The sequence below is a fragment of the Oncorhynchus kisutch genome, linkage group LG16 (genome assembly GCF_002021735.2).
Source record: "Oncorhynchus kisutch isolate 150728-3 linkage group LG16, Okis_V2, whole genome shotgun sequence".
Taxonomy (NCBI): Eukaryota; Metazoa; Chordata; class Actinopteri; order Salmoniformes; family Salmonidae; genus Oncorhynchus; species Oncorhynchus kisutch.
In genome coordinates, this window is record NC_034189.2 from 9,438,139 (window position 1) to 9,726,496 (window position 288,358).

General features: G+C 43.0%; 16 protein-coding genes and 2 long non-coding RNA genes across 28 annotated transcripts in view; 14 read left to right on the plus strand and 4 right to left on the minus strand.

The window, feature by feature from the left end:
* Positions 1 to 1,818, minus strand: part of cct7 (chaperonin containing TCP1, subunit 7 (eta)) — an 11,860-nt gene extending 10,042 nt beyond the window's left edge. For both annotated transcript variants that reach the window (XR_002253482.2, XM_020471330.2), the window contains exons 1-2: positions 1,692 to 1,818; positions 1 to 69 (exon numbers count right to left, since the gene is read on the minus strand). The exon at positions 1 to 69 is cut by the window's left edge and continues 85 nt beyond it. Coding sequence is in view for 1 of the 2 variants with exons in the window: in XM_020471330.2 (XP_020326919.1) it covers positions 1 to 69; positions 1,692 to 1,697 (75 nt within the window). In the remaining variant the exon portion in view is untranslated. The remainder of the gene's footprint in view (positions 70 to 1,691) is intronic.
* Positions 1,819 to 7,497: 5,679 nt separating this feature from the next.
* LOC109879129 (zinc finger protein 135-like) lies at positions 7,498 to 10,272 on the minus strand. The gene is made up of 3 exons (XM_020471326.2): positions 10,159 to 10,272; positions 9,166 to 9,504; positions 7,498 to 8,725 (listed from the first exon to the last, which is right to left on the minus strand). Exons 2-3 carry the CDS (start codon positions 9,329 to 9,331, stop codon positions 7,560 to 7,562), a joined length of 1,332 nt encoding a protein of 443 aa, XP_020326915.1. The 5' UTR covers positions 9,332 to 9,504; positions 10,159 to 10,272; the 3' UTR covers positions 7,498 to 7,559.
* Positions 10,273 to 33,864: 23,592 nt separating this feature from the next.
* Positions 33,865 to 39,859, plus strand: LOC109879131 (zinc finger protein 69-like). The gene is made up of 2 exons (XM_031791737.1): positions 33,865 to 34,147; positions 38,052 to 39,859. Exons 1-2 carry the CDS (start codon positions 33,985 to 33,987, stop codon positions 38,879 to 38,881), a joined length of 993 nt encoding a protein of 330 aa, XP_031647597.1. The 5' UTR covers positions 33,865 to 33,984; the 3' UTR covers positions 38,882 to 39,859.
* A 3,167-nt stretch (positions 39,860 to 43,026) lies between these two features.
* Positions 43,027 to 72,122, plus strand: LOC109879141 (zinc finger protein 79-like). Of its 3 annotated transcripts, none has more exons than XM_031791730.1 (2): positions 43,027 to 43,345; positions 49,466 to 52,510. In XM_031791730.1, the coding sequence occupies exons 1-2, from the start codon at positions 43,180 to 43,182 to the stop codon at positions 51,145 to 51,147; spliced, it is 1,848 nt and encodes a 615-aa protein (XP_031647590.1). In that variant the 5' UTR covers positions 43,027 to 43,179; the 3' UTR covers positions 51,148 to 52,510. The 3 variants fall into 3 exon arrangements, 2 of the variants coding, with proteins under 2 accessions (XP_031647590.1, XP_031647591.1); XM_031791731.1 differs by lacking the exon at positions 49,466 to 52,510 and adding an exon at positions 69,986 to 72,122 and having other exon boundaries at positions 43,031 to 43,345; XR_004203335.1 differs by lacking the exons at positions 43,027 to 43,345; positions 49,466 to 52,510 and adding exons at positions 67,095 to 68,073; positions 69,986 to 72,122.
* A 384-nt stretch (positions 72,123 to 72,506) lies between these two features.
* Positions 72,507 to 75,764, plus strand: LOC109879130 (zinc finger and SCAN domain-containing protein 22-like). The gene is made up of 2 exons (XM_020471327.2): positions 72,507 to 72,779; positions 74,557 to 75,764. The coding sequence occupies exons 1-2, from the start codon at positions 72,614 to 72,616 to the stop codon at positions 75,492 to 75,494; spliced, it is 1,104 nt and encodes a 367-aa protein (XP_020326916.1). The 5' UTR covers positions 72,507 to 72,613; the 3' UTR covers positions 75,495 to 75,764.
* An 8,644-nt stretch (positions 75,765 to 84,408) lies between these two features.
* LOC116353940 (uncharacterized) lies at positions 84,409 to 87,031 on the plus strand. The gene is made up of 3 exons (XR_004203337.1): positions 84,409 to 84,667; positions 85,509 to 85,630; positions 85,799 to 87,031. It is a non-coding gene; the product is annotated as an uncharacterized LOC116353940 (long non-coding RNA).
* Positions 87,032 to 94,718: 7,687 nt separating this feature from the next.
* On the plus strand, positions 94,719 to 97,960 carry LOC109879133 (uncharacterized). Its single transcript, XM_020471329.2, has 3 exons — positions 94,719 to 95,688; positions 96,285 to 96,604; positions 96,755 to 97,960. Exons 2-3 carry the CDS (start codon positions 96,391 to 96,393, stop codon positions 97,318 to 97,320), a joined length of 780 nt encoding a protein of 259 aa, XP_020326918.1. The 5' UTR covers positions 94,719 to 95,688; positions 96,285 to 96,390; the 3' UTR covers positions 97,321 to 97,960.
* Positions 97,961 to 108,365: 10,405 nt separating this feature from the next.
* Positions 108,366 to 117,969, plus strand: LOC109879132 (zinc finger protein 287-like). The gene is made up of 2 exons (XM_020471328.2): positions 108,366 to 108,657; positions 117,071 to 117,969. The coding sequence occupies exons 1-2, from the start codon at positions 108,486 to 108,488 to the stop codon at positions 117,883 to 117,885; spliced, it is 987 nt and encodes a 328-aa protein (XP_020326917.1). The 5' UTR covers positions 108,366 to 108,485; the 3' UTR covers positions 117,886 to 117,969.
* A 10,351-nt stretch (positions 117,970 to 128,320) lies between these two features.
* LOC109879140 (zinc finger protein 79-like) lies at positions 128,321 to 135,712 on the minus strand. Its single transcript, XM_031791747.1, has 2 exons — positions 135,421 to 135,712; positions 128,321 to 130,738 (listed from the first exon to the last, which is right to left on the minus strand). The coding sequence occupies exons 1-2, from the start codon at positions 135,584 to 135,586 to the stop codon at positions 129,171 to 129,173; spliced, it is 1,734 nt and encodes a 577-aa protein (XP_031647607.1). The 5' UTR covers positions 135,587 to 135,712; the 3' UTR covers positions 128,321 to 129,170.
* Positions 135,713 to 147,768: 12,056 nt separating this feature from the next.
* Positions 147,769 to 149,098, plus strand: LOC109879139 (oocyte zinc finger protein XlCOF15-like). Its single transcript, XM_020471334.2, has one exon. The coding sequence runs from the start codon at positions 147,944 to 147,946 to the stop codon at positions 148,709 to 148,711; it is 768 nt and encodes a 255-aa protein (XP_020326923.1). The 5' UTR covers positions 147,769 to 147,943; the 3' UTR covers positions 148,712 to 149,098.
* Positions 149,099 to 157,066: 7,968 nt separating this feature from the next.
* On the plus strand, positions 157,067 to 194,384 carry LOC109879138 (zinc finger protein 184-like). 3 transcript variants are annotated; one of them, XM_020471339.2, is made up of 3 exons: positions 157,081 to 157,352; positions 187,749 to 188,198; positions 188,751 to 190,398. In XM_020471339.2, exons 1-3 carry the CDS (start codon positions 157,181 to 157,183, stop codon positions 189,899 to 189,901), a joined length of 1,773 nt encoding a protein of 590 aa, XP_020326928.2. In that variant the 5' UTR covers positions 157,081 to 157,180; the 3' UTR covers positions 189,902 to 190,398. The 3 variants fall into 3 exon arrangements, with proteins under 3 accessions (XP_031647609.1, XP_020326928.2, XP_031647608.1); XM_031791748.1 differs by lacking the exon at positions 157,081 to 157,352 and adding an exon at positions 182,992 to 183,300 and having other exon boundaries at positions 188,751 to 194,384; XM_031791749.1 differs by lacking the exons at positions 187,749 to 188,198; positions 188,751 to 190,398 and adding an exon at positions 157,683 to 159,316 and having other exon boundaries at positions 157,067 to 157,352.
* LOC109879137 (zinc finger protein 287-like) lies at positions 167,898 to 175,439 on the plus strand. The gene is made up of 2 exons (XM_031791750.1): positions 167,898 to 168,183; positions 174,125 to 175,439. The coding sequence occupies exons 1-2, from the start codon at positions 168,018 to 168,020 to the stop codon at positions 175,036 to 175,038; spliced, it is 1,080 nt and encodes a 359-aa protein (XP_031647610.1). The 5' UTR covers positions 167,898 to 168,017; the 3' UTR covers positions 175,039 to 175,439.
* On the minus strand, positions 179,052 to 181,436 carry LOC109879146 (uncharacterized). Its single transcript, XR_002253486.2, has 3 exons — positions 180,443 to 181,436; positions 179,902 to 180,348; positions 179,052 to 179,560 (listed from the first exon to the last, which is right to left on the minus strand). It is a non-coding gene; the product is annotated as an uncharacterized LOC109879146 (long non-coding RNA).
* A 5,189-nt stretch (positions 194,385 to 199,573) lies between the features above and the next one.
* LOC109879144 (zinc finger protein 724-like) lies at positions 199,574 to 203,662 on the plus strand. The gene is made up of 2 exons (XM_020471338.2): positions 199,574 to 199,891; positions 201,367 to 203,662. The coding sequence occupies exons 1-2, from the start codon at positions 199,726 to 199,728 to the stop codon at positions 202,590 to 202,592; spliced, it is 1,392 nt and encodes a 463-aa protein (XP_020326927.1). The 5' UTR covers positions 199,574 to 199,725; the 3' UTR covers positions 202,593 to 203,662.
* A 3,992-nt stretch (positions 203,663 to 207,654) lies between these two features.
* LOC109879148 (zinc finger protein 329-like) lies at positions 207,655 to 212,781 on the plus strand. Its single transcript, XM_020471340.2, has 2 exons — positions 207,655 to 207,941; positions 211,573 to 212,781. The coding sequence occupies exons 1-2, from the start codon at positions 207,761 to 207,763 to the stop codon at positions 212,709 to 212,711; spliced, it is 1,320 nt and encodes a 439-aa protein (XP_020326929.1). The 5' UTR covers positions 207,655 to 207,760; the 3' UTR covers positions 212,712 to 212,781.
* Positions 212,782 to 213,954: 1,173 nt separating this feature from the next.
* On the plus strand, positions 213,955 to 219,328 carry LOC109879149 (chorion transcription factor Cf2-like). Of its 2 annotated transcripts, none has more exons than XM_020471341.2 (2): positions 213,955 to 214,204; positions 218,016 to 219,328. In XM_020471341.2, the coding sequence occupies exons 1-2, from the start codon at positions 214,039 to 214,041 to the stop codon at positions 218,861 to 218,863; spliced, it is 1,014 nt and encodes a 337-aa protein (XP_020326930.1). In that variant the 5' UTR covers positions 213,955 to 214,038; the 3' UTR covers positions 218,864 to 219,328. The 2 variants fall into 2 exon arrangements, 1 of the variants encoding a protein (XP_020326930.1); XR_002253487.2 differs by lacking the exon at positions 213,955 to 214,204 and adding an exon at positions 214,211 to 215,753.
* A 14,901-nt stretch (positions 219,329 to 234,229) lies between these two features.
* On the plus strand, positions 234,230 to 248,081 carry krcp (kelch repeat-containing protein). Of its 5 annotated transcripts, XM_031791751.1 has the most exons (13): positions 234,756 to 234,895; positions 235,050 to 235,102; positions 236,507 to 236,668; positions 237,117 to 237,198; positions 238,942 to 239,001; positions 240,299 to 240,587; positions 240,724 to 240,855; positions 244,250 to 244,437; positions 244,574 to 244,770; positions 245,295 to 245,386; positions 245,685 to 245,739; positions 246,084 to 246,181; positions 246,267 to 248,081. In XM_031791751.1, the coding sequence occupies exons 1-13, from the start codon at positions 234,875 to 234,877 to the stop codon at positions 246,500 to 246,502; spliced, it is 1,665 nt and encodes a 554-aa protein (XP_031647611.1). In that variant the 5' UTR covers positions 234,756 to 234,874; the 3' UTR covers positions 246,503 to 248,081. The 5 variants fall into 5 exon arrangements, 4 of the variants coding, with proteins under 4 accessions (XP_031647613.1, XP_031647611.1, XP_020326926.2 ...); XM_031791753.1 differs by lacking the exons at positions 234,756 to 234,895; positions 235,050 to 235,102 and adding an exon at positions 234,230 to 234,442; XR_004203338.1 differs by lacking the exons at positions 234,756 to 234,895; positions 235,050 to 235,102 and adding an exon at positions 234,286 to 234,442 and having other exon boundaries at positions 246,062 to 246,181.
* Positions 248,082 to 249,181: 1,100 nt separating this feature from the next.
* mark2b (MAP/microtubule affinity-regulating kinase 2b) overlaps positions 249,182 to 288,358 on the plus strand; it is a 111,276-nt gene continuing 72,099 nt past the window's right edge. The window contains exons 1-7 of the mRNA XM_031793070.1: positions 249,182 to 250,347; positions 276,552 to 276,716; positions 277,723 to 277,776; positions 282,402 to 282,450; positions 282,662 to 282,727; positions 283,328 to 283,398; positions 283,512 to 283,568. Of these exons, the coding sequence (XP_031648930.1) occupies positions 250,294 to 250,347; positions 276,552 to 276,716; positions 277,723 to 277,776; positions 282,402 to 282,450; positions 282,662 to 282,727; positions 283,328 to 283,398; positions 283,512 to 283,568 (516 nt within the window). The 5' untranslated portion in view covers positions 249,182 to 250,293. The remainder of the gene's footprint in view (positions 250,348 to 276,551; positions 276,717 to 277,722; positions 277,777 to 282,401; positions 282,451 to 282,661; positions 282,728 to 283,327; positions 283,399 to 283,511; positions 283,569 to 288,358) is intronic.

Below are 288,358 nucleotides of genomic sequence, written 5' to 3' on the forward strand. Positions count from 1 at the left end.
GTTGCTGATCAGCTGAGGGACGCCCTGAGACGTATCTGTCCCCTCCTTAAGCAGGATAACCGGTGTGGGCTACAGGGAAGAGGAGGGAAGGATAGAATTGAGAGATGAGCAAGACATCCTTCAGCAAGATGTTGGCTGAGACATGACGGTCACTATGCAGACAAGTTGGGCCCTGGCTAAGAGTGGGAAGGAAAACACGGACGGAATCGCAGAATTTGGTAATAAAAAATGGAATCAACTGTAAACGAATTTTCTATATTTTGGCTGAAATTTATTTTTTTAAATGGAGGGGGGGGAAAAAATGGGAAAAGCCAGACTCTTACGTCATCTCACAACTTGGCTGTTACTTTGAGAAACAGGTCGAAGAGGTCGTCAAGAGGGCCAAGTCCTCAAAAACCAAAACATTCGACACTAACCCCTAAATTCAGAGCAGAGCAATACCCAAAGAACTGAGTCAGGCGACAAGCTGTTTTGCACATTCTGTCAACATGCTACTGATTGGACCCGGAGTCTTGAGGCTCCATGTCAAGTAATTTTTATTTTCTATCAAGTAGAGGCTCAAGTCATCAAAATTCATGACTCAACCCCCGTGTTCTGCACCGGCTCAAAGTTAATTACATTCAATTTGGAACCGGGCTGCCTTGCCCACAAAAGTGCCGTAATTAAGCATGTGTAGTAATGAGTAGGATTGATTTGAACGCTTTAGCCATCTGCCTCCCCAATGAACTTGTTATACATTCTAATATGTATTATTTAAAAGACCAGTTTCTGGACGATGAAGCATGCTGCCTTGTCAAAATGACCGAGCCGCGCAGATTGTTTCATTTAATTAAGGCCAAGCAAGGGCGCTCCCTTCTCCCCACTTTTGCTCGATAACGTGACGGGCTTTACATCGGTTCAACGTAAAATAACGTATTCAGTGTCTAAGGGGCTAGCCTTCGTATATTTGTCAATAACAGACCATCAAAACATGCTTAAATGGGCCCACGTGGGAAATATAACCCGCTAACTAGCTTAGCATAGCAGGAAAGTTCTCGACTGTTCTGACCATCTGATGCGCCACAACGCCGTCAAGACCGACAGCCACTCCTCACTAGCTACTACTGTGTTTAGTGAGGTTATTTCTTTTGCATTTTAACTAACCCGTTTATCCTAACCCGCTGCATAAATTCTACCCTATTATGAGAATTCAAACCTGGCGTTAAATTTGACACAAAAAAAACAGGATCCTTCAAACCGTGACGGATAACCACACCTAGCCAGCTAGCAACTTAGCACAAGTTGACAAAGCCCGTGCGTAGCTATTTTATCTAACAAACCAGACGCGATGACTACTACTAAAAAATATACATGGTTTTACACTTATCTATAAACCCCTATGTCAGTATATTACTAATGTGCATAGCTAACCCTCAACCCAAAAATTGTATGACCTAACCGTACAGGACCGTCACTAGCTAAGGAGCTAACTGGTAACCGGGTATGCCCATTTGATGCGAGGTGACGCTACTTGTTAGCATCGTGATAACGGTGGACTTTATAACGTATTTTATTTGAAAGATAATGCGTCAATCTGGATAGAAAGAGCATACACTTTACAATACATGCAATTTGGTAACACATATACAGGGATAATTTGACGGATGCAGGTGGATTTTATCTGAATGAGCGAAGCATGAACGGCTACTCACCATCATCTTTACAATTCTTTAGAGAGAAACGGCACCGGTGTTCTATCCCACAATGCAGTTCGACTATGAGCTTCTCTTCCTGTTTAAGATTTGTCTATTTTTAGCAGGGGTAACTTTGTACTTGTCACGCTTCAGAATTGGAACACGATTCAATTTATCTTATTTTGACGTTGACGAATTGTATATTTCCAGTCCCAATTCAATAACATTCTTTGCAATTTCTCTTGATATCGGCATTATCTTGTTGAGTACACGCTGTCACATCAGTCCCAAGCCGTTGCAGGTAGTTCGTGATTCGACTGTTAAAAATGTAATGTCTTTCAATGCAGTTCATACAAGAAATTATAATCCTAGAACATCATATACAAAATAATTATACTTTTCCCCTTTCAACTGTGCTATTACTAATTGTAGTTATTACATGCAGTTTCAGCACATCTGTTTCCATTATCTCTACTCTGTACCTAATAGAATTTGGGGCAGCAGTGGAGAGGTTCCTCGATGTCCACATTACTGAGGACTTAACGTGGACCTCTCACACCAGCACAGTCGTGAAGAAGGCACGGCATTGCCTCTTCTCCCTCAGAAGGCTGAAACTATTTGGGATGGCCACTCGGATCCTTAGGAACTTCTACAGCTGCACCATCAAGAGCATCCTGACTGGTTGTGTCACTATATGGTAAGGCAACTGCACCGCCCTCTACCGGAAGAGCCTACATCGGGTGGTGCGGACGGCCCAGCACATCACTGGGGATGAGCTCCCAGCCATACAGGACGTACATGCCAGGCGGTGTCTGAGAAAAGCCTGAAAAACTCCAGCCACCTGAGACATGGACTGTTCTCCATGCTACCGTCCGGCAGACCGTACCAGTGCATCAATGCTCAGACCAACAGACTCCTAAACAGCTTCTATCCCCTGGCCATAATACTGTTAAATTGCTGACAACTACTGCTCCACCTCACACCTACACTGCTGCTAAAATTAGTATTGATTACACTGTCGTTCATTGATTATTGCCTTTACCATCCGTATCTATTTATCCTGCCTCTATTCACTGTTAGTCCTGTTTACATGTACATCTATCTATAGTGCCTTCAGAATGTTGTTTTACAGCCTGAATTTTAAATATATTAAAATTCAGGCCTACACACATTAACCCATAATGTCAAAGTGGAACTAGGTTTGTCGAAATGTTCAACTCCGTTGTTATGGCAAGCCTAAATAAGTTCAGGAGTAAACATTTGCTTAACATGGAACCCAAACCGGCCGCGCGCCATCATGCATAAATTAATTTTGTCCCCCCACACCAAACGCGATCACCACACACAGGTTAAAATATCACAACAAATTCTGAACCAATTACATCAATTTTTGGGACAGGTCGAAAAGCATTAAAAATGTATGGCAATTTAGCTAGCTAGCTTGCACCTGCTAGCTAATTTGTACTATTTAGCTAGCTTGCTGTTGCTAGCTAATTTGTCCTGCGATATAAACATTGAGTTGTTATTTTACCTGAAATGCACAAGGTCCTCTACTCCACCAATTAATCCACACATAAAATGGTCAACCGAATCGTTTCTAGTCATCTCTCCTCCTTCCAGGCTTTTTCTTCTATGAACTTATATGGCGATTGGCATCTATACTTTCATAGTATTACCACGACGACCGACAGCTCAGTTTGTCTTTCAATCACCCACGTGGGTATAACCAATGAGATGTCACGTGGGTATCTACTTCTATAAGCCAATGAGGGTATGGGAGAGGCAGGACTTGCAGCGCGATCTGCGTCACAAATAGAACTGACTTCTATTTTATCCGTTGGCAACGCAGACGCTCGCTGACAACACGATGGTGGTAGGCCTGATCACCGACAACGATGAGACGTCAGTGACCTGGCAGTGTGGTGCCAGGACAAAAACCTCTCCCTCAACGTCACCAAGTTAAAAGAGCTGATCATGGACTACAGGAAATGGAGGGTCAAGCACACCCCCATCCACCTTGACGGGGCTGTAGTGAAGCGGGTCGAGAGCTTCATGTTCAGCTGCACCATTGAGAGCATCTTGACTGGCTGAATCACCGCTTGGTATGGCAACTGATTTGCATCCGACCGCAAGGCGCTACAGAGGGTAGTGCGTACGGCCCAGTACATCACTGGGGCTGAGGTCACTGACGTCCAGGACCTCTATACCAGGCGGTGTCAGACCCCAGCCACCCAAGTCATAGACTGTTCTCTCTGCTACCGCACGGCAAGCGGTACCGATACACCAAGTCTGGAACCAGCAGGACCCTGAACAGCTTCTACCTCCAAGCCATAAGACTGCTAAATAGTCTTGTGGCTTGGGGGTACTCGGACTAACTGCATTCAGAATAAATTAATATACACAATATGTAAAAACCAGCTCCTCCCTTATCAGAGATGGACTATTTGTTGCTTTCCCACCACCTAAGATTCCCTAAAAACAGCCACTAAAGGTCCTGTCAACTGACTGATATTATATCATAGGACAAAATGTATAAGATATCTTAAGCATGTGTTGACTTCAGACCTTATTTTCAGCGTTTATCCCAAAACCCTATTCTTTCCTCATTCATTTTTCCAACAGGGATGGCTGAACGAACCAGAGGTAACTAATTTCCGGGTTTTAGGACTACAAACTCTCGAGCTCTATTGCGTAAACCGATCCATTCTCACAGGAAAAAAAAACTGCCGCTCCAAATTCGCTTCATTCATTAAAATCACAATTTAACCAACACCCATCTATTTTTGTGACTACCTGGACCTACCAATTAGTTTTTAAGTATTGACACCAAACCATCTGGATTTGAATGAGAAGTATTTATTTGAATAAATATGAAAAGGTGAATGTAAGAAGTGAACATAATTTCAAATAGGCTACATGTCGTATTAAACAGCATAGAAACACTGTAAATAGGTCAGGAGCCAGACAGGAAGCCTAAAAGGAACAAACATGAATTATTTAGGCTATATTATTTCAAAGCTATAGTCTACAAAGAAATACACTGTGAAACGAATGCGACACAGCATTTAAACAACATTCTGTTGTATTAAATCATTATAGTTTACAAATTGCGCATATAGGCTGTGACTTGCTTAGAATTAAATAACAATGGTACGAAAACTGCCTAATGTACTTTTTCCCTGACACCCACGCGTACTAGTTACATTTCGAATGCTTAGCAGGACAGAAATGGTGCAATTCACACACTTATCAGGAGAACATCCCTGGTCATCCCTACTGTCTCTGATCTGGAGGACTCACTAAACAGAGAACATCCCTGGTCATCCCTACTGCCTCTGATCTGGAGGACTCACTAAACAGAGAACATCCCTGGTCATCCCTACTGTCTCTGATCTGGCGGACTCACTAAACAGAGAACATCCCTGGTCATCCCTACTGTCTCTGATCTGGCGGACTCACTAAACAGAGAACATCCCTGGTCATCCCTACTGTCTCTGATCTGGCGGACTCACTAAACAGAGAACATCCCTGGTCATCCCTACTGTCTCTGATCTGGCGGACTCACTAAACAGAGAACATCCCTGGTCATCCCTACTGTCTCTGATCTGGCGGACTCACTAAACAGAGAACATCCCTGGTCATCCCTACTGTCTCTGATCTGGCGGACTCACTAAACAGAGAACATCCCTGGTCATCCCTACTGTCTCTGATCTGGCGGACTCACTAAACAGAGAACATCCCTGGTCATCCCTACTGTCTCTGATCTGGCGGACTCACTAAACACAAATGCTTCCTTTGTAAATTATGTCAGCCCAACCTCACATTCAATTCGTGCATATATGTACAACATATATTTCAGCAGATTTCGTGCATATTTTTTACACCCTAATTCATGAGTTAATGCTTGGAGTCTTCACAGATCGTATGACATAAAACACAACCTTTCTTTCTTTACATGAATTACATTTATGACAGTGTTATGTGTCATTATTAAGAATGTACGAATTTAATTAGAGCATTGAAGTTAAACCCTGTACAAACTATGGATCTTGGAGTTCTCAGGAAAATGCACTGTAAGTGACGTCACTTGCTCTGAGACCTTGACGTTTTGTGGAGCGATGGGTAAACGATGCTTCGTGCGTGACTGTTGTTGATGTGTGCAGAGGGTCCCTGGTTCGCGCCCGGGTATGGGCGAGGGGACGGTCTAAAGTTATACTGTTACACCTACTGTCATTAGAGTATAGTCTACTTGTTGGATGAATTAAATGCGCACTGGTGTCTAGCTGTAGGCTAGTTGTCTAGTGATATTGTCCACCATCATCAGCCGATTCAGGAAAGAAACAGAAAAGAATAAAGATAAACTAACCGTCTACTACTTCCGGCTACGGATGACACGGAGAACACCAGTGCGCGCACGCAATGAGCGCTCTAAACAGCTGACTGACAAACGATGATGAATCAACTGATAAATCTAATGCGTTGGCTATCAAGGACAAAGACGCATGGAAAACAAATGGCAAAAATTAATAAGTACACCAGAAAATCTATGCTTAAACATATTTACCACTATTTTAAACTTGAAACATATAGAATGCAATGCTTAAATTAGAATTAGAGACCCCCCCCCCCCCCCAGTTAGTTTTTTTGTTGCATTTAGGAGCTCTCCCGTAATTCACAAGGCCTTGTCTGCGTTAGTATTCGACCCAACACACAACTTTCGACATGGGAAACTGAATGCAGCATCTGCAGTAACTTTCTTCTTATGAACCAGTTGCTATTTAATGAAAGTTGTTGTACAGAAAACCTGTGGCTACGGTAGGATTCTAGGCTACTCTGGTCTGGCTCCTATCTTCCAATATCATCAGGAACAGTCGGAGTTGGAGGCGGCTGGGGAGCCATTATCCTGGCGGTGCTTTTGGAAGGGTGGGTAGACTGCACACCGAGCAAGCTGGAGCTCGTCATCGCTGTTGGGCCTGTTGGCGGTCTGTGGTTTGATGCTGCTGCTCATCGCTCTCCTAATCGTCATGGTGAAACCCCATTTCTGATATCCACGGCGGCAGGTTAACTGGTTTGAGCCAGCTAAATAAGCTAAGGCTAATAACACAAACACATTTTACAGCTAGCTAGCTAAGAGTGAAGCAGCTTCAACGGTATACCTAATACATCGAAATTAAATATTACAGGCGTAGGAGTATCATGTTATTCACTTAGTCTACCACAGAGATGAGAAGTGTTTTCTCCCCAAAGGAAAATACCTAACCACCTAGTGGCTTTCCATAGCCCCCCCTACACACACCGCAGCGCGCCCCGTTGTGTTGAAACAGTGCAGCGAATAAATATTTTTTTGTATGTGCCAACATGTCACTCAATCATTAAAACTTTGTTGCTATTTTTATATAGGGACATAAAACTACAACTGAGGGAGCTACTACGTTTGAACTGAGGCGGCTAAGCCCCCTCATCCAGCCAGGCTCGCCCCAGGACCCTTGTCTGCAGTGTGAGAGGCCTGACAAGGAGGAGGTCATAGATGTTTTCGTCTCCCGCGTCATTCTTGGGAGTGTCTGCAGCCAAGTGGGTGACTGAAGTCTGCTTGATTGAAGCGGGCCTGAGAGACATTCCAAATCAAAACGAGCAGATATTACTGTTTCTATTTAAGGTCAAATTTCAACAGACCTGTGAATTTCCTGCAATACCAAGTGGGTGACTGAAGTCTGCTTGATTGAAGCGGGCCTGAGAGACATTCCAAATCAAAACGAGCAGATATTACTGTTTCTATTTAAGGTCAAATTTCAACAGACCTGTGAATTTCCTGCAATACGCATCATTCAAATCCAAATCAAACTTTATTTACATATAATGTTTTATGACAATCTATTATACATTTATTCATCTGAGAGACACAGTATGAATGGTCTGGAGTTGCTCTCCTTTCGTAAGAGTGTTGTCCACATCCTGTCTTTTTATTCCCATCTTCTGACTGAAGATTTTATTTCTTCTGTCTGTTTTTCCCTCTTTATGGATATTGTCCATATGCTTCAGCAGATGAGTCTTCTGAGTGAATCTTTTACCACAGACTGAGCAGCCATGTTGTTTTTCTCCTGTGTGAGTCAGTATGTGCAAATTCAGGTTTCCCTTCCGATTGAACATTTTTCCACAGTCTCTACAGCTAAATGGTTTCTCTCCTCTATGAATGCGTCTATGTTTAGTTAGGTGCTCCTTGCGATTAAAGCTTTTCCCACAGTCACCACAGCTAAAGGGTTTCTCTCCTGTGTGAGTCTGTCTATGTTTAGTTAGGTGCTCCTTGCGATTGAAGCTTTTCCCACAGTCACCACAGGTAAATGGTTTCTCTCCTGTGTGAATATTCATGTGCCTGGATAGATGTCCTTTTTGTTTGAAGGTCTTGCCACAAAAGGGGCAGGTGCAGGGTTTACCATCGTGACAGAGTCGGACATGGGCCTTCAGTTTACAGGTGGAGTTGTAGCATTCACTTAGGCTCTTCTTGGCGAGAGTCACATGCCTCTGCAGGTCAGCTTCCAGAGCTTTTCTGGACATGATGCTGGGCTTGGAACAGTGTTTCTCCATTGGTCGATTGAGATCCAAAGGTGGGCTGGGATCCAATAGTGGACTGTTGTAAAGTCTTACTGGGTCAATGCTTACAGCTGAGCTGTGGCTTGATGCATTGTTTTGATAATCTGGAGGGTCACAGTGAATGTTGAGACCCTTTAGGTGGGTCACAGTGCCAAAAGATGTGAGATGCATTGGTTTAAGTTCACTCTCTCTGTTCTCCACAGTCTGGGTTTGGGGAAGAGTCAAGAACCAAAGATGGTCCTCCTGATCACATTCACTTTTCACAGAAGTTGAAGAGAATATGGAGTCTTTGGTATGAATGAGCCCTTGAAGCTGCTCTTCCTCCTGACTGGTCCTGAGTTCCTCCTGTTCCTCTTTAATCTGTGTGGGCTCTGGGTCCTCCTGCTCCAGACTGGGGCTCCATTCCTGCTCACAGTGCTGCTGCTCAGGGGGAATCTCTTCAGAGACAGAGAGCTGCAGGGAGTCTGGAGGGAAGGAGCAGAGGTTACCTATACAGCCTTTAGACAAGTAAGCATTTAACTGTTAGTCTACACCTGTTGTTTACTAAGCATGTGGTATAACATCTGATTTGATGGTTGGGGTCCATTTGAATTTAAGCTTGTAAATTCAATATAAATGTAAACTCAAATTCCAATCCAATAACAAAAATGTATATTTTAAATGAGCTCTTAATACATTAAAAAGCTATTTATTTCTAAAGTTTGTCAATTCATTAATTATACATTCAAATAACTTCCTGGTTTGTGACAAAGACTGTTTTTACCCATATATGGTAAACGTATATATATATATATATTTTTTTAAAGTACAATTGTTGAAATGGTAATCACTGTTAGCCTAAACAGTGTGGAGTGTATTAATAGAGTAGAACTATAGCTAGCTATCAGTATCGCTACATACGAACCTATTTTACATAGTGGTAGCTCCGGTGTGATCCACAGCATTCTCCGTAGCCGATCATTCTCCTCCTGGTACTCCACTACCGTTTTCTCAACTGCCCCGAAAATCTCCACAGCAGCCGCCGTTAAACGCTCATTTAAAAACAAACGTAACAACTGTAGTTTAGACATTTTCAGTCGACTGAGAGTTGGGTATTCAGCTACTATGGCTTCGTCAACGAAGGAAGAATGGCTGTCACAAACAAACCATACCCGCTGACAATGTCTTGTGCTGCGTTCATAACCTTCTTCTTTGCTGATGTTTATTGGCGGACTACACTCATAAAGTGTATTGCCGCCACCTACTGTACGGGAAATTAAAAAAATACCACAAAAACAAAAAATGTTGTGGATGAACAAATCATACTAAATTACCAACAATAAATACATTAACACGGACCAAATTCACGCCACTACCCTGAATGTCAAACAAAAAAGGTACTATTCAGATCCCTACACCTGGGAGGGAGGAACTTCTTAATTCAGTACGCCCTGTAATATTTTAGCTGTAAAGTCCTGGAGATCCAGAAATATATTTGCCACTTCACAATGATGTCTAGCTTCTTTGATTTATTTTATTAGTTTGACTCGTGCAATTTATCACTTTCGTTATGAACGCAACAAAGTCCACTTTCTTCACTATTAGTATGTCGTGATCCTTCTCCTGCATGGCATTCACTGCAGACTGTGGGCCATCCACAACCAGAACCAACTGTACTCACTCCTTCAGATATTTTCACTGCCTCCACATAGGAGACCTGCTGGATAGCCCTGATCCTTGCCACTGCGACCTCCCTCATCCATACATGGCACTCCGGGAACTCGGGAACGTGATTCCCATCACAACAACATGCTTCATCTGACTCAACTACTACACATTTATTCCTTCAAAAACACTTGCCACGTGTCCTAACTTTTTACAATTGTAACACTTCTGTCTCACCGCATATCTCACATACCCAAGTTTTACATAAATTGGGAGAACCGCTTCAGCAAACAACAGTAAAACCGACAGGTTTTGCTCCTTCCTTCAGTCTATCATTCGATTCAATCGACGTGCGTCTCCCACTCCTGTGCCCTCATTTATCAATGTTGCGTACTGTTCGTAAACCATGCATGGGATCATTTCTAATCAAAGTGTGGGATTTATCAATTTGTACTTATACTTGACAATGTGCGTAAATTTAAGCACACGCGTATTTAAGCACAATGCGTGCGCACAGCACTTTGTGGGTGAAAAGTCAAACTGCTAATAAAATACCCTCCTTGAAATGGAGAGAGGATTGACATACTGGACCATATCATAAACTATTGTTAAGGCTGTGTAAGGCAGGCGAAGTCAGGTGCAGGAGAGCAGAGTAGAGTAAACAGGCAGCACTTTTATTCCGGTCCAAAAATAGGCACAACATGACATCTAAGTGCCCAAAAATCACGGAACATGAATACAAAAAGTATAGCGCGTGAACACACACCATTAACAATAAACAATTACACACAAAGACATGGAGGGGAACAGAGGACTAAATACACATAGTGTGATTATAGAATGAAAACCAGGTGTGTATGAAACAAGACAAAATAAATGGATATATGAGAAATGTCTGTCTACAAACAGGCTCTCAAAGTGGTTGATAGGAAGCCCAATAGCCATCATCACTGTTACATCCTCAGAAAGCATGAGCTCCTGACGCATGTCTTGTATTCAAGATCCTAAATGGCCTGGCTCCCCCTCCACTCAGTATTTTTGTTAAACAGAAAACCCAAACATATGGCAGCAGATCCACAAGGTCTACCATGAGAGGTGACTGTATAGTTCCCCTAAGGAAAAGCACCTTTAGTAAATCCGCTTTCTCTGTGAGAGCTTCCCATGTCTGGAGTACACCGCCATCAGACACACATAACTGCACCACATATCACACTTTCACAAAATGTATGAAGACATGGCTAAAGGTCAGTCAGATTTGTGATCATAATCCCTAGCTGTGTAATGCCGCTTTCCATGTTGTCTGTAGCTTGTGAGGTGTGGAAACACTTTGTTGCTTTTATGAATTTTGTCTTGCTGCTTTTTGTTCTATGTTGCTACGTCTTGTTTGTCCTATGTTGCTCTGCGTGTGCTCACTGCTCAATGATTGTCTATATTGTAATTGTTTTTAATAACCTGCCCAGGGACTGCGGTTGAAAATTAACCGGCTGGCTAAAACTAGCACTTTTACTGAAACGTTGATTAATGTGCACTGTCCCTGTAAAAATTAAAAATAAACTCAAACATTTACACCAGAATTTATTGTCTCACATGTTTGACACAATCATCAAGTTCTTCCAATGATTGATTTATTTCTCTGTCCGTTGCGTCCAGCTGCTGTTTGAGTCCAAGAATGGATGTGTTGATCTGTTGTTGTTTCGGGACTGACTGCGTCATTCAAAACATGCGGCGCAGCTGAAACGCTCGACCAAAGAGGGCACCCTTCTGGTAGGCCTGGGAATGAGGGGTCAGAGAACACCCTTCTGGTAGGCCTGGGAATGAGGGGTCAGAGGGCACCCTTCTGGTAGGCCTGGGAATGAGGGGTCAGAGAACACCCTTCTGGTAGGCCTGGGAATGAGGGGTCAGAGGGCACCCTTCTGGTAGGCCTGGGAATGAGGGGTCAGAGGGCACCCTTCTGGTAGGCCTGGGAATGAGGGGTCAGAGGACACCCTTCTGGTAGGCCTGGGAATGAGGGGTCAGAGGACACCCTTCTGGTAGGCCTGGGAATGAGGGGTCAGAGGGCACCCTTCTGGTTGTCCTGGGAATGAGGTGTTAGGCAAATCACCCACATCTGTGAAGATTTCATGTTCTTTTTTTAAAATACATTTTGTTACATTTATTTTGTCATATATTATATTTATTGTCAAGAAAAAAATGTTTAGATGTGGTCCATGTCTGAATATGGTTGCAAAAATAAAGCTCGACTTACCATCAGTTGGTGTGTCTGGTATTCCTTCAGGGTCTGGGAGAGGTTCTTCAGTATCACCAGAGACTGAGGTCTCTCCAAGTATGCTGCCATAGCAGACAGTGTGCTGGTCCATAGCAGACAGTGTGCTGGTCCATAGCAGACAGTATGCTGGTCCATAGCAGACAGTGTGCTGGTCCATAGCAGACAGTGTGCTGGTCCATAGCAGACAGTGTGCTGGTCCATAGCAGACAGTGTGCTGGTCCATAGCAGACAGTGTGCTGGTCCATAGCAGACAGTGTGCTGGTCCATAGCAGACAGTATGCTGGTCCATAGCAGACAGTGAGCTGGTCCATAGCAGACAGTATGCTGGTCCATAGCAGACAGTGTGCTGGTCCATAGCAGGCAGTGTGCTGGTCCATAGCAGACAGTGTGCTGGTCCATAGCAGACAGTGTGCTGGTCCATAGCAGACAGTGTGCTGGTCCATAGCAGACAGTGTGCTGGTCCATAGCAGACAGTATGCTGGTCCATAGCAGACAGTGTGCTGGTCCATAGCAGACAGTATGCTGGTCCATAGCAGACAGTGTGCTGGTCCATAGCAGACAGTGTGCTGGTCCATAGCAGACAGTGTGCTGGTCCATAGCAGACAGTGTGCTGGTCCATAGCAGACAGTATGCTGGTCCATAGCAGACAGTGTGCTGGTCCATAGCAGACAGTGTGCTGGTCCATAGCAGACAGTGTGCTGGTCCATAGCAGACAGTATGCTGGTCCATAGCAGACCGTGTGCTGGTCCATAGCAGACAGTGTGCTGGTCCATAGCAGACAGTGTGCTGGTCCATAGCAGACAGTGTGCTGGTCCATAGCAGACAGTGTGCTGGTCCATAGCAGACAGTATGCTGGTCCATAGCAGACAGTGTGCTGGTCCATAGCAGACAGTGTGCTGGTCCATAGCAGACAGTGTGCTGGTCCATAGCAGACAGTGTGCTGGTCCATAGCAGACAGTATGCTGGTCCATAGCAGACAGTGTGCTGGTCCATAGCAGACAGTGTGCTGGTCCATAGCAGACAGTATGCTGGTCCATAGCAGACAGTGTGCTGGTCCATAGCAGACAGTGTGCTGGTCCATAGCAGACAGTGCGCTGGTCCATAGCAGACAGTATGCTGGTCCATAGCAGACAGTGCGCTGGTCCATAGCAGACAGTGCGCTGGTCCATAGCAGACAGTGCGCTGGTCCATAGCAGACAGTATGCTGGTCCATAGCAGACAGTATGCTGGTCCATAGCAGACAGTGTGCTGGTCCATAGCAGACAGTGTGCTGGTCCATAGCAGACAGTGTGCTGGTCCATAGCAGACAGTGTGCTGGTCATAGCAGACAGTGGTGCTGGTCCATAGCAGACAGTATGCTGGTCCATAGCAGACAGTGTGCTGGTCCATAGCAGACAGTGTGCTGGTCCATAGCAGACAGTGTGCTGGTCCATAGCAGACAGTGTGCTGGTCCATAGCAGACAGTGTGCTGGTCCATAGCAGACAGTGTGCTGGTCCATAGCAGACAGTGTGCTGGTCCATAGCAGACAGTGTGCTGGTCCATAGCAGACAGTGTGCTGGTCCATAGCAGACAGTGTGCTGGTCCATAGCAGACAGTGTGCTGGTCCATAGCAGACAGTGTGCTGGTCCATAGCAGACAGTATGCTGGTCCATAGCAGACAGTGTGCTGGTCCATAGCAGACAGTGTGCTGGTCCATAGCAGACAGTATGCTGGTCCATAGCAGACAGTGTGCTGGTCCATAGCAGACAGTGTGCTGGTCCATAGCAGACAGTGTGCTGGTCCATAGCAGACAGTGTGCTGGTCCATAGCAGACAGTGTGCTGGTCCATAGCAGACAGTATGCTGGTCCATAGCAGACAGTGTGCTGGTCCATAGCAGACAGTGTGCTGGTCCATAGCAGACAGTGTGCTGGTCCATAGCAGACAGTGTGCTGGTCCATAGCAGACAGTATGCTGGTCCATAGCAGACAGTGTGCTGGTCCATAGCAGACAGTGTGCTGGTCCATAGCAGACAGTATGCTGGTCCATAGCAGACAGTGTGCTGGTCCATAGCAGACAGTGTGCTGGTCCATAGCAGACAGTGCGCTGGTCCATAGCAGACAGTATGCTGGTCCATAGCAGACAGTGCGCTGGTCCATAGCAGACAGTGCGCTGGTCCATAGCAGACAGTGCGCTGGTCCATAGCAGACAGTATGCTGGTCCATAGCAGACAGTATGCTGGTCCATAGCAGACAGTGTGCTGGTCCATAGCAGACAGTGTGCTGGTCCATAGCAGACAGTGTGCTGGTCCATAGCAGACAGTGTGCTGGTCCATAGCAGACAGTGGTGCTGGTCCATAGCAGACAGTATGCTGGTCCATAGCAGACAGTGTGCTGGTCCATAGCAGACAGTGTGCTGGTCCATAGCAACAGTGTGCTGGTCCATAGCAGACAGTGTGCTGGTCCATAGCAGACAGTGTGCTGGTCCATAGCAGACAGTGTGCTGGTCCAGTAGCAGACAGTGTGCTGGTCCATAGCAGACAGTGTGCTGGTCCATAGCAGACAGTATGCTGGTCCATAAGCAGACAGTGTGCTGGTCATAGCAGACAGTGTGCGGGTCCATAGCAGACAGTGTGCTGGTCCATAGCAGACAGTGTGCTGGTCCATAGCAGACAGTGTGCTGGTCCATAGCAGACAGTGTCGGGTCCATAGCAGACAGTGTGCTGGTCCATAGCAGACAGTGTGCTGGTCCATAGCAGACAGTGTGCTGGTCCATAGCAGACAGTGTGCTGGTCCATAGCAGACAGTATGCTGGTCCATAGCAGACAGTGTGCTGGTCCATAGCAGACAGTGTGCTGGTCCATAGCAGACAGTGTGCTGGTCCATAGCAGACAGTGTGCTGGTCCATAGCAGACAGTGTGCTGGTCCATAGCCGTCCATAGCAGACAGTGTGCTGGTCCATAGCAGACGTGTGCTGGTCCATAGCAGACAGTGTGCTGGTCCATAGCAGACAGTTGCTGGTCCATAGCAGACAGTGTGCTGGTCCATAGCAGACAGTGTGCTGGTCCATAGCAGACAGTGTGCTGGTCCATAGCAGACAGTGTGCTGGTCCATAGCAGACAGTGTGCTGGTCCATAGCAGACAGTGTGCTGGTCCATAGCAGACAGTGTGCTGGTCATAGCAGACAGTGTGCTGGTCCATAGCAGACAGTGTGCTGGTCCATAGCAGACAGTGTGCTGGTCCATAGCAGACAGTGTGCCTGGTCCATAGCAGACAGTGTGCTGGTCCATAGCACAGTATGCTGCCAGGACAGTGTGCTGGTCCATAGCAGACAGTGTGCTGGTCCATAGCAGACAGTGTGCTGGTCCATAGCAGACAGTGCGCTGGTCCATAGCAGACAGTGCGCTGGTCCATAGCAGACAGTGCGCTGGTCCATAGCAGACAGTATGCTGGTCCATAGCAGACAGTATGCTGGTCCATAGCAGACAGTGTGCTGGTCCATAGCAGACAGTGTGCTGGTCCATAGCAGACAGTGTGCTGGTCCATAGCAGACAGTGTGCTGGTCCATAGCAGACAGTGTGCTGGTCCATAGCAGACAGTATGCTGGTCCATAGCAGACAGTGTGCTGGTCCATAGCAGACAGTGTGCTGGTCCATAGCAGACAGTGTGCTGGTCCATAGCAGACAGTGTGCTGGTCCATAGCAGACAGTGTGCTGGTCCATAGCAGACAGTGTGCTGGTCCATAGCAGACAGTATGCTGGTCCATAGCAGACAGTGTGCTGGTCCATAGCAGACAGTGTGCTGGTCCATAGCAGACAGTATGCTGGTCCATAGCAGACAGTGTGCTGGTCCATAGCAGACAGTGTGCTGGTCCATAGCAGACAGTGTGCTGGTCCATAGCAGACAGTGTGCTGGTCCATAGCAGACAGTGTGCTGGTCCATAGCAGACAGTGTGCTGGTCCATAGCAGACAGTGTGCTGGTCCATAGCAGACAGTGTGCTGGTCCATAGCAGACAGTGTGCTGGTCCATAGCAGACAGTGTGCTGGTCCATAGCAGACAGTGTGCTGGTCCATAGCAGACAGTAGTGCTGGTCCATAGCAGACAGTGTGCTGGTCCATAGCAGACAGTGTGCTGGTCCATAGCAGACAGTGTGCTGGTCCATAGCAGACAGTGCGCTGGTCCATAGCAGACAGTATGCTGGTCCATAGCAGACAGTTGCGCTGGTCCATAGCAGACAGTAGCGCTGGTCCATAGCAGACAGTGCGCTGGTCCATAGCAGACAGTGTGCTGGTCCATAGCAGACAGTATGCTGGTCCATAGCAGACAGTGTGCTGGTCCATAGCAGACAGTGTGCTGGTCATAGCAGACAGTGTGCTGGTCCATAGCAGACAGTGTGGCTGGTCCATAGCAGACAGTGTGCTGGTCCATAGCAGACAGTATGCCTGCGTCCCATAGCAGACAGTGTGCTGGTCCATAGCAGACAGTGTGCTGGTCCATAGCAGACAGTGTGCTGGTCCATAGCAGACAGTGTGCTGGTCCATAGCAGACAGTGTGCTGGTCCATAGCAGACAGTATGCTGGTCCATAGCAGACAGTGTGCTGGTCCATAGCAGACAGTGTGCTGGTCCATAGCAGACAGTGTGCTGGTCCATAGCAGACAGTATGCTGGTCCATAGCAGACAGTGTGCTGGTCCATAGCAGACAGTGTGCTGGTCCATAGCAGACAGTGTGCTGGTCCATAGCAGACAGTGTGCTGGTCCATAGCAGACAGTATGCTGGTCCATAGCAGACAGTATGCTGGTCCATAGCAGACAGTATGCTGGTCCATAGCAGACAGTGTGCTGGTCCATAGCAGACAGTGTGCTGGTCCATAACAGGGCCCAGAGGACAGTGTGCTGGTCCATAGCAGACAGTGTGCTGGTCCATAGCAGACAGTGTGCTGGTCCATAGCAGACAGTGTGCTGGTCCATAGCAGACAGTGTGCTGGTCCATAGCAGACAGTATGCTGGTCCATAGCAGACAGTGTGCTGGTCCATAGCAGACAGTGTGCTGGTCCATAGCAGACAGTGTGCTGGTCCATAGCAGACAGTGTGCTGGTCCATAGCAGACAGTGTGCTGGTCCATAGCAGACAGTGTGCTGGTCCATAGCAGACAGTGTGCTGGTCCATAGCAGACAGTGTGCTGGTCCATAGCAGACAGTGTGCTGGTCCATAGCAGACAGTGTGCTGGTCCATAGCAGACAGTGTGCTGGTCATAGCAGACAGTGTGCTGGTCCATAGCAGACAGTATGCTGGTCCATAGCAGACAGTGTGCTGGTCCATAGCAGACAGTGTGCTGGTCCATAGCAGACAGTGTGCTGGTCCATAGCAGACAGTATGCTGGTCCATAGCAGACAGTGTGCTGGTCCATAGCAGACAGTATGCTGGTCCATAGCAGACAGTGTGCTGGTCCATAGCAGACAGTGTGCTGGTCCATAGCAGACAGTATGCTGGTCCATAGCAGACAGTGCGCTGGTCCATAGCAGACAGTGCGCTGGTCCATAGCAGACAGTGCGCTGGTCCATAGCAGACAGTATGCTGGTCCATAGCAGACAGTATGCTGGTCCATAGCAGACAGTGTGCTGGTCCATAGCAGACAGTGTGCTGGTCCATAGCAGACAGTGTGCTGGTCCATAGCAGACAGTGTGCTGGTCCATAGCAGACAGTGTGCTGGTCCATAGCAGACAGTATGCTGGTCCATAGCAGACAGTGTGCTGGTCCATAGCAGACAGTGTGCTGGTCCATAGCAGACAGTGTGCTGGTCCATAGCAGACAGTGTGCTGGTCCATAGCAGACAGTGTGCTGGTCCATAGCAGACAGTGTGCTGGTCCATAGCAGACAGTATGCTGGTCCATAGCAGACAGTGTGCTGGTCCATAGAGACAGTGTGCTGGTCCATAGCAGACAGTGTGCTGGTCCATAGCAGACAGTGTGCTGGTCCATAGCAGACAGTATGCTGGTCCATAGCAGACAGTGTGCTGGTCCATAGCAGACAGTGTGCTGGTCCATAGCAGACAGTATGCTGTGGTCCATAGAAGACCGTGTGCTGGTCCATAGCAGAAGTGTGCTGCGTCCATAGCAGACAGTGCTGCTGGTCCATCGCAGACAGTTCGCTGGTCCATAGCAGACAGATGTGCTGGGTCCCATAGCAGACAGTAGTGCTGGTCCATAGGCAGACAGTGTGCTGGTCCATAGCCAGGACAGTGTTGGCTGCGGTCCATCGCAGAACAGTGTGCTGGTCCATAGCAGACAGTGTGCTGCGTCCATAGCAGACACGTATGCTGGTCCATAGCAGACAGTATGCTGGTGGTCCATAGCAGACAGTGTGATAGGTCCATAGCAGACAGTGATGCTGGTCTCATAGCAGACGTAGTGTGGTCCATAGCAGACAGTGTGCTGGTTCCATAGCAGACAGTTATGCTGGTCCATAGCAGACAGCTGATTGCTGGTCCATAGCAAGACAGTGTGCTGGGTCCATTAAGCAGGACCAGAGTGGCAATAGGGGCTGTTTCCATAGCAGGACAGTGCTGCTGGTCCATAGCAGACAGTGCTGCTGGTTCATAGCAGACAGGTAGTGGTCCATAGCAGACCCAGTATGCTTGGGTCCATAGCCAGACAGTTTGCTGGTCCATAGCAGACAGTCCATAGCAGACAGTGTGCTGGTCCATAGCAGACAGTGTGCTGGTCCATAGCAGACAGTATGCTGGTCCATAGCAGACAGTGTGCTGGTCCATAGCAGACAGGTGCTGGTCCATAGCAGACAGTGTGCTGGTCCATAGCAGACAGTGTGCTGGTCCATAGCAGACAGTGTGCTGGTCCATAGCAGACAGTGTGCTGGTCCATAGCAGACAGTATGCTGGTCCATAGCAGACAGTGTGCTGGTCCATAGCAGACAGTGTGCTGGTCCATAGCAGACAGTGTGCTGGTCCATAGCAGACAGTGTGCTGGTCCATAGCAGACAGTGGCTGGTCCATAGCAGACAGTGTGCTGGTCCATAGCAGACAGTGTGCTGGTCCATAGCAGACAGTGTGCTGGTCCATAGCAGACAGTGTGCTGGTCCATAGCAGACAGTGTGCTGGTCCATAGCAGACAGTGTGCTGGTCCATAGCAGACAGTGTGCTGGTCCATAGCAGACAGTATGCTGGTCCATAGCAGACAGGGTGCTGGTCCATAGCAGACAGTGTGCTGGTCCATAGCAGACAGTGTGCTGGTCCATAGCAGACAGTGTGCTGGTCCATAGCAGACAGTCTGCTGGTCCATAGCAGACAGTATGCTGGTCCATAGCAGACAGTGTGCTGGTCCATAGCAGACAGTGTGCTGGTCCATAGCAGACAGTGTGCTGGTCCATAGCAGACAGTGTGCTGGTCCATAGCAGACAGTGTGCTGGTCCATAGCAGACAGTGTGCTGGTCCATAGCAGACAGTGTGCTGGTCCATAGCAGACAGTTGCTGGTTCCATAGCAGACAGTGGCTGGTCCATAGCAGACAGTGTGCTGGTCCATAGCAGACAGGTGTGCTGGTCCCATAGCAGACAGTGTGCTGGTCCATAGCAGACAGTGTGCTGGTCCATACAGACAGTGTGCTGGTTCCATAGCGAGCGGTGTGCTGGGTCCATAGCAGACAGTGATGCTGGTCCATAGCAGACAGTAGTGCTGGTCCATAGCAGACAGTGTGCTGGTCCATAGCAGACAGTGTGCTGGTCCATAGCAGACAGTGTGCTAGGTCCATAGCAGACAGTGTGCTGGTCCATAGCAGACAGTGTGCTGGTCCATAGCAGACAGTGTGCTGGTCCAGAGCAGACAGTGTGCTGGTCCATAGCAAGACAGTGTGGCTGGTCCCATAGCAGACAGTGTGCTGGTCCATAGCAGACACGTGTGCTGGTCCATAGCAGACAGTGTGGTGGTCCATAGCAGACAGTGTGCTGGTCCATAGCAGACAGTGTGCTGGTCCATAGCAGACAGTGTGCTGGTCCATAGCAGACAGTGTGCTGGTCCATAGCAGACAGTGTGCTGGTCCATAGCAGACAGTGTGCTGGTCCATAGCAGACAGTGTGCTGGTCCATAGCAGACAGTGTGCTGGTCCATAGCAGACAGTGTGCTGGTCCATAGCAGACAGTGGTGCTGGTCCATAGCAGACAGTGTGCTGGTCCATAGCAGACAGTGTGCTGGTCCATAGCAGACAGTGTCTGGTCCAATAGCAGACAGTGGTGCTGTCCATAGCAGACAGTGTGCTGGTCCATAGCAGACAGTGTGCTGGTCCATAGCAGACAGTGATGCTGGTCCAATCAGACATTGTGCTGTCCATAGCAGACAGTGTGCTGGTCCATAGCAGACAGTGTGCTGGTCCATAGCAGACAGTGTGCTGGTCCATAGCAGACAGTGTGCTGGTCCATAGCAGACAGTGTGCTGGTCCATAGCAGACAGTGTGCTGGTCCATAGCAGGCAGTGTGCTGGTCCATAGCAGACAGTGTGCTGGTCCATAGCAGACAGTGTGCTGGTCCATAGCAGACAGTGTGCTGGTCCATAGCAGACAGTGTGCTGGTCCATAGCAGACAGTGTGCTGGTCCATAGCAGACAGTAAAGAGTCACTCTGCCTTAATCCTGTTGCATTTATAATGCTTTTGTGGATAAAAAATATATTTTCAAATCAAACCATTATTTTTCATTTCATTAACTGTTCTACACTCAGATGAGGCAGAATTTACCACAGCTCTAACCTGCTCCCAAGTGACATTTCTGGCAGCTTCAAAGGGAAGGTATGTGACCATAAATGGTCATTTAGGGCAGTTCTTTATGTAAATGAGACTTCACTTGCACTAGCACAGTGTTTAAGAAAGTGTCTGATTTATCAAGGCAAAATATTTACAGGTGTGAGTAAATCAACATTCTCCATTTTCTTCGTCCAAGTTCATTTAGAAGCTTTTCTACGTCACATTGATAAACGAGGGCCCTGGAATGTTATCCCTAAACCGCACAGCCTCTATGTCCAACAAAACACCAGAGATGCCCGTCTCTGTGAAAGATGCAAGTGTTTGTGTTCTCGAAGTAGCACCCACAGTGTACGCGTTCCTTCTTCTTTTCTTCTTTGAGGTTTTACGGCAGTTGGCATCCAATATGTTGCATTACCACAACGTACTAGAACTCTGTTATACTTTGCTTTAAAAAAATGAATATACAAAATATACAAATACCCTACCATCTAACACAGGGGTGAGCAATTACACTACACTCACCCCAAAAAATCTAAAAATGTATTAAATTTAAAAAAAACACCAACCTACTCTACTATTTAAATATATTTAGTCTTCCCTCAGGCCAACAACCTGAAAGAATGGGACAACACCACTTAACACACCCTGTAACTCTTGATGTCAAATCTCGCACACCCAAATACCTCTCTGCGACTTCTGTTCCATCCCTGCCGTACAGTTGATAACCATTGCTATAAATGATAAAAATGCAATCTTACTGAAGCATATCACTTGTTGGGTTATTCCTAAAAAAAACAATGTGTTTTTTTAACACTATAAGTTGTTAATGAGCATGATGGCTGTACGTTTAGTTTATGGTTGATGCAGCTTGTTGACCATTAGCCAATCTGTGTTTCTCAATGGAGTTCAAAGACCGTGAATGTATCCAACTGATATCTAACACTGCACAACAGGTAATTACCACCTTCCAACTTGGTTATGAACGCAGCCTTTGTTGACACTATCAGAGCTATAAAAATATATATATATTCTTTTTTTTAGCACAGACAAAGATGGTGGATAAATGAAGATGGTTTACTCGGGCGGTTTACCATTGAAAAAAAAAAAAAAGGTCAGTTCCGGTCAATAGCAGCTTGGTCTGGTCTACTTATACTGAACAAAAATGTTTGTTTACTGAGTAACAGTTCATATAAGGAAATCAGTCAATTGAAATAAATTCAATTGGGGCCCTAATCTATGGATTTCACATGACTGGGCAGGGGCGTAGCTATGGGTGGACCTGGAGGGCATGGGCCCACCCACTGATGACGACCAGCCAATTTGTTTTTCCCCCACAAAAGGGCTTTGTTACAGGCCGAAATATCCTGTATCCGTTTACACCCAGTGGCCTGTCCACACATTAGAGAGTACCAGACTCCGTTTTATGGTTCTTCAAACCGGGATGATGGACATCAAGACTGAGGACAACCAGATCTCCCAAGGAGATGACCGTCCACGATGGCAGATTGTTACGCACGCCTCTATGAAGAGGGAACGCAACACCCTGCTACAACTAAACTCTCCGTGAAGCGAAAAAGGTATGGACTGTAGGTGCGAGTAAGGATGACAACAGGCAGAATGTGGTACCGTTTACAAGGACTTTATTCCTTATAATATGGGAAAAAGGGGCTGGACGGAACCAAAGCAAAGAAAGTAAATCTCAAAGCCCCCCCCCCCCCCTCTCCTATCTTACCTGCCTACCCACTACTTACCTAATTTAGCACCACCTGGTGCCCTAACCAAAATACAAGGGGTGGTCCGCCCAGGTCTTACCTAGTGTGCCTAGACAGCGAATACGCTACGGGTATATGTATGCCCGCGGGCCTCTTGCCTAAACACTCCCAAGGTGCCTTCCCCTTCCCCCCTGGGAACAAATGAAACAGAATATAAAACAATTTCACAAACAAACTAAGAAACAAAGGACGTCAAATAAGCTCTATCTGAGCAACAAACTCACAGAACATACCACTTTCCAGCAATGTACTCCCAGCAAAATCAATCTCAGCCAAATCTCTGACAAATCTCTGACAAATCTCTGACAAATCTCTGACAAATCTCTGACAAATCTCTGACAAATCTCTGACAAATCTCTGACAAATCTCTAGACAAATCTCTAGACAAATCTCTAGACAAATCTCTAGACAAATCTCTAGACAAATCTCTAGACAAATCTCTAGACAAATCTCTAGACAAATCTCTAGACAAATCTCTAGACAAATCTCTAGCAAAATCTCTCTAGCAAAATCTCTCTCCAAAAAGCTCTCCCTCCTGAACAGAACACTGGCTTTTATATAGCTTCAGAAGGAATGGTAATTGTAGACAGCTGCGTCTTGACGAGGGGGCGGGGTCAGCTCTCCAATTAGCCCTGGAGTCGACCAATCAGCTGCTTGAGGCTTTTCAGGAAGCCATTTCCTAAAATAAACACATGTAAATACACAAACTACAACACATAATCTGGGGAACGTAACACGCCCACCACAAAAATTGCAAACCTAGTTTTGCAATAACAAATGCCAACGTATCCCCAGTTAGTAAACCCGTGATAGAGCGTCAGCAACCACATTCGCCGAGCCCTTCACATAAGCTATCTGTACATTATATCTTTGCACAATCAGAGCCCACCGCATACGGCGGCGGTTCTGGTTGTACATTTGTTTCAAGAACACCAACGGATTATGGTCAGTGAAGACCATAACAGGCAAGGCACTGGAGCCCACATATACCTCAAAGAACTGTAAGGCAAGCAATAAAGCCAGCGTCTCTTGTTCAATTGTAGAGTATCTTGACTGACACGAGTTGAACTTACGGGAGAAGAAACTGACGGGCCGATCCACTCCGTCTTCATCTTCCTGTAAGAGAACCGCACCAACCCCCACTATACTTGCATCTACCTCCAACTTAAAAGGTTTGTCAAAGTTGGGGGCGGCAAGCACTGGGGCACTACAAAGTAATGCTTTAGCGGACTCAAAAGCGTAGTTACAGTCCTTGGACCACTTGAATGGTACCTTGGGACTAAGCAGAGATGAAAGGGGAGCTACTACCGTCGAGAAATTCTTACAGAATGTACGATAGTACCCTACCATCCCTAGGAATCTGCGCAACTGGCGGCGAGTAGTGGGAGCAGGAAAGGCAACAATTGCTTCCACTTTGCCAGTTACTGGGCGCACTTGACCTCGTCCCACTTGTTTCCCTAAGTAAGTCACTGTAGCCTTCCCAAACTCACACTTGGCCAAATTGAGGGTTAAAGAAGCATTCTCCAACCGCTGAAACACACTTTTCAAAGTGGAGATATGATCAGACCAAGTAGACGAATGAATCACCACATCATCAAGGTAAGCAGTACAATTTGGCACATCTGCAAACACAATGTTAACTAGCCGCTGAAAAGTAGCAGGTGCATTACACATGCCAAAGGGCATCACAGTGTATTGTACAAAGTTATCTGGCGTAACAAAAGCCGATATGTCAGAAGCTCGAGAGGTCAGAGGCACCTGCCAATAACCTTTTAGCAAATCTAACTTACTAACGTAAGCAGCAGAGCCTATTCTATCAATACAGTCATCTATGCGAGGTAGAGGAAAAGAATCAGACTTTGTAACTGCATTTACGCGACGATAGTCCGTACATAAGCGGGACGTACCGTCAGGCTTAGGAACAAGAATACATGGGGAACTCCAGGAGCTGTTACTGGGTTTTGCCATGTCATTCTGTAATAAATAAGCTACCTCACTTTTCATTACCTCCCTTTTCTTAGCATTAACCCGGTACAGATGCTGACGTATAGGAACAGCGTTCCCCACATCCACGTCATGTTCCAAAATGGATGTGCGACTTGGAGTGTCCTGAAACACACTGAGAAAACGGTTTATCAATAGGATAAGATCCTTAGTTTGATCATTATCCAAATGTTCCATTTGAGAGGGTAACTTCTTCAGCATCTCTGAATTACATAGGCGTTCACCTTGCTGTAACGTATGGCGTAACTCCAACCCGTCCTCCTTATCCTCATCTAGGTCCCAGCCAGGCTTCAGCACCACCGCAGCCACACTGGAGACGGCGGGCTGGACCGGCTTACCTGAGGAACTGTTGGGAGAATCACGCACATAATATGTTTTCAGCATGTTAACATGACACACACGGGAAGAACGCCTTCGATCTGGTGTCTTTATCACATAATTGGTGTCATTGAGTTTCTTTTCCACCAGATATGGTCCAGAAAAATGTGCTGACAGAGATGAGCCAGGGATTGGCAACAAAACTAAAACTTGATCCCCTGGTGCAAATGAACGGCCAACAGCCTTTTTGTCATAATGCAACTTCATGCGTTTTTGAGACGAGGAGAGAGACTTTTGGGCTAACGCACATGCGGCGTGCAGTCTCTCCTGCATCTTACTGACATATTCCAACACATTTTTAGGGGCGCTACTGGGTGTAGGAGATAAGATATGCTCCTTCAAAACTTTAAGCGGACCCCGTGGGGTGTGTCCAAACACAAGGTCAGCAGGGCTGAACCCTAAGGACTCTTGTATCGTTTCCCTTATAGCAAATAGGACAAAGGGCACCCCCTCATCCCAATCAGTACTGGTATCCATACAATACTTGCGTAGCATTGCCTTCAGCGTCTGATGCCAGCGTTCTAGAGCCCCTTGACTCTCTGGATGATACGGACTGGAGACCTGATGGGAAATACACAATGTCTTTAACACATTTGAAAACAGTTTAGACATGAAGTTGGATCCCTGATCAGTTTGGATTACTTTAGGGAGTCCAAACGTAGAGAAAAACTTCACTAGTGCCTTCACCACAGTCTTAGCCGTTATAGTACGGAGAGGAATAGCCTCTGGGTATCGAGTAGCACTGCACATTATTGTTAGTAGGAACTGGTTACCTGACCTGGTTTTCGGCAATGGACCTACACAATCAATTATCACTCTTTCAAACGGTTCCCCCACCACAGGAATCGGGCAGAGCGGCGCTCGAGGAACTGTTTGATTCACTTTCCCAGTGAGTTGACATATGTGACATGTTTTACAAAATTGGACCACGTCAGACTTCAAACCTGGCCAGAAGAAATGACGAAGGACCCAGTTATAAGTCTTTGTGATCCCCAAGTGTCCAGACCACGCCTGGTCATGGGCGAGTGACAGCACCTGCTGTCGGAATGGTGTAGGAACAACCACCTGACACACTTCACTCCAGTCATTAATGGTGTCATGAGATGCCCATTTACGCATCAAAACTCCTGCTTCCATAAAGTAGGCGGTCTCTCTAGTTTTAGCTTCCTCAATGGAAATTACCGAAGCAAAACACTTGCGAAGACTGGTGTCTTCTTTTTGACATTCAATCACCTTCTCTGGGGTGACAGACAAAAGAATGTCATGTAATTGGGGCGCAATTTCGTTTTCCCCTGCCTTAGTTTTTACGGGGGTAAAAACTGTTGGCATAGCAGAAGGCATACTCGGTGCATTGTCTTCTACCTCAACATTCTCAAAAATGGAACTAGCCAAATCCACCACATCTCCTAGCTTACGAGATTGTGCCCTCGTTAACACACAAGCAGGAAAAACATGTGGAAATGCTTGAACCAATTTCTCATCTGTAGTTCTGATTTCTGGGTTGTCTACTACCTCTAACACAGGAGTGACATTACCACCAGCAATATCATTCCCTAGTAGCAATTTTACTCCTGATACTGGCAGTGTAGACACTACACCAACACGGAAACGTCCTGATACCAAGTCTGACACTAAGTGGACCCAGTGTAATGGTACAGGTACGGTTTTTGTCTCTATCCCCTGTAATATGACATGCGAGCCACAATACGTTTCAGGAGACCAGGGTAAAGCATCAGTAATAATTACTGACTGCGCCGCCCCGGTGTCACGTAGGATTTGGATAGGCTTTTGATCAGTTGGTTCTCCTGTTAAGGAAACATAACCGGCAGAGATAAACGGAGCATAGACAGGATCCGGTTTCTCAAATGCTGAGTCAATATCTCGATCCAATGGACGATCCAAAGACTTGACTAAACCCAAACTTTTCATTTTTGGGGACGGTGACTGGGACTGTTGCAGTTTATTTTTCAAAACTGGGCAGTCCGCAATCACGTGACCCTTTTGGTGACAGTAAAAACATTCACGGACTTCATGAAAAGGCTTAGGGTTGTCAGAGGAAAAGCGACCTGAACGAGGAACTGATGACGTAATCGTCCGGCCTTCAAAACGTGGTGCACCAAAGACAGTCTTGTGTGTCAAAGCGTACTCATCTGCCAACACTGCTGCTTGGGCCAACGTCACCACTTTCTGTTCATTTAAATGAACTACAATTCTATCTGGGAGGTTGCTTTTAAAGTCCTCCAACAGCATCAACTCCCGAATATCAGCAAAGGTTTTAGCTTTGATGGCTGAACACCAGCGACTAAACAGAGACTCTTTGTCCCTAGCAAATTCAACAAATGTACGGTGAGATGTTTTTTTGTGGTTCCTGAAGCGCTGCCTATAAGCTTCAGGCACCAACTCATAAGCCCGCAACACGGTAGTTTTAACTGTATTGTAATGTAAACTGTCTTCCAGGGAGAGAGCAGCTACTACTTCCTGGGCTTTCCCAGACAATTTACATTGTAACAGAAGCGGCCAAACCTCGAGTGGCCAATGCAGCGCAGTGGCCACACGCTCAAACGCAGAGAAATAAGAATCAACTTCCGACTCTCGGAATGGAGGGACTAAAGCTATGTTTTTACTCACATCGAAGTGGGTTTGATGATGAGCAGCTTGTGTATCTGTAACACAGATACAGCATCCTAAATGAATGGAGGACTACATAGTCAACCACCCCACACACTCTAATAAACGCTCCAAGTGGGCATGTCCACCGAGGTGAGGGTATTCAAACTGGTGAGCCCTCCCCCCACCCTTCAGGCAAGCCAAGCCCCCGGAAAAAGAAGACCTTGAGAAGGATTCTGATGAAGAGGATCATCCACAACCTCAACAAAGCGAACTGTTGAGCCCAGGCCAGCCACAATAAAAGGTCGTTAAAAGAACCTCCAGCCCACAGTCAACAAAGCAGTAATGGCAACAACAGAGATGACTCATATATATTCAAGTTCATCTTAAGAAGATAGAACTGGAACACCAGTTAGCTGGAGAGAGAGAGAGAGAGAGGCAGCACGGTTCAATTCCAAAAGTAGAGATGGAGAGACACCAACTCACCACGGAGTGAAGATACCAGGAGATGCAGCTGGAGAGTAGAGCAAGACAATGGAGAGAGCAGCAACGCCTTCACCAGGCCCAGAACGAACTGAAGAAGGCAGAGCGGCGCCACTCCCTCTTAGAAAAGGGTTATGGTTACTCTACCCTTCTATGAGCATGCCAGCACCACACCCGCTCTTATCCTATAAAGGTCATGGGGCGGTGCCACCACAAAGGCCCAATCCACGCTAGCAGCCTACACCTGGGGTGCCTCTAGCACCTGTGACTCCAGGCCCAAAAAACCTATTGCCTTACCAAAGGCATTCTACAAACAGGGCTCGACAGAACCTACACCCTACTTGACTGCATGGTTACAAGTCAAGTCTGAGGCCGAGCGGATTCCCAGTCGGGCCCGTCGAGTTGGACCAGAAAGAGGAAAAGGGAGCTAAAGAACAGCGTCCGTCTTACCACAACAAGAACAAGTCTGCCACAGTCCTCTACAACACAGACCAGACTACTGAGCATTCAGAGTCTTCCCCAAAGTCCAAGAAGAAGTCCTCAGCTCCACAGGAAAGGAAGGTATCCAAGGGACAAAGAGAAGCCTAAACCATAACGCCCTTTATGCAAGAATCAAGAACACTACCTCAGTTATTGTGAGAAGTTTTAAGAAGCTCTCCAAAGACCAAATAGCTCAGTGGGGTCAAGGATAAAGACAAGTACTGGCGGTGTGGTCAAGGATAAAGACAAGTACTGGCGGTGTGGTCAAGTATAAAGACAAGTACTGGCGGTGTGGTCAAGGATAAAGACAAGTACTGGCGGTGTGGTCAAGAACACCAGCGAGATTCCTGCACTCTTAAAAAAAAAAGCCGTGCAACGTCTGCAAAGAGCAACACTTGACTGTCCTTCATGACCTCGTTGAAGAAAAGGATAAGTGTCCCGATGGTCAGCTCACCGCCAACTACAGTCTACCTGGACCTATCAAATCACTCTGGCCGTGTGTTGCTAAAGGTGGTGAAAGTCTGGCTCCACAAGGATAACAGATCGCTCAAAACCTATGCAGTCCTAGTAAACTCACACGTGCTAAATCAAGGTGACTTACAAAGTGTGGTGATGTCGTGTCCACATCTAAATAATCATTGTGGAATCTGAAAAGACAGGCTTTTTAAAGGCTGATCATGACTCACATTAACACCATCATCCCAAACACCCTTGAACCACTCCAATTCACATATTGCCCAAACAGATTCACAGATGATGCAATCTGTATTGCACTTCACAGTGCCCTTTCCTGCCTGGACAAAAGGAACACCTAAGTGAGAATGCTGTACATAGACTACAGCTCAGCGTTCAACACCATAGTTCCCTTCAAGCTCATCACTAAACTAAGGAACCTTGGACTGAACACCTCCCTCTGTAACTGGATCTTGACATCCTGACAGGCCGCCCCCAGGAGGTGAGGGTAGGCAATAACAAATCCTCCACGCTGACCCTCAACATGGGGCGCCCTCAGGGGTGCGTGCTTAGTCCCCTCCTGTACTCCCGGTTCACCCATGACTGCATAGCCGCTCATGACTCCAACACCATCATCAAGTCTGCCGATGACACGACGGTGATGGCCCTGATCACCAACGATGATGAGACAGCTTACAGGGAGGTCAGAAACCTGGCAGTGTGGTACCAGGACAACAATCTTTCCCTCAACGTGATGAAGACAAAGGAGATGATCGTGGACTACAGGCAAGGAGGGCCGAACAGGTCCCCATTCTCATAGACGGGTCGAGAGTTTCAAGTTCCTCTGTGTCAACACCTATCATGGTCCAAACACAAGAAGAGGGCATGACAACGCCTATATCCCCCTCGGGAGGCTGAAAAGATTTGGCATGTGTCCTCAGATCCTCAAAGTTCTACAGCTGCACCATTGAGAGCATCTTGACTAGCTGCATCACCACTTTAATGGCAACTGCTTGGCATACGAAGGCGCAAGGCAGATGGTAAGACATACGGCCCAGTGCATCACTGGGGAAGAACTCTCTGCCATCCAGGACCTCTATATCAGGGGGTGTCAGAGTAAGGCCCTATAAATTGTCAAAGAATCCAGCCACCCAAATGAAAAACAGATATATAATTTACATAAGTATTCACACCCCTGGGTCAATTCATGTTAGAATCACCCTTGGCAGCGATTACAGTTATGAGGCTTGGTAAGTCTCAGAACTTTGCACACAATATTTGCATATTATAATTTTTTATTCTTTAAGCTCTGTCAAGTTGGTTGTTCATCATTGCGAGACAGCCATTTAAGTCTTGCCATAGATTTTCAAGCCGATATAAGTCAAAAATGTAACTAGACCACTCAGGAAAATTCAATGTTGTCTGGTGAGCAACTCTAGTGTATATTTGGCCTTGTGTTTTAGGTTATTGTCCTGCTGAAAGGTGAATTTGTCTACCAGTGTCTGTTGGAAAGCAGGCTGAAACAGGTTTTCCTCTAGAACTTTCCCTGTGCATAGCTCTAAACATATAGTTTTGTATTCAGGACATGTTTAGCAATTTTTTACTTTAGTGAGTTTTTGCAAACAGGATGCATGATTTGGAATATTTTTATTCTGTACAGGCTGACTTCTTTTCAACTATGTCAAATAGGTTACTATTGTGGATTAACTACAATGTTGTTGATCCATCCTCAGTTTTTTCCTTTTTCCTAACACAGCCATTAAACTCTGTAGCGGTTTTAAAGTCACCATTGGCCTAATGGTGAAATCCCTGAGTGGTTTCCTTCCTCTCCGGCAACTGAGTTAGGAAGGACGCCTGTATCTTTGTAGTGACTGGGTGTATTGATACACCATCCAAATTGTAATTAATAACTGCACCATGCTCAAAGGGATATTCAATGTTGACTTTTTTTTCTCATTTTTACCCATCTACCAATAGGTGCCCTTCTTTGCAAGGCATTGGGAAAACCTCCCTGGTCTTTGTGGTTGAATCAGTGTTTGAAATTCACTGCTCGACTGAGGGACCTTACAGATAATTGTATGCGTGGGGTACAGAGATGAGGAAGTCAACACCGATATTGCACACAGTCCAGTCCATGCAACTTATTATGTGACTTGTTAAGCACATTGTTACTCCTGAACTTATTTAGGTATTTCCATAACAAAGGGGTTGAATACGTATTGATTGACTCAAGACATTTCAGCTTTTAATTTCTCCTTAATTAGTAAAAATGTCTAAAAACAATTCCACGTTTGACATTATGGGGTATTGTGTGTAGGCCAGTGACACAAGATCTCAGTTGAATCCATTTTAAATTCAGGAAGTAACAACAAAATGTGGAAAAAGTAAAGTAGTTTGAATACTTTCTGAAGGCACTATAGCTACCCACACTATCTGCATTAACTCTTTTTGAGTATGCACACACACACTGGACTCTACTCACACATACTCACACACACACACACAGCCAATGTTCCCTCTAAACATCCTCCGGGACTGCCACGTAGAACAAATGCCAAACCGATTAGAGACGCAAGAGATTGAACTTCACAGAGTTCGCCCCATTAGTTTGCACGATATAGATCAACGTTTTTTTTTCCGTGATCGAAGCAACATTATTATAATCCCCTCTGAATCAGAGAGGTGCTGGGGGCTGCCATAATCGACATCCACGTCTTCGGCCCCCGGGGAACAGTGTGTCCCATCTTTGATTTAAGCTGGGACACAAGGCTGGTAGCCTAGTGGTTAGAGCGTTGGACTAGTAACCGAAAGGTTGCAAAATCGAATCCCTGAGCTGATAAGGTACAAAGCTGTCGTTCTGCCCCTGAACAAGGCAGTTAACCCACTGTTTCTTGGTCATCATTGAAAAAAAGAATTTGTTCTTAACTGACTTGCCTGGTTAAATAATAAAAACGATGTTTAAGGGTATATACCCACAAGGGACTATGTTTAGCCACTGATTGGTTGGTAGTTGGTACTTCAGAAATTGTCTGCAGTCTTACATTACATTCAATTTATCTGGGGTAATGACATGGGGTGTTTACTGGCTCTTTAGTTTATACTGAGCACATGTGGTCTTAGTGAAATGTACAAGAAGCCTTGCTTCCCTTCTGAAACCTAATGAATTACATGCCTAGATTATTTTTGGTCATCAGAGTGTGTTTTATATGTCCCTCCCTTAGTTTATAATGTAGAACAGTTTGTGGTCTCCATTTTTCTTTTTTTAACTAGGCAGGTCAGTTAAGAACAAATTCCTATTTTCAATGACGACCTTGTTCAGGGGCAGAACAACAGATTTTTTACCTTGTCAGCTCGGGGATTTGATCTTGCAACCTTTCAGCTACTAATCCAACACTCTAACCACTAGGCAGGTAGATCGGACACTACTAAAGGCTATGAGCTTTTTTGGTATTTTCTCAACTGTACTGGTTTACATTTAATATGTCTCAAAGTCAGGTTTGATTTGACCGTTTGATTGACTGAACACAAAGGTGTTGTACCCTGAAAACTTGAGCTGCAGCATGCCCTCCGCCTAAGGGTCCTAGATGGACCTTCATTAGGCTTTAAACCCACTGTTAAGCGTTGCCTGGCTACCCATCCACTTGGCTCTGGCCAACACATTCTGATTGGTCATAGAAACCGAAGGGTTGGGCTAGAGCAGGACTACGTGATGACATCATTAACTTTGGTAACTCTGATTGGTTAGACTTGTTAGAGAAGATCCAATCGCTGATTAATTTGTTTTGTACAACGCCCCTCATTTTAAAGTCACACAAATGACAGTTTCAGACTGAATGTATGTAGCGATTGACAGAGCAGAGGAATTCAATTCAAGGTGAGTCGTTAGGCAAGCCTAACATGTCTCTTTATATCACACCAGGGTCTACTAACTCACAACGAGATCTACTTTTTTTCACCACGATAAACCGTTTCAATCTGTCTCTGACAGCATCAACCTCACTGACTTATTAAAGACAGAATCCACATTAGGCGAAACAGTGCCACTGTTCACCTCAGCGCCATTGTTATAGCGTTTTTGTTTTGTTGACTAAATGTAAATGAGCAGCGTGGTAAAAACAAATTGCAGTACATCAGTGGATGGCTCATAATAAATAGCTGGAACTGATTCCGCTCCAGCCATTACGAGTCCGTCCTCCCCAATTAAGGTGCCACCAACCTCCTGTGCAGGACATATTCTTCTGTTCTATCGAAGCGTGCAGTGATGTCGGAGGGAGAGAAAAAACTGTGTTCGTTGTTTGCTGTAAACTTCTTTGTTGGTATAATATCTCAAACAAAAGTGGCAGTTTTACCATTAAGGATTCCAACTTTAAAGAATATAATTTATTCACTATGTGCCACAGAAACGGCTTTTACTGTGAAGTAAGCAGTAGGAGCAGTGATTCAATAAGTTGTGTCCACTTAAGGACACTTAAAGACTTAAGGGTCAATTCAAGTCCCCCCCCCCCCCCCCCCCCCCCCAATTCAAGTTCTGCAATGTTGACAATACAGTAATGTGTGGAGACCAACGTACTTTTTTCAATTTCAATTTATTTGAGAATTAGGTAATTATTTAAGAACAGTGCAAAGTTGCCAATATATTTGGCCGCACCTGTATGATAACCACTGTTTGTCTAAGCGTGGTTATTGTTTCCCTTTCCTACGGGTCTGTAGGCTGCCTTACACAGCAGTAAACTCCCATCCAGCTGGCGGCGCCTGTTGTGCATTTCTAAGCCAACCATCCACTAGAATAAAATGCATTTTCTAAAATTCCTTGACTACAGCACGGAAGTAGGATTTTCAACGTTCTCTGTGTGTAGTAAAGAAAGACCAACTGACAATACTAAATAGGCTACCCAACTCTCATTCGACTGACAATGACTAAACTACAGTTGTTGAGTGTGTTTCTAAATGAGCGCTTAACGGCGGCTGTTGTGGAGATTGTCGGGGCAGTTGAGAAAACGGTAGTGGAGTACCAGGAGGAGAATGATCGGCTACGGAGACTGCTGCGGATCACACCACTAACGTTATCGAGAATAGGTACGTAGTTATGAACATAGAAATAAAAATGAATAGAACGGGCTTGTAACTGATGCGGCTCATGCAATGGGGATGCAGTAGTTGTATTGTCATTAGAGTTGATTCAACAAATTACAGCACAGATTGCTGGATATTCTTCCTGCTGTACTCCTACGTGTACACTCGTAATGGCCGCCATCCAAACATAGCATAATTGACTTGAATAGTGACACCCGTTCTAATCATTCTTATATCTGTGGCTATGTAGCCTTTGATCGTGACTCTCAGTAAGGGGAGTTCAGGAACATTAACACGCATCACTTGCGGTACGACAAAAACAACACAGAGTTACACATGGGATAAACAAATGTACAGTCAATAACACAAAATATAAAAATCTATATACAGTGTGTGCAAACGTAGTAAAATTAGGGATGTGAGGCAATAAATAGGCCATAGTTGCGAAATAATTACAATTTAGCATTAACACTGGAGTGATCGATGTGCAAGTAGAGATACTGGGGTGCAAAAATAAATAACAATATGGGGATGAGGTAGATGGGTGTGCTATTTACAGATGGGCTGTGTACAGGTGCAATGATCGGTAAGCTGCTCTGACAGCTGATGCTTAAAGTTAGTGAGGGAGATATGAGTCTCCAGCTTCAGTGATTTCTTTTTTTTTCTTCTTTTTTTTCTTCTATTTGTTCCAGTCATTGACATGGGTGCACCTCAGCCACGCTCAAGGTCCTAAACGATATCATAACTGCCAATGAAAAGAGACATTACTGTGCAGCCGTATTCATCGACCTGGCTAAGGCTTTCGACTCTGTCAATCACCACATTCTTATCGGCAGACTCAACAGCCTTGGTTTCTCAAATGACTGCCTCGCCTGGTTCACCAACTACTTCTCTGATAGAGTTCAGTGTGTCAAATCGGAGGGCCTGTTGTCCAGACCTCTGGCAGTCTCTATGGGTGTGCCACAGGGTTCAATTCTCGGGCCAACTCTATTTTCTGTATACATCAATGATGTCGCTCTTGCTGCTGGTGTATTCTACAAATACCCAGGTGGCTGGTTAGACTGTAAACTCTCCTTCCAGACTCACATTAAACATCTCCAATCCAAATTAAATCTAGAATCGGCTTCCTATTTCCCAACAAAGCCTCCTTCACTCATGCTGCCAAACATACCCTCGTAAAACGGACCATCCTACCGATCCTCGACTTCGGCGATGTCATCTATAAAATAGCCTCCAACACTCTACTGAACCAATTGGATGCAGTCTATCACAGTGCCATCCGTTTTGTCACAAAAGCCCCATACACTATCCACCACTGCGACCTGTATGCTCTCATTGGCTGGCCCTCGCTTCATACTCGTCGCCAAACCCACTGGCTCCAGGTAATCTACAAGTCTCTGCTAGGTAAAGCCCCGCCTTATCTCAGCTCACTGGTCACCATAGCAGCACCCACCCGTAGCACATGCTCCAGCAGGTATATCTCACTGGTAACCCCCAAAGCCAATTCTTCCTTTGGCCGCCTCTCCTTCCAGTTCTCTGCTGCCAATGACTGGAAAGAACTGCAACAATCTCTGAAGCTGGAGACTCATATCTCCCTCACTAGCTTTAAGCACCAGCTGTCAGAGCAGCTCACAGATCACTGCACCTGTACATAGCTCATCTGTAAATAGCCCATCCAATCTACCTCATCCCCCATACTATATTTATCTTGTTCCTTTGCACCCCAGTATCTCAACTTGCACATTCATCCTCTGCACATCCTACCATCCCAGTGTTTAATTGCTATATTGTAATTACTTTGCCACTATGGCCTATTTATAGCCTTACCTCTCTTATCTGACCTCATTTGTACATGCTGTATATAGATTTCTCTACTGTATTATTGATTGTATGTTTGTTTATTCCATGTGTAACTCTGTGTTGTTGTATGTGTCAAACTGCTTTGCTTTATCTTGGCCAGGTCGCAGTTGCCAATGAGAACTTGTTCTCAACTGGCCTACCTGGTTAAATAAATAAATAAAAATATGTAAAGGGATGAATGAGAATATGTACATATAAATATATGGATGAGCGACGGCCATGCGACATAGGCAAGATCAAATCAAATTTATTTATATAGCCCTTCGTACATCAGCTGATATCTGAAAGTGCTGTACAGAAACCCAGCCTAAAACTCCAAACAGCAAGCAATGCAGGTGTAGAAGCACGGTGGCTAGGAAAAACTCCCTAGAAAGGCCAAAACCTAGGAAGAAACCTAGAGAGGAACCAGGCTATGTGGGGTGGCCAGTCCTCTTCTGGCTGTGCCGGGTGGAGATTATAACAGAACATGGCCAAGATGTTCAAATGTTCATAAATGACCAGCATGGTCGAATAATAATAAGGCAGAACAGTTGAAACTGGAGCAGCAGCACAGTCAGGTGGACTGGGGACAGCAAGGAGTCATCATGTCAGGTAGTCCTGGGGCATGGTCCTAGGGCTCAGGTCAGTTGAAACTGGAACAGCAGCATGGCCAGGTGGACTGGGGACAGCAAGGAGTCATCATGTCAGGTAGTCCTGGGGCATGGTCCTAGGGCTCAGGTCCTCCGAGAGAGAGAAAGAAAGAGCGAATTAGAGAGAGCATACTTAAATTCACACAGGACACCGAATAGGACAGGAGAAGTACTCCAGATATAACAAACTGACCCTAGCCCCCCGACACATAAACTACTGCAGCATAAATATTGGAGGCTGAGACAGGAGGGGTCAGGAGACACTGTGGCCCCATCCGAGGATACCCCCGGACAGGGCCAAACAGGAAGGATATAACCCCACCCAAAGCACAGCCCCCACACCACTAGAGGGATATCTTCAACCACCAACTTACCATCCTGAGACAAGGCTGAGTATAGCCCACAAAGATCTCCGCCAAGGCACAACCCAAGGGGGGGCGCCAACCCAGACAGGATGACCACATCAGTGAATCAACCCACTCAGGTGACGCACCCCTTCCAGGGACGGCATGAGAGAGCCCCAGTAAGCCAGTGACTCAGCCCCTGTAATAGGGTTAGAGGCAGAGAATCCCAGTGGAAAGAGGGAAACCGGCCAGGCAGAGACAGCAAGGGCGGTTCGTTGCTCCAGAGCCTTTCCGTTCACCTTCCTACTCCTGGGCCAGACTACACTCAATCATATGACCCACTGAAGAGATGAGTCTTCAGTAAAGACTTAAAGGTTGAGACCGAGTTTGCGTCTCTGACATGGGTAGGCAGACCGTTTAAAAAAAAATAGAGCTCTATAGGAGAAAGCCCTGCCTCCAGCTGTTTGCTTAGAAATTCTAGGGACAATTAGGATCTGAAGATGCAGTAGATGGTATAGAATACAGTATATACATATGAGATGAGTAATTAAAGTGGTGTTAATAAAATGTATCACTAGTCACTTTAAATATGTCCATTTATTAAATTGGCCAGAGGTTTGAGTCTGTATGTTGGCAGCAGCCTCTCTGTTAGTGATGGCTGTTTAACAGTCTTGAGATAGAAGGCTGTTTTTCAGTCTCTCTGTCCCTGCTTTGATGCACCTGTACTGACCTCGCCTTCTGGATGGTAGCGGGTTGAACAGGCAGTGGCTCGGGTGGTTGTTGTCCTTGATGATCTTTATGTATTTTGAGGCTTAAAATCAAAGCTAAGATGTTTTGTGATTGAATTTGCAGTATGTATTTAGTTTGAGATGTAAGCTAGCAACTTTAAGACTGTTTCGTTTGGATGAACAAAACAGTTGCTTAGCAACCAGATACTGGCATGTTCTCTGGAGAGAAAAAAAATAAGTGAGTTCCAATATTTGCATAATCGTTGTGATTGGAGGATAGCTGTGAGGGTTGCTGAATCAGGATTAAATACTCTGTTTGATTCAAATTTCTGCTCCTTCCCTCCAGACTCCCTGCAGATCTCTCTCGCTGACTCTGAAGAGGAGGTTCCCCCTGAGCAGCAGCACTGTGAGCAGGAGTGGAGCCCCAGTCGGGGGCAAGAGGACCCAGAGACCACACAGATTAAAGAGAAACAGGAGGAACTCAGGACCAGTCAGGAGGAAGAGCAGCTTCAAGGTCTAGAGCCTGATATCATAGAGTTCGATTTCACTCCTTCAGGTGTGAAAAGTGAATGTGATCAGGAGGACCCACTTTGGTCCTTGACTCTTCCCCAAACCCAGACTGTGAAGGGCAGAGAGAGAGGCTCTAAACCAGTGGATCTCAAACCTTTTGTCACTGTGAACCACCTAAAGGGTCTTTACATTCCCTGTGACCCTCCAGATAATCAGAACAATGCCTCCAGCCACAGTTCAGCTGTAAGCAGAAACCCAGTAGGACTTGACAGCAGCCCACCATTGGATCTGAACACAATAATGGGGGAAACCTGCACATGGCCCTTTTGTGGCAAGACCTTCAAACAAAAAGGACATCTGTCCAGGCACATGAGGGTTCACACAGGAGAGAAACCGTTTAGTTGTGGTGACTGTGGGAAAAGCTTCAGTCAGAAGGGGACCCTAACCATGCATAAACTGACTCACACAGGAGAGAAACCTTTTAGATGTTTTTTTTGCTGTAAAAGCTTCAGCCAGAAAGGGGACCTAATGAGACACATCCTGACTCACACAGGAGAGAAACCATTTAGCTGTGGTGACTGCGGTAAAGGCTTCATTCGCAAGGAGCACCTAACTGCACATTTACAGACTCACACAGGAGAAGTGTCGGTCTCAAGCAGAACCTAACCATGCAGAAACTGTCTAAACCGTTTAGCTGTGTTGACTGTGGGGAAAAGCTTCGGTGTCAAGGGGAACCTAACTGTTGACATACAGACACAGGATGATACACTGTTATTTGTGGTGACTGGGAAAAGCTTCGGTGTCAAGGGGAACCTAACTGTTGGCATACAGACACAGGATGATACACTGTTATTTGTGGTGACTGTGGGAAAGGCTTCGGTGTCAAGGGGAACCTAACTGTTGACATACAGACACAGGATGATACACTGTTATTTGTGGTGACTGGGAAAAGCTTCGGTGTCAAGGGGAACCTAACTGTTGACATACAGACACAGGATGATACACTGTTATTTGTGGTGACTGTGGGAAAGGCTTCAATCATAAGATGGACCTAAGGAGGCATAAACTGACTTTCAGTGCATTTGGAAAGTATTCAGACCCCTTGACTTTTTCAACATTTTCTTACATTACAGCCTTATTCTACATTTGATTAAATAAAAAAATGGCCTCATCAATCTACACACAATACCCCATATTGACAGCGAAAACAGTTTTTTATCATTTTTTTCACATTTTTTGTATATTTTTAAATAACTTATTTACATAAGTATTCAGACCCTTTGCTATATGATTCTAAAATTGAGTTTGGGTGCATCCTTTTTCCAATGATCATCCTTGATGTTTCTGCAACTTGATTGGAGTCCACCTTTTGGAAAATTCAGTTGACAAGACATGTTCTGTCAGCTGATGAGGAATATGCAAGGATGCGGACAACTCGTAGGAAAGGAGGATCATTCACACTGAGGGTTTCAGATAAAGGTATATAAAAGCAAGTTGTGTGTGTCAACATTTTATGTGAATAAAGTTTGATTTGATTCAATTGATGATGTAATGATTAAACAGTGAATGGTAGGAATGTAGGAAGCTCACAGGTCTGCTGTTCTGTCTGATGTTTTCACGTTATTAAAAACAGGAATTCCTGGGCCTTTTGATTTCGAATGTCTCCCAGCTGATGAGAGAGTGGTTATTATTGATACATGGAAAAAATATTTACTTTCCAGAATATATCTTCCTTCCCATCGGTCCAAAAGTATTTCTCATCCATTTTGACCTAATGCTGCTTATTCATGATATTGTTTTGAATCCATTGGGAAGTAATGATTTACAATCGACCCCTCGTAAGTACACTTTGTAGAAGTGCAAACTCTGTTTTAAGTATACTACAGTGTTTTTCAGTCCCAACTCAATAAAAATGATTTGTAAAATCTCCTTATAACTGCATTCTTTAGTTTAGTGCATGCTGTCACATCAATCCCTAACCGTTGCCGTTATCAGGAGTCACCTGTGTTACAATTTCTTATTTTGAAATATATTTTATATTAATTTATTTTATAGTTCAATACAACACAAAAACACAGTGGAATATTGCTGAAGACATACAGCTACAATAGGACAACAATATGATAGTGACGACAACAGGACAGTCAGGTAAGCATTCACAATCCGGTCTTTATCCAGAAGATCCAGAAATATGGACCCAGAATCTGTTGCGTCATCAGGAGGGATCAGCCAATCGTGAAGAAGAAAATGTACTACTTTAAAATGGATACTGATAACAAGTTCAAACAGGTGCCATTAATACAGGTAACGAGTGGAGGACAGAGGAGCCTCTTAAAGAAGTTACAGGTCTGTGAGAGCCAGAAATCTTGCTTGTTTGTAGGTGACCAAATACTTATTTTCCACCATAATTTGCAAATAAATTCATTACAAATCCTACAATGTGATTTACTGAATTTTTTCCCCTCATTTTGTCTGTCATAGTTGAAGTGTACCTATGGTGAAAATTACAGGCCTCTCTCATCTTTTTAAGTGGGAGAACTTGCACAATTGGTGGCTGACTAAATACTTTTTGCCCCACTGTATATATATACATATATTGCGCTTGTCTTTTTCTAGTAGCACTGACTTTGCTGATAACTTCTGTCTTGAGGAAATAACACTCAAACATGCATGAGAGCACCAGCTGTTCTGGAAAACTGTGTGATCACACTCTCCGCAGCCGATGTCAGCAAGACCTTTAAACAGGTCAACATTCACAAGGCTGCTGGGCCAGACAGATTACCAGGACGTGTACTCAGAGCATGTGCGGACCAACTGGCAAGTGTCTTCACTGACATTTTCAACCTCTCCCTGACCGAGTCTGTAATAACTACATGTTTCAAGCAGACCAGCATAGTCCCTGTGCCCAAGAATGCAAATGTAACTTGACTAAATGACTACCACACCGTAGCACTCACGTCGGTAGCCATGACAGTGCTTTGAGAGGCTGGTCATGGCTCACATCAAAACCATCATCGTGGAAACCCTTGACCCACTCCATTTCACATACTGCCCCAACAGATCCACAGATGATGCAATCTCAATCGCACTCCACACTGCCCTTTCCCACCTGGACAAAAGGAACACCTATGAGAGAATGCTGTTCATTGATTACAGCTCAGCGTTCAACACCATAGTGCCCACGAAGCTCATCACTAAGCTAAGGACCTTGGGACTAAACACCTACCTCTGCAACTTTCAAGTTCCTTGGTGTCCAAGTCACCAACAAACTATCATGGTCTAAACACACCAAGACAGTTGTGAAGAGGGCACAAGAACACCTTTTCCCCCTCAGGAGACTGAAAAGATTCCCAGATCCTTACTTTTTATTTTTTACTTTAGTTTAGTTTATTTAGTAAATATTTTCGTAACTCTATTTCTTCAACTGCATTGTTGGTTAAGGGCTTGTAAGTCAGAATTTCACTGTAAGGTCTACTACACCTGTTGTATTCAGCATTTCACTGTAAGGTCTACTACACCTGTTGTATTCAGCATTTCACTGTAAGGTCTACTACACCTGTTGTATTCAGCATTTCACTGTAAGGATTACTACACCTGTTGTATTCAGCATTTCACTGTAAGGTCTACTACACCTGTTGTATTCAGCATTTCACTGTAAGGTCTACTACACCTGTTGTATTCATCATTTCACTGTAATGTCTACTACACCTGTTGTATTCATCATTTCACTGTAAGGTCTACTACACCTGTTGTATTCATCATTTCACTGTAAGGTCTACTACACCTGTTGTATTCAGCATTTCACTGTGAGGTCTACTACACCTGTTGTATTCAGTGCATGTGAGAAATACATGAATGAACTTACTGTAAGTCGCTTTGGATAAAACTGTCTGCCAAATGACTAAAAGGTCAATGTAAATAAATAAAGATTTTTTAAATATTTTTGATTTTATTTCACCTTTATTTAACCAGGTAGGCCAGTTGAGAACAAGTTCTCATTTACAACTGCAACCTGGCTAAGATAAAGCAACGCAGTTCGACACATACAAAAACACAGAGTTACACATGGAATAAACAAACATACAGACAATAATACAGTAGAAAAATATATATACAGTGTGTGCAGATGAGGTAAGATTAAGGGAGGTAAGGCAATAAATAGGCCATAGTGGCGAAGTAATTACAATATAGCAATTAAAACACTGGAGTGATAGATGTTCAAAAGATGAATGTGCAAGTTGAGATACTGGGGTGCAAAGGAGCAAGATAAATAAATAAATACAGTATGGGGATGAGGTAGTTAGATGGGCTCTTTACAGATGGGCTATGTACAGGTGCAGTGATCTGTGAGCTGCTCTGACAGTTGGTGCTTAAAGCTAGTGAGGGAGATATGAGTCTCCAGCTTCAGTGATTTTTGCAGTTTGTTTCAGTCATTGGCAGCAGAGAACTGGAAGGAAAGGCTGATGTAATGATTAAACAGTACAGAGTATTGGAGGAAACTCACTGGTCTGCTGTTCAAAGTCCGTTGATGTTCTCACATCATTAGAAAATAAATTACTTTGTTTTGTCATTTCTGTCATGCTGATGAGAAAATGTTTGGACTGATGTGATTGATACATCAAATACAATTTCAGAAAAGGTCTCCTTGCTCTTGTCCTAATGCTGCTCATTCATGATATTTATTTAATATTGTATAACGTTATAAAATCGACTCCTGATGATCCTAAACCAGTTTCTACTGGTTTGTAGGCTGCCCCAATCCAGCTGGCGGCGCTATTGTTCTTTTCCGTGTTCGCTACCCGCTACAATCAAGGAGCACATTTTTTTAATTATTATTTGACTAGAACACGGAAATAGGATTGGAGAATACTTTGTTTTGATTTTGCATTCCTTGTGTGAAGTAAAGAAAGACATACTGACTGAACTAAGTTGGGTAACGTTACCCAACTCCAATTTGACTGAAAATGTCTAAACTACAGTTGTTTCGTGTGTTTTTAAATGAGCGTTTAATGGCGGCTGCTGTGGAGATTTTCGGGGCAGTTGAGAAAACGGTAGTGGAGTACCAGGAGGAGAATGATCGGCTACGGAGACTGCTGGGGATCACACCGGAGATGCAACTATGTAAAATAGGTTCGTATGTAGATACTGATAGCTAGTTATAGTTCTACTTTATTTATAAACTGTTTGGCTAAAGTGAGTCACTGTGAATCAATTTGAAAGAACAGTTAGCTAAGCTATTTAATGTAAGATCCACACGTGCATCATTTAAAAGTTGTGTGTCACGAAAACCGTATTGAAATAGAACAACCGGCTGGCTTTGCCATTCTGACGCCGATGCAATTTCATTGGAGATATTACATCTTTCTTTTGATCAGCTGAGGGTTAATGGTCAAAGGCCATTTCCAAGTTAAAGGACCCATGAGCACCAACATGTGAAATTCATAGAAGCATGTCAAATGTATATATTAATAAAGGCATAGATGCATGTTAAACATTTTTTTTTAGGAATAAGCAAAGGCTTTGATTTCTGGTTAAAAAATAAATAAATGGAAAAGGGGTCTTAAACATCTACCAGGCAAATATATAAGAAATACATCAAAACACAATAATACTGAAGTTAAGACCACTAAGGAAGGCCAACTCATTTCAACTAATTTTAACTATGTTTCATTTTGCAGAATTGATTTGCCTAATGTGAGTTTTTAAGACCATTACCCAGTGTCTTGTTATTGTTACAAAACCCCCACATACAGTGAGCTCCAATAGTATTGGGACAGTAACACATTTTCGTTGTTGTTTTTGCTCAGTTTTGACCACATGTAAGTGAATTTGATTAATACACATCCAAGTGAATTTGTCCCAAATCCCCTAAAATGTGGGGATTTTGTACAAAACGTGTTGTAATTTCTAAACGGTTCACCCGATATAAATTCAAGTTGACAGTCTGCACTTTAACCTCATGGTATCATTTCAAGTGCTGGAGTACAGAGCCAAAACAAACAAAAAAACACTGTCATTGTCCCAATACTTTTGGAGCTCATTGGATCTTTAAGATCGTTTTCTAATTTCTCTCCCTCATGAGCAAGGATAATGAAAGTTTACAGAAGTAAGAACTATATTTGGACCTACCAATTCATTATTGTGTTTGTTTATGATTTATGAAGTGCTTAAAAGTGTCATTCTGTTACGGAATCCATAACATTTCCATGCATTTCTGTGTAGTACAAGATCAGGGACCCATGATGTCATTCAGTTACTGTCATTCTGTTATCAGGTGTTAATCCACTTCAGGGTCAACTTAAATATACACTGAACAAAAATATAAATGCGCAAACTGCAACAATTTCAAAGATTTTACGAAGTAACAATTCATATAAGCAAGTCAGTCAACTGAAATAAACTCATTAGACCCTAATCTATGGATTTTCAGAGATATGCAGCGCGACACATCTACTTTGTATAGCGTTAATCAGGCTGTTGATTGTGGCCTGTGGAATGTTGTCCCATTCCTCTTCAATGGCTGTGCGGAGTTGCTGGGTATTGGTGGGAACTGGAACACGCTGTCTTACACGTCAGCCCAGTGCATCCCAAACATGCTCGAACATCCCAAACATGGGCGACATGTCTGGTGAGTATGCAGGCCATGGAAGAACTGGGACAATTTCAGCTTCAAGGAATTGTGTACAGATCCTTGCAACATGGGGCTCTGCATTATCATGCTGAAACATGAGGTGATGGCCGTGGATGAATGTCACGACAATGGGCCTCAGGATCTCGTCACAGTATCTCTGTGCATTCAAATTGCCATCAATAAAATGCTATTGTTATGCCTGCCCATTCCATAACCCCACCGCCACCATTGGGTACTCGGTTCACAACGTTGACATCAGCAAACCGCTCACCCACACTACGCCATACACGCTGTCTGCCATCAGCCCGGTACAGTTGAAACCAAGATTCATCCGTGAAGAGCACACTTCTCCAGCGTGCCAGTGGCCATCGAAGGTGAGCATTTGCCCACTGAAGTTGTTTACGATACCGAACTGCAGTCAGATCACGACCCTGGTGAGGACGACGAGCAAATGAGCTTTCCTAAGATGGTTTCTGACAGTTTGTGCAGTAACTCTTCAGTTGTACAAACCCACAGTTTCATCAGCTGTCTGGGTGGCTGGTCTCAGACGATCCTGCTGGTGAAACAGCCAGATGTGGAGGTCCTAGGCTGGCGTTGTTTACACGTGGTCTGCGGTTGTGAGGCCGGTTGGATGTAATGCCAAATTCTCTAAAATGACGTTGGAGGTGGATTATGGTAGAGAAATGAACATTCAATTCTCTGCAACAGCTCTGTTGGACATTCCTGCAGTCAGCATGCCAATTGCACGCTCCCCCAAAGGTTGAGACATTTTTGGCATTCTAGTTGTGTGACAAAACTGCACATTTTAGAGTGGCCTTTTATTATCCCAGCAGAAGGTACACCTGTGTAATGATCATTCCTTTTAATCAGCTTCTTGATATGCCACACCTTTTTTGCCACACCTTGATATGCCACGATTTTCCTGTCTTTGGTGTGTATGTGTGTGCGTAGTTTAGGATGATATAAGAAGGAATGGATTTGTGAAAACTTTGGAGCTCTCGCAAATAAATTGGAACCTGATCAATTGTGAGCTGGGAATTCTGTCTGTTTTTATTTAAGACCAGAACTTTACAAACTCTGGGTATCAGACAGATGAAGATCATTGGAATTTATGAACACGGATTAAATAATTACTTGACAGTTTGGTATACATTTTAAAAAGAAAACTCTGCGTCTCAGCTCTATCTAAAGAAAACTCTGCGTCTCAGCTCTATCTAAACTCTGCGTCTCAGCTCTATCTAAACTCTGCGTCTCAGCTCTATCTAAACTCTGCGTCTCAGCTCTATCTAAACTCTGCGTCTCAGCTCTATCTAAACACTGCGTCTCAGCTCTATCTAAACTCTGCGTCTCAGCTCTATCTAAAGAAAACTCTGCGTCTCAGCTCTATCTAAACACTGCGTCTCAGCTCTATCTAAACTCTGCGTCTCAGCTCTATCTAAACACTGCGTCTCAGCTCTATCTAAACACTGCGTCTCAGCTCTATCTAAACTCTGCGTCTCAGCTCTATCTAAAGAAAACTCTGCGTCTCAGCTCTATCTAAACTCTGCGTCTCAGCTCTATCTAAACTCTGCGTCTCAGCTCTATCTAAACTCTGCGTCTCAGCTCTATCTAAACTCTGCGTCTCAGCTCTATCTAAACACTGCGTCTCAGCTCTATCTAAACTCTGCGTCTCAGCTCTATCTAAACACTGCGTCTCAGCTCTATCTAAAGAAAACTCTGCGTCTCAGCTCTATCTAAACTCTGCGTCTCAGCTCTATCTAAACTCTGCGTCTCAGCTCTATCTAAACTCTGCGTCTCAGCTCTATCTAAAGAAAACTCTGCGTCTCAGCTCTATCTAAACTCTGCGTCTCAGCTCTATCTAAACTCTGCGTCTCAGCTCTATCTAAACACTGCGTCTCAGCTCTATCTAAACTCTGCGTCTCAGCTCTATCTAAACTCTGCGTCTCAGCTCTATCTAAACACTGCGTCTCAGCTCTATCTAAACACTGCGTCTCAGCTCTATCTAAACTCTGCGTCTCAGCTCTATCTAAACTCTGCGTCTCAGCTCTATCTAAACTCTGCGTCTCAGCTCTATCTAAACTCTGCGTCTCAGCTCTATCTAAACTCTGCGTCTCAGCTCTATCTAAACTCTGCGTCTCAGCTCTATCTAAACACTGCGTCTCAGCTCTATCTAAACACTGCGTCTCAGCTCTATCTAAACTCTGCGTCTCAGCTCTATCTAAAGAAAACTCTGCGTCTCAGCTCTATCTAAACACTGCGTCTCAGCTCTATCTAAACACTGCGTCTCAGCTCTATCTAAACTCTGCGTCTCAGCTCTATCTAAAGAAAACTCTGCGTCTCAGCTCTATCTAAACTCTGCGTCTCAGCTCTATCTAAACTCTGCGTCTCAGCTCTATCTAAACTCTGCGTCTCAGCTCTATCTAAACTCTGCGTCTCAGCTCTATCTAAACTCTGCGTCTCAGCTCTATCTAAACACTGCGTCTCAGCTCTATCTAAACTCTGCGTCTCAGCTCTATCTAAACACTGCGTCTCAGCTCTATCTAAACACTGCGTCTCAGCTCTATCTAAACACTGCGTCTCAGCTCTATCTAAACACTGCGTCTCAGCTCTATCTAAACACTGCGTCTCAGCTCTATCTAAACACTGCGTCTCAGCTCTATCTAAACACTGCGTCTCAGCTCTATCTAAACTCTGCGTCTCAGCTCTATCTAAACTCTGCGTCTCAGCTCTATCTAAACTCTGCGTCTCAGCTCTATCTAAACTCTGCATCTCAGCTCTATCTAAACACTGCGTCTCAGCTCTATCTAAACACTGCGTCTCAGCTCTATCTAAACTCTGCGTCTCAGCTCTATCTAAACTCTGCGTCTCAGCTCTATCTAAACTCTGCGTCTCAGCTCTATCTAAACACTGCGTCTCAGCTCTATCTAAACACTGCGTCTCAGCTCTATCTAAACTCTGCGTCTCAGCTCTATCTAAACTCTGCGTCTCAGCTCTATCTAAACTCTGCGTCTCAGCTCTATCTAAACTCTGCGTCTCAGCTCTATCTAAACTCTGCGTCTCAGCTCTATCTAAACACTGCGTCTCAGCTCTATCTAAACACTGCGTCTCAGCTCTATCTAAAGTAAACTCTGCGTCTCAGCTCTATCTAAAGTAAACTCTGCGTCTCAGCTCTATCTAAACTCTGCGTCTCAGCTCTATCTAAACTCTGCGTCTCAGCTCTATCTAAACTCTGCGTCTCAGCTCTATCTAAACACTGCGTCTCAGCTCTATCTAAACACTGCGTCTCAGCTCTATCTAAACACTGCGTCTCAGCTCTATCTAAACACTGCGTCTCAGCTCTATCTAAACACTGCGTCTCAGCTCTATCTAAACACTGCGTCTCAGCTCTATCTAAACACTGCGTCTCAGCTCTATCTAAACACTGCGTCTCAGCTCTATCTAAAGAAAACACTGCGTCTCAGCTCTATCTAAACACTGCGTCTCAGCTCTATCTAAACTCTGCGTCTCAGCTCTATCTAAACTCTGCGTCTCAGCTCTATCTAAACACTGCGTCTCAGCTCTATCTAAACTCTGCGTCTCAGCTCTATCTAAACTCTGCGTCTCAGCTCTATCTAAACACTGCGTCTCAGCTCTATCTAAAGAAAACACTGCGTCTCAGCTCTATCTAAACTCTGCGTCTCAGCTCTATCTAAACTCTGCGTCTCAGCTCTATCTAAACTCTGCGTCTCAGCTCTATCTAAACTCTGCGTCTCAGCTCTATCTAAACTCTGCGTCTCAGCTCTATCTAAAGTAAACTCTGCGTCTCAGCTCTATCTAAACTCTGCGTCTCAGCTCTATCTAAACTCTGCGTCTCAGCTCTATCTAAACTCTGCGTCTCAGCTCTATCTAAACTCTGCGTCTCAGCTCTATCTAAACTCTGCGTCTCAGCTCTATCTAAACACTGCGTCTCAGCTCTATCTAAACACTGCGTCTCAGCTCTATCTAAACACTGCGTCTCAGCTCTATCTAAACTCTGCGTCTCAGCTCTATCTAAACTCTGCGTCTCAGCTCTATCTAAAGAAAACAATTGATTCTTGATTGTGATACGTTTTTTGGAAACCTAAAAACTGAACTTCATAATCGTCCAAAAATAACTAAACAAATGATTTGAGCCAATGCTTGTTTTTAATCCCACTCTTTGTTTCCATTCGCTCAGGGAGTGTTATAGTTCAGGTCAATGTGCAACACTTAACACCTCTGTGGGAATCTGTGGTAAAACAGCATCGGTGTATATTATTTTAGGTTGATATAAAAGTTGAGTTTCTAAGGTTTCCAAAACCGTATTGAACACAACGGTTATTAAGGGTTAGACAGAGTGTCAGGACTTTTGTACACATTAGCCACAGTGAGTTCCATAGTAGGAATGAGAACCCAAGTCTTATATGGGTTGTGTTAAGAAGAGCATATACCTAGCTGGACTCAGGCAGGTCTACAGGCTGTGTAGATCATAGACATCAATGCCAATAAAGCCATTTGCTATTTAAAAACATAGAGATCTAAAATTCACCTGTATGATTAAAGTGTTATATTTAATTACGTGGTACATAAATAATGTCTGCTCCTCCTCTTATTCCCTCCAGACTCCCTGCAGCTCTCTGTCTCTGAAGAGGAGGTTCCCCCTGAGCAGCAGCACTGTGAGCAGGAGTGGAGCCCCAGTCTGGGGCAGGAGGACCCAGAGACCAAACAGATTAAAGAGGAACAGGAGGAAGTCAGGACCAGTCAGGAGGAAGAGCAGCTTCAAGGGGTGGAGCCTGATATCATAGAGTTCCAATTTACTCCTTCCTGTGTGAAAAGTGAATGTGATCAGGAGGACCCACTTTGGTCCTTGACTCTTCCCCAAACCCAGACTGTGGAGAACAGAGAGAGAGACTCTAAACCAGTGGATCTCAAACCTTTTGGCACTGTGACCCACCTGAAGGGTTTCGACATTCCCTGTGACCCTCCAGATAGTCAAAACAATGCCTCCAGCCGCAGCTCAGCCATAAGCAGCGACACAGTAGGACTTGACTGTAGTCCACCATTGGATCCCAGTCCACCATTAGATCCCAGCCCATCATTGGATCCCAGCCCACCATTACATCCCAGTCCACCATTGGATCCCAGTCCACCATTGGATCCCAGCCCACCATTAGATCCCAGCCCATCATTGGATCCCAGCCCACCATTGGATCCCAGCCCACCATTGGATCCCAGTCCACCATTGGATCCCAGTCCACCATTGGATCCCAGTCCACCATTGGATCCCAGCCCACCATTGGATCCCAGCCCACCATTGGATCCCAGCCCACCATTGGATCCCAGCCCACCATTGGATCCCAGCCCACCATTGGATCCCAGCCCACCATTGGATCCCAGCCCATTATTGGAGAAACACTGTTCCAAACCCAGCACCACGTCTAGAAAAACTCACCACTGTCGTGACTGTGCTGCAACGTTTCCTCTGAAAGCTGACCTGCAGAGACATGTGACTCTCACCAGGAAGAGATTCAGTGAATGCTGCTTCTGCCAAAAACGCTACAACTCCACCTGTAAACTGAAGGCCCATGTCCGACTCTGCCACGTAGAGAAACTCTGCACCTGTTCCATTTGTAGCAAATTCTTTAAACTCAAAAAAGATCTTTCCAGGCACATGAGGACTCACGCAGGAGAGAAATGTTTTAGCTGTGGTGATTGTGGGAAAGGCTTCAGTCTCAAGAAGACCCTAACCAGACATAAACTGATTCACACAGGAGAGAAACCATTTAGCTGTGGTGACTGTGGGAAAAGCTTCAGTCGGAAGGGGAACCTAATTGAACATATACGGACTCACACAGGAGAGAAACCTTTTAGCTGTGGTGACTGTGGGAAAAGCTTCAGTCGCAAGCACACTCTAACCGAACATATACGGACTCACACAGGAGAGAAACCATTTAGTTGTGGAGACTGTGGGAAAAGATTCAAACACAAGAAGACCCTAAATAATCATATACTGACTCACACAGGAGAGAAACCATTTAGCTGTGGCGACTGTGGGAAAAGCTTCAGTCAGAAGGGGGTCCTAGGGAGACACATACGGACTCACACAGGAGAGAAACTATTTAGTTGTGGCGACTGTGGGAAAAGTTTCAGTGTGAAGAGCAATCTGTTTATGCATGTTAAAAACATCCACAAAGCAAGAAAACTATTGGGGCATTCACGTGCCGAAGTCGAAAAGGAAGTTGCAATTCAAATGCATTATTATCTAAATGTTGACGGTGGGGAGAAACAAAATGGTGCAGTTTGAGGCCATGTGACGGAGAGTGATGCGGGCCCTGGAGATGGGAGTGTGCGCAGGTGGGTCTGGGCAGGGGTGATGTTGTGGATGTCTGTGCGATGTTGTCGTTTGAATGTTTTGTGCGTGTGTAAGAAAAAAAAACAAGGAAGGAAGGAAGTCGCAAGTGTGACATGATTGTGTTCGAGTGCTTTTTGAAGTCGGAATAATTCTTCGACCATTAAGATTTGAGCAAGTTAGATAAGCTAGCCAATGTTGCTAACAATACATTTAGCTAGCTTGCTTGAAGGTGCAGTCTGGGATCTTAAAGGGATACTTCGGGATTTAGGCTTTTATGATTTAGGCCTTTTAGGGTTTTATTTTACAAATTGTATGTCTCTGCATCCAGTATGAAGGAAGTTTGAGGTAGTTTTGCGAGCCAATGCTAAATAGTGTTAGCACAATAACTGGAAGTCTATAGTATCTACTAGCATGCTAGCAGTTGCCATAAACTGCCAGTCATTGCGGTAACACTAGTTAGCAACTTCCTTTAAACTGCATGTCTAGACATAAAAAATCATATTGTACAAATTCTTTGTAACATCCTAGACATGGCAAACAATTTGTTTCATATCAAACGAAATGGATGACGTAGTACACAATTGTGCACACTTTTCGGGGGGCCCCTTTTTGGTTCATGAACACTACTTTTAAAACGACTTTCTGAAAAAATACAAAAGCTCTGGAGCATCACTTTAACATTGCGAATATGGTCAAGTTAGCTACATTATCCACCTTGACAAGGGTTAAGACATTAGAGATTCTGCATCACAGAGGAACAGTTACCAAAGGCTAGGAAGTGGAATGGACAAAAGAACAGCACCACGAGGATCTAAAGATAACCAAGGTGTTAAGAAACCGATTTGGCGTCATCTTTTGATTGAAAAGTTGAGTAGTCAGTGCGAAGCGTCACAAACTCGGCAACCGGTAACAGTTTCCCCACGTGTAATTACGGAGGGAGGGTCGTTCAAGTGAATCTTCACAGTCCGAACTCCCAACTCCAATAAAGCCAACAGCACATGAAGGCCCAATTTTGTTCTCGGAATGGATAAGAATTGGGCTGCCCATGTCAATAAACACTGCCAAAGTCTGTTGGTGTGTTCAGGTTATTATATGTAACTCAGTTGGTAGAGCATGGTGCTTGCAACGCCAGGGTTGTGGGTTCGAAACCGACGGGGGACCAGAAGGAGACATTCTGCATAAGAGCATCTGCTAAATGCCTCAAATGTAAACAGGACTTCCTGGTTGTTTGTTTTGTAAAGTCTCTCAGGTGATGAGGATGGTAAAGATTGGTGTTATTGATACATTAAAACATGTTTATACTTTTAACAGAAAATGTCTCCTTCAATTTGTCCAAGAGTATTTATCAACCATTTTTACCTAATGCTGCTTATTAACCTCTATGGGATCGGTGTCCAGCAAATGATCCATCATTTATGACATTCCTGGGAGTGTTTAAACTTACATATTTTATTACCATATCATTTTTGTATGTTATGTACATGAAAATGTATCAATTGACCAATCCGGCACATTGTGGTGAGACTTTTGAACAGTAATGCAATGGTTCATTGAATCAGTTAAACGTTGCACATACACTGCTGCCATCTAGTGGGCAAAATCTAAATTGCGCCTAGACTCCTTTTACATTTCAAAGATGGAGAATTTTTTTTAATAGAAAACGCATGTTTTTTTCTTTGTCTTATCTTTTAACAGATCTAATGTTATATTCTCCTACATTCATTTCACATTTTCTCAAACTTAAAAGTGTTTCCTTTCAAACGGTATCAAGAATCAGCATATCCTTTCTTCAGGTCCTGTGCTACAGGCAGTTTTTTTTCTCTTCATTTTAGGCGAAAATGGGGAAAGAAAGTGTCCGATCCTTGATGTTTAAACTTCAATAGAGTAATGATATTCACTGAGTATACAAAACATTAAGAACACCTGCTCTGTCCATGACACCTTTTTATTGCCTTTATTTTACTAGGCAAGTCAGTTAAGAACAAAATCTTATTTTCAATGACGGCCTAGGAACAGTGGGTTTACTACAACAAAGTACTGAGTAAAGCGTCTGAATACTTATGTAAATTTGTTATTTCCACTTTTTAAATTTGTATAAATTAGCAAACATTTCTAAACTTGTTTTTGATTTGTCATTATGGGGTATTGTGTGTAGATTGATGAGGGGGGGGGGGGGGACAATTTAATACATTTTAGAATATGGCTGAAATGTAATTTTTGGGGGGAAAAAGTCAAGTGGTCTGAATACTTTCCGAATGCACTGTATATATGTTATCATTGGATATTACCGCTCCAGAGGACAGACAGGAACATGGTGTGGTATTAGCACCCCCTGTGGTTCTCTATGATATTACAGCTCAAACCAGGACACTGTTCACCAGCTGGACACTGTTCACCAGCTGGACACTGTTCACCAGCTGGACACTGTTCACCAGCTGGACACTGTTCACCAGCTGGACACTGTTCACCAGCTGGACACTGTTCACCAGCTGGACACTCGGACACTGTTCACCAGCTGGACACTCTGACATTAGTGTTATTATTCATTAGTATACTGAACAAAAATACAAACATAACATAAAAAGTGAGACGCCCCTCCCCAGGGCATCTCAGGAGCCTAACAATCTGAATATGTTGTTTTGGAGTGCAATGTTCGACTCCGTGTGCAAAAACTGGGTCTCTGTTGAAGGTTGCGGGCGGCTGCTGTGGAGATTTTCGGGGCAGTTGAGAAAACGGTAGTGGAGTACCAGGAGGAGAATGATCGGGCTACGGAGACTGCTGAGGATCACACCGGAGATACCGCTATGTAGAATAGGTTCGTATGTAGATACTGATAGCTAGCTATAGTTGTACACAATTAATACACTCAACACTGTTTAGGCTAACAGTGACTCTCCGAGGGTGTCGTAGGGGGTTACTGGGTCTGAAAAGTATTACGTAAATATATACTGTATACACTACCGTTCAGAAGTTTGGGGTCACTTAGAAGTTTCCTTGTTTTTGAAAGAAAAACACTTAAAGAAAAAGAAACAGAAATACAGTGTAGACAGTGTTAATGTTGTAAATTACTATTATAGCTGGAAACAGCAGATTTCTTATGGAATATCTACATAGGTGTACAGAGGCCCATTATCAGCAACCATCACTCCTGTGTTCCAATGGCACGTTGTGTCAGCTAATCCAAGTTTATCATTTTAAAAGGCTAATTGATCATTAGACAACCATTTTGCAATTATGTTAGCACAGCTGAAAACTCTTGTGCTATTTAAATAAAGAAGCAATACAACTGGCCTTCTTTAGACGAGTTGAGTATCTGGAGCATCGGCATTTGTGGGTTCGATTACAGGCTCAAAATGGCCAAAAACAAATAACTTTCTTCTGAAACCCATCAGTCTATTTTTGTTCTGAGAAATTAAGGCTTTTCCATGCGAGAAATTGTTAAGGAACTGAAGATCTCGTACAACGCTGTGTACTACTCCCTTCACAGAACAGCACAGGCTGGCTCTAACCAGAATAGAAAGAGGAGTGGGAGGCCCCGGTCCACAACTGAGCAAGAGGACAAGTACATTAGAGTGTCTAGTTTGAGAAACAGACACCTCACAAGTCCTCAACTGGCAGCTTCATTAAATAGTACCCTCAAAACACCAGTCTCAACGTCAACAGTGAAGAGGCGAGTCCGGGATGCTGGCCTTATAGTCAGAGTTCCTCTGTCCAGTGTCTGTGTTCTTTTGCCCATCTTAATCTTTTATTTTTATTGTCCAGTCTGAGATATGGCTTTTTCTTTGCAACTCTGCCTAGGTCAGCATCCTGGAGTCGCCTCTTCACTGTTGACGTTGAGACGGGTGTTTTGAGGGTACTATTTAATGAAGCTGCCAGTTGAGGACTTGTAATTGTAATTGTAGACATGCTAAATCGGTGGAAAAAGCACCCAATTATACTTGAATAAATGTAAAGATACCTTAATAAAAAAGGATTAATGTAGAAGTGAAAGTCACCCAGTAAAAGTCTATAAGTATTTGGTTTTAAATATACTTAAGAATCGAAGGTAAGTGTAATGGCTAAAATATACTTTTGCTAAAATTTCACCTTCTTTATACTAAGCAAACCAGACGGCCCCCATTGTCTTATTTGGATTTATTTACGGCTAGACAGGAGAACACACCAACACTGACACGTGTGTTTAGTGAGTCCGCCAGATCAGAGGCAGTAGGGATGACCAGGGATGTTCTCTGTTTAGTGAGTCTGCCAGATCAGAGACAGTAGGGATGACCAGAATTGTTCTCTGTTTAGTGAGTCCTCCAGATCAGAGACAGTCGGGATGACCAGGGATGTTCTCTGTTTAGTGAGTCCTCCAGATCAGAGACAGTCGGGATGACCAGGGTTGTTCTCTGTTTAGTGACTCCTCCAGATCAGAGACAGTCGGGATGACCAGGGATGTTCTCTGTTTAGTGAGTCCTCCAGATCAGAGACAGTAGGGATGACCAGGGATGTTCTCTGTTTAGTGAGTCTGCCAGATCAGAGACAGTAGGGATGACCAGGGATGTTCTCTGTTTAGTGAGTCTGCCAGATCAGAGACAGTCGGGATGACCAGGGATGTTCTCTGTTTAGTGAGTCTGCCAGATCAGAGACAGTCGGGATGACCAGGGATGTTCTCTGTTTAGTGAGTCCTCCAGATCAGAGACAGTCGGGATGACCAGGGATGTTCTCTGTTTAGTGAGTCCTCCAGATCAGAGACAGTCGGGATGACCAGGGATGTTCTCTGTTTAGTGAGTCCTCCAGATCAGAGACAGTTGGGATGACCAGGGATGTTCTCTGTTTAGTGAGTCCTCCAGATCAGAGACAGTCGGGATGACCAGGGATGTTCTCTGTTTAGTGAGTCCTCCAGATCAGAGACAGTCGGGATGACCAGGGATGTTCTCTGTTTAGTGAGTCCTCCAGATCAGAGACAGTCGGGGTGACCAGGGATGTTCTCTGTTTAGTGAGTCTGCCAGATCAGAGACAGTAGGGACGACCAGGGATGTTCTCTGTTTAGTGAGTCCTCCAGATCAGAGACAGTCGGGATGTCCAGGGATGTTCTCTGTTTAGTGAGTCCTCCAGATCAGAGACAGTCGGGATGACCAGGGATGTTCTCTGTTTAGTGAGTCCTCCAGATCAGAGACAGTAGGGACGACCAGGGATGTTCTCTGTTTAGTGAGTCCTCCAGATCAGAGACAGTCGGGATGTCCAGGGATGTTCTCTGTTTAGTGAGTCCTCCAGATCAGAGACAGTCGGGATGACCAGGGATGTTCTCTGTTTAGTGAGTCCTCCAGATCAGAGACAGTAGGGATGACCAGGGATGTTCTCTTGAAGTGCGTGAATTTCCCTGTCCTGCTAAGTATTCAAAATGTAACGAATACCTTTTTGGTGTCAGTGAAAATGTTTGGAGTAAAAAGGACGTTGTCATAAATATAAATAGTAAAGTACAAAGTATTTTGGGGGGGGGGGGGGGGGGGGGGGGGTAAATACAGACAAATATGTTGATAAAAGTACCTTGTCCTGGAGAGATTTGCACAGTTATCAAAACATCATGCCAGGGTAAGCCGACACAAAACATCATGCCAGGGTAAGCCGACACAAAACATCATGCCAGGGTAAGCCTACACAAAACATCATGCAAGGGTAAGCCTACACAAAACATCATGCAAGGGTAAGCCGACACAAAACATCATGCCAGGGTAAGCCTACATAAAACATCATGCCAGGGTAAGCCGACACAAAACATCATGCAAGGGTAAGCCTACACAAAACATCATGCCAGGGTGAGCCTACACAAAACATCATGCCAGGGTAAGCCTACACAAAACATCATGCCAGGGTGAGCCTACACAAAACATCATGCAAGGGTAAGCCTACACAAAACATCATGCAAGGGTAAGCCGACACAAAACATCATGCCAGGGTAAGCCTACATAAAACATCATGCCAGGGTAAGCCGACACAAAACATCATGCAAGGGTAAGCCTACACAAAACATCATGCCAGGGTGAGCCTACACAAAACATCATGCCAGGGTAAGCCTACACAAAACATCATGCCAGGGTAAGCCGACACAAAACATCATGCCAGGGTAAGCCGACACAAAACATCATGCAAGGGTAAGCCTACACAAAACATCATGCCAGGGTGAGCCTACACAAAACATCATGCCAGGGTAAGCCTACACAAAACATCATGCCAGGGTAAGCCGACACAAAACATCATGCCAGGGTAAGCCGACACAAAACATCATGCAAGGGTAAGCCTACACAAAACATCATGCCAGGGTGAGCCTACACAAAACATCATGCCAGGGTAAGCCGACACCCTATGGGGAAAATGAATGGTGGTAAAACGGTTGGAACCATTTCCTTGTTTGAACGCTAGATTTGATGGGTTTTATGACTCATACTGTGGTTCTCTGGGTGTAGACAGGCTGCTGCTGTGCTCTGCTCATCACCAGATGGGGGAGGAGAGGAGGTAGGTGGCCCACGTGGGTAACTGATTAATACAAAATGACAATACAAAAACTGTGTATTAAATACATGTGACTGGTCATTTGTTTGAGTCAGAGGCCCAAGATGCAAAAAATGCATACAGGTATACGTACCAGTCAAAAGCTTGGACATTCCAGGGTTTTTCTTTATTTTTTACTATTTTCTACATTGTAGAATAATAGTGAAGACGTCAAAACTAGGAAATAACACATATGGAATCAAATGGTGGTCACACCAGGTATTGAATGGTTTTCTGATCCACGCCCCTACCCTTTGGGCCTCCTGAGTGACACGGTGGTGTAAGGCACTGCATCTCAGTGCAAGTACCTGGTTCAAATCCAGGCTGCAACCCATAGGGTGGTCGCACAATTGGCCCAGCGTCATCCGGGTTTGGTTGGGGTAGGCCGTCATTGTAAATAAGAATTTGTTCTTAACTGACTTGCCTAGTTAAATAAAGGTTACATTTTATATATTTTGTTTTCTTTTTAAGATAGCTGTGATCAACAGATGCATATCTGTATTCCCAGTCGTGTGAAATCCATAGATTAGGACCTAATTAATTATTTCAATTGACTGATTTCTTCACATGAACTGTATTTTAGTATAATCTTAGAAATTGTTGCATGTTGCGTTTTATATTTTTGTTCCGTGTAGTGCTAATGACAGCCTGCAGTACCCCGGTTGGCCTTCAACTGGAGTTACTCAATGAAAGGGGGCAGCATAGAGCTAGTCTGCGACGTCATTTCCTGGAGTAGTTCAAACTGCACATGTCGTGTTTGTCTGTATAGCAGAGTGGCGCAGCGGAAGCGTGCTGGGCCCATAACCCAGAGGTCGATGGATCGAAACCATCCTCTGCTAATTATTTTTCTTTAGAACAGCTTTACACAGACCTGGCAGAGGGTGCCTTTGTCAGATCAAGAGCAAAATGGATTGAAGAGGGGGAAGGAAGCACTAGTTAGATTTTTTGCAATTGAAAAGAGAAACTACAAAATAAAATCTAAATCAAATCTATTATGCAAAGATACCATTACAATATCAACATTTGTCAATTCCTTTTATGAATACCTTTACAACTCACAATTTCAGGAAGATGAATGCCACATTCAGAATTATGTCCCTGTAATTGAGGATGATTTCCACTCAGTTTACGATTCACCTCTGTCAATTGAAGAAATTAGAGAGGCTCTGAATTCAATGAAGAATGGGAAATCTCCTGGAACTGATGGCCTGTCAGTTGAATTCTATAGACAGTTTTGGAAGTTACTAGAACACACTATTTTTAATGTTTCAAGATTGCATTGAAAAAGGTGAAATGGTCTCCACTATGAAACAGGGCCTTATTTCATTGATTCAAATCAAATCAAATTTATTTGTCACATACACATGGTTAGCAGATGTTAATGCGAGTGTAGCGAAATGCTTGTGCTTCTAGTTCCGACAATGCAGTAATAACGAACAAGTAATCTAACTAACAATTCCCCAAAAAACTACTGTCTTATACACAATGTAAGGGGATAAAGAATATGTACATAAGGATATATGAATGAGTGATGGTACAGAGCAGCATAGGCAAGATACAGTAGATGATATCGAGTACAGTATATACATATGAGATGAGTATGTAAACCAAGTGGCATAGTTAAAGTGGCTAGTGATACATGTATTACATAAGGATGCAGTCGATGATATAGAGTACAGTATCTACGTATGCATATGAGATGAATAATGTAGGGTAAGTAACATTATATAAGGTAGCATTGTTTAAAGTGGCTAGTGATATATTTACATCATTTCCCATCAATTCCCATGATTAAAGTGGCTGGAAAAGAGTCAGTGGCATTGACAGTGTGTTGGCAGTAGCCACTCAATGTTAGTGGTGGCTGTTTAACAGTCTGATGGCCTTGAGATAGAAGCTGTTTTTCAGTCTCTCGGTCCCAGCTTTGATGCACCTGTACTGACCTCGCCTTCTGGATGACAGCGGGGTGAACAGGCAGTGGCTCGGGTGGTTGATGTCCTTGATGATCTTTATGTCCTTCCTGTAGCATCGGGTGGTGTAGGTGTCCTGGAGGGCAGGTAGTTTGCCCCCGGTGATGCGTTGTGCAGACCTCACTACCCTCTGGAGAGCCTTACGGTTGAGGGCGGTGCAGTTGCCATACCAGGCGGTGATACAGCCCGCCAGGATGCTCTCGATTGTGCATCTGTAGAAGTTTGTGAGTGCTTTTGGTGACAAGCCGAATTTCTTCAGCCTCCTGAGGTTGAAGAGGCGCTGCTGCGCCTTCCTCACGATGCTGTCTGTGTGAGTGGACCAATTCAGTTGTCTGTGATGTGTATGCCGAGGAACTTAAAACTTGCTACCCTCTCCACTACTGTTCCATCGATGTGGATGGGGGGGTGTTCCCTCTGCTGTTTCCTGAAGTCCACAATCATCTCCTTAGTTTTGTTGACGTTGAGTGTGAGGTTATTTTCCTGACACCACACTCCGAGGGCCCTCACCTCCTCCCTGTAGGCCGTCTCGTCGTTGTTGGTAATCAAGCCTACCACTGTTGTGTCGTCCGCAAACTTGATGATTGAGTTGGAGGCGTGCGTGGCCACGCAGTCGTGGGTGAACAGGGAGTACAGGAGAGGGCTCAGAACGCACCCTTGTGGGGCCCCAGTGTTGAGGATCAGCGGGGAGGAGATGTTGTTGCCTACCCTCACCACCTGGGGGCGGCCCGTCAGGAAGTCCAGTACCCAGTTGCACAGGGCGGGGTCGAGACCCAGGGTCTCGAGCTTGATGACGAGCTTGGAGGGTACTATGGTGTTGAATGCCGAGCTGTAGTCGATGAACAGCATTCTCACATAGGTATTCCTCTTGTCCAGATGGGTTAGGGCAGTGTGCAGTGTGGTTGAGATTGCATCGTCTGTGGACCTATTTGGGCGGTAAGCAAATTGGAGTGGGTCAAGGGTGTCAGGTAGGGTGGAGGTGATATGGTCCTTGACTAGTCTCTCAAAGCACTTCATGATGACGGATGTGAGTGCTACGGGGCGGTAGTCGTTTAGCTCAGTTACCTTAGCTTTCTTGGGAACAGGAACAATGGTGGCCCTCTTGAAGCATGTGGGAACAGCAGACTGGTATAGGGATTGGTTGAATATGTCCGTAAACACACCGGCCAGCTGGTCTGCGCATGCTCTGAGGGCGCGGCTGGGGATGCCGTCTGGGCCTGCAGCCTTGCGAGGGTTAACACGTTTAAATGTCTTACTCACTTCGGCTGCAGTGAAGGAGAGTTGCAGGCCGTGTCAGTGGCACTGTATTGTCCTCAAAGCGGGCAAAAAAGTTGTTTAGTCTGCCTGGGAGCAAGACATCCTGGTCCGTGACTGGGCTGGGTTTCTTCCTGTAGTCCGTGATTGACTGTAGACCCTGCCACATGCCTCTTGTGTCTGAGCCGTTGAATTGAGATTCTACTTTGTCTCTGTACTGGCGCTTAGCTTGTTTGATAGCCTTGCGGAGGGAATAGCTGCACTGTTTGTATTCAGTCATGTTACCAGACACCTTGCCCTGATTAAAAGCAGTGGTTCGCGCCTTCAGTTCCACACGAATGCTGCCATCAATCCACGGTTTCTGGTTGGGGAATGTTTTAATCGTTGCTATGGGAACGACATCTTCAACGCACGTTCTAATGAACTCGCACACCGAATCAGCGTATTCGTCAATGTTGTTGGCTGACGCAATACGAAACATCTCCCAGTCCACGTGATGGAAGCAGTCTTGGAGTGTGGAGTCAGCTTGGTCGGACCAGCGTTGGACAGACCTCAGCGTGGGAGCTTCTTGTTTTAGTTTCTGTCTGTAGGCAGGGATCAACAAAATGGAGTCGTGGTCAGCTTTTCCGAAAGGGGGGCGGGGCAGGGCCTTATATGCGTCGCGGAAGTTAGAGTAACAATGATCCAGGGTCTTTCCACCCCTGGTTGCGCAATCGATATGCTGATAAAATTTAGGGAGTCTTGTTTTCAGATTAGCCTTGTTAAAATCCCCAGCTACAATGAATGCAGCCTCCGGATAAATCGTTTCCAGTTTGCAGAGAGTTAAATAAAGTTCGTTCAGAGCCATCGATGTGTCTGCTTGGGGGGGGATATATACGGCTGTGATTATAATCGAAGAGAATTCTCTTGGTAGATAATGCGGTCTACATTTGATTGTGAGGAATTCTAAATCAGGTGAACAGAAGGATTTGAGTTCCTGTATGTTTCTTTCATCACACCATGTCACGTTGGCCATAAGGCAACGTTCCGAAGCCCGATAAAGACCTTTCTCTCATTGACAATTGGAGACCAATTACTTTATTAAATGTTGATTACAAATTGATTGCTCTGGTTTAATGCCAAAAGATTAAAGAAAGGAATAGATACCATTATAAATGAGACTCAAACAGGATTTATGAAGAGCCGTCACATAAACTCTAACATTCGTTTAGTGATATCTGCGTTTTCTGTGAAAAAGAAGTTGAACCTCTTGGGATTCACCAGGACCAAGTTTGGGAAACTCTGGTATAGCCCATGAGACGCCATCTTAACCGGCTTCAATGAATGCACTATTGAGTTTTTACATAGGAATGAATGGTGTCACGTGATCAATGGCTTTGTCCATTCATAAGAAGTTACACATGCAGTATAGAGCATTGGAGGGCATTATAGCAATTATAGTATTTACATTAAAAAAATGTTTTTTATAATAATAACTATTTTTCTGAGAATGCACACCAATACAGCATTATGGGTAAATTCAGAGGGTAGCTGATTTCTGGATTACAGTTCTACCAAGTATTCATACCGCTGACACACATTCATGAGCTGTCTTGAATACAGCATCACATATATAGAAGTAATTTTGTACACGGTCATACCTAGTTATAACCATAGGTGAATACATAAGCTCCTGATAAGACAGGTGATCTGTTTTATCAGGTCAAGATCACTGATCCTCTCCCACCCTCTGATTAATTTTTAAATATATTTTTTAGGCAAGTCAGTTAAAAACAAATTCTTATTTACAATGACGGCCTAGGAACAGTGGGTTAACTGCCTTGTTCAGGGGCGGAACAACAGATGTTTACCTTGTCAGCTCGGGGATTTGAACTTGCAACCTTTTGGTTACAAACCCAACACTCTAAACACTAGCCTACCCTGCCGCCCATTGTCTGACGACAAGCATTTAACATCTGCTAAACGTGTACATATGTGACCAATAAAATGTGATTTAATTTCTTCATATTATTTCTTCATATTATGTTTCCGGGAAAAACCTGGATTCAAATATACATTTGCACACCTGTCTGTGTTTCACACCTGTTACACCTAGCTCATCAGCCTCGCAATACGGGAACCATGCTGCTTCAGACAGGAAGTAGAACGAAGAGAGTGAATTGGGTGTAAAATCTAATAATTTTATAAAAAAAAAAAAAGATTATCCCCCACCTGGCGAATAAAACTACGCATTCCTTATCAGAACCCTCCACCGTCCACGGATATACCCTCCACCGTCCACGGATATACCCTCCACCATCCACGGATATACCCTCCACCCACGGATATACCCTCCACCCACGGATATACCCTCCACCCACGGATATACCCTCCACCGTCCACGGATATACCCTCCACCGTCCACGGATATACCCTCCACCCACGGATATACCCTCCACCGTCCACGGATATACCCTCCACCCACGGATATACCCTCCACCGTCCACGGATATACCCTCCACCCACGGATATACCCTCCACCCACGGATATACCCTCCACCCACGGATATACCCTCCACCGTCCACGGATATACCCTCCACCCACGGATATACCCTCCACCCACGGATATACCCTCCACCCACGGATATACCCTCCACGGATATACCCTCCACCGTCCACGGATATACCCTCCACCCACGGATATACCCTCCACGGATATACCCTCCACCGTCCACGGATATACCCTCCACCCACGGATATACCCTCCACGGATATACCCTCCACCCACGGATATACCCTTCACCCTCCATGGATATACCCTCCACCCACGGATATACCCTCCACGGATATACCCTCCACCCACGGATATACCCTCCACCCTCCATGTATATACCCTCCACCCAAGGATATACCCTCCACGGATATACCCTCCACCCACGGATATACCCTCCACCCACGGATATACCCTCCACCCTCCATGGATATACCCTCCGACGTGGGAATATCTTACCCACAGCTGGGTAAATAAGTCACAACGTGGACTAGTGTTATACTGGTAAAGTGAAATACAATCGAGGTCTGGAACCTGGCCCTGACTGAACCTGGCCCTGACTGAACCTGGCCCTGACTGAACCTGGCCCTGACTGAACCTGGCTGTTTGAACTCAGTCAAGTCTAAAGGCTGAAATGTAGATCATAGAAATCTGTAAGTCACCTGTAATTCCCTCCAGACTGTATTAAGACGTGGCATACTAAGTTTATCTTTTGTGTTCATGAAATGATTTCTGGGTGATATGAAAGTAAGAGTTTCTAAGGTTGCCGAAACCGTATTGCACGGGAGGATTATTGACGGTTAGACAGTGTCTGCTAGCTATCTGCAGTCAGGCATGTCTAAAGGCTGTGTAGATCATAGACATCCATGTCAATAAAGTAATTTAAAATGAGTTTTACTCATGGAGTTTTATAGTTCACATGTATGATTCAAGTGTTCTATTTAATTATGTGATATATTGATAACCTCATCCCCTCTCCTTCCCTCCAGACTCCCTGCAGCTCTCTGTCTCTGAAGAGGAGGTTCCCCCTGAGCAGCAGCACTGTGAACAGGAGTGGAGCCCCAGAAGGACCCAGAGACCAAACAGGGGGCAGAAGGACCCAGAGACCAAACAGATTAAAGAGGAACAGGAGGACCCAGGACCCCCACAGATTATAGAGGACGAAGAGGCACTCAGGACCAATCAGGAGAAAGGGCAGGTTCAAGGTCTGGAGCCTGACATCATCAATTTCACTCCTTCCTGTGTGAAAAGTGAATGTGATCAGGACCCACTTTGGTCCTTGACTCTTCCCCAAACCCAGACAGTGTATCACAGAGAGAGTGACTCTAAACCAGTGGATCCTGAACCTTTCGGCACTGTGACCCACCTAAAGGGTCTTGACATTCCCTGTGACCCTCCAGATAATCAGAACATTGCCTGCAGCCGCAGCTCAGCTGTAAGCAGAAACCCAGTTGGACCTGACAGCAGCCCACCATTGGATCTGAACCCACCAATGGGGGAGCCCTACCCCTTTTGTGGCAAAACATTCAAACAAAAAGGACTATTTAGCTGTGGTGACTGTGGGAAGAGCTTTATTCAGAAGGGGGACCTAAGAAGGCATATCCTGACTCACACAGGAGAGAAACCATTTAGCTGTGGTGACTGCGGTAAATGCTTCGTTCGCAAGGAGCACTTAACTGCACATATACGGACTCACACAAGAGAAGTGTCAGTCTCAAGCAGAACCTAACCATGCAGAAACTCACATGGGAGAAATAATTTAGTTGTTGTGACTGTGGGAAAGGTTTCAATCGCAAGGAGCACCTAACTAAACAGATTTACACTGGAGAGAAATAACATGCCTGCTCAGTCTGGTAAAAGATCCACTCGGAAGACTCATCTGTTGAAGCATATGGATAATATCCACAAAGAGAGAAAAGTACTACAATAAAATAACAATAACGAGGTGATATACAGAGGGTACTGACTCAATGTGCGGGGGTACAGGTTAGTTGAGGTCATTTGTACATGTAGGTAATAGTCCGGGTGGCAATTTGATTAATTGTTCAGCAGTCTTATGACTTGGGGGTAGAAGCTGTTAAAGGAGCCATTTGGACCTAGACTTGGCGCTCCGGTACTGCTTGCTGTGTGGTAGCAGAGAGAACAGTGTATGACTTGGGGGACAATATTTTGGGGCCTTCCTCTGACACCGCCTAGTATATAGGTCCTGGATGGCAGGAAGCTTGGCCTCAGTGATGTACTGGGCCGTACGCACTTCCCTCTGTAGTGCCTTTTGGTCAGATGCCAAGCAGTTGCCATACCAGGAGGTGAAGCAACTGGTCGGGATGCTCTCGATGGTGCAGCTGTATAAATACACATTTCCCCCATACATTGAGGAGTGTCACGACTTCCGCCGAAGTTGGCTCTCCTGCCTGTTCAGGCGGTGCTCGGCGGTCGTCGTCACCGTCCTACTAGCCACTACCGATCCCTTTTTCGTTTGTCTGTTGGTTTTGTCTTATTAGTTTCACCTGTGTGTATTTTAGTTTAATTAACGTCCTTATATGTAGTAGGTTGTCCCGCCCTTGTTTTGTGCGGGATTGTTTTTTGTATTCATGTCATTTGGTGTAGTACTTGTGTTTTATTCTCCGGTCTATTTTGATCCTGTGTTGGATTATTCACCCTGTGTGTTGGGTTGACTGTGTTTTTTGTGCGCCGGAGAATAAACTGTCGAATCACTGAAACCTGCTCTCTGCGCCTGATTCCACCCACCTTGATAAAACGTGACAAGGAGACTCTCTCCATGCAGACACTGTTATTTTTGGATGTGGCATTTTGTGGCTTGTTTGTTTTGGCACCTCTCAACACCCCTCATTATCACCATCTATGCACACAACCACTCACTTACACTACTAATTACTGACTACAGACACCGTTGTTAATTGTCTATAGTTTACTTTAGTTAATAAATATATTTTTGCTATTTGTTATCTCCACGTTGTCTCCCTCTTTGTTACGGGCTACGAGCCGGTTCGTGACAAAAGGTCTTGCTCACATCGGCTACGGAGAGCGTGATCACACAGCTGTCCGGAACAGCTAGTGCTCTCAGCATGCATCAGTCTTGCTTGCCTCGAAGCGAGCATAAAAGGCATTTAGCCCATCTGGTAGGCTCGCGTCACTGGGCAGCACGCGGCTGGGTTTCCCCTTGTAGTCTGTAATATTTTGCCAGCCCTGTCACATCTGATGAGCGTCAGAGCCAATGTAGTAGGATTCAATCTTAGTCCTGTATTGACACTTTGCCTGTTTGATGGTTTGTCTGAGGGCATATTGGGATTTCTTCTAAGTGTCCTGATTAGTGTCCCACTCCTTGAAAGAGGCAGCTCTAGCCTTTAGCTCGGTGCGGATGTTGCCTGTAATCTATGGTTTCTGGTTGGGATATGTACATACAGTCACTGTGGGGACGACGTGGTCGATGTACTTATTGATGAAGCAGGTGACTGAGGTGCTATACTTCTCAATGCCATTAGATGAATCCCAGAATATATTCCAGGCTGTGCTAGCAAAACAGTCCTGTAGGGTAGCATCGCGTCATCTGACCACTTCCGTATTGAGTGATTCACTGGTACTTCCTGCTTTAGTTTTTGCTTGTAGGCAGGAATCAGGAGGATAGAATTATGGTCAGATTTGCCAAAAGGAGGGTGAGTGAGAGCTTGTGAGTTAATGTTGTAAAACATTGTATGTAAATAAAGTTTAGTTTGAATGATGAGGTAATGATCAAGCAGTATAGATTATTGTAGGACATTCACAGCTCTGCTATACAAAGTCTGTTTAATTTTCCCTTCATTAGAAACAGGAATATCTGGTTGTTTGATTTGGAATGTCTCCAAGGTGATGACAATGGTTGGGCTGATGTAATTGATCCATGAAAATAAATAACATTCCAGAAAAGGTCTCCTTACTATTGTCCAAGAGTATTTCTCATAAATTCTGACTTAATGCTGCTCATTCATGATATTTATTTAATATTGTATAAAGTAATGATATACTGTCGACTCCTGAGGAGGAAGAGATTATCACAGATCATCCTATACTTATGATAAGGTCCATGCAATTCTGGATCCTTGGGAGGGCCCTACCCCATTGAAGTTGACATCTAAAATGGTTAGGTTTATGGTTGTGGTTAAGGTTAGATTTAGGGTTTTGATTAGGGACAGGCCAAGGATCCCGGATAGCATATGATAACCATGGTTTTTATTAATCGTTTCCCTTACCTACTGGCCTGTAGGCTGCCTTGCGCAGTACTAAACTCCCATCCAGCAGGCATATGTCATATGTTTCTGGGTTCGTCACCCACAAGAACAAAATATTTCCTACGTTTGCTTAACTGTATACGGAAGTAGGATTAGAAACTAGTTTGTTTTGATTTTGGATTTGGCAAATCTCATTCGACTGAAAATGTCTAAACTACAGTTGTTACGTTTGTTTTTAAATGAGCGTTTAACGGCGGCTGCTGTGGAGATTTTTCGGGGCAGTTGAGAAAACGATAGTGGAGTACCAGGAGGAGAATGATCGGCTACGGAGACTGCTGGGGAGGACACCAAAGATACAACTATGTAAAATAGGTTTGTATGTAGATCTACTGATAGCTAGCTATAGTTCTACTTAATTGATTGTTAAAATGTATCAAATGGTTATCAGTTAAGTTGTTTTTCAACGTAGCGTGAATGGATAAAAAAAAAAAAAAAACAGGAAGTGATTTGAAATTATAATTTAAAATTGACGACGTTGAAAAGTAATTGAAAATATTCTTCTTTGCAATTGTTGAATTGGAATTATAGTTTACCTAGCCTTGAATTTATACGGGCTTAAAAATGTACTCTAACCCCGAGGTCTAAAGTCTGTATAGCAGAGGAGGCTGGTGGGAATAACTATAGGAAGATATAGGAAGACATTTTTCATTACTGGGCAGGGGCACTTGGGAACCAGGCTGACCCACTTGCAAATAAATTCATTACAAATCCTACAATGTGATTTTCTGGATTTTTTCCCCTAATTTTGTCTGTCATGGTTGAAGTGTACCTATGATGAAAATTACAGGCCTCTCTCATCTTTTTAAGTGGGAGAACTTGCACAATTGGTGGCTGACTAAATACTTTTTTGCCCCACTGTAAGTATTCACACCCCTGAGGGAATACATGTTAGAACCACCGTTGGAGGCGATTACAGCTGTGAATTTTTCAGAGTAAGTCTCTAAGAGCTTTGCACACCTAGATTGTACAATATTTGCACTTTTTTTTTTATTCTTCAGGCTCTGTCAAGTTGGTTGTTGATCATTGCTAGACAGCCATTTTTGAGTCTCTCCATAAAGTTTAATGCCAATCTAAGTAAAAAAAAAACAGTAACTAGGCCACAGAAACATTCAATGCAGTCTTGGTAAGCAACTTCAGTGTATATTTGGCCTTGTGTTTTAGGTTATTGCCCTTATGAAAGGTTCATTTGTCTCCCATTGTCTGTTAGAAAGCTGACAGAAACAGTTTTTCAGTCTGTGCTTAGCTCTATTCCATTTATTTGTATTTAAAATCTCCCTTGCCAATGGCAATCATACCCATAACATGATGCAGCCACAAACATGCTTATTAAGACTGGTACTCAGTGATGTGTTGTGTTGGATTTGCCCCAAACACTTTGAATTCAGGACATAAAGTTAATTTCTTTGCCACATTTTTTGCAGTAATACTTTAGTGCTTTATTGTAAACAGGATTATATTATAATATTTTTTGTAACATTTTTATTCTCTACAGGCTTAGTTTTGTGAGTAACTACCATTTTGTTGGTCCATCCTCAGTTTTCTTCTATCATAGCCAGTAAACCATTGTAGCTATTTTACCATTGGCCTCATGGTGAAATCCCTGAGTGGTTTCCTTCCTCTCCGGCAACTGAGTTAGGAAGGACGCCTGTATCTTTGTAGTAACTGGGTGTATTGATACACCATCCAAAGTCTAATTAAGTACTTCACCATGCTCAAAGGGATATTAAATGTCTGCTTTTTGAATTTTTACCCATCTACCAACAGGTGACCTTTTTGTAAGGCATTGACAAACCTACGTCTGTGTGGTTATATCTGTGCTTGAAATTCAGTGCTCGACTGCGGGACCTTACAAATAATTGTATGTGTGGGGTACAGAGATTATGTAGTCATTAAAAATATATATGTTAAACACTATTACTGCACAGTCCAATCCATGCAACTTATTGTGTGACTTTTTAAGCACATTGTTACTCCTGAACTTATAAAGGCTTGCCATAACAAAAGGTTTGAGTATTTATCAACTCAAGACATTTCATCTTTTAATTTGGATTAATTTGTAAACATTTCTAAAAACATAATTCCACTTTGACATTATGGGGTGTTTTGTGTGACACAGGACTGAGTTTGGGAAAAACTGGGTTAATAAACGTTTTTTTTTTTTACTGAACTAAAATCAACCCCAACCCTGAAAAATAACCTCTGCTCCTCCTCTCCTTCCCTCCAGACTCCCTGCAGCTCTCTGTCTCTGAAGAGGAGGTTCCCCCTGAGCAGCAGCACCGTGAGCAGGTGTGGAGCCCCAATCTGGGGAAGGAGGACCCAGAGCCCAAACAGATTAAAGAGGAACAGGAGGAAGTCAGGACCAGTCAGGAGGAAGAGCAGCTTCAAGGGCTGGAGGCTGATATCATAGAGTTCATATTCACTCCTTCCTGTGTGAAAGGTGAATGTGATCAGGAGGACCCACTTCAGTCCTTGACTCTTCCCCAAACCCAGACTGTGGAGAACAGAGAGAGTGACTCTAAACCAGTGGATCTCAAACCTTTTATCACTGTGACCCACCTAAAGGGTCTTTACATTCCCTGTGAGCCTCCATATAATTCATACAGCCACAGCTCAGCCGTAAGCAGCAACCCAGTTGGACTTGACAGCAGACCACCACCAGATCCCAACCCCACATCAGATCCCAACCCATCAATGGGGGAACACGGTTCCCGAATCCAATAGCGCCCGAGACAGCGTTTTCCACCACCATCAATAAAACACAAAATAATGGAATAATTATTTAATATATAACTGGGCAAGTCAGTTAAGAACAAATTCTTATTTACACTTACGGCCTACCGGCACAGGGGCAGAAGGACAGGTTTTTACCTTGTCAGCTTGGGGATTTGATCCACCAACCTTTCAGTTACTGGCCTAACGCTCTAACGCTCTAACCTCTAGGCTACTTGATGCCCCACAATCCTGCCAAGAGGATTCCAAACACTTGTAGAATCTCTGCCAAGAGGGTTCCAAACACTTGTAGAATCTCTGCCAAGAGGGTTCCAAACACTTGTAGAATCTCTGCCAAGAGGGTTCCAAACACTTGTAGAATCTCTGCCAAGAGGGTTCCAAACACTTGTAGAATCTCTGCCAAGAGGGTTCCAAACACTTGTAGAATCTCTGCCAAGGCGCATTGAAGCTGTTCTTGCTCAACGCCCTATTGAGACATGTTATGTTGGTGTTTCCTTTATTTTAGCAGTTACCTGTAATTTCTATAACGAAAAAGAAGAAGAATCTTTGTGTTCTTAGATCGTAATTATAGTTGATATGGTGCTCTTCCATGTCCAAGGTTTGTGGCATTGATGAATAAATAATATAATTTTTACTTTAAGTCAGATGTTTATATGTTATGTATAACCTCGTCCCCAGCCTTGAATTGCTGGCGTATAGAGCCTTGTGACACTGTGGGACAGTTTGGAATTTAGGGGGTGTGGATCTACTGAGTGACATGCTAATCAATTCCAATTCTGAGCGAATCACACGACTATGAGGTGCGGCTCTAAATCGAGGCGGTAGAGGGACGGAGCCTGCGACAGTTGCATTAAAATGGGACTTTATATGTGAAAACTATTTCTAAGATGCGCACTTCTGGATTTTCCGAACTCACTTCATGTTTAAATCACTTGAAACTCCCCAATGGGAATAAATGAATGGTGAACAAACGATTGGAACCATTTCTGTGTTTGACCACTTTCAATCAATAGAATAAAATAAGATGAGTAAAAAAAAAAAGAGATGGGTATCGGAATACAAATGTCAATAACGTCAACAACATTCAACAATAACAACAAGTTAATTTTGAGTATGAGTATGATTTGACCGCTTATGACAACATCACTGTGGCACAATATTGTAGGAAGCTCACAGGTCTGTTGTTCAAAGTCTGCGGATGTTTTCACGTCATTAGGAGCAGGAATTTGTTGTTTGTTTTTTAAGTCTCTCAGGGTGATGACAGAATGTTCTGACTGATGTTACATGCATTTAAAGAAATCTTTCTTTCCACCCGTTTTCTCATTCATTTCCACCTAATGCTGCTCGTTCATAGTATTGTTTGAATATTTGGGGAAATAACGATATACATTTGAATCTCGATGAGTGCATTAAAAAAATATATATAAATGCAAACTCTGTTTTAAGTGAACCACAGTGTTTTTCCAGTCCCAATTCAATATCATTCTTCCTAATATCCTCTTGATAACTGCATTCTCTGGTTTTGTGCACGCTGTCACATCAGTCTCAAGCAAGTGCTGTTGTCAGGAGTGTTACAATGTGTTGTCTTTCCATTCAGTTCATACAATAAATTAACATCTTAGATCACCCTATTACGTCTTCTAAATACCCCCCCCCCTTGTCTGTACCTCGAGGTAAAACATAAATAATATTGATACATTTCAAATATACTTTAAAGAAAACATCTCCTTGCATTTCTGTCCAAGATTATTTATCATAAATTCTGACCTATAATGCTGCTCATTCATGATTATTCATGTAATGCTGTATAGAGTAATGATATACAGACGACTCCTCATGATGAATTGAGATAACCCTATACTTATGAACACCACTGTCTGTCAACATGTAGTTATCGTTTCTCTTTACCACTAGTCTGTAGGCTGTTTTGCAGTATTAAACTCCCATCCAGCTGGCGGCGCTGTTGTGCGTTCCCAAGTTTGCCACCCACTAGAGCGAAGGAGTTAAAAAAAATTCCTTGACTTAAACACGGAAGTAGGATTGGAAACGAGTTTACATTTTCTAGTATAGAAACACATACTGACTGAACTGAATTGGCTACACAAAACTCATTTGTCTGAAAATGTCTGAACTACAATTGTTGCGTGTGTTTTTAAATGACCGTTTAACGGCGGCTGCTGTGGAGATTTTCGGGGCAGTTGAGAAAACGGTGGTGGAGTACCAGGAGGAGAATAATCGGCTACGGAGACTGCTGCGGATCACACCGGAGATACAACTATGTAAAATAGGTAAGACTCAGTGGCTGTCGGTGCCATTTAATATGAGGGAGGACTATTATTGGGATTTATGCGCATTGGCTTATTTCTGTTACAGCATATTGGATGACTCATTCATATTCCATTCACCCAGCTCAATGTAACATCGATATGTTTAAGCTACTACATAATACTCAAATGTCACCTATACCCATCATGAGGTTGCTACAACCTAGCCTATGAATGAATGTAGACAAAATAGGTGCACACAGATCAAAAAATTGAGGCGACACATGGACAGACAGTGACACATAAAATACCACCTTGCCTGCATTTACCTTATCTAGGGCGTAATCATTAGTCCAACAGTTGAAAACGAGAGTTTCTATTGGACAAATTTAAGTTTATCCTTGTTCCGTTTGTTTCCATTTAAGAAACGTTTTTCAACGGAGTCGGCGGAATGAATACACTTTTGATCACACACATACACTTTACTTTCATAACAGCCACATACAAACAGCTCGTGGTAATTCCTTCTCGCAACTATGAGCTCTCCTCCTCTCACCTTTTCCCTTCGCTTGTGGACTTCAATGCACAACACCAGGTGAAAAAACCTTTCCAAGCCAAACCATCATATCATAGCCTCTACACACAGCCTTCGTCGTTGTCACCTTATTATAACGTCATTGTCAACATTACCAATAGAACTAACACGTTGGTAAACCTGCTACCATCATGCTATACAGTGTACAGTCATTAAGCATTTTTAGCAGTTACTCCGGCGGGCCCAGGTGGCAGTACATTCGTAAAACCAAAAGCTTACCTTGACTTGGAAGAGTTCCAGTGTTGGATAGCCAGCTAGCTAACATAGCATCCCTCTGTTTGAGCCACGTGTTGGAGTAGGCTAAACTAGCTGGTTCGATTCTAGGCTGTATCCCAACCCGGCCGTAATTGGGAATCACATAGGGCGGCGCACAATTGGCCAAGCATTGTCCGGGTTTGGCCGGGGTATGCAGTCCTTGTAAAATAAGAATTTGTTCTTAACTGACTTGCCTAGTTAAATAAAGGTTAAATACAATAAAGTATGTACATCTACTGGTAGGTATATAATTCTGCTCAATTAGTAAACTGGTTAGGGAAATAGAGATCACCATTTAACAAAAAAATGTAAGACATCGTTTTTTAATGTTTCTAACGTTCATTTATCTACCTAGCTAGCTAAACAACTAATTGCTCTCTCCATTTATTTATCTTTATAAATAATATATACGGCAATTCGGCTTTAAGCTGTGTAGCCTTTAAGATAAAATGAACCAATAAACAATTCATATGTATGATTAAATTGTGGTCTGTGTCATGCAATTTGAAATGGCTAGCTGAGAGAACTCAACTCCACCATATATACATCAGTTGTGTTGAGTGCCGGCGAAGTCTACCTCCGATTACGTCGTCACTTACTGTATCAGTCCAAACTGTAAAAAATGGCCATTCTTTAATGCCTACCTCGTACCTGTGTGACTGTGATTTTTCTTTGTGTGCTTTAATCCGTAGTTCAAACGTTAATAAATGTATACTAAATATAGTTAAGACCACCATTATGTGGTTTAAAAATCTTGGAATGTATCATTTCAAAGAGGAAGCATTTTTATATTTGACATTCAATTAAATGCATGAAGTCCCACCAAAATGTCTGGATTCCATGGATTTTCTTATTATACAATTGTTTACGTGTAATTTTTGACCTTTTATCAATTTTAACTACCATTGCTACTGTATAGATGACCTCTGCTCCTCCTCTCCTTCCCTCCAGACTCACTGCAGCCCTCTGTCTCTGTGTCTGAAGAGGACGTTCCCCCTGAGCAGCAGCACTGTGAGCAGGAGTGGAGCCCCAGTCTGGGGCAGAAGGACCCAGAGACCACACAGATTAAAGAAGAACAGGAGGAACTCAGGACCAGTGAGGAGGAAGAGCAGCTTCAAGGGCTCTTTGATACGAATTACTCCATATTCACTACTTCCTGTTTGAAAAATGAATGTGATCAGGAGGACCCACTTCAGTCCTTGACTCTTCCCCAAACCAAGACTGTGGATAACAGAGAGCGTGAATCTGAACCAGTGGATCCTAAACCTTTTGGCACTGTGACCCACCTAAGGGGTCTGGACATTCCCTGTTACCCTCCATATACTCAGAACAATGCCTCCAGCCACAGTTCAGCCATAAGCAGTGACCCAGTAGGACTTGACAGCAGTCTACCATTTGATCTCAACCCACCATTTGATCTCAACCCACCATTCGGGGAAAACTCTTCCAAACTCAGCACCACATCTAGAATAACTCACCACTGCCGTGACTGTGGTGAAATGTTTGCTCTGAAAGCTGACCTGCATAGGCATGTGACTCTCCCCAAGAAGAGACCCTGCGAATGCAGCTTCTGCAAAAAACGCTACAACTCCACCTGTAAACTGAAGGCCCATGTCCGACTCTGTCATGGTGGGAAACACTGCACATGCCCCTTTTGTGGCAAGACCTTCAAACAAAAAGGACATCTGTCCACTCACATGAGAATCCACACAGGAGAGAAACCATTTACCTGTGGTTACTGTGGGAAGAGCTTTATTCAGAAGGGGGACCTAAGGAGACATATCCTGACTCACACAGGAAAGAAACCATTTAGCTGTGGTTACTGTGGTAAAGGCTTCATTCGCAAAGAGCACCTAACTGCGCATATACGGACTCACACTGGAGAGTAATCACATGCTACTTACATGGTCTGTGGTAAAAAATATTAATTCAGGAGGTAAACCTGCTGACGCATATGAAAACGCAAAGGAGAAAGAAAATTAGGACAAAGATCTCCTATCAGAAGATGGGGATTAAAAGGCAGGATGTGAACAACACTCTTAGGACAGCAAAGCTACTCTGGATCATTCCTGCTGTGGGTTTCAGATAAATAGATACATGATGGATTTACTTTAGTAAAATGTTTGATTTGAATTAAAACATTTGATAATGAACAAACAGTAGTGCCTGTATTATGGGAATCTCACAGATCTGCTGTTCAAAGTCTTGCTGTTTTCACATCATTTAGAAACAGGAATATCTGGTTATGTGTAGTAGGGTTGTTATGGTGACCAAATTACCGCCACACCCGCAGTCAAATTCCACCTGACCGCTTAGTCACGGTAATTAGGCTTCTCCAAGCTCTGATGCTGCTGATAGTTATTAGTAGCCTACCAAACTTGCTAACTGCCAGGTACTCAAAGCCCTCTATTGTCCCTCTAATCACCATGACATCAATGCAAATGTTTTCGAAAATCGAATCAAACACTTCATGAGAGCCCATGTTGCGCAATATGTCAATAAGCTAAGCAATTGCGGGAGAAAACGGAGTGATTGCCTCTACTAAAAAGAGGAGGATCCCATCAGCTTTCCATAGGCTAGGCCTACTATATTTATTTTGAAACATTCCTAATATTAACCACATTGCTTATATTTATAACAGGAGTATGCCATGAAAATAGACCCCTCGCTATTTAAGGGCATAGATGACATGTCATTTTTCCATCTGCCCCTGTTTCGATACAGGTGCATGTTAATGGTCCATTCTAAATCAAAACAAATGTCACACATATTATTTAGTATCAAAGACAAGATCAAATCAAGAATAGTCTGATGGGTGACAAAATTAGCCTATCACTTGTGAATTATATATCACTTGTGAATGATGCCCAGCATAAGAAACAATGCCTTTCTTTTGCGACTTGTTCAATCATAGTCACACAACCTCATGTAGCCTAGCCCATAGGCCTATATGTTTTAATAAGGTTTGTATCACAACTAAAGTGGCCAAATAACTAATTAAAATTAAGCACAATCTACTTTCCAAGGGGTGTAAAGCCTAACTGGCATACAGTAAGCAGCGCGTGAGTTTCAAGTTTGGGGAAGATCATTTTCACCATTAAAAATGCACCTTTATAATAAAAGCATTACATACTTAATAGCATTTGCGATCACTTTTGATAATGGTGTTTTCCACTAATGTAACATTATAGCCTACTACCATGTGCGCATTGCAGCACTTATAATGTGAAGAAATATCCTAATAGTTTATTAAACAGTTTAAGCTAAACGTTCTGACGTTCTGTTGTGTCAGCCACATTGCATTAAAAAAATGATTTTTGATACTAGTCATTGTATTAATTTGGGATCTATCATCCCACAACTGTCCCAGACTATGTTTGGAATATTTATGTCTCGCACAGAATGGAATAGGTCGACTTTGGTACTATGGGGGATAATAGATTGACATAGATTAGTGGTTTTGCTGTTTGTTAGGTCTACTCATCTTGTTGGCTGACTTAAAGTAAATGTGGACAGTTCTTCCAATATCTTCAATATGCACCTCGGGAATTGGAAAAGGACTCGCGCAGTTGCGTCCCCGATGTGTCTGTCTTCACTTGTAGCCTGTGAGAAAGACCCGATCACGTGATGGAGAGCCATGTGAGCTGTGATTCAGAGCGAGTAGCACTCAGGGAGAAGGGCACAACGGCCACTAATCACAAAAGGCATGGATTTTTTAGGGTGCGTTACGGCCACACAAAGGGGATGCCGCTATGGAATTCGAGGCATTATCAAACGCTTGTTCAATTGTGAATGAGAGACTGATGTAGTGTTTGCAGTCTGCGCAAAAAAAAACAAAGCAGAGCTCATGCCTTTTCAAGCATCTTTTTTCAAATCATCATTAGTCGCATCATGTAGCCTTAAAATGCATTAAACATATAGCCCAATGTTTGTAGAACAACTAAAGTTACATAAATAACTCAAGTAAGCATATACAGTGGAAGTCGGAAGTTTACATACACTTAGGTTGGAGTCATTAAAACTAGTTTACATACACTTAGGTTGGAGTCATTAAAACTAGTTTACATACACTTAGGTTGGAGTCATTAAAACTAGTTTACATACACTTAGGTTGGAGTCATTAAAACTAGTTTACATACACTTAGGTTGGAGCCATTAAAACTAGTTTACATACACTTAGGTTGGAGTCATTAAAACTAGTTTACATACACTTAGGTTGGAGCCATTAAAACTAGTTTACATACACTTAGGTTGGAGCCATTAAAACTAGTTTACATACACTTAGGTTGGAGCCATTAAAACTAGTTTACATACACTTAGGTTGGAGTCATTAAAACTAGTTTACATACACTTAGGTTGGAGTCATTAAAACTAGTTTACATACACTTAGGTTGGAGTCATTAAAACTAGTTTACATACACTTAGGTTGGAGTCATTAAAACTAGTTTACATACACTTAGGTTGGAGTCATTAAAACTAGTTTACATACACTTAGGTTGGAGTCATTAAAACTAGTTTACATACACTTAGGTTGGAGTCATTAAAACTAGTTTACATACACTTAGGTTGGAGTCATTAAAACTAGTTTACATACACTTAGGTTGGAGTCATTAAAACTAGTTTACATACACTTAGGTTGGAGTCATTAAAACTAGTTTACATACACTTAGGTTGGAATCATTAAAACTAGTTTACATACACTTAGGTTGGAGTCATTAAAACTAGTTTACATACACTTAGGTTGGAGTCATTAAAACTAGTTTACATACACTTAGGTTGGAGTCATTAAAACTAGTTTACATACACTTAGGTTGGAGTCATTAAAACTAGTTTACATACACTTAGGTTGGAGTCATTAAAACTAGTTTACATACACTTAGGTTGGAGTCATTAAAACTAGTTTACATACACTTAGGTTGGAGTCATTAAAACTAGTTTACATACACTTAGGTTGGAGTCATTAAAACTAGTTTACATACACTTAGGTTGGAGTCATTAAAACTAGTTTTTCAACCACTCCACAAATTTCTTGTTAACAAACTACAGTTTTGGCAAGTCGGTTAGGACATCTACTTTGTGCATGACACAAGTATTTTTTTGCCAACAATTGTTTGCAGACAGATTATTTCACTTATTATTCGCTGTATCACAATTCCAGTGGGTCAGAAGTTTACATACACTAAGTTGACTGCCTTTAAACAGCTTGGAAAATTTCAGAAAATTATGTCATGGCTTTAGCAGCTTCTGATAGGCTAATTGACATAATTTCAGTCAATTGGAGGTGTACCTATGGATATATTTCAAGGCCTACCTTCAAAGTCAGTGCCTCTTTGGTTGACATCATGGGAAAATCAAAAGAAATCAGCAAAGACCTCAGAAAATAATTGTAGACCTCCACAAGTCTGGTTCATCCTTGGGAGCAATTTCCAAATGCCTGAAAGTACCACGTTCATCTGTACAAACAATAGTATGCAAGTATAAACACCATGGGACCATGTAGCTGTCATACCACTCAGGAAGGAGGCGCGTTCTGTCTCCTATAGTTGAACGTACTTTGGTGCGAAAAGTGTATATCAATCCCAGAACAACAGCAAAGGACCTTGTGAAGATGCTGGAGTAAAAAGGTACAAAAGTATCTATGTCCACATTAAAACGAGTCCTATATCGACATAACCTGAAAGGCCGCTCAGCAGGGAAGAAGCCACTGCTCCAAAACCGCCATTAAAAAAGCCAGACTACGGTTTGCAACTGCACATGGGGACAAAGATCGTACTTTTGGAGAAATGTCCTCTGGTCTGATGAAACGAAAATAGAACTGTTTGGCCATAATGACTATTGTTATGTTTGGAGGAAAAAGGGGGAGGCTTGCAAGCCGAAGAACACCATCCCAACCGTGAAGCACAGGGGTGGCAGCATCTTGTTGTGCTTTGGGGTGCTTTGCTGCAGGAGGGACTGGTGCACTTCACAAAATAGATGGCATCATGAGGTAGGAAAATTATGTGGATATATTGAAGCATCATCTCAAGATATCTGGAAGTTAAAGCTTGGTTGCAAATGGGTCTTCCAAATTGACAATGTATTTATTTAACTAGGCAAGTCAGTTAAGAACAAATTCTTATTTTCAATGGCAGCCTAGGAACAGTGGGTTAACTGCCTTGTTCATGGGCAGAACGACAGATTTGTACCTTGTCAGTTCAGGGATTTGATCTTGCAACCTTTCAGTTACTAGTCCAACACGCTAACCACTAACCACTATATAGAGGCAACATCATTGGGTATATAGAGGCAACGTCATTGGCTATAATGAGGCAGCATCATTGGGTATATAAAGGCAACATCATTGGGTATAATGAGGCAACATCATTGGGTATAATGAGGCAGCATCATTGGGTATAATGAGGCAGCATCATTGGGTATATAGAGGCAACATCATTGGGTATAATGAGGCAGCATCATTGGGTATATAGAGGCAACATCATTGGGTATAATGAGGCAGCATCATTGGGTATAATGAAGCAACATCATTGGGTATAATGAGGCAGCATCATTGGGTATAATGAGGCAACATCATTGGGTATATAGAGGCAACATCATTGGGTATAATGAGGCAGCATCATTGGGTATAATGAAGCAACATCATTGGGTATAATGAGGCAGCATCATTGGGTATAATGAGGCAGCATCATTGGGTATATAGAGGCAACCTCATTGGGTATATAGAGGCAACATCATTGGGTATAATGAGGCAACATCATTGGGTATAATGAGGCAGCATCATTGGGTATAATGAGGCAGCATCATTGGGTATAATGAGGCAGCATCATTGGGTATAATGAGGCAGCATCATTGGGTATAATGAGGCAGCATCATTGGGTATAATGAGGCAGCATCATTGGGTATATAGAGGCAACGTCATTGGGTATATAGAGGCAACGTCATTGGGTATAATGAGGCAACATCATTGGGTATAATGAGGCAGCATCATTGGGTATAATGAGGCAGCATCATTGGGTATATAGAGGCAGCATCATTGGGTATAATGAGGCAACATCATTGGGTATATAGAGGCAACCTCATTGGGTAGTATGCTGCAAAGTTTTTAAAGACATTACATTTACTGTTAGATTAATTCATTACACTGCTAACTAGCAGTACAAAGCAATCTGGCTCATGGGTTTTGAGTTTCCACTTGGTGATTAGCCTCAAGTGGTTGAGCCTGTGTAATATGTGTACACAAAAATATGTAAGCAAATTCATTCTATTGAACTAAATAAATATGCAATTCTGGAGCCCTATTTTGACAATAGCCTAATTGCACCCAACATTAATTCCTAACACTGGTTTATGTGACACATCAAAATATCATTACCTTCCGTTCCTGTTTGGACATGTTAAATGAAACAACATATTTCTTGAATCCTACCGTCTCAATAACTGTTTATAATTGTTTTCTTCTATTGCCTACCATTCTACGACAGCTGGCTCGGAACTGCTGTTAGTGGATGTTAAAGAACTGATTCTAGCTCTGAAAGATTCCAAAAAGAGGCCAATTATTTTAGGTCCAGAACCATCGCTCTGAAATATTCTGCAGGCTACTGGCATTACGCACCTGGCTAGAAGACTACCGTAGCTCTGTTGGCATAACGTTTATAGACAATTCTGATACCTTTTGGAAACCGAAGATGCTCTACGGGAATGATCCAAACCTTGGCTCCTGGACTCTGTACGTGCATTTCAAGGCTGCGTCGAGACAATGACTTATCAGTGACCCAAGTCCTGCTCAGATAATCCCTACCATTGTGTTGCTGAGCTGTCGTAGTGCTGCTGCAAATCTACATTGTCCCAGGGGCATTGGCAGTCGTAATGTAAGAAACCTAATTTATGTCCCTCCATCTCCATCTCCCCTAAATGCCTCTGCCAATCCTATAGCTATTGTATGCAGTAATCATGAACCTGAGTTAATACTGTTAGAACTGATGTGGTTTGCCCTAATAGGAAGTCCACTGTGTGCAGCTCACCTGCACTATCAGCTCAAACATAAATAACATAGTCATGTCTACCTCTGATAAGCCTCCCAGTAGAGCAATAAAAACTATCAAGCATCCCAGAAAAGTGCTAAACATAGTCTACATATGTTAATGTGGGCTAAGAAACAAGGGTCATGAAATTGATAACTTGCTAGTAACAGATAACAGTTATGTACTGACTATCTCTGAAACTCACTTAGATAATTAATACCTTTGATGATACAGTGGTAGCAATACATGGTTTCAACATCTTCAGAATTGACAGGAATGCCAATTGTGAAGGTGTTGCTGTTTATGTTCAGTCATATTCCTGTAAAGCTTAGCTGTTGAAGTAATATGGCTACAGGTTCATCTGCTCCACCTAAAGCCCATTTTTGTGGGAAGCTGCTATAGACCACCAAGTGCTAACAGTCAGTATATGGATAATATGTGTGACATGCTTGATAATGTATGTGATATCAACAGAGAGGTATATTTTCTGGGTGACCTAATTATGGACTGGCTGTCATCAAGCTGCCCACTCAAGACAACGCTTCAAACTGTAACCAGTGCCTGCAACCTGATTCAGGTTATCAGTCATCCTACCAGTGTAGTTACAAACAGCACAGGAATGAAATCATCCACATGTATTGATCACATCTTTACTAATGCTGCAGAAATCTGCTCTAAAGCAGCATCCACATCCATAGGATGTAGTGATCACAATATATAGTTGCCATATCTAGGAAAACCACAGTTCAAAAGGCTGGGCCTAATGTAGTGTATAAGAGGTCATACAATACGTTTTGTCGGGATTCCTATGTAGGAAATGTAAAGAATATTTGCTGGTCTGTGGTGTGTAATGAGGAGCAACCTGCACTTGACACATTTATTACATGTTTTATTCCAGTTACTAATAAGCTGTTAGAAAATTAAGAAAATGACTGTTAAAACTATGAAATCCCTGTGTTTTCGATGATGAATTGAACATTTTTATGGTTGAGAGGAATGAGGTAAAAGAATTGGCAAATAAGTCTGGCTTCACAGCCGGTTGGCAAACATACTGTAAAATTGAGAAATCATGTGACTAAACTGAACAAAAAGAAGAAGAAACTGTACTATGAAACAAAGATAAATGAGGTAAAGAATGAGAGTAAAAAGCTTTGGGGTAATCTTCAATTACATTTTGGGCAAAATGGCAAACTCGGTGCCATCCTTCATTGAATCAGATGGCTCATTCATCCCAAAACCCACTGATATTGCCAATTACTTTAATGTTTTCATTGGCAAGATTAGCAAATGTAGGCATGACATGCCAACAACAAATTCTGAACCTATACATCCATGCATAACTGATTAAATTATGAAAGACAAGCATTGCAATTTAGAATTTTGTAAAGTGAGTGTGGAACAGGTGGGAAAAAAAGATTGTTGTCTATCAACAATGACAAACCACCTGGATTTGACAACTTAGATGGATGATAGTGAACTATATTGCCACTCCTATTGGCCATCTCTTCTATCTAAGCCTACAGGAAAGTGTGTTCCCTCAGGCCTGGAGGGAAGAAAACGTTATTCCGCTACCCAAGAATAGCACGTACCCTTTACTGGCTCAAACAGCCAACCAATCAGCCAATCAGCTTGTTACCAACATTTAGTAAACTGTTGGGGAAAGTTTGACCAGATACAATGCTATTTCACAGTAAACAAATTATCAACAGATTCTCAGCAGGCTCATAAGGAAGGGCATTCAACATGTACAGTGCCTTTGGAAATTATTCAGACCCCTTGACTTTTTCCACATTTTGTTACGTTACAGCCTTATTCTAAAATGGATTAAATTGTTTGTTTTTTTCCCCCATCATCAATCTACACACAATACCCCATAATGACAAGATTGTTCGATCAGGTTCAAGTCTGGGCTCTGGATGGCCACTCAAGGACATTGAGTCTTGTCCTGAAGCCAGTCCTGCGTTGTCTTGGCTGTGTGCTTAGGGTTGTTGTCCTGTTGGTAGGTGAACCTTCGCCCCAGTCTGAGGTCCTCAGCGCTCTGGAGCAGGATCTCTCTGTACTTTGCTCTGTTAATTTTACATGCCTTATTAAAACATATTGGTCTAGGCTAAATGAGGTGTGCGACGATGATTGAACAAGTCGCATAAAAAAAGTAATTGTTTCTTATGTTGGGCATCATTCACAAGTGATAATATATAATTATATGCGGATTTGAGGGTTTAAGTGAGACTGCTCATAACAGCGCCACCTATAGGCCAATTGCTGGCATTATTTTTGACCAAGTTACTCATGGCCGATATTTTCCATGTGCCAAATTAGAAAAAGGTTAACAATCTGAGCTTGAGTTAATTGATGTCAAGAAAAACCATATCTAAAGAATACCAATAGATTCGCTGTGAACCCATCATTTAAAAAGGGAAAGGGGATACCTGAATGCAATTCAACTGAAATGTGTCTTCTGCATTTAACCCAACCCCTCTGAATCAGGGAGGTGTGGGGGGCTTCCTTAATCGACATCCACGTCAAAGACATCTTCTGACAGCAGATGGGAGGGGGGCAGGATTTGGACAATACTCGTAGGAAAGCAAAGCCACTTTGGATAATTAATGTTCTGGATTTCAGATAAATAGATGTGTGATTCATTTTTTTCTCCCCCTTTTCCGTCACAAAGTATAATGGATTTATACTATATTCCAATTGGGGGCGGTATTTCAACATATTCGATGCCAAACGCATTTAAAACCCACCGAAGAAGAAGAATAATGCTTCAGTGAAACTGCTTGCGGGTTGCTTTTGTTTGTGACCGGCATTCTGTCTTCGGGGACGAAGGCAGTGCTAAAAGAATATACAACGCTCATTCGACTGAAACATGTCTAAACTACAGTCATTGTGTGATATTTTAAATTATCACTTAAAGGTGGCTGCTGTGGAGAATTTAGGAGCAGTTGAGAAAAAGGTAGCTGAGTAACTTACAAGGTCGGAGATGAATGGTCGGCTACTGAAACAGCTCCGGGTTAGACTGGAGGTAAAACTATGCGGAATAGGTTCGTATGTAGCTAGATATATCTAATAATATCTAGCGATTAGCTACATACAGTTCTAACCAAATCATAAACTCTTTAGGCAAATAGGGATCATATAATCAACTATTTATCCCCAAAAAATCCCGTCTTGCAGGCCTATTCATGGGTGCACCCCCTTCACTCGGTCGCGCCGTTGCCATAGTTATCGACTTTCTACAGCTGCCGCAGCATATTGTCTGACTATGGTTAAAGTCGAACTGACAGCGTTTTAAGTACTTTGCAGATATGAAACAGACAATCATATCAGTCCATATCAAATTCCCAGTTTATGCTCTAAAACGAACTTCATAGAAGGTTTTAAAAATAGGTTATATTTGACTCAACATTCCATGATGTAGATTGGATGATGAATGTTAAAGATGCAATATTTAGAAATCAGAGGAGAAAAAATTGCAGTTTAAACTGTATTTTTTAAAATGTATTTGTCACATTCCTGGTCTGAACCTCTTGACTAGGTCGTTAGGTTACGGTCACTACATTACCCCCTTCCATCTATAACACGCCCCTCTTGTGTACATGCGTCTCTGATGGCCTCACGGGCACCATCACACTTCTGAGGCAATGTGGTGAATTCAGAGCATAGCCCCAGCCTGGTCTTGAACCAAGGTCCAGCGACTGTCAAGCTAATGCCTTAACCCTTAGACCAAGAGGTCCAAACCTCTTGACAAGGTCGCTAGATATTGGGTTAAGGTCGCTACTATATAATTAAATGGTTGTCTGTGTTACAAAAAAAATTGAAATGGGATTGTGCACTCCGGCATGTCTAAAGGCTGTATAGATAACCTCCTCTCCTTCCCTCCAGACTCCCTGCAGCTCTCTGTCTCTGAAGAGGAGGTTCCCCCTGAGCAGCAGGACTGTGAGCAGGAGTGGAGCCCCAGTCTGGGGCAGGATAAACTCTTGTGGCAGATGCTTGTAACATAAATGGTAGTAGCATCTATTGACTGACTGGGATGTGACGATTATTGTTCTGCTATGCAGATTTTTCGTCGCTGATCAGGATTTGACTGAGAATTTCTGTTTATAAGGTTGGAGACGTCTCCCCAGAACATAATCAAGCAATCTGACGGTATATTTTATTTCTGTGTGTCTGAGATTAAGGACAGGAGGACAAACATGGAGCAGCCACTGTCTCCTGGGGGAAAACACGGATTTGCCAACAACCCCGGTATCCAAAGGGCTGGAAGAAGAATGGTGTCGAATGTGTTGATGTGTTGAGTACATTTGATGCAATAACGAAGAAGAATGGTGTCGAATGTGTTGATGTACATTTGATGCAATAACGAAGAAGAATGATTTTCTTTTAGGGAAAGATTATTCAATAAAAACTGACTACACCTCTGCCTTGGAGGAGCTGATTGGTCCCGTAACCGTTGTCGATAACCTGACATCTGTCTGTAGTAACTGCAAAGGTCTGCTCTCCCAGTATCACAGCTGTAACGCAGATGCTCAGAGAATCACTCGTCTGGTGAAAAACATGACAAGGGAGCTTACAGTCGGATTTAAAAGGTGCACCACGTCTACTGAGAAATCGACGGAGAGGAAAAAGGCCACACTCTGTCACTTCTGTCCGCTGCAAGACAGATTGGCTCTGCATGAAGAAATCTGATTCATTCTGCATCCGTCCCATCATCAACATCATCAACCACTGTGACTGCACCGACCACACCAACTCCTGCAATGTGGTCTCCAGAAACCATAAAGGTTAGTATCAATGTTCTATCTGTCAATAAAATGTATTGTGCAGCGTAGAGCCCTTCTCCAAAGAACTAACCAGAGCCTGTATCCACAAAGCCTGTCAGTAAGAGTGCTGATCTAGGAATAGTTTCTTTTTAGCTCATAATGAATTAGATTATATGGACAGGTTAGGACCTGATCCTAGATCAGCATTCTAACTCCGAGGATCTTTGTGGATATGGGTCCAGCTGACAGTTGTGCTGTAGTTAAATGTTGGTGTTTGTGTAATTATCTAGCTTGTTATTGTCTTCAACGGTACTGTGTATATGTACAGCAGCGTTGGGTTCGATTCCATTTCAAATCAAACCAAATTCCGACTCAAAATGTTCTTTGTTGAAGAGCATTTTAATTCCTGTGTACTTCCTGAATTGACTGGCGTTGAAATGGGATTGATCCCAACCCTGCTGTAGCTATGTGCCTCTATTTCCTTGACTGTGTCCATTTCATAATACTGTCTGTATAACCTGTAGTACAGGGGTGTCAAACTCATTCCATGGAGGGCCGAGTGTCGGTTTTTCCTTTTTATGAACCTCTGCGGGATCGGTGTCCCTATACCGGGACAGTTGAGCTAACATGCGCTAATGTGATTAGCATGACGTTGTAAGTAACAGCAAACTTTCCAGGACATAGACATGTCTTATATGGGCTGAACATTTAAATTCTTGTTAAAATAACATGCTATTGTTTGAGGAGAGTGCACAACGACAGAGAACTTATCACGGCAACTGGTTTGATACATTCACCTCTGAAGATAAATAATGTACTTATATTCAGTAATCTTGCTCTGATTTGCCATTCTGAAGGACCCAGAGATAAAATGTAGCATAGTTTTGTTTGATAAAATAAATTTTATATTCAAATGTAGGTACTGGGATCTGAAGTTTGAGCCTCTGCTGTGTTTCCTATCAAGTGGTATCAAGAATCAGCATTTCAAGTGGTATCAAGAATCAGCATTTCAAGTGGTATCAAGAATCAGCATATCAAGTGGTATCAAGAATCAGCATATCAAGTGGTATCAAGAATCAGCATTTCAAGTGGTATCAAGAATCAGCATATCAAGTGGTATCAAGAATCAGCATATCAAGTGGTATCAAGAATCAGCATATCAAGTGGTATCAAGAATCAGCATATCAAGTGGTATCAAGAATCAGCATATCAAGTGGTATCAAGAATCAGCATATCAAGTGGTATCAAGAATCAGCATATCAAGTGGTATCAAGAATCAGCATGTCCTTTCTTCAGGTCCTGAGCTACAGGCAGTTAGATTTGGGTATGTCATTTTTTTGGCCGAAAATAGAAAACACGGGTCAGATCCTTAGCCATAAAACACCAGGTGAGGGGAGTTCCTTACCGATTTAGTGACCTTTAATTCATCAATCGAGTACAAGGGAGGAGTGAAAACCCGCAGACCCTCGGCCATCCGTGGAACGAATTTGGCTGTAGTGTATGTATTTCCAATCATGCACCAAATAGTTAATTTGTACCAAATTATGTTGTCTGAGGTCATAGCTATGACATTGAGATTACATATCCTTATCCCCACCCATCTCCCAATCTCAATTTGTCCAATAGGACACCAGATAATCTGTGTGTATGCATTGATATGTAGGCTATGTGTGCCTTTAATTATTTGTATTTTTTTTAATGTCTGTCCTTGAGCTGTTCTTGTCTATTAATGGTTCTGTATTATGTCATTCTGTATTATGTTTAATGTTTTTTGTGAATCCCAGGAAGAGTCGCTGCTGCTTTTGCAACAGCTAATAGGGATCCTAATAAAATACCAAATCCAAAACTGTGTCCCAAATGGCTGTGTCCCATAGTGTCCTTTGGGCAGTTGTCAAAATTAAAAGGACTATGTTATAAATAGGATGCCATTTGGGACATTACCCATGTTGAGAACCCACTTTGGTCCTTGCCTCTTCCCCAAACCAAGGTGGCATAGCAGTTCAGACGTCTTTTGTCCTCGTCTTGTCGTGTCCTGTATATATATATATTTACAACTTTTTCACATACATTTTATTTTTATTTTCCATCAACTCATCTTCAAAACACTCTCCTGCAACCCGCCTCACCAATGTATATTTATAAAAAAGTATTATTTATAAATTATTTATAAATCCTCCAAGAAGCTAGCCAGAAACTCCAAGAAGCTAGCCTGAAACTAGCCAGAAGCTAATCCAGAAGCTAGTTCAGAAGCTAGTTAGCTCCTTTACTGGCAAATCGTTAGTATTCAGCTAACCACGGTTTGTGGTCATCAGCTATCCTTTAGCTCGAAAATCTATCGCCAGTTCTGTACGGCGCAGCGCGGCTCGGAGCGGAGCATACCGGACCAATTTTTCTCTCCATGTCCCTGGATTTCGACTGCTCTCTGGACATTCATACCCGGATCTCACAGCTAGCTAGCTGCTATCCGTGTGACTATCGGCCTTCGTCGATTCCGGAGCAAACATCAATTATTCCGGAGCTAGCAAGCTCCGTCAATCACTCCTGAGTTCCATCAATCACACCTGGGCTGCAGTCACCTATCCGGACCCGTTTTACTGCCTTCGCGGAGCCCCACCGGGCCTTCACAACTGGACTGCCGACGTTATCTACCCGAAGGAGTTATTCGGCTGGGTACTCCGTCGCGACGTTACCTGAACGCCCATCTGCGGCCTGCTAACCGTTAGCTGTCTTACCGGCTGCTATCTGAATAGACAATCGGCCATTTATTTTTATTTTTTATTTTTAATTTTTTTAAATTATTATTATTATGTTTTCTTCTTGGGCCTCTATAACTATATCTATTGTTTTTATTTTTGTTGTTGTTGTGTGATTTGGATGAATCCCCTCTACCACACGGAACCCCACTAATCTACTGACGGAACGCAAGAGGTGGCTAACAACAGACCTCCATCCTATGCAAGCTTGCTACCGATGCCCTGGCTAGCTGTCTAAATCACCAACCAACCTCTCCACTCACCGGACCCTTTTGATCACTCGACTAAGCATGCCTCTCCTTAATGTCAATATGTCTTGTCCATTGCTGTTCTGGTTAGTGTTTATTGGCTTATTTCACTGTAGAGCCTCTAGTCCTGCTCACTATACCTTATCCAACCTATTAGTTCCACCACCCACACATGCAATGACATCTCCTGGTTTCAACGATGTTTCTAGAGACAATATCTCTCTCTTCATCACTCAATACCTAGGTTTACCTCCACTGTATTCACATCCTACCATACATTTGTCTGTACATTATACCTTGATGCTATTTTATCGCCCCCAGAAACCTCCTTTTACTCTATGTTCCAGACGTTCTAGACGACCAATTCTCATAGCTTTTAGCCGTACCCTTATTCTACTCCTCCTATGTTCCTCTGGCGATGTAGAGGTGAATCCAGGCCCTGCAGTGCCTAGCTCCACTCCTATTCCCCAGGCACTCTCTTTTGACGACTTCTGTAACCGTAATAGCCTTGGTTTCATGCATGTTAACATTAGAAGCCTCCTTCCTAAGTTTGTTCTATTCACTGCTTTAGCACACTCTGCCAACCCGGATGTTCTAGCTGTGTCTGAATCCTGGCTTAGGAAGACCACCAAAAATTCAGACATTTTAATTCCAAACTACAACATTTTCAGACAAGATAGAACTGCCAAAGGGGGCGGTGTTGCAATCTACTGCAAAGATAGCCTGCAGAGTTCTGTCCTACTATCCAGGTCTGTACCCAAACAATTTGAACTTCTACTTTTAAAAATCCACCTCTCTAAAAACAAGTCTCTCACCGTTGCCGCCTGCTATAGACCACCCTCTGCCCCCAGCTGTGCTCTGGACACCATATGTGAACTGATTGCCCCCCATCTATCTTCAGAGTTCGTGCTGCTAGGCGACCTAAACTGGAACATGCTTAACACCCCAGCCATCCTACAATCTAAACTTGATGCCCTCAATCTCACACAAATTATCAATGAACCTACCAGGTACCTCCCCAAAACCTTAAACACGGGCACCCTCATAGATATCATCCTATCCAACTTCCCCTCTAAATACACCTCTGCTGTCTTCAACCAAGATCTCAGCGATCACTGCCTCATTGCCTGCATCCGTAATGGGTCAGCGGTCAAACGACCTCCACTCATCACTGTAAAACGCTCCCTGAAACACTTCTGCGAGCAGGCCTTTCTAATCGACCTGGCCGGGGTATCCTGGAAGGATATTGATCTCATCCCGTCAGTAGAGGATGCCTGGATATTTTTTTAATATGCCTTCCTAACCATCTTAAATAAACATGCCCCATTCAAGAAATTTAGAACCAGGAACAGATATAGCCCTTGGTTCTCCCCAGACCTGACTGCCCTTAACCAACACAAAAACATCCTATGGCGTTCTGCATTAGCATCGAACAGCCCCCGTGATATGCAGCTGTTCAGGGAAGCTAGAAACCATTATACACAGGCAGTTAGAAAAGCCAAGGCTAGCTTTTTCAAGCAGAAATTTGCTTCCTGCAACACTAACTCAAAAAAGTTCTGGGACACTGTAAAGTCCATGGAGAATAAGAACACCTCCTCCCAGCTGCCCACTGCACTGAAGATAGGAAACACTGTCACCACTGATAAATCCACCATAATTGAGAATTTCAATAAGCATTTTTCTACGGCTGGCCATGCTTTCCACCTGGCTACTCCTACCCCGGACAACAGCACTGCACCCCCAACAGCAACTCGCCCAAGCCTTCCCCATTTCTCCTTCTCCCAAATCCATTCAGCTGATGTTCTGAAAGAGCTGCAAAATCTGGACCCCTACAAATCAGCCGGGCTAGACAATCTGGACCCTTTCTTTCTAAAATTATCTGCCGAAATTGTTGCCACCCCTATTACTAGCCTGTTCAACCTCTCTTTCGTGTCGTCTGAGATTCCCAAAGATTGGAAAGCAGCTGCGGTCATCCCCCTCTTCAAAGGGGGGGACACTCTTGACCCAAACTGCTACAGACCTATATCTATCCTACCGTGCCTTTCTAAGGTCTTCGAAAGCCAAGTCAACAAACAGATTACCGACCATTTCGAATCTCACCATACCTTCTCTGCTATGCAATCTGGTTTCAGAGCTGGTCATGGGTGCACCTCAGCCACGCTCAAGGTCCTAAACGATATCTTAACCGCCATCGATAAGAAACATTACTGTGCAGCCGTATTCATTGATCTGGCCAAGGCTTTCGACTCTGTCAATCACCATATCCTCATCGGCAGACTCGACAGCCTTGGTTTCTCAAATGATTGCCTCGCCTGGTTCACCAACTACTTCTCTGATAGAGTTCAGTGTGTCAAATCGGAGGGTCTGCTGTCCGGACCTCTGGCAGTCTCTATGGGGGTGCCACAGGGTTCAATTCTTGGACCGACTCTCTTCTCTGTATACATCAATGAGGTCGCTCTTGCTGCTGGTGAGTCCCTGATCCACCTCTACGCAGACGACACCATTCTGTATACTTCCGGCCCTTCTTTGGACAGTGCGTTAACAACCCTCCAGGCAAGCTTCAATGCCATACAACTCTCCTTCCGTGGCCTCCAATTGCTCTTAAATACAAGTAAAACTAAATGCATGCTCTTCAACCGATCGCTACCTGCACCTACCCGCCTGTCCAACATCACTACTCTGGACGGCTCTGACTTAGAATACGTGGACAACTACAAATACTTAGGTGTCTGGTTAGACTGTAAACTCTCCTTCCAGACCCATATCAAACATCTCCAATCCAAAGTTAAATCTAGAATTGGCTTCCTATTTCGCAACAAAGCATCCTTCACTCATGCTGCCAAACATACCCTTGTAAAACTGACCATCCTACCAATCCTCGACTTTGGCGATGTCATTTACAAAATAGCCTCCAATACCCTACTCAACAAATTGGATGCAGTCTATCACAGTGCAATCCGTTTTATCACCAAAGCCCCATATACTACCCACCATTGCGACCTGTACGCTCTCGTTGGCTGGCCCTCGCTTCATACTCGTCGCCAAACCCACTGGCTCCATGTCATCTACAAGACCCTGCTAGGTAAAGTCCCCCCTTATCTCAGCTCGCTGGTCACCATAGCATCTCCCACCTGTAGCACACGCTCCAGCAGGTATATCTCTCTAGTCACCCCCAAAACCAATTCTTTCTTTGGCCGCCTCTCCTTCCAGTTCTCTGCTGCCAATGACTGGAACGAACTACAAAAATCTCTGAAACTGGAAACACTTATCTCCCTCACTAGCTTTAAGCACCAACTGTCAGAGCAGCTCACAGATTACTGCACCTGTACATAGCCCACCTATAATTTAGCCCAAACAACTACCTCTTTCCCAACTGTATTTAATTTTCATTTATTTATTTATTTTGCTCCTTTGCACCCCATTATTTTTATTTCTACTTTGCACATTCTTCCATTGCAAAACTACCATTCCAGTGTTTTACTTGCTATATTGTATTTACTTTGCCATCATGGCCTTTTTTGCCTTTACCTCCCTTCTCACCTCATTTGCTCACATTGTATATAGACTTGTTTATACTGCATTATTGACTGTATGTTTGTTTTTACTCCATGTGTAACTCTGTGTCGTTTTATCTGTCGAACTGCTTTGCTTTATCTTGGCCAGGTCGCAATTATAAATGAGAACTTGTTCTCAACTTGCCTACCTGGTTAAATAAAGGTAAAATAAAAAAAAATAAAAAAAACCCAGACTGTGGAGAACAGAGAGAGTGACTCTAACCCAGTGGATCTCAAACCTTTTGGCACTCTGACCTTAACCAAGAAGAGACCCAGAACCAGTTGGTTCTGCAATAAACTCTACAAATACAAAGGAGTTCTGCCCAATCACATGAGGATTCACACAGGAAAGAAATCATTCAGCTGTGGTGACTGTGAGAAATGTTTTAGTCAGAAGGGAGTCCTAGAGAAGCATATACTGACTCACACAGGAGAGAAATCATTTAGCTGTGGTGACTGAAGAAAAAGATTCAATCGCAAGGAGCACCTAACCAGGCATATATTGACTCACACAGGAGAGAAACCTTTTAGCTGTGGTGACTGCGGGAAAGGCTTCAATCTCAAGAACAACCTAACCAATCATATACGTACTCACACAGGAGAGAAACCATTTAGCTGTGGTGAATGTGGGAAGAGCTTCACTCAGAAGACTAATCTGCTGACACATGTAAAAAAATAAAAAACATCCACAAAGGAAGAAAACTGAAATAAAATTAGAACTAAGATGTTCTGTCAACAGATGGTAATTAAAAGGCAGGATGTGGACATCACTCTTAGGAAACCAAAGCAACTCGATAATTTATGCTATTTGTTTCAGAGAATTGGATGTGAGATAAACATAACTTTATGTAAATATTTTGATGTAAATAGTATTATAGGAATCAGAGGTCTGCTGTTCAGTCTGTTGATATTTTAATGTCAATAAACAGGAATTCCTGATTGTTTGTTTTGGAATGTTTCTCAAGGTGATACAGATCTTATTGATAAGTTAAAATATTTTCCAGAAAATATAACATTCCATTTGTCCAAGAGTATGTCTCATCCATGTTGACCTAATGCTGCTCAGTCATAATATTGATTCAATCTTTTGAATCAATATTAAGGTTAGCTGATACACAGGCCACTCCTGATAAGTGCACTTCTGTAAGTACAGACTATGTTTTACGTGCACTACAGTGTTTCCTAATTCAATAGCATTCTTTGTAACTGCATTCTCTAGTTTACTGCACACTGTCACTTGAGTCCCAAGCTGTTGCAGTTGTCAGTAGTCGCCTGTGTGAATGTGTGTTTAACTGACCTGCCTGATAATATATAAAATATGTCTTTCAATTCAGTTCACGCAAGAAATTATCATCCTAGATCAATATTACTTTTTGTAAATGTTTTCCAACATGATTTAATTTGTTTCCGTTACCACTGGTCTGTAGCGTCTAGGAGAACTCATCCACTAGGGGGCACTGCGTTGGGTTTATGCGAATAACCCTCGCTAATACAGACGAAGAAGAAGTGTGGAAGTTAAACTTTTTTATTTAACCAGGTAGGCCAGTTGAGAACAAGTTCTCATTTACAACTGAGACCTGGCCAAGATAAAGCAAAGCAGTGCGACAAAAAGTACACAGAGTTACACATAAACAAACGTACAGTCAATAACACAATGTAAAAATATATGTACAGTGTGTGCAAATGTAAAAGAGTAGGGAGGTAAGGCCATAGAGGCGAAATAATTGCAATATAACATTAACACTGGAGTGATAGACGTGCAGATGGGGGTGTGATCCTCACTACACGCAAATACGAGCGTTTCTGCATATCACATGCAGGAACGGGATCGCTACATTTCCTGGTTGTAAGCAAACTGCAATATCCTGAATTCATAGCGATTTCAGGACGTGGAGGACCGCCTAATGGGAGGTGTATCCAATTGATGTGAGAAATATCAAAATGTCTGTGTTTGTAGCCAGCGCTTTCAGCCAGAGGATTTCGAAACGGAACTGAAGTCACAACTGATGGGGTTGTTTTTCCATCGATTTTCCCCTTCCAATAAGAAAGCATCCGGTCAGCGCACGTTACCCAACTAACTACATTTGTTTATCTAAACCAAAAGCTATCTAACTTTCATAATACGCTGGCTAAACCCTAAAAAACAATGCAATTAGCTCCTGGTATCTGCTATCTTTTCATATATATGCTGGATCGAGGCATCAACATGGTCTGTCTTTTATCGTTGGTGTGTTTACAAGTAGGCTACAACTTATATTGTAGTTTTTTTCCTGTATTATGGGGGATTAGTTGATTGTTAAGGCAAGCCTTTAATTATTTCTTTATTTTTAACTAGGTAAGTCAGTTAAGAACAAATTATTATGTACAATGACGGTCTAGGAGCAGTGGGTTTAACTGCCTTGTTCAGGGGCAGAAGGACAGATGTTTACCTTGTCAGATCGGGGATTCGATCCAGCAACCTTCCGGTTACTGGCGTCCCCCTGACAACGGTGAGTCGAGGAAATGTCAGGTTTTGACAACTAATCATATCGCCGTCTGCTACCACGAAGTAACCAAGAATTTGACCAATGAGGATAGAGCTATGGCGGGACCTTTAAATTCTCGTCAAGTGGATCATGGAAAAATGTATTTCATTTTAGGTCATGTTGTTCCCGAGTTTTCTTTCCTTTCTGAACTAACGTTAGCTATGACCTGTGGCGGGACCTTTAAACGCTAGAAGAGGACCATGGACAAATATATTTCCTCAGGTAATTTTGTTCTCGAATTATCTTTATTTTCTGAAGTAACGTTAGCTACAATTTTTGTGTTGTCTGCCGTTTTCATGGATCGTCATCATCATCATCATCGATCTGAATATCTAGCAAGTAAGATCTGTGTATTAGGCTACAGTAATATGTTAGCACGGTTCGGTTAACAATATTTACAGTGTAGCTACAGTAACGCTATCTAACATGTTAGTGAATGGTGTTTTGACACAGGTTTATTGAAGTTAGCTAGTTTAACGTCAGATGACTGTCCATCAAAATAGTCTGTTAACCCCACGATTTTCATACTAATCTGGAGTTATTATTTTCAATAATTATGATGTTTAGTTTATGGAGATAATAAGTAAAACAAAATATTGTCTTATAGGAACATATGGTTCCTTTAATCTATTGATCTAATTAAATTAATTGTTCTACTTTTCAGCCCTTCCAGCCTGTATTTATAGTGATGACTTGCATTTTAAATGCTGTACTAGGCCTACACAGTATGTCTCATGTGATATGACGACCTGTCCTTTGGGGAATTTATCATCAGTACATTATTTCTCGTGTGGGATGTTGTTGTCTTTTGATTTCAGTGAGATTACATATTCCTTCCCAAAGGGATAGCAATGTATTTTGCCTGATGTGGATCATAAGGTGTCCAAGGCATTGTTCAGGTGTCCGGGGAATGAGATTCCAGAGATGGACATTGCCAGGGTTGACAAAATGTGGTGTGACCGACCCTCCACCACCATCTGCAGCTCAGTAGAGATGGAGAGGGACTTTGCCTGTCCTCTGCTGCTCTGGATGCCCAGGAAGCTCTGGCAGGTTCAGCTGCATTGCCCACATTCTGTACAGTGGGAAGGTCATCAGTTGGAACGTATGGTTCCTTACACTGTTCCACGCAAATACACTGGTAAAGGCAATATAATTTCATTTATAAACTAATGCAGCATTTATATTTAATACAAACAGCAACATGTTTCTGGGTGAAATGTTATTATAGAATGATTCTGTTCTCAGTCCTGCGTATTCTCATATATTTATGTAGTTTTTTTCCCTTTAGGGGAGCTGATAGGTTTGGAGTACCTCTTCGGTCAGACTGGTTTGGTGCTGCAGGATTATAAAGCTGCCATTGAGGAACTGGAGACGGGTGATCCTGATGTCCAAGAGGAGGATGATGAGGGCTTTGTCGAGCTTGTGGAATTTCAGGACCTGACGGTCCCGGTGGTGGAGACAGCCCTGCCTCTTGTTGGCACCTTTTTCGTTCTACTCTCACCCCCTCTACCAGCATCCAGTCCACAGCTGCATCAGTCAGTCCCATGTCCTCCACTCCTGTACGGGCTACTCCTCCACTCCTGTACGGGCTACTCCTCCACTCCTGTACGGGCTACTCCTCCACTCCTGTACGGGCTACTCCTCCACACCTGTACGGGCTACTCCTCCATACCTGTACGGGCTACTCCTCCACACCTGTACGGGCTACTCCTCCACACCTGTACGGGCTACTCCTCCACACCTGTACGGGCTACTCCTCCACACCTGTGCTCGTCAGTCCCTTGTCCTACGTTCCTGTTCGGGGTAACGTTACTCCTTAGTCCATGGACCATAAATGTTCTTTTTAAAGTGTGAATTGGCTCTGGCAGTCAGAACAGCCAAATACTCCATCAACAGTATTGAGATAGTGAAATGTTTTGTTGTTTCGGCTCTGTACTGCAGCACCTTGGATTTGCAATGGTACAGATGTCAGGTTTAACGTGAGGGAATTTTCATCCATATTACAGCACTTTTTATTACAGCATTTTTTTCTACATATTCCCCCCATTTAAGAGGAACCAAAAGTATGGGGATAAATTCACTTATGTGTTTTAAAGTAGTCAAAGGTTTAGTATTTGGTTGCATATTCCTAGCATGCAATGATTACATCAAGCTTGTGGCTACAAACATTTGCTCTTTGTTTTGGTTGCGTTTCAGATTATTTTATGCCCAATAGAAATAACTGATAAATAATGTATTTTGTCATTTTGGAGTCACTTATTTTAAATAAGAATAGAATATGTTTCTAAACACTTCTACATTCATGTGGATGCTACCAGGATTACGGATAGTCCTGATGAATTGTGAATAATGATGAGTGAGAAAGTTACAGATGCACAAATATCCCCATGACAAGGGCTATGTTGAGAGGTGGCTTGAAAGTAAGCATTTCATTGCATTGTTTACACCCTGCTGTATTCTGTATATGATCATTAAAATTTGATTTGATTTGACAGTAAGGAGGCTTGCCATTTAAGGAGACTGTTCTAAAAGAGAGTACACCAGGGCTATATCTCTGGATACGTTTCACCAGGAGCGCTGTACGGCCCCGAGTTGGTAACCCAGCAACAAGGCAGTTCAGTCTTTAGAGGAAGCAGACCTTCATGTAGGTTGTTGAAAATGCTCTGTGGTATGCTGGGTATTTGGTGGCATTGATGAAGAGTGATGCAAAAAAAACATGCTCCCAATCAGGCATCCAGTCCACACCTCTAACCGCATCAGTCCTCTACTCCTGTACGGACTACTCCACCACCAGCTGGTTCTCTGTCCATGGCCTTGACACCTGTGCCTGGCTGGGCCTCTGTTCATGATCTCCACACCCGTGCCTGGCTGGGCCTCTGTTCATGATCTCCACACCCGTGCCTGGCTGGGCCTCTGTTCATGATCTCCACACCTGTGCCCGGCTGGGCCTCTTCATGATCTCCACACCTGTGCCCGGATGGGCCTCTGTTCATGATCTCCACACCCGTTGCCGACTGGGCCTCTGTTCATGACCTCCACACCTGTGGTCGGCTGGGCCTCTGTTCATGACCTCCACACCTGTGGTCGGCTGGGCCTCTGTTCATGACCTCCACACCTGTGGTCGGCTGGGCCTCTGTTCATGACCTCCACACCTGTGGTCGGCTGGGCCTGTGTTCATGACCTCCACACCTGTAGTCGGCTGGGCCTCTGTTCATGACCTCCACACCTGTGGTCGGCTGGGCCTCTGTTCATGACCTCCACACCTGTGGTCGGCTGGGCCTCTGTTCATGACCTCCACACCTGTGGTTGGCTGGGCCTCTGTTCATGATCTCCACACCTGTGGTTGGCTGGGCCTCTGTTCATGATCTCCACACCTGTGGTTGGCTGGGCCTCGATTCATGATCTCCACACCCGTTGCCGGCTGGGCCTCTGTCCGTGCCCGACACCTATGCTTTCTGACACTCAGTCAGCCCCGTCCTCTGCTCCTTACGGGCTGGGCATTCTGATGGAGCCAGCGATCAGTTGCTCTCCATTTTCAGTTAGGTATATATAATTGTAATTATTTGTGTTGCAATTGTTTGTCCCTCCTTGGTGTCAAAAGCATCCTCCCCTTAATTCACTCGTGAGCACAAAAGCCCTTAGCTGAATTCTCTCATTACATTTTGATCAATCATTAATGTCAGTCTTTGAATGCTCCATTGTATAAAATATGTAATGTTCCTGCTTGTATGCCTTGTGCACTGATTTAAAACAATTAGAGTAAATTTGTCATTCTCACGTCTTTCTCCAGTGGATTTTTGGTGGTCAAGATATGTTTGGTATCTGTACTGATGGATGTGTTTGGTATCTGTACTGATGGATGTGTTTGGTATCTGTACTGATGGATGTGTTTGGTATCTGTACTGATGGATGTGTTTGGTATCTGTACTGATGGATGTGTTTGGTATCTGTACTGATGGATGTGTTTGGTATCTGTACTGATGGATGTGTTTGGTATCTGTACTGATGGTGCAAAAGCCATGGCAGGGAGACATAGTGGAGTGATAACGTGAGTGCAAGCAGTTGCTCCTGACCCCACTTGGGTCCACTGCAGCATCCACCAAGAGGCTCTTGGGTACACTGCAGCATCCACCGAGAGGCTCTTGGGTACACTGCAGCATCCACCAAGAGGCTCTTGGGTACACTGCAGCATCCACCGAGAGGCTCTTGCTGCCAAAAGAATGCCTGACAGCATGAAAGACTTTTTGGACACTACAGTGAAAATGGTTAACTTTGTTAAAGTAAGGTCCCTGAACTCTCATGTATTTTCTGCACTATGTAATGATATGGACATGTAACGCTTTTACAACATATAGAGGTGTGCTGGTGTAACCGATGTGAAATGGCTAGCTAATTAGCGGTGGTGCGCGCTAATAGCGTTTCAATCGGTGACGTCACTCGCTTTGAGACCTTGAAGTAGTAGTTCCCCTTGCTCTGCAAGGGCCGCGGCTTTTGTGGAGAGATGGGTAACGATGCTTCGTGGGTGACTGTTGTTGATGTGTGCAGAGGGTCCCTGGTTCGAGCCCGGGTATGGGTGAGGGGACGGACTAAAGTTATACTGTTACACTGGTTATTAAGGGGCAAAGTATTGGCATGGCACGTTTTTTTGAATTGAGAGACGAGCTTCAAGTTTTCTTTACTGACCATAATTTTCATTTGTCTGACCGCTTGCATGATGAGTTTCTCACACGACTGGCCTATCTGGGTGATGTTTTTTTCACCTGAATGATCTAAATCTAGGATTACAGGGACAAAATTGAGGCTATGATTAAGAAGTTGGAGCTCTTCTCTGTGCATTAACAAGGACAACACACAGGTCTTTCCATCATTGTATGATTTTTTGGTGTGCAAATGAACTCAAGCTTATGGACAATGTCAAATGTGATATAGCGAAGCACCCGAGTGAGTTGGGTGCGCAATTACGCAAGTACTTTCCCAAAATGGACGACACAAACAACTGGATTTGTTATCCCTTTCATGCCCTGCCTCCAGTCCACTTACCGATATCTGAACAAGAGAGCCTCATCAAAATTGCAACCAACGGTTCTGTGAAAATTGAATTAAATCAGAAACTCCTGCCAAATTTCTAGATTGGGCTGCGCTCAGAGTATCCTGCCTTGGCAAATCGCACTGCTAAGACACTGATGCCCTTTGCAACCATGTACTATGTGTGAGTGGATTCTCGGCCCTCACTAGCATGAAAACGAAATACAGACACAGACTGTGTGTGGGAAATGATTTAAGACTGAGACTCTCTCCAATACAACCCAACATTGCAGAGTTATGTGCATCCTTTCAAGCACACCCTTCTCATTAACCTGTGGTGAGTTATTCACACCTTTCTCATTAACCTGTGGTGAGTTATTCACACCCTTCTCATTAACCTGTGGTGAGTTATTCACACCCTTCTCATTAACCTGTGGTGAGTTATTCACACCCTTCTCATTAACCTGTGGTGAGTTATTCACACCCTTCTCATTAACCTGTGGTGAGTTATTCACACCCTTCTCATTAACCTGTGGTGAGTTATTCACACCCTTCTCATTAACCTGTGGTGAGTTATTCACACCCTTCTCATTAACCTGTGGTGAGTTATTCACACCCTTCTCATTAACCTGTGGTGAGTTATTCACCATTTTTGATGAACAAATAAGGTTTTATATGTACGATGGCTAAATAAAGAGCAAAATGATTGATTATTATTATTTGTGCCCTGGTCCTATAAGAGCGCTTTGCCACTTCCCAAGAGCCAGGTTGTGACAGAAACACACTCATTCTTATGTTTAATAAATTGTATCGTATAGTGTGTGTGTGGCAGGCTTACAAAGGTGGCACAAAAAACACATTTGGAGTGCGCTGACCCTGGTGCTAGAGGGGGTACAGCTGGAGGTTGAACGTTTGAAGGGGTACGGGACTATAAAAAGTTTGGGAACCACTGAGTTAGACTGATGTTGTGGTATAATATAGATTGCCTAGGATACTCACAACTGCATTGTGGTCTAAATATTTCTAGCTTTTTGACAAACTCGGCAAAAAAAGGAAACGTCCTCTCACTGTCAACTGTGTTTATTTTCAGCAAACTTTAACGTGTGTAAATATTTGTATGAACATAACAATTTTGAATATAACAAGATTCAACAACTGAGACATAAACTGAAGATGTTCCACAGACATGTGACTAACAGAAATTGAATAATGTGTCCCTGAACAAAGGGGGGTCAAAATCAAAAGTAACAGTCAGTATCTGGTGTGGCCACGTACCGCAGTGCATCTCCTCCTCATGGACTGCACCAGATTTGCCAGTTCTTGCTGTGAGATGTTACACCACTCTAACACCAAGGCACCGGCAAGTTCCCGGACATTTCTAAGGGGAATGGCCCTAGCCCTCACCCTCCGATCCAACAGGTCCCAGACGTGCTCAATGGGATTGAGATCCGGGCTCTTCGCTGGCCATGTCAGAACACTGACATTCCTGTCTTGCAGGAAATCATGCACAGAACGAGCAGTATGGCTGGTGGCATTGTCATGCTGGAGGGTCATGTCAGGATGAGCCTGCAGGAAGGGTACCACATGAGGGAGGAGGATGTCTTCCCTGTAACGCACAGCGTTGAGATTGCCTGCAATGACAACAAGCTCAGTCCGATGATGCTGTGACACACCGCCCCAGACCATGATGGACCCTCCACCTCCAAATCGATCCCGCTCCAGAGTACAGGCCTCGGTGTAACGCTCATTCCTTTGACGATAAACGTGAATCCGATCATCACCCCTAGTGAGACAAAACCGTGACTCGTCAGTGAAGAGGACATTTTGCCAGTCCTGTCTGGTCGACGGTGGATTTGTGCCCATAGGCGACATTGTTGCCGGTGATGTCTGGTGAGGACCTGCCTTACAACAGGCCTACAAGCCCTCAGTCCAGCCTCTGTTCGCAATAGGCTGAGAGTCTGAGCACTGATGGAGGGATTCCTGGTGTAACTCGGGCAGTTGTTGTTGCCATCCTGTACATGTCCTGCAGGTGTGATGTTCGGATGTACCGATCCTGTGCAGGTGTTGTTACACGTGGTCTGCCACTGCGAGGACGATCAGCTGTCCATCCTGTCTCCCTGTAGCGCTGTCTTAGGCGTCTCACAGTACGGACATCGCAATTTATTGCCCTGGCTACATCTGCAGTCCTCATGCCTCCTTGCAGCATGCCTAAGGCACGTTCACGCAGATGAGCAGGGACCCTGGGCATCTTTCTTTTGGTGTTTTTCAGAGTCAGTAGAAAGGCCTCTTTAGTATCCTAAGATTTCATAACTGTGACCTTAATTGCCTAGCGTCTGTAAGCTGTTAAGACACTAACAACCGTTCCACAGACGCATGTTCATTAATTGTTTATGGTTCATTGAACAAGCCTGGGAAACAGTGTTTAAACCCTTTATCATGAAGATCTGTGAAGTTATTTGGATTTTTACGAATTATCTTTGAAAGACAGGGCCCTTTCTGAGTTTAGGTATATAATGGTGTCTTATGTCATATTTTTTACAAGTGTTCTGACAAGTGATTAAATGATTCCAGCTGCATCAGACACCAACAGTGTTGACTTAAACTCCTTGATAAATTCATTGTGATATTCATGAAATGTTTGGATTAGCTAGCTTCAGTGTTACTGCTAAAACAAATGATGCATGGAGTTGGTTTATCGTATCAACTTTAATATGTTGGCAAGTAAACGTCTTTTAATAAAACAGTAGATTAGTCTGTCAAAATAGCAAATAAGTAGACATGACTTGTATTCAAGACAGTTTATTTGTTTTGGAGATCAAGCCTAATTTACAACAGCAATATGCAGGCACAGTTATGGCAATGTATGGACATATACTGAACAAAAATATGAACGCAACAATGGAAGCGTTGGTCCCATGTTTCATGAGCTGAAATAAAAGATCCCAAAATGTTTCCATACGCACAAAAAGCTTATTTCTCAAATGTTCTGCACAAATTGTATTTGTTTCCAACCCTGTTAGTGAGCATTTCTACTTTGCCAAGATAATCCATCCCTATGACAGATATGGCATATCAAGAAGCTGATTTAATTAAACAGTATGACCATTACACCTTATGCTGGGGACAATAAAAAGACACTCTAAAATGTGTAGTTTTGTCACACAACACAATGCCACAGATGTCTCAAGTTTTGAGGGAGTGTGCAATTGGCATGCTGACTGCAAGATTGTCCACCAGAGCTGTTGCCAGATAATTTAATGTTAATTTCTCTACCACAAACTGCCTTTTTAGTTTTAGAGAATTTGGCAGTACGTCCAACCGGCCTCACAACCGCAGACCACCTGTATGGCGTCGTGTGGGAGAGTGGTTTGCTGATGTCAATGTTGTGAACAGAGTGCCCCATGGTGGCAGTGGGTTTATGGTATGGGCAGGCATAAGCTACGGACAACGAACATAATTGCATTTTATCGATGGCAATTTGAATGCACAGATATACATACTGTGATGAGATCCTTAGAGCCATTACCATTCACCCCCCCACCATCACCTCATGTTTCAGCATGATAATTCACGGTCCCATGTCGCAATGATCTGTACACAGTTCCTGGAAGCTGAAAATGTCCCAGTTCTTCCATGGCCTGCATACTCACCAGACATGTCTCCCATTGAGCATGTTTGGGATGCTCTGGGTTGACGTGTAGAACAGAATGTTCCAGTTCCCGACAATCATCAGCCTGATTAACTCTATGCGAAAGAGACCATGTGCATGTGACATTAAAACTTGAAACTACAGAAGCCTATAGCTTGGCTGTCCAAATTTCATTCACGCAAATTGAGGGCACACAATTTCAATTCTGAATAATGGCACAGACGTATCTGCGCAACGTAGGGGTGCTGAGGGTGCTTAAAAAATATATATACATAAAAAATACATCACAATTATATTACTCCTGTGTGAACTAGGGCTTTATTACTTGTGTATGAGAGGACAAAAATAGTCCTGTGTCCTCGGAATTGGGGCCTTTAATAAGGGAGCTCCTCCCTCACAGCTTTTGCCCATTCACATCACGGGCCCCGGTCTATGGCTTAATGGTGACTGCATATACAGACTCACACAGGAGAGACAACATGGCTGCTCAGTCTGTGGTAAAAGATTCACTCTGGAGACACATCTGTTGAAGCATACGGATAATATCCACAAAGAGAGGGAAAAACAGAAAGAGGAACAGAAGGCGGGGTGTGGACAACACTCGTATGAAAGGAAAAACACTCTGGATCATTCATTTTTTAAATGTTGTTGTTTAACTTTAACTGACTTGCCTAGTTAATAAAGAACAAATTCTTATTTTGCAATGACAGCCTACCCCAGCCAAACCTTCCCTTAACCAATTGTACGCCGCCCCATGGGTCTCCCGATCATGGCCAGTTGTGATACAGCCCAGGATCGAACCAGGGTCTGTAGTGACACCTCATAATATATTATGGATTTAATTTTTAGAATGTTTTACATAAATAAATAAAGTTTGATTTGAATTAGGTTCTGATCAAACAGTACAGAATATTTTAGGAAGCTCACATTTCTGCTGTAAAGAATGTCATTAGAAACAGAAATATCTAGTGGTTTGATTCAGAATGTCTCTCAGGGCGATGAGAGAATTGTCGGACTGATGTTATTGATACATTAAAAAAAAATCCAAACCAATGTTACAAATTCTAACAGTGGTGAGTGGAGGAGTCAATCGCAGAGAGCAACCGCTCAGCCCAACTCCAAGCTCTTCTCTGTCCTGGCACCCCAATAGTGGAACCAGCTTCCCCCTGGCCTGAAGCTAGGACAGCAGAGTCCCTGCCCATCTTCCGAAAACGTCTGAAATCTCTTCAAAGAGTATCTTTAAATTGTCCCACAGCACCTCGCCCCCCCTAAAATGTGTTTAACTTTTGTTGAACTAACATTCGCACTTCAAAATGTACTATGACAGATATGTGGTTGACCCACCTAGCTATCTTAAGATGAATGCACTAATTGTAAGTCGCTCTGGATATGAGTGTCTGCCAAATTGTTAAAATGTCAAATGTAATTTTGAGAAAAGGTCTCCTTGCATTTTTTTTTTTATTGATTTTTATTTGACCTTTATTTTAACCAGGTAGGTCAGTAGAAAACAAGTTCTCATTTACAACTGCGACCTGGCAGAGATAAAGCAAAGCAGTGTGACAAAAACAACAACACAGAGTTACACATGGAATAAACAAACATACAGGCAATAACACAACAAGCATTTGTCCAAGAGTGTTTGCCATCAATTCTGACCTAATTCTGCTCATTCATGACATCTTACCTTGGATCTTGTATAGAGTAATGCTGTACAGTTGACCCCCGATGAAGAATTGATTATCTCAGATCATTCTATGCTTATGATAACCACTGTGTGTGTACATGTAGTTACAGTGATGTGTATTCGTGGATGCCAAGGGTAGCCAGGCTGCCCCCAAAAAATTGACCAAGAGAAAAATACATAAAAAATATTGTTTTATTTCGTCTCTCTGTGTTTAATAATTTTTTAGAATTTTTATAATTTGGCAGACACTCATATCCAGAGCGACTTACAATTAGTGCATTCATCTTAAGATAGCTAGGTGGGTCAACCACATATCTGTGTATCATATATCCAGAGCGACATACAATTAGTGCATTCATCTTAAGATAGCTAGGTGGGTCAACCACATATCTGTGTATCATATATCCAGAGCGACATACAATTAGTGCATTCATCTTAAGATAGCTAGGTGGGTCAACCACATATCTGTGTATCATATATCCAGAGCGACATACAATTAGTGCATTCATCTTACAAATTTGAATGAATTGCAAAAATCTCTGAAGCTGGAGACTCACATCTCCCTCACTAGCTTTAAGCACCAGCTGTCAGAGCAGCTTACAGATCACTACACCTGTACATAGCCCATCTGTAAACAGCCCATCTATCTACCTACCTTATCCCTATACTGGTATTTATTTATTTATTTTGCTCCTTTGCATCACAGTATCTCTACCTGCACATTCATCTTCTGCCAATCTACCATTCCAGTGTTTAATTGCTATATTTTAATTACTTCGCCACCATGGCCTATTTATTGCCTCAACTCCCTTATTTGACCTTATTTGCACTCACTGTATATAGACTTTTTGTTTTCTTTTGTTCTACTGTATTATTGACTGTATGTTTTGTTTATTCCATGTGTAACTCTGTGTTGTTGTATGTGTCGAATTGCTATGCTTTATCTTGGCCAGGTCGCAGTTGTAAATGAGAACTTGTTCTCAATTAGCCTACCTGGTTAAATAAAGGTGTTCTCAACCAGCCTACCTGGTTAAATAAAGGTGTTCTCAACTAGCCTACCTGGTTAAATAAAGGTGTTCTCAACCAGCCTACCTGGTTAAATAAAGGTGAAATAAAAATAATAATAATAATACATTTCCTTCGATTTGCAAGTGGCTTAATGTGTCTCACCGGAGAAAGCATCCGAGCGAACAAAACAGCGCCCCTCTGTCTCCGTATGTGAAGCGTATCTATCTGATGCTGTCTGGTCAGAAAGAGTATGACATTGTTGCCGCCCGTAGCAATGAATGCAAGGGAAGCCAGCAAGCATTTGACCTCCCTTCTTAAAAATAATAGCTGAGTGAGCTCAGCTCTGATTGGTCCTGGCGCACCAAAAAAAAGTGTAAAGGGAAGCCAGTTTGGATTTGGCTTCAGACCAATCACATCACAAGCCAAACATCATTATTGACAGAAAAAAAACTTGAATTGTTGCATCTCCTTGTGTTGTTGTCCTCTATTGGCTAGCTAAATTTGTCCCTTTCCTAAATTTGCCATTGATGGAGGTAGGGATTTGGACTTGTTGTTTAACTTTAATTATTTTGTTCTGGCCAATGATTATAACAGTGTTTCTGATCCAACCATACATTTATACATTGTGCCCTTGGGCAGAGAGGATGGAAGTTCAACATGTAGCTAGATGTAGTGTGCTAATGTTAACTAGCTGGCCTTGGTGCATTGTTGCCCATGAAAGGAAGTTAGACATTTTAGTAAGGTAGCCTAAGACAACAAAACCTGAAAGTGTGTACTGCATGACAGAGTGTTAGAGCATTTGGGCAACATGAAAGAGGAGGATGATATTGGCGTTTCTCTGCAAGTAGGGTGAGTCAACATGTTTTTTTTTCTACTTGCAAGCACTAGGCACACACACAGAAATCAATATCATAGACAGCCACATCATATTTAGCTTAGGTTGATTGGACTAAATCGTTTTTGTTTTCTTTTAGTTGTCACTGTATGTGTAGTTGAAACGGTGCTGGAATAGTGCAGGCAGCTCCTGTGTTCGTTGCAACTTGCAGTAATGCTGTGTAGTTCTAAATCAATAGTTGTTTAGTGGTCCGAAAATGTTGGAAACATTAACTTGCTTGACCATGCTGAAGGTCAGGTAACTGTTTATAACATTTAATATTCTTTGAGGACTTTACCAGACAGAGGTTGCGCTACATTTTTAATGAAACATAGGTGTGGTTGAATTTATTCTGCTACTGTATCTTCTTATTGTCTGGGCCTTTAGACCTATATATCACTGTCGCAAGGCATATGGAACTATACGGTTATAGAGCAAACAACTTAATTATCACCACACACCGGTTGTAATATGGCTTTTTTCCCCCTGGATTGGCTTCCCATGTGATTTTACCCACGCACCGATACTGTGTAGTTATCGTTTTCCTTTTCAACTGGTCCGTAAACTGCTTTGCACTGGATTCAACTCCCACCTAGCTGGCGGCGCTGTTGTGTTTTTCTGGGCTCGCCAGCCATTAGAACAAACGATTTTGTAAGATTCCTTGACTAGAACACGGAAGTAGGATTAGAAACGAGTTTGATTTGGCAATAATTTAGTGGAGTAAAAATAAGACATACTGACTGAACTAAATAGGCCACCCAACTCTCATTCGACTGAAAATGTCTAAACTACAATTGTTGCGTTTGTTTTTAAATGATCGTTTAACGGCGGCTGCTGTGGAGATTTTCGGTGCAGTTGAGAAAACGGTGGTGGAGTACCAGGAGGAGAATGATCGGCTACGGAGACTGCTGCGGAATCGAATCACACCAGAGATAAAACTATGTAGAATAGGTTAGTATGTAGATCTACTGATAGCTAGTTATAGTTGAAGGCCCGGTTTTGCAAAAGCGATGTAATTTAAGCTTACGAGTGTTTTTAAGATGCATCGTTCCAATAAGGTTTCTACTAGTTACCACAGCCACAAAGTAAAAATGGACTATATCGTAAAAATTCATGAAAACCAACATTTGATTTTTGGTCTTCATTTAAGGTTAGCACTGTGGTTAATGTTAGGTTTAAAATAACGTTTTTAAGAAGATACATTTAAGAAATGGGCGGGGTTTATGACTTTGTGGATGTGGTAACTTGTGACAACCTTCCTATAACAAACGTTTCCAAAAACACCAAGCAGAGAGAACATTCACTAGTGCGTCGTTGGAGTGGGTGTCGATAGGACTACATATAGGACCGAAAGAAAGTCAGCCCTGCTCTCAGATCGGCTTTCTCTATTCATATCTTACTTTAATATTACAATTGCTTCCCAATACGGACGACGGGTCAGCTTCTAGAGAGATATTACCACCTAGGGCAGAGTTGGGTAAATTGAGCCGCCCTTGTTTAGAGGTTTCATGAAGCTTGTCTCTAAACCGAAGTTGATAATTGGAAGATTGTATATTACATCGGCTGGGTTCTCTGAGTTTCAATATGAGGTCTTAAACCTGGCTTGAAAGTGGACCCATGTAGCTGTGTGGGCTAATATAGAGGGGGTTTGATTAATCTGGCCCGGGGTACACCGGGCTATGGCCTGTCGTCATCGTGCGAAAGCGGGGAGGGAAGAGTGACCTTAACTTCGAAACTTTAACTGGAAAGTTTCGAAGAGGAACATCGAAATTTACAGTTGATTTGTCAGAGGACAAACCATTCACAGAGACAAACTGATATCTTTCCGACAGATAAGATCTAAACCAGGCCAGAACTTATCCGTGTAGACCAATTTGGGTTTGAAATCTCTCCAAATGAATGTCCATACTGTCTCTACACACCACCATCTGCATACTGTATATAGTTACACTGAGTGTACAAAACATTAGGAACACCTTGCAATATTGAGTTGCCTTCAGAACAGCCTCAATTCGTCGGGACATGGGCTCTACAAAGTGTCTAAATTGTTCCACAGGGATGCTGGCCCATGTTGACTCCAATGCTTCCCACAGTTGTGTCAAACTGGCTGGATGTCCTTTGGATGGTGGACTATTCTTGATACACACGGGAAACTGTTGAGTGTGAAAAAAACAGCAGTATTGCAGTTCTTGACACACTCAAACCGGTGGTCTTGGCACCCTACTACCATACCCTGTTCAAAGGCACTTTAATATTTTGTCTTACCCATTCTCCCTCTGAATGGCACACACACACAATCCATGTCTCAATTGCCTCAAGGCTTAAAAATCCTTATTTAACCTGGCTCCTCTCCTCAATATTAGGAAGGTGTTCCTAATGTTTTGAATACTCTGTTTATTTATCTGCTGATGATTTGTCTATCTGGTTTTAAAAAATCACTAATACAGGTCCCATCCTCCCTCTGGTGGTATGGATAACCTTGTAATGATGTCTCCAGAGAAACCTGGAGTCAAATGAAGGTCCTAATTTATCAAATTACTATAGGCGGAATTAGATGTTTTGCCTGGGGTCAAAATGACCCCAACGGACCTTTTTTTACAAAGTCCATATTGATACAGAAACATTAAACAATGATTAAGATTCATTAAGTACAAGTTGATTGACAAAGTCATGAAACATTGGACGAATTGAATAAACTTTTGCACAATGATGATAAAAAATATTCCTCAAGGTTTAAAAAAGAAAATTGCCACTACTACCACTTTAACTGGGTATGATTAAATAGTTGTCTTTGTCACAAAAATCTGATTGAAATGGGATATAGGCAGGGGCATAACTTAGTCCAGCTTCTCGACAGACATTGTATTTGCTTCAGACAGGAAGTAGAACGAAGAGAGTGGGCGCAAACTAGGATTGCACATGTTGGGGAATATACAGGAAACTTTCCATGTGAATTAACGGGAATATATGGGAATTAACAGGAATATATGGGAATTAACAGGAATATATGAGAATTAACAGGAATATATGGGAATTAACAGGAATATATGGGAATTAACAGGAATATATATTAATTAACAGGAATATATGATAATTAACAGGAATATATGAGAATTAACAGGAATATATGAGAATTAACAGGAATATATGGGAATTAACAGGAATATATGAGAATTAACAGGAATATATGAGAATTAACAGGAATATATGAGAATTAACAGGAATATATGAGAATTAACAGGAATATATGAGAATTAACGGGAATATATGAGAATTAACGGGAATATATGGGAATTAATATTATTATTCTTTTTTTAAATTATTATATATATATATATTTTTACCTTTTATTTTACTAGGCAAGTCAGTTAAGAACAAATTCTTATTTTCAATGACGGCCTAAGAACAGTGGGTTAACTGCCTGTTCAGGGGCAGAACGCCAGATTTGTACCTTGTCAGCTCGGGGGTTTGAACTTGCAACCTTCCGGTTACTAGTCCAACGCTCTAACCACTAGATGGTTTTTGCATTCGATATATTTATCATGTCATATGGAGACAGAAAAATTAACATTTTATCTTGTCATAAATAGACATAATTACAAATTATTAAATCCTTCCAGTAGAAATTTAAAAAATACTATTTGAACTTCAATTAAATGAGTTGACTCTTCACATGGGACGATTTCACAGAACAACAAAAGAAAGGGAATATTGAATGATCCCCAATGATACATCACGTCTCCCAAAAACATTTTCAACACACATTTGTTGTAAAATGATAGTCTAGAAACTAAAGCTTTGGTTGTCTTCCTCTCAGGCTTCCATGTCTTCTCCCTGGACCTCCACAATGTCCACCTCTTGAACATCAGACCCTGAGGCCCCATCTTCACTGTCACTTTCCAATTTTGTTGAGGAAGGCTCGTTGTCAGGCTCGAAAAGCCTCAAATTTGCCTGAATGGCCACCAATTTCCACCCTTGTATTGGTCAGCCTGTTGCATGCTTTGGTGTGTGTGTGTGTGTGTGTCCCCACACAAGGACCAATTGCACTCTGATGTTGGTGTGATTTGGAGAATGATGTTGGCAACAGGGGAAAGAGCCTCATATCCACAAAGTCCCTTCCACCAGGTGGCTGATGAGATATGTTGGCACGACTGCCATATTGTATCTCCATTCCAAAGCCCTTGCTTGGAAGTGTACATCGCCAGACTGTCAAGAACCTTGCCCTCATCCAGGCCAAGGTGGCGAGACACAGTAGTGATGACACCATAGGCCTTGTTGATCTCTGCACCAGACAGGATGCTCTTGCCAGCATACTTGGGGTCCAACATGTACACTGCAGCGTGTGTGGGCTTCAGGCAGAAGTCTGGACACTTTTTGATGTATTTCAGAACTGCAGTTTCCTCTGCTTAGAGCAACAGTGCAGTGGGCAGGACAGTACGTATTTCTTCTCTTACATCTGCAAGCAGAGTCTGAACATCAGGCATTGTCTCCCTCAATCCATGCAATGGCTACTGCTATAGGTTTCAGGAGTTTCAGGCTGCTTACCACTCTCTCCCAAACTACATAATCCAGGAGGATCCTCTTGATGGGGCTGTCCATATCGACAGACTGTGATATGGCCATTTCTTGGAGAGTCTCCTTCCCCTCCAGGAGACTGTCAAACATGATGACAACACCATCCCAACGGGTGTTGCTGGGCAGCATCAATGTGGTGCTCTTATTCTTCTCACTTTGCTTGGTGAGGTAGATTGCTGCTATAAGCTCATGACCCGTCACATACCAAACCATTTCCTTGGCTCTCTTCAATGCTTGAGCAGCACAGCCAATGGGTGTGATGTGAGGGTGGGACTCCTTCACTTTAGACCAAGCATCATATTCGCAGCATTGTCTGTCACCAGTGCAAATACCTTCTGTGGTCCAAGGTCATTGATGACTGCCTCCCGTCTGGTGTGTCTGTTGTCCCTTGTGTCTGTGCTCTTGTAGAATACTGGTTGAGGGGTGGAGATGATGTAGTTAATTATTCCTTGCCCACGAACATTTGACCACCCATCAGAGATGATTGCAATACAGTCTGCTTTCTCTATGATTTGCTTGACCTTCACTTGAACTCTGAACTTTGCATCCAGCAAATGTGTAGATAAAACATGTCTGGTTGGAGGAGTGTATGCTGGGCGGAGAACATTCAGAAATCTCTTTCAATACACATTGCCTGTGAGCATCAGAGGTGAACCAGTTGCATACACAGCTTGAGCAAGACATTCATCAGCATTTCTCTGACTACGTTCCTCCATAGAGTCAAAAAACCTTCTGATTCCAGGAGGACCATGAGCTGTTGCTATCGATAAGGTGTCTGATTCATCATTTTCACCTCGAATAGAAGTATAGGGACTTTTGTCAGAGGTTGTTTGTTGTGAGCGCTGAGGGAACTTTATGCACTTGGCTAGATGATTCTGCATCTTTGTTGCATTCTTCACATATGATTTGGCACAGTATTTGCAATTATACACAGCGTTTCCTTCTACATTAGCTGCAGTGAAATGTCTCCACACATTAGATAGTGTCGGTGCCATTTTCCTGTAAAGATTAGGAAAAAAGGAGTATATTTTTTTCCATGTATAGATAAATACAGATAAATGTTTTAAAATGAAACATGTATGGAAACAGGTGAAATAACACTCCTCAGTTAGCAGGCTCAAGCAAGCTAAAACCCACATTGTTAACAAGTTAGAAATGACTTACACACACTTTGCTGTAGGCTACTATTTACTAGTTAACAAAAAATAATGTATGTCAAATAAAATATATTCACCCCACCCAGTATTGTAATCAATACTTACCAGAAAGCACGTGGTCCTTGGCTCAGACAGTGTAGCAGTGTGGGCTCAATAGCATCTCATTAGTGTGCAAGATCTTGAGTATCAGCTGTACATGTGATGGAAGAATGCAATGTGCATGTAGAGGGTTGCAATTCCATTGAATTGGGAATAGTTTAACCATATGCCACAAGACCTAGAATTGCCTTGTGTATTCCACACAAAAAAAGGTTCACTGTTATAAGCTAACTTTTTAAAATGAATTTAAGCAAAATTCCCAGAATTCCCAGGGCTTAACTCCCCATGGAAAATTTCCGGAAAGATTCCGACCCTTTGCAACCCTAGTGTAAACATTAACATCCATGTTTGGTTTTGGTTTGGAGGAGGGGGAGAGGGGTGTGTTAGCATCTAATAATTTATTATTTCCTGGGCACCACTCTGCAAATAAAACTACACTTTCCTTATCAGAAACGTCCATCAACCACAGATATACCCTCCGATGGGGGAAAAGGGTTGCCAAACAGATGGTAAATACGTCCCACAGTGGGCTAGTGTTATAGTGCTAGACCGAGATACAGTCTGTCTAGAATCTGGCCCTAGCTGTCTGCTAGGCTGTATAGAATACAGTCTGTCTAGAATCTGGCCCTAGCTATCTGCTAGACCGAGATACAGTCTGTCTAGAAGGTGGCCCTAGCTATCTGCTAGGCTGTATAGAATACAGTCTGTCTAGAATCTGGCCCTAGCTATCTGTTAGGCTGTATAGAATACAGTCTGTCTAGAATCTGGCCCTAGCTATTTGTTAGGCTGTATAGAATACAGTCTGTCTAGAAGGTGGTCCTAGCTATCTGCTAGACTGAGATACAGTCTGTCTAGAAGGTGGCCCTAGCTATCTGCACTCAGGCATTTCTCAAGAGATACAGTCTCAGTCTAGAAGGTGGCCCTAGCTATCTGCTAGGCTGTATAGAATACAGTCTGTCTAGAATGTGGCCCGAGCTAAATGCTAGGCTGTATAGAATACAGTCTGTCTAGAATGTGGCCCTAGCTAAATGCTAGGCTGTATAGAATACAGTCTGTCTAGAAGCTGGCCCTAGCTATCTGCTAGGCTGTATAGAATACAGTCTTTCTAGAAGGTGGCTCTAGCTAAACGCTAGGCTGTATAGAATACAGTCTGTCTAGAAGCTGGCCCTAGCTATCTGCTAGGCTGTATAGAATACAGTCTGTCTAGAAGGTGGCCCGAGCTATCTGCTAGGCTGTATAGAATACAGTCTGTCTAGGTGGCCCGAGCTATCTGTTAGGCTGTATAGAATACAGTCTGTCTAGAAGGTGGCCCGAGCTATCTGTTAGGCTGTATAGAATACAGTCTGTCTAGAAGGTGGCCCTAGCTACCTGCTAGGCTGTATAGAATACAGTCTGTCTAGAAGGTGGCCCGAGCTATCTGTTAGGCTGTATAGAATACAGTCTGTCTAGAAGGTGGCCCTAGCTACCTGCTAGGCTGTATAGAATACAGTCTGTCTAGAAGGTGGCCCGAGCTATCTGTTAGGCTGTATAGAATACAGTCTGTCTAGAAGGTGGCCCGAGCTATCTGTTAGGCTGTATAGAATACAGTCTGTCTAGAAGGTGGCCCGAGCTATCTGCTAGGCTGTATAGAATACAGTCTTTCTAGAAGGTGGCTCTAGCTAAATACTAGGCTGTATAGAATACAGTCTGTCTAGAAGGTGGCCCTAGCTACCTGCTAGGCTGTATAGAATACAGTCTGTCTAGAAGGTGGTCCTAGCTATCTGCTAGGCTGTATAGAATACAGTCTGTCTAGAAGCTGGCCCTAGCTATCTGCTAGGCTGTATAGAATACAGTCTTTCTAGAAGGTGGCTCTAGCTAAATGCTAGGCTGTATAGAATACAGTCTGTCTAGAAGCTGGCCCTAGCTATCTGCTAGGCTGTATAGAATACAGTCTGTCTAGAAGGTGGCCCTAGCTACCTGCTAGGCTGTATAGAATACAGTCTTTCTAGAAGGTGGCTCTAGCTAAATGCTAGGCTGTATAGAATACAGTCTGTCTAGAAGCTGGCCCGAGCTATCTGCTAGGCTGTATAGAATACAGTCTGTCTAGAAGCTGGCCCTAGCTATCTGCTAGGCTGTATAGCTCTTATAAATGTATAGTCCAAATGTATGATTCAAGTGTTCTATTTAATTATGTGGTATATACAGTGCCTTCACCCATCTACACACAATGAAAACATGTTATTTGAAATGTTTGTAATTTTTTTGAAAATGAAAACAGATCTCATTTACATAAGTATTCACACCCCTGAGTCAATACATGTTAGGACCACCTTTGGAGGCGATTACAGCTGAGAGGCTTTCTGGGTAAGTCTCTAAGAGATTTGCACACCTGGATTGTACAATATTTGCACATTATTATATATTTTTTAAGTATTCAAACTCTTGTCACAGATTTGCAAGTGTTTCAGGTTATTGTCCTGCTGAAAGGTGCATTCGTCTCCCAGTGTCTGGTGGAAAGCAGACTGAACCAGGTTTTCCACTAGGATTTTGCCCGTGCTTAACTCTATTCCGTTTATTTTTATCCTAAAAAACTCCCTAGTCCTTGCTGATGACAAGCATAACCATAACATGATGCACCACCGTGCTTGAAAATATGAAGTGTGATGTGTTGCGTTGGATTTGCTCCAAACATAACGCTTTGTGTTCAGGACATAAAGTTAATTTCTAGGGCTCATTTTTTGCAGTTTTACTCTAGTGCCTTATTGCAAACAGGATGCATGTTTCTGAACATTAGTATTCTGTCCGGGCATTCTTCTTTTCACTCTGTCAATTAGGTTAGTATTGTGGAGAAGCTACAGTGCTGTTGATCAATCCTCAGTTTTTTTTTTCTATCACAGCCATTAAAATCTGTAGCTGTTTTAAAGTCACCGTTGGCCTCATGGTTAAATCCCTAAGTGGTTTCCTTCCTCTCCGGCAACTGAGTTGGGAAGGACGCCTGTATCTTTGTAGTGACTGGGTGTATTGATAAATCATCCAAAGTGTAATTAATAACTTTAAATGTTTTACTCATCTACCAATAGGTGCCCTTCTTTGCTAAGCTTTGGAAAACCTCCCTGGTCTTTGTGGTTGAATCTGTGCTTTAAATTCACTGCTCGACTGAGGGACCTTACAGATAATTGTATGTGTGGGGTACAGAGATGAGGTAGTCATTAAAAATCATGTTAAACACTATTACTAATGCACAAAGGGAGTCCATGCAACTTATTATGTGACTTGTGAAGCACATCTTTACTCCTGAACCTATTTCGTTTTGCCATAACAAAGGGGTTGAATACTTATCGACTCAAGATATTTCAGCTTTTCAATTCTAATTAATTTGTTTAAAAACATCCACTTTGACATTATGGGGTATTGTGTGTAGGCCACACAAAATCTCAATTAAATCAATTTTAAATTCCGGCTGTAACACAACAACATTTTGGGGAAAAGAAGGGGTGTGAATACTTTCTGAAGCCACTTCAGATAACCTCTGCTCCTCCTCTCCTTCCCTCCAGACTCCCTGCAGTTCTCTGAAGAGGAGGTTCCCCCTGAGCAGCAGCACTGTGAGCAGGAGTGGAGCCCCAGCCTGGGGCAGGAGGACCCAGAGACCACACTGATTATAGACGAAGAGGAGGAAGTCAGGACCAGTCAGGAGGAAGAGCAGTTTCAAGGGCTGGAGCCTGATATAGAGTTCATATTCACTCCTTCCTGTGTGAAAAGTGAATGTGATCAGGAGGACCCACTTTGGTCCTTGACTCTTCCCCAAACCCAGACTGTGGAGAACAGAGAGAGTCACTCTAAACCAGTGGATCTCAAACCTTTTGGCACTGTGACCCACTTAAAGGGTCTCGACATTCCCTGTGACCTTCCATATAATCGTAACAATGCCTCCAGCCACAGCTCAGCCGTAAGCAGCGACCTAGTAGGGCTTGACATCAGACCACCATTTGATCCCAACGCACCAATGGGGGAACCCTGCATCTGCCCCTTTTGTGGCAAGACCTTCAAACAAAAAGGAAATCTGTCCATGCACATGAAGATTCACACAGGAGAGAAACCTTTCAACTGTGGTGACTGCGGGAAACGCTTCAATCGCAAGGAGCACTTAACCAGACATATACGCATTCACAGAGGAGAGAAACCATTCAGCTGTCATTTTTGCTGTAAAAGCTTCAATCAGAAAGGGGACCTAAGGAGACACATACTGACTCACACAGGGGAGAAACCATTTAGCTGTGGTGACTGTGGCAAAGGATTCATTCGCAAGGAGCATCTAATTGCACATGTACGGACTCACACAGGAGAAGTGTCGGTGTCAAGCAGAATCTAACCATGCAGAAACTGGTAAATAGATCTCTGATGGATTTACTGTCGTTAAAACATTGTATGTAAATAAAGTTTGATTTGATTTGAATGACGAGGTAATGATCAAACTAGGGGTGCACCGATATGACATTTTTTGGCCGATACCGATAACCAATATTACATTTTTTTTTTGCGGACTTTTAAGCATTCTAGTACAGTTAAAGAGTTAACACACACACACATGGACTCATTGTCTAAGGCACTGCATCTCCTACAGTCCCCGGTTTGAATCCAGGTTGTATCACATCCGGCCGTGATTGGGAGTCCCATAGAGTGGTGCACAGTTGGCCCAGCGTCGTCCGGGTTTGGCTGGGGTCGGGCCGTCATTGTGAATAACAATTTGTTCTTAACTGACTTGCCTAGTTAAATAAAGGTGACACTGACCAAAAAGTTATTTTGTTGGCATTTACGTATGTCCCCATTACCAGTAAAACATCATCAAAACCTATTTCTTTCACTTACTTGCTGTGCTAATTCGTTAATTTGTTCAGTAGTTTCATTCTCAACCAGAATTTCCTCATACATGTATTGTGTATTATCATGTTTATGACAATGAAACGACTGAAGTGTAGTTTCAAATATATATATATTTTTTACCTTTATTTTACCAGGTAGGCAAGTTGAGAACAAGTTCTCATTTACAATTGCGACCTGGCCAAGATAAAGCAAAGCAGTTCGACAGATACAACGACACAGAGTTACACATGGAGTAAAACAAACATACAGTCAATAATACAGTATAAACAAGTCTATATACAATGTGAACAAATGAGGTGAGAAGGGAGGTAAAGGCAAAAAAGGCCATGGTGGCAAAGTAAATACAATATAGCAAGTAAAACACTGGAATGGTAGTTTTGCAATGGAAGAATGTGCAAAGTAGAAATAAAAATAATGGGGTGCAAAGGAGCTTAATTAATTAATTAATTAAATACAGTTGGGAAAGAGGTAGTTGTTTGGGCTAAATGTCACTGTGTCTGTTTCCATCTTGTCCAGCTGTGTATGTTACATTTCACGTAAACCCTGTTTCTTGTCTGCACCGAGGTAGCGGTCCTTGTACCTACACATCCAGCATGGTGGCAACACAGTAAAGAGGCTCAGAGAGAATGCCACCGAATCCCTTGTCCACAGCCTCTAGTAGAGTACTTTTCCAAATTTTAACCCCACGGTCTGTGTTGGCAGTCTTGTTGAGCGGGCATTTCAATACCATAACAGAGGGTATCCCGTCTGCTGATGCAGTTGATGAGCTTATTTCTCCAGTCAGTTGTTTCGAATGAAGCTAGCTAGTGTGTTAATGTTTCAAACATGTTCTCAAATGCCATTGAAATGGCATTTGACAACCAGCACATTCTTTAAGCAATACGGCTTTCCTCAGTACGGAATCCTCATCGACTCACTGTGCTGTCAGACTCAGCATGCTCATGGGACTGAGATCGCTGGTCCAAATGTCAGTCGTGAAGCTAATAGCAGTGACGCCCATAGCAAGTAGCTCATAGATGTACGTTTCACAAAACTGTAACTTCGGTAGGGCAACATCTGAAAGATGGCGAATACCGGGGCTCAACCAGTCGATGAAAAGCCAACATCAACCACGACAGAGAACAGTTGATTGTCAAGGGCAATGAATGCCATTATCCTGGCGTTAACGGATTTCACCTTTTGAGTCGTCTCGCTGAAATGTTCTTACTCTTTCAAAGGACTGCTGGACTTGAACTTGTTTAGTTGTTGGAAGTGTGCGCTTAGTATTTTTCTGCGTTTGTTCTGTGTAGCGCTGTATTTTTTCGTGGTGTCATATCAGCTACCTATGTTATATTAGGTATTCACGTCAGCTTGGACATCGGTTTTACACATCGGCGATAAACTAGACATCGGGCCGATGTTGGCCTTTTTAGCTAATATTGGCTTGTGTGGTGTAAATAAAGACCCATTGACCAACTAGTAGGCAACCCAACTCTCATTCGACGAAAAATGGCTAAGCCTATTGTTGCGTGTGTCTATTAAATGAGCGTTTATCGGCGGCTGTTGTGGAGATTTTCGGTGCAGTTGAGAAAACGGTAGTGGAGTACCAGGAGGAGAATGATCGGCTACGGAGACTGCTGGGGATCACACCGGTGATACCTCTATGTAGAATAGGTTCGTATGTAGATACTGATAGCTAGCTTCAGTTCTACTCAATAAACTGTTTAGGCAAACAGTGATCACCATTTGTTAAAGAAGAGTAAATTCACCATACATGTTTAAAAAGTTGTCTGTCACAAAAACCTTTGCCTTTCTGACTTCAATACATTTCATTGGAGACATTGAATCTTGTTTTTGTTTAGTTGAGGAAATGTTGTCTAAGTATAAAACTTTCTATCTAAAAACAAATTATCCTTGATGGCTGTACGGTTTTGGAAACCTCAACACTCAACTTAATTATCATCCAAAATAACTTTATAAATACAAAAGATTCGAGCCAACGTTTTAATTCCCTCTCTTTTTTCCATTAGCTCAGAAAGTGACATAGTTCAGGACAGGGTTGCCAGGTCAAGTAAACATTTATAGGCCAATGACGACTAAAAACCTGCCCAAAAGGCCTGCAAACTAGCCTAATGTTTTTTCACATAACATTGTCGAGACAAATAAGAAGGAATATCTTAGTAAATGCAAAATTCGGTTTTCCTCAAAATAATTATTGGGAGCTATGTCATGACGTAATAAAGGAATTTGAATGTTGCAAGAGAAAGGATAAATCGCCCTTATTTAAACTCGTCAGATCATTTTCCATCAATGGCTGTCGACTTAACTTGTTCTGACTGTTCTGATGAAGCAATAAGGCCATAGGAGGTGTGGTATATGGTCAATATACCACGGCTAAGGGCTGTTCTTATGCTTGACGTGACACGGAGTGCCTGGATACACCACTTAGCCGTGGTATATTGTCCATATACCACAAACCCCAGGGGTGCCTTATTGCTATTATAAACTGGTTACCAACATAATTAGAACAGTAAAAAGTTTCTTTTTTTTGGTCAATTTATGGTCTAACATAAAACGGGTGGTTCGAGCCCTGAATGCTGATTGGCTGACAGCCTTGGTATATCAGACCATATACCATGGGTATATTGGACTCAACCCCAGTTCTCTGTGTTCAGTGACAGTGCCAATACATTTTGTTTTGTTTTCTGCTCATAACTCACTGTGGCCGTTAGAAGAGTGTGAAATTACAAGTTATTACATCTGATGGGTTCTGACTTCTAAACTTGAAAATATGAAATATCCTTATTCATGTTACATTCTGTCAGAATATGTTATTGTTAGACATCAGGGATCCTATGGGAAGGAGAAGGGCCACAGTCTGGTACAAGTCAACAGGAAAGCCGTGAGTTGGGAAGGGGTGAGGAATTTGGGGCCTGAGGTCAGGTCAGATGAAGTGAGGAAGAACAGATATCACTAAAGGTCCGTCTAGCGTCAGATGTGTAAGGAGGAGACTCAGCAGAGGAGAAAGGGTTAAATACCAGTGCTTGTGTGAATATGTCTTGGTCTTATGCAGCTGTGTGAGCCAGTGGGTGAATAAACTTGGTTTGAGTTTAAATAATCGTCCGTGAGTTTTTACTCTTTATTTACAACTGAACAGATCATTAGATTGATACACGTGAGTGCACACACACACACACACACACACACACACACACACACACACACACACACACACACACACACACACACACACACACACACACACACACACACACACACACACACACACACACACACACACACACACACACACACACACACACACACACACACACACACACACACACACACACATACACACACACACACACACACACACACACACACACACACATACACACACACACCTGCACGCATACAAACCCAAAGCGCCCGTCTCTACCTATCTATGTATGTAACCACGGTTCCTCCTCAAAATAATCTGTGGCACATTTTCCAGGTCCTAATACTTATAATATTATGGTCATTAGGTGCTAAAAGAGCAAGGATTTCCTTGTTACTAAAGCCAATTCTAAAGTATAGTTTCACCAAGTCATGTACTCAGGCATTTCAACGGTGGCATGCCCAGCAATAGGGAGCCAGGCAGACATGCATTTAACCAAATCCCTTCTTTAAATAGAACTGCAACTTTTCTCAAAATATTGGCCCTTTATTCTCGAAATATTGGCCCTTTATTCTCGAAATATTGCCCCTTTATTCTCGAAATATTGCCCCTTTATTCTCCAAATATTGCCCCTTTATTCTCCAAATATTGCCCCTTTATTCTCCAAATATTGCCCCTTTATTCTCCAAATATTGCCCCTTTATTCTTGAAATATTGCCACTTTTTTTAAAGTACTAGCATGCAAAAAATAATAATCAAAGTACCACCACCCCTTGCAGTTTTTTCTTTTTCTTCTTCACTTGGCCCTAAAACTCTTCTGTAAAAATCTATCAAAATCCTCTCCAATCCTACTTCCATGTTCTGGTCAAATCATTTTTCAAAACTGGTTCTAATGGGTGATGAACCTGGAAACGCACAACAGCGCCACCAGCTGGATGAGGGTTTCTATTGTAATAAGGCAGCCTTACAGACCAGTAGTAAAGGGAAATAATGACTGTAGAGAAAACAGTGACAGGGTTGAGCGGATTACTTTAACAATTGAATCTGTTGTTGATTACAGTTGTATGAAAAATAAAGTAATCAGTAACAATCCTTTGGCTTCCTCAAAATGAGTAACGCAATCCAATTGTTTTTGGTTCCTCAGAATGAGTAACGTAATCCAATTGCTTTTGGAATACTTTCACTTCTAACACCGAGGCATTAAAAGCCACTAATTATTTCATTTAGTAACATGACTATTTCCTATTTAGGGAGTAGCGTTAAAGCATACAGATCCTATAGTTTACATGTTCCATATTCTGCGTGTGATAGCATACACAGGCTACTTCCTAACGTTTTCAGTTGGTAGCACAAGCTTATGATTTGGTTGCACCCAAATGTTGTTGCGAGGTCAGGTTATATGATTTTTAAATTTTTTTTAATCTACAGTGCCTTCGGAAAGTATTCACACCCCTTGACTTAAAAAAAACAACCTTTAGTTATGTTAATAAGCACCACCGTGCTTCTACACCTGCATTGCTTGCTGTTAGGGGTTTTAGGCTGGGTTTCTGTACAGCACTTTGAGATATCAGCTGATGTATGAAGGGCTTGATAAATAAGTTTGATTTGATGTTACAGCCTGAATTGAAATGGGTTCAATGCTTTCCCTACACACACTACCCCATAATGTCAAAGTGGAATTATGTTTTTCAAAATGTTAAACTGAAATGTCTTTAGTCAATAAGTATTCAACATGTTTTTAATATGGCAACCTAAATACTGTAAGACCAGGAGTAAAAATGTGAGAAACAAGTTACATGATAAGTTGCATGGACTCACTCTGTGTGCAATAATAGTGTTTTGACATGATTTTTGAATGGCTACCTCATCTCTGTAGCCCACACATACACTTATCTATAACGTCCCTCAGTCAAGCAGTGAATTTCAAACACAAATTCGACCACAAAGACTAGGGAGGTTTTCCAATGCCTCGCAAAGAAGGGCATCTATTGGTAGATGGGTAAAAAACTAAACAAATAAAAAACAGACAATGAAAGTCCCTTTGAGCATGGTGAAAGGTATTAATTACACTTTGGATGGTGTATCAATACACCCAGTCACTACAAAGATACAGGTGTCTTTCCCAACTCAGTAGCCGGAGAGGAAGGAAACCGCTCAGGTATTTCACCATGAGGCCCACGGTGACTTTAAAACAGCTACAGAGTGTAATGGCTATAATAGGAGAAAACTGAGGATGGATCAACAACATTGTAGTTAATCCACAATACTTACACTAATTGACAGAGTGAAAAGAAGGACGCCTCTACAGAATCAAAATATTCCAGAACATGCATCCTGTTTGCAAAAAGGCACTAAACTAATACTGCACAAAAATGTGGCAAAGAAATTAACGTTATGTCCTGAATACAAAGTATTGTGTTTGGGGCAAATCCAACGAAATACATCTCAGAGTACCACCCTTCATATTTTCAAACATGTTTGTGGCTGCATCAGGTTATGGGTATGCTTGTCATCGGCAAGGACCAGGGAGTTTTTTTATGATAAAAAGAAACTGAATAGTGTTAAGCACAGGCAAAATCCTAGAGGACAACCTGGTTCAATCTGCTTTCCTACAGACACTGGGATACAAATTCACCTTTCAGCAGGACAATAACCTAATCACATGGCAAATATACACTGGAGTTGCTTACCAAGACAACATTAAATGTTCCGGAGTGGCCTAATTACAATTTGGACTTAAATTGTCTTGAAAATCTATGGTAAGACTTGAAAATGGCTGTCTAGCAATGAATAACAACCAATTTGACAGAACTTTAATCATTTTTAAGAGTAATGTGCAAATACTTTACAATCCAGGTGTGCAAAGCTCTTAAGAGACTTACCCAGAAAGACACACAGCTGTAAACACTGCCAAAGTTGATTCTAACATGTATTGACTCGGGTGGGTAAATACTTATCAAATCAAGATATATTAGTATTTTCTTTTACCCACATTTTGGAATTTTTCTTCCACTTTGACATTAGAGTATTTTGTGTAGATCGTCGACAAAACAAACCAAAAAAGTCATCGATTTTAATCCCACTTTGTGTAACAACAAAATGTGGAAAAACGTAAAAGGGGTGTGAATACTTTTATGAAGGCACTGTAATGATCTTACATAAACCAACTCAACGTGCTTCATTCTAAGTGTACTAAAACTACTACAATTATTAAAGAACTAAATGTTTAAGCGAACATGTCCAAGCAGAAATGCGTAACTCAAGATACTTTGATGTACACCCTTAAATTCTGCCCCTGAACAAGGCACTTAACCCACTGTAACTCTGAACAAGGCAGTTAACCCACTGTTCCCCTGAACAAGGCAGTTAACCCACTGTTCCCCTGAACAAGGCAGTTAACCCACTGTTCCCCTGAACAAGGCAGTTAACCCACTGTTCCCCTGAACAAGGCAGTTAACCCACTGTTCCCCTGAACAAGGCAGTTAACCCACTGTTCCCCTGAACAAGGCAGTTAACCCACTGTTCCCCTGAACAAGGCAGTTAACCCACTGTTCCCCTGAACAAGGCAGTTAACCCACTGTTCCCCTGAACAAGGCAGTTAACCCACTGTTCCTCTGAACAAGGCAGTTAACCCACTGTTCCTCTGAACAAGGCAGTTAAGCCACTGTAACTCTGAACAAGGCAGTTAACCCACTGTTCCTCTGAACAAGGCAGTTAACCCACTGTTCCCCTGAACAAGGCAGTTAACCCACTGTTCCCCTGAACAAGGCAGTTAACCCACTGTTCCCCTGAACAAGGCAGTTAACCCACTGTTCCTCTGAACAAGGCAGTTAACCCACTGTTCCTCTGAACAAGGCAGTTAACCCACTGTAACTCTGAACAAGGCAGTTAACCCACTGTTCCTCTGAACAAGGCAGTTAACCCACTGTTCCCCTGAACAAGGCAGTTAACCCACTGTTCCTCTGAACAAGGCAGTTAACCCACTGTTCCCCCGAACAAGGCTATTGCTGATAGTTAGTTTTGCCGTGTAATTGATAGGCCTAACAAATGAACTGTACTGGCCTAGCAGTAAGCCTAAATGTACTGTACAGGCCTAACAGTAAGCCTAAATGTACTGTACAGGCCTACCAGTAAGCCTAAATGTACTGTACAGGCCTAACAGTAAGCCTAAATGTACTGTACAGGCCTAACAGTAGGCCTAAATGTACTGTACAGGCCTAACAGTAAGCCTAAATGTACTGTACAGGCCTAACAGTAGGCCTAAATGTACTGTACAGGCCTAACAGTAAGCCTAAATGTACTGTACAGGCCTAACAGTAAGCCTAAATGTACTGTACAGGCCTAACAGTAAGCCTAAATGTACTGTACTGGCCTATGAACTCACTGTGAATGGCCAACGTGAGTGTCTTTTGCTCAATATAAGTGTTTAAAAATGTAAATGTTGACTTGAGAGAAAAGCGGAACCTCTTTTCTGTTTAATCTGTTTTTACTTAAGATAATTGTCTATTGTTATATGTTAATATTTTTTCTGATACAAACTTGTCTTGTGTGCCTTAGTCATAAATCTGAGCGTACAGATTTATGAGCCGCTTGCATGCGACCTCAGTATGTGACCTCCTGTATGTGACCTCCTGCATGCGACCTCAGTATGTGACCTCAGTATGTGACCTCCTGTATTTACGATCGGCAGGAATGTAGCTTTATGGGAAGTTCAGGGAGGAACAGAGTTGTGGCGATATCAACTATCTTGCACATATACCAAATCACACATATACCAAATCTGCACAGATGAGCTAAAATACTTTTTACAACTCTGCTCCCCTAATGGCATGTTTCTGCACATCTGTCACAAAGTTAAAATGATGTACTTTCTATAAAAAGGAGAGAGACAGCTCTGTTCAGAGAGCTTTCAACTCTCTGACTATTCTCAGTGATGGTTGGTTGCTTCATTCGTGCAAATCTTATGTTGTTTGAAAAAAAAATCTGCCGTCTCTTCCTATAGAATTTCTCGGACAATTTGGTGACAGCGGGGGGTGGGGGTGGCTAACTCCGCTGTTCCCGGGGAGACCGAGGTTAACTCCGCTTGCTGATTGTTCCCGGGGAGACAGAGGTTAACTCAGCTTGCTGATTGTTCCCGGGGAGACCGAGGTTAACTCCGCTTGCTGATTGTTCCCGGGGAGACCGAGGCTAACTGCGCTTGCTGATTGTTCCCGGGGAGACCGAGGTTAACTCCGCTTGCTGATTGTTCCCGGGGAGACCGAGGCTAACTCCGCTTGCTGATTGTTCCCGGGGAGACCGAGGTTAACTACGCTTGCTGATTGTTCCCGGGGAGACAGAGGTTAACTCCGCTTGCTGATTGTTCCCGGGGAGACCGAGGTTAACTCAGCTTGCTGATTGTTCCCGGGGAGACCGAGGTTAACTCAGCTTGCTGATTGTTCCCGGGGAGACAGAGGTTAACTCCGCTTGCTGATTGTTCCCGGGGAGACAGAGGTTAACTCTGCTTGCTGATTGTTCCCGGGGAGACCGAGGTTAACTGCGCTTGCTGATTGTTCCCGGGGAGACCGAGGATAACTGCGCGCACGGGCTGTGTTAGATGTGGCAGGGAGCCCCACACTCTGACTAAAAAGGAGCAGAAGGGGACTCACCTCAGAACTGGCAGGGAATGTCAGTGAGTGGATACGCCATTCCGAACAGACAAGATAAATTAAGGGTGATACTGATTTTCTTATAAACATCATAGAAAATCCTGTTCTGGGAACAGGTTGTGCACATTAAGATCTTTATAAACTTTCCTGGAGCAGTTATTTCTATAATCTTTAATTAGGAACTCTGTTGAAACAGGGATATCTTTAATTAAAGGAGAAATTCTAGGGTGATCTCCAACTGGGATCTTTTTGTTAAAGCAGAAGTATCCTGGTCGGAGACAGGGGTTGTGTTTCTCTGTTGAAGCAGAGAAGCGGACATTGGATTAAATTATACGGTTACGAGTTATGTGATCCCAGTGCACAATCCTGAGATGGAAAAAATAAAATATCCCTGCAGGTAAAAAAAAAACATTGTAAAAGAAAACGAATTAATCAATTAATAATTCATTATTATTATTAAGCTATAAATGTAAACCCTACACGGAAATGTACATAGGAGAAACCACCGTGTGGGTAAATGACATATAATAATTAAGAATATATTTGTTATTTTTTCCCCTTCTTTATAAAAAAAAAATATATATATTTTGAATTATAAGAAATGAAGACGTTCCTAATTAAACAATGTTATTTTGTGTGTCTGAGTGTGAGTGTGTTTATAGTGGAGTTTCACAATGGGAGACAAAAGCAGTAAGGGAGAACCTTGCCTGCCAGATCTGTTGATTGGACTGTTGAAGGTCATGGCAGATGAGTAGGGTAGGGACATTCTGGAACAGGTAGCGTTCCGGCACAAAGCATCAGAATTTCCTTTAAAAGACACATTGAGTCACCACTGCCTATTGATATTAGATGAAGACAAGTAATCCAAAAATATAATCAGCTGTTTTTAAGAATGTAACTGTAAAACCGATTACCCTTAAAAATTTTTTTTTTTTTAAAAAGTAATCCGGGTTGATTAGATACTTTATTTTTGTAATTTGGATGAACTATTCCCCGTTACATGTAATCCGTTACTACCCAACCCTGAACAATGGTTATCATAAATACAGGATGATCTGGGATAATAAATTCTTCATCAGGAGTCGACTGGATATCATTATTCAATACAAGATCAAATCAATACCATTAATAAGATGCATTAGGTCAACATTTATTATAAATACACTAGGACAAATGGAAGAAGATTTTGACATAATTTTTTATTTATCAATAACATCAGTCAGATAATTCTCTCCACCCTGAGAGACATTCCAAAACAAACAGATAAAATATATATATTTTTTAAAATGAAAACATCAACAGACTTTAGACAGGATTGGCAGGTAGCCTAGCTGTTAAGGGGGTTGGACCAGTAACCGAAAGGTCGCTGGTTCAAATCCCAGAGCCAACAAGGTGAAAAATCTGGTGAAATGCCCTTTGAGCAAGGCACTTAACCCTAATTGCTCCTGTAAGTCGTTCTGCATAAGAGCGTCTGCTAAATGACTAACAGGTAATAGCAGAGGGGTCTACTACAAAGCAGAATCAAGGATTTAGCTATTGATCTTTGATAAGCAAACAGAAATAACTGGTTCATAGAAATTCTGGTTCATTTTAGAAAAAAATCTAAATTTGTGTTTTTTTGTTTGTTTGTTGAATCAATTAGACCATGCCCATTTCAAGATCTGTCTAAAAAAAAATATATATATTTTTTTAAATGATAGAATATTTAGGCATGTTAGCTGGCAAACTCCTGCTTTGTAGTACATCCCTCAGATCTGTGAGATTCCCATAATACTGGGATGCTACTCTTAGAACCTCACCGTTCAAATTAAACTTTATTTGTATAAAACGTTTCACAAAAAGTAAATCCATCACACATTCATTTATTTGAAAAACCACAGCGTCACTAATCCAGAGTTGCTTTGTTTTTCTAAGTGTCCACATCCTGCCTTTTAAATTCCCATCTGCTAAAACGCATATCCTCTTTGTCCTAACTAGATTTTAATCCTAATTTTCGTTGTTCTTGTTTTCATCCCGTTTTCTTTCTTTGTGGATGTTATTCACATGCTTCAGCAGATGAGCCTTACGAATGAATCTTTTACCACAGACTGAGCAGCCATGTTGTTTCTCTCCTGTGTGAGTCTGTCTGTGCCTACTTAGGTCCCCCTTCTGATTGAAGCTTTTCCCACAGTCGCCACAGCTAAATGGTTTCTCTCCTGTGTGAGTCAGTATGTGTCTCCTTAGGTCCCCTTTCTGTCTGAAGTTTTTCCCGCAGTCACCACAGCTAAATGGTTTATCATCTGTGTGAGTCAATTTGTGCCTCCCTAGGTCCCCTTTCTGACTAAAGCTTTTTCCACAGACACCACAGCTAAATGGTTTCTCTCTTGTGTGAATCAGTTTATGCCTGGTTAGGTTATTCTTGAGACTGAAGCTTTTCCCACAGTCACCACAGCTAAATGGTTTCTCTCCTGTGTGAATCAGTTTATGCCTGGTTAGATTATTCTTGAGATTGAAGCTTTTCTCACAGTCACCACAGCTAAATGGTTTCTCCCCAGTGTGAGTCAGTTCATATAAGTTTAGGGCACCCTTGTGACTGAAGCTTTTCTCACAGTCACCACAGCTGAATGATTTCTCTCCTGTGTGAATCCTCATGTGCTTGGACAGAACTCCTTTGAGTTTGAAGGTCTTTCCACAAACAGGGCAGATACAGGGTTTACCACCATGACAGAGTCGGACATGGGCCTTCAGTTTACAGGTGGAGTTGTAGCGTTTCTTGCAGAATCTACATTCACTGAGTCTCTTCTTGGTGAGAGTCACATGCCTCTGCAGGTCAGCTTTCAGAGCAAATGTTTTACCACAGTCACGGCAGTGGTGAGTTCTTCTAGACGTGGTGCTGAGTTTGGAACAGTGTTCTTCCAATGGTGAGTTGAGATCCAATGGTGGACTGGGATCCAATGGTGGACTGGGACCCAATGGTGGACTGGGACCCAATGGTGGACTGGGATCCAATGGTGGACTGGGATCCAATGGTGGACTGGGATCCAATGGTGGACTGGGATCCAATGGTGGACTGGGATCCAATGGTGGACTGGGATCCAATGGTGGACTGGGACCCAATGGTGGGCTGGGACCCAATGGTGAGCTGCTGTCAAGTCCTACTGGGTTGCTGAATACGGCTGAGCTGTGTCTGTAGGCATTGTTTTGATTATCTGGAGGGTCACAGGGAATGTCAAGACCCTTAATGTGGGTCACAGTGACAAAAGGTTTGAGATCCACTGGTTTAGAGTCACTCTCTCCGTTTTCCTCATTCTTGGTTTGAGGAAGAGTCAAGGACCAAAGTGGGTCCTCCAGATCACATTCACTTTTCACACAGGGAGGAGTGAAATCTAAATCTATGATATCAGGCTCCACCCCTTCAAGCTGCTCTTCCTTCTGACTGGTCCTGACTTCCTCCTGTTCCTCTTTAATCTGTTTGGTCTCTGGGTCCTCCTGCTCCAGACTGGGGCTCCACTCCTGCTCACAGTGCTGCTGCTCAGGGGGAACCTCCTCTTCAGAGACAGAGAGCTGCAGGGAGTCTGGAGGGAAGGAGAGAAGGAGCAGAGGTTACCTACACCAGAGAGGAAGAAGAGAAGCGAGAGGGTTTACTCCGCACAAAATCTTTCCACGTTAAGCAGATCATTAATTATTACTGAGTGGCTGCAGGATCTTTTCCAGATCTTTCCAAGCATCATCGCCTCCTACTGTACTGGAGCGGCCCCGCCTGTCTTAGCTTAAACATTTTAAATTTACCAAAATATAATGCCCACATGCAACAATGCCCCAAATTGCACCATTCTCAGTATCAGTAAACTTTAGAGTCAATTTGAACCTTTAAGCCAGTTAAATCAGGACTACGTGAACTATAATTCTAAATCAATATTTGAAAACTAGAATCTATTTTTTAATTTCTCAATAAAATTGAAGAGAATAAGCTACTTATTTTTTTATAATCCTTTTTTGAATTAAATTCAAATCACTTCTTGGTTTTCATGACAATGTTTTTCTCCTAAAGATTAAAAACAACTTAATTAATGAAATTATGATCAGTTAGGTAACAGTTTATCAATAAAATACAGTGGTGTAAAGTAGAGGTCGACCGATTAATCGGAATGGCTGATTAATTAGGGACGATTTCAAGTTTTCATGACAATCGGTAATCGGTATTTTTTGGACACCGATTTGCAGAATTTAAAAAGTATTGTTATTTTTAAAAAGTACACCTTTATTTTACTAGGCAAGTCAGTTAAAAACACATTCTTATTTTCAATGACGGCCTTGGAACGGTGGGTTAACTGCCTTGTTCAGGGGCAGAACGACAGATTTTTACCTTGTCAGCTCGGGGATTCGTTTTTGCAACCTTCCGGTTCCTAGTCCAACGCTCTAACCACCTGCCTTACATTGCACTCCACAAGAAGCCTGCATGGCAGGCTAATTACCTGTTACCTGTTACGCGACGGCAGCAAGAAGCCAAGGTAAGGTGCTAGCTAGCATTAAACTTATCTTATAAAAAACAATCAATCTTAACATAATCACTAGTTAACTACACATGGTTGATGATATTACTAGTTTATCTATTGTGTCCTGCGTTGCATATAATCGATGCGGTGCCTGTTAATTTCTCATTGAATCACAGCCTACTTCGACAAACGGGTGATGATTTAACAAGCGCATTTGCGGGAAAAAAACTGTCGTTGCACCAATGTGTACCTAACCATAAACATCAATGCCTTTCTTTAAAATCAATACACAAGTATATATTTTTTAAACCTGCATATTTAGTTAATATTGCCTGCTAACATGAATTTCTTATAACTAGGGAAATTGTCACTTCTCTTGCGTTCCGTGCAAGCAGTCAGGGTATATGCAGCAGTCAGGGTATATGCAGCAGTCTGGGTATATGCAGCAGTCAGGGTATATGCAGCAGTCAGGGTATATGCAGCAGTCAGGGTATATGCAGCAGTCTGGGTATATGCAGCAGTCAGGGTATATGCAGCAGTCAGGGTATATGCAGCAGTCAGGGTATATGCAGCAGTCAGGGTATATGCAGCAGTCAGGGTATATGCAGCAGTCAGGGTATATGCAGCAGTTTGGGCCGCCTGGGTCATTGCGAACTGTGTGAAGACCATTTATTCATAACAAAGGCCGTAATTAATTTGCCAGAATTGTACATAATATTGAAGGTTGTACAATGTAACAGCAATATTTAGACTTAGGGATGCCACCGTTTGATAAAATACGTAACGGTTCAGTATTTCACTGAAAGAATAAAGGTTTTGTTTTCGAAATGATAGTTTCCAGATTCGACCATATCAATGACCAAAGGCTCGTATTTCTGTGTGTTATTATGTTATAATTAAGTCTATGATTTGATATTTGATAGAGCAGTCTGACTGAGCGGTGGTAGGCAGCAGCAGGCTTGTAAGCATTCATTCACATCAAATCAAATTGTATTTGTCACATACACATGGTTAGCAGATGTTAATGCGAGTGTAGTGAAAGGCTTGTGATTCTAGTTCCGACAATGCAGTAATAACCAACGAGTAATCTAACCTAACAATTCCACAACTACTACCTTATACACACAAGTGTAAAGGGATAAAGAATATGTACATAAAGATATATGAATGAGTGATGGTACAGAACGGCATAGGCAAGATGCAGTAGATGGTATAGAGTACAGTATATACATATGAGATGAGTAATGTAGGGTATGTAAACAAAGTGGCGTAGTTTAAAGTGGCTAGTGATACATGTATTACATAAAGATGGCAAGATGCAGTAGATGGTATCGAGTACAGTATATACATATGAGATGAGTAATGTAGGGTATGTAAACATTATATTAAGTGGCATTGTTTAAAGTGGCTAGTGATACATTTTTACATCAATTCCCATTATTAAAGTGGCTAGAGTTGAGTCATTATGTTGGCAGCAGCCACTCAATGTTAGTGGTGGCTGTTTAACAGTCTGATGGCCTTGAGATAGAAGCTGTTTTTCAGTCTCTCGGTCCCTGCTTTGATGCACCTGTACTGACCTCGCCTTCTGGATGATAGCGGGGTGAACAGGCAGTGGCTCGGGTGGTTGTTGTCCTTGATGATCTTTATGGCCTTCCTGTGACATCGGGTGGTGTAGGTGTCCTGGAGGGCAGGTAGTTTGCCCCCGGTGATGCGTTGTGCAGACCTCACTACCCTCTGGAGAGCCTTATGGTTGTGGGCGGAGCAGTTGCTGTACCAGGTGGTGATACAGCCCGACAGGATGCTCTCGATTGTGCATCTGTAAAAGTTTGAGTGCTTTTGGTGACAAGCCGAATTTCTTCAGCCTCCTGAGGTTGAAGAGGTGCTGCTGCGCCTTCTTCACAACGCTGTCTGTGTGGGTGGACCAATTCAGTTTGTCCGTCGAGGAACTTAAAACTTACTACCCTCTCCACTACTGTCCCGTCGATGTGGATAGGGGGGTGCTCCCTCTGCTGTTTCCTGAAGTCCACAATCATCTCCTTTGTTTTGTTGACGTTGAGTGTGAGGTTATTTTCCTGACACCACACTCCGAGGAGTGTGCCACTGCCTACCACTGTAGTGTCGTCCGCAAACTTGATGATTGAGTTGTGGGGCCCCAGCTTTGAGGATCAGCAGGGTGGAGATGTTGTTACCTACCCTCACCACCTGGGGGCGGCCCGTCAGGAAGTCCAGTACCCAGTTGCACAGGGCGGGTCGGGACCCAGGGTCTCGAGCTTGATGACGAGTTTGGAGGGTACTATGGTGTTAAATGCTGAGCTGTAGTTGATGAACAGTATTCTCACATAGGTATTCCTCTTGTCCAGATGGGTTAGGGCAGTGTGCAGTGTGGTTGCGATTGCGTGGTCTGTGGACCTCAGTTACCTTAGCTTTCATGCGTTTGCCAGCAGCTCTTCGCAATGCTTCAAGCATTGCGCTGTTTATGACTTCAAGCCTATCAACTCCCAAGATTAGGCTGATGTAACCGATGTGAAATGGCTAGCTAGTTAGCGGGGTGCGCGCTAATAGCATTTCAAACGTCACTCGCTCTGAGATTTGGAGTGCCGCGGCTTTTGTGGAGTGATGGGTAACGATGCTTCGAGGGTGGCTGTTGTCGATGTGTTCCTGGTTCGAGCCCAGGTAGGGGCGAGGAGAGGGACGGAAGCTATACTGTTACACTGGCAATACTAAAGTGCCTATAAGAACATCCAATAGTCAAATGTATATGAAATGCAAATGCTATAGAGAGAAATAGTCCTATAATTCCTATAATAACCTCAACCTAAAACTTCTTACCTGGGAATATTGAAGACTCATGTTAAAAGGAACCACCAGCTTTCATATGTTCTCATGTTCTGAGCAAGGAACTTAAACGTTAGCTTTCTTACATGGCACATATTGCACTTTTACTTTCTTCTCCAACACTTTTTTTTTTTCATTATTTAAACCAAATTGAACATGCTTCATTATTTATTTGAGGCTAAATTGATTTTATTGATGTATTATATTAAGTTAAAATAAAACATTCAGTATTGTTTTAATTGTCATTATTACAAATAAATAAATACATTTAAAAAGAAATATTAATATTTATATATAATATATTTATTATATTAATTGGTATCTGCGTTTTTTGGTCCTCCAATAATCGGTATAGGCATTGAAAAATCATAAATCGGTCGACCTCTTGTGTAAAGTACTTAAGTAAAATACTGTAAAATACTACTTAAGTCATTTTTGGGGGGTAAGTATTTATATATTTTTGACAGCTTTTACTTTTTACATCCCTAAAGAAAATAATGTTATTTCTACTGCAAACATTTTCCCCGACACCCAAAATTACTATGTTGTTTAGCAGAACAGGAAAACGGTCCAAAGCACATGAAGAGAAAATCCCTGATCATCCCAACAACATCTGATCTGGCGGACTCACTAAACACACATGCTTTGTTTGTAAATTATGTTGGGAGTGTGGCCCGGGCTATCCGTAAACTTTTGATACTTAAGTATATTTGAGCAATTACATGTCCTTGTGATACTTAAGACAAGTGTATTTAAAACCAAATAATTTTAGACTTTAACTCAAGTAGTATTTTACTGGGTGACTTTTACTTGAGTCATTTTCTATTAAGGTATCTTTACTTTTACTCAAGTATGACAATTGGCTACTTTATCCACAACTGATAAAACATAACTATAGCTAGCTATCAGTAGAGCTACATACGTACCTATTCCACATAGTTGTATCTTTGGTGTCCTCCGCAGCAGTCTCCGTAGCCGATCATTCTCCTCCTGGTACTCCACTACCGTTTTCTCAACTGCACCAAAAATCTCCACAGCAGCCGCCGTTAAACGCTCATTTAAAAACACACGAAACAACTGTAGTTTAGACATTTTCAGTCGAATTAGAGTTTGGTAGCCTATTCAGCTCAGTCAGTATGTATTTGTTAACTCCACACAAGGAATGCAAAATCAAAACAAACTTGTATCTAATCCAACTTCCATGTTCTAGTCAAGGAATTTGATAAAGTCCTTTGTTCAAATTGGTGACGAGCCCAGAAACACACAACAGCGCCCCTAGCTGGATGGGGGTTTACTACTGTGCAAGGCAGCCTACAGACCAGTAGGAAAGGGAAACAATAACTACATGTAGACAAACAGAGGTTATCATAAATGATTAATCAGGAGTCGACAGTATATCATTACTCTATACAATATAAAATCAATAATCATGAATGAGCAGCATTGATGAGAAATACTCTTTGACAAATGAAAGGAGTCCTTTTCTGGAATTGTATTTAATATAATGTATAAATTACTACATCCTGACCATTATGTCATCACCTTAAATACATTCCAAATCCAACAACCAGATATTCCTGTTTCTAAAGAAGGGAAAAATTCTACAGACTTTGTACAGCAGACCATTGAATTTCCTACAATGCTCTATGCTGCTTAATCATTACCTCATCATTCAAATCAAACTTTATTTACATACAATGTTTTACGACAGTAAATCCATCATAGATCTATTTACCAGTTTATGCATGGTAAGATTCTGCTTGAGTCTGAAACTTATCCTGTGTCAGTCTTTATATGTGCAATTACAGTGCCTTGCGAAAGTATTCGGCCCCCTTGAACTTTGCGACCTTTTGCCACATTTCAGGCTTCAAACATAAAGATATAAAACTGTATTTTTTTGTGAAGAATCAACAACAAGTGGGACACAATCATGAAGTGGAACGACATTTATTGGATATTTCAAACTTTTTTAACAAATAAAAAACTGAAAAATTGGACATGCAAAATTATTCAGCCCCTTTACTTTCAGTGCAGCAAACTCTCTCCAGAAGTTCAGTGAGGATCTCTGAATGATCCAATGTTGACCTAAATGACTAATGATGATAAATACAATCCACCTGTGTGTAATCAAGTCTCCGTATAAATGCACCTGCACTGTGATAGTCTCAGAGGTCCGTTAAAAGCGCAGAGAGCATCATGAAGAACAAGGAACACACCAGGCAGGTCCGAGATACTGTTGTGAAGAAGTTTAAAGCCGGATTTGGATACAAAAAGATTTCCCAAGCTTTAAACATCCCAAGGAGCACTGTGCAAGCGATAATATTGAAATGGAAGGAGTATCAGACCACTGCAAATCTACCAAGACCTGGCCGTCCCTCTAAACTTTCAGCTCATACAAGGAGAAGACTGATCAGAGATGCAGCCAAGAGGCCCATGATCACTCTGGATGAACTGCAGAGATCTACAGCTGAGGTGGGAGACTCTGTCCATAGGACAACAATCAGTCGTATATTGCACAAATCTGGCCTTTATGGAAGAGTGGCAAGAAGAAAGCCATTTCTTAAAGATATCCATAAAAAGTGTCGTTTAAAGTTTGCCAAAAGCCACCTGGGAGACACACCAAACATGTGGAAGAAGGTGCTCTGGTCAGATGAAACCAAAATTGAACTTTTTGGCAACAATGCAAAACGTTATGTTTGGCGTAAAAGCAACACAGCTCATCACTCTGAACACACCATCCCCACTGTCAAACATGGTGGTGGCAGCATCATGGTTTGGGCCTGCTTTTCTTCAGCAGGGACAGGGAAGATGGTTAAAATTGATGGGAAGATGGATGGAGCCAAATACAGGACCATTCTGGAAGAAAACCTGATGGAGTCTGCAAAAGACCTGAGACTGGGACGGAGATTTGTCTTCCAACAAGACAATGATCCAAAACATAAAGCAAAATCTACAATGGAATGGTTCAAAAATAAACATATCCAGGTGTTAGAATGGCCAAGTCAAAGTCCAGACCTGAATCCAATCGAGAATCTGTGGAAAGAACTGAAAACTGCTGTTCACAAATGCTCTCCATCCAACCTCACTGAGCTCGAGCTGTTTTGCAAGGAGGAATGGGAAAAAATGTCAGTCTCTCGATGTGCAAAACTGATAGAGACATACCCCAAGCGACTTACAGCTGTAATCGCAGCAAAAGGTGGCGCTACAAAGTATTAACTTAAGGGGCTGAATAATTTTGCACGCCCAATTTTTCAGTTTTTGATTTGTTAAAAAAGTTTGAAATATCCAATAAATGTCGTTCCACTTCATGATTGTGTCCCACTTGTTGTTGATTCTTCACAAAAAAATACAGTTTTATATCTTTATGTTTGAAGCCTGAAATGTAGCAAAAGGTCGCAAAGTTCAAGGGGGCCGAATACTTTCGCAAGGCACTGTAGGTGCTCCTTGCAAATGAAGTTTTTAGCGCAGTCACCACAGCTAAATGGTTTCTCTCATGTACGAGTCAGTATGTACCTCCTTAAGTCCCCGTTCTGATTGAAGCTTTTAAAAGCAAAAATTACAGCTGAATGTTTTCTGTCCTCTGTGAATGCATATGCAGTATGTCTGGTTAGTTGCTCCTTGAGTTTGAAGCGTTTCCCACAGACACCACAGCTAAAAGGTTTCTCTCCTGTGTGAATCCTCATGTGCATGGACAAATTTCCTTTGTGTTTGTCACAAGAGGGGCAAGTGCAGGGTTCCCCCATTGGTGTGTTTGATACCAATGGTGGGCAGATGTCAAGTCCAACTGGATTATCTTATCTTTTTCAACAGGACAATGACCCAACACACCTCCAGGCTGTGTAAGGGCTATTTGACCAAGAAGGAGATTGATGGAGTGCTGCATCAGATGACCTGGCCTCCACAATCACCCGACCTCAATCCAATTGAGATGGTTTGGGATAAGTTGGACCGCAGAGTGAAGGAAAAGCAGCCATCAAGTGCTCGGCATATGTGAGAATTCCTTCAAGACTGTTGGAAAAGCATTCCTCATGAAGCTGGTTGAGAGAATGCCAAGACTGTGCAAAGCTGTCATCAAGGCAAAGGATGGCTACTTTGAAGAATCTAAAATCTAAAATATATTTTGATTTGTTTCACACTTTTTTGGTGACTACATGATTCCATGTAGTTATTCCATGTGTTATTTCATAGTTTTGATGTCTTCACTATTATTCTTCAATGTAGAAAATAGTAAAAAATAAACTTGAATGAGTTGGTGTGTCCAAACCTTTAACTGCTACTGTATAGACTGTGGAGTTGAGTTTTCTCAGCGACTCTAAAGGCTGTATAACGCCTACCCTCCTCTCCTTCTCTACAGACTCTCCTTGCAGCTCCCCCTCGCCGTCTCTAAAGAGGAGGTTCCCCCTGAGCAGCAGCACTGTGAGCAGGAGTGGAGCCCCAGTCTGGGGCAGGAGGACTCAGAGCCCACACTGATTAAAGAGTAAGAGGCAGAACTCAAGACCAGTCAGGAGGAAGAGCAGCTTCAAGGGGTGGAGCCTGATATAGAGTTCATATTCACTCCTTCCTGTGTAAAAAAGTGAATGTGATCTGGAGGACCCACTTCGGTCCTTGACTCTTCCCCAAGAGAACTGGGAGAGTTACTCTAAACCGGTGAGTCCTTAACCTTTTGGCACTGTGACCCACCTAAAGGGTTTTGACATTGCCTGTGACCTTCCAGATAATCAATACAATGCCCACAGACAGAGCTCAGCCATAAGGAGTGACCCAGCAGGACTTGACAGCAGCCAATCATTGGATCCCAACCCACAATTGGATCTGATCCCACCAATGGGGGAACTCTGCACCTGCCCCTTTTGTGGCAAGACCTTCAAACAAAAAGGAAATCTGTCCATGCACATGAGGATTCACACAGGAGAGAAACCTTTTAGCTGTGGTGACTGTGGGAAACGCTTCAATCACAAGGGGCACCTAACTGAACAGACAGAGTATTGTAGGAAATTCACAGGTCTGCTGTACAAAGTCTATTCAATTTTTCTGTCATTAGAAACATGAAAATCTGGTTGTTTGATTTAGACTGTCTTTAAGGTGATGACATAATGGTCTCTAAGGTGATGACATAATGATCGGCCTGATGTAATTAATACTGTAACGACCCTGGGTTTATAAGCCCGGAAATCGACCCTGCCGCACGAGCATGCTTTTGCGGCACAGTCGATAGCACGCTGGACCTCGGGCTAGAAGGTCAAGGGTTCGAGACCAGCTCCCTGCTGTTTCGTTACATTGGTGTCAGAAGTGGGATGTGGAGGACTTTTGTCGCCGCTGTGACAATTGCACAGCGAGAAAGGGCCCCCCAGGCCGATCTCATGCTCAGCTCCAACAGTTCCCAGTGGGGGCTCCCATGGAGAGGGTGGGAGTGGATGTAGTTGGGCCGTTCCCCACCACAGACAGTGGAAACCGCTGGGTGCTCACGGCCATGGACTATCTCACAAAATGTCCCGAGGCCTATGCTCTGCATGACCAGGAGGCAGAGACCATCGTCGACGCCCTGACAGCGGGGATGTTCAGCAGGTTTGGAGCTGCGGAGTCCATCCACAGCAACCAAGGCTGAAACTTTGAGTCCCCTGTGTTTGCCACCATGTGTGAGAGGCTGGGTATGCACAAGACCCGCACTACTCCTCTCCATCCTCAAAGTGATGGCCTTGTGGAGCGCTTCAACAAAACGCTTGGACAGTAGCTGGCCATCGTCTCTTCCAAACACCAGCGTGACTGAGACGAGAACCTGCCTATGGTCCTCATGGCATGCTGCTCCGCTGTCCAAGACTCCACCTCCTGCCTCCTCATACTGGGGAGAGAATTTCGCACCCCTGCGGAGATGGCGTTTGGTCGGCCCCTGGATAGCCCTCATGTTCCCCTGGGGCCGGAGTATGCCCAGAGACTCCAGGACCGCCTGGAGACAGCCCACACCTTCGCCAGAGAGCAGCTGGTGAATGCAGGTGTGAGGCAGAAGAGGAACTATGACGTGCACACCCGGGGAAGGCACTTTGTGGCTGGGTCTGGGTCTGGGTCTACAGCCCCCTAAGGAAAAAAGGCAGATGCCCCAAGTTGGACAGTCACTGGGTGGGACCCTGCAGTGTCCTGGAGAGGGTAAGTTGTTTACCGGGTGCAGCTTCCTCCCAGGGGGAGAAAGGTGACACTGCACCGGAACAGGTTAGCCCCATACAACCCTCCACACGAGCTTCAATGCCATACAACTCTCCTTCCGTGGCCTCCAACCGCTCTTAAATACAAGTAAAACTAAAACGCCCATGCTGCCAAACATACCCTCGTAAAACTGACCATCTTACCGATCCTCGTATTTGGCAATGACGTTTACAAAATAGCCTCCAACACCCTACTCAACAAATTGGATGCAGTCTATCACAGTGCCATCCGTTTTGTCACCAAAGCCCCATATACTACCCATCATTGCGACCTGTACGCTCTCGTTGGCTGGCCCTCGCTTCATACTCGTCGCCAAACCCATTGGCTCCAGGTCATCTACAAGACCCTTCTAGGTAAAGTCCCACCTTATCTCTGCTCACTGGTCACTATAGCTGCACCCACCCGTAGCACGCGTTCCAGCAGGTATATCTCACTTGTAACCCCCAAGCCAATTCCTCCTTTGGCCGCCTCTCCTTCCAGTTCTCTGCTGCCAATGACTGGAACGAACTACAAAAATCTCTGAACCTGGAAACACTTATTTCCCTCACTAGCTTTAAGCACCAGCTGTCAGAGCAGCTCACAGATCACTGCACCTGTACATAGCCCATCTATAAATAGCCCAAACAACTACCTCTTCCCCTACTGTATTTATTTATTTTGCTCCTTTGCACCCCAGTATTTCTACTTTGCACACTCATCTAATGTCAAATCTACCATTCCAGTGTTTTAATTGCTATATTGTATTTACTTTGCCACCATGGCCTATTTATTGCCTTTACCTCCCTTATCTCACCTTATTTGCTCACATTGTATATAGACTTATTTTTCTACTGTATTATTGACTGTATGTTTGTTTTTACTCCATGTGTAACTCTGTGTTGTTATATGTGTCAAACTGCTTTGCTTTATCTTGGCCAGGTCGCAGTTGTAAACGAGAACTTGTTCTCAACTTGCCTACCTGGTTAAATAAAGGTGAAATTAAAAAAATAAAAAATCATGATATTGCTTTCATCTCGTATAGTGTAATGATAGACGGTTGACTCCTGACGGTTGACTCCTGAATAATTGATTATCTCAGACCATCCTTTACTTATGATAACCACTGTTCGTCTACATGTAGTTATTGTTTCCCTTTCCTACTGGCATGTAGGCTGCCTTGCACAGTTGTATACTCCCATCCAGCTGGTGGCGCTGTTGTGTGTTTCTGGGTTCGTCAACAACTAGAACGACGGATAAACAAAAAATTAAGATATTCCTTGACTAGAACACGGAAGTAGGATTGGAAAAGACTTTGCATTCATTGTGTGGAATAAAGAAAGACATACTGACTGATGAAATAGACTACCCAACTCTCATTCGACTGAAAATGTCTAAACTACAGTTGCTGCGTGCGTTTTTAAATGAGCGTTTAACCGCGGCTGCTGTGTGGAGATTTTCGGGGCAGTTGAGAAAACGGTAGGAGATACCAGGAGGAGAATAATCGGCTACGGAGACTGCTGCGGAGGACACCAAAGATACAACTATGTGGAATAGGTACGTATGTAGCTCTACGGATAGCTATCTATAGTTTTAATTTATTGATACATTTAAGAAGTTGATTTTTAAATTTGCCGCGCATGGATAAAAAGCTTGCGTCATAAAAACCAGGAAGTGATTTGAATGTAAATTTAAAGGGCTGAAGATGGCCTTATGAGAGGTTAATATTTCTAGCTGAGGAACAATTTTAGGGTTTTCTCACAAAGTTTATAGTTTTAGACTGCAGTTGCAAAAAATAAATTAAAAATCACAAAAAAATAGATAACCATACAATGTAGCTGTTTTAAATAATTTTGTAATTAATCAAACCATTGAAATATAATTTTGATGATTTCCAACGAACAAGCTAGCTAACGAAAAGTTTCAGCTTGTGTAGTTAAGTTAGCCTGCTAACGTCTTCATAGCTAGTAGCATGGAATCAGGACATGACCAAACTGTTGCTGAGATAATGGATGTTGAAACTATGTCGCTATTTTAAAAGGCAACTTTAAGGGTCATATATTGAGTCATGAAGCAGATAATACAGGGAGATGGATTATGCTATTGTTAGATGTCAACCACGTTCAATTCATTGTTGTAAGTACTTATGCTTCCAATAAATAGCTTCCAATAATAAGTCAAGTAACTATTTTATTTAGAGACATTGAGAGGAAAATAAGTTCAATTATGTCTAAATTTCCATTGGCCAAAGTAATATGGGGTGGAGATTTTAATACAGTATTACATGATAATCTAGATAGATGGCCTCCTAAGGATAGCAATTCTGTTTGTAAGATAAGGAATTATGTCTAAGGTTAGGTGGTCTAGATATTTGGAGACATAAAAACTCAGATAAATCTTTGGTACTCCATGTAAACATAATCTTATCTATACAATCCCGTAATGATTTCTGGCTGATATCTGAAGATATGGCTGACAGGGTTGATACAGTCTCAATTGAACCATCGATTTTAACAGACCACAAAGGGATATCAATAAAGGTTTGTCAACAAAAAAAAGTTAGTAAAGGTTACTGGAAAATGAATGAGACTTTACTAGAGAATTGATTATTTAAGAAGGATGTAGCAGGAATGATTGATAAATACTGGAATTGTGCCTGTGTTATGAATGCGTTTGGAAGTTACTGGGAGCTAATGAAATTTGATAAGGCTTTTGGCTATTTCAATGGGGAAAGAAATTGCTCGTGCCAAGAGAGAAAGAATATGACATCATAAAGGGAATAGTGGATTAACTTAAAAACTGAACTAACTAATCAGGAATTACTGGAGCTGTCATCATTGCAAATGCAGTTAGACTGTATCTACGAGGAAAAGACCCGGGGAGTGTTAGTAAGATCAAGACAAATTGCTGGGAGAGAAAATTTAATTTAGAAAAAAGTGCAGGCGAAAAGACTTCCATATGTAAATGAATGATTAAAAGTACTCCCAATGAAAATCCAAAAGAAATCTCTCAGCATGTTGCCCAGTTTTATCAGAAGCTGTATACATCAGCCCAGTCAACTTCCAATATGGATCCTTTGTTAGACAATGTCGCAAACATTGCTAAGAAGGTAGATAATGATTTCAGAGATTTTTGTGGTGAAAGAACTGAAATTGAGATAAAAGACTGTATTAAAAGCCTTAAGGGCAATAGGTCCCCTGGAAATGATGTTTGATAACAATAAAGCATTCAACAATAAATTGATTCCTTTCATTCTTGTTATGTTTCAAGAACCAATAGAAAAAGGGGATTTAATGGCTTCCTTAAAGCAAGGTGTAATTACTTTGAAGACGTTCCCGTTTTAAGCGCAATATATCGTCACAAAAAGATGCTCGACTATGCATGGAATTGGTAGCTTTGGAAAGAAGACACTCTGACGTTTCCAGAACTGCAAAGATTTTCACTGTGAGTGCCCCAGAACTCATGCTACAGGCGAAACCAAGATGTTTCTGCAACCAGGAAATGAACAGGATTTCTGAGGCACCGATTTGCATAATCTCCTTATATGGCTGTGAATGGGACAGGAATGAGCCTGCCCTTTCTATCGTTTCCCCAAGGGGTCTGGAGCATTGTGACGTATTTGCAGGCATATCATTGGAAGATTGACCATAAGAGACTACATTTTCCAAGTGTCCTGCACGGTGTCCTGCGTGGAAATTGATGCAAAACTCAGGTGCTGGTATTTTTCCATGGAATTCAGAGACAAACCATGCTTCCACGAACGGCATATCAATGAAGAGATATGTGAAAAAACACCTTGGGGATTGATTCAAACAACGTTTGCCATGTTTCGGTGGATATTATGGAGTTAATTCGGAAAAAAGTTTGACATTTTGGTGACTGAATTTTCGGTTCGTTTCGGTAGCCAAATGTGTAGTAACAAAACGGAGCGATTTGTCCTACACAAAGAATCTTTCAGGAAAAACTGGACATCTGCTATGTAACTGAGAGTCTCCTCATTGAAACATCTGAAGTTCTTCAAAGGTAAATTATTTTATTTGATTACTTTGCTGGTTTTTGTGAAAATGTTATGTGCTAAATGCTACGTTAATGCTACGCTAAATGCTACGGCAGCCATTATCACTCTTACACAAATGATTGATTTGCAATGGTTCAAAAGCATATTTTGAAAATCTGAGATGACAGTGTTGTTAAGAAAAGGCTAAGCTTGAGAGCAGGCATATTTATTTCATTTCATTTGCGATTTTGAGAAATCGTTAACGTTGCGTTATGGTAATGAGCCTGAGGGTGTAGTTACGCTCCCGGATACGGGATCAGTAGTTCAGAGAGGTTAAAAACTGAACTAACTAATCAGGAATTACTGGAGCTGTCATCATTGCAAATGCAGTTAGACTGTATCTACGAGGAAAAGGCCCGGGGAGTGTTAGTAAGATCAAGACAAATTGCTGGGAGAGAAAATTTAATTTAGAAAAAAGTGCAGGCGAAAAGACTTCCATATGTAAATGAATGATTAAAAGTACTCCCAATGAAAATCCAAAAGAAATCTCTCAGCATGTTGCCCAGTTTTATCAGAAGCTGTATACATCAGCCCAGTCAACTTCCAATATGGATCCTTTGTTAGACAATGTCGCAAACATTGCTAAGAAGGTAGATAATGATTTCAGAGATTTTTGTGGTGAAAGAACTGAAATTGAGATAAAAGACTGTATTAAAAGCCTTAAGGGCAATAGGCCCCCTGGAAATGATGTTTGATAACAATAAAGCATTCAACAATAAATTGATTCCTTTCATTCTTATGTTTCAAGAACCAATAGAAAAAGGGGATTTACTGGCTTCCTTAAAGCAAGGTGTAATTACTTTGATTCCCAAACCTAATAAGGATCCTCTTTGTGTAGACAACTGGAGACCCATTAGCCTGTTGAATAATGATGGGAAATGATTTGCCCTTGTGTTTGCTAAGAGGTTGAAACAAGGCTTGCGTCATATCATTGATGAAGAGCAATCTGGTTTTATGCACGTTCAACACATTAGTAGTAACATCAGGTTGATCTTAGATATGATTGACTATAATGACCTCATCCTTGATGATAGTTTTCTTATGTTTGTTGGTTTTTATAAACTCATGTTCTACAGTGTCAAAAGCTTTATGTTCAAAGCAATATGTTTTTTGGGGGTTTGGTTAGCTCACGGGACACCCCAAAGATTTAATATTGGCCGTGGCATTAGGCAGGGCTGCCCAATTAGTCACTTTTTATTGGTTACTCAAATGATGTCTCTTCATATCAAGAAAGGGAATTTTCGATGTGTTTCAGCACTTGGCAATGCATTTAAACTACGTCAACTGGCTGATGATACCACCATATTTTTAAGAGACAGGAATGAGGTTTCTAAAGCAGTTTCCTGTATTGAAGACTTTTCCTTCGTTTTGGGTTTGAAAATGAATATCAATAAGTCAGTCTTATTTCCACTCAAAGATTGTGTTTTACAGGAAGCATATGGTATCCCAGTTAAAGATAAGTTACCTTATCTTGGAATAGTTACATGCAAGGATTCAAAACAAAGGAGTGAATTAAACTTTAACCCCATTATTGAGAAAACAAAGAAGAAATTGAACCTCTAGTTGCTGAGAGATATTTCGTTATACGGTCAGGTTTTATTGTCCGAAGCTGAAGGGTTATCCAGATCGGTTTATGTCTCGTTATCACTTGAATTATGCCCTAAAACTGTAAAGGACTTGGATAAGATTCTGTATAATTTTATTTGGAGGAACAAGCCTCACTATTTACGAAAATATATTCTCACTAATACCCAAGAACATTATACTCTAAATAATACTTCAGAATCCAATTTATTTTAAAAGTATGTTAAGAACCAGAACAGTATTTGGAATGTCTTCCCTAAGTATTTATTTGACTGTTGGTTTAGAATTTTTTGCTTCGATGTAATTTTGATGTTGATAAAATCCCAGTAAAGTTGGCCAAATTCCATAAACAGGAATTTTTTGCTTGGATGTTAGCATATAAACACAATTTTTCCCAACACAGATACTTTCTATGGAACAACAAAGATATAAAAAAAAATGCCTTTTTTTGGTAACTGCTTTGAAAGAATATGCAATTGTTTTTGATGCGATTCCAAGGGGGGTTGTACCTCTTTTAAATTCCTCTGTGGTTGATGTAAGTAACATAGATTTACATGAAAATATATTCATTGGCAATATTAACATCAAAGATAACAGATTAGGAATCATGTTTGATACTACAATTACCTCAGCAAGATTCTTTTGGTCAAATATCTATGGTGATATACAATGGGCGAAAGCATGGAAAATTGCTAACAAATATTGTATCAGTAACAAGGTAAAGGAAGTTTAATTTAGCATGTTACATAGAATTTATCCTGTTAAACATGTTTTGGAATGATTCAAGCTGAATATTGACTGTAAATGTGATTTCTGTGAAATGGAGGAGACCATTTTGCATGTATTTTTTGCCTGTAGAATGTTTTTGGATTGACATACAGAATTTTGTTACAAAAAAAAAATAGGGCCGGTTGTACTATTTAATGGTTTTGAGATGATTTATTTCAGAAATTCTGACATAGATAAAGATGTAGTATATTTAATTAAACTGCTAATGATACTAGGTAAATTTCATATTTGCAAATTCTCTAATTAAAAACCTAACTTTTTCACTTTATAAATGAATTTAAACATTATGGCACTACTTTAACTAAAATGAAAAAGGCCATTAAAACTTGTTGAATGAATATGATTTGTTTGTTTAGGATTCCTGGCAATGTAAATAGTTTGTTTGCATGTGACTAATCCTCTTTTGTTTGTAGATATTTGTTTAATAAAATGTTTTAAATTAATGTTATGTTTTAATAAGAAAATGGAAAAACATTACTAATAAATAGCTTCTTCTCTAGAATCATTGAGAAGTAATTGAACATAGATTATAGCTTTCAGGTATTGATTTGGAATTATAGTTTACATAGTTATGAATTTACTGGTTTATAAATTCAAGTTGACCACAACCCTGATATCTAAAGTCTCTATATAGGTAACCTCTGCTCCTCCTCTCCTTCCCTCCAGACTCCCTGCAGCTCTCTGTCTCTGAAAAGGAGGTTCCCCCTGAGCAGCAGCACTGTGAGCAGGAGTGGAGTCCCAGTCTGGGGCAGAAGGACCCAGAGACCAAACAGATTGAAGAGGAACAGGAGGAATTTAGGACCAATCAGGGGGAAGAGCAGCTTCAAGGGGTGGAGCCTGATATCATGAAGTTCAAATTCACTCCTTCCTGTGTGAAAAGTGAATGTGATCTGGAGGACCCACTTTGGGATCTGAAACATTTTGGCACTGTGACCCATCTAAAGGGTCTCAACATTCCCTGTGACCCTCCAGATAATCAAAACAATGCCTCCAGCCACAGCTCAGCCATAAGCAGTGACCCAGTAGGACTTGACAGCAGCCCACCAATGGATCTCAACTCACCATTGGAGAAACACTGTTCCAAACCCAGCAACACGTCTAGAAGAACTCACCACTGCCATGACTGTGGAGAAACATATGCTCTGAAAGCTGACCTGCAGAGACACGTGACTCTCACCAAGAAGAGACTCAGTGAATGCAGCTTCTGCAAGAAACGCTACAACTCCACCTGTAAACTGAAGGCCCATGTCCAACTCATGTCCGACTCTGGTGGTAAACCCTGCACCTGCCCTGTTTGTGGAAAGACCTTCAAATACAAAGGAGATCTGTCCAATCACATGAGGATTCACACAGGAGAGAAACCCTTTACATGTGTGCACTGTGGGAAGAGCTTCAATCGCAAGGAGCATCTAACCAGGCATAAACTGACTCACACAGGAGAGAAACCATTTAGCTGTGGTGACTGTGGGAAGAGTTTCAATCGCAAGGAACATTTAACCATGCATAAACGGACTCACACAAGAGAGAAACCTTTTATCTGTGGTGACTGTGGGAAGAGCTTCACGCAGAAGATTAACCTGCTGACTCACGTCAAAAACATCCACAAAGGATGAAAACAGGATGAAAACTGAAAGGAAAAAAAATTACATTAGAACTAAGATCTTCTGTCAAAAGATGGGAATAAAAAAGCAGGATGTGAGCAGAGCAACTTCCTGTTGCTCTCAGATAATTGGATGTGAGAAAGTTATGTAAACATTTTTCTGAAATTAAGTTTGATTTGAATGATGAGGTAATGATCAAACACTACTGTAGGAAAATCACAGCTCTGCTGTTCAGTGTCGATATTTTCACGTCATTATAAGAGGAATTCTTGATCGTTTGTTTTGGAATGTCTCCCAGGGTGATGACAGGCGAATGCCTGAATGAGTGTGCAAAGCTGTCATCAAAGGAAAAGGGTGGCTACTTTGAAGAATCTCAAATGTAAAACATATTTAGATTTATTTAACACTTCTTAGGTTACGACATGATTCCATATGAGTCATTTCATAGTTTGTCTTCTATCATACCGGCTGGGCCGGTAACTGAAAGGTTGCTAGTTCAAATCCCCGGGCTGACAAGGTACAAATCTGCCATTCTGCCCCTGAACAAGGCAGTTAACCCACTGTTCCTAGGCTTTCATAAGAATTTGTTCTTAAATGACTTGCCTAGTTAAATAAAACAAAAATATTACCACTGGTCTGTAGCGTGTAGTAGAACTCCGTCCACCAGGGGGCACTGTTTTAAAAATATAGATTAACATGACACAAACGGAAAAAGAAAATTCAGTTTTGTTTTGCGTTGTCACTAGTTACAACAATAACAAAGTCAAAATTGGCTATATCGTAAAAATAAACGAGAACCAAAATGGCTTTTTTGTTCTTAATTTAAAATTAGGATTAGGCAATAGGTTAACGGTGGGGTTAGGGTTATGTTTAAAAATTGGAATTTAAGAAAATAAATTGTAGAAACGGGTGTGGTTAACTTTGTGGCTGTGGTAACTAATGAGTGATAACCTTTGTTTTTCTTTCTACCAGCTTCTCTAGGCATAAAGTCAGGTTCCACAGCCACAAAGTCAAAATTAGTTTTTTAGTCTTCATTTACGGTTAGGCATAAGGTTAGCAGTGTGGTTAAAGGGATAGTTCACACAAATTACAAATAACAAATTGGTTTCCTTACCCTGTAACTTGTCTATGGACAAGGGTATGACAACAAACCATGCTTTGGTTTATTTTCCCTGGGACCGTTTCCACATGCTAATGTTTTAGCATTTTTGGCACAAATCCCAATTCAATTCATGGGACCGATATTGGCATTTTTCGCACATCATGTCCAAATCATCTGAAAGTATCTAAAATTGATTTTGAAGTTTAACAAAAGTCACTTATAGATGTTAGAATACAACATGACTTGCGAGAAATGCCAGTATTGCTCCCAGTACCAATATTATGCGTTATTTATTGCGTAGGCTGTGAGGGCATTTTCTGTTTAACCTTACTAATGCTTGTGTACTAAAATATTGTTCTTTAAGACTAGGCATTGTGCTTGAGATAGTTCCTTTTAACGAACTCCTATGAGATAGTAAAGTGTGTGTGCATAAGTTGGGGTGTGTTCTAACTGTTCTGTGGGTGTGTAGAATGACCCCATGATGTCTGGGGAAACTGACTGGTTCCTCTTAGCTTAACTGGAGACAGAGTAAAGGTTATATCTTACTCACCAGTGATAAATCTGTTGTTCTGTTCTGTTTTTCTGTTTGGAGCCTGTTTCTGGGCAAAAGGTGTGTGTGTGTGTGACTGTGTTTGTGTGTGTGTGTGACCGTATGTGTGTGACCGTGTGTGTGTGTGTGTGTGACCGTGTGTGTGTGACCGTGTGTGTGTGTGACCAATAGGACCATACATCATCTGGGTTCACGGTCAAAGGCGCTTGCTTGCCCAACTTTGGGGAACCGTTGAGCTACTGTTAGAGGAAGTATGTCTGGAGTGACTTCCTGTCACTTTGGTTGCCTATTGTCCTCACTCAGTTGTGACGGACTGAGACAACCTCTCTATTATATTCTGTAGCCTGTAACCTAGTTTCGTGTCTCTCCACATACACATACATAAGGTCAGATGTTTTTTTTGTGGGGGCTCTCACTCTGTTCACTCTGTTTGTGATACAACCAGCTTCCTTATTGCAATACGTTTTTAATAAAAGTAACACCTTGATTTAATTATTGACTTTGCCTCTCCTCATTATTAGTAAATAAAGGTAGAATTTCCACCACAGCGTAACGCTGGTGACAGCTGTGTGTAATAATAAGCGGACGGGTGACCTCGAGCGCCGGAGAGGGAGTCTACGTGGCAGATGTGGAGTCTCTCCCTGCTCAAGTGCAGTTAGGATATGATACATTGCCTTTGGGAAGTATTCGGACCACTTGACTTTTTCCACATTTTGTTACTTTACAGCCTTTCCTGAACAATCTACACACAATACCCCGTAATGACAAAGCAAAAACAGTTTTTTAAAAACATTTTCGCAAATCAAATTTTTTTTTAAGTAAAAAAATTAATAAAAAATGAAATACCTTATTGTGTGCACACATATTGCTATGAGACTAAAAATTGAGCTCAGGTGCTTCCTGTCTCCATTGAGCATCCTGGAAAGGATCGAAAGCCGTATGTCCTCCGAAACACGACCCCGCCAGCCGCACCAATGTGTCGGAAGAACCACCTGGCAACCGTGTCAGCGTGTATGCGCTCGGCCCGCCACAGGAGTTACTAGAGTGTGATGGTACAAGGACATCACAGCCAGCCAAACCCTCTCCTAACGTCGTCCAGGACGGTCACGGCCAGCTGCGACACAGCCTGGAATCGGGGCGAAGTTTCTAATTTCCAACAGGACAGTATCATAAGCACACAGTCAAGACAATGCAGGAGTTGTCCTTGGGTGGCCCAGACTTGAACCCAATCTAACATATCTGGAGAGGCCTGAACATAGCTGTGCAGCGACACTACCCATCCAACCTGACAGAGCTTGAGAGGTTCTGCAAAGAAGAATGGGAGAAATTCCCTAAATACAGGTGTGCCAAGCTTGTAGCATCATACCCAAGAAGACTCGAGGCTGTAATCGCTGCCAAAGGTGCTTCAACAAAGTACTGAATAAAGGGTCTGAATAAATTTAAAAATATATATTTGTCATTATGTGTAGATTGATGCGGGGGGGGGGGGGGGGGCGACAATTTAATCAATTTTAGAACAAAGGCTGTAACGTAACAAAATGTGGACAAAGTCAACGAGTCTGAATAGTTTCCGAAGGCACTGTGAACTACAGAGTCAGAGCATGTATCCCAAGATCAATGCAGGTATCACTCTAAAAGCTTTTGGTGGTGTTTTCAAGTGTTTGCAGAAGGGAGAAATGTCCAAGGTGTGGAAAAGATCCTATCCCGAGTTATATAAGTGATGAAAACGTTGAAGTGTTGCAAAAAAAGATAACGAGGTGACCCAAAGTCATGGTTGTCCAACTTTTTAAAAGGGTTGAGGGTTTAAATGGTGCTCCTGAAGAGTCCATGTAGGTGGATAGGCCATCACCGCAGGCTGCAGAGGTTGCCTTTCACCAGCAGGACCCTGATATTTGAAAGGTTAAGAAGGTGGACTTTGTAGCCTTTATAGCTGTGGTAATTAATGGAACTGCCAAGGTGGAGAGAAGGTGGACTTTGTAGCCTTTATAGCTGTGGTAATTAATGGAACTGCCAAGGTGGAGAGAAGGTGGACTTTGTAGCCTTTATAGCTGTGGTAATTAATGGAACTGCCAAGGTGGAGAGAAGGTCCAGGAAAATAGATCTTATTATTGTGGATGTCGTCACAAGCTGTACCACCCTCTCAGACCCTAGAGAAGGGAGATATGAAGGATGAAGTGGGAGGTTTTTTGTTTGTCATTTTACTCTTTTTTTCTAGTTTGTTGGATTATAAATTTGTTTCCCTATCACGTATGGATTAGATTTTTAACAACAACAAAAAATTCAACCTGCCCAGTTGGTGGCGGCAATACACCTTGTTGGGTTGTAGTCTGCCATAAAACCCACAGAATACATTTTTAATTTTATTTTTTAAATCACTTTTCCACGTGAAAGAACGCCTGGGCTGCGGTTCCAATACAAAAGCAATCACTTTTAACTTGGGGTTCGGTACGTTACGTTTCGTTACTTGGGGTTCGTTACGTTTCATTTCAGAAAGCCATGTTCTTGGTACAAGCGCTCTAGCCAACAGCTCGCAGATACAGTGCGTGTCATTGGTACCACCTGTCACCAGAGGGCGGCAGAGACCATCCTAGAGACATTAGTGACACTGGTATGTCCTATTATTCATTATGATTTCCCTGTTATAAGAGGTGTGTTTCTGGTTTCCTTTGCAGAAGCTTGAATTGTTTACCGGGTGTATTTGTTTCCTGAGTGAGTTTGAGACTTAGTGTTTGTTGTTTTTCCTGTGTTACTGTAATCCTTCGGCTACCGTTCTCAGCAAACTATAATATTTATCCTTAACCACTGATTCCTCGTCTGGTCTTTTCTCTGTACCTGGGTCCAACCTCACCACGTCATAGCAAGCTTCTGCCTCAAGCATGCACCCGGTAGAGATCACCCAGATTGTAACCCACCAAGGAGCACTGCTGGGGCGGCAGCAAGAACAACTCTCCCAAATATCAGAGACCCTCCGGGCACTTACCGACTCCCTCCAACCACAGTCCAACCTCAACCCAGGAGGAGCCAATACCCAAGTCTCATCACCCAGTGCTATAGGCTTCGCCGTAGTTCCTCCAAGGTACCTGCACCGGGAACCCAAGATCCCAGCCCCCGAGCGGTATGACTGCCACCCGGGAGGATGCAACAGGTTCCTCACTCAGTGCTCGAGCTACAGTCCGGCCAGGTGGAATATCAGACCAAAGCCCATTCTACTGCAGGTTGTGGTGAATAACTCAGACTCTTAGTTTTCTTTTGCACAAGGGCAGAACAGAAGCTTTTTACACATTGCCAGCTCGGGGATTCGAACCAGCAACCTTTCAGTTACTGTCCCAACATTCTTAACTGTTAGGCTACCTGCCAGCCCACAGAATGGTGTGACTACTAGGCGGACTGATGTCGTTTTCATGGCGTCCCTACTAGTCCTGACACAGTTTCCTATTCAGAAATCTTGCTCTGATAAATGTGCTGTCCCTACGTTAGTAGGGATTTATTTGTTTATTTATTTTAGTGGTACAGAACTAGGCAAACCATGATTGATCGCACACGCCAGAACAGTAGGTGGTGGCATGGACATTGAACGTTTGTTTGTGGACCGCCAATCAACCATAGAAGAAGAAGAAGATTTACACCTGTCAACATGGAGGCAGATTCTATATAGTTTACACCTGTCACACATTGAGGAAACATGGAGATAGATTCTATATAGTTTACACCTGTCACACATTGAGGAAACATGGAGGTAGATTCTATATAGTTTACACCTGTCACACATTGAGGAAACATGGAGGTAGATTCTATATAGTTTACACCTGTCACACATTGAGGAAACATGGAGGTAGATTCTATATAGTTTACACCTGTCAAACATTGAGGAAACATGGAGGTAGATTCTATATAGTTTAAACCTGTCACACATTGAGGAAACATGGAGGTAGATTCTATATAGTTTACACCTGTCACACATTGAGGAAACATGGAGGTAGATTCTATATCTATATGTCACGAAACCCTATCCGTTAAAGCTTACAGGTCATGCTTCCCATTCGAAACAGTATATTGTGTTTTTTGTGACATTTTAGTGTTCGACTGTTTGAGGAAACAACATTATTTTCTTGAGGTTAGTCGATAGTTTGGTAGCTGAAGTCTATGCCCCTTTGTCAGTAATTGGTCAACAGTAGGGATTCTTGAACGAAGTGTTTGTCATTCAACGAGAAAATACTTGTTTTCATGCCAATCTTTCACTTGAGAAACACTGCACCAAACATCTTAGTAAGACATTAAAAATGCGCGACTAAGATCTCCTTGGCAAAAATGTCAATTTATTACACATTTCTTGATTTATCTATTTTGACTAAGTGTTTATTGGCTATTTGTTGCTACGGCATCTCAAGAGGGGCAAATTGTAATAATGCCGCTTGACTTTTTGTTTTTCAACCGAAGAAGGTGTTAAGGGCACAGATGTTCGCTTTCTCCTAGTCGAGTTCTGCTCGGAGCAAACCGAACCTCGTATATGGACACATTAAGCTAAAAGCAGTTGCACCTCCAACACCGATGCGGATGTCAGATCTGATTGGATAGAGCTGTTGGGAGGGCGCTGTAACAGGTCATTAAAGGATACAAACTGGGAGACTAGGTGTGTTGAGTAACTGGGAGACTAGGTGTGTTGAGTTGGGAGGGCGCTGTAACAGGTCATTAAAGGATACAAACTGGGAGACTAGGTGTGTTGAGTAACTGGGAGACTAGGTGTGTTGAGTAACTGGGAGACTAGGTGTGTTGAGTAACTGGGGGACTAGGTGTGTTGAGTAACTGGGAGACTAGGTGTGTTGAGTAACTGGGAGACTAGGTGTGTTGAGTAACTGGGAGACTAGGTGTGTTGAGTAACTGGGAGACTAGGTGTGTTGAGTAACTGGGAGACTAGGTGTGTTGAGTAACTGGGAGACTAGGTGTGTTGAGTAACTGGGAGACTAGGTGTGTTGAGTAACTGGGAGACTAGGTGTGTTGAGTAACTGGGAGACTAGGTGTGTTGAGTAACTGGGAGACTAGGTGTGTTGAGTAACTGGGAGACTAGGTGTGTTGAGTTGGGTGGGTGCTGTAACAGGTCATTTAAATGAATGTTGCACAGGGAGGGTGCTGTAACAGGTTCTAAAAATGAATGTTGCACAGGGAGGGTGCTGTAACAGGTTCTAAAAATGAATGTTGCACAGGGAGGGTGCTGTAACAGGTTCTAAAAATGAATGTTGCACAGGGAGGGTGCTGTAACAGGTTCTAAAAATGAATGTTGCACAGGGAGGGTGCTGTAACAGGTTCTAAAAATGAATGTTGCACAGGGAGGTGCTGTAACAGGTTCTAAAAATGAATGTTGCACAAGGAGGATTTCAAAGTTTTAAATGTTTTCCCTTTGATATAGTGTCTGACTTGTAAATAGCAGAACCATTTGGAATTCGAGAGTTCAAATGTGTTCTTTAACTGGTTACATGATGCAAATTGCTTCTCTATGTCTAGGTCTTACAGTTGTGGCCAGCCCATTCTCACTCCATTCAACAAACACTTTATCAGACAGAGGTGGAACAAAAGGACGATTGAAACATATTGGAGTGTATACAGAGGTATCGGTCACCTCATAAACATGTTTAATCTGGTTTAGAATTCTGAATGAATTTTTGGGCAATCTGCTTTGGATAAAAGCATAGCTGGAAGAGAGGAATTTGTTGTGAACCTGACTTCCATATTTAGCCACAGGGGGAGTCAGGATAACAAATCAGGGAAACGCAACAATTTAGTGTCCTTAAATTTAGAGTTGTTTTTATTGTAACTGTCTCCCCACATGTAGTTATCCATTTCCATCCCTGTTCTGTAATAAAACACCAAGTTATTGATACATTTCAAATATGCTTTCAAGAAAACCTTGCCTTGCATTTGTCCAACAGTATGTATCATCACCGGTCCTACCGGTCATTGACTACGGCGACAATATCTACGTTAATGCAGCTGCCAAATACACTGAAACCATTAGATGCAGTTTATCACAGAGCACTACACTTTATTACGGGTGACAGGTTCACATCACTGCATTCTGTATCAGAGAGTAGGTTGGCCCTCCTTGAAGTCTTGCAGATCGATGCATTGCTTTTCTTACAAAACCTCCCACTATACCTAACATCATTAATAACTTTTTAGAAGTACAAGTTACCAAGGATGGCTAACTTCTCTACAGTTAGGTAAATCAGCTTTTGAGTTTCTCAAAGGTGATGATTTGGTACCTCTAGGGCATTTCGGACGCTGATTGAGGACATTTTGTAGTATGTGTTTGTTTTCTATGACTGTGTTTTGTATCTCTGCTTTGCGTTTCATCTTGTATTAATGTATATATTTTTTGTAATTACAGGGTTTAGTCTCAGTATGACTCTGTGTTAAAATAAAGGTTAAATACAAATGTTGACCTAATGCTCCTCATTCATGACATTGAATGAATCCTGTATAAAATTATGATATTACAGTCGACTCCTGCTTAATAATTGTCCATCCCAGATCATCCTTTACTTATGATAACCACTGTTTGTCTACATGTAGTTATTGTTTCCCTTTCCTACTGGCATGTAGGCTGCCTTACACAGTAGTAAACCCCCATCCAGCTGGCGGCGCTGTTGTGTGTTTCCGGGTTCGCCACAGTTTCCGGGTTCGCCACAGTTAGAAACGAGGTATTTTCTGAAATTTCCTTGACTAGAACACGGAAGTAGGATTGGAAACGACTCTGTTTTCATTTTGCATTCATTGCGTGGAGTAACAAAATATCCACTAACTGAACTGAATAAGATACCCGAATCTCATTCGAATGAAAATGTCTAAACTACAGTTGTTGCGTTTGTTTTTAAATGATCGTTTAACGGCGGCTGCTGTGGATATTTTTGGGGCGGTTGAGAAAACGGTAGGAGAATACCAGGAGGAGAATGATCGGCTACGGAGACTGTTGCGGATCACACCAGAGATGCAACTATGTAAAATAGGTTCGTATGTAGATACAGAAAGCTAGCTATAGTTCTTTCTACCTTATTGATAAACTGTTTGGGCTAACAGTGATCATCATTACATCAATTTTAAGACTTGTTTTTTTTATTTACAGCGCATGGATAAAAACCAGGAAGTGATTTGGATGTATAATAAATTAGAAAACTTTATAAATAAATATTATTCTCTTTATTTATTGAGAAATAGTCTAAAATATATTCTAGTTTTCCAGTTATTGAGTTGGAATTACAGTTGACCTAATTAAAATTGACCCCAACCCTGATGTCTAAAGTCTAGGTAAACTCTGCCCCTCCTCTCCTTCCCTCCAGACTCCCTGCAGCTCTCTGTCTCTGAAGAGGAGGTTCCCCCTGAGCAGCAGCACTGTGAGCAGGAGTGGAGCCCCAGTCTGGGGCAGAAGGACCCAGATACCACACTGATTAAAGGGAAACAGGAGGAAGAGCAGCTTCAAGGTCTAGAGCCTGATATCATAGAGTTCATATTCACTCCTTCCTGTGTGAAAAGTGAATGTGATCAGGAGCAACCACTTCAGTCCTTGACTCTTCCCCAAACCAAGACTGTGGAGAACAGAGAGAGTGACTCTAAACCGGTGGATCTCAAACCTTTTGGCACTGTGACCCACCTAAAGGGTCTTTACATTCCCTGTTTATCGCCATATACTCAGAACAATGCCTCCAGCCACAGTTCAGCCATTGGCAGCGACCCAGTAGGACTTGACAGCAGCCCACCATTGGGTCCCACCCCACCATTAGATCCAAACATGTCAATGGGGGAACGCGGTTCCAAACCCAGCACCACGTCTAGAAAAACTCACCACTGCCATGACTATGGTGAAATGTTTCCTCTGAAAGCTGACCTGCAGAGGCACGGGACTCTTACCAAGAAGAGACTCAGTGAATGTCACTTATCCAATAAACAGTACAACTCCACCTGTAAACCGGAAGCCCATGTCCAACTCTGTCCCATGGAGAAATCCTGCACTTGCCCTATTTGTGGCATGACCATCAAACACAAGGGAGATCTGTCTAGGCACATGGGTATTCACACAGGAGAGAAACCATTTAGCTGTGGTGTCTGTGGGAAAAGCTTCTATCAGAAGGGACACCTTACAGATCATAAGCGGACTCACACAGGAGAGAAACCATTTAGCTGTGGTGACTGTGGGAAAAGCTTCAATTTGAAGGGCAACCTAAGGAAGCATAAACTGACTCACACAGGAGAGAAACCATTTAGCTGTGGAGACTGTGGGAGAAGCTTCAGTCTCAATATGAACTTAACCAGGCATAAACTGACTCACACAGGAGAGAAACCATTTAGCTGTGGTGACTGCGGGAAAAGCTTCACTCAAAAGACTAACCTGCTGATGCATGTGAAAAACATCCACAAGAGAGGAAAGCAGGACAAAAACTGAAAGAAAGAAAATGAGGACAAAGCTGTTCTCTCAAAAGAATGGGAAAAACAGGCAGTATGTGGACAACACGTTTTAAGTAGGGCTGGTGTGTATATATATATATATTTAATGGATGATATTTGAAGGTATTTTATGTTTTTGAATAGTTCAAATTCTACATTTGCTTCATGAGTAGTGCATGACCCTAAGATGGCAACATATACAGTATCTGTCAAGTTTGGACACACCTAACTCATTCAAGGGTTTTACTTTATTTTCTACCTTGTAAGAGTGTGCAAAGCTGTCATCAAGGCAAAGGGACGCTACTTTGAAGAATCTAAAATATATTTTGGTTTGTTTTAACACTTTTTTGGTTACTACATGATTACTGTATATAAGTGTGTTAGCTAGCACGCACCGATGTAATGGTCACACAAGCTCACTACTGACACAGTTTTCATGCTACAGATTTTACCATCAACATCGTTAAGCTCTGCACAACTAATGTTGCTGCTTCCTTTTTAACTACAGATAATAAATAATGCTCAACTGGGACCACTGGCTGGGGGGTGATTTATTTTGGACAAAACACAACGCAAGGAGAGTACGACTGACATCTGTTACATCTCTCAGGTGATGAGAGAATGGTCTGACTGATGTCATTGATGCATTAAAACATGTTTACTTTCTGGGAAATATCTCCCCCAATTCGTCCAAGAGTATTTCTCAGAAATGTTGACCTACTGCTGCTCGTTCATGATGTTGATTTAATATTTGATGGGGTATTGATGTGCAGTCGAGTGTCCTCCACTCCTAGGTAGCCTATTTTTTGGCGAGGAAGTACAGGTGAAGCCTACCACGGAAGAGTTTTGCTATCTTCCACACCCCCCTTTTAAATCAGCAGTTGTATTGTCGGAGTAGAAAACCATACACACTTCTAAAACGATAAGTAGCATATTGTTTTTATCTATAAAATGGCTTCCACAATGAATTTAATTTGTTTTGAGCACTTTACACATCTAGTTTGGGATCCAAATCAAATTGTATTTGTCACATGCACGGATACAACGGGTGTCGACCATACAGTGAACCGCTTACTTACAAGCCTTTAACTAACCAACAATGCAGTTTTAAGAAGAAAAAAAGTGTTAGAAAAGTATTTACTAAACGTAAATTGCCTAATGATGCAAGAGTGGAGGACCGTCTCATTTCAAACGAGCGCATTTCCATCCGCTTTCACTCTGCTCGCTGACTCTCCTCGATTAACTTTGACCTTTTTCAAAAGGAGGCGAGAGAGGACTGAGGAGAGAGGACACAAGAGTTTAGCAAATCTAATTGTATAAAAAGTTTTTTTTATTTTACATTTCATTGTCCGGGAGAATCTCAATTGCGTACTCCTTGTGTCCTCTCACGTCTCTTTTCACCTCCTTCTTAAAACCTTTTGGATGAGCAAGCCAGAGATCCAGCCTCTATGACATTCTCCTCCAATGAGTGTTGAGAAGGAGGCATAGCTGTGGGAAGTAGTTGTGCTGAGGGTGTTGCACCCCCTAAAAAAATCTGAAAAAAATCTGTATATTTTTTTGCTCACAAATGTAGTGCACTGGGCCTTTACTAGTCCTTGTATTTGTGCACTGATATAGATGTTTTCAGCACAGGCAACCCCAAAAAATATGCATTATATTATATATATTTTAAGACTAAAACTAGGGATGAAAGCAGATTGAATTTCTTCCCGGTATGGGACCTATGAGGTCCCATACAAAAAGGCTCATATATTTCATTTTTTTTATGACTCTAGTCATAGAATTCCATATAGAACCCCTATTAATTCAATAGGATCTCTGGGGGCCTAGTCGTAAAGATTTGTCATTTAACTTTTGTTTAATGTTTTACCTTTTATTGCGGCATAAACACAACCAGTCATGATGTTTTCATCTGATTGCCTAACAATCACTTCAAAGGGCTGCTTTACGAGGCCACACCCCTTTCAAGTTCATCCACAAAGAGCTGCTTTACGAGGCCACACCCCTTTCAAGTTCATCCACAAAGGGCTGCTTTACGAGGCCACACCCCTTTCAAGTTCATCCACACAAAGAGCTGCTTTACGAGGCCACACCCCTTTCAAGTTCATCCACACAAAGCGCTGCTTTACGAGGCCACACCCTTTTCAAGTTCATCCATACAAAGAGCTTCTTTATGAGGCCACACCCCTTTCAAGTTCATCCACACAAAGAGCTGCTTTACGAGGCCACACCCTTTTCAAGTTCATCCACACAAAGAGCTGCTTTACGAGGCCACACCCCTTTCAAGTTCATCCACACGCAGCGTAGGGGAGAGCGAGGTAAGTTGTCACGCGGGTAAACTGTTCATACCTCCAACACTAGAGGCGCTAGCTCCAAAATCAAACGGCTACTTTGTGTGACTACATGTTCTATGGTTAACTTCCTGTTCACATGTGGTAAAGGTCACTAATCTGAGGGAAGCACAAGTTAATTTTTCCCCCCTTTCAAAAGTAAAAGATTTACCACTATAAATGTTATGCAATAATATGTGAGTCATGAATGTTCAAAAATTATAATTTTACACTGAGTAGAGGAGACAATAACGTGTATTTTTTGAAACTTCAGCTGCAGTTCTATGTTGAGCTAACCCTGAGATTTAGCCAACATTAGCACACATGTCAGTTTGTGGCAAGTTGTCTCAGTGACCTTGGGGCAAGTTGTCTCAGTGACCTTGGGGCAAGTCTTCACATGTGACAACTTGCCCCAGTATACATAGACACATAGCTCAAAAAACATTGTGATATTGTGTAATCAGCTTGGATAATAGTATTACATGGTTACAGTAAATTGATTATATATACATATAGTTTAGAGCAACAGACATATCCCTGGACTACACAAGACAGGCTCTGTGTGTGTGTGTGTGTGTCTACTGTATGAGACAGTATATCCACACACACTACTTCATACAGCGTCATGAATTTTTTAATTTTTTTATTTCACCTTTATTTAACCAGGCAGGCTAGTTGAGAACAAGTTCTCATTTGCAACTGCGACCTGGCCAAGATAAAGCAAAGCAGTTCGACACATACAACAACACAGAGTTACACATGGAGAAACAAACATACAGTCAATAATACAGTAGAAAAAAGTATATATACAGGGTGTGCAAATGAGGTAAGATAAGGCAATAAAATAGGCCATGGTGGCGAGGTAATTACGACATAGCAATTAAACACTGGAGTGATAGATGTGCAGAAGATGAATGTGCAAGTAGAGATACTGGGGTGCAAAGGAGCAAAATAAATAAATAAATACAGTATGGGGATGAGGTAGTTGGATGGGGTATTTACAGATGGGCTATGTACAGCGGCAATGATCTGTGAGCTGCTCTGACAGCTGGAGCTTGAAGTTAGTGAGGGAGATGAGTCTCCAGCTTCAGTGATATTTGCAGTTTGTTCCAGTCATTGGCAGCAGAGAACTGGAAGGAAAGGCGGCCAAAGAAGGAATTGGCTTTGGGGGTGACAAGTGAAATATACCTGCTGGAGCGTGTGCTATCCACACACACTACTTCATACAGCATCATCTCCCGTCATCATCATCTCCCTCACTAACTTCAAGCTCCAGCTGGGTGTTGCTATGGTGACCAGTGAACTGAGATAAGGCAGGGCTTTACTTGTAAAAGCAAAGACTTGTAGATGACCTGGAGCCAGTGGGTTTGGCGATGAGTATGAAGCAAGGGCCAGCCAACGAGAGCGTACAGGTAACAGTGTTGGGTAGTATATGGCTATTTTGTAAATGACATTGCCAAAGTCAAGGATCGGTAGGATAGTCAGTTTTACGAGGGTATGTTTGGCAGCATGAGTGAAGGATGCTTTGTTGCAAAATAGGAAGCCGATTCTAGATTTCATTTTGGATTGGAGATGCTTAATGTGGGTCTGGAAGGAGAGTTTACAGTCTAACCAGACACCTAGGTATTTGTGCTTGTCCACATATTCAGAACCGTCCAGAGTAGTGATGCTGGACGGGCGGGCAGGTGTGGGCAGTGATCGGTTGAAGAGCATGCATTTAGTTTTACTTGTATTTAAGAGCAGTTGGAGGCCACGGAAGGAGTGTTGTATGGTGTTGAAGCTCGTCTGGATGTTAGTTAACACAGTGTCCAAAGAGGGGCCAGAAGTATACAGAATGGTGTCGTCTGCATAGAGGTGGATCAGAGAATCACCAGCAACAAGAGCAACATAATTGATGTATAGAGAGAAGAGAGTCGGCCCGAGAATTGAACCCTGCGGCACCCCCATAGAGACTGCCAGAGGTCCGGACAACAGGCCCTCCGATTTGACACATTGAACTCTATCAGAGAAGTCGTTGGTGAACCAGGCAAGGCAGTCATTTGAGAAACCAAGGCTGTTGAATCTGCCGATAAGAATGTGGTGGTTGACAGAGTCAAGCCTTGGCCAGGTTGATGAATACGGCTGCACAGTATTGTCTCTTATCGATGGCAGTTATGATATCGTTTAGGACCTTGAGCGTGGCTGAGGTGCACCCATGACCAGCTCGGAAGCCAGATTGCATAGTGGCGAAGGTACGGTGCGATTCGAAATGGTCGGTGATCTGTTAGTTAACTTGGCTTTCGAAGACCTTAGAAAGGCAGGGTAGGATAGATATAGGTCTGTAGAAGTTTGGGTTTAGAGTGTCTCCCCCTTTGAAGAGGGTGCAGGGCAGTTAACCGGGGTAGAGGTAGCCAGGTGGGATTTAATGTGGTGTTATGAATTGCATTGTGGCAACAAGGATAGTAGACAGGGAGGTGGGTATAATAAGCCTGTAATTAATATGTAATTGCAAAGAAGAAATGTGTTTTTGAAGGAAGGAAGTAAAGAAAGAAAGAAAGATGGTTAGAAATGATAAAAGAAAGACAAAATAGCAGGCCACACCACCTGGCATAATGTTAAAGGATGTGAGGCAGGTGAAGTTGCAGAACAAGTCAATCAGGAGTACAGCAAAGTTTTTTGACATAAATGACCGTACTCTGACTCGCTATTGTCATAAGGTTACCAGAGAAGAAGTTGAAAGTCAGACAGCCACGCCAACAACAGTGGTTGGCTATACAAAGCCACGGCAGGTTTTTCAACCTGATTTGGAGATGCAGCTTGTTCAGTATATTAATAGGTCAGCTGACATTTATTTTGGTCTGTTGCCAAGTGAGGTCAGAAGACTTGCCTACCAGTTTTCTGTGGCACACCAGCTGAAGTTTGTGCAAATGGGGGCAGAAAAAGGCCAGCTTGGAGGGGTTTACAGGGTTCTTAAAGAGTTAATGCTTTCTTCGACAATGTAGCAGAAGTGCTACAGAGATATCAATTTGGACCAGGAGACATATGGAATGTACATACACCTGACAAAGTGGTGGGCAGATGTGGATTCAAACAAGTAGGGTCACTGACCTCCGCTGAAAGGGGAACCCGTCGTCACACTAACCTGTGCCGTCTCAGCCACAGGGAATAGTATACCTCCATATTTTATATTCAAATCAAATCCAATTTTATTGGTCACATACACATGGTAAGCAGATGTTATTGGTCACATACACATGGTAAGCAGATGTTATTGGTCACATACACATGGTTAGCAGATGTTATTGGTCACATACACATGGTTAGCAGATGTTATTGGTCACATACACATGGTTAGCAGATGTTATTGGTCACATACACATGGTTAGCAGATGTTATTGGTCACATACACATGGTTAGCAGATGTTATTGGTCACATACACATGGTAAGCAGATGTTATTGGTCACATACACATGGTAAGCAGATGTTATTGGTCACATACACATGGTTAGCAGATGTTATTGGTCACATACACATGGTTAGCAGATGTTATTGGTCACATACACATGGTTAGCAGATGTTAATGCGAGTGTAGCGAAATGCTTGTGCTTCTAGTTCCGACCCTGCGGTAATATCTAACAAGTCATCTAACAATTTCACAACAACTACCTTATACACACAGGTGTAAAGGAATGAATAAGAATATGCACATATATAAATCTATGGATGAGCGATGGCCGAACGGCATAGGCAAGATGCAGTAGATGGTATAGAGTACAGTATATACATATGAGATGAGTAATGTAGGGTGTGTAAATATTATATAAAGTGGCATTGTTTAAAGTGGCTAGTGATGGCTGTTTAACAGTCTGATGGCCTTGAGATAGAGACTGAAAAACAGTTTCTCGGTCCCAGCATGTACTGACCTCGCCTTCTGGATAGTAACGGGGTGAACAGGCAGTGGCTCGGGTGGTTGTTGTTCTTGTTGATCTTCTTTGCCTTCCTGTGACATCAGGTGTTGTATGTGTCTTGGAGGGCAGGTAGTTAGCCCCCGGTGATGCGTTGTGCAGACCTCACTACCCTCTGGAGAGCCTTGCGGTTGTGGGCAGAGCAGTTGCCGTACCAGGCGGTGATACAGTCTGAGAAGATGCTCTCGATTGTACACTTTGTAAGTGTTTTTGGTGACAAGCCAAATTTCTTCAGCCTCCTGGGGTTGAAGAGGTGCTGTTGCGCCTGCTTCACCACGCTGTCTGTGTGCATGGACCCTTTCAATTTGTCAAGTGATGTGTACGCCAAGGAACATAAAACTTTCCACCTTCTCCACTACTGTCCCGTCGATGTGGAAAGGGGGGTGCTCCCTCTGCTGTTTCCTGAGGTCCACGATCATCTCCTTTGTTTTGTTGACGTTGAGTGTGAGGTTGTTTTCCTGACACCACACTCCGAGGGCCATCACCTCCTCCCTGTAGTCTGTCTTGTCGTTGTTGGTAATCAAGCCTACCACTGTAGTGTTGTCTGCAAACTTGATGATTGAGTTGGAGGCGTGCATGGCCATGCAGTCATGGGTGAACAGGGAGTACAGGAGAGGGCTGAGAATGCACCCTTGTGGGGCCCCAGTGTTGAGGATCAGCGGGGTGGAGATGTTGTTTCCTACCCTCACCAACTGGGGGTGGCCAGTCAGAATTTCCAGGACCCAGTTGCACAGGGCGGGGTCGAGACCCAGGGTCTCGAGCTTAATGACGAGTTTGGAGGGCACAATGGTGTTAAATGCTGAGCTGTAGTCGATGAACAGCATTCTTACATAGGTATTCCACTTGTCCAGATGGGTTAGGGCAGTGTGCAGTGTGATTGCGTCGTCTGTGGACCTATTGGGGAGGTAAGTAAATTGGAGTGGGTCTAGGGTGTCAGGTAGGGTGGAGGTGATATGATCCTTGACTAGTCTCTCAAAGCACTTCATGATGACGTAAGTGAGTCCTAAGTGAGTCGTTTAGCTCAGTTACCTTAGCTTTCTTGGGAACAGGAACAATGGTGGCCCTCTTGAAGCATGTGGGAACAGCGGACTGGGATAGGGATTGATTGAATATGTCCATAAACACACCAGCCAGCTGGTCTGTGCATGCTCTGGGGACGCGGCTAGGGATGCCGTCTGGGCCGGCAGCCTTGCGAGGGTTAACACGTATAAATGTTTTACTCACCTTGGCTGTGGGCGAAGTAGAGTCCGCAGGTTTTGGTAGCGGGCCGTGTCGGTGGCACTGTATTGTCCTCAAAGCGAGTGAAGAAGTTGTTTAGTTTGTCTGGGAGCAAAACATCGGGGTCCACGACGAGGCTGGTTTTTATTCCCCCCGTGTGAACTTCTGCGATCATTTCCTGATCAAAGGGCCCAGCACCATTCCAGCCCTGCCAGGCCCCAGCACCAACTTGCCAGACCCCAGCACCAACCTTCCAGGCCCCAGCACCAACCTGCCAGGCCCCTGCACCATTCCAGCCCTGCCAGTCCCCAGCACCAACCTGCCAGGTCACAGCACCATTCCAGCCCTGCCAGGCCCCAGCACCATTCCAGCCCTGCCAGGCCCCAGCACCAACCTGCCAGGCCCCAGCACCAACCTGCCAGGCCCCAGCACCATTCCAGCCCTGCCAGGCCCCAGCACCAACCTGCCAGGCCTCAGCACCAACCTGCCAGGCCTCAGCACCAACCTGCCAGGCCCCAGCACCAACCTGCCAGGCCCCAGCACCAACCTGCCAGGCCCCAGCACCATTCCAGCCCTGCCAGGCCCCAGCACCAACCTGCCAGGTCACAGCACCATTCCAGCCCTGCCAGGCCCCAGCCCCATTCCAGCCCTGCCAGGCCCCAGCACCAACCTGCCAGGCCCCAGCACCATTCCAGCCCTGCCTAGCACAAGCTCAGACAGGCTGTTCTTATTTGTTGATAATCCAATGTGATAACTTACCTGACGTAGTGTGACAATTTACCCGCTGATGGGGCAAATTGTCACAAGTGCACAATCTATATTTAACGGCCTACAACTCCCTACTGAAATAAGATATAAAGATGTAATGAATACAACATATGTGCCCAAGACTTCCTTATTTCATTTGGTATGACATGTATACCATTGTTATGTATTGTGCTCCATTGTGATGTATTGTGCCTAGTAAATGTTACACAGTGTGAAAAGTGTGTCAACATACCTCGCTCTCCCCTACCATATTTCCAGCCTCCAAACAGTAGTGAATGGAAAGAGACATATTTTACACAAAACACCAAAAAGTGTAATGACATTGGCCGATTGTCATTAGGGACAGAATTTATGCGTTCACAGTTGTCCCCGCGCGCATCTTGGTGTCAGCCACTCATCTCTGCCTTCTGTGTTATCATAGAACCACATCGCATTTTGAATTGTAGGCAATACCACAAGTCCATTCGCAAATGGTTAATTCCTCTGACATGCGTAATGATAAATATGTGTGTAATAGCCTACAGTTTTCTTGACATTTTGTTTAAATTATTGTGATAGGCTTATGTTTTACCGGTACAGGCTACCCCCACTATTTATTTGTCTGGAACGCCATACTTTCACCCCTGACTAAAACTAAAATGGCTGCCAAAGTTAACACTGATATACAGTTGACTCCTGATGAAGAATTGATTATGCCACATTATCCTATACTTATGATAACCACTGTTTGTCTACATGTATTTCTGGTTTCCCTTTACTACTGGTCTGTAAACATCCCATCCAGCTGGCGGCGCTGCTGAGCGTTTCTGGGTTTGCCACCCACTAAAACCAAGGAGTTTACTAAAATTCCTTGACTAGAACACGGAAGTAGGATTGGAAACGACTGTTTTGATTTTTTGCATTCCTTGTGTGGGGTAAAGAAATACATACTGACTGAACTGAATAGACTACCCAACTCTCATTCGACAGAAAATGTCTAAACTACAGTTGTTGAGTGTGTTTTTAAATGAGCGTTTAACGGCGGCTGCTGTGGAGATTTTCGGGGCAGTTGAGAAAACGGTAGGAGAATACCAGGAGGAGAATGATCGGCTACGGAGACTGCTGGGGATCACACCGGAGATGCAACTATGTAAAATAGGTAGTTAGCTACTGTGCCTTCAGAAAGTATTCATACACCTTGACTAATTCTACATTTTGTTGTTACAGCCGAAATTCAAAATATATTTTTTGTCGCTCCCATCAACACACAATACCCCATAATGACAAAGTGAAGACGTGTTTTTAGAAATGTTTCCAAATTTATTGAAAATGAAATACAAGTCTCATTTTCGTAAGTATTCACACCCCTGAGTCAATAAATGTTAGAATCACCTTTGGCAGCGATTACAGCTGTAAGAATTCTGCATAAATCTCTATGAGATTTGCACACCTGGATTGTACAAGATTTGCACATTATTCTTTTAAAAATTCTTCAAGCTCTGTCAAGTTGGTTGTTGATCATTACTAAACAGACATTTTCAAGTGTTGCCATAGATTTCCAAGACGATTTAATTAGTGACATGTTTGGCCGATACCGATATCCAATATTTTCCTTGCAAAAAAAAAAACGATACCCGATATTTATTATTTTAGCCCAACATTTTAGACACCATTAGACACCATTAGACATTAGACACCATTAGACACCATTAGACATTAGACACCATTAGACATTAGACACCATTAGACATTAGACACCATTAGACATGCACGACGGGTTATTCCTGTAACTGTGTTATGGCCAACTATGTACTGTTGCTATGGTGCGGCAGGGTAGCCTAGTGGTTAGAGCATTGGACTAGTAACCGGAAGGTTGCAAATTTGCAAACCCCCCAGCTGACAAGGTACATCTGTCGTTCTAGGGGCAGAGGAACCCACAGCCTAGGAACCCACTGTTCGTAGGCCGTCATTGAAAATAAGAGTTTATTCTTAACTGACTTGCCTAGTTAAATAAAGGTCAAATAAAAAAAAATGGTTACACCTCTTTGGTATTTTCCAGAACAGGGGTGTCCCTTTCAGAGGAGTTAGCAGGATGACATGGTTATTTCTGTTACTATGGTCCTACATGCATGAAACTATTTCTGTGGCTCTACAGGTTCCATGTCCTAATATGAAGGCAATATGGTAACGGTTGCTAAATGCTACCGAGCCATTAAGAAAAGTTACTATGAGTATGACGTAAGGAGGACAAATGTATAAGTAGTCTGTTAGTTGTTTTCATGAATCAGCTTTTATTATGAAGTAATTAAAAGTCTAATTGAACTTAATGTAACATACAAACTGGATAGCACCAATGTCAAGCCTAGTAAACACGGGTAGTAACCAGTCCAAAATGGCTACCCAGAAGAGGACTGGCCACCCCTCATAGCCTGGTTCCTCTCTAGGTTTCTTCCTAGGTTTTGGCCTTTCTAGGGAGTTTTTCCTAGCCACCGTGCTTCTACACCTGCATTGCTTGCTGTTTGGGGTTTTAGGCTGGGTTTCTGTACAACACTTTCAGATATCAGCTGATGTACGAAGGGCTATATAAATACATTTGATTTGATTTGATATTTAAACTCACAGGCTCCGCTATTTGTGAAATATGATATGATTGACCGAATATTTCCACGACAGGATTTTTATGGAACGGCGTTTGGGTCTTTGCCTATCAAAAAAAGATACACGTCAAAAAAACACTGTTTGACCAATCAGCACGTGAATATGACTGCACGTCACACAATAATTGAACGCGCTCATACATTACTTAGTTATTACACGATCACTCGTCTTTCATATGTCACCACGATTCATCGATACGTATGCTATGATGCTGGTAAAGTTGTCTCGCTCACCTACAACACTGGTCATCAAAAATAAAAAAAAAGCTAGCTCGCTCATGGATGCAAACAATGTTCTTCCCCAAATATATAGCAAAACAATAGTCTGTTTCAGTAGCTAGGTGTAACTCTAATTTATAAGACAGTTGTTATTTGATTAATGGTGGTCGGACCCATCTATGTGAAGCTAGCTACAATAAAGAATTAGCCACAATAGTGGACTTTGCAGTTAGCCTTCAAAATAAATGTATGGCATAATTCTACTATTTGTATTCATTTGCATCACTGTCAATGACATACTTTTATTTTGAAGGCAAACCTCAAATTCCACTATTGTGTCTAATCTTTATTGTGGCTAGCTTCACAACACATGATGCGGTCGAGCCTCGTCTAGCCAGATGAAGCTAGCTGGCTGCTTATAATTTGGGCAACAGGTTTAAGTAGCTGCCTAGCTATTTATTTTAATGAACTGAAGTTCAATTTGAATAGGTGAACAACAAGTGGCTACCTAGCTAATACTTACTCACTAGGATTCCTAAATCATTGCTAAGAATAATGACAATGACTGCAGTTTCTACTGGTCATTGTTTTCAGGCTGGTTGTATTGGTGTTAGCTAGGTACCAAGCTACAGCTAGCTACCCAAGAAGTTGTGGTCGAACAAATGATGCTTCATTACCAACGCGGTATTGTAAACACATCGTTCGTGGCCGGTGTTTGCTTGTTTGCAGACTTTGTTGTACAGCTTTGACAGTACTACTGTATATTTTTTGACACGCAAAGACCCAAACGGCGTTCCATAGTATGTATGTCGTGAAACTAATAGCAGTGATGCTATCACTGTGTAACTCTGGTAGGGCAACATCGGAAAAATTGCGCACTTGGTAGTGTGTACCGGTGCTCGACCAGTCGGTGAAAGCCAAATTCACCCACGACAGAGAATGGTTGATTGTCAAGGGCAATGAATTCCATTCCATTATTTTGGCTTTCATGGATTTCGCCTTTGAGTTGTGTCGCTGAAATGTTCTTACTCTTTCAAATGACTGCCGGATCCACACATTGTGGGCTAGGTTAGGAATGCTGTGTTGCACGTGTAGCCGTCATTATGTCATGTACCTACGGTAGTCTTGATATCGTTTTTATTTTTAAAATTTTACCCCCTTTTCTCCCCAATTTCGTGGTATCCAATTGTTAGTAGCTACTATCTTGTCTCATCGCTACAACTCCCGTACGGGCTCGGGAGAGACGAAGGTCGAAAGCCATGCGTCCTACGAAACACAACCCACTGCTTCTTAACACAGCGCGCATCCAACCTGGAAGCCAGCCGCACCAATGTGTCGGAGGAAACACCGTGCACCTGGCGACCTGGTTAGCGTGCACTGCGCCCGGCCCGCCACAGGAGTTGCTAGTGTGTGATTAGACAAGGATATCCCTACCAGCCAAACCCTCCCTAACCCGGACGATGCTAGGCCAATTGTGCGTCGCCCCCACGGACCTCCCGGTCGCGACAGAGCCTGGGCGTGAACCCAGAGTCTCTGGTGGCACAGCTAGCACTGCGATGCAGTGCCCTAGACCACTGCGCCACCCGGGAGGCCCGACATCGGTTTTTAACATCGGTGTTAAACTAGACATCAGGCCGATACCAATGTTGGCATTTTTAGCTAATATTGGCCGATTCCGATATGTTCACCGACATATCGTGCATCCCTAGATTTAAGTCAAAACTGTAACTAGGCCACTCAGGAACATTCAATGTCTTATTGGTAAGCAACTCCAGTGTATATTTGGCCTTCTGGTTTAGGTTATTGTTCTACTGAATGGTGAATTTGTCTCCCAATATCTGTTGGAAAGCAGACTGAAAACAGGTTTTCCTCTAGGATTTTGCCTGTGCTTAGCTCTATTGCATTTATTTTTATCCTAAAAAAACTCGCTAGTCCTTTGCCAATGACAAGCATACCCATAACATGATGCAGCCACTACCACGCTTGAAAATATGAAGAGTGGTACTCGTTGATGTGCTGTGTTGGATTTGCCCCAAACGTAACGCTTTGTATTCAGGACATGAAGTTAATTTCTTTGACACATTTTTTTGTTTGTTGCAGTTTTAAGTTAGTTCCTTATTTTAAAGAGCATTTTTTTGCAATATTTGTATTCTGTACAGGCTTCTTTCTTTTCACTCTGTAATTTAGGTTAGTATTGTGAGTAACTACAAGGTTGTTGATCCATCCTCAGTTTTCTCCTATCACAGTCATTCATCTCTGTAGCTGTTTTAAAGTGGGACTATTGGCCTCATGGTGAAATCCCTGAGTGGTTTCCTTCCTCTCCAGCAACTGAGTTAGGAAAGATGCCTGTATCTTTGTATTGACTGGGTGTATTGATACACCATCCAAAGTGTAATTAATAACTGCACCATGCTCAAAGAGATATTCCATGTCTGCTTTTTTATTTTTACCCATCTACCAATAGGTGCACTTCTTTGCGAGGCATTGGAAAACCTCCCTTGTCTTTGTGGTTGAATCTGTTTGAAATTCACTGCTTGACTGGGGGACCTTATAGATAATTGTGTGATACAGAGATGAGAAAGTCGTTCAAAAATCATGTTAAACACAGGAGGGCGGCAGGTAGCCTGGCGGGTAGGAGCGTCATCAGTAACCGCAATGTTGCTGGATCGAATCCCCGAGCTGACAAGTTAAAAATCTGTCATTCTGCCCCTGAGCAAGGAGGTTAAAACCTCTTAGGGATCTTAGGATCAATTTCTAAAGACTGTTAACATCTAATGGAAGCCATAGGAACTGCAATCCTGGGCCCTAATAAATCAGGTTTCCCATAGAAAAGCCCTGGAAAACACAATGAACAAAAAAAACAAAATCCCTGGATGGATTGTGCTCGGTGTTCCGCCTGCCAAATCAGTTCTGTTATACTCACATACATTATTTTAACAGTTTTAGAAACTTTAGAGTGTTTTCTATCCAATACGACCATGCATATCCTAGCTTCTGGGCTTGAGTGACAGGCAGTTTGCTTTGCGCACGCTGTTCATCCGGACGTGAAAATACTGCCGCCTAGCCCAAAGAGGTTTTAACCTACTGTTCCCCTCGCGCCAATGATGTGAATGTCGATTAAGGCAGCCCTCCGCACCTCTCTGATTCAGAGGGGTTGGGTTAAATGCAGAGGACACATTTCAGTTGTACAACTGACAAGGTATCTCCCTTTCCTATTATTGTTGGTGACAGAATGCAATATTATGTGACTAGTTAAGCACATTTTTACTCCTGAAATTATTTAGGTTTGCCATAGCAAAGGAGTTGAATAATTCCACCTTGACATTATGGGGTTATTGTTTGTAGGCCAGTGACACAACATCAAAATTTAATCCATTTTAAATTCAGTCTCTAACACAACAAAATGTGGAGGGAGAAAAAAAAGGTCAAAGGTCAAAGGGGTGTGGCTACTTTCTGAAGACACTGTAGCTAGCTTCATAAAGTATTCACACCCCTTTTTCTACATTTGGTTGTGTAGTGCATGTTTAAAGTCATGTGGTTCTGTTGGTAGATCGGTAAGAAAATGTATGCACTCACTACTGTAAGTCACTCTGGATAAGAGTGTCTGTTAAATGACAGATTTGACCGACTTCACATAGAATTAAGTTGTTTAAAAAAAACAAAAATAAAAAAAAAACGTATTGCAACACCCAAATAAAATGACACAGGTCAAACACAGGTACAAGGTAGGCATTAACTTCTCTAGGATAGGGGGCAGCATTCGGAATTTTGGATGAATAGCGGGCCCAAATTAAACTGCCTGCTACTCAGGCCCAGAAGCTAAGATATGCATATTATTAGTAGATTTGGATAGAAAACCCTCTGAAGCTTCTAAAACTGTTTGAATCATGTCTGAGTATAACAGAACTTATTTGGCAGGTGAAACCCCGGGGACAAACCATTCAGAATTTTTGTTATTTGAGGTCACTCTCGTTAAAAAAAAGTTTGAAATATCCAATAAATGTCGTTCCACTTCATGATTGTGTCCCACTTGTTGTTGATTCTTCACAAAAAAATACAGTTTTATATCTTTATGTTTGAAGCCTGAAATGTGGCAAAAGGTCGCAAAGTTCAAGGGGGCCGAATACTTTCGCAAGGCACTGTATATATGGTGGAATTTAGTTTTCTCAGTTTGTCTAAAGTCTGTTTAGATGACCTCTGCTCCTCCTCTCTCCTTCCCTCCAGAATCCCTGCAGCTCTGTGTCTCTGAAGAGGAGGTTCCCCCTGAGCAGGAATGGAGCCCCAGTCTGGGGCAGGAGGACCCAGAGCCCACACAGATTAAAGAGAAACAGGAGGAACTCAGGACCAGTCAGGAGGAGCTTCAAGGTCTGGAGCCTGATATCATAGAATTCAAATTCACTCCTTCCTGTGTGAAAAGGGAATGTGATCCGGAGGACCCACTTTGGTCCTTGACTCTTCCCCAAATCCAGACTGTGGAGAACAGAAAGAGTGACTGTAAACGAGTGGATTTCACACGTTTTGGCACTGTGACCCACATTAAGGGTCTCAACATTCCCTGTGACCCTCCAGATAATCAAAACAATGCCTCCAGACACAGCTCAGCTGTAAGCAGCTACACAGTAGGACTTGACAGCAGTCCACCATTTGAGCCTAGCCCATCATTGGATCCAAACCCACCAATGGGGGAACACTATTCCGAACTCAGCACCACGTCTATAAAAACTCACCACTGCCGTGACTGTGGTGAAATGTTTCCTCTGAAAGCTGACCTGCAGAGACATGTGACTTTTGCCAAGAAGAGAGTCAGCGAATGCCACTTATGCAAAAAACTCTATAACTCCACCTGTAAACTGAAGGCCCATGTCCAACTCTGTCATGGTGGGAAACCCTGCACCTGCCCCTTTTGTGGCAAGGCCTTCAAACAAAAAGGACATCTGTCCAGGCACATGAATATTCACACAGGAGAGAAACCATTTACCTGTGGTGACTGTGGGAAGAGCTTTATTCAGAAGGGGGATCTAAGGAGACACATACTGACTCACACAGGAGAGAAACCATTTAGCTGTGGTGACTGTGGTAAAGGCTTCATTCGCAAAGAGCACCTAACTGCACATGTACGGACTCACACAGGAGAGTAATCATATGGCTGCTCAGTCAGAGGTAAAAGATTAATTCAGATGGTAAACGTGCTGACACACGTGAGATAAATCCACAAAGAAAGAAAATAGGATGAAAACACAAAAAAGAAAGACCGTTAGGACAAAGATCTCCTGTCAGGAGATGGGAATAAAAAGGCAGGATGTGAACAACACTCTTAGGACAGCAAAGAAAGACAGGACAAAGATCTCCTATCAGAAGATGGGAATAAAAAGGCAGGATGTGAACAACACTCTTAGAAAAGCAAAGCTACTCTGGATCATTCCTGCTGTGGGTTTTCAGATAAATAGATACATGATGGATTTACTTTAGTAAAATGTTTTGTGTAAATAAAGTTTGATTTGAATTAAAAGTTTAGGAAATTAAATAACAGTAGTGTCTGTATTTTGTTCAACGTCTGTTGATGTTTCCACGTAATTAGAAACAGGGATATCTAGTGATGACAGAATGTTCTGACTGATGAATGTTCTGATGAATGTTCTGACTGATGACTAACCAGAATCGAAAGAGGAGTGGGAGGCTCCGGTGCACAACTGAGCAAGAGGACAGGTACATTAGTGTGTCTAGTTTGAGAAATAGACGCCTCACAAGTCCTCAACTGGCAGCTTCATTAAATAGTACCCGCAAAACACCGGTCTCAACGTCAACAGTGAAGAGGCGTCTCCGGGATGCTGGCCTACTAGGCAGAGTTGCAAAGAAAAAGCCATATCTTCGACGTGCCAATAAAAAGAAAAGATTAAGATGGGCAAAAGAACACAGACACTGGACATCGTCTGAATACCTCTCGTATTGCCAACCTTACTACAATGGCAGCAAATATTCATTTGAATTCAACAACACATAATGAAAGGAAACTTTATATCACCCCTTTTCCTGAAGTGAATGGTTTCACCCACTACTCTACCCGCGAACTGCTCATTCAGTAACCATGTAAACCCAGTATCAGGACCGTTTTACTGCACCATCGTTATATTAATAAAAAATATTCATGTATTTTTATACTGGATAAAATATCTCCTTTAAAAAAAAACATTGTCTGTTCTGATGCTCACGACCGTTACCAACAAACGAACGCCAAGGTTCAATTTTAACAGATTACGCGATTAATCTCCCGTTATAAAAACTTAGGGCACTAAAGAGGCCTTTCTACTGACTGAAAAACGGCAAAAGAAATATGCCCAGGATCCCTGCTCATCTGCGTGAACGTGCCTTAGGCATGCTGCAAGGCGACATAATGAAATAACATTTAACAACTGTGATTGTTATTATTTGACCATGCTGGTCATATTTGAACATCTTGGCCATGTTCTGTTACACACACACCCCCCCCCCCGCCCTGTTTCCCTACATTGCGCGTGAGGTTGATGGAAACTCTACATTTTCACTTTGTCACACTGGCATGCCATGCCTAAGTTTGCTAATCTTGCCAATTAAAATATAATTAAAGTAATTGGCAATATCATTGGGTTTTGTGATGAATGAGCCATCTGATTCAATGAAGGACGGAGCCGAGTTTGCCTTTTTGCCCAAAATGCCATTTAAGGTGCTCCAAAGATTTTTACTATAATTCTTTAAATCATTCTTTATGTAATTTATCTTTGTTTCATAGTGTAGTTTCTTATTATTTTTATTCAGTTTGGTCACATGATTTCTCAATATGCAATACGTTTGCCAATCGGTTGTGAAGCCAGACTTATTTGCCATTCCCTTTGCCTCATCCCTCTCAACTTTCAATTCCTCATCAACCGAAGGGGATTTAACTTTTTTTTTACAGTCATTTTCGTAATAGATGCATTCTTATTAGTAACTGGAATAAGCAATTTCATAAATGTGTCAAGTGCAGCATCTGGTTGCTCCTCATTACACACCGCAGACCAACAAATATTTTTTACAACATAGGAATCACTACAAAACTTATTGTATGACCTCTTATACAGTAAACAGCAAAAAAAAAGAAAGGTCCCTTTTTCAGGACCCTGTCTTTCAAAGATAATTTGTAAAAATCCAAATAACTTCACAGATCTTCATTTTAAAGGGTTTAAACACTGTTTCCCATACTTGTTCAATGAACCATAAACAACTAATGAATATGCACCTGTGGAACGGTCGATAAGACACTAACAGCTTACAGACGGTAGGCAATTAAGGTCCCAGTTATAAAAACTTAGGACACTAAAGAGGCCTTTCTACTGACTGAAAAACGGCAAAAGAAATATGCCCAGGATCCCTGCTCATCTGCGTGAACGTGCCTTAGACATGCTGCAAGGAGGCATGAGGACTGCAGATGTGGCCAGGGCAATAAATTGTAATGTCCGTACTATGAGATGCCTAAGACAGCGCCACAGGGAGACAGGACGGACAGCTGATCGTCCTTGCAGTGGCAGACCATGTGCAACAACACCTGCACAAGATCGGTACATCTGAACGTCACACCTGCGGGACAGGTACAGGATGGCAACAACAACTGGGGCTGAGACATTTCTCACCATTGAACTGCCCAATACAATGGCCGGAAAAGGGGATGGAGAAATCCGCCCATTCCTACCCATCACACAATTTGTGGAACCTTTCGCGGGCCAACGAGAAACAGAAAATCATACGCCTGCTGCTCCCGGCGATAGGTCCAGACCTCCCACAGCAGTTTCCCATCAGATCCAGAGAGAGGGAATGGAGCCGAACTTGATGACAAAGCTGCTAATGGAGTCAGCGAAGTTGGAGTCAGCATATTTGTGTCAATATTTATTTTTAAACTGAATCAAAGTGTTGGAGCATATGCCAGCATTATGCCAGGACTATGTGAAGTTGGTTACATTTGGACATGTGTTTTAAGTTTGACATTTGTAACTAACCTGTATTTCACTCAAATGTGGGGTGTGAATATAAGCAATGCTTCTAATTGTCTACTACAAAGTGACAGTTATACAGACACTCCTGTAATTTATATATATATCCCCTCTAACTTCAAAATGTTAACGGTGATCTGAACTGTTTTAAGTGCAGAAGATAAGTGTACAAGAGGCACGGTAAAGGTTTATTTGACTTTAGTATGCATTCAAAACAGGAAAGGGAAATGAAAAAACTAAAATACCTATAAGAATTTGTGTGAGGGCAGTGAATATTGACAATGTATGAAATCGAAATATGAACTGTAAAAAATGTTTAAAAGAGTAATGAGTTGATTAGAATACAATGACATTGTTAGTTTTGTCTACTACAAAGGGATAGTTTCACATTTAACTTGTGTGTCTTGTAATTTAGTCCATCTTCTATCACCTTAACTTGCACAGTCGGTATACAGGGGACATACAGACAGTGGGGCGATTGTGCTGTGACAGGCAGATGAAGATGAAGGCAGATGAAGTTAACAAAAAAGGAAACATCACGTTAATGAGAAATACACTCATGTCTTTATGTGTTGTAGTGAGTTGAGAACAATGTGCAGTACGAACCTCTCGGGGTAGGAGACTGCTGCCTTGTCTCTTTCTGGAAGGTTTTAATTACTTAATCATACAATGTGATTTTCTGGATTTTTGTTTTAGATTCTGTCTCTTACAGTTGAAGTGTACCTATGATAAAAATTACAGACCTCTACATGCTTTGTAAGTTGGAAAACCTGCAAAATCAGCAGTGTATCAAATACTTGTTCTCCCCACTGTATGAAATGCAAATGCTAGAGAGAGAAATAGTCCTATAATTCCTATAATAACTACAACCTAAAACTTCTTACCTGGGAATATTGAAGACTCATGTTAAAAGGAACCACCAGCTTTCATATGTCCTCATGTTCTGAGCAAGGAACTTAAACGTTTGCTTTCTTACATGGCACATATTGCACTTTTACTTTCTTCTCCAACACTTTGTTTTTGCATTATTTAAACCAAATTGAACATGCTTCATTATTTATGAGGCTAAATGGATTTTAAGTTCAAATAAAAAAGTGTTCATTCAGTATTGTTGTAATTGTCATTATTACAAATACATTTAAAAAAAAAAAATTTAATCGGCATCGGCTTTTTTTGGTCCTCCAATAATCGGTATCGGCGTTGAAAAATCATAAATCAGTCGACCTCTAATTTTCAAGACTACAAGTCATTACAAAATAAGTCATAATAAGTTATCATTCATTTGATTGTCTCTAACTAGTCTTATTTCTGGTCAAAAGAACATATAAAAAAAATCACCTTTTTGGTTGAATCCATCTTCAGGATAGACCCAAAGATGGAGGTGACTCGGGCCTTGAAGTCCTCTTGCTGGAACAGAACGTCGTAGCCGTGGACAGTCAGCAGCCACTGAGCTGAGGGCACATCCAAAAAGGGAGGAGGAGGTGTTACCCTCAGTGGTGCAGCACCTGGGACTACAAAGTGGTCACAGACAGACAGGTTGTCCAGGGTCTGACTCATCCAGGCTGTGCTGCTCCCTCAGCTGGTTGTACAGCCTGGTCACACTGTTCCCCAGTGTCCTCTCTCTCTCATCAGCCTGACCACCTTCAGGTCACAGGAAAGCCTAACACACAGAGACAATTGGGGGGGGGGGGGGGGGAGAGGAGAAGAGGGTGAGGAGTGTGTGTGTGGGGGAGGGGTGGATCTACAAACACTTTGATAACGGAAGGAGGGGTTTGGGGAAAAGTTGACTTTGAAACACTGCTTTGTTTAGACAGTTCCTGATAAGAGATCAAAGGTCAGACATTCAGATCAAAGAGCTAATTAACAATTCAATGGTGCTTTGAAACATCAAAACCTCAGCGGTGACAAGAACCTCCTAACCGCCGCTATGATCATTTAAAAAAACATGTTTTTCCTCAAAGTGAACAAGAGCTTTGTTTTTCAGAGGTGTGAATTACTAACCTGTAAGTCAAGATGGCTGGGAACTTGAAGCGATGACTTGCGTCCAGCTGGTTCAAGACCTCCAGCGACCATCCTGCTAGTAGCTTCCTATTACAGATGCAGCACTCCATGTATTCTGTCCCCATATAATACCAGCCATCTACGTCAAGCCCCCTCCGAGCCGTCTTGTACACCCCACTGCCTGTGAGTTTGTGGCGCTTGCACTGTGGCTGGGTGCACACAAACTTAAAGGCCAAAAAGGCGGTAGGGCATCCAGAGGCAGAACGGCCGGAGGGAGAAGCTGGAGGCTGATGTTAGGAGGCAGGGGAGGGGAGGACCACAGCTCAAGCTGGCTTTTCAGGACACATTTGAGCTGCTTGTTCCTTGTGAAGACGGCCTGACTGACCTACTCTTGCTGCTCCTTTGGGAGGGTCTGCGTCCATATCCCTCAGGGAGAAGAAGCACCTGCTGCAGAGCAGAGAATCAATACATTGATTTTCCATCACCACACAACCAAAAGCTAAATGAAATAGCCAAGACATAGGTGAGATGAGACATTTACCGGAGCGCCAGCAGGATGCTGCACTGGTCCAGCTGTTGTCTGGGAGGTTGACCGGGTCTGAGGGGCAGTCGGAGCTGGCACAGCAGGGGGGGTTGTTACGGGAGTTAGTCTCACAACATTTTTCAGTGAAATAAATGAAATAATTAAAATGAGAATAGAGCTTCAGCTTCAAAACCTGTTAACATCCTGTTGACAGCAAATGCACTTTGAGTTTTGATCAGTATTGGAAGAGGTTAGGAATCTTGGTTGGACAATCTACATTTAAAAAGTTACAAATTACAGATATACAGTGGGCAGACATCTACACGCAAGAAATAGGCCAAGCAAAGTGATGTAGACAAACACAGACAAGACAAGCTACAGTAATACATATGATTTCACAAAAAGGCGTTTTCTACGGCAAGCAAAATGGATGAAAATTTGAAATTGTACAATGATTTCTAAGCCCAGCTAGAAAGCGTTTTAACTATTTTACCACTTACCTTAACACTTTAAAGTGTATCATGTTCATGCTAACAACAACAACAGATAATGATTAGGGGAAAGGTCATTTCACATCTATATTCTTCTCAACAGAAGCAGACAAAAAGTGCCATAACATAAAGCACCTTGGTTAGCAGTCTCATTGACAGTTATTCTCTGGAAGCACCCCGATAAGACTCATATGCTTCAAACACACAGCACTCTCTGAGGTAGTATCTAAAAGCTTTAACAGTTGCCTCCGAGCCGCCGGGCAGGCTGGGGATTATGTAGAGTAGCAGGGCCCTGCTGGTGCTGTGATTGGTGTCGTTCCCCCACCTCCCAACAATCTTTGCTTGGCTAGTAGAAACTAAACTGATCCTAACTCTCTATCTAGGAAAAACATATACTCAGAGCTAAGAGGACTCAGGCTTAGTGTGTGCTATGAACCCTCTCATATTTGTAAAGCAGCAGAAACCCTTACCAACAAGGAGAGGGGAAAATAAACAAGCACATTTGTGCTGAACACTCACAAGTAGCCATCTTGGATTTGTTTTTAAAGCCGGTCCCCTTTCACGTCCGCTGGTGCAGTACTGATTTTGTCCTCCTTGCCCTCCAGATGGCGCTAAATCCACAGAAAATAAGACTTCGGCGCACAGAGAGCTGATAAATGCTGTTCCACCGAACCTAAGAAACACCTTTGCCCGAAAGTCAACATATGTGGACAACAGATACAAATGTTATGCATTTCTCACGTTTGGCATCAACACATTTCAGCAATTTTAAACAAATGATATGGCATGTTCAAATACTGTAACAGAAGTGACATGCCGTCTGCATTGTTTAAATGTAATTTACACCTTTGCAACCCAGTATCTCTACCTGCACATTCATCTTCTGCCGATCTACCATTCCAGTGTTGAATTGCTATATTGTAATTACTTCGCCACCATGGCCTATTTATTTCCTTAACTTACCTCATTTGCACTCACTGTATATAGACTTTTTGTTTTCTTTTGTTCTACTGTATTATTGACTATGTTTTGTTTATTCCATGTGTTGTTTTTTTGTTGAATTTTTACCCCTTTTTCTCCCCAATTTCGTGGTGTCCAATTGTTTAGTAGCTACTATCTTGTCTCATCACTGCAACTCCCGTACGGGCTCGGGAGAGACGAAGGTTGAAAGTCAAGCATCCTCCGATACACAACCCAACCTAGCCGCACTGCTTCTTAACACAGTGCGCATCCAACCCGGAAGCCAGCCGCACCAATGTGTTGGAGGAAACACCGTGCACCTAGACACAGACACAGAGAGGAGACTAAGAGAGTATTGAGATACACCTGTGGACCAACTCTAACTGATTCTCCTGATCCTGCTCAATCCAATGTCACAGTAATTACAGTGGGGCAAAAAAGTATTTAGTCAGCAACCAATTGTGCAAGTTCTCCCACTTAAAAAGATGAGAGGCCTGTAATTTTCATCATAATTTTTTTGTGAAGGCCACGCGCTTCCTGAAATATTGAGCATTTCCGACCAATTGTGTCGAAAATAGGTGCATTACTCAAGGCTTTGATCAACAGTGTACACTAGTGCCACCTGCAGGTCAAAATAATTTAGAAAAGCCAAATTATTGAACAAAGACGTCGCGCGCGTACTTAGTGAAGCCAAAGACAGGACAGTATGAAGATAGGCAGAAACTGTTCTCTAATAGAAATCCCCGCTCACGCTTGTAGGCGATGTCATGGCGACCTTGGCTAGCGAAAGTCATGCGTAGAAACAGGTCATCGGGTCTAACGGGCTCTCGTGCCGAACTGCGCATGTGCTCACTGTAAAACGCACTCCTTCGATATATATAAAGTATAAAGTACTTTTTGACAAAAATGAAAACGTGTCAGTTTGTCACTTTCATGAGTAGTAACATGGTCAACTTACTTAAGACATTGTCTCGAATCTAGGTTGTGCCTTTAGATTTCGAGATAATTAACAACTAATTAACAACTCTCATTGATTTATCTAACCCGGCCTGCTTGGTCTGCTTCACAAGCGTTTCCGGAAGTCTAGCAATGTTGCGCTTCTGGGTTTATAGACTCTGTGGTGTAGCCTTTTTGTCTTTACCAAACCACGATAAGAAATGTAAGCGTCCGCACAGTGCTTCGAAATAAACTTTGCGATTTCAACGCATGCTCCGGTATCATCACTACTGAATGTCCAGCTATCTCTCTGTCGATTGAAAATGTATAAACTAGATGCGTTTCGTGTGTTTTTAAATGAGCGTTTAACGGCGGCTGTCCTGGAGATTTTCGGGGCAGTTGAGAAAACGGTAGTGGAGTACCAAGAGGAGAATGATCGGCTACGCATAATGCTGCGGAGGACACCGGAGATACAACTATGTAGAATAGGTTAGTATGTATATCTACTGTTTTATACACTTTTTAGTTAGCCAGCAGATCTGACCCCGCTTGCTTTCAGCTGCACTAGGGTTAGACCGCATTCCTGTGTATATTAAAAGGAACTGTTCATCCATTTTATATTGATTTTGTACATCTTTGGGTGATGTTCTATCGATTCCCTGGGTTATTTAATGTTTTCATGTGTATCTGAGTTATCAAGCAGGCAGAAATCCATCCGTTACTATGTAGCACCGTGCTAAAGTCGCGCTCACTACACTGGAAGTTAATAGTAATACATGTCTCTCATACATGTCATATTTCAATACTGGCCGATGTCATAACTCAGGACAATGTCTTCTCTTGAATGAGCCATTGATCATATTTTTTTTTTTAGATAGAACTGTGTAAATTAACAGCTCATGTTAACTATTTGCCTTTTTAGTCCAGGGTGCATTGCATGGTAGCACGGGGCGGCAGTGTAGCCTAGTGGTTAGAGCATTGGACTAGTAACTGGAAGGTTGCAAGTTCAAACCCCCGAGCTGACAAGGTACAAATCTGTCCTTCTGCCCCTGAACAGGCAGGTAGCCCACTGTTCCTAGGCCGTTATTGAAAATAAGAATTTGTTCTTAACTGACTTGCCTAGTTAAATAAAGGTTAAAAAAAAAAAAAAAAAATGGTGCAGTTGCCAGAGATATTATAGAAAGGAGATAGGAATCCCATGAATTAAGTAAAGTATTAACGCTCCACCCAGCAGAACATGTGGCCTCTGGCCTGGCAGAGTCCTGGCAGACTCACTAAACACCAATGCATCTTTTGTAAATAATGTCTGAGTGTTGGAGTGTGCCCATGGCTATTCATACCTACATTTTAAAAACAAGAAAATGGTCCTGTCTGATTTGCTTAATATGAGGAATTTGAAATAATTTATACTTTTTATAAGTATATTTTAGCAAATACATTTACTTTTGATACTTAGGTATATTTAAAACCAAATACTTTTACATTTAATCAAGTAGTATTTTACTGGGTGACTTTCACTTTTACTTGAGTAACTTTCTATTAAGGTATCTTTACTTTTACACTAGTATGACAATCAAGTACTTTTTCCACCACTGCCCTATAGACTCCCATTCACTCCTTGAAGGAGAGCGCTCCTTGTCCCAGAATCACCCAGAATGCACAGCGCGGTCGATTGACATAACATGGGCAACGTTTCCCATCTCGTCAAAAAGTATCTCTGCGGTTGAGAATGTTAGACTTCACTCAGTGAGGCACATCAATCTGCAGGTTGAACACGGCGAGGTTAGTAGACTGCTAAATTGATGGTGCAGTTTGTTTAGGTGATTTTACATCTAACTAGCTACTTCACATGCTGATATTGTCTTTGGTATTATTGTGTGTAGCTACGTTTGCTAGCTAGCCAGCCCATAGAGCATTGCATTGTGGATTTTGTAGTCGACTTGAGCTGCAACAGATTTCCACCACAATTTTCCATGTTGCTACCAACTTATTATAACGTCAAAATTAAACATTTGTTCACAAAAAATATTGTTCTCACCTATTAGTGTTATTTAACACTAAATTAATTACATTATTTCTCATCCCTGGATTGTACGTTTCCTATCCATATCTTGCACTAGCTCCGTGGTGTCTTAATCTACACATGAGTGCTGTCGGACCCTAGTGCAGCTGTAAGCAAGCGGTCGGATCTGCTGGCTAACTGTTTAGGCTAACAGTGATTACCATGATGGTGGCAGGTAGCCTAGGGGTTAGTCTGATTAATCACGTTGTAATACACTATTCATTTCCATATACAGCCTGAAACTATTGACTGCAAAATCCTGTAAAGGTTCCTTACAAGTCAGAGTGATGAATAAATGACATTTGAACTTACTTTACCGGTTGTCTATGGTGTTGGTCTTTCAGATGGTTGAAATTTGAGACAAAATATCAATAGGAAAGTATTGTTCATCCGATTTGTATTATTATCATTATTATTTTATAAGAACGCTGGTACTGAAGTTGAAATTTCACCTGGCACAAGCGCAAAACCATGGACAACAGGTAAAGTAAATTCAAATGTTATTTTATTCAACATGTCATTCGTTTCAGGGTGTATATAGGTCAAATCAAACTTTATTTGTCACATGCCCCGAATACAAGTGTAGACCTTACCATGAAAGGCTTACATACAAGGCCTTAACCAACAGTGCAGTTCAAGAAGAGTTAAGAAAATATTTACCAAAAAACGAATGTAAAAAATAATAAAAAGTAACACAAAATATCAATAACGAGCCTATATACAGGAGTACCGGTACCGAGTCAATATGCGGGGGTACAATAACACATATGGAATCATGTAGTAACCCCCAAAAAGGGTTAAACAAATCACTTTTGGTCGGTAGTGTACAATAATGTCATCTGTTCTTGCAAAGCGTGGTACATTTTCAACCAACTTTTACTTGCCAAATGGAAGGCACTGGTGTCGTATTAATGAGGGGATTCGATTACGCTGTTCCGGTTGCGTGACCAGGCGATCGAAGCCGGTGAGGGAGTTACGCTCTGCTCAAATAGAACAGTAATCTAATTCGCTCGGTCATATTGTCAACAACGCAGAAGCCATTTTCCATAGAACAGTTTAAAACGTGTTCACGTCAGCACAGCAATGTTTTTAGAATAGTAATCCGTTAGCTTTCATAGTTTTCTAATTCTCAGAGTGGCTCAAGCAATTTCTCCGGGTTGATGCACCTCCTAAAAAATCCCAACCCACGCCTCCTTGGGATTTTTTAGGAGGTGCATCAACCCGTGGATAGAGCCAGACAGATAGCACGGCGGCCCATTGTGAAATATCGCAGCTCCCTGGCATTAAATCATCAGACTCTGAATTACGCACTGAGGGGTTTAGGTCACACTGAGTGACCATGTGACCTCTTAGAAATGGCTTGTTCCAGAAAATATGCTTTAGTTATGCCGCTTGAGGTTGGAACCTGCTTGGCTATATAGATCATAGAGATCTATCAATTCTGTTAATAATTGAAGAGTTCTATTTAATTATGTGGTATATATAGGGCATTCGGAAAGTATTCAGACCCCCTGACTTTTTCCACATTTTGTTACATTACAGCCTTATTCTAAAATGGATTAAATGAAAAAATATCCTCATCAATCTACACACAATACTCCATAATGGCAAAGCAAAAACAGGTTTTTTTATAAATGTTGCACATTTATAAAAAATAAAAACAGAAATTCTTTATTTAGATGCAGTATTCAGACCCTTTGCTATGAGACTTGAAATTGAGCTCAGGTACATCCTGTTTCCATTGATCGCACTTGAGATGTTTCTACAACTTGATTGAAGTCTACCTCTGGTAAATTCAGGGAGGTGACCAAGAACCCAATGGTCACTCTGACAGAGCTCCAGAGTTCCTCTGTGGAGATGGGAGAACCTTCAAGAAGGACAACCATCTCTGCAGAACTTCACAAATCAGGCCAATTTTTGGTAGAGTGGCCAGATGGAAGCCACACCTCAGTAAAAGGCACATGACAGCCCGCTTGGAGTTTGCCAATAGGCACCTAAAGGACTCTCAGACCATGAGAAACAAGATTCTCTGGTCTGATGAAACCAAGATTGAAATCATTGGCCTGAATGCCAAGCGTTACGTCTGGATGAAACCTGACACCATCCCTAGGGTGAAACATGCTGGTGGCAGCATCATGCTGTGGGGATGTTTTTCAGCTGCAGGGACTGGTAGACTAGTCAGGATCAAGGGAAAGATGAACGGAGCAAAGTACAGAGAAATCCTTGTTGATAACCTGCTCCAGAGCGCTCAGGACCTCAGTCCGGAGTGAAGGTTCACCTTTCAACAGGACAACGACCCTTAGCACACTGCCAAAACAATGCAGGACTGACTTGAATGTTCTTGAGTGGGCCAGCCAGAGCCCCGACGTGAACCCGACATCTCTGGTGAGACCTGAAAATAGCTGTGCAGTGACACTCCCCATCCAACCTGACAGAGCTCGAGAGGATCTGCAGAGAAGAATGGGAGAAACTCTCCAAATACAGGTGTGCCAAGCTTAATCAATTTTAGAATAAGGCTGAAACGTAACAAAATGTGGAAAAAGGGATCTGAGTACTTTCCGAATGCGCTGTAGGTGACCTCTGTATCCAGGCTTTATAGCTAGGTGACCTCTGTATCCAGGCTTTAAGGCTAGGTGACCTCTGTATCCAGGCTTTAAGGCTAGGTGACCTCTGTATCCAGGCTTTAAGGCTAGGTGACCTCTGTATCCAGGCTTTAAGGCTAGGTGACCTCTGTATCCAGGCTTTAAGGCTAGGTGACCTCTGTATCCAGGCTTTAAGGCTAGGTGACCTCTGTATCCAGGCTTTAAGGCTAGGTGACCTCTGTATCCAGGCTTTATAGCTAGGTGACCTCTGCTCCTCCTCTCCTTCCCTCCAGACACCCTGCAGCTCTCTGTCTCTGAAGAGGAGGTTCCCCCTGAGCAGCATCACTGTGAGCAGGAGTGGAGCCCCAGTCTGGGACAGAAGGACCCAGAAACCAAACTGATTAAAGAGGAACAGGAGGAAGTCAGGACCAGTCAGGAGGAAGAGCAGCTTCAAGGGCTCGTTGATACCAAAGACTCCATATTCACTACTTCCTGTGTGAAAAGTGAATGTGATCTGGAGAACCCATGTCAAGAAGCCATACTAGCTGAACACCCAACTCTCAGTCCACTGAAAACGTCAAAACTACAGTCGTTTTGTGTGTTTTTAAATGAATGTTTAACGGCATCTGCTGCTATGGAGATTTCCGGTGCAGTTGAGAAAACGGTAGCAGAGTACCAGGAAGAGAATGATCGGCTACGGAGACTGCTGCGCATCACACCGGAGATACAACTATGTAGAATAGGTTCGTATGTAGATCTACTGATAATTAGCTACAGTTCTACTAAATTAATAAACTGTTTAGGCTTTCAGCGGTCACCATTTCAACAATTTGTATTTGTATTTGTATTACTTTTACTGTGATTGGATAAAAATACCCCAATGTACAAATGCTTTCCCTGGACAGCAGTGTCACAAATCCTTTCCATTTAACGAGTGTTGAGTAAAATTCTATCTGAACTTGCTCTGAAAGATGTTCCGATCTATTCAACGTCCCTTTTCATAAAGCTCAGGATGACGATTTGGTTAAACGTTTTATCTAGAAACAGTTGTGATCGCAGTTTTGTAAACCTTGAACCCTCAACTTAATTATCATCCAAAAATAACTTTACAAATACAAAAGATACGCCTACTGTTAGCTGTTTTAAAACAGATTTACAAAGAGGTTTTTGTGTAACACGGCTTTGAGACGGCCTTTTCGAGTTTCCATTAGCTAAAAATGTGAAATGTTATTGTGCACTCAGGCATGTCTAAAGAGTGTATAGGTGACCTCTGCTCCTCCTCTCCTTCCCTCCAGACTCCCTACAGCTCTCTGCCTCTGAAGAGGAGGTTCCCCCTGAGCAGCAGCATTGTGTGCAGGAGTGGAGCCCCAGTCTGGGGCAGGAGGACCCAGAGACCAAACAGATTAAAGAGGAACAGGAGGAAGTCAGGACCAGTCAGGAGGAAGAGCAGCTTCAAGGTCTGGAGCCTGATATCATGAAGTTCATATTCACTCCTTCCTGTGTGAAAAGTGAATGTGATCAGGAGGACCCACTTCAGTCCTTGACTCTTCCCCAAACTAAGACTGAAGAAAACAGAGAGAGAGACTCTAAACCAGTGGATCCCAAACTTTTTGTTACTGTGACCCACTTAAAAGGTATCGACATTCCCTGTGACTCTCCAGATAGTCAAAACAATGCCTTCAGCCACAGTTCAGCTGTAAGCAGTGACCCAGTAGGACTTGACAGTAGCCCACCATTAGATCCCAGTCCACCATTGGATCCCAGTCCACCATTACATCCCAGTCCACCATTGGATCCCAGTCCACCATTGAGGAAACACCATTCCAAACACAGCACCCGTTCTAAAACAACTCACAGCTGCCATGACTGTGGGAAAAGCTTCAGTATCAAGAAGGACCTAACCAGGCATAAACTGACTCACACCGGAGAGAAACCATTTAGCTGTGGTGATTGTGGGAAAAGCTTCAGTCAGAAGGGAGACCTAGGGAGGCACATGCTGACTCATACAGGAGAGAAACCTTTTAGTTGTGGTGACTGTGGTAAAAAATTCAATTGCCACTGGCTCCTAACCAGACATAAACTGACTCACACAGGAGAGAAACCATTTAGCTGTGGTGACTGTGGGAAAAGCTTCAATCAGAAGGGTCACCTGAACTTGCACATATTGACTCACACAGGAATAAAACCATTTAGCTGTGGTGACTGTGGGAAAAGCTTCAATCAGAAGGGTCACCTAAACTTTCATATACGGACTCACACAGGAGTGAATCCATTTAGCTGTGAGGACTGCGATAAAAGCTTCAGAAACAAGGGCACCCTAGCCGAACATATACAGATTCACAAAGGAGTGAAACATGGCTGCTTAATCTGTGGCAAAAGTTTCACGCATAAAACACATCTTCTGAGGCATGTGGATAAAGTCCACAATGGAAGAAAACAGGAATAAAAACTGAAAGACTAAAGAAAATGAGGACAAAGATATTCTGTCAGAAGATGGGAATAACAGGCAGGATGTGGGCAACACACTTAGGAAAGCAAAGCAAATCTGGATCATTCTTACTTTGGGGTCCAAATGAATAGGTGTGTGATCAAATGGTACATAGTCACAGGTCTGCTGATCGAAGTCCTGGGCATTTGTTTAGTAATTTCTCTCATTAATGTCTGATATTATTGATACATAAAATACAATTCCAGAAAAGGTTCCCTTAATAAACCTCCAAGAGAAATCTCAACAGATTTCACCTAATGCTGCTCATTCATGATATTGATTTATCTTGTATAGAGTAATGATATACAGTTGACTCCCGGTGGAGAATGGATTCTCCCAGATCAGCCTAAACCACCGTTTGTCGACAACTCAGCAAAAAAAGAAACGTCCTCTGCGTTTATTTTAAGCAAACATAACAAACTCTTCCAACAAGGCACCTGCAAGTTCCCGGACATTTCTGAGGGGGGGGGGGGGGAATGGCCCTAGCCCTCACCCTCCGATCCAACAGGTCCCAGATGTGCTCAATGGGATTGAGATCCGGGCTCTTCGCTGGCCATGGCAGAACACTGACATTCCTGTCTTGCAGGAAATCACACATAGAACGAGCAGTATGGCTGGTGGCATTGTCATGCTGGAGGGTCATGTCAGGATGAGGCTGCAGGAAGGGTACCACATGAGGGAGGAGCATGTCTTCCCTGTAACGCACAGTGTTGAGATTGCCTGCAATGACAACAAGCTCAGTCTGCTGATGCTGTGACACAGCGCCCCAGACCATGACGGACCCTCCACCTCCAAATCGATCCCGCTCCAGAGTACAGGCCTCGGTGTAACGCTCATTCCTTCGACGATAAACGCGAATCCGATCATCACCCCTGGTGGGACAAAACCTCAACTAGTCAGAGAAGAGCACTTTTTGCCAGTCCTGTCTGGTCCAGCGACGGTGGGTTTGTGCCCATAGGTGACGTTGTTGCCGGTGATATCTGGTGAGGACCTGCCTTACAACAGGCCTACAAGCCCTCAGTCCAGCCTCTCACAGCCTATTGCGGACAGTCTGAGCACTGATGGAGGGATTCCTGGTGTAACTCGGGCAGTTGTTGTTGCCATCCTGTACATGTCCTGCAGGTGTGATATTCGGATGTACCGATCCTGTGCAGGTGTTGTTACACGTGGTCTGCCACTGCGAGGACGGTCAGCTGTCCGTCCTGTCACCCTGTAGCGCTGTCTTAGGCGTCTCACCATACGGACATTGCAATTTATTTCCCTGGCCACATCTGCAGTCCTCATGCCTCCTTGCAGCATGCCCACGCAGATGAGCACAGACCCTGGTCATCTTTCTTTTGGTGTTTTTCAGAGTCTGTAGAAAGGCTTCTTTTAGTGTCCTAAGTTTTCATAACTGACCTTAATTGCCTACCACCTGTAAACTGTTAGTGTCTTAACGACCATTCCACAGGTGCATGTTCATTAATTGTTTATGGTTCATTGAACAAGCATGGGAAACAGTGGTTTAAACCCTTTACAATGAAGATCTGTGAAGTTATTTGGATTTTTACAAATTATCTTTGAAAGACAGGGTCCTGAAAAGGGGACGTTTTTGTTGTTGTTGTTGTTGTTGTAGCTGAGTTTAGTTATTGTTTCCCTTTACTAATGATCTGTAGGTTGCCTTAATAAACCTTCATCCAGCTGGCAGCGCTGTTTCTGGGTTCGCCACCCACTAGAATTAAGACTTTCCAATTGTTTTTGACTAGTTCACGTAAGTAGAATGTTAGTTACCACAGCCAGAAGAAGAATAAAAAAGGCTATATTGTAAAAATGTATGTGTATCAGTATAACTTTAGTCTGTACCCTCGCGCGAACCAGGGACCCTCTGCACACATCAACAACTGACACCCACGAAGCATCGTTACCCATCGCTCCACAAAAGCCGCTGTCCTTGCAGAGCAAAGGGGGAACCACTACTTCAAGGTCTCAGAGCAAGTGACGTCCCCGATTGAAACGCTATTTAGCGCGCACCACCGCTAACTAGCTAGCCATTTCATATCCGTTACATATGAAAACAAAAAATCTGCAATTTAAGGTTAGCAGTGTGGAGCAAGGTTAGGTTTAAAATCACATTTAAAAAAGATAAATTGTAGAAATGGGTGGGGTCTATGACTTTATGGCTATGGTAACTAGTGACAACCACCTCGACTTGATTTTGCCTTCATTGTGTGGAGTAAAGAATGACATGTTAACAACCAGGCTACGCAACTCCCATTCCACAGAAAATGTGTAAACTACAGTTGTTGCATGTGTTTTTATTACATTTTTATAGTAACCCCAGACAAGCACACATGACTAAACTTGTGAACTAATCATCAAGCCCCTGATGAGTTGAATGACGAAGTTGGGTAGCGCTGCCCCAGCGCAATAGAGTACCACAGTATGAGTCATATTATCCATAAAACCTAGCGGTCAAACAAGGAAATGGTTCCAATTGTTTTTCCAGCATACATTTTTCTCATAGTGGATTTTAGAAACACTTATTATAAGTGTTTCATGTCGATTTACCCTGGCATGACGTTTTGATAAACGTGTGAATCTCTCTAGGACAAGTTGACTTTTGGACAATATATTCGGCTCTATTTACACCCCAAAATGAAACCCTAATTAGCTGCTAATGTGGCTATCGAAAAGAACTACAAATGCCATGATGATCTGCATGAGACTGCAGAATCGAGGCAAAGGTAAGAATCTCTGGATTAACTATCTAATGTTATCTAAAATATAGTAATGAATAAATTGACTACATTTCTTTAAATTGACAATTCTGTGAATTGTCCTGTGCAAGTTTTAAATTGACACCCTATCTGTTAGTAAAGGTGTCCACTAGAGATGACGTGCAAGAGCTTGCAAGGTTTTTCAGTCTTGCATGATGTCTACTTTAATGCTAATGAGCATTTTCGAATCTGAGAGTAAATAGAGCTGAATATATTGCTAAAAGTTCACTTGGCCGAGAGAGATTTAAAACGTCACACCAGGGTAAGCCTACGCGAAACACATCCCTTATTTTAAGTGTTTCTAAAAATAAAAAAAAATGGTAAAGAAAAACAATTGGTACCGTTTTACAGTATTATGACACCACCACTGTGGGGCTCTATTACTGAGTTCTCGTAATCTGAATCGGAGTGCACCGGTTTATGGCCTGTGACGTCAATGGGTAAAAGCGGTGAGGGAGGACCGCCCTTCACGAATCGGCGCTACTCGGTCATGTTTTCAATAAGGCAGCATGGTGCATCGTGGTACATCTAAAGCATTTTTATCAAAATCGACCACTTTTGTTTGTGAAAGCACAGAATCCTACTCATTACTCCAAATTCTTAATCTAGCCTAGGCTACATAACTTTTGCCATGGGCTTTGAACGGGTACTGGGTCACACCCAGGAGGCATTTCCAAAACAAATGCAACCCAGGAGGCATTTCCAAAACAAATGCAATCACTTTTTCCCCACTTCCAACAGATATTCAAATCCCTTCAATTCCTATAGCATTTTAAACAACCCTGTGAATCATTCTCCGACAACCCTGAATGCAGGTCAAACTACTGTATCACCCAAGTAAGGGATAGTCAATAAGGGGCTATGAGTTCTCTGGAAAATAATGAATGATGTGAAAGATGTGGTTCCACGAAGCACTAGCAGAATGGAACTAACCTACGGAGTTGCATATTATTGTCCAGAGAACAGATAGAGCCCTGAGTTGAATATCCCTTTTATTTCAGGGCTATAATTGAACACATTTGCAGGTAGAAATGTGTTCAACGTCCACTGAAGTACCTAGCTAACAAGTTTATTAGATAGCTACAGCAGTTGCCTTGGTAACCAAACAAACATCAGTCCTAGCTTGTTATTATGAAAATCGAATTGAAACAATGTCAATAATGTTTTCAATTAGACTTTTGCTTTCGAAAGCAGCTCAAACATAGTGTGTTATGCGTTTAATAACATTAAGACTACATTACCCAGCAAGCTATGCGAGGGTGGGGGGAGTTAAAATATGCCTTACACTGCTACACAAGGGAATTGCTACCTGAAGTATCTGTTTATTAAAAGTAGTTATATAATATAATTTTAAATATAATTTTATTCAACATTCTGGCTTGTAGAGACTATTGCATGTTTTTAAGGGCAACTAGAGAGAATATAATAGACGGTATGTGTCAAAAGGTGATTGATGGATGAGCTATTTCTGTGTCATGTGTTTATGCCCTCATGCTATGTATGGTGTGCTTATGTGACATGATAGGAAGTAAAGCACATGTTTGCAATACGTTTGAGTTTGAACTGTTAGAAAAATGTGAACATGTTTTTGTAGTGAACTTATGGAGCTGTTGGGTAGCTTGTGACTCCTTGTATAATTAAAAAGTAATTTCAGGGGGTCGGTCTTGCCTGAGTATAAGTCGATAAACTACAGAAAACATGTCTTCTAGACCAATTCTAGGTGTGTTGTGTCCTTCATGTCCAGGACAAGACCATCTTAAGCCATTTTCTCCTGGTTTTCGCATGAGAGAATGGCTTGAGATAAGACTTGCTCTATGTCAGATCGAACAGGCCCTGAGGGGAACATCCCTGCCTGGGTACGCATTGGAAGAGGAAGTCTGCGGGCAAGATGATTTGAAAGTCATAAGAATCTCTTCAGTGGCATACGGGTCCAGACTCCAAAGTGACCATTTTAGGTTGTTCTGAATTCAATAGCTCAAATGCCACAAAGTCTGTATCTTCAAAAGCATGCACATAAGTCAACTATTTTGTGCCTGTCTTTAGCTTCAGGTGGGGAGATTACTTTATAGTGCTTGATATGATGACACACGTACAGCGGTTGTTCCACCATCGTGAACATGTATGAACATGGGCCCCTCTGTCCTCAAGAAATAACTTGGAACTTAACGGCAAGAAGGTGGATCCTCTTCCAATGCGTGCCCAGGCAGGGATGTTCCACTCAGGGCCTGTTCGATCTGACATAGAGCAAGTCTTAATCGCAATCTCAAATGTTGTTCTTTGCCATCACTGTAAGCCTGACAAACACACACACTATACGATACAATTATTAAACATAAGAATGAGTGAGAGTTTTTGTCACAACCCGACTCGTGGGAAGTGACAAAGCGCTCTTATAGGACCAGGGCACAAATAATAATAATACATCATTTTGCTCTTTATTTAGCCATCGTACATATAAAACTTTATTTTTTTCATCAAAAGTTGTGAATACCTCACCACAGGTTAATGAGAAGGGTGTGAATAACTCACCACAGGTTAATGAGAAGGGTGTGAATAACTCACCACAGGTTAATGAGAAGGGTGTGAATAACTCACCACAGGTTAATGAGAAGGGTGTGAATAACTCACCACAGGTTAATGAGAAGGGTGTGAATAACTCACCACAGGTTAATGAGAAGGGTGTGAATAACCCACCACAGGTTAATGAGAAGGGTGTGAATACCTCACCACAGGTTAATGAGAAGGGTGTGAATACCTCACCACAGGTTAATGAGAAGGGTGTTAATAACTCACCACAGGTTAATGAGAAGGGTGTGAATACCTCACCACAGGTTAATGAGAAGGGTGTGAATACCTCACCACAGGTTAATGAGGAGGGTGTGAATAACTCACCACAGGTTAATGAGAAGGGTGTGAATACCTCACCACAGGTTAATGAGAAGGGTGTGAATACCTCACCACAGGTTAATGAGAAGGGTGTGAATACCTCACCACAGGTTAATGAGAAGGGTGTGAATACCTCACCACAGGTTAATGAGAAGGGTGTGAATACCTCACCACAGGTTAATGAGAAGGGTGTGAATAACTCACCACAGGTTAATGAGAAGGGTGTGAATAACTCACCACAGGTTAATGAGAAGGGTGTGAATAACTCACCACAGGTTAATGAGAAGGGTGTGAATAACTCACCACAGGTTAATGAGAAGGGTGTGAATAACTCACCACAGGTTAATGAGAAGGGTGTGAATAACTCACCACAGGTTAATGAGAAGGGTGTGAATACTTCGCCACAGGTTAATGAGAAGGGTGTGAATACCTCACCACAGGTTAATGAGAAGGGTGTGAATAACTCACCACAGGTTAATGAGAAGGGTGTGAATAACTCACCACAGGTTAATGAGAAGGGTGTGCTTGAAAGGATGCACATAACTCTACAACTTCTTAATCATAGCCTCAATTTTGTCCCGCACATCGTGGGACAACTGTGGGAAGCATTGGAGTCAACATAGGCCAGCATCCCTGTGGAACACTTTTGACACCTTGTAGAGTCCATGCCCAGAACAATTGAGGGGAGGGGGGGGGGGGGGGGGTGCAACTCAATATTAGGAAGGTGTCCTTAATGATTGCTATTTGATGCTACGGTGTCTCAAGAGGGGGGGGCGGGTTTCAACCAAAGGGAGTATGCAAGACACACAAGTTTGCTTAACCTGGTCCTGCTTAGGAGCAAACCAAACCTAGTATGTGGACGCCTTAAGCCTAACGCAGTTCCACCTCCAACACCGCCAAAACAACCCCTATGCAGATGTCGGGTTAAAGCGGATCTGATTGAATAGAGCGCTAGGTGTTTTGAGTTGGATAGGGTGCTGTAACAGGTAGTCAAATGTTGCACATGTTTGGAATTCTACTTTTCATATAGTGTCTGACTTCTAAATAGCATAATATTTTGAATTAGCTTTCAAATGTGTTCTTTAACTGTTTAAATGGTGGAAATTGCTTCTCGATGTCTAGGTCTTCAATTGTGGCCTGCCTCTTCTCCCTCCATTCAACAAACACCTTATCAGACCAAGGTGGAACAAAATAATGATTAAAACATATTTGGAGTGTATATAGTGGTATCCGTCACCTTATAAACATGTTTAATCTGGTTTAGAATTCTTAAATAATTTCTCAAAACAAAGTTATTGTCTGTCAGTTTGTTTGGACATTCTGCTTTGGAGAAAAGCATGGCTGGAAGAGGGGAATTTATTGTGAACCTGCCTTCCATATTTAGACTGACTCCCCCTTGTGGCTAAAACATTAGGGAAACTGTCGTAGAAAATCGTTTGTCAAATATAACACTTACAAGAACTTGTGAATTCAATAAAGGCTTTTAAATACAGAATATCAGAAGCCGAGCTGGTCCGCGGAACAACTCCCTTCCCTGAGCTCTGGCTCTGTATTTATACACACATAACATATGAGTCCATCCCACATGTAAATGTGGTAACCTCCCTTAGTCCATCTGCCACCATTATCTTTCAATCTGTCCATCCTGCTTGTTCACGCCCAATAACGCCCATATCTGCCTTGGTTAAGTTTATAATGGTGGCAGGACCTCCTCCTATCCCAAAAATAATATACGCCCATCTTATCCTATGGGCCCCTTCTGTTTAGCTCGGTGTGTTTCTATGGTATGGTTTGTCCATATTAGGACTCGTGGACTATGTGTCCCTTCTAACATTCCTTCAGCATCTTCATATCCTATCAATAATACATTACTTCTTATCCTATGTTCCCCTTATGTTTAGTTTGGTATGTTCTTTGGTATGTCTGTCCTTATTAGGACTTGTAGGCTATGTGTCTGGTAGACTCTCTCTCTCTCTTCTCCTGTAGTCTGACGTACATCTTTTCTCTTCAGTTTGTCCCTATATGTATATTTTTGCACCCACAAAACCCATCAATTTTGTCTTTAAAATTAGAGAAATAATAATAAATGATCATCCTAGATCACCTTATTGCTTGTTGTAACGGGTGGCAGATAGAGAGTTGGGCCATTAACTGAAAGGTCGCGGGTTTGAATCCCTGAGCCAGCAAGGTGGAAGAATCTGCCGTTCTGCCCTTGAGCAAGGCAGTTAACCCCCAACAACAACTGCTCCCCGGACACCGATGACATGGATATCGATGGCAGCCCCCCCCCCCCCCCCCCCCCCCACACACACACACCTCTCTGATTCAGGAGGGGTGGGTTAAACGTGGAAGACCATTTCGGTTGAATGCATTCAGTTGTGCAACTGACTAGGTATCCCCCTTTCCTAACTTTTATCATGTAGTTATCTCTTTCCATTATCACCTTCGAGTACAACCTGAGATTATTGATACATTTCAAATATGCTTTCAAGAAAACCTTGCCTTGCATTTGTCCAACAGTATGTATCATCACCGGTCCTACCGGTCATTGACTACGGCGACAATATCTACGTTAATGCAGCTGCCAAATACACTGAAACCATTAGATGCAGTTTATCACAGAGCACTACACTTTATTACGGGCGACAGGTTCACATCACTGCATTCTGTATCAGAGAGTAGGTTGGCCCTCCTTGAAGTCTTGCAGATCGATGCAATGCTCTTTCTTGGTTCATAAAGCTATTTTACAAAATCTCCCGCTGTACCTAACATCACTAATCACTTTTAAGACGTACAAGTTACCAAGGGTGGTTAACTCTGGATATTTCTTCGTTCTCTACAGAGTTAGGTAAACTTCCTTGTGGAATAATTTCCAAAAGTCTCAAATTTGATGATTTGGTGCCTTTAGGGCATTTCAGACAGCTGATTGAGGACCTTATTTAATGTAGAATGTGTTTGTTTTCTATGACGGTGTTTTGTATCGGTTCTTTGCTTTTCATAGTGTATTGAATGTGTGTATTTGTGTAATTACAGGGCTCATCTGTAAAAGAGACCTTGGTCTCAGCATGTGTAACGGATGTGAAACGCTAGCTTAGTTAGCGGTGGTGAGCGCTAAATAGCGTTGCAATCGGTGACGTCACTTGCTCTGAGACCTTGAAGTAGTAGTTCCCCTTGCTCTGCAAGGGCCCCGGCTTTTGTGGAGCGATGGGTAACGATGCTTCGTGGGTGACTGTTGTTGATGTGTGCAGAGGGTCCCCGGGTATATACTGTTACACATGTCTCCCTGTTAAATAAAGGTTAAACAAACATTCTGACCTCATTCAAACTAATGCTACACAGTCGACTCCTGATGAAAATGGATTATTCCAGATTATCCTATATTTATGATATTAATCCACTGTTTGTCTACATGTAATGATCATTTCCCTTTTACCAGGCTGCCATGCACAGTAGTAAACCTCCATCCAGCTTTCGGCGCTGTTGTTCCTTTCCGGGTTTGCCACCAACTAGTTTGAACCGATGTATCACAGATAGAACAATGTGGCAGATATTTCACCGGATATATAAATGTGAAGCATCTGCTTGGCGTTCCCACTCGTTACCAAATATGGTAGTGAGAGGAAGCACAGTGCCCGGCAGTGAGAGAAGATGGATTTTGGCCGAAATTATTCAAATGTTCTCATTATTGGATCTCAATTAAGTTTTCTGTTCCCAAAGCTAAGCTTTGAAGACTTTATCCTTTGCAAAAGTCTTTCAACATCGCTTTGTCTAAAAGGAGCGCAAAGGCGAATTTAGTTATTGCACAAGGATAGGCGTTCCCTGACGGAAAAGTGCAGATGTATGCTAGAACGGTCCAATAGGATCTCGTTAGCTCGTGCATGGCTCTGCCCACCGCCTTGCTTGTTCTGCCCACTATGACTAATTTATTTCCATTGGAAACGAAAGGCTGTGGTCTATCTTGGTTTAGTTATGCAAGTCTTTGGAGCTATTTTCCTAAATTCCTTGACTAGAACACGGAAGTAGGATTGGATACGATTGTGTCACAGACAGAAGGGGATTTAGTTATACATGTCTTTGACTTTGTTTTGAATTCTCTGCGTGGAGTAACGAAAGATCAACTGACTAAACTGAAGACTGAAAATGTCTAAACTACAGTTGCTGCGTGTGTTTTTGAATGATCGTTTAACGGCGGCTGCTGCAGAGATTTTCGGGGCAGTTGAGAAAACGGTAGTGGAGTACCAGGAGGAGAATGATCGGTTACGGAGAATGCTGCGGATCACACCGGAGGTACCACTATGTAGAATAGGTTCGTATTTAGATACATACTGGTAGCGAGCAATAGTTAGTTCTACCTTATTGATAAGCTATTTGTGCTAAAAGTGATCACCATATAGTACCTTTTAAGAAGCTGTTTTTAAACCACGCATGGATGAAAACATTGTCATAAAATAACCGGAAGTGATTTGAATGTATTCTTTAAAAAATGGAACAGCTTTTAGAAATTAATCTTATTCTCCAGGCTGTATCACATCCGGCTGTGATTGGGAGTCCCATAGGGCGCACAATTGGCCAAGCGTCGTCCAGGTTAGGGTTTGGCCAGGGTAGGCCGTCATTGTATATAATAATTTGTTCTTAACTGACTTGCCTAGTTAAATTTAAAATTAAAAACACATATATTATTATCTTCAATTCATTGAGAAGTAGTTGAAAGATTTTTTTATTTAACCAGGTAGGCCAGTTGAGAACAAGTTCTCATTTACAACTGCAACCTGGCCAAGATAAAACAAAGCAGTGCGACAAAAAAACAACAACACAGAGTTAAACATGGGATAAATAAAAGTACAGTCAATAACAATAGAAATATATATATATACAGTGTGTGCAAATGGAGTAAGGAGGTAAGGCAATACATTGGCCATTGTAGCGAAGTAATTACAATTTAGCAAATTAACACTGGAGTGATTGATGATGATGTGCAAGTAGAGATACTGGTGTGCAAAAGAGAAAAAAAAGAGTAAACAATAAGGGGATGAGGTAGATTGGATGGGCTATTTACCGATGGGCTGTGTACAGCTGCAGCGATCGGTTAGCTGCTCAGATAGCTGATGCTCACAGTTAGTGAGGGCGATATAAGTCTCCAACTTCAGCGATATTTGCAATTCGTTCAAGTCATTGGCAGCAGAGAAGTGGAAGGAAAGGCAGCTAAAGGAGGTGTTGGGTTTGGGGATGACCAGTGAGATATACCTGCTGGAGCGCGTGCTACGGGTGGGTGCTGCTATGGTAACCAGTGAGCTGAGATAAGGCGGAGCTATACCTAGCAAAGACTTATACATGACCTGGAGCCAGTGGGTCTGGCGACGAATATGTAGTGAGGGCCAGCCGAGGAGAGCATACAAAATGGATGGTACTGTGATAGACTGCATCCAGTTTGCTGAGTAGAGTGTTGGAGGCTATTTTGTAAATGACATCGCCGAAGTCGAGGATTGGTAGGATAGTCAGTTTTACGAGGGTATGTTTGGCAGCGTGAGTGAAGGAGGCTTTGTTGCGAAATAAGAAGCTGATTCTAGATTTAATTTTGGATTGGAGATGCTTAATATGAGTCTGGAAGGAGTTTTTACAGTCTAGCCAGACACCTAGTTTTTAGCCAGATTCTAGTTTTACAGTTATTGAATTGGAGATACAGTTTATCCAGTCTTGAATTTACTGTCTTTAATCCAAATTGACCACAACCCTGATGTCTGAAGTCTAAGTAACCTCTGCTCCTCCTCTCCTTCCCTCCAGACTCCCTGCAGCTCTCTGTCTCTGAAGAGGAGGTTCCCCCTGAGCAGCAGCACTGTGAGCAGGAGTGGAGCCCCAGTCTGGAGCAGGAGTGGAGCCCCAGTCTGGGGCAGAAGGACCCAGGGCCCACACAGATTAAAGAGGAAGAGGAGGAAGTCAGGACCAGTCAGGAGGAAGAACAGTTTCAAGGTCTGGAGCCTGATATCATGGAGTTCATATTCACTCCTTCAGGTGTGAAAAGTGAATGTGATCAGGAGGACCCACTTCAGTCCTCGACTCTTCCCCAAACCCAGACTGTGGAGAACAGAGAGAGAGACTCTAAACCAGTGGATCTCAAACCTTTTGCCACTGTGACCCACATTAAGGGTCTTGACATTCACTGTGACCCTACAGATACACGACATTTTGCCTTCAGCCACAGCTCAGCCGTAAGCAGAGACCCAGTAGGACTCGACAGCAGCCCACCATTGCATCCTAAACCACCATTGGATCCAAACCCACCAATGGGGGAACACGGTTCCAAACTCAGCACCACGTCTAGAAAAACTCACCACTGCCGTGACTGTGGTGCAACGTTTCCTCTGAAAGCTGAACTGCAGAGGCACGTGACTCTTACCAAGAATATAATCAGCGAATGCCGCTTCTGCAATAAACAATACAATTCCACCTGTAAATTGAAGGCCCATATCCAACTCTGTCACATTGAGATATCCTGCACATGCCCTGTTTGTGGCAAGACCATCAAACACAAAGGAGATCTGTCCAGGCACATGAGTATTCACACAGGAGAGAAACCATTTAGCTGTGGTGACTGTGGAAAAAGCTTCAATCAGAAGGGGCACCTGAACTTGCACATACTGAGTCACACAGGAGAGAAACCATTTAACTGTGGTGACTGTGGGAAATGCTTCTATCAGAAGGGAGACCTAGGGAATCATATGCTGACTCACACACAACAGAAACCATTTAGCTGTGGTGACTGTGGGAAAAGCTTCTATCAGAAGGGACACCTTACAGATCATATACGGACTCACACAGGAGAGAAACCATTTAGCTGTGGTGATTGTGGGAAAAGCTTCAATTTGAAGGGAAACCTAAGAAAGCATAAACTGACTCACACAGGAGAGAAACCATTTAGCTGTAGTGACTGTGGCAAAAGCTTCAGTCAAAAGACTAACCTACTGACGCATGTCAAAAACATCCACAAAGGAAGAAAACAGGATGAATAGGTGAAAGAATAAAGAAAATTAGGATAAAGATGTTCTGTCAGAAGATAGGAATAACAGGCAGGATGTGGACAACACTCGTAGGAAAGGAAAGCTACTCTGGATAATTTATGCGGTTGGTTCGAGATCAATAGATGGTGGTGTGATGGATTTACTATTGTAAAACATTCTATATGAATACAGTTTGATTTGAATTATGATGTAATGCTTAAACATTACACAGCATTGTAGGAAGCTCACAGGTCTGCTGTTCACTCTGTTTTCACCTTATTAGAAACAGGAATTCCTGGTAATTTGTTTTTCGAATGTCTCTCAGGTGATGAGAGAATGGTCCGACTGATGCCATTGACACATTAAAACGTTAAAACACTTTCTGTAAAATATCTCATCAAACTATTTCCCATTGATTTTTGACCAAATCTTGCTCATTCATGATATTGATTTCAGATTGTATGGAGTAATGATATACAGTAGACTCCTGATAATTGATTAAAAGCATTCCAGGTGAAGCTGGTTGAGAGAAAATAGTCAAAATAAAGTACTATATAGTACCAGTCAACAGTTTGGACACACCTACTCATTCAAGGGTTTTTCTTTATTTGTACTATTTTCTACATTTTTACATTTTCTACAATAATTTTCATATAGATTTTTAAGGTTAATATATATTAAAATCTAAAAGGATGTAATTCAACCAGACAGCGCCCTGATATCATGGTAAAAGGCCACACTTCCCACAGTGAATGGCGAGACCTGCTACACTATGAAAACACACACCATTACAGAGACTTTAATATTACCGCCAGCAATTGATATGGTGAAACAATGTGTGGGGAGGCAGACACACAGAAACTCACATCAATACCTTTGTCAAGATAACACTGTTACACTAAGAATTTATGCTACCGAATTATGATAATAATATTACGTATTGGATCACTAAAAAAATCTAACTTTAACATTACCATGTAGTTCACCAATTAAATGGTCTGATGGTGAAGTGGACATACTCTGTATACAGATCCCAAAATAAATACATCTCACTACAATACATTTTAATAGAAAGTTAGCAAGATCTTATCTATTTTTTTTGTTGCTATCTTGGAAAGGAAAATACATTTTTATTTGTGGAAAAATCACCCTGATTAAATCTTTTGTCATATCTCAGGTTACCCTGATTTAAATCTTTAGTCATATCCCAGTTTGCCCTGATTAAATCTTTTGTCATATCCCAGGTTACCCTGATTTAAATCTTTAGTCATATCCCAGTTTGCCCTGATTTAAATCTTTTGTCATATCCCAGGTTACCCTGATTTAAATCTTTAGTAATTTCCCAGTTTGCTTATGGACTTGCCTACACCTAGCGACCAGTTTATTTTAAATGATATCAGAAAGAAATATTCAGTTTTATTTGGAACGACAAGCCAGTCAAAAATAAACGGGCCTATTTATATAATGGATATGAATTTGGAGGGCAGAAATGATGAAATATTACAGCATTAGACCTCTCACTAACAGATTATTAATCATGTCTCACCTGATGTTCAAGATTGTCCTTTTTCTCTTTTTTCAGATTACAATCTTTCGGTTATTTGAAAATGAAATAATCTCCAAAATATAGCTATTTTTTAAAACAAGAAAAAGTTGGTTGCAATTTCAGTTTAATCCACCAGAAAATAACAAATAATACAATAAATATTATGATTTAACTCATTGATTTAAAAAATACATTATTAAAAAAAGATATGAATAATCTTTGTAAAGGATATCATAAATAGGACTGGTAGAGTTATGTCACACATGCAGCTAACAAAAATATATGGAAATGTCTACTCTATTCAAAATGACAACCAACTAATTGCAGCATCACTGCAAAAATCGTATAGGCAAGTGGAAGGGGGAAAAAAAGCCTATCGGCCCTGCATTGAAGAGCAACGTTGATTAAAGAAAATTGGGCTAAATGGAAAAAGTATACCCGTTTCATTTAAGGACCAAAACATTTACAACTGTGCCATATAGTTGAGAAGAGATTTTTTGATTTTTGATGTACCGATTCCATGGCACATGGTTTATGAATTGAGACGCAAAACGATGCTGGATTCAAAATGCTGAATTTGTCAATTTAAATGATTATACAAAATTCTTGCAACCAATTGAATGTTATATATATATATGGGGGATACAACCTTACCAGCTCTGCTGAGTTTTACTGCTTAGTTAAATATATGGCAAATAGAACTCAAACTGGATGGACGTTAGTTATGACTGCTTTGTGTCATGTGGTGTTGTCTCTAACTTCTTGCCATTTGTGTTGTCGTCTGTGGCCAATAATGTGCTGTTATCATGTGTTGTGCTGCTACCATGTTGCATTGCTACCATATTGTTATGTTGTGTTGCTACCATGCTGTGTTGTCATGTGTTGCTGCCTTGCTATGTTGTCTTAATTCTCTCTTTATGTAGTGTTGTCTCTACTGTCGTAATGTGTGTTTTGTCCTATATTTATATATATTTTTTATTCCAGCCCCCGTCCCCGCAGGAGGCCTTTTGGTAGGCCGTCGTTGTAGATAAGAATTTGTTCTTAACTGACTTGCCTATTTAAATAAAAATCTGAAATAGATGGGAGAGGTGAAGGTTAGAGGAAGGATAGGAGTAAAAACAAACAAAATATAACTTCTGTAAAAATGGATTGTGTCCGTAAAATGTATATAGTGTGTATGAGCTGGAAGTAGAAGCCTAAATGTTGTTGTTCATTAGTTTACTCCAATTAGGGGAGGAGTGGTAGGGTTAGGGGAAAATACAGGGAAACATATTTTTAAAAGATGTATATACAGTATATATGGAAAGTATTCAGACCTCTTGACTTTTTCCACATTTTGCAACATTATAGCCTTATTCTAGAATGGATTCAATTGCAAAAAAAAAAAAAAAAATATCTACACACAATATAATGACATCACAATATCCCATAATGACATCACATTATCCCATAATGACAAAGCAAAAAATGTTTTTTTAGAATGTTTTGCACATTTGTAAAATAAACTGAAATATCTCATTTACATAACTATTCAGATCCTTTACTCAGTACTTTGTTGTAGCACCTTTGGCAGTGATTACAGCATTGAGTCTTCTAGGGTATGACGCTACAAGTTTGGCACACCTATATTTGGCAATTTTCTCCCATTCTTCTCTGCAGATCCTCTCAAGCTCTGTCAGATTTGATGGGGAGAGTCGCTGCACAGCTATTTTCAGGTCTCTCCAGGGATGTTCGATCGATCGGGTTCAAGTCCGGGCTCTGGCTGGGCCACTCAAGGACATTCAGAGACTTGTCCCGAAGCCACTCCTGTGTTGTCTTTACTGTGTGCTTACGGTCATTGTCCTGTTGGAAGGTGAACCTTTGCCCAAGTCTGTCCCTGCCACTGAAAAACGTCCCGACAGCATGATGCTGCCACCACCATGCTTCAGCGTAGGAATGGTGCCAGGTTCCTCCAGACGTGACGCTTGGCATTCAGGCCAGAGAGTTCAATGTTGGTTTCCTCAGACTAGAGAATCTTGTTTCTCATGTTCTGAGAGTCCTTTAGGTGACTTTTGGCAAACTCCAAGTGGTCTGTCATGTGCCTTTTACTGAGGAGTGGCTTCCATCTGGCCACTCTACCTTACAGACCTGATTGGTTGAGTGCTGCAGACATGGTTGTCCTTCTGGAAGGTTCTATCATCTCCACAGAGGAGATCTCCACCTCCCTGACTAAGGACCTTCTCCCCCGATTTCTCAGTTTGGCCGGGGGGCCAACTCTAGGAAGAGTCTTGGTGGTTCCAAACTTCTTCAGTTTAAGAATGATGGAGGCCACTATGTTCCTGGGGTCCTTCAATGCTGCAGAAATGTTTTGGTACTCTTCCCCAGATCTGTGCCTCGACACAATCCTGTCCTAGAGCTCTAAGGACAATTCCTTCAACCTCATGGCTTGGTTTTTGCTCAGACATGCACTGTCAACTGTGGGACCTTTATATAGACAGGTGTGTGCCTTTCCAAATCATGTCCAATCAATTGAATTTACCACAGGTGGACTCCAATCAAGTTGAAGAAACACCTCAAGGATGATCAATGGAAACAGGATGTTCCTGAGCTCAATTTCAAGTCTCATAGCAAAGGGTATGAATACTTATGTGAATAAGGTATTTGTTTTTTAATACATTTGCAAAAAACTTTTTTTTGTTTTTTTGTTTTTGCTTCGTCATTATGGGGTGTTGTGTGCAGATCGAGGAAACTTTAAAAAATATATATTTTCGAATAAGGCTGTAATGTAACAAAATGTGGAAAAGGGAAGGGGTCTGAATACTTTCTGAATGTATTGCACTGTACCTTGATACATACATACAGTCTACTCCTCAATGGGGAGGGCATGAACGGCAACAACATGGCCACATCAGCGGGACACAGTACCCTTCGCTCCCGTTTGACAAGCTCTGCTGTCCGACAATGGCGTGGGAAGTAGCTACCTACTAGCCAATTTAAATACACCCATTCAATACACAGTACAACCATCATCAATCATTTTTTTAATACAAAATCGGCAGTTTTATAACTGAAAATGTACAATTATGTTGCAAAACGCAGCATCATATGATGCAAAATGCGTCATACAGGGATGATTTCTGTATTTTGAAAGTATCTTGAAAACTTGATTGCTGAGCTAAACATTTTTGGACAATGGCAATGGACTAATGAAAAAATACCAAAATATAGTTTTAGGGTGGAGTTTTCCTTTAAGTATACACCACAGGAGTTTTTATTTTATTTACCTTCTGTGTAGGCGAAGGTTATAATGTCTGTAATTGAAACACAACCACAACCGATTCACCACATTATAACAAAAACATGAACACATAAATCAAGTAATATATTGTAGAAATACTTGTAATTATTCTTTGTATGATAAGCAGCATACAATATATGGATAACTGTACACATTTTACATCATTTTTACCCTAATTATTTACAAAGTATACAGGATGGGACACTTATTCTGAAATATGTAACAAATCCGTGACCCGGAAGTACTTCATTATTCTTTCTTGTGTCATAGAAGTCTTTGTTTTGATTTTGCATTCAAGCTTGTGTGGAGTAAAGGCTTACTGACTGAATTGAATACCCAACTGTCATTCGACTGAAAATGTTTAAACTACAGTTGTTTCGTGTGTTTTTAAATGAGCGTTTAACGGCGGCTGCTGTGGATATTTTTGGGGCAGTTGAGAAAACGGTAGTGGAGTACCAGGAGGAGAATGATCGGCTACGGAGACTGCTGGGGATCACACCGGAGCACATTACACCAGAGTTACAACTATGTCGAACTGGTGCGTTCAGTTCTACTCAATTCATAATGTGTGCTGTACGTTTGATTACCGGAGCATCGAGGCATGCGTAAAAAACCGCAAAGCAGTGTACGTATGCGTTTGATCACGTGCATTTTCAAACGGTGCGCTTTTTTCGATTCCAAGCTGCTTTTAAATACCTCTACTGGACACCGTACTTACAAGTATAGTTAGGATGTTGTTATAACACGTTTCACCTGACTGGTATCATAGTAGGCACAGTTGTGTACTCTAGAATAGTCGGGGATTTTAGGGTATGCGGTCAAATCCCTATATTAAAACACATTTCTAAATAATCTATGCGAAATCACACTATGTACTGTTTTTCAAGTATTTTATTTAGTATAGTATAAGCTTCTTCTGTCTTAACTGAATCCATGGCATTAAGTAGGATGCTTTTCGAAGACACAAAAGGAAAGCGTAATGTAAACATTGAACCTGCTTTTCCAACTGATTCATGAGCTACTAAAGCCAACGACTTACCACTGAGCTATGGAGTTTTGAAGAAAACAATTTGAGAAAAAAAACATCTCATAATTAGACGCTGTTATTCATTGCTGACAAGCAGATGTTATTACTGTGCATTGTGAACCAGAGGAGGCTGATAGGAGGAGTTGTAGCAGGACTGGCTCATTGTAATGGCTGGAATGCACTGAGCTATGGAGTTTTGAAGAAAACAATTTGAGAAAAAAAACATCTCATAATTAGACGCTGTTATTCATTGCTGACAAGCAGATGTTATTACTGTGCATTGTGAACCAGAGGAGGCTGATAGGAGGAGTTGTAGCAGGACTGGCTCATTGTAATGGCTGGAATGGAATATATGGAACGGTATTGAACAAAGCAAACATATGGAAACCACATGTTTGACTCCGTTAAATAGATTATATTCCAGCCATTACTATGAGCCTGTCTCCACTGTTGTGAACAGGTAATGAAGCTCGTGAGCAATTCATTGTTTTCCGGAACAATTTGGTGAAAGTCTCGAAGCCTTTAGAAAGCCTCGGTTTCCCATCACTATTAATAATACACTGTTTTTAGGGATTCAGTGATCACTATTCAAACACCTACGTCATTATTTACTTTTTCCGTGCATGGATAAAAAAATTGTTTGTGTCACTAAAACCAGGAAGTGATTGTTATTTTTTTTATTCACAGTAATTCCATTTACAACAATAAGTACAATAGTTTCACAATAACAAAAGATTTGAATGTAGTTATAATTCTGTTGTGGTTTTACCAAAGGTTATTATATTTCCCCTTTCACCTGTGATTTTACTGTAAAGTTATATTTTGAGCTATTAGCTAGCTTGCCTGTAGGCTAGGTTGGGCCAAACTAGCAACCCATTTTTATCCTGAGTTCTCTCGTCAATGGCTCTCTGAGTCCAACGGAATGTGTCTAGAATCAGATGACCCCCCACCCCCCCCCCACCCCACACCTCATCCATGCTACATTCAGGTGATTCCCCACAAAACTAGAACAAAACAGAACCCTGAACTTTTGAATTTTTACAACAACAACAACAAAAAATACCCAAAGAAGGGTCCTTTGGAGGAAGGATTGTTGACATATATTCTACATTTGTATCTTAGCATAATTGAGAAATAATGAATTGGAGTTTGAACATGTGTGAGATTTGGACCATGCCCAGGCATCCTTTAAGACACCATAATGTTAATGCATAAAGCTTTGTTTTTGTCATAATGCTTTACCACTTGCTCTGAGTAGTATTTTTACTTCAATAAAACATTTCTTATATTAATTTATGAATATTGAAAAATATAAACATGAATATTGAAAATATCTTGTTTGGCAAAATGTTCTATAGATTGTTGTACGTGATATACTCTACGGGCATGTCAAAATTCCAAAGCGGGATCTCTAAAAGTTTTAGAGCTAAATATCTTAAATTCATGTTAGAAGGAATTCAAACAAGGAATTTTGCCAAAGTAGAGAACAGTATTTGTCAGTAGATATTTTTGCACATGTGGATATTAAAGCTATTACATTTTTTTCTCCGAAATATTCATTTAAAATCAGCTAACTTTAAATTGGGATTTTTTTTTTTTTTACCCCTTTTTTCTCCCCAATTTTGTGGTATCCAATTGGTAGTAACAGTCTTGTCTCATCGCTGCAACTCCCGTACGGACTCGGGAGAGGCAAGGGTCGAGAGCCAAGCGTCCCCCGAAACACAACCCAACCAACCCAACTGTTTCTTGACACAATGCCCATCCAACCAGGAAGCCAGCCGCACCAATGTGTCGGAGGAAACACCGTACACCTGGTTACCTGGTCAGCGTGCACTGCGTCCTTCCCGCCACAAGGAGTCACTAGAGCGCGATGAGACAAGTATATCCCTACCGGCCAAACCCTCCCTATCCCGGACGACGCTGGACCAATTGTGCACCACCCCATGGGCCTCCCGGTCGCGGCCGGCTGCAACAGAGCCTGGACACGAACCCAGAATCACTGCGATGCAGTGCCTTAGACCAATGCGCCACTCGGGAGGCCCTTAAATTAGGAATTCTAATGGATGTTTCATGGATTAGGTACATCAGTGACCTTGCTCCAAGTGATTTTTATCTCTCTACGTAATGCAAGTGGCTGCAGTAGATTGTATCAAGTTAGAAGATGGGTGTATTCATATTTTTTTACCTCATTTTTTACACAAATCCATAAAAAATAAACAAGATCAAATTTCATAATGTAATTGTTGTGGGAAAAACAACATAAAATTGGTTTAAGATCTCAAGATCATTCAATTGAGACCACAGGAGGCTGCTAAGGGGAGGACAGCTCATGATAATGGCCGGAACTGAGCGAATGGAATGTCATTAAACACATGGAAACCATGTAGTTGATGTATGTATTCCACTTATTCTGCTGCAGTCATTACCACGAGCCCGTCCTCCCCAATGAAGGTGCCACCAACCTCCTGTGATTAAGACAAACGTTTTTTTTTTCTGTAAACACCAGGTTCTGCAGATGGCACTTTTAAGACGGTCCCTTAACCTAGAGTGCAAACATTCCCCCATTTGAAACCAATGTAAAGTCACTTTATGAAAACAGAACTTAACTCAAAAACAAAAGGTGTAGCTTGCTCTCTACCATCTTCTGATTCTAGACATATCACTTTCATCATCCTAGGATCTCCCGTCAAAGAGAGATTGACAAGGGAAATCCAAATATGAAACCAATATCCAAAGTGGAAACACATTTACCTGGCAGTGACAACGTCTGGAGCATCTAGTTTATTGTTCACCCTTGGTTGTACAGGCAGGTGCTGTAGCTCCGGAACAATGGGATATTATCCACCGTAATGCAGAGCCATGCCACAATCATTTTACCATTATATAACTGGGTATTCAAGTCACAAACAGACTGGACACAGCAGGTTATAATCCCACAATAACACACGTTATTGAACCAATTCAAACGTCTTCTTTTTTTACTAAATAGCTTCTTCTCTTCACATTATAAGGAAGTAATTGAAAATAGATTATAGTCTTACAATCATAGAATTTGAATTTTAGTTCACCTTTTGAAATGACCCCAACAATGATGTCTAAAGGCTTTATCGATGACCTCTGACCCTCCTCTCCTTCCCTCCAGACTCCCTGCAGCTCTCTCTCTCTGTCTCTGAAGAGGAGGTTCCCCCTGAGCAGCAGCACTGTGAGCAGGAGTGGAGTCCCAGTCTGGAGCAGGAGGACCCAGAGACCACACAGATTAAAGAAGAACAGGAGGAACTCAGCACCAGTCAGGAGGAAGAGCAGCTTCAAGGGCTCTTTGATACCAAAGACTTTATATTTACTCCTTCCTGTGTGAAAGGTGAATGTGATCAGGAGGACCCACTTCAGTCCCTGACTCTTCCCCAAACCCAGACTGTGGAGAACAGAGAGAGAGACTCTAAAGCAGTGAATCTCAAACCTTACGCCACTGTGACCCGCCTAAAGGATCTCAACAATCTGTGTGACCCTCCAGATAATCAAAACAATGCTTTCATCCTCAGCTCAGCCATAAGCAGCGACCCAGTAGGACATGACAGCAGCCCACTATTGGATCCCAACCCACTGTTGAATCTCAACCCACCAATGGAGAAACAGTGTTTCAAACCCAGCACATCTAGAAAAACTCACCACTGCCGTGACTGTGGTGAAACATTTGCACTGAAAGCTGACCTGCAGAGGCATGTGACTCACACTAGGAAGAGACCCAGTGAATGCCTCTTCTGCAAAAAACTCTATACCTCCACCTGTAAACTGAAGGCCCATGTCCAACTCTGTCATGGTGGTAAACCCTGCACCTGCCCCTTTTGTGGGAAGACCTTCAAACAAAAAGGACATCTGTCCAGGCACATGAGTATTCACACAGGAGAGAAACCATTTTGCTGTGGTGACTGTTGGAAAAGCTTCAATCGTAAGGAGCACCTTACCAGGCATATACGCATTCACAGAGGAGAGAAACCTTTTAGCTGTGGTGACTGTGGGAAAAGCTTCAATCGCAAGGAGCACCTAAGTGAACATAGACAGACTCACACAGGAGAAAAACAACATGGCTGCTCAGTCTGTGGTAAAAGATTCACTCGGAAGACTCATCTGCTGAAGCATATGGACAATATCCACAAAGAGAGAAAAACAGACAGAAGAAAGAAAATCTTCAGTCAGAAGATGGGAATAAAAAGACAGGATGTGGACAACACTCGTAGGAAAGGAGAGCAACTCCAGACCATTCATACTGTGGGTCTCAGATAAATACATATACTGTACCATGGACTTAATGTTGTAAAACAGTGTATGTAAATAAAGTTTGATTTGATTTGAATGACGAGGAAATGATCAAACCGTACAGAGGATTGTAGGAAATTCACAGGTCTGCTGTAATAATAATAAATAATAATTGATTACATTTGTAAAGCAATTTTAGTTATAAAAGAATAATCTCAAATTGTATAAAATGAAAAACCCCAAAATATATATTAATGGACACAATTACACAGGGCAACTGATATAAAGAACACAGATTACTCTACAAGGGACATGGACAAGGAGGGATATTACCATGAATACACTGGAAAGTCAGCAGCAGGGTTTTGAATTTAATCTGGAATGAGACGGGGAGCCAGTACAGAGATGCCAGGGTGGAGGTGATGTGATGGTGTTGAGATGGGGAGCCAGTACAGAGATGCCAGGGTGGAGGTGATGTGATGGTGTTGAGATGGGGAGCCAGTACACAGATGCCACGGTGGAGGTGATGTGATGGTGTTGAGATGGGGAGCCAGTACAGAGATGCCAGGGTGGAGGTGATGTGATGGGGAGCCAGTATAGAGATGCCAGGGTGGAGGTGATGTGATGGTGTTGAGATGGGGAGCCAGTACAGAGATGCCAGGGTGGAGGTGATGTGATGGTGTTGAGACGGGCAGCCAGGATGGGAGGGATGTGATGGTGTTGAGACGGGGAGCCAGGATGGGAGGGATGTGATGGTGTTGAGACGGGGAGCCAGGATGGGAGAGATGTGATGGTGTTTCCTCTCATCAGGATTCTGGCAGGGCTTTTCTAGATGTACTGGAGACTCCTGACGGATCCTGGTGAAGACTACGTTGCAGTAGTCCAGCCTTGAAGAGATAAAGGCATGGACAACGTCTTTATCATGTTTTATATCATTCCAAATAGGAATATCTGGTTGTTTGACTCAGAATGTCTCTCAGGGTGATGAGATAGTCGGACAGATGTTATCGATACATGAAATGAAATAAAATTCCAGAAAAGGTCTCCTTGCATTTGTCCAAAAGTATTTCTCGTCAATTTTGACATAATGCTGCTCATTCATGATTATTGATGTAATGCTGTGTAGAGTAATGATTAACAGTCGACTCCTGATGAATCATTGATTATGTAGGCTGCTTTGCACAGTATTCAACTCCCATCCAGCTGGTGGCGCTGTTGTGTGTTTCTGGGTTCGCCAGCCAATAGAACAACGGATTTTCGAAGATTCCTTGACTAAAACACGGAAGTAGAATTGGAGTAAAGAAATACCCACTGACAGATCTGAATAGGCTACCCAACTCTCATTCGACTGAAAATGTATAAACTACAGTTGTTGAGTGTGTTTTTAAATGATCGTTTAACTGCGGCTGCTGTGGAGATTTTCGGGGAAGTAGAGAAAATGGTAGTGGAGTACCAGGAGGAGAATAATCGTCTACGGAGCCTGCTGCGGATCACACCGGACATAAAACTATGTAGAATAGGTTCGTATGTGGATCTACCGATAGCTTGCTTCGTCCCCTAATGAGCGATAAACATTGAGGGGGTTCGATTAATCCCGCCCGGACGCCTGTGTTTGCGTGTTTTGCATCGGCTGAAAGTTGATTTCATTCGTTTTGGAGATGGGCTGCCTTCCGGTGTTGTGCCGAAAGCTCCCTCTGCCAGAATCCTAGCGAGCAAGTCGCAGCAATGAAGAATTGAGTGCGTGCCCGTTCACTGCAAGGGGGGGGGGGGGCTTTTCGGGACAACACTGTGCGTGAGCCAGATGCCCAGTTCTAAGGACACAGCGTAAAGTTGTGGGCTCAACAAAAAAAGGGACATAATTAAGCACGTGTAGTAATTACTAGGATTCTGTGAAAACACCAAATTCTACTCCGTGTATGTTGATTAGCCAGCCAAATAGAAAAAGGAACCAGCCATGCCTTCCTGTTTAAACATTTTTGCTGAATGGGCTTTATTTTGGTGGCCTCTGGCATAGCCGGGCGAAGTAGGAGTGCTGCAGCCCCCTTACATTTGCGACTCGAGTTTCCATCTTCTCTGAGAAAGACGTTACATTTCAATCTAAATGGCTGAACATTTAGTAATTCAGTGTATTGTTTAGTTGTTTTGGATATGGTCTAGGCCTATATGATCCAGACAATCTTCAAAGGGGAGAACATGACACCTATTAAACATTAAACAGCTTCTCTTGAGATTCAACTTATTTACATTTTACTGCAAGATATTAAATGCCACAATGATTTGTTCTCCAAATTGTTTATTTTATTAAAACAAACATTTTCTTGAAGTAGTGGTGAGCTATTAACCAAAACAGGTTTTCCCCTGTTATTAAACTACTAATTGACTGACATCGGTTCAATTATTTGATTTCCATTTAGTTCCGTTTTTTGTGCGAGCTCAACGTGCCATTTCTCTAGAGAGAAATCAAATCATTCAGGAGAGAAATTAAGTCACGACCTATGTGGGACGCTTAGCTGATTGGAATGTCGTTTTCATGACGCAAATGTTCAACCTTGTCGAAGATGATCTATTATATTGACAAGACAGTCGGGTGAATGCTCTAACAATGGAAATACATGGCCTCAAAGATGGAAGGCAGGCGGGAGGAGGCGAGATCAGGTGGGCTCGTTCTTAGCCAATGAGACGGCAGATAGTCTGCAGTTGCTGTACACCTATATCATTGCATTTGTAACAACAGAACCATGACGAAACTTATTTTAGATCAAATAAAAGTCACGTATCAAAATAGCAATTCAATTTGTTGACCAAATTCGACACTCTCATTGACCTCAAAACAAAAATTCCTCATTCCGTGTTCTTATTTTTGTGGACAACTTTTGGGTGGAGTAAACCCTCTCAATTTGCCTCTTCATCTCTGACCTTGTTCAGTGCAGAAACGTGGTAATTAACTACAATGACCATAATCCATTGTGCCTATTCTTTCCGGGCAGAGACAGAGGCGGATACACACACAGATCATATGAAACCACATGAGAGAGAAATGTAGTCTACACAACGACGAGAGGGATTGAGGTAGATCTACTTTATTGATAGTTGAAGTAATTGCTAATAGAGGTGTCTATCGTGTCCGGAAGCGACTTCACAATTCATATTCAGGATTCATCCAAACACCGTTTTCTTTTTAGCTTTGTTTGACTATTCATTGCCAGTTACAGCTGATTTCGGGATGTTATATCTATTTCCTCACCTTAAATAAGTAATCTGATTTATTTGTTTGTCTATGAATTTTTTAGCGAACATTTCGACGCCAGCCCCTGATATCAGGGCATAAAAACTACAATCTCTCCTGAATTAGCCTAGTGCGCATGTGCACCCAGCTATATCCTGTCCCAAGGTTGTTTTCCCCAGGTGTCCCTGGCTAAACTAGCTGGCTAGCTGAACTATGCTAGTACTGCACACTCATCTTCAAAACTCCTTTGCTAGTTATACAATAAGACATTCGGGTTTGTTTTATTGTTTTGTTGAATAGTCATGGCTGGTTTGAGATATCTGTCGTAAGATAACGGTGGCGAAGGATATAATTGCTACTTAACGCGGATCCAAGTTCACTTTTGAGATCCATCGGCTCGTTGGGATATGTAGTGATTTTGCGAACACAGCCAGATATGTACACAGTCGTGTACCCTTAAGCTTTTTGTGTTACGAGTTAATTGACATGAGAAAACAGGAACTCTACAGAGCGCAGTGACTAATGACAAAATTACATCTGGACATGGAAAAAACACCCCAAAAAGCACACCAGTATGCAAATTAGGGAGACAAATTAACATATCTCTCAGCGATTCGCTAGGCTACACTGACGAGTCACTCACTTTAGAGTCACTGTCTGGCAAGTCCCGACATGGGCTTCATATCCTACGAAAATAAAAGAGATCTTTGGTTATTTGAGCTGTTCTTGCCACAATATGGACTTGGTATTTTACAAAATAGGGCCATCTTCTGTAACCACCCCTACCTTGTCAGAACACCACTGATTAGCTCAAATTCATTAAGAAGGAAATAAATTCCACAAATACACTTTTAACAAGGAACACCTGTTATTTGAAATGCATTCCAAGTGACTACCTCATGAAGCTGGTTGAGAGAATGCCAAGAGTGTGCAAAGCTGTCATCAAGTCAAAGGGTGGCTACTTTTAGAAATCTAAAATATATTTTGATTTGTTTAACACTTTTTGGGTTGCTACATTATTCCATATGTGTTATTTCTTAGTTTTGATGTATTGACTATTACTCTGTTAGTGTAATTTCATTATTCCAATATGTTTTCATTAATTGAATTAACTTAGTCTATTTTATGAGAATTTGTAAGATTCTTATTTGCATAAAATAGACAGAGACCAGTCTTATCAAAAATAGATAATAGTATTTATTCTCGGAGCGCGCTGCCATGTAACCACGAACAACAGTTTATTTACAAAATATGACGTCATAGGTTATAAAATATTCTTTCTCCCAACAGTTCAATAGTTTATTCCCACCCCATCCATCACCATTCAGCAGAGAGTTCCAGCTAATGGAAAACCTAAGAAAACACACACTGCCTTATCTAAACCTCCCAGAGCTAAGTTGATTCGGTTCAACCATAGGTTAACGACCCTTTCTGCTTACTTTAAACCCCCCACTTCCAGTCCTCTCCAACCTGGCTGGAATGGTATTTATTTAATGTAATTACCCCCTGTTACATGCTCCACAATCCCTCACTTATGAATTCATATTGTTAATCAGATATAATAAAACAAGAGTACAAGTTTCATTAGTTATAGTTCTATCTAAAATGTAGATATTGTTTAGTCATTATTCATAAAATTCCTAACACTCTACAATCTAGAAAAGAGTACAAAGAAAAATAAACTTTGAATGAGTATGTGTGTCCAAACTTTTGACTGGTACTGTGTGTGTCTGTGTCTGTGTGTGTGTGTGTGTGTGTTAGGTTTTGAATTGGATGGGGGGAGTGGCATCTAATGATTGAATTGAATAATTTCCTTGGCACCAACTGACAATGCAAACTTAGCATTGTTATCAGCACTGACCACTGATATACCCTCCAATGTGGGAAAAGCATTGCCAAACAGGCACAGACGGTATATACTTCACACAGTGGGTTAGTTTTATACTGCTAGACTGAGATACAATATCTGTCTAGAAACTGTCCCTAGCTACCTGAACTCAGGCACATCTAAAGAGATACAGTCTGTCTAAAGGCTGTTTAGATCTTAGAAATATATCATTCAAATGTATGATTCAAGTGTCTGCACCTCCTCTCCTTCTCTCCAGACTCCCTGCAGCTCTCTCTCGCTGACTCTGAAGAGGAGGTTCCCCCTGAGCAGCAGCACTGTGAGCAGGAGTGGAGCCCCAGTCTGGAGCAGAAGGACCCAGAGCCCACACAGATTAAAGAGGAACAGGAGGAAGTCAGGACCAGTCAGGAGGAAGAGCAGCTTCAAGGGGTGGAGCCTGATATCATAGAGTTCAATTTCACTCCTTCCTGTGTGAAAGGTGAATGTGATCAGGAAGATCCACTTCAGTCCTTGACTCTTCCCCAAACCCAGACTGTGGAGAACAGAGAGAGTGACTCTAAACCAGTAGATCCTGAACCTTTTGGCACTGTGACCCACCTTAAGGGTTTCAACATTCCTTGTGGCCCTCCAGATAATCAGAAGAATGCCTACAGCCACAGTTCAGCCATATGCAGCAACCCAGTAGGACTTGACAGCAGCCCACCATTGGATCCCAACCCACAATTGGATCTGATCCCACCAATGGGGGAACTCTGCACCTGCCCCTTTTGTGGCAAGACCTTCAAACAAAAAGGAAATCTGTCCATGCACATGAGGATTCACACAGGAGAGAAACCTTTTAGCTGTGGTGACTGTGGGAAGAGCTTTATTCAGAAGGGGGACCTAAGGAGGCATATCCTGACTCACACAGGGGAGAAACCATTCAGCTGTAATTTTTGCTGTAAAAGCTTCAATCAGAAAGGGGACCTAAGGAGGCACATCCTGACTCACACAGGAGAGAAACCATTTAGCTGTGATTACTGTGGCAAAGGATTCATTCGCAAGGAGCACCTAACTGCACATATACGGACTCACACGGGGGAAGTTTCGGTCTCAGGCAGAACCTAACCATGCAGGAACTGATATAGATCTATGATCGATTTTAATGTTGAAAACATTCTGTAAATAAAGTTTGATTTGATTTGAATGATTGAGGTAATTATCAAACAGCACAGAGGATTGTAGGAAATTCACAGGTCTGCTGTTCAAAGTCTGTAGTTCTCTTCATTAGAAACAGGAATATCTGATGGTTTGATTAGGAATGTCTCTCGTGGTGATAAAGGAAGGGGGCGGGCTGATGTTGTTGATGCCACGAAATACAATTCCAAAAAATATCTCCTTCCATTTTCTCAAGAGTTTCTCATCAATTCAGTTGCTGCTCATTCACGATCTGAAATTGCGATTCGATATTGCGATGTTATTGCTGCTATTTGATATTTTCGTAAACATATCGCTCCCTATATGTCTCCTGCAGAGAGACGAGAGAGCATCAGAAAATGTGTTTTGATCATGGAAATAAAAGTGATGAAAACATGTTGGCTCACCATTTTAAAAAAGTAGATGGAGAACGAAGCTATAGGTTGAAAAGTACTTGAGTTTTGGTGCTGTTACAGCCGACTAGCGGTAGCTAACGCCATCTAGCAAAAACAAATATACGTACTTTATTAATTATTTTACAAATCGATACTTGGGAGTCAGAGTATCGATATAATATCGTCCAAAGAAAATATTCCGATATGTATCTGGCTAGATTTTGTCCCCCATCCCTATTGCCTACTGGCTGTACTTATGATCTGCTGGCTAGATTGTAACAGCAAACAGATCATTGTCTTCCTGCCTGTTAAGTACTTGGAAGTAGGCTTTACCACCCAACAGACACAAACATTATCAAGAACGCCTAGCTTCATCATCTAAGTTAGCTCGCTAGTTAACTAGTAAGCTAGACTGTTGGTTTATAAAAGCCAAAGAAAGCTAAACTAGTTTTTATGAATTTCTCATGTGTTTAAATGGCTAGATAGACGGCTAATGTTGCCATCTAGCCAGGCTAATGTTGCCATCTAGCCAGGCTAATGTTGCCGTCTAGCTAGACCATGAGCGAGCTAGCTAGATAACATGTATTGTGTAAATTTAGAACTTCCCAAGATAGTTCACAAAGTTGTCAATTTATTCATTACTAAATGTAGCTAACATTAGATAGTTAAACCAGAGATAAGGCATTTGTAGATCTATATGATAGCCTCATTAGCAGCTAATTAGCATTTCATTTGGGATAGGGGGGTAAATACAGGCAAATATATTGATAAAATTAACCTTGTCCAAGAGAGTTATCGAAACATCATGCCAGGGTAAGTCTACATGAAACACAGCCCTTATTTGAAGTGTTTCTAAATCCCCTCTAGGAAAAATGGAGTGAATCAGTATCTCCCAAAAGATCAATATATCAAATGCATTTTGACCTCAACTAACCTGTGCCCCAGCACATGGACTCTGTACCAGTACCCCCTGTATATAGTCTCACTATTGTTATTTTACTGCTGCTCTTCAACTACTTGTTACTTTTATTTCTTATTCGTATTTGTTTAACTACATTGTTGGTTAATGGCTTGTAAGTAAGCATTTCACTGTAAGGCCTACACCGGTTGTATTCGGCATTTCACTGTAAGGCCTACACCGGTTGTATTCGGCATTTCACTGTAAGGCCTACACCGGTTGTATTCAGTATTTCACTGTAAGGCCTACACCGGTTGTATTCAGCATTTCACTGTAAGGCCTACACCGGTTGTATTCAGCATTTCACTGTAAGGCCTACACCGGTTGTATTCGGCATTTCACTGTAAGGCCTACACCGGTTGTATTCGGCATTTCACTGTAAGGCCTACACCGGTTGTATTCAGCATTTCACTGTAAGGCCTACACCGGTTGTATTCGGCATTTCACTGTAAGGCCTACACCGGTTGTATTCGGCATTTCACTGTAAGGCCTACACCGGTTGTATTCGGCATTTCACTGTAAGGCCTACACCGGTTGTATTCAGCATTTTACTGTAAGGCCTACACCGGTTGTATTCAGCATTTCACTGTAAGGCCTACACCGGTTGTATTCAGCATATCACTGTAAGGCCTACACCGGTTGTATTCGGCATTTCACTGTAAGGCCTACACCGGTTGTATTCGGCATTTCACTGTAAGGCCTACACCGGTTGTATTCGGCATTTCACTGTAAGGCCTACACCGGTTGTATTCAGTATTTCACTGTAAGGCCTACACCGGTTGTATTCAGCATTTCACTGTAAGGCCTACACCGGTTGTATTCAGCATTTCACTGTAAGGCCTACACCGGTTGTATTCGGCATTTCACTGTAAGGCCTACACCGGTTGTATTCGGCATTTCACTGTAAGGCCTACACCGGTTGTATTCGGCATTTCACTGTAAGGCCTACACCGGTTGTATTCGGCATTTCACTGTAAGGCCTACACCGGTTGTATTCGGCATTTCACTGTAAGGCCTACACCGGTTGTATTCAGTATTTCACTGTAAGGCCTACACCGGTTGTATTCAGCATTTCACTGTAAGGCCTACACCGGTTGTATTCAGCATTTCACTGTAAGGCCTACACCGGTTGTATTCAGCATATCACTGTAAGGCCTACACCGGTTGTATTCGGCATTTCACTGTAAGGCCTACACCGGTTGTATTCGGCATTTCACTGTAAGGCCTACACCGGTTGTATTCGGCATTTCACTGTAAGGCCTACACCGGTTGTATTCGGCATTTCACTGTAAGGCCTACGCCGGTTGTATTCGGCATTTCACTGTAAGGCCTACGCCGGTTGTATTCGGCATTTCACTGTAAGGCCTACACCGGTTGTATTCAGCATTTTACTGTAAGGCCTACACCGGTTGTATTCAGCATTTCACTGTAAGGCCTACACCGGTTGTATTCAGCATATCACTGTAAGGCTTACACCGGTTGTATTCAGCATATCACTGTAAGGCTTACACCGGTTGTATTCAGCATATCACTGTAAGGCCTACACCGGTTGTATTCGGCATTTCACTGTAAGGCCTACACCGGTTGTATTCAGCATATCACTGTAAGGCCTACACCGGTTGTATTCAGCATATCACTGTAAGGCCTACACCGGTTGTATTCGGCATTTCACTGTAAGGCCTACACCGGTTGTATTCGGCATTTCACTGTAAGGCCTACACCGGTTGTATTCAGCATTTTACTGTAAGGCCTACACCGGTTGTATTCAGCATTTCACTGTAAGGCCTACACCGGTTGTATTCAGCATATCACTGTAAGGCCTACACCGGTTGTATTCAGCATTTCACTGTAAGGCCTACACCGGTTGTATTCGGCATTTCACTGTAAGGCCTACGCCGGTTGTATTCGGCATTTCACTGTAAGGCCTACACCGGTTGTATTCGGCATTTCACTGTAAGGCCTACACCGGTTGTATTCAGCATTTTACTGTAAGGCCTACACCGGTTGTATTCAGCATTTCACTGTAAGGCCTACACCGGTTGTATTCAGCATATCACTGTAAGGCTTACACCGGTTGTATTCAGCATATCACTGTAAGGCCTACACCGGTTGTATTCAGCATTTCACTGTAAGGCCTACACCGGTTGTATTCGGCATTTCACTGTAAGGCCTACACCGGTTGTATTCAGCATATCACTGTAAGGCCTACACCGGTTGTATTCGGCATTTCACTGTAAGGCCTACACCGGTTGTATTCGGCATTTCACTGTAAGGCCTACACCGGTTGTATTCAGCATTTTACTGTAAGGCCTACACCGGTTGTATTCAGCATTTCACTGTAAGGCCTACACCGGTTGTATTCAGCATATCACTGTAAGGCCTACACCGGTTGTATTCGGCATTTCACTGTAAGGCCTACACCGGTTGTATTCAGCATTTCACTGTAAGGCCTACACCGGTTGTATTCGGCATTTCACTGTAAGGCCTACACCGGTTGTATTCAGCATTTCACTGTAAGGCCTACACCGGTTGTATTCAGCATATCACTGTAAGGCCTACACCGGTTGTATTCAGCATTTCACTGTAAGGCCTACACCGGTTGTATTCGGCATTTCACTGTAAGGCCTACACCGGTTGTATTCAGCATTTTACTGTAAGGCCTACACCGGTTGTATTCAGCATTTCACTGTAAGGCCTACACCGGTTGTATTCAGCATATCACTGTAAGGCCTACACCGGTTGTATTCAGCATTTCACTGTAAGGCCTACATATGTGACTAATAAAAATGGATTTGATTTATAAAGCCCTGTTTACATCAGCTGATGTCACAAAGTCCTTCTACAGAAACCAGCCTCAATGCAGATGTAGAAGCACGGTGGCTAGGGAAAACTCCCTAGAAAGGCATGGACCTAGGAAGAAACCTAGAGAGGAACAAGGCTCTGAGGGGTGACTAGTCCTCTTCTGGCTGTGCCGGGTGGAGATTATAACAGAACATGGCCAAGATGTTCTAACGTTCATAGATGACCAGTAGGGTCAAATAATAATCACAGTGGTTGTAGAGGGTGCAACACGTCTGCACCTCAGGAGTAAATGTCAGTTGGCTTTTCATAGCCAACCATTCAGAGGTCTGGACAGCAGGTGTGGTAGAGAGAGAGCTGAAAACAGCAGTTCCGGGACAAGGCAGCACATCCGGTGAACAGCTCAGGGTTCCATATCCACAGGCAGAACATATTCAAATGATATCATGATTGAGCAGCATTAGGTCAAAATGAATGAGAAAAAGTATTGGACAGATGGAAGGATAGCAGGTAGAGATTTGGGCCAGTAACAGAAAGGTTGCTAGTTTAAATCCCCGAGCCGACAATGGGAAAAATATGCCGATGTGCTCTTGAGCAAGGCACTTAACCATAATTGCTCCAGGGTCACCGTCAATAATGGCTGATCCCTGGCTGTGACCCCAATCTCAGAGAGAGTTGAGATATGCAAAAAAACACATTTCCATTTCACACACGTACAGATTACCCACTTTTGCATGCAGTGAAACAGGACAAATAGTGTATAAGCAACTCTTTCCTGAAGATATATTGTTTCTGTCTTACTCCCTCTTAACCCCTTTCCATCTCTCTACAACAGGGTACTGTCCCAAACGGAGGGTACTGTCCCAAACGGCACCCTAATCCTAATATAGTGCACTACTTTTCAACCAGCGCATTATGGGTCCTCATCAAAAATAGTGCACTACATTTCAACCAGAGCATTATGGGTCCTGATCAAAAATAGTGCACTACATTTCAACCAGAGCATTATGGGTCCTGATCAAAAATAGTGCACTACATTTCAACCAGAGCATTATGGGTCCTGATCAAAAATAGTGCACTACATTTCAACCAGAGCATTATGGGTCCTCATCAAAAGTAGTGCACTACATCGGAAATAGGGCTCCATTTCGGACACACTACAGGTGTTCTGTTCCCAAAGGAAGTATTAGAAAAGTAAATGCAAATTTACTGCAAATTTTTATAAAGTTTTTAAGTCGTTTTTTGTTGTTGTCTTTAACATCGTTTTAGTACACCATCTTCAAACAGCTGAATATACAATATGTTTGGTTATGAAAAATATATTTCACAGCGGTTTAGATGGTACAATTGTTCTCTACACTATACTTGCTTGTTTTGTCACAAGAGGAAGGGAAAGAGAGATTTAGAGAGAGGATGAGTGGGAGAAGAAAGAAGGGGGATGAGAGGAGGATAAAAATGCACTGAAAAAGGAGAGATGTATGAGGTCGTGTAATTATGAATGAATGAATGACACTCTTCCCCCTTTCTCCCTCTCTCTGCTGATATTCAGACAATGTAGAGTGTAGAGTTCACTTCAACAGCTCCTCTGTGGCTGCAGGACTTAGGACTGGGTTCACGGATACTGTACTATTATTGCACAATGTAGTGGTCCTACACCGCCATCTAGTGGTCGCCTGAAGCTATTACCACAGATGGATAGGCGCTTATTTATTGGTACAGCTAGCTTATACAGCGTTTGCTATTACTGCACTGATACAGTAAGTTGAGAAATAGATCTGAAAGCAGAAGCAGGTGAAGAGGAGTTTTATTAGGAACATGCTAAAGGGGCAGTCTGCGGTTGGGACATCAATGATCGATTGGATCGGTTGGAACATCAATGATCGATGATTATGAGTTTTCTACTTAGCTGGTCTCGGGAAGAAATTACGAGACCGCATTGTCCGAGATGAGTCAAGACCGAGTCACTCAATACCTGGTCTTGAGACCACAATCCAGCACTACAACACTGGTATTTTGTATACTCTCATAACAGTACTACAACACTGGTATTGTGTATACTCTCATAACAGTACTACAACACTGGTATTGCGTATACTCTCATAACAGTACTACAACACTGGTATTGTGTATACTCTCATAACAGTACTACAACACTGGTATTGTGTATACTCTCATAACAGTACTACAACACTGGTATTGTGTATACTCTCATAACAGTACTACCACACTGGTATTGTGTATACTCTCATAACAGTACTACCACACTGGTATTGTGTATACTCTCATAACAGTACTACAACACTGGTATTGTGTATACTCTCATAACAGTACTACAACACTGGTATTGTGTATACTCATAACAGTACTACAACACTGGTATTGTGTACACTCTCATAACAGTACTACAACACTGGTATTGTGTATACTCTCATAACAGTACTACAACACTGGTATTGTGTATACTCTCATAACAGTACTACAACACTGGTATTGTGTACACTCTCATAACAGTACTACAACACTGGTATTGTGTATACTCTCATAACAGTACTACAACACTGGTATTTTGTATACTCTCATAACATATTCCAACATCTGTGTAAAAACTGTGCAGTCACACAGATACCAAACAACATATTCCTACTTTTCCTCAGACAAGTGAGGGTGATACCTGTTAATTAGTGAGGGTAATGCCTTTTAATTAGTGAGGATAATGCCTGTTAATTGGTGAGGGTCATATATCATTCACATTCTAAATACTAAATCCTATCACACACACACCTCAACACACCTCAATTTTCAGTTCATTTAGGCCATTTGCTTGAGGAAATAAGAGAGTTTGACGCAGTTCCTTGACTGAGCTGTAGTCATCCGCAGTCTCCATCGGAACCCTGCCATGCCCATGTCTCTAGCAGGCCATCTAAGCACCACTTGGTTAGAATGGCCGCCCTTGATGCTAATTAGGAGAGGCTTTGAAGTAGACAGGAGATGTGAGAGAAGGTGTAGGGGATTAGGGTTTACGCTCATCTCGTTGCAAAGTTAGCTTTCAGTTTATCTAAAAACTCACGGGAGTGGTCTGTACTGATGAAGACTGAATATAGTTGAGCAGTGTAGGGAAATGACTGTTTTATCCCTCCCTTGAGGTCCCAAATGAAGTCCATTCAACTGATTGAAGATGTCACAAAAAAAACGGAAAATAATCAGATAGGAACTGACCTCATCAATACATTTTCGCTAGATGTGTTGGATTTCTTGTGGCGGCAATCATGGAGAAAAGCATCTATGTCCTCCTTCAGCTCACATAGGCTGCTCTCCAGAGGACTCTGTGCGCAATAATGGTGATTAACATGATTTTTGAATGACTTCTGTATCCCACACATACAGATAATTGTAAGGTCCCTCAGTCGAGCAGTGAATTTCAAGCACAGATTCAACAAAGACCAGGGAGGTTTTCCAATGCCTCGCAAAGAAGGGCACCTATTGGTAGATAGGTCAAAAAAAAAGCTGACATTGAATATCCCTTTGAGCATGGTTGTAACAGTTTTCGTGAGTTGAAGGAGAGGCGGACCAAAACGCAGCGTGGTTATTATTCATGGTTCTTTAATCAAGAAACTATACATGAATAGACTAACAAAACAAGAAATGTGAAAAAAACAAAACAGCCCTATCTGGTGCAAACACAGAGACAGGAACAATTACCCACAAAACCCAACACCAAACAGGCTACCTAAATATGGTTCCCAATCAGAGACAATGACTAACACCTGCCTCTGATTGAGAACCATATCAGGCCAAACATAGAAATAGACAAACTAGACATGTAACATAGAATGCCCACTCAGATCACACCCTGACCAAACAAAACATAGAAACATACAAAGCAAACTATGGTCAGGGTGTGACAATGGTGAAGTTATTCATTACACTTCGGATGGTGTACACCCAGTCACTACAAAGACACAGGTGCAACATTATAACTTCCGTCCTCTCGCCCGAACCAAGCTCGAACCAGGGACCCTCTGCACACATCAACAACAGTCACCCACGAAGCATCGTTACCCATCGCTCCACAAAAGCCATGGCCCTAGCAGAGCAAGGGGAACTACTACTTCAAGGTCTCAGAGCAAGTGACGTCACCGATTGAAACGCAATTAGCGCGCACCACCGCTAACTAGCTAGTCGTTTCACATCGGTTACACAGGCATCCTTTCTAACTCAGCTGCCGGAGAGGAAAGAAACCACTCAGGGATTTCACCATGAGGCCAATGATGATTTTAAACCAGTTACATAGTTAAAATGGCTGTGATAGGAGAAAACTGAGCCTGGATCAACAACATTAGTTACTCCACAATACTACATCTAAACTAGATGGTAACTATGTATTATTTTTGCAATAGTGAAAGAAGTTCAAAAAGTTGTACTTTGTATTATTCAAATAGTGAAATAATTTTAAATTCCCATCAGTCAGTAGATTTGATCAGAAGTTGTGGTCAGTAGTTATGTGGTTCAGTAGTTGTGGTCAGTAGTTATGTGGTTCAGTAGCTGTGGTCCATCTGGTACGGCAACTGCTCCGCCCACAACCGCAAGGCACTCCAGAGGGTAGTGCGGTCTGCACAACGCATCACCGGGGGCAAACTACCTGCCCTCCAAGACACCTACAACACCCGATGTCACTTGTGTGTATAAGGTAGCTGTTGTGAAATTGTTAGGTTAGATTACTCGTTGGTTATTACTGCATTGTCGGAACTAGAAGGCCAAGAATTTTGCTAAACTCGCATTAACATCTGCTAACCATGTGTATGTGATCAATACAATTTGATTTGATGAAATGCTGGTTGAGAAAGAAACGATTGAACAAATAAACGAAACAGCACAGCAAGTAAGTGAAAGAAATAGGTTTTGATATTGTTTAACTGGTACATATGTAAATGCCAACAAAATAACTTTTTTGGTCAGTGTGTGTGTGTAAGTGTTTCAACTATTTACCTGTACTAGAATGTTTAAAAGGCTGCTATTTAAAAAAACATTTGGTATCGAGTTTTTTGGCAAGGAAAATATCGGATATCGGTGCATCCCTAGATGTGGTAAGCAGTTGTGTGGTTGTGGTCAGTAGTTGTGTGGTTCAGTTGTTGTTGTCGTCAATATTTGTGTTGTTGTGGTCAGTAATTGTGGTCACTCTCCTCATAATTCAAGCCGTTGCTAGAAGAGAACAGGTGATGGGTTACTAAAACGGCTCTAGTTACAGATTGGTACACAACGTTTCTAATCCATTTTCGGGTTTGACAAGCAGAGAAGTACAACAACAGTTGTTTGGGAAAAGTTGGAAGATGTGGTAATGCAGTTACTCGCACAGCTGTATCATAAGATCTTATGCTAACAAATACGAATAGCAGAGAAGTAGCCAAATATTCCATAAGCCCTAATAGTTTGTCTAACTTGTTGTCGCAGTTACTTAAACTTGCTGTAACTTTTTCCCCAAATGCCGAGAAGTAGACGAATGCTTGAACTGTTTGTCTAAGTAGTTGCAGAGTGGAATAATTAGCTGATTTGTGTCAAAAGTTGCATGTTTTCACTGTTGGTTGAGAGTGATGATGTCACAATGGGGAGCCTTAGAATGTTAGACGAAATGCCATAACAAACAAATGTAAAACGTAAACCATTATAACAGATGTCAAAAAGTTGTATACAAGCAACTCGAGTGAGACCATTTCGGCACGTTTTTGAAGTTTGAACAGCGTTTCTAGCTTAAACGGTGTAGCTGTAGCGAGCTAAAGAATAATAAGTAGTAGTATGTTGAATATCTAAGATTGGGTCTCTTGCTGTGCAAGCCCCACAATGACTGAGTGAAAAGATGGAAGCCTGTGCAGAACAAAAATATTCCAAAACATGCATCCTGTTTGCAATAAGGCACGAAAGTAATACTTTAAAAAAAATTACAAAAGAAATGTACATTTTGGTCCTGAATACAAAGCATTATGTTTGGGGGTAAATCGAACACAACACATCACTGAGTACCAGAGGAGACCTGGTTCAGTCTGCTTTCCAACAGACACTGGGAGACAAATTCACCCTTCAGCAGGACAATAACCTACAACACAAGGCCAAATATACACTGGAGTTGCTTACCAAGATCACATTGAATGTTCCCGAGTGGCCGAGTTACATTTTTGACTTAAATTGGTTTGAAACTCTATGGTAAGACTTGAAAATGACTCTCTAGTGATGATCAACAACCAACTAGACAGAGCTTGAAGAATTTTAAAATGAATAATGAGCAAATATTGTACAATCCAGGTGTGCAAAGCTCTTAGAGGCTTACCCAGAAAGACTCACAGCTGTAATGACTCTTAGAGACTTAGCCAAAAAGACTCACAGCTGTAATGACTCTTAGAGACTTACCCAGAAAGACTCACAGCTGTAATGACTCTTAGAGACTTACCCAGAAAGACTCACAGCTGTAATGACTCTTAGAGACTTACCCAGAAAGACTCACAGCTGTAATGACTCTTAGAGACTTACCCAGAAAGACTCACAGCTGTAATGACTCTTAGAGACTTACCCAGAAAGACTCACAGCTGTAATGACTCTTAGAAACGTACACAGAGACTCACAGCTGTAATGACTCTTAGAGACTTACCCAGAAAGACTCACATGCTGTAATGACTCTTAGAGACTTACCCAGAAAGACTCACAGCTGTAATGACTCTTAGAGACTTACCCAGATAGACTCACAGCTGTAATGACTCTTAGAGACTTACCCAGATAGACTCACAGCTGTAATGACTCTTAGAGACTTACCCAGAAAGACACAGCTGTAATGACTCTTAGAGACTTACCCAGATAGACTCACAGCTGTAATCACTCTTAGAGACTTACCCAGAAAGACACAGCTGTAATGACTCTTAGAGACTTACCCAGAAAGACACAGCTGTAATCCCTGCCAAAGGGGATTCTAACATGTATTGACTCAGGGGTTGAATACAGTTGAAGTCAGAAGTTTACATTCACTTAGGTTGGAGTCATTAAAACTAGTTTACATACACTTAGGTTGGAGTCATTAAAACTAGTTTACATACACTTAGGTTGGAGTCATTAAAACTAGTTTACATACACTTAGGTTGGAGTCATTAAAACTAGTTTACATACACTTAGGTTGGAGTCATTAAAACTAGTTTACGTTCACTTAGGTTGGAGTCATTAAAACTAGTTTACATACACTTAGGTTGGAGTCATTAAAACTAGTTTACATACACTTAGGTTGGAGTCATTAAAACTAGTTTACATACACTTAGGTTGGAGTCATTAAAACTAGTTTACATACACTTAGGTTGGAGTCATTAAAACTAGTTTACATACACTTAGGTTGGAGTCATTAAAACTAGTTTACATACACTTAGGTTGGAGTCATTAAAACTAGTTTACATACACTTCGGTTAGATGGTTAGAGCGGTTAGAGCGGTTAGATGGTTCGAGCGGTTAGATGGTTAGAGCGGTTAGATGGTTAGAGCGGTTAGATGGTTAGAGCGGTTAGAGCGGTTAGATGGTTAGAGCGGTTAGATGGTTAGAGCGGTTAGATGGTTAGAGCGGTTAGAGCGGTTAGATGGTTAGAGCGGTTAGATGGTTAGATGGTTAGAGCGGTTAGATGGTTAGATGGTTAGAGCGGTTAGAGCGGTTAGATGGTTAGAGTGTTGGGTTTGTAACCGGAAGGTTGCAAGTTCAAACCCCCGAGCTGACAAGGTACAAATCTGTCATTCTGCCCCTGAACAGGCAGTTAACCTACTGTTCCTAGTCCGTCATTGTAAATAAGAATTTGTTCTTAACTGACTTGCCTAGTAAAATAAAGGTAAAATAAAAAAGAAGTGTACTTGTGGATGTATTTCAAGGCCTACCTTTGCTTCACATCATGGGAAAATCAAAAAAGAAATCAGCCAAGACCTCAGAAAAAAATGTGAGACCCCCACAAGTCTGGTTCATCCTTGGGAGCAATTTCCAAACACCTGAAGGTACCACATTCATCTGTACAAACAATAGTTACGCAAGTGTAAACACCATGGGACCACGCAGTCATCATACCGCTCAGGAAGGAGACACGTTCTGTCTCCTAGTGATGAACGTACTTTGGTGCGAAAAGTGCAAATCAATCCCAGAACCACAGCAAAAGGACCGTGTGAAGATGCTGGAGGAAAAAGGTACAAAAGTATATATATCCACAATAAAACGAGTCCTATATCGACATAACCTGAAAGGCCGCTCAGCAAGGAAGAAGCCACTGCCCCAAAACCTCCATAAAAAAGCCAGACTACGGTTTGCAACTGCACATGGGGACGGACTGCCGGGCATTGGGATGACAAACCAACTCGGGATGAGGAGGGCTTTTAGCAGGTGGAATAGCGGGGACCAATTGGAGGTTAACTTAGTAGCAATGCAAATGTCATTAACATGTGTAAATATTTGTATGAACATAAGATTCAACAACTGACATAAACTGAAGAAGTTCCACAGACATGTGACTAAAAGAAATGGAATAATGTCCCTGAACAAGGGGGGGGGGGTCAAAATCGGAAGAAACAGTCAGTATCTGGTGTGGCCATTAAGTACTGCAGTGCATCTCTTCCTAATGGACTGCACCAGATTTACCAGTTCTTGCTGTGAGATGTTACCCCACTCTTCCACCAAGTTCCCAGACATTTCTGAGGGGAATTGCCCTAGCCCTCACCCTCTGATCCAACAGGTCCCAGACGTGCTCAATGGGATTGAGATCCGGGCTCTTCACACTCTTGGCATTCTCTCAACCAGCTTCATGAGGTGGTCGCCTAGAATGCATTTCAATTAACAGTTGTGCCTTGTTAAAAGTTCATTTGTGTAATTTATTTCCTTAATGTGTTTGAGCCAATCAGTTGTGCAGTGGTGGTGTACAGAAGGTAGTCCTATTTGGTAAAAGACTAAGTCCATATTATGGCAGGAACAGTTCAAATAAGCAAAGAGTAATGCCAGTCCATCATTATTTTAAGACCAGTCAGTCAATATGGAATATTTCAACAACTTTGAAAGTTTCTTCAAATGCAGTCGCAAAAACCATCAAGCGCTATCATGAAACTGGCTCTCATGAGAACCGCCACAGGAAAGGAAGACCCAGAGTTACCTCTGCTGCAGAGGATAAGTTCATTAGAGTTACCAGCCTTAGAAATTGCAGCCCAAATAAAATGCATCAGAGTTCAAGTAACAAATTTGGACTCAACATCAACTGTTCAGAGGAGACTGTGTGAATCAGGCCTTCATGGTCAAATTGCCTCAAAGAAACCACTACTAAAGGACAAGACTAGAAGACTTGCGTGAGCCAAGAAACACGAGAAATGGACATTAGACGGGTGGAAATCTGTCCTTAGGTCTGTTGAGTCCAAATTTGAGGTTTTTGGTTCCAACCAGTGTCTCTGTGAGACGCAGAGTAGGTGTACGATGATCTCCGCATGTGTGGTTCCCAACGTGAAGCATGGAGGAGGAGGTATGATGGTGCTTTGCTAATGACACTGTCTAATCTATTTAGAATTCAAGGCACACTTAACCAGCATGGCTACCACAGCATTCTGCAGTGATACGCCATCCCATCTGGTTTGGACTATAATTTGTAAGGGTTACTTGATCAAGGAGGAGAGTGATGGAGTGCTGAATCAGATAACCTGGCCTCCACAATCACCCGAACTGGATGAGTTGGATCGCAGAGTGAAGGAAAAGCAGCCCACAAGTGTTCAGCCTATGTGGGAAGTCGTTCAATTAATCACATGTATTTATAAAGCCCTCATCAGACGATGTCATAAAGGGCTATACAGAAACCCAGTCTAAAACCCCAAACAGAAAAAAAATGCAGATGCCTGTTGGAAAAGCATTCCAGGTGAAGCTGGTTGAGAGAATGCCAAGAGTGTGCAAAGCTGTCATCACGGCAAAGGGTGGCTACTTTGAAGAGTCAAAAATATATTTTGATTTGTTTAACCCTTTTTGGGTTACTACATGATTCCATATGTGTTATTTTATAGTTTTGATGTCTTGACTATTATTTTACAATGTAGAAAATAGTCCAAATAAAGAGAAACCCTGTAATGAGTAGGTGTGTCCAAGCTTTTGACTGGTACTGTATATACATTGATTCTTGAAGAATATATCTTATACATGCCTCATGAGCTTAGTTCTACTGTCACACTCCATAAGAATCCAAAATATAAACTTGTTTTACTCCAATGTTTTTAAACATTGTAAATGTAAACAAACAATGTATAGCCTCATAACACAATTTTAATATCATGGATGGTCAGTCCTTGCATCCGTAGCTCTGTCTATTAATCTGAGAGTGGTTACATTTCTCCAGGCCCATCTTTCCACTTTTTACCAAAACAGAGGCGGGGCAACCGCTTTGTTATTGTTTCATCTGTGGATTTGCCCTTTAAACAGCTGCATATTATCAAGATATTAAAGTGTCACAAACTAAAAGGTAAACAATAGGCCTATAACAAATGCAGCACATGGCATTCATTTTTCACATGTAAATCGCACTTTTCAGTAGTGCTCAAAGCCTGCCATTCAGCCTGCTATTTTTCAACTTTTCCAATCAGTCCTCCATGATAACAAAATCAAAAACAACAGAGTAGGGCTGGCTAATAAATCCTTAGTTTTGGGGTTATGCTCAGGTAAAACAATGGCTAATCTATACGTCCATATTTCCAAGTCCTATTATTGAAGATCGAGGGGTATAACATCTATTATAATTATAATATAATTATTATAACTGAAATTCTTATAGACTGTGGTTATTAATGTAAATATATAATTGATATATCATTTATATTGTATGTAGTAGAAAGTGATGGGTTAGAAGAAGCCTACATAACCAACCCATAAAGTACAATTTAACATCCATATATGGCCAGCTATGTTAACATTGATTTATCCTGCAATAAATGTCATTCAATTGGTAACATACATGTGTGTCTTCTTCTAATGCCGTTTAAGCGGAAAGTAATATAAATGTAACGGAATGTAATCAGATTATGTTCCTAAATTTGCGTAATCCAAAAGTTACGTTACTGATTCCAATTAGCGGATTACATTTAGAAAGTAACGTATCCAACCCTGCTACATGATTTATAATTGATTATATTTTTGGTGGAGCGCCGCTGCGATGCTTCTCTCCAACAGCACCCTGGAGAGGTGGCTGGAAATGAACAAGAAAAATACTTTTAACCTCTACCACTGAGAAAGGGGACAGCACATGGATTCATCATGGACTGCGCACAGATCTCTGATCGCGCTGGTTCGATTTGAGATGATGCGCAGGAGCTTTCTGCAGGAATGTGTGCTCTTGCTGAGGTATTCTCTGTTAGTAATTAGCATTTCACATTGTGAGAGTTTAATTGAGGCGAATATATTGATAAAACTCACATTGTCCGATAGAGAATTACACGGTTATCAAAACGGTACGCCATTTTAAGTCTACACCAAACACATATTTTATTTGAAGTGTTTGTACAATTCACGATGTGAAAAATGTAAGTCGAAAAAACTATTTACAGCCATTTCCGTGTTTTACCGCTTGGTTTTATGGGTATTATGACGTGTACACTGTGACAGACTATAAATCAGTTTGATGCAAACATCTCTGGTGGGAAAATGCGCATATTATTTTATGCAGATTTTGTATATATATTAGCATGAAAACTGTCTCAAATTGAATGGAAACCGTGCTACCGTTTTTTTTGTTTATGTGACGTCATTACACCCAGCTGTTTTTATCGACACAAGATGGTTACATGGAAATGCACTGTAAGTAGACAGTTGCCGCATCTATTTTCTATATGAATTTTCTAAATGTCGACAAAAAATCGCTGTACAAGTTAATGGAAACACAGCTTATTTAGCTACTTTATTCCTACTTATTAGGCTCCACGTGCTTAACCTATGTTACTTGTGTTTTGAGCCGACTTCGCCGTCGCTCACGCCAGGGAGACCGAGGCAGCCTGGTTCCAAAAGGTATGCAATCGTTTTTCACCTGGCGCAAACTGCCCTCACAGGCAGCCCGGGCTATATACCTTAGGGCAACACGACAGAAGACTGCTGTCAGACTGAGTGATCTACAACTCACCTTGCATACTAAATAACTATTTTTTTTAAATGTATTTAACTAGGCAAGTCAGTTAAGAACTAATTCTTATTTACAATGATGGCCTACCCAAGCCAAACCCAGACGACACTGGACCGCCCAATGGGAGTCCCAATAACAGCCGGATGTGATACAGCCTGGATTCAATCCAGGGACTGTAATGAGACCACTTACACTGAGATGCAATGCCGTAGACCACTGCGCCACTCAGGAGCCCGAAAGCTACTCATTATTATATATCATTATTACAAAATTATACGATTTTGGTTTTAGATGTCTGTTTTTTTGTCTGTATTAACTTCCAAAAAGTGGAGAGAGGAAATCAGATCACAAAATGACACTTTAGAGTCTACTTATTTGTTGTATTTTTATTTAACTATGAAAGTTAGTTACATAACAAAGTCTTATTCTTCAATTTACTAACAGAATATAATTTATAGACTTAAAGATACAACTCAACCAACCATAACATTTACAGTTTCAAGAGCAGAACTTGAAATTCTGAACACTTCTTTCATTTGGAGACCGTTCAATGTTCTTGAACACAGGAATCTGAATATCCCGCCTAATGGAATGCCTCAGTGGCCGGAGACCATGTCTTCATCCGACGCTGCTGAACCCAGCCGTCTGATTGGCTTACACGGAAGGTGTCAAACTTCGAGAAGTGGCGCGGGTTTTGTATTTTATGCACTACGGTGGCGGGAGATGAGAAGTTAGACAGGGAGATATTTGATTAGAATCTCCACAACTTTTGAGAATTAATCAAATGAGCTAAATGGTTTGAGTTTATTTCTATCTCCAAATATCAAGCTTGCTTCGGGAGGAGAAGGACAACGCAAATGGATGATTTTGGGGTCTACGTTGTTTTGGGAGTGAATGATGCGCCCCTAAAGCTCCTATGGTAAATTATCTAACGTTAGCTAGCCAACCGTGTAACGAGAGTTTTATGTATCTTATTCGATACTAGATGGCTATTTATCGTAAATGTATCGCCTTTTCAAATGATTTGTGTTTGTTAATCGATAACACTAATGTGTGAGTTGCATGTTTTTCTAAATGCATTTAGCTAGCTATGCTATCACAAACTTCCATAATCACGCATGGTGCCGCAGTCAACGCTAGATTCTGGTATGGTTACAACCAACACATGAAGTCTTGTCAACATGTAGGAAAATGCATGATATAAAGTAGCTCAAGTGTAAGTGTTTTTGCACCAGCTAACTAGTTAAGTAATAGGTAGCGTTAAGTAGTTCATATTTAACTCTCCTTTACAGTGCAAACGGGTCAGCCCAGTTTTCCGTTGCAGTACCACAGAGTTCCCAGCAGGTGGTGCTGTTTTCCAGGGGGCGATGGGGAGACAGGGTCTGCGTCAACGCAGAACTCAACGACGCCGACAGAGTTCCAATCACCATAGGAAAACTGACACCTTATAATAGGTACGTTCCAATATTTCCAGGGACTGGACACGTTCAGAAAAACACAACGTCGAGGGAATGTCATGAAGAACGAAAATGCCTCCCTGACATGTAGCACAAGAAATTGTTTTATTCGTGACATTGCTATCTGAAAACGTTCCACAACATTTGCTTACTGAACGTGGCCCAGCGAGCTATTGATGTAGACAACTACATGGAAGGATATTTTTGGAATGTCCCACAAGAAAGCACACACACACACTGACTGACTGACTTGTCCAAAGTTAAAGTTTATTTTGCATATCTCCTAGACCAGTATTTGTAAATCCTGGTCCTGGGGACCCTAAGGGAAAAAACTGAAATGTGCATCCTTTGTATCTCCAGGTCCAGTATTGAGAACCACTGTCTTATAAGGTAATAGTGGGATGTAAAGTGTTGTGATGGTCACATTATCTTGTTCCTGGTTCAGGTGTTTAACATGGGAGCAGTGGGAAGAGGAGAGCTGGACTGAGGGAGTGATGTTAACTGTCAGCTTGGAAGGAGGACACCTGGTGAGTGAGTGGATGGATGGATGGGACTGAGGGAGCGATGTTAACTGTCAGCTTGGAAGGAGGACACCTGGTGAGTGGATGGATGGACAGATGGGACAGAGGGAGTTATTGACTGTCAGCTTGGAAGGAGGACACCTGGTGAGTGGATGGATGGATGGACAGATGGGACAGAGGGAGTTATTGACTGTCAGCTTGGAAGGAGGACACCTGGTGAGTGGATGGATGGATGGACAGAGGGAGTTGTTAACTGTCAGCTTGGAAGGAGGACACCTGGTGAGTGGATGGATGGATGGACAGATGGGACAGAGGGAGTGATGTTAACTGTCAGCTTGGAAGGAGGACACCTGGTGAGTGGATGGATGGATGGACAGAGGGGACAGAGGGAGTTATTGACTGTCAGCTTGGAAGGAGGACACCGGAGGAGAGTTCAACAAGGCTTCTGTTTGCGGCGAACATGTTGCCAGAGTAACAGCTGGACGAATTGAATAAACATTCCAAAGTGTCGGTGAAACATCAAACAGCTTTTTGTCAGGATTACTGTGGCTTTTAGTGACTTCAATCTAAAAATGACTTAGCAATTCCTATATAATGAACAAAGATCTAAACACAACCATTTAAAATATTTTAGAGTTACAGTTCATATAGCAGGAAATCGGTCGATTTGAAATAATTTCATTTGGCCCTAATCTATAGATTTCACATGACTGGGCAGGGGTGCTTCTCCACCGGTGGAATCATAGACCAACCCACTTGGCAGCCAGGCCCAGCCAATGTAGAGCCAGGCCCAGCCAATGTAGAGCCAGGCCCAGCCAATGTAGAGCCAGGCCCAGCCAATGTAGAGCCAGGCCCAGCCAATGTAGAGCCAGGCCCAGCCAATGTAGAGCCAGGCCCAGCCAATGACAACAATGGTTGTGAGGCTGGTTGGACGTACTGCCAAATTCTCAGAAACGATGTTGGAGGCAGTTTATAGTAGAGAAATTAACATTCAGTTCTCTGGCAACATCTCTAGTAGACATTCCTGCAGTCAGCATGCCAATTGCACACTCCCTCAAATTGAGACATCTGTGGCATGGTGTTATGTGACAAAACTGCACATTTTAGTGGCCTTCTATTGTCCCCAGCACAAGGTGCACCTGTGTAATGATCCTGCTGTTATTAAATCAGCTTTTTGATATGCCACAACTGTGAGGTGGATGGATCATCTTGGAAAAGGAGAAATGCTCACTAACAGGGATGTAAACATTTGACAGAAATAAGCTTTTTTGTGCGTATGGAACATTTCCGGGATCTTTTAAAATTTATTTCAGCTCATGAAACATGGGACCAAACACTTTACATGTTGCCTTTATATTTTTGTTCAGTGTAACGTCTACATCCAGTTGATTTATTGTTAAGCAGCAGTTTAAACAGACCCTTATGTTCGATGCACACTACCTTCTCCGAATGTTCGCTAACGTTAACAGTCACAGCTAACAAAATAACTAATGGACTATGTTAGTCAACGTTCACAAACTTTCCCCCTTGTTTTAACGCACCTCTGAGGAGTACTGCCTAAACTACTATGGTATCTATAGAGATGGAGAAAGTGGGATACGAGATACATTAAATCAGGAATTATTTATCTGTATCTTATAGAGTGGCAGGAATACCATCTCTAAACCAGAGCATGCAGATATACACAACTATGTATTACATTTGAGACGATCCAAACATCGATGGACTTGACTCTTGTTTGTTCTACAGGCCAAAGGGGATATGATGAACCTTGACCTCACCCTGTCCATGAAGGAGTACACCCCAGAGGTGAGATCCACACGCCTGGCTCGTCACAGTCCTTCTAGGGCAAGTGTATCTTAAAGAGTACACATTGTAGTTGTTTCCCTGGCGCTAAAACACCCGAGTCCACGAATTAAAGGTTTGATGACGAGTGGATGAAGGTGTGCTAGAGTTTAAGAACTAAAATGGGCAGCCCTTTGGGGAGCAGTTAAACACGGCTCTGGGGAAGTTCTTCTACACCAATGAATGTTGGGGAAAGGAGAGGACGCCATCTTGAAATTCAAAAGAGATGAGCCCATTGTTACTTTAGAACCTTGTTCTATTACATTTGTCACTCAAAGGTAGAGTCGGCATTGCACGAAGTAGACTGCAATATCGGGCTCACGTCCATAGTTTCTGCAGTTCACCCTGCTTGTGGCAACGTCATTACTGAGTCAGTTTAACTTCTTCCATTCTGTCCTTTCTCCTCCCCCTCTTTCCTCCCTCTCTCCTCCCCCTCTATCCTCCCTCTCTCCTCCCCCTCTATCCTCCCCCTCTATCCTCCCTCTCTCCACCCCCTCTATCCTCCCTCTCTCCACCCCCCTCTATCCTCCCTCTCTCCACCCCCTCTATCCTCCCTCTCTCCACCCCCTCTATCCTCCCTCTCTCCACCCCCCCTATTCTCCCTCTCTCCTCCCTCTCTCCACCCCCTCTATCCTCCCTCTCTCCACCCCCTCTATCCCCCCTCTCTCCACCCCCTCTCTCCTCCCTCTCTCCACCCCCTCTCTCCACCCCCTCTATCCTCCCTCTCCTCCCCCTCTATCCTCCCTCTCTCCTCCCCCTCTATCCTCCCCCTCTATCCTCCCTCTCTCCACCCCCTCTATCCTCCCTCTCTCCACCCCCTCTATTCTCCCTCTCTCCACCCCCTCTATCCTCCCTCTCTCCACCCCCTCTATCCTCCCTCTCTCCACCCCCTCTATCCTCCCTCTCTCCACCCCCTCTATCCTCCCTCTCCACCCCCTCTATCCTCCCTCTCTCCACCCCCTCTATCCTCCCTCTCTCCACCCCCTCTATTCTCCCTCTCTCCACCCCCTCTCTCCTCCCTCTCTCCACCCCCTCTATCCTCCCTCTCTCCACCCCCTCTATCCTCCCTCTCTCCACCCCCTCTATCCCCCCTCTCTCCACCCCCTCTCTCCTCCCTCTCTCCACCCCCTCTATCCTCCCTCTCTCCTCCCTCTCTCCACCCCCTCTTTCCTCCCTCTCTCCTCCCTCTCTCCACCCCCTCTTTCCTCCCTCTCTCCACCCCCTCTATCCTCCCTCTTTCCTCTCTCCTCTTCTATTCCAGAGCGCTGTGGCCCCTCCCCCTGTTAGGGAGGGGAAGAGAAAGAGGGGACAAACGGGGGAAGACGACGAGGAAGAGAACAGAGGGAAGGAGAACACGTGTCCCATCGACGTGGTGTCGTCATTTTCAGAGAAGTCAACCCCCCTCAGAAAGGTCAGAGGTCAGAGCAGAGGAGGTCAGACCAGACTGTTCCTCCAGAGTGAGGGTCAGGAAGGTGCAGCTCTCACCCCTCAAAACACTCCTCCACCGAGGGGCAAGGGTAGACCGACCAAGACACCCACTACACAGACTGGTGAGTTAACGTGTGTGTGTGTGTGTGTGTGTGTGTGTGTGTGTGTGTGTGTGTGTGTGTGTGTGTGGAAAGGATAGATTATTGTGTGTAGACTGCCAACCAGTGTATTGACCCCGGTTCCTCCTCATCAATGCAGCCCCATTGGTCAACCCGTCGGGTCGCTGGGGTCAGAGCCTGTGCCCCATCGACCCCCAGACAGCCATTCTGATTGGAGGCCAGGGATCCAGGATGCAGTTCTGCAAGGACCCCATGTGGAAGCTGTGCACTGGTGAGTTCACCTTAAGACAGGGTTATACAGTTGAAGTTAACATACACATTAGCCAAATACATTTAAACTCAGTTTTTCACAATTCATTGACTTTTAATCCTAGTAAAAATTCCCTGTCTTAAGTCAGTTAGGATCACCACTTTATTTTGAGATTGTGAAATGTCAGAATAATAGTAGAGAGAATGATTTATTTCAGCTTGTATTTCTTTCATCACATTCCCAGTTGGTCAGAAGTTTACATACACTCAATTAGTATTTGGAAGCATTGCCTTTAAATTGTTTAACTTGGGTCAAGTGTTTCTGGTAGCCTTCCACAAGCTTCCCACAATAAGTTGGGTGAATTTTGGCCAATTCCTCCTGACAGAGCTGGTGTAACTGAGTCAGGTTTGTAGGCCGCCTCACTCGCACACGCTTTTTCAGTTCTACCCACAAATTTTCTATTGGATTGAGGTCAGGGCTTTGTGATGGCCACTCCAATACCTTGACTTTGTTGTCCTTAAGCCATTTTGCCACAACTTTGGAAGTATGCATTGTCCATTTGGAAGACCCATTTGCGTCCAAGCTTAAACTTCCTGGCTGATGTCTTGAGCTGTTGCTTCAATTTACTCACATCATTTTCCTACCTCATGATGCCATCTATTTTGTGAGGTGCACCAGTCCCTCCTGCAGCAAAGCACCCCCACAACCTGATGCTGCCAACCCCGTGCTTCATGGTTGGGATGGTGTTCTTTGGCTTACAAGCTTCCCCCTTTTTCCTCCAAACATAACAATGGTCATTATGACCAAACAGTTCTACTTTTGTTTCATCAAACCAGAGGACATTTCTCCAAAAAGTACCATCTTTGTCCCCATGTTCAGTTGCAAACCGTAGTCTGGCTTTTTTATATATCGGTTTTGGAGCAGTGGCTTCTTCCTCGCTGAGCGGCCTTTCAGGTTATGTCGATATAGGACTCGTTTTAATGTGGATATAGATACTTTTGTACCTGTTTCCTCCAGCATCTTCACAAGGTCTTTTGCTGTTCTGGGATTGATTTGCACCTTTCGCACCAAAGTACGTTCAACTCTAGGAGACAGAACATGTCTCCTTCCTGAGCGGTATGATGACTGCGTGGTCCCATGGTGTTTATACTTGCGTACTATTGTTTGTACAGATGAATGTGGTACCTTCAGGCATTTGGAAATTGCACCTAAGGATGAACCAGACTTGTGAAGGTCTACAAATGTTTTTTTTCCTGAGGTCTTGGCTGATTTCTTTTGATTTTCCCATGATGTCAAGCAAAGAGGCACTGAGTTTGAAGTTAGGCCTTGAAATACATCCACGGGTAACGTCCAATTGACTCAAATTATGTAAATCAGCCTATCAGAAGCTTCTAAAGCCATGACATCACTGTCTGGAATTTTCCAAGCTGTTTAAAGGCACAGTCAACTTAATGTATGTAAACTTCTGACCCACTAGAATTGTGATACAGTGAAATAATCTGTCTGTAAACAATTGTTGGAAAAATTACTTGTGTCCTGCACAAAGTAGATGTCCTAACCGACTTGCCAAATCTATAGTTTGTTCATTAACAAGAAATGTGTGGAGTGGTTGAAAAACAAGTTTTAATGACTCCAACCTAAGTGTATGTAAACTTCTGACTTCAACTATATATCCTCACCTCAATACCAATAACAGAGCCGTAATAGATGGTGTGTATAGAGCCCCCTGTCAATACCAATAACAGAGCAGTAATGGAGGGTGTATAGAGCCCCCTGTCGATACCAATAACAGAGCAGTAATGGAGGGTGTATAGAGCCCCCTGTCGATACCAATAACAGAGCCGTAATGGATGGTGTGTATAGAGCCCTGTCGATACCAATAACAGAGCCGTAATGGAGGGTGTGTATAGCCCCCTGTCGATACCAATAACAGAGCCGTAATGGAGGGTACAAGGCCTTCAGGAAGTGTTCACAGCCCTTTCCTATTTCCTCATTTTGTTGTTGCAGCCTGAATTTAAATGTGATTTACGTTTAGATGTCACTGATCTACACTCAATTCCCCATGATATCAAAGTAGAATTTAGTTTAGAAATTTGTTTTAAAAAATATATATATATATGAAAAGCTGAAATGTCTTAAGTATTCTACCCCTGTTATGGCCTAAATAGAGTACAAATGTGCTTCACAAGTTGGATGGACTCACTCTATGTGCAGTAATAGTGTTTAACATGATTTTTTTAAATGACGACCTCATCTCTGTACCCCACACAAGGTTCCTCAGTCAAGCAGTGAATTTCAAACACAGATGCAACCACAAAGACCAGGGAGGTTTTCCAATGCCTCGCAACGAAGGGCATCCAATCTTGTAGATGGCTAAAAAATTAAAAGCAGATATTGAATATCCCTTTGAGCATGGTGATGTTAGTCATAACACTTTGGATGGTGTATCAATACACCCAGTCACTACACAGATACAGGCGTCCTTCATAACTAATTTGCCAGAGAGGAAGGAAACCACTCAGGGATTTCACCATGAGGCCAATGGTGACTGTTAAACAGTTAGTTCTCTCCTATCACAGCCATTAAACACTGAGGATGGATCAACAACCTTGTAGTTACTACACAATACTAACCTAAATGACAGGGATGAACAGGAGGAAGCCTGTACACAAGCCTGTATTCCTAAACATACATCCTGTTTGCAATAAGGCACTCAAGTAATATTGCCAAAAAATGTGGCAAAGAAACGTACTTATTGTCCTGAATACAAAGCAGTATCTTCTGGGAAAACACAACACATCACTGAGTACCACTTCATATTTTCAAGCTTGGTGGTGGCTGCATCATGTTATGGGAATGCTTGTGATCGGCAAGGACTAGGGATTATTTTTTTTTTTTTTAGGATAAGAAGAAACTGAATAGTGTTCAGCACAGGCAAAATCCTAGAGGAAAACCTGGTTCTGTCTGCTTTCCAACAGACCCACTTGACAGCATTTTAAGTTTAAAAATAAACAAATAATTACCCAATATTGAGCAAAGCTCTCCCTAAAAAGATTCACTGGTGTAATCGCTGTCTAAGATGATTCTAACGTGTTTTGACCTGGGTGGTTGAATACTAATCTATTCAAGAGCTATTTGTGTTTTTATTAATCATTGTATATTTTCTTTTTAGATGTTTGAATTTCTTTCACTGACAAGAGTATTTTGTGTAGATTGTTGATAACAAAAAAATTGCAATTAAATCCATTTTAATCCCACGTCGTAACACAACGAAATGTGAAAAATGTCAGGGGGTGTGATTACTTTCTGAAGGCACTTTAGCTAGCTGTGTTTTTCTTGTACTTTTGGATCTTCGTTTTTAATTGGTTCACTTGACACCCTCACTTCCTTTTTTTTTTTTTTGTCGACCCTTCAGAGGACATGTCATGGGTTCCCGCGGAGACGCTGGCAGAAGGCCCCACCCCCGAGGCCCGGATTGGCCATACTGCGACCTACGACCCTGATTCCAAAAGAATCTTTGTGTTCGGGGGTTCTAAGAACAAAAAGTGGTTCAACGACGTTCACATCCTAGACACACAGAGCTGGAAGTGGAGCACAGTGGAGGTGAGACTGGACACATACACCTAATGATCTGGGACTGGATAGGTGTAAGCTTGCATCTGTGCAAATGTAATAACATGAATGATCTTTCTACCCTCCTCTCCTTCTCTCCATCCCCCCTTCTCCCTCTCCTCTCCAGGCCCAGGGAAAAGTACCTCCATTAGCCTATCACAGCTGCAGCATGTTTCGGGGTGAACTATTTGTCCTGGGAGGGGTGTTCCCTCGCCCTCACCCTGAACCCGACGGCTGCAGTGACTCCCTCTACATCTTCGACCCACATCTCTCCATTTGGTACCAGCCCATCGTCACAGGCGACAAGCCCGCCCCCCGCTCAGGGTGAGATGGACGGATCCAAACCGAAAGCGCTTCAGACCAGTAGTTAGAAAGGGCGCCCCTCTTTCTAACTCTTGATTCACATCCACATGGGTAGCCTGGGCTCAGATCTGTTTGGTCTCTTGTCAAAATCCATTGCCTATTGTCAAACCAAACATGACAATAGGAAGTAGGTACGATGGCACAAACAGACTGGCAGCTAATACCTGGATTGATTTTTAGCAAGTTAAAGCGCAGATTAGCTGTACAAATAACTTCTATAGTACAGATCAGAGGATTACCAGATCAGTCTTTTGGGGGGGGGGGGCTGTTTGATTTCTCCTTCGAGTCCCTTATTTTCTCTCCCTCTTGCCTCCTTCGCTCCCTTTTCTCTCTCTCTCTCTCTCTAACGCTCTCTAACTCTCTTTCACATTGACATGGCAAGTTCATTATTACTTACATTGTCAACGTATACATTTTGAGAGAGAAAAATATATATATATATATATATTGGGATGACCTCTCTCTCCCTCTCTCGCTCTCTCCAGTCACTCTGCCTGCGTTACCCAGGGGAAGATCTATGTGTTCGGAGGCTGGGACACTCCACTCTGCTTCAACGACATGTACATGCTTGACCTGGGTAAGAGACACAGGCTTGTTTGTCCAGTAGGTCTGTGTGTGGTGAGACTTTCCTCCCTAACTGCCATTTAGTTTACTCTTCATGGCCCTCCAGCTTGTCTGACGGTCTGTGATACAATTGGCTGGTTAGTTATTGGAGGGAAGGCATTGGAGGACTAACATTTTAAATGATTGTCTTTGTTTATTTAATTATTAGTCACTGTGTCTTTATTGATTTATGGATCCCAACACTCCCTGGAAAATAGAGGCAAGTGTTGCTTAATGGACGATCCTGACTTAAGTGAATGGATTGTTTTCAGGACTGATGGAGTTTTCGTCTGTTCAGACCAACGGATCACCTCCCTCTCCTCGCAGGTAGGACTAAAGGACTAACTAATACACAAGAATGTAGGGTACAGAAACCGTTTAAAGACTCAATGAGTCTCTCATAATTCAGACAGACATCTTTTATCCATCCTTTAATGTAAATTGAACCCTTTTAACCCAGGAAGTGCCATTGAATCGCTCTCTTATTATATAAGGGAGAACCTGTAATCGATACAATGCTTTGTCTTATCTTCATAAATGTTTTCTGTTTTTGGATACTGCTGCTCCCCACTATGAAAGTTGTAACGGAGCAGGACAGGACCCGTTACATGGATGTGTGTGTTACAGCTGGCATGGTTGTGTGTTACAGCTGGCATGGTTGTGTGTTACAGCTGGCATGGTTGTGTGCTACTCTCTGACTCTACGTTTGTGGTCCACGGGGGATACAACGGGAACCAGGCCCTCAATGACACCTTCACCTTCAACACAGGTCAGACACACACACCCTGCTTCTCGCCACACACACTCCTCCAGAACCAGGCTCTAAACACTGTGTGTGTGTGTGTTTGTTGCAGACACCAACACCTGGACTGAACTGGTTCACCCACAGCTCTCCGTGCCCAGAGCTGGACATTCCATCATCACCATGGCGCTAGCCAATCAAAACCTTTCATTCGAGGATGACGGCAAAGAACGAAACTCCGACCGTAACCCCAAAACCCTGCTGGTATTTGGAGGGGGCGACAACGAGGGGAACTTCTATTCCGACCTGACGACCCTGACTGTCGCTGAACTGCTGGACCAGAACTAATGCTGTGTTCATAACCAATTGGAAATTTACCACGTACAACTGGGAAAAATCCACTTGAATGCCTCTCCAAAAGGTCATTACTGGTGGGACACTTGTATATTATCCCTGAGCTCCGACTTCTCCCACATTCTGACCTCCCTTAAGTAAGGAAATGACCCCAATAGCCGCAATTTCGGCAGCTAAATGCAATAGCTAAACATGATTTATAAAAAGCTATCTATTCATGTTTTTTTTTTTTTACCACTATAATTTGTTTGTGAGCATGATAACAGTACTTATAGTTTTGTGGTTGACGCAGCTTGTTTGCCATTTAGCCAATCAAAGTTCAAACCAGTTGGATTTATTCACGTGCTATTTCCTTCCCACTTGGTTATGAACACAACATAAACCACATGAGTGGAATCTTAAATGGCACCCTATTCCCTATATAGTGCACTACTTGGACCAGGGCTCTGGCCCCACACACAGCCCCTATGGGTGTATTAGAGAAATCTCACAGATCTTCAAAGTCTGATGTTTTCATGTCATTAGAAACAGGAAGTGCTAGTCGTTTGTTTTCAAATGTCTCTCAGGGTGATGAGGGAATGGTCAGACTGATGTTATTGATACATTAAAACATGTATACTTTCCAAGAAATATATATTTCTGTAGTGCACTGCTTTTGACCAGAGCCCTATGTAGGGAATGGGTTGCCGTTTTGGAACTCGAGCCGTCTGGGTCGTGTTCATCAGTGCACACTGTAGCAAAACTGCAATAGAAAATGAGGGTTCCTTATTGGACAAATTAAGGTAGTTCTATTTCGGACAGTTTGGTTCCTATTGAATACAACCCTGGGGTTTATAAAGTGAGGATTTATGGTTTGATTGAACCAGTTTGCACTTCAAGTGCAGTGTTTTTTATTATTATTTTGGTCAGCCTAGAGGTGTGACGTGTGTACAAGCTGCTTATTATATTTTTTAACTTTAGATGGTCATTAACCATAGTGGAACTGAAGCATAATTTGAAGCCGGGTTGCCAGTCTGTTTCTGCTCACTTGCCAATTGAATTCCATAACTCAATCGGACTGGAATAAAGCAGGTTGTAGACCAAAAAAAACATTAAAACTTAGTCATAAATAAAGTATATATTTTTTTCTACGTTCCAATTATTATGTTTTTTAAAGCTACCCAAGTTCTGTGTCTCAGGTACTCACATTCTAATTAGTGCCTGACCGATTTTTTTTTTATCAGCCGATATTGGCCTTTTCAACGCTATGGGCTGAGAGACTATATTCAATAATTAGGATGTGGAGGAATCTTGTGCTTATCTGGACACTTGTGACCATTCTCATGATGTCTGAAATGAATGTATGAAATCAACATTTTTGAAGCTTAATTATTTGACAATTGCTCTTTTTTGAATGACAATTTTGAGAATTCTGTGAATTAATTTTTTTTAATTTTCCCCATTGTATAACAAATATATCGTCAGGTTTATTGTTATGGATCTAGTTTCAAAATGGTGTTGCTTTCATTTCTTAGGCAGATTTTTTTTATTTTTGTACATTCATGCTGAATAAACTGAAAGATATGAAAAGATACTCCCTTGTATAGTCTTAAAGAGAATGACGCATAGCAGGCTGATTCGTGTAGCCTAGACTTGAGATGGCTATAGATCTATTACAATGGCCTCTGCTGAGAGACGAGTCAATAGCTATCATGTTTATCCTCTCTCCTTTGTAGAAGGTGGGTCCAAGTTCCTTCCCCTCTGACATTTTTTTTTTCAATGGGTTTTGAGAAAGTGTTGAGTAGAGGAGATGCAAGGAATTGAGGAAAGATGAATTGAGAAAGTCTGTTTGGAGAGACTATGGGTGAGTAGGTAGCTATATGACAGTTGTGGTATCTGTATTTTGAAGAGAACCTACTGCGGTCCACTCTTAGAAATCAGACTTTGATTATTGTTATACAGTCTGAAACGAGGCAAAAGGAAAGTTTCCTTACGAGCCAGAATGTTGAATACAATTACATTTAGACTTACTCTACCGGTTATCTGTGTGGTTGGTCCTTAAGATGAAATTTAAATAAATCTACAGGACAGTATTATTTACCTGACTTTTTACAGTGCATGGACTGAAGTAGACAATTCTATCATCTGGCACGTATGGAAAAACACCTGCAAGACATTGGTTCGTATGCATGGTTTGCAGAGTAAGTTCAAGTATAATTGTATTCAACATTCATGACAGAGCAGGGATATTAAGGTTTATAAATGTGCGTTGCGTTGCCTACACACTTTGAAGGCATCGCTACATTAAGTTAATATTCTGGTTGCAGCTGTATCCAACACCTGTACGGTGTATATTTTCCGTAATATACCGAGTTTACCCGAAGTCAGAGAGCGCCCCCCGCCCCTTCCTCCAGTCGTGGTTCAAGCGGCCATGTTCGCTCGTTCGTCACTTGTAACCACAGCCACAAAGTCTTCAATTCTGGCTAAACCCCGCCCATTTCTACAATGAATCTTCTTAAAATCCCATTTTAAGCCTAACGTTAACCCTAGCCTGAACCACCCTGCTAACCTTATGCAAACCTTACATTTAAGACTTTAAAAAAAAAAATGTTTATTATACATCTTTTTTTATGATAGCCATTTTGACACTGTGGCTGTGGTAACTAGTAACAACCTGTTCGCTCGGGCTTTTTCCGGTATCGGGCTTTTTCCGGTATCGGGCTCGATTGTGTGCATTAGGCTCCATTTGCTAGTGCCACTCGGGCGCAGCTCGTTCGTTGACACTCAAACCCTGTTGCCAATTTATTCGATTTATTATTTTTTTAAACACAACTTGATTTCTTCAGCGGCTCTCACGGAAATAAACACCGTATTCAGGGATCGGACCGCGCAGGGCTGCAGTGCAGCATTTGAAACGACCTTTATTAAAATCACGAAGACGGGAAGCGATTTCCGTGGATTTATAAACATGTTGTAGATTTTGTTTAGTTGCTAGATAACTATCTGACTATCCACAAGTGTATACATGGACTAATCAACCGTTTCTGATTTCCTTGCTAAGTAGCACACTAACGTTTCATTAGGCCAGGTGGTGGTTTAGTTAACCGGCTATTGGAGAATAACGTCGAGTTTCTATTTTTATAATCAACGGTGCTGGCTGGCCCCGAAAGATTTATATATATATATATATTTAACGTTATATACGTCGGGTCGAGCGTGGGGCTAACTTGGCCTGAAGTTGAAGTCCTCCGGTTTTTTATTTTTTAACAACCCCCCCCCCCCCCCCCCCCCCCCATTAACGTTACCTGGTGAGATTTCCGTTAAACGTTAGTTGTCATTGAATGGGGAAAAAAGCTGGCTTTAGACTTTGACACTGATAAACTTTCACTTAGGATGTGTGCTTCCTCATATGTAGCCACTACTAGCCGACGGTAATGTGTTGTTTTTTAAACATTTTATTAACGCGAACTGTAGCTGTTGTTGTCTAGCTAGACAACTCATAGCTAATGCTGGTGGCTAGCCATCTGCTAGCCGTGTATTACCGGTAGAAATAGTAATACCCAGGGGGTTCAAACGGTTGAACTCTGGACCCCCCCGTTTTTCTGTGTTGACATGGGAAACATGTACGACTGAAGGACTCAACTTGTTGATCACACAGTGTGTGTGTGTGTCTAACACACAGATAGCTAGTAGACGGTGTTTTTTATTTATTTTATGTTTTTACCACTGCTAGCTAAATGACCACAAGGTCCTGAAACTATATTCGTCTTCCCCCTCGACACTTATTTTCTACAACATCCCTGAAAATGTCGGCCAGGACGCCATTGTTGGCCGTCATTGAAAATTCGTCAGGTGGCCAGGTAAGATTTTTTTTGTTGCTAATGCTATCAATCTACACAGAACAATTGGTGTTAAACTCTCTTAACTACATGTTTTTTGTCAACTAACATTTAGCTAGAAAACAAACTATCCTCTCCAGCTAACGTCAAACACAGTAGCTTGTTTCTTTATGCTCCTTGCTTGGCAATGAACTGCGTGTGACCAGCACTGTGTGAGTGCGGTTCTGTGACTAGCCAAGCCAACTGGCATTGATCCAGACTGATTGTTTTGGCTATGTAAACTTGTTTTTATTTTACCGTCAACCGAGAAATCAAATTGGCTATCCAACTCCTACACTCACTCATTCTGGTGTTCCCAACCTGAAACCCAATTGAGGTTTCTGTTTAGATTGTAATTTCCTTCCTACCTAGCTATATATATATTTGTATCTTGTCATTTCATGTCCTTTTGTACTGGCACAGAAATAGAATAACAAACTACACTAGTATGTGGATACCCCTTCAAATTAGTAGATTTGGCTATTTCAGCCACACCCATTGCTGACCGGTGTATAACATTGAGCACACAGCCATGCAATCTCCATAGACAAACATTGACAGTAGAAGGGCCTTACTGAAGAGCTCTTTGACTTTCAACGTGGCACAGTTATAGGATGCTACCGTTCCAACAAGTCAGTTTGTCAAATTTCTGCCCTGCTAGAGCTGCCCCGGTCAACTGTAAGTGCTGTTATGAAGTGGAAGTGTCTAGGAGCAACAACGGCTCAGCTGCGAAGTGGTAGACCACACAAGCTCACAGAACGGGACCACAGAGTGCTGGAGCGTGTAACCTCCTTGGTTACAATACTCACTACTGAGTTCCAAACTGCCTCTGGGAGCAACGTCAGCACAATAACTATTAGTTGGGAGCCTCATAAAACGGGTTTCCACGGTTTGGGCTCGGCCCCATAGTTCCAGTGAAGGGAAATACAGCGTTTATGACGTTCTAGATGATTCTGTGCTTCCAACCGTTTGGGGCAGGCTCTTTCCTGTTTTAGCATGACAATACCCCCCCGTTCACAAAGCGAGGTCCATACACTAATGGTTTGTCGAGATCTGTGTGGAAGAACTTGACTGGCCTGCACAGAGCCCTGACCTCAACCCTATCAAACATCTTTGGGATGAATCTGAATGCTCTTGCGGCTGAATGGAAGCAAGTCCCTCACATCAAGCCTTCCCAGAAGAGGTGGAGGCTGTTCAAGTAGCAGAGAGTAGACCAACTCCATATTAATGCCCATGATTTTGGAATGCGATCTTCTTCGAGCATTTGTCCACATACACTACATGACTAAAAGTATGTAATTATTGATAGTAATTCTAGTTCTATGGGTATTGGTATGTCACTGTAATGTATATTCCATATGGTTTAGATGAAACTCTAAATAATAGGAATGCTGTGTTGTAAACCTCCTAGCTAGGCGTACCTGTTTACTTTGTGACGATTGGCCTAGACGGTTGATCATGACTCAATATTCATCTTTACCACTAATGTTCCAACTGACCAAACCCCATTTTAGCTAGCTATCTGTCATAATCAAATTACAGTATGTTCATTCATTATTATTATTATAGGTTGTCATAACATCCCATAATAACACACCAAGCCACTTTGTTGGCATTAACAGTTTTTCCTGTGCCTTCCAGTTCCCCTGGCTGTGTGTTCAGAGGCTAGTTTAAACCAGTAAGCTGGGTCATGTTCATCAGTGTACACCATTTCCAATAACGTTTTATTTTTTCCTAATGGAAAAGGGGAAGTCCAGAAAGATTCCTCCCTGTTTTCAGTCAGTTTTCTTCTGTTTGGTGCCTGATGAATACTGCCCTGGTCCTTGGATTTCTGCTTCTGGTGTTGTGGGGACTTGCCCTGTTGTGATGTCACTCCCTCCCACTGGCCCACCTGTCTCAGGTGACTCGAGCTGCAGAGAACACAGGCTGCCTGGGCTGGAAATGGCACGAAGCTGCGCTGTCAGCTCAGCCGGTGAACTCGCTCAACACGAGCACGCTCGCGCGCGCACACAGGTTCAGATTCCATCCAGGAAGGAAGGAGATTTTCAATTTGAGCTGTCGGTTGGCCACGTCTGAAATGAACCACACAGCATTTTAGTATGGAAGGGACAGCCAGGTCCTCGATATTACAGGGTCTGGCCCAATGGCCATTTGCCTCTATAATGTACGTCTTTTGTGCAGGGTCGATAAGACGTTTGGCAAGTAGTGCACCGTATATCAAATCACATTTTACTGGTCACATACACATTTAGCAGATGTTTATTGCGGGTGTAGCGAAAATGCTTATCTTTCTAGCTCCAACAGTGCAGTAATATCTAACAATTTCACAATACAAACACATTCTTAATTCCTTTCCGTTACTTTAGATGTGTAAATATTTGGACGGGTGATGTTGCCAGGTGTCTTTTGGGACGTAACCAGGGAGTTGGGCTGATGGTGGTGGGGTCATGGAGGGGTTTAGCACGCTAGAATCGGGCCTTTTTTTATTTTTATAGTAACTATACAAACAGATTAACAGTGTGTGTCACTGGTTCTCTCGTCGTTTCCGGGGGACATGATTTGTCATTTAATCATAGCCCTCAGTGATTGGCTTGGCATCCAGGGTGTGTTACCCAAACAGGTAATGTCTTCCTGGGTGGAATTTGAACGTGTGTGTCGCTCTTTCCGTGTGTTATTGATTGATGTTGGTGCGATGACTCGCACAAAGGTGAAGTGAATGCAGATGTCTGCGAAGGTCGAAGTGCGAATAGTGAAACTCATATCAGCTTCTTAGTGTCATGACCAAACTAAGCTTGTTTTCTCAGGGCAGCCATTGATATCAATTGGGGAGCAGCCAGAATGGCAGAGTAGACGCACTTAGTTTCAGACTCTCATGGCACCCTATTCCTTATCTAGGGCACTACCTTTGACCAGAGCATTGTGGGCCTTGGTCTAAAGTAGTGCTCTATCAGGGGGGGGTTGGGTTAACGCAGAAATCGTTTTTTCATGATTATATATATATATATATAATGCATAAGATACTGTGTCTTGCTTAGTTTTGTAAATGCAGAATCTAAAATGCTTCGTTTTTTTGTATTTCACGCTCGGCATCAGATTAATTTTGTGCTTCAGTTGCGCTGATCTACTCGGATGACAATTCACGAAAAGGGCCTGACTGTTGTGACATCTCTGCTACTTTTTTTTCAGTTGTAGCCTACAAAAAATACATAAAAAAATAAAAAAGGCGTATAAAACGCAGGCTTTAAATGGTTTTAAACACAGGTTTTTTGTTGTTGATGGTTTGTTTTGAAAATGGAGATTGCAGAACTTCTCCTCATGTCTGAGGAAAATGATGCAATGTTTAAAACTTTGTATCAGGCTGCATATTGGGTCCCCCCCCCCCCCCCCTATACACACTTGGGATTATTCTCTTTCTGGCTGTGGCTCTATTTAGAGATGGCCCTCTGAGCTCACAGGTCGGACAGACTGGAGCCCTGCAGTGTGACACATGCTATGACATCGTGTCAAACACGGTTCTAAGTGTCGGCACCTGGTGTACGGTGCATTCAGAAAGTATTCAGACCCCTTCCCCCTTTTTCCCACATTTTGTTACGTTACAGCCTTATTCTAAAAGTATCCCCCCCCCTCATCAGTCTACACACAATACACCATAATGACAAAGCGAAAAACGTTTATTAAAAAAAATGTGCAATCGTAATTCGACAATGATTACTTCAAGTGTAGAGTGCAGGCCGCTAGACTAACTTACCAATCAAAACAGTTGTTTGCTGACGTAGGCTAATTGAGCGACTCACATGAGAGAGATACTGATGCACAACCATGTTTAGAAATTGTACTATGCTAACACTGAACAGTAAGTTGAGGTAAAACAAATAGCCGTTTTTATTTTTCCATCCCTGCTTTACTGTGTGTGCGTGTTAGGGATGGACATTTGTCATTATTTCACCATTTGAATATTTCTGTGTGTATATAACAAAAAAAACATGCCTTTGACTCTAATCAGAATGACGCAAATGCACATGCAGAGGTTGCCAACAGAAAGAGAAGTCTGATTTTAACCTTGATAGAACAGATTCTGTTACCAACGAGTAATCTAACCTAACAATTCCACAGCCGCTACCTTTTATATACACACAAGTGTAAAGGGATAAAGAATATGTACATAAAGCTATATGAATGAGTGATGGTACCAAACGGCATAGGCAAGATGCAGTAGATGGTATCAAGTACAGTATATACATATGAGATGAGTAATGTACAACAATGAACAAGCATTCGAATACTAACCTCTGTTTGATAATATCTGGATATTTAATTAACTGTGCCCATCCCTACTGTGTGAGTCTTTTCACGTCCATTCGTGCCCTTTCACCTACAAACTCAGTTTAGGGCTAACCCTGACCCCTCCACAGCATCACATAACGCACGGGCTAGTGGCTGCAGTGAGTCTGCTTGGGAAACACTTCACATCAGATGACATGACCCTGGCTTGCTAAGTTTTCAGCAACCAATGGAGAGCAGCTGTCGTTGAGTCCGACACGTCGGACGAGCTCACGTTTAAATCGCTCGAAGGGCAATGTGGAAATACAGCGTTTTATAAAAAATACATGTTTTAACAGCGCACCAGGAATACTTCCTACTGTGATTCCTGAAACACAGAGCCTGTTGCTGGAGTCATTTTTTAATCTGAAATTATACTTTTGTTTGCTAGCTCTCTCATTGACCACAACATTGCTAACGCTATCAATATATATCCAAAGCCACTTAGTAGAACTTACATTCTGAGAAAATATGTTAGGTAGCTAAGTTAGCAAAGACCACAGTATTGCGGGTATTAGCTCATATCCCACTTAAGGTCTTATTCAGGATTAGCTTTATGCTTGTACCTTTGATATCCCTCATGAGTATCCCTGTGTCATTTAATAAATGTATTATTCCAAATTTGAAATGGGTTAAATTAAATAGTAAATGAAGTATGAACACCGAGTATAACCTCTCACATGTGGGCTGGCAGGTAGTCTAGTGGTTAGAGCATTGGGCCAGTAACCGAAAGGTTGCAAGATTGAATCCCCGAGCTGACAAGGCAAAAAAAAACAGGCAGTTAACCCACTGTTCCCCGGTAGGCCATCATTGTAAATAAGATTTGGTTTTTAACTGGCATGCCTAGTTAAATAAAGAGAAAAGAATGACAGAATTATGTAGAATTATGCAATTCTTGCAGTAAAATGATACAACAAATGTACATTTTTGTCATGGTAACAGGAGTGGAAATTATTTCTTTCAGCGTCTCTTGAGAAAATGTGACTACGTGTGTAATCTTCAACACTTGTTTTTGCAAGTTGGTCTCATTTTTATCAGAGAACGCTTTTTTATTTCCTTACCTGGTCGAAATGATGACATTTTGCACTGGGTTTATCTTACCACTGTTGTTTTGTTTTCTCCCCAGGCCCTAAACTTAACCGAGAGTTGTCTGTTTTCGTTATCTTACCACTGTTGTTTTGTTTTCTCCCCAGGCCCTAAACTTAACCGAGAGTTGTCCGTTTTCGTTATCTTACCACTGTTGTTTTGTTTTCTCCCCAGGCCCTAAATGAAACAGACAACTTAACCGAGTGTTAACTAGATTACTAATGTCTTCCTTCTACTGATGGAAGACATTTATTCTGATGAGCACTACTTTATTTCGTCATCTAGGACAACAAGCTATGACAGAAGATAAGCTGCATGTATCTAACTATAGTAACTATTGAGTATCCCAGAATAATAACGGGATATATGGTCGTTGTCGTAACCATGGTCACTGTTATCGATACAACTCCAGTCAGCGGTCGACATCATCAGGATCCAATTTGAGAGCACCAGTTAGCTCCAAAAGGGGTTGTGGTTTTGACTGCATGCTGACAGTGAATTCAGAGCCATTCAGTGGCTACACGACAAACACCATTTTCCCAGATCTCCACAAAGTAATTGTAAATGACAGTCCACCACAACATACGCCGACGTTTCCTGATTAGCTAGGTCTGTGTTTTTAAATTCATTGTGGTTTAGAAACTGTTTTGAGATCCTTGCGAGAGGACTTCACCAGTGGTTGAATTGGGTTTCTGGGGGGAAATGTTTGTAACCTTATTAGGGGGGGGGGGTGACGAGTCAAATAATAGGACTAAGTCTGTTATTTGTTTGGCATTTTGTTTGTTTACTTATTCTGATATGAGACATGATGGCCAGATAAGAGGAAAGGTTTTTAAGCTGAAATGGTAGTCGAGACCTACTCCCTATTGGGGGTAAAGAGATATACAGAGGATTCAGACCCCTTCCATTTTGTTACGTTAAAGCCTTATTCTAAAAATAATATAAAATACCCCCCCCCCCCCCCTAATCAATCTACAGCAACAACACAATACCCCATAATGACAAAGTGGAAAGGCACACCTGGCATCATCCCTATGGTGAAACATGGTGATGGCAACATTATGCCGTGGGGATGTTTTTCAGGGACTGGGAGACTAGTCAGGATTGAGGGAAAGATGAACAGAGAGATCCTTGATAATCTGCTTCAGAGTGCTCCGGACCTCAGACTAGAGCGACGGTTCACCTTCCAACCAGACAACGACCCTAAGCACACAGCCAAGACAACGCAGGAGTAGCTTCGGGGAAAAGTCTCTGAATGTCCTTGAGTGGCCCAGCCAGAGCCTGGACTTGAACCCGATCTCTCATTTCTGGAGAGACCTGAAAAAAACTGTGCGGCGACACTCCCCATCCAACCTGACAGCGCTTGAGAGGATCTGCAGAGAAGAATGGGAGACACTTTGTAGCGTCATAGCAAAGAAGAATCACGACTGTAATCACTGCTGAAGGTGCTTCAACAAACTACTGAGTAAAGGGGCCGAATACTTATGTAAATGTGATATTTCAGTTTTATTTTTAATACATTTACAAAAATGTCTTAACCTGTTTTTGCTTTGTCATTAAGGGGTATTGTGATGTCATTATGGGGTATTGTGATGTCATTATGGGGTATTGTGTGTGTAGATTGAGGGGGGAACAATTTAATCCAGTTTAGAATAAGGGTGAAACGTAACAAAATGTGGAGAAAGTCAACTATAAAACCAACCTCTGCAGCTGCCTAATCTGCTTTGACTAGGACACACACAAACACACAGTCATTTACTCACACTCACTGGCAGTACAGGTAGACTAAGTCTATTCCAGGTGCAAATACAGAGTCGTATCCATTTACAAACAGAAGAAAACAGACTGAATCGGGTTGGGCTGTGATGGTCCTGTAATTTTGGATAACAGTAATTGGCCAGCCAACTGACCCCAGCCACATTTTCTCCTCTGCTCTGGCTGCCATAGAAACATAATGAACGTATTCATTTTAAAAAGCACTTTTCATTTACAATTAGAATCTGAGTCGCTTTAAAATCCACAAACAATTTAACAAAACAAATGTGGGGATCTGGCAGACCTTGGACAATTGGTTTTCCACGGCTTTGGATGATAGGCAGTTCAGAAAGGTAGTATCGATCTTGAGAGGCTGCGTAGATGGTACCGCCAGGCGGGAAAGTCCAGACTTTCCACGGAGACAAGCCACGGAGCTCTTCATCGGGCACCTCGTCGTCTTTGATACTCACAGCTCAGGTAGGCTGGATCGTCCACTACTGAAATGTAGCACCCACCTGAGTGATGCTTCGGTGACTGGAGAAGCACCAGTAAGACCTCAACTGGGGAGTGGGTCAGAAAAGCCCCCTACAAAGTGAGCCTCTGCATCCTGTCACGCTGCAGTCCACTTCCCTTTAGGAACTGGGGCAGGGGGCCCAAAAGCCTTGAATAGAACTGGCATCCCCATTCAAGTTGGTAATGATGTCATAATGGGTGGACTGGTGGCCATAGTGACTGTACCCATAGGAGCCAAATAGGTTTACATTTTGTGCTGTGATTTGTTGACTCAACTGATATCATAGAATACATTCCATTGCATGAGCCACATCAGTTAACATTATACATCAGGTACCCCCTCCCTGGCAAATCCTCGACCCAGGGACCACTGTCATACATTAGCAAAAATAAATAAAAAATTAATCCCAATGTCTTGTTTTATCATCAGGTGAATAATAATGACAGGGAAAAATGATCAACAATTAATAGATTAGATTTGGTAGCTTGTTTTTTTTCTCTCTCCATTTTCACCTCCCTGCATTATAATTGGAAGAGGAAGTGTAAACTGTAACAGCCTATTAGCTAGAAAGCTAACTCTAAACACATTTTCACTGAGAGCAGCTGTTGAGCTGGTTAAACAAAGGTGAGCCCTGCGTTTATTTCCAAGTCAAAAAAGCTTACCAGCAGTCAGCGGCACTAGTCTCAATGGAAGCCTGGTGCTTTTTCAAAGCCTGTCAGATACTCCAGTGAGTGTTAATTTGCTTCAATGTTAGGAGTTGAGATTTAATTTGACATCATTAAAGATGCAGTACCGTTGCGGACCCCTAGGTGGCTTCTGACCTGTTCTACGTTACCATGGAAATGGCATCCCAATACCAGGCAGCCATTGCAAGTGTACCCATGACTTTACCATTCAAATTGCCAGTGTTAAGAGGGTTCCAATCCCCTTCTATTCATTCTATTTCTACGTGCCGCTGCTGCTGCATTGTGGGGTGTGTTACCAAGGCAACCGAATACTAATTTGCTTGTTTAAGCAAGGAGCAACAAAGTTTAAACACATTAAGAGTCAACCTCTCGATTGGCCGTCCCATCTCCAGTCAGCTGTTCTATATTTATAGTTATATGACTTATTTTGTTTTCTTGATCAAATCAAATGTTATTTGTCACGTGTGTCAAATACAACAGGTGTACTAGACCTTACAGTGAAATGCTGAATACAACAGGTGTACTAGACCTTACAGTGAAATGCTGAATACAACAGGTGTACTAGACCTTACAGTGAAATGCTGAATACAACAGGTGTAGTAGACCTTACAGTGAAATGCTGAATACAACAGGTGTAGTAGACCTTACAGTGAAATGCTGAATACAACAGGTGTACTAGACCTTACAGTGAAATGCCAAATACAACAGGTGTAGTAGACCTTACAATGAAATGCCGAATACAACAGGTGTAGTAGACCTTACAGTGAAATGCCAAATACAACAGGTGTACTAGACCTTACAGTGAAATGCCAAATACAACAGGTGTAGTAGACCTTACAGTGAAATGCCGAATACAACAGGTGTAGTAGACCTTACAGTGAAATGCCGAATACAACAGGTGTAGTAGACCTTACAGTGAAATGCTGAATACAACAGGTGTAGTAATCCTTACAGTGAAATGCTGAATACAACAGGTGTAGTAGACCTTACAGTGAAATGCTGAATAGAACAGGTGTACTAGACCTTACAGTGAAATGCTGAATACAACAGGTGTACTAGACCTTACAGTGAAATGCTGAATACAACAGGTGTACTAGACCTTACAGTGAAATGCTGAATACAACAGGTGTCCTAGACCTTACAGTGAAATGCTGAATACAACAGGTGTAGTAGACCTTACAGTGAAATGCTGAATACAACAGGTGTACTAGACCTTACAGTGAAATGCTGAATACAACAGGTGTAGTAGACCTTACAGTGAAATGCCGAATACAACAGGTGTAGTAGACCTTACAGTGAAATGCCAAATACAACAGGTGTACTAGACCTTACAGTGAAATGCTGAATACAACAGGTGTAGTAGACCTTACAGTGAAATGCCAAATACAACAGGTGTACTAGACCTTACAGTGAAATGCTGAATACAACAGGTGTAGTAGACCTTACAGTGAAATGCTGAATACAACAGGTGTAGTAGACCTCACAGTGAAATGCTGAATACAACAGGTGTTGTAGACCTTACAGTGAAATGCCAAATACAACAGGTGTACTAGACCTCACAGTGAAATGCTGAATACAACAGGTGTAGTAGACCTCACAGTGAAATGCTGAATACAACAGGTGTAGTAGACCTTACAGTGAAATGCCAAATACAACAGGTGTACTAGACCTTACAGTGAAATGCTGAATACAACAGGTGTAGTAGACCTTACAGTGAAATGCTGAATACAACAGGTGTAGTAGACCTTACAGTGAAATGCTGAATACAACAGGTGTAGTAGACCTTACAGTGAAATGCTGAATACAACAGGTGTAGTAGACCTCACAGTGAAATGCTGAATACAACAGGTGTACTAGACCTTACAGTGAAATGCTTACTTACAAGCCCTTAACCAACAATGCAGTTTTAAGAAAATACCCAAAATAATTATGCCAGCCCTAGAATCATGGACATTTTCTGAACGTTTTATTTTCTGTGTTGCAAACAGTTTTGCTACGGTCTGCACTAATGAATAGGACCCAGCCCTTGTCGTCTGTTGTGCAGAGCAGTGTTATTGTTCAGCACAGAATGACCTCTGGTCTAGAAGGCTGTAACAGCAAGGTGTGTTCCTTTTTTAACTGTCAGTCTTTCGAAAGGGCTGCCAAGTCTAGTTTACCTGTCTGTCTTCTCCTGTATAGTTAATCAGCTATTCCAAAGGTCTGTTTTCTCTGAGCGGCTGTGGAGTTCCCCGCTTGTGACAGTCAGGAAGGAGGGATAATAAAAACCCATCTTTAGGACATTACAATGTCTATAAAACGCTTACGTAGGGTTAAACTTTTAGTTGATAAAGATTGCGTGCCAAATGGCAGCGCACCTTATCTCACTCTCTATAGGGCACTACTTTTGACCAGGGCGGCAGGCCAGTAACCAAAATGACTCAGGTTCGAGTCCACAAGCCGACTAGGTGAAAAATCTGTGCCCTTGGGCTCCTTCCTGTAAGTCGGTCTGGTTATACACCAAGATTGCATGCTAACTGGCAGCTACAAGCTCTGGCTTAAGTAAGTGTGTGTGAGTGAGAGAGAAGTGGCCTTCCCATTTGAGCTGTGTGTTGCCCTTAATTGTGTGTTGGATTAGTTTCAAGTTTTTCACCTGCATTGCTTGCTGTTTGGGGTTTTAGGCTGGGTTTCTGTACAGCACTTTGAGATATCAGCTGATGTACGAAGGGCTATATAAATACATTTGATTTGATTCTGTCACTTGATGCACCAGTTAAAGTGGATGAAATGGATGTGTTTCAACCATCTACACACAATACCCCCATAATGACATCACAATATCCCCATAATGACATCACAATATCCCCATAATGACATCACAATAACCCCATAATTGCAAAGTCAAAACATGTTTTTAGAAATGTTAGCACATTTTATTAAAAGTTAAATACAGAAATATTTGTAATTTACATAAGTATTCACACCCTGGAGTCAATACTTTGTAAAATGTTTTTTTTTTTAAGTACGTTTGGCAGCGATTACAGCTGTGAGTCTTTCTGGGTAAGTCTGTAAGAGTCATTACAGCTGTGAGTCTTTCTGGGTAAGTCTCTAAGAGCTTTACACACCTGGATTATTTTCTAAATTCTTCTTATCAAATTGGTTGTTGATCATTGCTCGACAACCATTTTCCGGTCTTACCATAGATTTTCAAAACTAACTCGGCCACTCGGGAACATTCAATGTCTTCTTGGTAAACAACTCCAGTGTAGAGTTGGCCTTGTGTTTTACGTTATTATCCTGCTGAAAGATGAATTCATCTTCCAGTGTCTGTTGGAAAGTAGAATGAACCAGGTTTTCTCCTAGGATTTTGTCTGTGCTTAGTGCCATTTAGAAAAAAAAAAAATATATATATATATATATATATATTTTATCATCCTGAAAACTCCCCAGTCCTTAACGATTACAAGCATACCCATCACATGATACAGCCACCGCCATGCTTGAAAATATGTAGAGTGGTACTCAGTAATGTGTTTGGGGAAAATCCAATACAACACTTTGTATTCAGGACAAAAAGTTAATTGCTTTGCCACACATTTTTTTTCATTATTACTTTACTGCCTTGTGTCAAACAGGATGCATGTTTCTGAATATTTTTTATTCTGTACCAGCTTCCTTTTCACTCCGTCAATTAGGTTAGTATTGTGGAGTAGCTACAATGTTGTTGATCCATCCTCAGTTTTCTCCTATCGCAGTCTTTAACCTCTGTAATTGTTTTAAAGTCACCATGGTGAAATCCCTGACTAGTTTCCTTCCTCTCCGGCCGCTGAGTTAGGAAGGACGCTTGTATCTTAGTAGCGACTGGGTATATTGCTTTACCATCCAAAGTGTAATTAATAACTTCACCATGCTCACAGGAATATTCAATACCTGCCAATACCTGCCCATCAACCAATAGCATTGGAAAACCTCCCTGGTCTTTGGGGTTGAGCCTGTTTTGACATTCAACTGCTCGACTGAGGGACCTTTTTTTTTTTTTTTTTCTAGATAATTGTATATGTGGGGTACAGATATGAGGTAGTCATTCAAACATAATGTTAAACACTATTACTGCATCCACATAGTGAGTCCATGCAACTTATGTGACTTGAGAACATTTTTACTCCTGAACATATTTAGGCTTAACATAACAAAGGGGGTGAATTCATGTTTTAAATCATTTGTAAAAATGTCCACTTACATGGGGTATTTGTGTGGGCCAGTGACACAAATCACAAATATCACAAATATTTCTATCAGCCTATTCGCTGATAGAAATACCAGTCGATGTAAATACCTTTGATCAGTCATGCTTATCGGTCTCTAGGGCAATTTTGCATAATTTAGTGGAATTAAATGGTTTATTTTCGTTAGTCGTTATGTTTATCACATGCGTACAGATACAGAACCTATGTTGTTAAAGTCTGTCAGATGGCACGAGAGCTTCTGCTACAGCTTCTCATTGTTGCTGGGGTGAACCGTGCTTTTAGAAACCCAATCATTGTGTAACAATTCTAATTCACGTTTAAATATATTTTTTTAAACTGTTCTGATGGCCATGATTTTTAAAAATAGTTATTTTTATTTCTCAAGTGGTAATTGAAGTACGCTTACCATTCACCCTCAAGTGCAGAAAAGGCAGCAGTAGACAGGCTTCAGCTCATTACACCCCACTTTGCAATGAGCTGGAGGCCCTATGCCTGTTGAAAACACAGCCTCTCCTTAAAGGGTAGTAGGTATGTAGGTAGAAACATAACCACGTGTATCATATGGATTCGCATTAGTATGCACATCAAAAGTACTAATGCAAAGTTACACCTCACTTGTTATTTTTGGGGGGTTATTACATAAAACAGATCAGAATGCCGAAAGGCATATTTTTCCGGGGTGTGATGTAATATGGAGGACCAAGCCAGCCTATCCCCTAGACATACTTCACAGAGAGTATGCCGGCAAGTCCGTCGACGAGAACAAATTCTTATTTACAATAACGGCCTAGGAACAGTGGGTTAAGTGCCTTGTTCAAGGGGCAGAACGACAGATTTTTACCTTGTCAGCTCGGGGATTCGATCGAGCAACTTTTGGGTTACTGGCCCAGCGTGTCGGACCACTAGTGCCCCCTTTTCATCAAGCCAAATGTGTCAATATAATTTTGTAACAAAACAGCATATTTCGCTTCATGGAAATGAGCCGCTGCACGTGATTCGGGGTACAATAGGATGTGGGACAGGAGGTACAATAGGATGTGGGACAGGAGGTACAATAGGATGTGGGGCAGGAGGTACAATAGGATGTGGGGCAGGAGGTACAATAGGATGTGGGGCAGGAGGTACAATAGGATGTGGGACAGGAGGTACAATAGGATGTGGGACAGGAGGTACAATAGGATGTGGGACAGGAGGTACAATAGGATGTGGGACAGGAGGTACAATAGGATGTGGGGCAGGAGGTACAATAGGATGTGGGACAGGAGGTACAATAGGATGTGGGACAGGAGGTACAATAGGATGTGGGGCAGGAGGTACAATAGGATGTGGGGCAGGAGGTACAATAGGATGTGGGGCAGGAGGTACAATAGGATGTGGGACAGGAGGTACAATAGGATGTGGGACAGGAGGTACAATAGGATGTGGGGCAGGAGGTACAATAGGATGTGGGGCAGGAGGTACAATAGGATGTGGGACAGGAGGTACAATAGGATGTGGGGCAGGAGGTACAATAGGATGTGGGACAGGAGGTACAATAGGATGTGGGACAGGAGGTACAATAGGATGTGGGACAGGAGGTACAATAGGATGTGGGACAGGAGGTACAATAGGATGTGGGACAGGAGGTACAATAGGATGTGGGACAGGAGGTACAATAGGATGTGGGACAGGAGGTACAATAGGATGTGGGACAGGAGGTACAATAGGATGTGGGACAGGAGGTACAATAGGATGTGGGACAGGAGGTACAATAGGATGTGGGACAGGAGGTACAATAGGATGTGGGACAGGAGGTACAATAGGATGTGGGACAGGAGGTACAATAGGATGTGGGACAGGAGGTACAATAGGATGTGGGACAGGAGGTACAATAGGATGTGGGACAGGAGGTACAATAGGATGTGGGACAGGAGGTACAATAGGATGTGGGACAGGAGGTACAATAGGATGTGGGGCAGGAGGTACAATAGGATGTGGGGCAGGAGGTACAATAGGATGTGGGGCAGGAGGTACAATAGGATGTGGGGCAGGAGGTACAATAGGATGTGGGGCAGGAGGTACAATAGGATGTGGGACAGGAGGTACAATAGGATGTGGGACAGGACGTAAAATAGGATGTGGGACAGGAGGTAAAATAGGCTACAGGATGTGGGACAGGAGGAGGATGCAGCAGAATAGAGTGATATTCTGAGATATAAAGTGAGTTTCTGAAACCTGTCGTTTAGTTGCTGATTGCATACAGGGAGGAGGTAAAATGACAGGCAACTCGTCTGTATTCGCCTCATTTATGTACATTGTGGATATGGGGGGGGGGTGTTGCCTTTATTTTCAAGACCTGAGCTATTTAATTCAATTGATTTATTTAGGCCCCCCATACACTACTGTCGGTCTGTATCCGGACCCAGAACGGGGTCAATACACACAGTCCCGACTACAAAAACAAACACATTTTTTTGGTTGGGTTTGGACGCCTCGTGGTGTTGGGCGGCCAGTAGGAGGCACTCTTTCCTCTGGTCTAAATTAATATCCCAGGGCAGTGATTGGGGACATTGCCCTGTGTAGGGTGCCGTCTTTCTGATGGAACGTTAAAAGGGTGTCTTGACTCTCTGTGGTCACTAAAGATCCCATGGGACTTATCGTAAGAGTAGGGGTATTAACCCCGGTGTCCTGGCTAAATTCCCAATCTGGCCCTCATACCATCTGGCCACCTAATCATCCCCATCTTCCAATTGGCTCATTCATCCTCCTTCCTCTGCCCTGTAACTATTCCCCCGGGGTCATTGCTGTAAATGAGAATGTGTTCTCAGTCAATTTATCTGGTAAAATCAGGGTAAACAAATGTATTAGTTAGCCTACTAAATAGGCCAGGCCTATTTTCTTTTCATTAGTTAACAAAGTGTTATTTTAAACATTGAATGACTTGAGTCAAGTGTGATATTCTGTTAGGTCCTGATCTGGCGATGCCATATGGCTGTGGGCTACAACTAGTTAATTTAGAATTCCATGGCATTATTTTTTTGATAATTTTATAGTATGGAGAGTACAATTGAACATAGCTGAATAAAATTAGATATTTCTGGCAACGATTTCCGAGGGACCGCGCACATGCTGTATGTGCTGTAAATGTATGCTTCATTTAGTTATTTATGTAATTTTAGTTCTTCAAACTTTGGGCTATAATGTTTATATTTTTTTATACATTCTAAGGCTGCATGATGTGACTCTCATGCAACTTTTTTCTGATCATCATTAAAGGCATGAGCTCTGCTTTGTTTCTTGTGCAGACTGTACACACTTCATCAGTCTCTCATTCACAATGTGTCAAGCGCTTGATAATATTCTCACCAGACCTCGAATTTCCCGGCGACATCCCAAAAATCCCTGCCTTTTGCAGGCACAGGGGCCATTGTGCCCTTGGGCTGAATATAATAATTATAAATCCCTTCTCCCGGTTGTCAATAGCCGTGCTCTGAAGCACCTCTCGCTCACATGGCTCTCTCAGATATCTCAGTTCTTAATTAGCCAATGCCCATCGCGTGATCAGGTCCTTCTCACAGGTGTTTTTCCGCTCCGAAGTAAGCTACAAGTGAAGACGGACACGTCGGGGAGACACTGCTCACGTCCTTATCAAATTACGAGGCGCATATTGAAGACTGTCATGGTCGAAACATGTTGATGCAACAGTAGCTAAGGTGGGGAGAAGTCTGTCCATAATAAAGCGATGCATTCTTAACACTTATCAACAAGGCAGGGCCTACAGGCCCTAGTTTTGTCACACCTGGACTACTGTTCAGCCGTGTGGTCAGGTGCCACAGAGGGACTACAATTGGCTCAAACCAGGGGCAGCACAGCTGGCCCTTAGATGGACACAGAGATCTAATATTAATAAGATGCATGTCAATCTCTCCTGGCTCAAAGTGGAGGAGAGATTGACTTCATCACTACTTGGTAACTGATGCAAGCAGTAGAATCAGATTTAAAACATTTACTAAAAAATGCACTTTATGGAACAGGGTGGCTGTGAAGAGAGACACACACACACAAAGGCACAGGCATATGCATACACACACGATAACATGGATTTTGTGTTGTAGAGAAGGGACCTGAGGGCACACAATGTGTTGTGAAATCTATTGTGAATCTATTGTAATGTTTAAAAATATATACTTTTTAACTGCCTTAATTTTGCTGGACCCAGGAAGAGTAGCTAATGGGGATCCATAATAAATACAAATAGATATAAATTGTGGATGTAACCGCTGGGACTGCGGGTTATGAGACAAAATCTTTGGAGGGAGTTGAAAGTCCGTGTTGCCCAGCAACAGCCCCAAAACATCACTGCTCTAGAGGAGATCTGCATGGACGAATGGGCCAAAATACCAGCAACAGTGTGTGAAAACCTTGTGAAGACTTACAAAAAAAACGGTTGACCTCTGTCATTGCCAACAAAGGGTATATAACAAATATTGAGATAAACTTTTGTTATTGACCAAATACTTATTTTCCACCATAATTTGCAAATAAATTCATTACAAATCCTACAATGTGATTTACTGAATTTCTTTTCCTCATTTTGTCTGTCATAGTTGAAGTGTATCTATGATGAAAATTACAGGCCTCATCTTTTTAAGTGGGAGAACTTGCACAATTGGTGGCTGACTAAATACTTTTTTTGCCCCACTGTACATTGTTAACAGGACTATGCTAGTGGTAACAGGACTATACTAGTGGTAATATATACATGTTAACAGGAGTAATAGTGACCCGTAGCAGGATAAATTGATACTAATGGTAATCAATAATCAATGAACAGCAGTGTAGTGGTAATACATCTAATTAAAAATCCTATTAGCAGCAGTGTAGGTGTGATGGGGTGTGTGTCTCTGTGTGGGAAGAGACCTGTGAATGAGCATAGAGTCAGTGTGGATAGTCTTATGGTCAGGGGTCATCTGAGCCTTGATGCGCTGTAGGCGTGCGTCCTGTAGGCGTGCGTCCTGTAGGCGTGCGTCCTGTAGGCGTGCGTCCTGTAGGCGTGCGTCCTGTAGGCGTACGTCCTGTAGGTGTACGTCCTGTAGGTGTGCGTCCTGTAGGTGTACGTCCTGTAGGTGTGTGTCCTGTAGGTGTACGTCCTGTAGGTGTGTGTCCTGTAGGTGTGTGTCCTGTAGGTGTGTGTCCTGTAGGTGTGTGTCCTGTAGGTGTGCGTCCTGTAGGCGTGCGTCCTGTAGGCGTGTGTCCTGTAGGTGTACGTCCTGTAGGCGTGCGTCCTGTAGGTGTGTGTCCTGTAGGTGTGTGTCCTGTAGGTGTGTGTCCTGTAGGTGTGTGTCCTGTAGGCGTGCGTCCTGTAGGCGTGTGTCCTGTAGGTGTACGTCCTGTAGGTGTGTGTCCTGTGTATGTTGGGTTGGGGTGTGTGTCCTGTGTATGTTGGGTTGGGGTGTGTGTCCTGTGTATGTTGGGTTGGGGTGTGTGTCCTGTGTATGTTGGGTTGGGGCGTGTGTCCTGTGTATGTTGGGTTGGGGCGTGTGTCCTGTGTATGTTGGGTTGGGGCGTGTGTCCTGTGTATGTTGGGTTGGGGCGTGTGTCCTGTGTATGTTGGGTTGGGGCGTGTGTCCTGTGTATGTTGGGTTGGGGCGTGAGTCCTGTGTATGTTGGGTTTGGGCGTGAGTCCTGTGTATGTTGGGTTGGGGTGTGTGTCCTGTGTATGTTGGGTTGGGGTGTGTGTCCTGTGTATGTTGGGTTGGGGTGTGTGTCCTGTGTATGTTGGGTTGTGGTGTGTGTCCTGTGTATGTTGGGTTGGGGTGTGTGTCCTGTGTATGTTGGGTTGGGGTGTGTGTCCTGTGTATGTTGGGGTGTGTGTCCTGTGTATGTTGGGTTGGGGTGTGTGTCCTGTGTATGTTGGGTTGGGGTGTGTGTCCTGTGTATGTTGGGTTGGGTTGTGTGTCCTGTGTATGTTGGGTTGGGGTGTGTGTCCTGTGTATGTTGGGTTGGGGTGTGTGTCCTGTGTATGTTGGGTTGGGGTGTGTGTCCTGTGTATGTTGGGTTGGGGTGTGTGTCCTGTGTATGTTGGGTTGGGGTCTGTGTCCTGTGTATGTTGGGTTGGGGTGTGTGTCCTGTGTATGTTGGGTTGGGGTGTGTGTCCTGTGTATGTTGGGTTGGGGTGTGTGTCCTGTGTATGTTGGGTTGGGGTGTGTGTCCTGTGTAGGTTGGGTCCCTCTGTTTCTGCTTCGTAGGATCCCCCTCTTAGGTCATTTCATGACATTTCAGATGGTTCTGGAAACGTTTCTGTAGTTAGAAACGGATAAGATAAAAAATATTTTGTTGAAATATAAATTAAAGCGAATTGATTGCACCCAAAATTGCCTTTTTTAAATTTTTTATAGAACTCATATAATATTCTATAATTATAATACCTAACAGCTGATTTGGACGAAAACTATTTCTAACAATGAGTACGACATGAGGAATCCAAAAAAGTGGTCAAAAGCCACCCACGGACCTCTGCAACACCCCAACCAAACAACAAGTGTATATAGTATCCGTTCTCTATGTTTGACATGTAATATGGAGCTATCGCTTGGAGTATTGTTTCTTCCTATGTAATGCATTCTCAGTGAATTTGGTGCTGGTGTTTTCACCCTGTTCAAAGAGATTTGTCATTGAAGTTGTTGGGTTTAAGTCCCATCCTGCATCCTGATTATGATCAGGTTCTGACCACTAGGTAGGCCGTCATTGTAAATAAGAATTTGTTCTTAAGTGACTTGCCTAGTTTAAAAAATAAATATATATATATATATATATGGTTCTGACCACTAGATGGTGCTGTTCATGCTATAAGGTGGTTCTTTATTTAAATAACCTCCCCTGTTGTTAACGAGCTCATAGTTTCACACACTTCAACACAAATGCATTCTCCCTTGACAAGTACCAACACAAACCCTTTACTCTAGGGAGTTCGTATAACACACACACATCCCTGTCCATGAGCGAGAGCGTATGAGTGTGTGTAGGTGGACATTTTATTTTTAGTTCACCCTACTCATGGCTGACTTTCTCTGTGTGCAACAGTGTCTAAGTAATATAAATACGGAGTGTGTGTGTGTGTGTGTGTGTGTGTGTGTGTGTGTGTGTGCGCATGACAGAATATCTTGCATCCATCTCCCATCATTGAATACAAAGATCGAGGTGGAAGATGGGATTGAGGCGGTGGAAGAGAAGGGATGACAGAGGACACAGGAGGGAGGAGAAGGGGAAATGATGTCAGGGCAGCTACAGCCAGCAACAAATCACCATGGCAACACATCCATCACGACCAGGACACAGGAGGGGGTGTGTGTGTGTGTGTGTGTGTTTGTGTGTGTGTGTGTGATCTCCCCCCATTGGACTTATCATTACTATGGACTTATGTAGGTGTCTGTCTGTGTCTTTAGGTCTTCAAATACTCTCTTCTTCTAACGTGTGCGTGTGCGTGTGCGTGTGCGTGTGTGTGTGTGTGTGTGTGTGTGTGTGTGGCTGTTCACTGAGTGTATGCGTGTTCCCTAGGAAAGGACAGTAGTAATGAGGGTTGAGTCAAACCGTTCCCACACACTGGGATAAACATGACTACAGCTCAGTGTGTGTGTGTCTTGGTTCTGTAACTAGCGTTATGAGTCAGTGTGTGTGTCTTGGTTCTGTAACTAGCTTTATGAGTCAGTGTGTGTGTCTTGGTTCTGTAACTTGCGTTTTGAGTCAGTGTGTGTGTCTTGGTTCTGTAACTCGCATTATGAGTCAGTGTGTCTTGGTTCTGTAACTCGCGTTATGAGTCAGTGTGCGTGTCTTGGTTCTGTAACTAGCGTTATGACTCTGTGTGTGTCTTGGTTCTGTAACTCGCGTTATGAGTCAGTGTGCGTGTCTTGGTTCTGTAACTCGCGTTATGAGTCAGTGTGCGTGTCTTGGTTCTGTAACTCGCGTTATGAGTCAGTGTGTGTGTCTTGGTTCTGTAACTAGTGTTATGAGTCAGTGCTAGCTAGCTGAAAGTAATGTGAGAACAAAACAATGACATCAATTGCACATCTATAATTATAACAGGTGAGTTTGTGTGTGTGTGTGTGTGGCTGGCGTGCAGCTGTTAAGGAATGAGAGCGGAGAAAATCCTGCACAATAGTACAGAGGGGATGAGAAGAAGAGAGATGGGGGGGGGGAATGCAGGGGGGGGGGGGGGGGGAGATGGAGGGGGGGGGGGAGATGGAGGGGGGGGGGCAGGAGAGAGATGGAGGGGGGGGGCAGGAGAGAGATGGAGTGGGGGGAGAGATGGAGTGGGAGAGATGGAGTGGGGGGAGAGATGGAGTGGGAGAGAGATGGAGTGGGAGAGAGAGAGGGGGGAGAGATGGAGTGGGAGAGAGAGAGGGGGGAGAGATGGAGTGGGAGAGAGAGAGGGGGGAGAGATGGAGTGGGAGAGAGAGAGGGGGAGAGATGGAGTGGGAGAGAGAGGGGGGGAGATGGAGTGGGAGAGAGAGAGGGGGGGAGAGAGAGAGAGGGGGGGAGAGATGGAGTAGAGATGGAGAGGGGGGAGAGAGATGGAGTGGGGAGAGAGATGGAGAGGGGGGGAGAGATGGAGTAGAGATGGAGAGGGGGGGAGAGAGATGGAGTGGGGAGAGAGATGGAGAGGGGGGAGAGAGATGGAGTGGGGAGAGAGATGGAGAGGGGGGAGAGATGAAGTGGAGATGGAGAGGGGGGAGAGAGATGGAGGGAGGAGAGAGATGGAGTGGGGAGAGAGATGGAGTGGGGGGAGAGATGGAGTGGGAGAGATGGAGTGGGAGAGATGGAGAGGGGGGAGAGATGGAGTGGGGGGAAGATGGAGTGGGAGAGAGATGGAGAGGGGGGAGAGATGAAGTAGAGATGGAGAGGGGGGAGAGAGAGATGAGGGAGGAGAGAGATGGAGTGGGGAGAGAGATGGAGTGGGGGGAGAGATGGAGTGGGAGAGATGGAGAGATGGAGTGGGGGGGAGATGGAGTGGGAGAGATGGAGAGGGGGGGAGAGATGGAGTGGGGGGGAGATGGAGTGGGAGAGAGAGAGGGGGGGAGAGATGGAGAGGGGGGGAGAGATGGAGAGGGGGGAGAGAGATGGAGAGGGGGGAGAGAGATGGAGAGGGGGGAGAGAGATGGAGAGGGGGGAGAGAGATGGAGTGGGGGGAGAGAGAGATGGAATGGTGGGGTGAGATGGAGTGGCGGGAGAGAGGGGGGGCTGGAGATGGAGAGGGGGGTGAGAGATGGAGTGGGGGGAGAGATGGGGGGGGGGGGCGGAGCTAGAGAGGATATTGCAAGAGTCGCACTATAAAATACACACACCGCTCTCTCAAACACACACGGATGCGCACACACAAACACACAGCTCTTATCAGTGTTATGGGGATAATGCTGTAACTTCCTCTCACCAGTCTAGCTAATGTTGACATGCGCTACGAGGACAGTCCACACACACACACACACACACAACTCTCTGACATGCACACACACAGCTCTTTGACATACACACACATAATTGTAGAGGCGGCAGAGAGAGGTTCTGAACAGAATGTGAGTCTAGTTAGCAAATAAGGTAGGAGAGATTGAGTGTGTGTGTGTGTCTTCCTGTATGCGTGTGTTGACGTCAAACACACCCCAAGGAACACACACCCCAGCAGGACCTCAATAACATGTCCTAGGGATAATGATGTCAGAAATACAGTTGTTTGTGTGATACACCAGAGGCTGTCCTTTTAAAGGCTGGATTAGCCAGATTGGTTTGTTCATCTGAACTGGGATTGAGTTCAGAGGCTGCTGTCTAAAAGGTTCGCCAGATTGGTCTGATTGCTGCTACAGCTGTAGAGGGACCTCTCTCTTTCTCGTTCTCTCTCTCTTGTTCAGATGCCCACAGTTGTCGTGTGTGTGTGTGTGTGTGTGTGTGTGTGTGTGTGTGTGTGATTTTTAAATAAAAAACAATTCACCTTTATTTAACCAGGTAGGCCAGTTGAGAACAAGTTCTCATTTACAACTGCGACCTGGCCGAGATAAAGCAAAGCAGTGCGACACAAACAACAACACAGAGTTACACATGGAATAAACAAGGGTACAGTCAATAACACAACAATGTCTATATACAGTGTGTGCAAATGTAGTAAAATTAGGGAGGGTAAAGGCAATAAATAGGCCATAGTGGCGAAGTAATTACAATTTAGCAATTAAATACTGGAGTGAGTGATGTGCAGAAGATGATGTGCACGTAGAGATACTGGGGTGCAAAGGAGCAAAGAAATAAATAGCAATGTGGGGATGAGGTAGTTGGATGGGCTCTTTACAGATGAGCTATGTACAGGTGCAATGATCTGTAAGCTGCTCTGACAGCTGATGCTTAAAGCTAGTGAGGGAGATAAGAGTCCAGCTTCAGTGATTTAAAAAAAAAATTGTTCCAGTCATTGGCAGCAGAGAACTGGAAGGAAAGGCGGTCAAAGGAGGAGTTGGCTTTAGGGATGACCAGTGAAATATACCTGCTGGAGCGCGTGCTATTAGTGGGTGTTGTTATGGTGACCAGTGAGGCTTTACCTGGCAAAAACTTATAGATGACCTGGAGCCAGTGCGTTTTGCAACGAGTATGAAGCAAGGGCCAGCCAACGAGCGCAGACAGGTCGCAGTGATGGGTAGTATATGGGGCTTTGGTGATAAAACGGATGGCACTGTGATAGACTACATCCGGTTTGCAGAGTAGTGTTGGAGGCTATTTTGTAAATGACTTTGACGAAGTCAAGGATTGGTAGGATAGTCAGTTTTACAAGGGTATGTTTAGCAGCATGAGTGAAGGATGCATTTGGAGGCCACGGAAGGAGAGTTGTATGGCATTAAAGCTCATCCAGAGGTTTGTTAATAAAGTGTCCAAAGAAGGGCCAGAAGTATACAGCATGGTGTCGTCTGCGTAGAGGTGGATCAGAGAATCACCAGCAGCAAGCGCGACATCATTGATGTATTCAGAGAAAAGAGTCGGCCTGAGAATTGAACCCTGTAGTACCCCCATAGAGACTTCCAGAGGTCCAGACAACAGGCCCTCCGATTTGACACACTGACCTCTGTCTGAGAACTAGTTGGTGAACCAGGCGAGGCAGTCATTTGAGAAACCAAGGCTGTTGAGTCTGCATAGCGGAGAAGATTGCATAGCGGAGAAGGTACGGTGGGATTCGAAATGGTCAGTGATCTGTTTGTTAACTTGGCTTTCGAAGACCTTAGAAATCCAGGATAGGATATATTAGGTCTGTAACAGTTTGGGTCTAGAGTGTCTCTCCTTTGAAGAGGGGGATGACCACGGCAGCTTTCCAATCTTTGGGGATCTCAAGCGATACGAAAGAGAGGTTGAACAGGCTAGTAATAGGGGTTGCAACAATTGCGGCGGATAATTTTAGAAAGAGAGGGTCCAGATTGTCTAGCCCAGCTTATTTGTAGTGGTCCAGATTTTGCAGCTCTTTCAGAACATCAGTTATCTGGATTTGGGGGGAGGCTTGGGCAAGTGGCTGTGGGGGGTGCAGAGCTGTTGACCGGGGTAGGGATTAGAGGTCGAGCGATTTATTTTTCAACGCCGATACCGATTATTGGAGGACAAATAAAGCCGATACCAATTATTCGGACGATTTTTTAAAATGTATTTGTAATAATGACAATTACAACAATACTGAATGAACACTTATTTAAAAATTTATAAAATTAATTTAGCCTCAAATAAATTATGAAACATGTTCAATTTGGTTTAAATAATGCAAAAACAAAGTAAAAGTGCAATATGTGCCATGTAAGAAAGCTAACGTTTAAGTTCCTTGCTCAGAACATGAGAACATATGAAAGCTGGTGGTTCCTTTTAACATGAGTCTTCAATATTCCCAGGTAAGAAGTTTTAGGTTGTAGTAATTATAGGACTATTTCTCTCTATGCCATTTGTATTTCATATACCTTTGACTATTGGATGTTCTTATAGGCACTTTAGTATTGCCAGTGTAACAGTATGGCTTCCTCGTTCCTCCCTGGGCTCGAACCAGCAACACAACGACAACAGCCACCCTCGAACCAGCAACACAACGACAACAGCCACGCTCGAAGCAGCGTTACCCATGCAGAGCAAGGTAGTCCTGAGGCATGGTCCTAGGGCTCAGGTCCTCCGAGAAAGAGAGAGTTAGAGAGAGCATACTTAAATTCACACAGGACACCGGATAAGACAGGAGAAATACTCCAGATATAACAGACTGACCCTAGACCCACGACACATGAACTACTGCAGCATAAATACTGGAGGCTGAGACAGGAGGGGTCAGGAGACACTGTGTCCCCATCCGGTGATACCCCAGGACAGGGCCAAACAGGCAGGATATAATTCCACCCACTTTGCCAAAGCACAGCCCCCACACCACTAGAGGGATATCTTCAACCACAACTTACCATCCTGAGACAAGGCCGAGTATAGCCCGCAAAGATCTCCGCCACGGCACAACCCAAAGGGGGGCGCCAACCCAGACAGGAAGATCACATCAGTGACTCAACCCACTCAAGTGACGCACCCCTCCTAGGGACGGTATGAAAGAGCCCCAGTAAGCCAGTGACTCAGCCCCTGTAATAGGGTTAGAGGCAGAGAATCCCAGTGGAAAGAGGGGAACCGGCCAGGCAGAGACAGCAAGGGCAGTTCGTTGCTCCAGTTCCTTTCGGTTCACCTTCCCACTCCTGGGCCAGACTACACTCAACCATATGACCCACTGAAGCAGGGTTCTCCAACTGGCTGCTGGGTGATTTTTATTTGGCTGCTCAAGTTTTCAGACCAAAAAAGACATGTAAAAACATCAGCTAATCAGGTCCAACTGATTTTTATTTGAAATGTAAAAAACATCAGCTAATCAGGTCCAACTGATTTGTATTTAGCAAATCTGTTCCAAAGAATTCTGTTCTGTACATTCCCACGCAAAATAGAGAGATCGACGCTTAGTGTACAAAACATTATGAACACCTGCTCTTCCCATGACAGACTGACCAGGTGAATCCAGGTGAAAGATATGAACCCTTATTGATGTCACTTTGTTAAATCCACTTCAATCTGTGCTGATGAAGAGGAGGAGACAGGTTGAAGAAGGATTTTTAAGCCTTCAGACAATTGATACATGGATTGTGTCTGTGTCATTCAGAGGGTGAATGGGCAAGACTAAAGATTGAAGTGCCTTTGAACGAGGTATGGCAGTAGGTGCCAGACGCACCGGTTTCTGAAAGGAACTGCAACGCTGCTGGGTTTTTCACGCTCAACAGTTTCCTGTGTGTATCAAGAAAGGTCCACCACCCAAAGGACATCCAGACAGCTTGATATAACTGTGGGAAGCGTTGGAGTCAACATGGTCCAGCATCCCTGGCCCATTTTGTAAAGTCAGTGTTTGTGATCGTATACATATGTTCGCAAGGTTTGAGATAATATAATGCTTCATTCAAATATCTGTTTGGGTTTCTTGCGGTCAATTTGCAGTCTACCAATTATTTGTAAGTAGGTTCCACTCAATAAATAATTGGCTTAATCTAGTTGATGATCCCTGTACTTAAACAACTCTCTCCCCTCCTCTCCCTCCTTCCCTTCTACCAGGACACCAAGGCGGGGGGCCGTCCCAGCATGCCGCGATGTCGGAACTCGGTTGCCACGACGGCGGAAGAGACCCCTCACATCGGTAACTATCGGTTGCTGAAGACCATTGGCAAGGGAAACTTCGCAAAAGTCAAACTGGCACGCCATGTCCTCACTGGGAAAGAGGTAACACAGACACACACGTTAGTCATACACACAGAGACACCAATTTCCCTTCTGTCAGGAACTGCTTCCTGTCTTGTTGCATCACTTCCTGTGTAGCCTCCACTTTGGACTTGGGCTGTATCTCAATTCCTTCTGCATTTGGACTGGATCCATTTTGAACCACCCCCTACAGTCCCCCTCAGCTCAGACACGCATTCTCTCACACACCATTATTGATTTTCATTGTTCTATCCCACCGCTCTCCTCCTGAAGGACTTGATGAAGGAGAGGAGACTAGGAGAGGAAGCCATTGTAGACTATTGAGATGCAGCCCAACTGTCTCTCTCCGTTGAGTTGAAGTGGGTGTTCTGTTGGAACAGTCAACATTGGAGGAACTGTCTCTATTATATTATGACAGACCAGCTAGATCTACTGTCTCTTATATTATGACAGACCAGCTAGATCTACTGTCTCTATTATATTATGACAGACCAGCTAGATTTACTGTCTCTATTATATTATGACAGACCAGCTAGATCTACTGTCTCTTATCTTATGACAGACCAGCTAGATCTACTGTCTCTATTATATTATGACAGACCAGCTAGATCTACTGTCTCTATTATATTATGACAGACCAGCTAGATCTACTGTCTCTTATATTATGACAGACCAGCTAGATCAACTGTCTCTATTATATTATGGCAGACCAGCTTGATCTACTGTCTCTGTTATGTAATGACAGACCAGCTAGATATACTGTCTCTTACATTTTTCCCGAACAAAATGCAAGTGTTCTCCTCGACAGACAGTTCTTTCTTTACATTTCAGGAGGTAAATGCATCTGAGTCAAATGTGGAGTAGGAAGTGCTGCTCATTCTCTAGTCACCTGACCCTTTATTTGAATTCTTTGGTTTGGTAGATCTTGGTTTGGTAGATCTTGGTTTGGTAGATCTTTGGTTTTGTCAAGGTGTTGTGCACATTGGTCTCTCTGTCTGCTGAGTCTAATGTAGTGTATAATTTCCAGGTGGCTGTTAAGATTATTGATAAAACACAACTCAACTCTTCCAGTCTGCAGAAGGTGGGTCCCATACACACTATACACACACTATACACACTATACACACACTATACACACACTATACCCACTATACACACACACTACACACACTATACACACACTATACACACTATGCACACTATACACACACTACACACTATACACACACTACACACTATACACACACTATACACACACTATACACACTATGCACACTATACACACACTACACACTATACACACACTACACACACTACACACACTATACACACTACACACACTATACACTATACACACTATACACACTATACACACACTATACACACACTATACACACACTATACACACACTATACACACTATACACACACTACACACACTATACACACACTACACACTATACACACACTACACACTATACACACACTATACACACTGTACACACACTATACACACTGTACACACACCATACACACTATACACTATACACACACTATACACACACTACACACTATACACACACTATACACTATACACACTATACACTATACACACTATACACTATACACACACTACACACACTATACACACACTATACACACACTACACACACACTACACACACTATACACACACTACACACTATACACTATACACACACTATATACACACTATACACACACTATATACACACTATATACACACTATACACACACTAGACACACTACACGCTATACACACTATACACAACCTATACACACACTATACACACTATACACACACTATACACACTATACACACACTACACACTATACACACACTATACACACTATACACACACTATACACACACTACACACACTATACACACACTATACACACTATACACTACACACACTATACACACTATACACACACTATACACTATACACACACTACACACACTACACACTACACACACTATACACACTATACACACACTATACACACACTATACACACACTATACACACACTATACACACACTATACACTATACACACACTATACACACTATACACACTACACACACTATACACACACTACACACACTATACACACTATAGACACACTATACACACACTATACACACTATATACACACTATACACACACTATACACACTATACACACACTATACACACACTACACTACACACTATATACACACTATAACACACTATACACACACTATACACACACTATACACACACTATACACACACTATACACACTATACTATACACACTACACACACACTACACACACTACACACACTATACACACTATACACACTACACACACTATACACACTACACACTACACACACTATACACACACTATACACACACTATACACACTACACACACTATACACACTATACACACACTACACACACTATACACACACTATACACACTATACACACACTATACACACTATACACACTACACACACTATACACACTATACACACACTACACACACTACACACACTATACACACTACACACACTATACACACTACACACACTATACACACACTATACACAAACTATACACAAACTATACACACTATACACAACTATACACACTACACACACTATATACACACTATACACACTACTCACACTATACACACTACACACACTATACACACTATACACACACTCTATACACACACACTACACACACTCTACACACACTCTACATACACTACACACTATACACACAAAACACACTATACACTATATACACACTATACACTATATACACACTATACACACTACACAAACTACACATTCTACACAAACTACACATACTACACATACTACACATACTACACACAACACACACACACACACACACCGTAACACACTACACACACACTCCCACCCCCCCACACACAACACACTACACACGCATACCATAACACACTATACACACACTATACACACACACACACACACACTCCCACCCCCACACACACACCATAACACACTACACACACACACACACACACACCATAACGCACACTCCCACCCCCCCACACACACACCATAACACACACACGATAACACCCTACACACACCTTCCTCTTACTCACCATCTCATGTGCTTTTCTCTCCTATTTTCTCTTTCTCTCTTCCTCTCTCTCTCCCGTCTCGCTCTCCCACCTGCCCACTCTCTCTCCCTCGCTCTCTCCCGCTCTCTCCCTCGCTCTCTCTCCCACCTGCCCACTCTCTCTCCCTCGCTCTCTCCCTCGCTCTCTCTCCCACCTGCCCACTCTCTCTCCCGCTCTCTCCCTCGCTAGCTCTCTCCCACCTGCCCACTCTCTCTCCACGCTCTCTCCCTCGGCTCTCTCTCCCACCTGCCCACTCTCTCTCCAGCTCTCTCCCTCGCGCTCTCTCCCACCTGCCCACTCTCTCTCCAGCTCTCTCCCTCGCTCTCTCTCCCACCTGCCCACTCTCTCCTCTCTCTCTCTCTCTCTCTCCCTCGCTCTCTCTCCCACCTGCCCACTCTCTCTCCAGCTCTCTCCCTCGCTCTCTCTCCCACCTGCCCACTCTCTCTCCAGCTCTCTCCCGCTCTCTCCCTCGCTCTCTCTCCCACCTGCCCACTCTCTCTCCCGCTCTCTCCCTCGCTCGCTCTCTCCCACCTGCCCACTCTCTCTCCCGCTCTCTCCCTCGCTCGCTCTCTCCCACCTGCCCACTCTCTCTCCCGCTCTCTCCCTCGCTCGCTCTCTCCCACCTGCCCACTCTCTCTCCAGCTCTCTCCCTCGCTCTCTCTCCCACCTGCCCACTCTCTCTCCCGCTCTCTCCCTCGCTCGCTCTCTCCCACCTGCCCACTCTCTCCAGCTCTCTCCCTCGCTCTCTCTCCCACCTGCCCACTCTCTCTCCAGCTCTCTGCCCTCACTCTCTCTCCCACCTGCCCACTCTCTCTCCAGCTCTCTCCCGCTCTCTCCCTCGCTCTCTCTCCCACCTGCCACTCTCTTCTCCCGCTCTCTCCCTTGCTCGCTCTCTCCACCTGCCCACTCTCTCTCCAGCTCTCTCCCTCGCTCTCTCTCCCACCTGCCCACTCTCTCTCCAGCTCTCTCCCGCTCTCTCCCTCGCTCTCTCTCCCACCTGCCCACTCTCTCTCCCGCTCTCTCCCTCGCTCGCTCTCTCCCACCTGCCCACTCTCTCTCCCGCTCTCTCCCTCGCTCGCTCTCTCCCGTCGCTCTCTCTCCCACCTGCCCACTCTCTCTCCAGCTCTCTCCCTCGCTCTCTCTCCCACCTGCCCACTCTCTCTCCAGCTCTCTCCCGCTCTCTCCCTCGCTCTCTCTCCCACCTGCCCCCACTCTCTCTCCCGCTCTCTCCCTCGCTCGCTCTCTCCCCACCTGCCCACTCTCTCTCCCGCTCTCTCCCTCGCTCGCTCTCTCCCACCTGCCCACTCTCTCTCCCGCTCTCTCCCTCGCTCGCTCTCTCCCACCTGCCCACTCTCTCTCCCAGCTCTCTTCCCTCGCTCCTCTCTCCACCTGCCCACTCTTCTCTCCCGCTCTCTCCCTCGCTCGCTCTCTCCCACCTGCCCACTCTCTCCAGCCTCTCCCTCGCTCTCTCTCCCACTCTGCCCACTCTCTCTCCAGCTCTCTCCCTCACTCTCTCTCCCACCCTGCCCACTCTCTCTCCAGCTCTCCTCCCGCTCTCTCCCCGCTCTCTCTCCCACCTGCCCACTCTCTCTCCCGCTCTCTCCCTTGCTCGCTCTCTCCCACCTGCCACTCTCTCTCCCGCTCTCTCCCTCGCTCGCTCTCTCCCACCTGCCCACTCTCTCTCCCGCTCTCTCCCTCGCTCGCTCTCTCCCACCTGCCCACTCTCTCTCCAGCTCTCTCCCTCGCTCTCTCTCCCACCTGCCCACTCTCTCTCCAGCTCTCTCCCGCTCTCTCCCTCGCTCTCTCTCCCACCTGCCCACTCTCTCTCCCGCTCTCTCCCTCGCTCGCTCTCTCCCACCTGCCCACTCTCTCTCCCGCTCTCTCCCTCGCTCGCTCTCTCCCTCGCTCTCTCTCCCACCTGCCCACTCTCTCTCCAGCTCTCTCCCTCGCTCTCTCTCCCACCTGCCCACTCTCTCTCTCTCTCTCTCCCTCGCTCGCTCTCTCCCACCTGCCCACTCTCTCTCCAGCTCTCTCCCTCGCTCTCTCTCCCACCTGCCCACTCTCTCTCCCGCTCTCTCCCTCGCTCGCTCTCTCCCACCTGCCCACTCTCTCTCCTGCTCTCCTCCCTCGCTCTCTCTCCCACCTGCCCACTCTCTCTCCAGCTCTCTCCCTCGCTCTCTCTCCAACCTGCCCACTCTCTCTCCAGCTCTCTCCCTCGCTCTCTCTCCCACCTGCCCACTCTCTCTCCAGCTCTCTCCCTCGCTCTCTCTCCCACCTGCCCACTCTCTCTCCAGCTCTCTCCCGCTGTCTCTCTCTCTCTCTCTCTCTCTCTCTCCATCCATTTCTCTCTGGTGTCTAGATCTCAGAGAGACCTAATTACAGGAAACCAGCCTTAATTACATTTCATGAGGGGACTACAGGGATCCCCTGTAGCAGAGATGAGACATACACATACACACACACAGTGCTGACTATCTTCTCTGTCCTCTTCAGCTCTTCCGAGAAGTGAGAATCATGAAGCTGTTGAATCATCCTAACATAGGTGAGTTGACTCAATTATTAGTGATCCTGTCACAGTCAAGTGAATCTGAATCAAGAATCATTTCAAGTCAATGAACTGGAATCACGCTAAAGAATCTTGAACCAAGCTATGCTGCTATAGGTGATTGAATCTAAATAATGATCCCTTTTTCTCCCTCTCCCCCCCTCTCCCTCCCGCCAACCCTCTCCCGCCAACCCTCTCCCTTCAACAGTGAAGTTATTTGAGGTGATTGAGACGGAGAAGACATTGTACCTGGTCATGGAGTATGCCAGTGGAGGTGAGTGTGTGCCCGCGTCAAAAATACTTCCCCTGAGTCATCTTGTGTGCAACAGTTAAATCCTTCCCCCTTTGACCCTGAAATTATGTTTCACTATTTGATAGCTATGTAGCCTTCATACGCCCTCAGGTGAACTAAAGAACTGCTACCTTTCTGTGACTGTTTCTCTTCTCTCATCCTTTCTCTCCTATCATCCCTCTCCCCCCTCGCTCCTCTCCCTCCTCGCTCCTCTCCCTCCTTGCTCCTCTCCCCCCTCGCTCCTCTCCCCCCTCTCTCCCTTCGCTCCTCTCTCCCCTCGCTCCTCTCCCCCCTCTCTCCTCCCCCTCGCTCCTCTCTCTCCTCTCCCCGCTCGCTCCTCTCTCTCCTCTCCCCCCTCGCTCCTCTCTCTCCTCTCCACCGCCCTTTCGCTCCTCTCCCCCTCACTCCTCTCCCCCTCGCTCCTCTCCCCCTCGCTCTTCTCCCCCTCGCTCCTCTCCCCTTCTCTCCTCCCCCCCTCTCTCCTCTCCCCCCTCGCTCCTCTCTCTCCTCTCCCCCATCGCTCCTCTCCCCCCTCGTTCCTCTCGCTCCTCTTCCCCCTCGCTCCTCTCCTCTGTCCTCCAGGGGAGGTGTTTGATTACCTGGTCGCTCATGGGAGGATGAAAGAAAAGGAGGCGCGTGCCAAATTCAGACAGGTGAGGAGCGTGTGTGTGTGTGTGTGTGTGTGTGTGTGTGTGTATGAATGAGAGATGGGGTTTATATGCTTTCCTCCTCCCCATTCTCAATCCTTCTCTCCATCCCTGTTTAGATCGTGTCAGCGGTCCAGTACTGTCACCAGAAGTGTATTGTCCACAGAGATCTGAAGGTGAGACTCTCCCTCTACACACTATAACGCGTGTGTGTGCGCTAAGTAGCTGGGGACTAAGTAGCTGGGGGCTTACGGGCTGGGAACTAAGAGCTGGGGGCTACGGCCAGAAGAGCTTGAACTATGACCTTTACACAGGCTCCTAACAGTCACTTGCCCATCGGTGTCTGTGTGTTCAGAGTTGTCTGATGATGTCATCGTGTTCTATTTCACGCTGAGCGCTCGTGCCGAGAACACCTTCCTGTTGCTAGGCAACACAACCTTCTCTGCTCCTCGCTCTGCCGTGTAAAGTTTAAAGTTATAGTGCTCTGCGTTGTAGTCGGCAGTGGTGGAAGAAGTACTCGATTTGTCATACTTGTGTAAAAGATAACTTGACTCAAGTGAGTCACCCAGTAAAATACTATTTGAGTAAAAGTATTTGCTTTTAAATATACTTTTAAGTATCAAATGTAAATGAAATTGCTCAAATGTACAAGTAGAAATGATTTTAAAAATCCTTATATTAAAGGGAAAGGAGGTATACCTAGTTAGTTGTTCTTAAGTATAAAAAGTAAAAGTATAAATCATTTCACTCCAACATTCAGACATAATTTACAGATGAAGCGTGTGTGTTTAGTGAGTCCTCCAGATCAGAGGCAGTAGAGATGACCAGGGATGTTCTCTGTTTAGTGAGTCCTCCAGATCAGAGGCAGTAGAGATGACCAGGGATGTTCTCTGTTTAGTGAGTCCTCCAGATCAGAGGCAGTAGAGATGACCAGGGATGTTCTCTGTTTAGTGAGTCCTCCAGATCAGAGGTAGTAGGGATGACCAGGGATGTTCTCTGTTTAGTGAGTCCTCCAGATCAGAGACAGTAGAGACGACCAGGGATGTTCTCTGTTTAGTGAGTCCTCCAGATCAGAGGCAGTAGGGACGACCAGGGATGTTCTCTGTTTAGTGAGTCTGCCAGATCAGAGACAGTAGGGATGACCAGGGATGTTCTCTGTTTAGTGAGTCCTCCAGATCAGAGGCAGTAGGGATGACCAGGGATGTTCTCTGTTTAGTGAGTCTGCCAGATCAGAGGCAGTAGGGATGACCAGGGATGTTCTCTGTTTAGTGAGTTCTCCAGATCAGAGGCAGTAGGGATGACCAGGGATGTTCTCTGTTTAGTGAGTCCGCCAGATCAGAGGCAGTAGGGATGAACAGGGATGTTCTCTGTTTAGTGAGTCTGCCAGATCAGAGGCAGTAGGGACGACCAGGGATGTTCTCTGTTTAGTGAGTCCTCCAGATCAGAGGCAGTAGGGATGACCAGGGATGTTCTCTGTTTAGTGAGTCTGCCAGATCAGAGGCAGTAGGGATGAACAGGGATGTTCTCTGTTTAGTGAGTCTGCCAGATCAGAGACAGTAGGGAGGACCAGGGATGTTCTCTGTTTAGTGAGTCCTCCAGATCAGAGGCAGTAGGGATGACCAGGGATGTTCTCTGTTTAGTGAGTCTGCCAGATCAGAGGCAGTAGGGATGACCAGGGATGTTCTCTGTTTAGTGAGTCCTCCAGATCAGAGGCAGTAGAGATGACCAGGGATGTTCTCTGTTTAGTGAGTCTGCCAGATCAGAGGCAGTAGGGATGACCAGGGATGTTCTCTGTTTAGTGAGTTCTCCAGATCAGAGGCAGTAGGGATGACCAGGGATGTTCTCTGTTTAGTGAGTCCGCCAGATCAGAGGCAGTAGGGATGAACAGGGATGTTCTCTGTTTAGTGAGTCTGCCAGATCAGAGGCAGTAGGGACGACCAGGGATGTTCTCTGTTTAGTGAGTCCTCCAGATCAGAGGCAGTAGGGATGACCAGGGATGTTCTCTGTTTAGTGAGTCTGCCAGATCAGAGGCAGTAGGGATGACCAGGGATGTTCTCTGTTTAGTGAGTTCTCCAGATCAGAGGCAGTAGGGATGACCAGGGATGTTCTCTGTTTAGTGAGTCCGCCAGATCAGAGGCAGTAGGGATGAACAGGGATGTTCTCTGTTTAGTGAGTCTGCCAGATCAGAGGCAGTAGGGACGACCAGGGATGTTCTCTGTTTAGTGAGTCCTCCAGATCAGAGGCAGTAGGGATGACCAGGGATGTTCTCTGTTTAGTGAGTCTGCCAGATCAGAGGCAGTAGGGATGAACAGGGATGTTCTCTGTTTAGTGAGTCTGCCAGATCAGAGACAGTAGGGAGGACCAGGGATGTTCTCTGTTTAGTGAGTCCTCCAGATCAGAGGCAGTAGGGATGACCAGGGATGTTCTCTGTTTAGTGAGTCTGCCAGATCAGAGGCAGTAGGGATGACCAGGGATGTTCTCTGTTTAGTGAGTCCTCCAGATCAGAGGCAGTAGAGATGACCAGGGATGTTCTCTGTTTAGTGAGTCCTCCAGATCAGAGGTAGTAGGGATGACCAGGGATGTTCTCTGTTTAGTGAGTCCTCCAGATCAGAGACAGTAGAGACGACCAGGGATGTTCTCTGTTTAGTGAGTCCTCCAGATCAGAGGCAGTAGGGACGACCAGGGATGTTCTCTGTTTAGTGAGTCTGCCAGATCAGAGACAGTAGGGATGACCAGGGATGTTCTCTGTTTAGTGAGTCCTCCAGATCAGAGACAGTAGAGACGACCAGGGATGTTCTCTGTTTAGTGAGTCCTCCAGATCAGAGGCATTAGGGACGACCAGGGATGTTCTCTGTTTAGTGAGTCTGCCAGATCAGAGGCAGTAGGGACGACCAGGGATGTTCTCTGTTTAGTGAGTCCTCCAGATCAGAGGCAGTAGGGATGACCAGGGATGTTCTCTGTTTAGTGAGTCTGCCAGATCAGAGGCAGTAGGGATGAACAGGGATGTTCTCTGTTTAGTGAGTCTGCCAGATCAGAGGCAGTAGGGACGACCAGGGATGTTCTCTGTTTAGTGAGTCCTCCAGATCAGAGGCAGTAGGGATGAACAGGGATGTTCTCTGTTTAGTGAGTCTGCCAGATCAGAGACAGTAGGGATGACCAGGGATGTTCTCTGTTTAGTGAGTCCTCCAGATCAGAGGCAGTAGGGATGACCAGGGATGTTCTCTGTTTAGTGAGTCTGCCAGATCAGAGGCAGTAGGGATGACCAGGGATGTTCTCTGTTTAGTGAGTTCTCCAGATCAGAGGCAGTAGGGATGACCAGGGATGTTCTCTGTTTAGTGAGTCCGCCAGATCAGAGGCAGTAGGGATGACCAGGGATGTTCTCTGTTTAGTGAGTCCGCCAGATCAGGGGCAGTAGGGATGACCAGGGATGTTCTCTGTTTAGTGAGTCCTCCAGATCAGAGGCAGTAGGGACGACCAGGGATGTTCTCTGTTTAGTGAGTCCTCCAGATCAGAGGCAGTAGGGACGACCAGGGATGTTCTCTGTTTAGTGAGTCCTCCAGATCAGAGGCAGTAGGGACGACCAGGGATGTTCTCTGTTTAGTGAGTCTGCCAGATCAGAGGCAGTAGGGATGACCAGGGATGTTCTCTGTTTAGTGAGTCCTCCAGATCAGAGACAGTAGAGATGACCAGGGATGTTCTCTGTTTAGTGAGTCCTCCAGATCAGAGACAGTAGAGATGACCAGGGATGTTCTCTTGACAAGTGCATGAAATTGGACCATTTTCCTGTCAAAATGAGTATGTATGGAGTACACTCCAAAAGTACATTATTTTCTTTAGGAATGTAGTGAAGTAAAAGTTGGCAAGAAATATAAATAGTAAAGTACAGATTCCCCCTCAAAACTACTTAAGTACTACTTTAAAGTACTTTTACCTAAGTACTTTACACCACTAGTAGTCGGTCTTAACCACAGATCTAGGATCAGGTTCATTGAGTCACATTCTTAACCCTAACCATTATGGGAATGTTTATATCTGATCCCAAATCAGAGGCTAGATTACGCTAGTCCATATCCTATCCATCCTATCAGTGGCAACAAGACTGAGTTGGAAAGAGCACAAACTGATCTGGGACCAGGCTGACTGACTAGAGCACTAACTGATCTGGGACCAGGCTGACTGGCTGGAGCACAAACTGATCTGGGACTAGGCTGACTGGCTAGAGCACTAACTGATCTGGGACCAGGCTAACTGGCTAGAGCACTAACTGATCTGGGACCAGGCTAACTGGCTGGAGCACTAACCGATCTGGGACCAGGCTGACTGGCTGGAGCACAAACTGATCTGGGACCAGGCTAACTGGCTAGAGCACAAACTGATCTGGGACCAGGCTAACTGGCTAGAGCACTAACTGATCTGGGACCAGGCTAACTGGCTAGAGCACTAACTGATCTGGGACCAGGCTGACTGGCTAGAGCACTAACTGATCTGGGACCAGGCTGACTGGTCCAGGTTGACTGGTCCCATCCCTCTGGTTTCAACTCTCTGGTGTGGCCCAGTTATCCTTCTGGTTTCAACTCTCTGGTGTGGCCCAGTTACCCCTCTGGTTTCAACTCTCTGGTGTGGCCCAGTTATCCTTCTGGTGTGACTCACAAATGTCAGTTAAGTACTTTAGCTCCCGCCTTGGGCCAATCGGTGTAATTTGGTAAATATCGGATCTCTATGGCAAGACACATCATTCACCCAAGTTTCGCAAAATCGGGGCAGTGCCATCTGAGATTTTGTGTGTCACTGATGCACAGTCCCCGATTTCGCCGTGGGGAACAACAAACGGATCTGGGATCAGGCTAACTGGCATCGCACTGATCTGGGATCAGGCTAACTGGCATCGCACTGATCTGGGATCAGGCTAACTGGCATCGCACTGATCTGGGATCAGGCTAACTGGCATCGCACTGATCTGGGATCA

Bases quoted from the DNA above. Each gene is read 5' to 3' on its own strand.
- LOC109879129 (XM_020471326.2), bottom strand. From the start codon at position 9,331: ATGTCTAAACTACAGTTGTTACGTTTGTTTTTAAATGAGCGTTTAACG. The intron at 8,726-9,165 runs GTTCGTATGTAG...CCTTCCCTCCAG, and splicing joins GCTACCACTATGTAAAATAG to ACTCCCTGCAGCTCTCTGTC.
- LOC109879131 (XM_031791737.1), top strand. From the start codon at position 33,985: ATGACTAAACTACAGTTGTTGAGTGTGTTTCTAAATGAGCGCTTAACG. The intron at 34,148-38,051 runs GTACGTAGTTAT...CCTTCCCTCCAG, and splicing joins ACTAACGTTATCGAGAATAG to ACTCCCTGCAGATCTCTCTC.
- LOC109879141 (XM_031791730.1), top strand. From the start codon at position 43,180: ATGTCTAAACTACAGTTGTTTCGTGTGTTTTTAAATGAGCGTTTAATG. The intron at 43,346-49,465 runs GTTCGTATGTAG...TATTCCCTCCAG, and splicing joins GATGCAACTATGTAAAATAG to ACTCCCTGCAGCTCTCTGTC.
- LOC109879130 (XM_020471327.2), top strand. From the start codon at position 72,614: ATGTCTGAACTACAATTGTTGCGTGTGTTTTTAAATGACCGTTTAACG. The intron at 72,780-74,556 runs GTAAGACTCAGT...CCTTCCCTCCAG, and splicing joins GATACAACTATGTAAAATAG to ACTCACTGCAGCCCTCTGTC.
- LOC109879133 (XM_020471329.2), top strand. From the start codon at position 96,391: ATGGACATTGCCAGGGTTGACAAAATGTGGTGTGACCGACCCTCCACC. The intron at 96,605-96,754 runs GTAAAGGCAATA...TTTTCCCTTTAG, and splicing joins TGTTCCACGCAAATACACTG to GGGAGCTGATAGGTTTGGAG.
- LOC109879132 (XM_020471328.2), top strand. From the start codon at position 108,486: ATGTCTAAACTACAATTGTTGCGTTTGTTTTTAAATGATCGTTTAACG. The intron at 108,658-117,070 runs GTTAGTATGTAG...CCTTCCCTCCAG, and splicing joins GATAAAACTATGTAGAATAG to ACTCCCTGCAGTTCTCTGAA.
- LOC109879140 (XM_031791747.1), bottom strand. From the start codon at position 135,586: ATGTCTAAACTACAGTTGTTTCGTGTGTTTTTAAATGAGCGTTTAACG. The intron at 130,739-135,420 runs GTACGTATGTAG...CCTTCCCTCCAG, and splicing joins GATACAACTATGTGGAATAG to ACTCCCTGCAGCTCTCTGTC.
- LOC109879139 (XM_020471334.2), top strand. From the start codon at position 147,944: ATGAAGTTCAAATTCACTCCTTCCTGTGTGAAAAGTGAATGTGATCTG.
- LOC109879138 (XM_020471339.2), top strand. From the start codon at position 157,181: ATGAAAATGTCTAAACTACAGTTGTTGCGTTTGTTTTTAAATGATCGT. The intron at 157,353-187,748 runs GTTCGTATGTAG...CCTTCCCTCCAG, and splicing joins GATGCAACTATGTAAAATAG to ACACCCTGCAGCTCTCTGTC. The intron at 188,199-188,750 runs GTTCGTATGTAG...CCTTCCCTCCAG, and splicing joins GATACAACTATGTAGAATAG to ACTCCCTACAGCTCTCTGCC.
- LOC109879137 (XM_031791750.1), top strand. From the start codon at position 168,018: ATGTCTAAACTACAGTTGTTGAGTGTGTTTTTAAATGAGCGTTTAACG. The intron at 168,184-174,124 runs GTAGTTAGCTAC...CCTTCCCTCCAG, and splicing joins GATGCAACTATGTAAAATAG to AATCCCTGCAGCTCTGTGTC.
- LOC109879144 (XM_020471338.2), top strand. From the start codon at position 199,726: ATGTCTAAACTACAGTTGCTGCGTGTGTTTTTGAATGATCGTTTAACG. The intron at 199,892-201,366 runs GTTCGTATTTAG...CCTTCCCTCCAG, and splicing joins GGTACCACTATGTAGAATAG to ACTCCCTGCAGCTCTCTGTC.
- LOC109879148 (XM_020471340.2), top strand. From the start codon at position 207,761: ATGTTTAAACTACAGTTGTTTCGTGTGTTTTTAAATGAGCGTTTAACG. The intron at 207,942-211,572 runs GTGCGTTCAGTT...CCTTCCCTCCAG, and splicing joins GTTACAACTATGTCGAACTG to ACTCCCTGCAGCTCTCTCTC.
- LOC109879149 (XM_020471341.2), top strand. From the start codon at position 214,039: ATGTATAAACTACAGTTGTTGAGTGTGTTTTTAAATGATCGTTTAACT. The intron at 214,205-218,015 runs GTTCGTATGTGG...CCTTCTCTCCAG, and splicing joins CATAAAACTATGTAGAATAG to ACTCCCTGCAGCTCTCTCTC.
- krcp (XM_031791753.1), top strand. From the start codon at position 234,345: ATGGATTCATCATGGACTGCGCACAGATCTCTGATCGCGCTGGTTCGA. The intron at 236,669-237,116 runs GTACGTTCCAAT...TTCCTGGTTCAG, and splicing joins AAACTGACACCTTATAATAG to GTGTTTAACATGGGAGCAGT. The intron at 239,002-240,298 runs GTGAGATCCACA...CTTCTATTCCAG, and splicing joins TGAAGGAGTACACCCCAGAG to AGCGCTGTGGCCCCTCCCCC.